The following is a 288,358-nucleotide window of genomic DNA, read 5'->3' on the forward strand; positions in this document are numbered from 1 at the left end:
ATTATGCATCTGCTATTGCAAACAAAATGATGCTGTTCTCAATTTCTCTTATGAATTCCTACAAATAGCAGTGTTTTTCATGTTTTTACAAATGAACAGATTCTTGTTTGATGTACTGTATGTTCTGGTCTGTGTAAGCACATGTGAAAATTGGTGAGCTTGGATTATCAGGTGAGTTACACTGGTTTTCCTTATATAGAATTACAACTTAGTGAATCTTTTACTTCCTCAAAAGAAACTAAAAATAGGTCATCTGAATTCTCCAATACTATACTGTATGTGCCCCTTGGATATTGGAAAAATTGAAACATGTCACTTAAATACAGCAGACAAAATAATATGCACATCAATCAGTGACTGGAAAAAGTGTCCAAAATGTTATTTATTGCAAGTTTTCATCAAATATGCATTATTCTAATGATTGACACATTACAAAAGTAGACACTTGGGAGAAAAATTATATGGAAGAAGACTAAAAAAGATTTCAGTCTACTTGGTTTGGAAATGTGGTTTAATTTAAAAATCATATAATTGTTATGTAAAGAGCCATATAAATCAAATGTGTCAATGTTGACAAGAATTTTATCAGGCATTCTAGTGCTATATAGTCTCCCACTTATCAACCAATGGGTACGTATAATAAAGTAAATTTCCAGGCTGTTGCAGTAAGAATAAGGTTTCCTTTCTCTTTCATTATTGGGGAAGTTTTGCCCTATTTATTTCAACGGCATTGGTATGACTAGGAAAAAGTGCATAAACAGAAAGGAACCATCCGCTGTGCCTATAAAGTTACATACAGTAGGTTGCCCCTGGCATAGTCACAGTTCTTACAAAATTGATACAAAAATTCAGTGCAGGTTCTTTTCCTCCCTAGTTCAATGAATCACTGAGTGGAAGAGTCCCTGATATTTTTTATTTTATTTTATTTTTTCTGATACTGGCATGAACAGGTGAAAAACAGTTTTCATGGAAAATGGCCACAGGTAATGGAGCAAGAAAACCCTCTCAGCATGCTTTCCCACCTCACCTCCCCATCTCTCACAGGCAGGCGAACACACATATGCACACACTACCCATTGATTCTGGTTTTCTCCCTTATTTTTCAGTAAGTTCTATGTGTTAATTAGGAATTGTGCATGTGGCTAGCTCTTGGTCAATTTTTCATAAATGAAGCTGTATGTACACTGCAGTTCCTTTTAAACCATCACAAATCAATGAGGTTGTAGAAGGAGGAGGCTGTATTTTAAGACTGAGTGTCTCTGTGGGCCAGTTAAGGGTCAGTGTCAGTAAGTTTTGAAAGAGAAGGCAGCAACTTAAGGAAGATTCAAGTACTGCCTAAAGACTTAGCTGAAGAGGAAGGAAACCTGAGGACTTCATTATCAGCAGCAGCAGCTGCTGATAACAGGGTGACTTAATTTTACAGAGCAACTTGACAATAAAAGGGGAGGGGTGAGTGTTTTGTCTTGTTTTTTTTTACTAAGAGTTGTGTTCTAGTGGCCTAAAGACTACCTTGTAGACAGCTTTTTCCAATAACTGTCACAAAACAAAGCAGAGCTATTGGGGGGGAAGGTGGAGAAGAAGAGAAACTTGTGGCAAATAGGGCTTGCATCAGTGCAACAACCAACTCTTCTTGGAGTTTAACTTTTAAATAAAAGGCTTGTGTGCCAGTTCCCTAAAATTAAAAATGGATCCAGAGGAAATGACTTCCCAGAGAACAAGCTGGCCACTTTGGGCAGACTGGACACAAGCCATCCACACAGCTGCCTGTGGCTCCAGCCAGTTGCTGGTCTGCATGCTGCTGAGGGAGTTCTGTGCCTTCCGTAGAGCAGCGAGCATATGGGCCATTCCACAGCTGATTCAAACAAAGGAGGGAAAAGTGTCAGCAAAACACTGGGGTTTGCTTTGTTTAATTATGGTGGAGAAAAGCTTTAAATGCCAAGTAAATATGTTGAAGATGAGTATATTAAAAAAAAAAAAAAAAAAAAAAAGCATGAAGAGATTTCCTCAGGAAGGTGGAGGATCCTTCTTAGCCCTGTAGCATGGAAACATATTTTGCACGAGCCTGGCTGATTGAATGAGCATTTCAGAATGGCTTCTATTTCTGTCCTCTGAGTAAACTCTAAGCCACATAAGCAAGCTGCAGCAACATGTGCAGGGCCAGCAGGAAAAGGTAGCATTCAGTTTAGTTCTACTCTTACCTTTCCTGAAGCCATTCAGAACTGGGAAAACAAAAGCCCACTGGTCAAAAATAAAGTTTGCTGTCATGGACAAAGAAGGAAGAGGAGCCTTACAAGCCTGGCATGGAGACTATAATGTGCAGCTGTTTCTGGGACAAGTTATAAATAGAACTGCTCACCATAAATCGGTCTAATATTGGTTGAAATTAGTGTGAGACTTTTCCTTTCTCTCCTGTGGTCTGGAGAGAAAGACTACCGTAAGATCTAGTCCAGAAAGCTATGCTTTGTACTGCTATACATGCAGAAAGAGAAGGAGCTACACAAAGGGCAAGAGTATTTGTGTTACCTGCCATTCTTCCAAAGGAAACCATTTGAATAGATGACATAACTCCAAAATGCTGCATTATGGGTGTATTTTGAGACATCCTTTGCAGCCCGATTAAAACTACGTTGGCAATATTTACCCTTCAAAGAGGAAAAAAAAAAAAAAAAAAGGTAAATGTGGATGTGTCTTATTATAATGAAAACTAGTTCCAGATGGGGCTAAGACCCATTTTTCAAATTCTTTTATTACTGTTTAATTTTAATACTAAGATTTCTTTGAAAATATGCAGTCATCTCTATTTAACAATAAAACATAAGAGAACGTGTTCCCTATTTTTCTCACAGTAATGCCAAACAACAAAGGTGACTTGCACAGTAGTGTTTAAATATAGGTTCTTCCAGAGCAGAAGAGACACTAACTGAATTTTCAGCTGTTTATATTATACCTAGTTCAGGTAGAAACTTGAACATTCAGGCCAACCCTTTTTTGTTTGGAATGATGCCATGAACCCCCACCATCTACTTATATATAATTTGGGGGGGGTATGTTTGGGGTTTTTTTTCTATACTTGTTCTTTTTCTTTCTTGTTTTATAAATTGCATTTGTATGGAAAGAATGCAAATACTGGAGGATTTTTTTTCTTTTTTTTGTCAACAAACTGTTTTCAAACTCTTCTCATAAAGCCCACGTCTTAAGCAAGTATAAAGCCTACTCCGCATTTCTAGAGATGCAAGCACAGAAGAGTTAAGAAGTTAGTAGAGGTACAATAAGCAAATGTTAGATCCATAAATATGATCACAACATTGCAGTCTTGCTATAAAATTATTTTTGTAATATGGAAGCTCTGCATTGGCGTATGGCATCTACATATTTCTTTAAAATGCCTTATTTCTGCCTCCAAAGCACAGAAATTGGGAAACAGTTCTTCATAATAGTCCAGAGTTGGATTATGATATTTTTGTTCAAGTAAGCTTTTCATCTTAAAGTGGAATTAAGGTATGATCCACTTACAGGATTTTACTCAATGTAAAGGAATTGTAACACATGTGATTCCTTAGGTATATGACTAAGGAGTTAGGTTTTGCAATCTAGAAATGAGGTTTGATGCAAGAATCAGTTCTCACTTCACACTTTTTTTGCCTGTCTCTGCACAGTAATTCCAAATTTCTGACACCAGCCTCCTTTCTAGCTCTCTTCATGTGGTTGTTTACAAATAGCAAGCCACTGTGCCAGCCAGTATTTTCCATCAGTGGCATGGACTGTTGACTCCAATAAGTATGGCATTAGCTATATTTCTCCCTGGACAGGGCACACAACAAAAGATAGGGTGGAAAATGGCTTTGGGGCCATCTTGGCATGCACATAGAGGACAGGAGCTTGCAAGGCTGATGAACTCCATGTTTCCAGCCTGGCACACGGAGTTGGAGTAAGACTGTTAAGTGGGGGTTTTTAGGAGCAGCTGCAAGGTAGCAAAGTGGAATAGAGCCAAAGGCTTGAATTTTACATCTACAAGAGCTACTAGAGCTGAGGGCAAAGTCAGACTGAGGCTTTGTCTTCAGTGCCAGAAAAAAGAGGGGAAGAAATGGTGTGTACTTTTCCCAAAATAACAAGTTTGTATTAGCTCTCCGGCTGTAAAATCCTACACAAACAAGGCCTTCATATTTTCTACCACAGTTTCAACACAAAATTATATACCTTTCTATTCTAGGTTCATCTTTCTTAGATTACATCACGGGGAAAAAACTCCTGCCATTATGTTATTTTGACTGGGACTTCTATTGCCAGAAACGCCTTATATACATCAACTGTATTTCTGGTTAAAAAAAAAACAACAAAACAAACAAAAAAAACCACAAACAACAACAACAAACCCCCCCAAAATCCCCAGGGTTTTTTTTGGTCAGGTGTTTTCTCCTTGAAGGAGGGACACAGTTTCACTACCCCTGAAAGAAGCACCACAGGTGGTTTCCATCTCTTTTTAGGCTGCCAGTGTAATGACAATATCAATTAAGGAGGCATCTGTATCCTCCTGCTTCACTTCTGTTTTTCTGCTTTCTACTGTTTTTCCTACCCATAGCTGCTAGCAAAATCTTCCTGAATTCCTTTCAACTGGATGAGTGATTAAATGTTTTCATTACTCCTTGCAGGCCTAATTTTCAGTCCTCCCTTTACTTCAAAAAATCTGTGAATAGTGGCCTGTTCAACAAGAAGTCTCTGTCTTCTTTTTGGGGAAAAATATGTGAGATGCACTGTTGCTTAGTCTAGTGGTAAAACAAACATTCACACACAGACATTATAGCTGTAGACAAAAAAGGCCTTAAGATTGTATGTATACACTGCAACTCTCAGTACAATGGAAGATGGCCTTTGTAGGGCCTTTTCTAAAACTTCACATATTCTAAATTTTTACTTTCTCAAGCCATCGAATTTCCACCCTTTCCTCTGGGAAATAACTCCTTTCTTAAGGGAACCTGCTCCTTTTCCTACTTAAATGTAGCTTTTTTGAATGCATCTCAGTACTATTAATTTATTTCCTCTTCCCCTTTTAATCGTTTCTGTTCGCTTCCTATTATTGCAATCCTGGAAACACGGAGGTTAAGGAGCTATGAGATCATTGCAGCATCTTAGTTAATTTAAATTGTGCCCAGTTTTCAAATCTTATCTTCTAATTACTGGTGGTTGACTTGAGAAACAGAAGCTCTGATTTTCTGGAGTAGATGGCACAGGATGGGATAGGTCTGTGAAGGCTAAAACTTTTGAAAAAATCCTGCTGTAAGCTTCAGTGAAGTGCCCTAAATCCAAACCCACATTAGCAAATTTGGGTCAACACTACTCTAAGCATAGTTTATTCATGTTGAGAAATAGATATTAAAATCCTCTGCATTATCCTAGCTGCTTTCTACAAAGGCCTTGAATTCAAAACGCTATTACAGGAGCATGTACCAATTCTGTCCTTAATTAACACATTAATCCTCATCCTGCCATCAATGGATTATATAAATATAACCAAGAGCAAACCTAGCCTGCTGACAAGAGAAGTCTTGCTACTATTACTCCACTCCTGTTCTGGTTTGGTGTTTCCACAGCCATTGTTCTCCTCTGGAAGACGGTGAGCACTTCCTATGTTTGAGCTGGATCCTAAAGTAGTTTAAATTGTCATGAAGTCTGCTGATTCCAGTTGAATTACAGCCTTGAATTATAGGCAACCCTGATTTGTAGGCTATTGACCTTTTAGACTGGGAAATTTGGTCCCAAGTGTATGAGTTGAGAAATAGTATTAACAGTTCAGTGAAATCAAGACCTGAAATAAAACTCTATCTTCCCAATCTTTTACAGAGAGCAGCATAATTCCAATTAAATGCCTCTGAAGAACTAAGAAAAACCATTTAAGGTTGCAAATGTCTTTTAATTGTGCTTTCTGTTCCTCTGGGAGAATTCCAGCTGAACAAGAGCCTTGTGAGAAAGCTCAAGTAACTGATCACTTTAACCACATTATAACTAAATTGAGCATCTGAAGATCTCATTTTGTTACGTTGCTCCCCTTGCAAATGCTTGTGTTTAAGATGTCAAAGCTGCATCTAGACTATAAAAGGAGAAAGTTCCGAGATAAAACAAGTGTTTTGGGAAAGCAAAACAAAGGAGTCATTTATCTCTCAGATTGGGATCATTTGCCATGCTCCTGCTGCTATGAGAAACATTCTTCACACCAGGTCTTCTCAGGAGATTATCCACAGGGAGAGGAAAGTGGTTCCCATGGTGCAAAAAGTCAAAACATCCATCAAGCATCAAAACAACCCTCTCTGAGGCCGGTTCGGATGCATTTCTTGGGAATCCCATGACGTTAAGAATGATGTTTAGTTGGGAGGAGAAGGAGAATTAGAAAAGAAATTCTTTTTTTTTTTTTTAACAGAAAATGCCCTTTCTTGGGAGCATACATATAGGATGCATAATTGCACTCATGCTAATGCTTACCTTTCTAATCACAAAAGAAGCCTGCTGCTTGAAGCCAGGAATTTTCAAAAATAAACACTATAGGCAAGCTGCTGAAGCAGCACTGTGTGAACAGCTTGCTGCCAGGGCTGCTGCTGGAACTGTTGCTCAGAGAGCTCTTGAGTGTGTGGCACCATCTTTCTGTGCTTCCCAGTGTGCCCATTCTGCTTTGTGACAGCCAGCTAACTCGAACATCAGAAACCTGCTTGTGGGTGCATCACATCAGTCATAGCTTTGACTGCTATTTCATGTTGCCTCGGAAATGTTTAACTTCTGAAAATGTTATAGGCATGTTTCAGCAGGCAAGGTGGATTCCAGTACCTTGGGATACATTTGACCTACCTCACCAATTTTCCATTTGCGCTGCTCTTGTAAAGAGGTTGTTGGTAGGATTGCATTTACTATTCAGGTACCCTCAATTGTACTGAGATTTTTACAGTAGTGCAAATGAATGAAGATTGAAATTCTTTTTCTTGGTCATCCCCTCTGTGAGCTCACAAGAGCAGAGATATCTTACTTGTTTGCCATAACTCAAAAGTGATGGAGCTAAGCTCATAGTCTGTATAAATAAGATGTACTGTATAGAAAGGGCTAATAAGGCCTAAGGGCTTGCTGCTCAGCATGGAGTTCAGCCATCTGGGAAGGTTTACAACACTGAGATTAAGATACAAGCTCTATACCCTGTACTGCAGTGTGATTGCTTGAATATCTCTTTCATTTTCTTGTGAACTGCTTCTTGTTGCAAACATGCTCTGATAGCTGGGAGCATTTAACCTTTATTTACTCAGTAACAGACATCACTACTTTGATTTGCATGTATGAATCATTATAGGATGACCATTGCTCTGCTTCCCACAAAGATTACTTAAACCAGGCCTCCAGCTGTAGCTAGTGCCAGCTGACTTAACTCCAGCATGAAGATTACCTGAATCCCATTCACTGGGGAGCTGGCCCCACCTGCTTTCTGCCAGAGGAGGTTATGGTTATGACCGTGACATCTTGATGAGTGGGAATAGCTGCAACTCTCTTATTTCTAAATCATGCTTCCATGTTGTAAAAAAAGACATATGTCCAAGAGCACATTTTTGTTCAGGGATGTTCCACAGAACAGTTATCATCTGTACATTAAGGGAAAAAAGTGATTTCTGCAAACAGTGCTGGGATAACTGTTATCTCTGTGTGGTTAGAGAAAGCATTACTAGTGACAGGATGCACCAATGACCTGTCTTAAATGTGTGTCTATGAACAGGAGGTTCCTTTGCTTTGTGTAACTCATTCAAGAAACAGAAATGGGATTACCCAAATGGGACTTGCTGTGGCAATGGCTCTATAAAAGCCCTCCTCTCACCTTGTAGCTTCCTGGAAACGATATGCCAAAGATTTTTACAATCTGAGTGCTCCACTACAATTTCCTTTGAAGCACTGCACATTTCAACCCTGCCCTATAATTGAGATCTTATTGCACTTACCACTATATATCTGCATTGTCTTCTTGCAGCAATGCTGTGTTCGACCCTGGGAATCTCGCCTGAGCCCTGAGTGAGCTGAATGGACTTTGTAATATGACTGTGAATATCAATAGTGTTAATATTCATGCAGATGCTGGCTTGGTCTGAGGCAATGCAGGGACGTGCCCACCACCTGCTTTGTGGAATAATGTTTGCTTGTTGATGCCGATTCTCATCTGTGAGACTGCTGTTTTGTGGTGCCAGCTATAAAGCTGATGCTAAAACTGTTCTTCTGTTTAAAGAAATGATCATTAACAATACTTAAGATTCATAGTGCTCTATTGTAAACGTTGATAGGTCTAGAGGTAATTTTCACTTCCTATTAATGTCAGGCATAAACCTGATGAGTTCATCAATTGTATTTGTGCAGTTTGCTGCTGCTGACAACAAAAATATTAAAGCTTTAGTTAACACCTTTCTTCATGGGTACAGAACAGGCTGAGCTTTTGATCTGCTTATTTGAACTTCCAAGTCACCACACATACATAAAGTTTGCCTGTGTGTGGATTACATGCTCTTAATGAATATTAACAATGTAATTCTCTGTATATTTGGATTGACTTTGACTATGAAAGGCAACGAAGGTCTCGTTCCGAGTTTTGGCACTAGATGCCAGAAGAATCATGAGAAGCTTCAGGTCCCAGTGCTGGTACTTCAAGATATTCAAAAGAACCAAAAGCCAAGTGCTGCACAGAGGGCAGAAGGATCTTCAGCAATGCAGGCTGGGTACAGCCTGGTAATGAGCGGCTTTGCACTTTGAGAGCCCAGGCCTACAGAGCACCCTGGCAGCTAATGGCATCCTGGGCAGCCCCTGCAAGCACGCAACCGGCAGGTCCAGCAAGGGGTCATTCCCCTTTACTAGGCGCTTGTGAGGCCACAACTGGAGCACTGAGCCCAGTTTTGGGCCCCTTGATGGAATATGCTACCATTAAACAGAAAACCACTGAGGAATTTAATTTCAATCTTCTACTACCAGAAGGGACATCACAGAGAAGACCAAGCCATACTTTCCTCTGAGGGACACAGCGAAAGGACAAGAAGCAATGCTCAAAAGCTACAGCATTAGAAACTCCAACTAGATAAAGCTGGTGGGGGAGGTGGAGGGGAATCCTGTTGAAGCTGGTTAAGCATTAAATCAGGTGTCCAGAGAAGTCGTGGGATGTCCATCCTTGGAGATCTTTATAAGTCAGCTGCCAAAGGCCAGGGGAAACCTGTTTTAGAGTTTTGAAATTAGCCTTACTTTGAGTAGAGGACTGACTAGAGACTTCCAGGTGTCCCCTCCAATCCCAATTTTTTTATGACTTCGTGAGTGTCCAATTTTTAAACAAGTTCTTGGCATTTTTAAGTTTCCCTTTTCTGTACCTGTACAGAGTAATGTACATGGCACTAGGATAAGACCCCTGGATGATGTTACAATTTCATCTTTCACTAGCAGCTGTAGTGTTGCACCAGCAACACTAAACTGAAGAAAGATCATAGGAACAATCTCAGCCCATGGTAGTCAAGGATTTCTAATAAAGGGTCTTGCCTTTCGACTACAGGTTTTCTTCTTCTTGCAATGCTGTATTATCTGGGCCTGACTTTGAACTTGCAATTCCCAAGGCAACCGACCAGCCTTTTGAGTTGTCCTCGTTGTGTATGCCCAGTGTGGAAAGATAAAGGACAATTGCTTGAAATTAAATTTACTGATTTATATTAGCTTGAGGCCTTTTTCTCTGCAAACCTAATGCTATTAGTAGGGCAAGGAAACAACAAGCAGTTGAAACTAAAGACCATTTTATGTGGCCTAATCAGAGGATTATCTTAGGAGAACGTGTACTTGGCATGAAAATAAAACCACAACTGAAGAATTTTGTCCCTGGAAAATTCCAAGCCTTCCATCTCTACCAATGCATTTTTGCATATGTGATTTTCAGTATTGGAAGAGGCTGTCGAGTCTCCTTCTCTGGAAACATTCAAAACCCACTTGGACATGACTCTGTGCAACTTGCTCTGGGTGAACCTGCCTTTAGCAGAAGGCTGAACTAGATGATTTTCAGAAGTCTCTTCCAACCCTGTCAGCTCTATGATTCTGTGGTCATAAACATCTGACAAACTGAGATTTGCTTAGAATTCATCTGTATGGAAAATCCAAATACTATTGCTGGTTTATTGAAAAAGAAAAATCAATTAAAAAATTCTAGAGTGAACTTTCATCTGAAGGACTTAGCCGGGAGAAAATGCTCAGTAAATTTTTTCTAACCCATTTTGGAAAAGGAAAGATTTTGGTATTTTTTTAACTTAAAAATGTATTTTTCACTAAAAAAATTGCTAACATTGATAGTTTTTCCCAAAATTATTTGGTTTTTAAAATATTTGCTAAAATAAATTGTCAATCACATACTATCTGCAAGCTCTCTCAAGATTACAAATCTTGTGCCATTTAATAAAGTACTAATACAGCAATTTATTTAAATAAAATGTTTATTTACCTATAGCATCTGACAACAGAATTCACTTGGGTAAAATTTCAGTGCAATTTATCCCCTGAGCTTCAATAAATATTGCTGCAACTGCCTGCTTTAGGCCACTGAACAGAAAAGAAGAGAAAGACATTAATTGTATCTTTCAACGTGGCCAAGACACACATTTACTAGATTACAGTAATCAAATAGCATACATTTCTTTTTTTAAGTCTGTCTACCAAAAATGCTTGTATAGGACATTGTGCACCAGATGTTTTTCTTCTCAAAGACCTTGTCATCCTTTATACAAGGTGTCACACCGTCAGTTCTAAGATTTGATTAACGTGCAAGAAAACAGAGGGAAAATAATAGTAGAAAGAAATTTTGCACCCAGGTAATGGCTTTTAGGGGCTTTTTTGGCCACAGATATAGTGAGTGAGGATTTCAGAAAGGGATGAATACTAATATGACTATGCATGCTTGTTTACATCCAGAATGTGTAGTTAAAGCAAGACTGATCAGACCTATTTTTCAGGAGCTAGATGACGCAAAATAGTGGATTCAATATAGCTGTGGCCATTTAATCTGAGAACATGATATCTCAAAACCTTTTACCTCTCTGAGCTCTGCTTTGCTTCTAGTTTTTTTTTTTTTTTTTTTTTTTTGCCTTTAGTCATTTCCAGTTATGACAGTAGTGGCCGGAAGTCAAAGGATCAGGTTAAATCACTTGACACATTGATCAGTGTTCGGCATCTTTAAATGCACAAGCTTTGTCTGTTCTAATAGACCTGGATTTGCCATAGTGCAGTCCTAGTTTTTATCATTTCCTAGGCCTTTCCCCTGATTTTGTTTAAACGTCACTTACCAAGCAATGCAAAAGTTTAAATAAGAAGTCTGACTAAATATCTTTGCTTCTTGACTGGCAACTGATGGTTAAATCTTCACCAGGGAAGGAATTGTTTGGCTGATGGGACTGTACGTATGCATCATGCAGTCCTATCTGCTGGAGGGATAGAGTTAGGGAGATCAAACACTTTTCACAGCATGCTTTCTAGAAATGTTTATAGCGTCAGGACTTGTGTGCATGTTCTTGCAAAGTTATAAAATATAAACTTTATAAGCTTGATTCTTCTGTCATTGATGGCACTGCACCGCTGCTGACATCTTGGGGAAAAAAACAGATGCATGCTGGCATGAATAAGAATAGAATCAGTTTCCATGTGTGTTCCCAAAGCTCTTCCGTTGTATATCTTAAAACTTTCTCAATGAATTAAGCCTCATGTTGTCTATTTGTATATGCCTTGTGCACTTAAAGCTCAAATTGTCAAGAGCTCTCGCTTTGTAATGCAGTGAGGCGTTCACCTGGGCTGGAAACTGCACACGAAAGATGGTATTCAGCTCTCCTAACTTTTGCCATCTAAAAGTTAGATGACAAGTCATTGAGGTTTTCTCTGTGATGAAGAAGTTTAAACTAGATCTGAAGGAGGAAAGGAATAAAACCAGGCTCACTGGAGATAAGCATGGGGGCAGCACACCAATGTTTGAGGGACAGTGTGCTAGACAGGTCGTTTGGTCTGCCATCCCAGTGGAGACAGGGGATGGAGGTCCATGCAGCAGGAAAGACACAAAGGTTATTGATGTGTTAGAAACCACAGAAGTGCCTGAGAATAGTCACGCAGGAATTAAAGACTTCTCCCCACAGAAAGCTGGCAGGATCAATAGCCCAACTGAAGTGCATTTACACCAATGCACCCAGCATGGGCAACAAACAAGAGGAGCTGGAAGTCAGTGCAGCTGGAAAACTATGATACGGTTGCCATCACAGAAACATGGTGGGGTGACTCATGCAACTGAAGCGCTGCAATGGATGGCTATAAATTCTTCAGAAGGGATAGGTAAGGAAGGAGAGGCGGTGGGGTAGCTCTGTATGTCAGGGAGTATTTTGACTGTCTGAAGCTTGATGATGGTGACAGTAGGTGAGGTAAGAATCAAGGGGAAGGCCAACAAGGCAGATATCATGGTGGGAGTCTGTTACAGACCACCCAACCAGGATAAAGAGGCAGATGAGAAATTTTATAAGCAGCTTGGAGAAGTCTCGCTATTGCTAGCCCTTGTTGTCATGGGGGACTTACCAGGTGGCTGCAGGAAATAGTAAACAGCAGAAAGGAAACAGCCTAGATAGTTTCTGGAGTGTGTGGAAAATTAACTTACTGACACAGCTGGTGAATGAACCAACTCAGGAAGGTACCCCGCTGGACCTGTTATTTGCAAACAGAGGACTTGTGGGTGATGTGACTGTTGGAGGCCATCTTGGCCATAGCAATCACAAAACAATAGTGTTCTATTCTTGGAGAAGTAAGGAGAGTAGTCAGCAGAACTGCTACCTTGGATTTCCAGAGGGCAGGCTTTGGTCTGTTAAGGAGCCTAGTTGGCAGAGTCCCTTGGGAGACAGTCCTGAAGGGCAAAGGAGTCCAGGAACACTGGACATTCTTCAAGAAAGAAATCTTAAAGGCACAGGAGCAGGCCATCCCCATATGCCAAAAGACAAGCCAGCAGGGAAGAAGCCCAGCCTGGCTCAACAGAGAGCTTTGGCTGGAACTCAGTTAAAAAAAAAAAAAAAAAAAAAAAAAAAAAAAGAGTTTATGACCTCTGGAAGAAGGGCCAGGCAAGTCAGGAGGACTACAAGGATGTCATGAGGTTATGCAAGGAGAAAATTGGAAGGGCTAAAATCATACTAGAACTTAATCTGGTTACTGCCATAAAAGACAATGAAATTTGCTTCTATGAATACATTAGAGACAACAGGAGGACTAAGGAAAATCTCCATCCTTTGTTGGATGTGGGAGCAAACACATTGACAAGGGATGTGGGAAAGGTTGAGTTATTTAATGCCTGCTCTGCCTCAGTCTTTAAAAGTAAGACCAGTTCTCCAGTTGCCCAGCCCCCTGAGCTGGAAACAGGGACTGGGAAGTGGAATGAAGCCCCCATAATCCAAGTGGAAATGGTTAGCAACCTGCTACACACTTAGACAAACACAAGTCTATGTGGCAGGATGGGATGCACCCAGCGGTACTGAGGGAGCTGGCAGAACTGCTCACCAAGCCACTTTCAACCATCTATTAGCAGTCCTGCTAACAGGGGAGGTCCCAATTGACTGGAGGTTAGCAAACATGACACTGATCTACAAGAAGGTCCAGAAGGAGAATCCAGGGAACTACAGGCCTGTGAGTCTGACCTCAGTGTCATGGAAGGTTATGGAGCAGATCATCTTGTGTGCCACCAAGCAGCATGTACAGGACAACGGGGTGATCAGGCCCAGTCAGCATGTGTTTATGCAAGGCAGGTCCTGCTTTACTAACCCAATCTCCTTCTGTGACAAGAGGACCTACCTAATGGATGAGGGAAAGGTTGTCAAAGTTGTATACCTAGACTTTAGTAAAGTCTTTGACACCATTTCCTGCAGCATTCTCCTGGAGAAACTGGCTGCTCGTGGCTTGGACATGTGTACTCTTCACTGGGTAAAAAAACCCAGCTGGATGGCTGAGCCCAAAGAGTGGTGATGAAAGCAGCTAAATCCAATTGGTGGCTGGTCACAAGTGGTGTCCTCCAGGGCTCAATACTGGGGACAGTCCTGTTTAATGTCTTTATCAGTGATCTGGATGAGGGGATCGAGTGCACCCTCAGTAAGTTTGCAGATGACACCTGGTTAGGTGGGAGTGTTGAGCTGCTTGAGGGTAGGAAGGTTTTACAGAGGGATTTGGAGAGGCTAGATTGGTAGACTGAGGCCAATTATATGAGTTTCAACAAGGTTAAGTGCTTGTTCCTGCACCTGGGTCACAACAACCCCATGCAACACTATAGGCTTGAGGAAGAGTGGCTGGAAAGCTGCCTGGTGGGAAAGGACATGAGGGGTGTTGGTTGACAGCCAACAGAATCACAGAATGGTCAGGGTTGGAAGGGACTTCTGGAGATTATCTAGTCCAACCCCCTGCTAAAGCAGGTTCACCTAAAGCAGGTTGCACAGAGTCATGTCCAGATGGATTTTGAATGTCTTCAGAAAAGGAGACTCCACAGCCTCTCTGGGCAACCTGTTCCACTGCTCTGTCACCTTCAGGGTAAAGAAGTTTTTTTCATATTCAGAAGGAACTTCTTGTGTTGTAGTTTGTGCCTGCTGCCCCTTGTCCTGTAGCTGGGTGCCACTGAAAAGTGCTCGGCCCCAGCATCTTGACATTTACCCTTAAAATATTTGTAGACATTGATAAGATCCCCTCACCACCTTCTCTTCTCCAGGCTAAACGGGCCCAGCTCTCCCAGCCTTTCCTCATCAGGGAGATGCTCCAGTCCCGTCATCATCTTTGTAGCCCCCCGCTGGCCCCTCTCCAGCAGTTCCCAGTCTCCCCTGAACTGGGGAGCCCAGCACTGGACCCAGCGCTCCAGGTGCGGCCTCAGCAGGGCCGAGCAGAGGGGCAGGATCACCTCCCTCGACCTGCTGGCCACGCTCCTCCTCATGCACCCCAGGGTCCCGTGGGTCTTCTTGGCCACTAGGGCACTCTGCTGGCCCATGGGCAACTTGCAGTCCCACCAGCACTGCCAGGTCCTTCTCTGCAGAGCTGCCTTCCAGCAGGCCAACCCCTAGCCTGTACTGGTGCACGGGGTTGCTCCTCCCCACATGTGGGACCTTAGATTTGCCTTTGTTGAGCTTGATCAGGATCCTTTTCACCCAGCTCTCTAGCCTGTCCAGGTCATATGGGCCAGCAGTGTACCCAGGTGGCCAAGAAGGCCAATAGCACCCTGGTTTATATCAGGAATAGTGTGGCCAGAAAGACAAGAGATGTTATCCCTCTGTGCTTGGCACTGGTGAGGCTGCACCTCAAGTACTGTGTCCAGTTTTGGGCCCCTCACTAGAAGACATTAAAGTGCTGGAGCATGTCCAAAGATGGGCAACAGAGCTGCTGAAGGGTCTAGAGCACAAGTCCTATGAGGAGCAACTGAGGTTCTTTAGCTCAGAGAAAAGGAGACTCAGGGGAGACCTTTTCCCTTTCTATCAACTACCTGAAAGGAGGTGGTAGCAAGGTGGGTGTTGGTCTCTTCTCCCAAGTAAAAAGCAATAGGACAAGAGGAAATGGCCTCAAGTCGTGCCAGGGAGATTTACATTGGATATTAGGAAACATTTCATCACTGAAAGGGTGTTCAAACATTGGAACAGGCTGCGCAGGGAAGTGGTGGAGTCACCATCCCTGAAGGTATTTGAAAAACATGTAGACATGGTGCTTAGGGACATAGTTCAGTGGTGGACTTGGCCGTCCTGGGTTAACAGTTGGACTCAATGATCTTAAACAATTCTATGGTTCCATGAAGAGCATCGAGTGACTTCCATATGAGGAACTTGGTAGCTTAGGATTCTTCATCCTGGAAAATAGGACAGCTGTTTCAGCCTGAGACAGCTGTTAGATGTGACAATAAATGTCTATACAGTCACAGAGTGGGTGAGTATGGTTGAGTCTCAGTGTCTTCCAACATATGAGCTAGGGGGCATCAAATGAAAACACTAAGTAGCTGGTTCAAAACAAGCAGAAGGTGGTTTTTCTCAGCATGTGAGGTTAGTTGGGAAATTCTTTGCCACAGCAGTCGTAGCTAAAAGTCAGCATGGGTGCAAGAAGAGGATAATTTTATGGAAAAAGAATTTTTACATATGTATAAAACTACATTTTTCTCAGGTTATTTGGAGCTGCAAGTTGCTGAAGTCTGAAACAATATTTCAGAAAGTAGTATGTATAGGTTCCTTATTTTTATAGTCCGAGGTTGGTTTTTTTGCCAGTGTGGCAAATACAGTGACTGGGTGGACCATTGGTCTGATGTTGCATGCCTGTGCTTATGTTCTTGGCAGGATTGTGGCCCATTGTATGTATTACCAGTCAGATGGGTATGTTATAGTAGTCTTGTTACAAGGACACTGAGTCAGGTCTATCATACCCTTTTTCTCCTCAGATAAAGTAGATGGCATGTGAGCAAATATGCAATTGAATTTTTCTCTCCAGTCCTACTGTGATATATTTAACCTATTTACTTATTAAAAAGATTTATTCATCCTTTATATACATGCCTATATGTTATAGTAAAGAACAAAAATATATTTCCTAAGGACTTGGTGAGATCTGATGACAGGAAGTTGATATAAGTGAAATTTGGATCATAAAAGAGGAATGGACTTTATTGTGGGGAGTAACTAAACTATGAAATGACTGATTTATCAACATATTGGATCCTCTCTTCAATAAATTTTAAAATCAAGACTGGACAATTTTTTAAGACATGCAATTCTACTCAACTGGAAGTTAAGTATTTGATGTAGGGTTTTTTAATGCAGACTTCCTTGTGTGACAGCAAAGACATTCTTTGACTTCTTTCAGACCTTTTTTGGCTTTAAAAATCAATGAAACATGTACTAAGAGGTAAAATTAGTTTCAGTTCTCAGGAAGGAAATGGAGGTACAAGAAGATCAAGTGATACATCCAAGTTGGCATTGGGATGGAGACCAGCTTTTCTGACAGTCAACTTAGTGCTTTGATGGCTAGACTAGGTATCCTTTTGTGAAGAGCTTTGTATTTTTATAAGTACCTCTACAATGAAGACTTGACTAAAAAAAATTATACTCAGCTTCTCAGAGAGTGCAAGTGTAACATCGTCAGTGCAGATGCACAGATTTATACCAACCAAAGAGTCAGTTTACAAAATCTGTCAAAGACAGTGTGGAAGAAAGAAGGCATACTTCTAAATCTTGTAATTGTTTCCTTTGTTAATTTGTAAGAAGGGGATGCACACAAGTTATCTAGCACCAAGCTGAGACAGCATTATCTCAGATTTTGTTAGCTAATCTCTCATCTGTAAAACATGCTTTGTTTGGATCATCTACAGGGTGCATATTTCTGAGTGATTTGTTTTCTTTGGGTAATGGGAATATATTTAAGGAAATTAATTTGCAAACAGCTACAGATGCTGCCAAAAGAATGGATTCTCTCTTTGCACTTGAGTTGTAGCGCTGTTGGTATCTGGACTGCTAGCATGCACAGGAGTCTTTGAATTGCTTGCCAGAAATCTTCCTATAATGTTGTCAGCAAATGTATGTGACAACTTTGCAGTCTGGAGAGTAGACAGGAAACTTCTGCTGCCATCTCAAAGCTTAACTACTTTGCATTAGAGGAGGGAGGGAGAAAAATCACACAATAGCATGTTTCTTTTAATGCAACTGCAGACAGTAACATATATGTGACTGCCAACAATGATTTGTCCCCATCATGCTTTTCCCATTTCAAGTCTTTGCATGGTTCTGCTGTGGAAATGCACAGTAGACCTGGTTATGACCCAAGTGGTTTTATTTGACAGTATTGTATGCAGTAGGTTTTTGGTTCATTTTTATACTCTAGGCAAACTGGAGACTATGCATCCCTCACAGTCTGGGGCTGAACACAAGTAGTTGCCAGATATTTTATTGCCTGAAGGAAGGAGTAAAAAGCCACCTCAGGATCCCAGAGATTCACAAAGCTGTGACTTGTCTACAACAACAAAATACAAATCAGAAGTGAAATGGAAAAGAGGGAAAAGGGACAGTCCATTGAAATTGTAGCAAGTAGGGAAGTAATACAAAGAATCAGGTTAAAAAATTCTCAGAAAAATGAAGGGTCGGATACATTTATTAGCAGAAAATTAACTCTTTAAAATGGCTTCCTGAAGATCCTATGTCTTTTATTTCAAGCTCTAGCTGTTCTTTTTACTGACCTATCTTTGGTCGTAATCTTTTTGGACCTATTTATGATAGAGAGGAAGAGACTGGGAAGTAGTATTCCTGATCCAAAATGAACAGCATCAAGGAACTGGCTTCTGTCAGAAGGCTCTTGTTCTTATTTAAGGCTCAGATTTTAATGAATGTAGGACTGAGAAAAGTTTGTTTCGGAGTAAGGGCCTGGCAGCAGACTTGAGGGCAGGATTCTTCTTGCCAAGCTAAGGTTCCTTAAAAAATGCATCTAGTATAAACCCATTATCCAAGCTCCCTCTGTGGTTGCTTCAGAGAGAAAGGCATCTTGAAAAGGCATTTCTTCCCACCTTAAGAGAAATGTTTCGGTTAGCAAGATGACTAATTTCCAGAAAGTGCCTATATCTGTCCTCTGGCAAAAACAGGAAGCCTGACAACTAGTTTAAGCTAAATGTCTAGTTACTAGATGGCTAAGGTTAGGTGAGACGAATCCCATCGTTAGCCAGAAGCATAGAGCATAACTTGATTTATAGCTCCCTGGATTATTTTTTTTTTTTATTTTCTGTTGGGTTGACAGTGGCAAAAATGTTCTTAGGAAAGAGTGAAGACTTCTAAAATAGACTTTTTTTGTTCCCGTATTTTTTGTACAAGAGAAAAATAAAGATCTTGGAGTCCTTTTCTCAGCTGGGTCAGATGCTGAGGTGGTGCATGCCATGGAGAAGGCCTGGGTGGTGTTTGTGTTGAGGTTCAGAAGCACCAGGAAGAACTGTCAGGTAAGACAGATTCTACTATGCTAGAGAGTGGAAGCCTGAGGTGAAAAGACCAGCTGGAGATACTATGGGAATCTGAAATAAAACCCATATTAAAATAGATTCCTTAGAGTCCAAAGACAACAAATCCTCTCTACTAGGAACTAACAGAGCTAAGATACAGCCTAAGTCAAATATTTTGGGTTTGTATATATTTATATACATATATAAACGTGTTTGTTTCTGTAGTTGTCTGAAGGTAAAGAACAAACATTAATCTTAAGAAAAATTATTTTACCAAAAAACATTTTATTCTGTTTGGTTGGATAAAATGACCTTACCATCTAGGCTGGGGTCAATTTTTCAACTTGTATCAATTAACATACTTCTATGAAAATCATTCTTGTGCCTTTCCCCTTTATTTCTCACAATTCTTTAGTCTCATACCAGTACTGAAAAAAAGATAGAATGACATCTCATGTCCTTGAGAGATTTAAGGCCTTACATTCAGCTATATCTAAAGAAAATATATTCCAGGGGACCCAATTACAATATCTTTATCCCTGCAATACAATTAAAGCATGACTCCATTTCTGCAGTGTGGAAGGACCTAAATTCTGCCTTCAACCATGCTAAAGCCTCTTTATTCAAGGTTATAACATGGGTTGGGAATATGATTGAGGCATTTTACACAGTAGAAAGGATTGTCCTTTAACTATTCAGGTCGTGTTTGAAGCTGCCCACACAACAGTCTATGACCTTCAGGGGAGCACAGTGGTGGAGTAGAGATCCCCTTTGACAAAACTGTTTTGTAATGTCATGGTTAATTGCAAGGGTCACTTTGTTTGCCAATAAACTTGAAGGCCAATGGGCAGCCAGTCATGTTGTATTGTATGTGAGGTGACAATGAGTGTAGCTCCTTGAACTGAGCCTGTTATAAAGGTCTTGTAGTGTAACGTGCGTGAAGAGATTCAGGGACAAGGAAAAAGTTGGTAAATGTGTATCTAATTAACTAGCAGTTAAAACAAGAAAATGTTTGCACAGTCTGAGCCTCTCTACAGAGGAAATGGATGTGGATTAGACCGTCAGGAGAGAACTGAAGTCTTCTATCAAGTAAAAGGCAGACCGTGCAAGTATGTCCATACTACAGAGTTTGAGGGCAAAACAAGACAGATTTTGTGATGTTAAAACCATTCATGAAGCTATACAAGTTGTTTGGGTTTTTTTTTTAATTGTTCAATAGACTAAAGAATACTTTAAAGCATGACAGAAAAGGAAGGAACACTGTTCTGACACTTTCTGAACAGTTTCATATTTTAAAAAGATTTTTCATATCTTCCTTCAGTTCCATTACAAAACTTCCAAGTGTTTTTTAAATGGTAATATACAAGACTGAGAGCAAAGTATGGCCTCAAAATGAAAACTTCCATTTCATCTGCATACTGTTGAGCTCTTCTGTTCACCCAAAAAAGAATTTAAATTGTAACATTCCCAACCACATGCCTAAGCAAATTGTTCAAATTAAAGAAACATTATTTCAACAAACAAAAAAATGTATTTACTACAATTATTGCAGTAGCCAGTAGGTACAGCTTTTACTTGAAGCATTCCTAGCATCATGACTAATCTGTCAGATTGCATGTTTAATGCTATGGGAAGTTTCCCAGTTTCTGCTTCTGAAAAAGGTAAGCCCTGCAGAGGTAGAGTTACTTTCCTGTAACACCAGTGTCACAGAAAATCAATTGGTTTATTTGAAACTGTGACCTCTCTAGCTTGGTAGCAGATTTCTTAGGACTTTCCTAGCACAAGCAGCCAAAGATTCAGAGGATTCTCTGGGTCTTTCCACCATGATGCTGGCACATATATTCATGCACATTTGAGCATCATGGGTACACACACAAAAATATAATTTAATTGAACACAGAAGAAAAGGCTAATGCTCTCAGCCCCTTCCACACGCAACTTACATCCTGCTGCAACTTTATTCTTAAGCAAAGAATAAACAAAACTAAATGTACAATGCTACATCACTAAGATCATCTTAATGATATCTGACAACCTGCCAAAAGGCAAGGAAGAGGGACAGGACAACAGACTGCAAAACTGCACAATAACTAGTGCTGATCTGCCAAAAAATATGTGCAGCCCTTCTGGGAAAAGGTTTGGATTAGCACAAAAGTGATGCTGTTTTGCTTTCCATGAGTTGTCTCCAGAGAGTTGGTGGGATTTGCATGTGATGAGAAATAGCCTCAGATTATCCTGCCAGAGAAGGAAAAAGGGATAGAAGGCTTGGATGAAGTATTGAAAATTAATAAGGCCCCTGCAAAAATTAATCAGTCCTGCCTCTTCATTCTGTCCCCTAACATGAGGAATAAAGCACATTTTACTGAACTGTAGTACTGCAAATAGAGGAAGGCAAACAGAGCTAAATAGTACTTAGCTGCATGTGTCAGTCACCAAATATCATGACCAGGAAAGCTTCTCATATTAAATAATAGGGAAGAGTTTTAGTGGAATAACTTCATGGATTTTACAGTAAATATTTATATTGCCAGTGCAAACAGAATTGTACGAACGGTAACCCAGAGTGCCAAGCTGAGCAAAGGTCAGGACAACAAAGAAGCCCTCAGCCTGGTAGGTCTCACCCGTGTGTGTGCAGTCAGTAGCCCCTGGTTATGGTGGTCACACGAGCCCACTGCTCTGCCTTGGTTTTCCACATGCTCTGCACTCACTGCCAGCAGCCAAGAAAACCTGTAAAGCTGCCTTTATGGTCTCAGAGATCTCTCCTTTCCCCAGCTCCCACCTTCCCATGCTGAAACATGAAGCAGGTAAGAGACTTGTATAGTGGCAGAGCTTTCACCCCAACAGATGCGTATACTCCTGCTCCCAAGGAGAACACCAAGCAGGGCGCTCACTCCTGTCAGAAGTGAACACGCAACATTTCTAGAAAACATTTTTCCAGTATCACTCTCCCTCAAGAAACGTACAGTGAGTCTCACATGCTAAATGTTAAACTAGATCTTAAAAACAAACAAAAAAAATTCTACAAACCCAAAACCCCAACAGACAGAAAAAAACATTAAAGCTATTTATTTCCTCCTTAGGATGAGACAGGAGGAGAGAGAGGGGGAAGGGATTAAGGGTTGGTGTGTTTATTCCCTTTTATTTTTTTTTAAGTACTGGGAACAGCAAGGAACGGAGCTATTTACAATCTTAAATAAATGTGCAGCTGTGTATAGTAATAACTGGTAATAGACAAAAGACTATAAAGGGTGATGGGCTGGAGAAGGTGATAGTGTAAGAGAGACTGGAGTATTGTGAATGGAGATGTTTTGGGACTCCTGACAGAAACATTGGAATGAGGAAAAGGAATCATAGTGGAAAGAAGAGAGATGGAAAGTTAATGAGAATTCGGAAAGCAAGGAGGTCATTAAACTTACTCAGGGCAGCAAGAAGTAGAACAGAAAGTGAGAAGAGGAAATGAGATTGAAAAGCTCTCACTGATGCATGGAAGGGAGAGCACACAAGAAACTGAAAGGATAAAAATGAGGAAAACAAGGGATTACATTTCTGATACAGCTGAATGGCAAATATAAATCATTTTTCTTATGCCTGTGTGTATGTGCGTGCATGTGTTAAGTAAAATAAGGCATTCCTTGTCTTTGAAATATTTCCTTAATGGTCAGAGTTCCACTTTTAGGACTATAGATTGTGATAAGGAAAACTATATGGAATAGACGCTTCATGTCTGACTCCATCCCTTTACCTTTCCCTGCTCTTCAACATCTTTCACTTCTGATGATAGTTTTGGCAGATTTGCATGACTATTTGAGCTTCTGGATTTTCCATGTACGTGCCAGTGAAAACCACTCCACATTATATAGGGATAACTGGCTGATAGCTTCCAGGGCAGGTTTCTTCTCTCTCCATATCCCCAGTATGTAAATTAGACCACTGCTAGATGTCTACAGATGATGTGCAATTGAGGTAGCTTATTTATGGACAAATAGCTCCTGTTTGGAACTATCACCATCTTTGAGCCCCTTTATAGAAAACAGGGAGTTTGGAGAGAAAAAAATACTATCCAAATTCAGGTCACCTTTCATTTTGGTTCTACCAAGGAAAAAAAAAAAAAAACAAACAGACAAGAAAATTGTACTGACAAAACCAGTGCTGGTTTGCTCAGTCTGTTTATTGGGTTCTGAAAATCAATGAAGCATTCAGAGCTCTCCCATGCACTAGCAGGAGACAAAGTTCACTCACATCAGATTTTTTCCTCCTCTTTCTCCCATTTGGGCAGCGTAATGTAAAAGTCATGTAAATAGAAATAATACTTTTAAAAGCCTTGGAAAATCCCCAGCCATATTTTTGCAAACTTCATATACCTCTAAAATCTTAAAAATTCTTTCTAAGCACTAAACTTCTGAGTGTTACAACCAACTTCCAATAGAAAAGCAACAACTATTACGTCCCAGTAAATGCTGTGACAAAGATTCAGAATCCTCATAGGAAGTCAGTGATATTTTGGTCTATATGATGAACTCTGCTTTTCAGAGTTCAAACGTGAAGTGCATGCTACCATTACATTAGAAATCTAGTTGAGATATCCCTTCTCCAGTAATCTTTGAATCATTAGCTATCTGCTCCACTGTGTGTTCAGACAATATCCCAGCTTGATAACCTGGTTTCCCCTACCTTACTTTAGTCTTATTCTTTTTTCTTTTTTCTTTTTTTTATATATAGCCTTATATATTTATATTTTATATACTTTACTGTGTTTAGAACCTTTGGCTTCATAGTTTATTCATAAGTAGTCACATATTCTTAACAGAAGAAATCTGCACTGGTATGCCAAATGCTTCTTACACAGTCACACTCCAATGCAAATTCTTTTACAGGCATAAAATTATGCTAAAGGAATGTTAGTGCTGCAGAGTCACTCAGAATTGAAAAGGCAACAAAAATTATGTTACCTTCAACTTTATTTAGTCTTGTGAATTAACTGCCATGTGTAGTGATATACTTTCACAACATTATTACCAGGTGGAGTTTCCATAAGACTTCTTTTATGTGTGTGTGTGTGTGTGCCCTGCAAATGAGTTGGAACTCCATAATGGAATTTCCTCTTTTCTCCCAGCATCCTTGCTCATTTGTTGTGGGAAATCAAAGGTATGAGCTGAATGAAATAGGGAGCTAAAGAAATATGAGATAGTTTTGTGATTTTTGTGATTAAGGAAGCTCAAGGGCATTTAGGGATTTTAATGTAGTCCCACTTCTACCCAGGGTCCCAGAATGATATTTGGCAAGTCACCAGAAATATTTGTCTCTCTTGGCATGCTTCTAATTTTTTGGGGATGGTGCTGTTTTAAATTTTGCTCCTGGAATCTTATCAGTAGAAGAGCTGCTATCTGGCTAAGTAGGAGTTAGCCTGCACAATACTGCATGCTTCTTACTTTGATCTCATTGAAACTCATTCTCCCACTTATGAAATACTACTTGTACTCACAGAGCTGTTGAGAACAATTATTTATGAAACACTAAAATAAATATATATATATAGCAAAGCTGACATAAAAAAGGACTAAAGAATTCATTGTTCAATTAAAATTTGCGTCTCGTTAAGTACAAGTTGCTCATTCATGATTTTCAAAGCAAAAGTGCAGTATCTGCAGAATCAGTGTTCTCTATGAGAAAATATCCATTACTTCAACATTTTCCAATTGTTTCTCAGGGAGAATCTAAAAAATACACCCCTTCAGCTTTAAACTGCATAATGTGGGATGCTGTCTTTAAGGAATTGTAATTTCGGGCTGCATATGGTCCTATGCTAATAAATTAAACAGCTGCCAGGAATGTACCCAGACACTAAAATGCTATTGTCTGTATCATAAAATTGTAAAAATGTTTCTTGGCATAACTTTGGCCTGAGCCAGTTAGCACTTTTCCCAAACAACTGCATGGGCCAGGGACCATCCCTAGCAGGCAGGCAGTGTGTGGCTATCCTGTCTTGAAGGACAAGAGAGTTTAACAGCACGCTTGTATGCCATTCTGTCTGCTGGTCTCAGAAACAGACAGTATCCTTGGCCCAGTTAGTTTACAGGTATAAAGGCAGACACGAGAACCAGGGTGCCAGGCCAGATTACCTATTCAAAAATGTTCATTTTTCCTTCTACCTAAGCACATTATTGTGTTATGAGATTCAGTGGAACATGGATATATGGACTATACCATGGTAAATATCACTTATTCAAGGGGTGTGGGACTTGAATATGACTCTTATGATATAGCAAATCACTGCAAGCTAGTATGTTTTAATTTTTTTCTGAGAAGTAAGAGAAAAAGGAGGCAGGACCAACTTCTGTAAACAAGTCCCACTGAAACATTTTGCTTCAAAGACACTGAAATGATTCATGAGCTGAAAATATTTGAAACTTCTGATTTACAAAGAATTATGACATTTAAATATTTAGTTATGATGTAGGGTGGAGAATATTTTTGAAATATCAGCATTTCCTCTTTGTTCTTATTCTCCTGTAAAGACAGATTTTCTGCACATAAGAGTGAATGAATCAGGCCCTATCCAGTGTGATCTGGACTCCATAAAGACTTTCCACCTTGCTTTTGTTTCATTTTACAGTTGCAAGGTAAACATTACCCAGAAGAGAATAAGGGATGTGCAGCTCCTTCTCTGCACACAACAAAGGGCAGTGATATTCAAGGGCATGGATATGTTCTTCTGCACATAGCCCTTGGATTAGTGTGTGTAAAATAAATTTTACTCGTGGAGGAAAGAGGTTAGGTTCGTAAAATCTAGCATGAGGGTTGCCCGTGAAACCACAGCTGAAACAGGAAGTTTTCTGTTTCATTTCTCTTAAGAGCAGCACAGCAGAGAAGCCTACTCACTAGTGCAAAGTAACGCCCCAGGCTATCAAGGGAAGAGCACAGGCAGTGCCCCTGGCTCCCACACAGAGATGTGGTCATTACTCCCACGAGCTGTGACATCCATACAAGGAATAATCTTTCATCTTCTTTCTTCCCATGAAGTCCAACAGACTTCATCTGATCACAAAGTGGGAGAAAACCACATGTGCCTCTTAGGAAGGCCTGTTCAACAACTGTAGTCATTTGTTTGGAAATCCTGCCTTATCTTCAACATTTCTGAGTGCCTAATTATTCTCACCCCTTGATGAGGGATGAGTCATTCTCATCCTTGCTTTTATCTTCTTTCTTGTGATGTCATGTTCTTCCTTAGTTTGTCCTCCAAGCGGAAACCTTCCCTTGAAGCAACGCTTCAAGTTAACTTCTCTTGTTGGTGTCTACCATAACAGCCATCCTCTTCCTCTCTTTAGTATTTCTCTCAGCATTGCTCCCAGCAGCTGTCCTTTCAAGACTGTCTTCCTTTCATATCTTCACTTTGGCAGAATCTTTTCACAGCTGCCACCCATTCCTCAGGCTCAAAGTCCCCTTCATCCATGCATTGTGCTGGTCCTCTCTGTTGTCATTTCTGGTGGCTATCCTTGGCAGCTGTCCTTCCTGTCTTCCTCAGCACTGATCCCTCAGAGTGCCCATTACACCTGTAGTTCCCCATGGTCCCCTCCTCCATTGTCAAGTTCATATTGCTCAGCAGACCTTTCCCTGCAAACTGATGCAGTTTTGGAACAAGCTTGTGCAAGCTCTCATCAAGTTCACTTGTCCTTTCTGGTTATTTGATACCATAATGGCAAGATGATGCTGGGCTGCAGCTGGTACATGTAGCTGCTATCAAAGCACTGTGGGGTCATCTGCCATGACAAAATATGTTGGGGGGAGAACTTGTTCCCCTCCAGACAGGCACCAGCAGCCTCTTCCCTGGTTCTGTTTTCTCACCTGGTGCAAGCAACAGATGGGACTTATTGAGTGAGGCAACCATTAGATGCCCTTTTCTGTCCTAATCTTTCAGAAGACATGGACAGAAACAAAAGAGATTATAAGGTATGACTCGGGCTTTGTTTAGTCTATGCTGTCCAGCCCAGTCCTAGAAGTTTGCAAGTGCTGTAAAGCATAGTAAACTTTCCTTCTTTCTTTTGCTTTCACTATCCAGCTAAGGGAAAGGCTGTGGGCACTGAGACATTTGCTTGAGGCATTCATGAGTTATTTTTGCTCTCAGTTATGTCTTCTATAGGAGATGTACCATGGACATATATAGAAATGAGACCCTTCGCCAAAAGAATTTCATTCTTGAGAAAAAGATACGTCTTCCCTCCTGTGTGAATAGGCTTATTAATACTTCAGTTGCTGTTTCTAAGTACAAGAAATTTAGAATATTTTTTAAATGCCTGTTATTTGAAATCGGAGTTTATCCTGCTGTTCTGACCAAAAACCCTGTAAAAGTCACACACTTTTCTGAAACCTGCACAGCGCTCTGACATCTTATGCTCATTTCTCAGCTTAGGTTGGTACCTTGTGCATTGCAGTGCAGCATCAGAGCCTGCTCCCAGCTGTGCATCCCAGTGCACCCACTGTAATGGACCAGTCCAACTTCATCTGACCCATCATCTAGCTGTGCTTGGCATATGTGGCCACACAGCAGGAGGGAGACCTCAGCTGAGGAGGGGTGCCACTGAGGGAGGCCTTATGCTCAAAGGCTCCCTCACTGAAATCAAAGTCTCTGGCTGGAGTTGGCTGCTGTCCTGCCAGAGAACTGGATTTGCCAGGCACGTCCATGGCACACAATACTGTCTCGCAGGTGGAGTATGAAGAACTTCAGAGGTCTGAAGTTAATCACCTCCATACTGGAGACTGTAAGGTGCTACTGTCTCAGGCCTGAACTACAAAAGAGACTCCTCCATTAGCATCAAAAAAAGACTCCGCTCAGCAGTGTCCCACTGTGACCACAGGTCACCAGCAGCCAAGTGGCATGAGCTGAAACCACAGTTGGCAAGTCTCCATTAGTAGTTCACCATAGAACATTACTGTTTATTAAAATGATCCCTTTTGTCCCCAGAGAAATAAAAGATACATTCTCCCCTGGAGTTCCTTGGGGGAAATGTATCCCTGTGTTAACTAATGTAAGGGATTTCGTGTCTTTGCCAAGGCTAGCCTGAGGTTTTCTCAAAACACTGAGCCACAGTTGAAAATTGCCTGGTCTACATGGTGCAAAGTCCTTGGTTTTGGGACAAAGGACAGTCCTGCACATTAGCAGAAGATCTGATAAAAGTGTCTGGTATTTATTTATGATAAAGAAAAGGAACAGTCTTATGAATGTGTGTAGGATTATAGGTATCAGCAACTTACGTTTGTTTATGAATATGAAATATTAATAGTTGTGCTGCTTTTTTCTAGTCTATATCCTGGGGTTTTCATGAGTAAGGCTGGGGAAAGGAAAGACACCTTGTGATCCTAACTGATATGCTTTGACAGGTTCTCAGGTATCAAAGCCTTCTTGTGTTACTCTCTCTTCATCTTCAGGTAACGAAGTACATGAGAAGACAGCTGCTGTGTTAAGCCACCAGCCACCATCAAAACTGAGGTTGCTCGGCCATACACTCAAATCAAGAAGTTTCACAACAAAGTAAAATATGCTTGTGCCCCCTTACTTCAGCTCAGCTGTGAGCAGGGACTTTGAGATGATCTTTCATCACAGGATCATCTGCTGTTCTTACTGCAGAACGCTGCTCATCCAAATGAGATAAGGAAAATCCTCCCCCTGCCCCAGATTCAGCAGCTGGTGATCTTATTTCTGGCATACTAAATCTGTTTTTAGCATTTCACTTTTCCATTTTGCATTATTCAATGTAATGCTCTTGCACGTTAGGAAGATCCCTCACTTCTTACATGGCACCATCGCTCCAAGTTTGAGGAACAGCAAGGTCCCCACCCCTGAAAGCTCTTTAAAATGTAACCTTAAGTCTAATGTGCTGTTTCTGTCCAAGATCCTGGAAAACTGCGCTTTGGCTGCAGTCACACCTCAGTGGGAATGCCAGTTTCATTCCATTTCAGAGAGGCCTTTGGAAACCTTTCCCCGCCCCAAAACTGCTTCGCCAGCTGTTTCCTCCCTGCTGGAAAGCCAGGACCATCTCTCACTTGTAATTCTCTTGGACTCCTCCGCTGCTCTTGACATGGGGGTTGGGCAACTTTGCTCTGATCATTTGGTGACTAGCAGTTCTGGTGCTGGTCTTTGCGTATCTGTTGCTGCTCATGAAGGGGTTTGAATGTCAGCCTTCTCAGTCATGTTTTTGTCTAAGGGTTTGTGCATTTTGGAGCATTGTCGCTGTAGTTATCTAAACTCTTTGGGGTGAGCATCCATTCTTTGGCCCCATGCTGTTTAATAGCTTTAAATATGCTGCTTTGGGGTGGTGTTTTCAATTGCTGCACTTTCTTGTGTCAGTGCTATGTAGCTGCAGCTCAGTTATTCTGCCTCTTACTGACAATGCAACCTCAGTAAGAGACTGGCCTTGGATCTCTCTCAGTGAAGACCTTGCAGAGGTCACACATGAATTACAGCTGAGCATCAACAAAACCCAGGTTGCCATTCTGAGTCCCTGTAAATACTCATTGTGATCATATATTATCACCCACTCTATCCTTTCAAAGGACGTGAATGTATTTTCAAGCATTTATCAATTAAGCTTCAAAATATCTCATTGAGGTACTGAAAATTAGGTGATAAAGGGATCAATTTACCTAACACTGATACGCACCTACTTCAGAAATTAAACAGCACATCACAGCTATTCAACAATGCTCATTTAAATCCCTGAATGATGGACTAGAGCCACAAATGAGGAAATAAACTCCTGCACTGCAGCACTGTCTGGTTCATTTAGCAACAGCTTCAGCCAAGAGTTTTTGTAAGTAAACTCTCGGGGGCAGAAACGACCCACTGAATACAGGACCCCCCTGTGCAGGTATGTGAAATGGGTGAGAGACAAAGCAGGGATGTGAAATATATGGGAGAAATAGCTTTATCTCTGCCAGTCTTACCTTTGGTGTATGACTAGACCCCAGATCTAGCCATAAAGTTGTTACCTAGTCTCCTTTCTGAAAATTGCCACCTTCTTTCAATATTAAGACTGCAGTGATGGAAAAATTGTGCTACCTTAGATTGATTGCATTGTTCTGTCTTTGATTACTTGCTCTAAATCCAGCAGAAATGTAAATTTTAACTGGAAACTTACAAATAGAAGTATATACAAGATACTGGGAGGTATGTGTATATAGTGTATGGAGATATGCACACATATACGTAATACAAATATAGCCATATATATGTGTAAATATGCATTTTATATATATATATATATATATATATATATGAATTATTTGGTATTTATTTTACTCCACAAGGGGGGTACATTTGCATACTGTACAAGGGGTGCAGTACTCAAATGTTTGAATCTGTCATTGTTGATCCATTTTCTTGAGGTTGCCAGAAATCAAAGGAAAGTGTGGCAAGGAGGGGGAAATGGTTTTGTTTATGGAGCAAGAAGTAAAACTTTCTGTCTTTAAACTTTAAACTGTCATCAGAAAGGGGAGCAGAAAGTACTCTTCCTTCAGAAAATATCAAAATTTAAGAGTCTGGGAGTCAGAGCTACTAGGATCCTTTGTTTGGCTGCAGTAAACAAGGTATTCTGGGGTTCCAGTTTCCCATTGTTTCAAGAAAAAATGTGTACCAACACACCTACAGAAGCTGTGAGCTTCAAGAGAAGCTAGACATAGACTTATCAGAACTTTCAAGCTCTGTGCAGAAAGAACAACGGCCATACATTTATGATGCTGCACAGAAAGGTCATCCTACATTTGTAAACCCAAGAAACCCAGGCCTCCCAGCAACTGTGTAGATGAACTGGCAGAAAGTCAGGCAAATTTCTGACAGAAATCCTTTTTGTGGCTCATTGGCATCTCATTAAATGGTATTTCTGAGAGATATTTCTGTTTCAAAGAATTGGCAACTTCTGACTCAAGCACATCTCATTGGAAAATTCCCAACTGCTTTCCCATTTTCTTCTTGACAGTTGTGATAACGTGACAGTTTCCTTTTTTAGAGCCATGATCATCTTTGCAGCAGGGTAAATCTGAAGTAATATTATTGAAGTAATTAGTTTTACATTGGCAGGAAATTCTTATAGATGGAAGCTGGGGCTCTACTCTCACTTTAGACTCCTGGGTTAATGTCTAGAGGGTATTCTTTCTATCATTTAGAAACATTGGTAAATATGGTCTTTAAAAAAAGGATAATTTAGAGATTAGATTTCATATTCTGTGGACCTTGGAGTCTGATTACAACAATTCTTCCTTGATTCACTGCTAATTGATCAGCAGGTTCTTGTTGATGCACAGTATGACTGCTACCATAGACTTTTGGCTAGCTCTTGGCCAGCATACTGCTTTATAAATGCATCTTGGTGACGCTGCTGCATCAAAAGTCATTTCAATTGCATGTGTTGCTAGCCACCTTCCTAAGCATCTTCGCACTTCACTGCATTTATCCTAATAGCCTGAATACAAGGAAAAGAAGTTCTATTATTTCTATTTCTCAGATGGGAGAAGAAAAATATACTCTTTCTTAGGTGATCCATCACTCACTGCTGTTGCGAGCAATCAGGCTATTGGCCTCTGAGCAGTGAAAAGCTCTTGCTTGTCACTGTCAAGGCTCCTTTGTTTTGTTATTACTGAAATGCTCAGTGAAGCAGAGACTCAGCCCAGTGCTTATGCTGCACACGTGGGGTGTGGAAAGCCAAGGTGTTAGGCTTCTGTGCAGTAGAATGTGGGGTAGCTCTCCCATCAGAAGTTCAGATGCAGGCATCTGGCACAGAGGACCAGAGCATCATAATCCAGTGACTTGGGCGTTCATCTTGGAGGTCAGTGACTTCAGACCACACCTCTGGCCTGAATCAGAAAGAACAATGATTTGTTCTGGCTTATGGGCTGTTTTTTTGGGGGAAAAATAATTAAGTTCTACGTTCAGTCTGTAAAATCAGTCCTCTCAACACTTAAAAAAATCAATAACTTTTTTTATAAGGATTTTAAAAACTATAACATTTAAAAAGAATACATTTGCAGCTTTTTTTCCTTTTAATCAGAAATTTCCCAGCTGGTTCTGCTGCACTTAAACTACACACATCCAGAAGGAGTAAGGTCTCAACAATCTTCTCCCAAAACCAAAGGTAGAATTGCAGAATCATAGAACTGTTTAGGTTGGGAAAGGACTTTATGATCATCAAGTGCATTTCTCAGGCTTTGTTCTGTTTTCTTCTGGAGTAGAATTTTTTTAATTTCTTTCAGCTGTGGGTTAATTTTTTTACACCAAAGACCAATCTTAAATGTATAGGCCTATAACTTTGTGACCACTGTGCAGAACAACCTGGTGGAAAAACTGATGCAGTAAATCCTCCCAGAGATTTTGAAACAAATTGATTTGAAAGCCCCCTAGTTCTCTTGCAGGGTTTAGGTCCAATATACTGCATTATGGAAGAGTGTGGTAAAAGAAATACATTGCTTTGGTCCTGTGTAAAAAGTCTACACAGAATGGGTATGTGTAATAAGGCTGCTAACAATATCTTCAACATTAGGTTTTTGTGTTCCAACTTCAGATTTCTTATTGACTGATGCCAAATCCTGGAGATAAGATTTCCTCTTTCCTTTCATTTTCACTGTGAATAGCTGATAATCTGGTGCTTTACAGAAACCTCTCTGGGTCCCTAACCTTGGACAGCTTTTGTGCTCCACTGTCAATTCCTCTGAGTGTTATACCTGCTATGCATGAACGCTGTAATTTTACAGCATGACCTGCAGACAGGAACAGAGGCAACTGGAACCTATTAGACCATGAACTTCATTTTCTGAGGACCTGCAGCTCCCATTGAAGTTGTGTGTGTTGGCAATTTCTCAAAATGAGACCCCCTCCCCTACCTTTTTATAAGAAATGTTGACAAAAGCCTCTGGGGCTGAAGTATTGTTGCAGGAAGGCTGATAGTTAATAAACCTTGTCAACCCTGCCTCATTCTTCTAATCAGATCTTACAGTGTGTTTTAGTTTAGTATTTAATCTCATCTGTTCTCTCCTCTTTCACTTTGCCTGTATTTTTAGCTTTATGACTGAAAGCCATTGATGGGAAATGCATACACATGCATCACTTGCAGAAAGGTGAAACGTGTTTCTACCACTATTTCTTTAATTTACAGTATGTAGTACTTTCTTTTTTGTTGTTGTTCCTAAAGAAAGCTTTACTGTAAAGTGCTGCCCTGTCTTCACAAGTAGAAACCAAAACTTATTTGTCATAGATACATAAATGCTTCCAAAAGCAGATTGTTTCTTTTGATAAGGAACAGATACACACGATTTTGCCTAACTGCTGTTCAGGAGGCAGCCAGCACGAGTCCCAACAAGTTGGAGGATCACATTTTGTGGTTTAGAAAGTCCACTAGCAGAAATCAATATAGCTGCAATCAATCCAGTGATGTTAATTATCACTAGATGTAAATCAGAGGTCCATGTTCTCAGTCCCCTTCTTTAAATGCTGGGAAATCTTCCTTATATTAATCAAAGTTAATGAGAAAGTAATCTGTGTCCCTTTATATACACACTTAGTTGACATAAGTTTCACCTGGGTTTTTTGTGGTTTTTTTTTTTTTTAGTAAATAGCACAAATACAACACTTGCAAATAACAGGGCTGCACTTACAAGCAGCATCGCACACGCTACTGTAGTAGATTCTGTAGTTTGAAAATATGATAAAGAAATACCTGTAAACAACTGGTTTAAGACAAAGTAGTAAGATCTACAAAAGCTTGATGATTTCTTGATTGGGCAACGCATTTATGAGTGCATCACATCACTGTCAGTGCTTGAGCTCCAGGAGAGCTCAGTGGAGTTGTTTGCAATACCTACAAGAAAGATGTGTTTCTCTGCCTTCAGATGCAGCAGATTTTGTTTTCCCCTTTGGCCAGCCTGTGGCAAGCCAGCCAAAACAACAGCTACTGCAAATGTCTGCATCATTGACATTGTCTTTGGACATCTATAATCAAACCCATGACTTTAGACAGAATAGCAAATGAGTTCAGCAGTTTAATATAGATGCTGCAGATCTGTACCCTGCCAGGCTGTTTGGTCCTGCTTGAGTGCCCTGAGTCCAGCGACTGCTCACAGTCACCATGCCATGTGACAAAACAAGCTTTGCTTGCTGCCTTCGTTCAAGAGCCACCATGCAGTTGGAATAAGAAGGTGACACGAAAGTGAAAGGGTCAGGCTAAATGCACGTGTAAATTACCCATTCCCTGAACAACAGGCTCAAGCCAATACAAAGTTTCCCTAGATGTGTGGGGTTTGGTGCCACTCAAAATCAAGCTATTAATCCATCTCTGAAAAAAAACAGCTGTTGATCTTCTACTCAGTTGAACAACTAGTTCATACAGATGTCGGGATGTAAAAGACAAAACTCCAAGCAGCAAAGTCAGCACAACTTGGGCGGAAAATATAGGGACAACCAAAGGCAACTGTGGAAAAGTTGCAGAGCAGTTTTCTAGAGCATAAAGCAAAAAAAATGGTTCATCTTTTTGTATTCACTGTTGAACGTACACAGAGACATTAAAAGATCTGATGGCTGCAATCTGCTCTAACCCTTTATCTCTGAGGAGTGATCTAATAACTCACTCTTGGCTGTACCGGTTATGAGTTACAGCTTTGCTCACTTGTGAAGATGAATGTAAACATCTTTACAGCTCTTAGCCATCATGCATTCTATAATTCTGTCTGCGTGTGAATAAATAAGCTATGTTATTAAATTAATAATAAAGTTTGGCTTCACTTAAGTTACAGCAGGGGATATATTTTTCTTTTTCTCTCTTTTTATTAGTAAATGAGAATTTGTAGCTGCATGAGTGTTAATCATGAGCTACTAAGTGCCTACCCACAACCTGTCTGTATGCTGATGCAAATGCGCTGATAGGAAATTATATATTGTAGATTATAACTTTTTTGAGAAAAGTAAAAGCTTATATTTCATACAGGAAAGAAAACTAAATCTTGATTGCTCCTCTGCAGCAAATAGACAGCAGAAGCTTTTTCCTGTAATAAATAAAACTGTTAAACCATTATATATGGGGTTTAGTATGGTACCAGTGAACTCCACAAAAGTGGTCATTACAGCATTTAATGACTGATTTGGTGTAACCTTAGCACATTAACACACTCAGAGTTTGCTTGGGATCATTAAATAAGTGTGATATTAGCTATTGATAATAACGAGTTTTACATGTGTTATTTGATAACGTATATAGCTTATATATATCTCATATGCAGCTAAGTGTAAAGACAAAACTCGGAAAACAGATCACCTAATTTTATCAATTTTTCACACTTTTTAAATCGAATTTTAACACTGTAGTGATTCTGTTGCATACCATAATTAAGGAAGGCAATCAGTCTTTCTATATTTAAAACTCATCTCTGTTGCTGGAGTTTGAAATGAAAGAATATATTCCAAATGTATTACAGGTGAAGAAATAGTCCTTTCCCCCACACCGGCACGCTCTACTGTTGCCTTTGCCCCAAAATACTTGACTGAAGAAGTAAAAAAGTAACTGTTATGAGTTTTAGCCAGAAAGTCCTCTCAGAGAAAACTCACTTTTCTGCATCAAGCACGTTCTTCTTACAAAGACATTAATTTGTCTCCAAGTCCAGCTCTCAGTCACAGAGGTAATACGAGGTAACACATCGGAGCACCTCTACGCAGTGCCAGAGCAGGGAGGGCGAGGGAGGCTGCAGGGAGGGCTGGGGGCAGCCAGAGGCTGGCTGAAGCGCTGGGAAGCTCCCTGAGCCTGCGGGTGGCCTCTGTAGCTGCTCCTCACAGCTGGACTCCAGCCAGCACCTCTGCCCAGCTTCATCCCCCTGCTGCTCATGCTCAGCAGGAGAAAACCCCTCTTGCCATAAGGGAAGGCTCCTCTGTGCTGTCCTGGTGTAATCTCAGCTGGCAAGCAATACACAGCCTCTCACTCGCTTCTTCCCAGAAGGTTGGGGGGAAGAGAACTGGAAGAGTAAAAATAAGAAAATTCATGGGTTGAGATAAGAACAGTTTAATAATTAAAATGCAATAATAGTGATAATAATGTGGTGAAAAGGGAAATAACAAAGAGAGATAAATGAAACCCAAGAAAGACAAATGATGCAAATGAAAACAATTGCTCACCACCAACAGACCGATGCCCAGCCGGTCCCTGAGCAGCAGCCTCCTGGCCAGCCTCCCCCAGTTTCATGGCTGAGCATGACATCATTTGTCATATGACCTTTGGTCAGCTGGGGTCAGCTATCCCGGCTGCATCCCCTCCCAATTTCTTGTGCACCCTCAGCCTCCTCACTGATGGGGTGGGATGAGATGCAGAAAAGGCCTTGGCTCCGTGAAAGCACAGCTCAGCAATAGCTAAAACATCCCTGTGTTACCAACACTGCTTCCAGCACAAATCCAAATCATAGCCCCATACCAGCTACTATGAAGAAAATCAACTCTATCCCAGCCAAAACCAGCACATGTGCACACCTGGGGACGTTATTCCTGCCTTTTTGAGGAAGAGGCTCCTGTTTCGCAAACTGCTTATACTGCATGAAGCCTGGCAGGTTCGTCTCTGCAGTTTTTCCCCCAAGGCCACATTTCTGCATAGTTCTCCCTCGGGGTTTACTTGCACAGCCTGTTCCAGTTTCAGAGAGATGACTGATTCTGCTGAAAGTACTGGTGCATAAAATTGGAGTACCAGGAGGACCAGTAACATCTCTAGGATGAGAATGGACTTCTTAAGTGCAATCAGAATCATCCCTTCACTTAACATAGAACTTTCTGCAATACTTCTGCTCACATTTTGCACAGAGATCAGGCCATGAAGCTTGAAACAGTCTAGCAGCAAAGACAAATAATAGTAGTTTCAGCTGCTGAAGCCTTAATATTACAACAGGTATAAGAAATAAACTTAAATATCCACAGAATTTATGTATTTACAGTCTGAAGTTGCAAAGCATAATCTGTCTTAAATGTTTTTAAACTGTCCCTACTCAACGCAGTGGCAAAACATTCTCTGTTGTCAGTGCTATAGGATCAGGTCCCCTGTTTTAATACCGCTGCAGCAGCTAACGTGACTTTAGTGTTGTTAAAAATGGCATGTAAGGGTTTTAGTGTCAAGAGAAGAGACAGCTCCTGGCGTTCCCAGTGTGCTGTATTCCTCCCATCAAAACTGGGTTGTCTCTGTTGCACTGCATCCCGAGCTGGCTCAAGGTTTTTCAGAGGTTGGGGGAAGATCAGTTTTGCTGCTGAGAGGTGAGGGGGGAGCTGGGGAGGACATTGGGGTTAAGCTGCTGCTTCTGTGAGAAGTGAGGGTGGGGGAACGACAGCACTTTGGGGAGCTGTGTAGGAGTGAGACCTTCTGCTCTCACCATGGGTGAGGGGACCACGGGTTTCTGTGAGGAGTTGCCCCATGCCCACCGACACCCTTGACTGTCACAGCAGGACAAGCCTATTTTCCAATGCAGTTATGACTACTCTCACCAAGAGTATTTTACCGTTCTGTGCAATTGCCTGCTCACTCCACAAGCTGACCCTGTATCATATCTGCACGGTTTCTGCCAACTCTGCCTTCTTTCCTTTGCAGCTGTCTCCCCACAGCCAAATGTATCTAGAGCTTTAGGTATTTGGTTTTCACTTTTCTTCCAAAAGCTCTTTGCTGCACAGCTGTAGTTACACAGCTCCATGTGTCAGATTTCTGAACATGCAGGGAGAGGTTAAACAAAGAGCAATCCCATGAAAGAAATGTGCCCCTTAATAAGAAACTCAGTGAACAAAGTGCTTGCTTTCCTATGGTGTCAGATCCCATGGACAGGTTCCTCAGTGTCTAATAAGGCATGGGTGCCACTTGAAGATGGCTCTTCAATGGAAGGAGCCATTTTTCAATGAAATGTTTCTGCCCTGTTGAATTCCAGTGTTGAATAAAAGACCAAGTTATCTTGCAACTTTCCCCTCTGTGGGGATGCTGATAGGATCATTCTTCACCCAGTCACCTGTTTTCATGTATCGTGGGAGTTTAATATCTCTGAGAGTAGTTTCAACTTGATTTGACGGACCAGTGGTTTCAGAAAGTACTGGGGAGACAGAAGCAGAGCATACATTTAGGTGAATGCATAACCGCTGCTTCCATGGGGAACCAAGCAAAGCAGCACTCTTAGAATAACAAGACTATTATTTAACAAAACCAAAGTATAAGCTCGTATAAAGCAGAGTGAAACAAACACACAGAACACCGTGCTTTCTCCTCTTCTTACAGAACTGCTCAGGGTTGGCCTAGCACTGCACTTTCATAAGACAATGAAAGTTTTAGGGCTTGTGAAATAGTTTCCACCAGTGCACTTCTGTTGTATTTCTAACTTGTTTTTTTTTTTTATGAAATATCTGTTTTCTTCTTTTCTTTTCTTAAGGGAAAAGTGAAGACTGTGTCGACAAGTTAAACGGTTCAAATAGGTCTGAGACTCCCCAAACACTCAGGGTTTTTTCAGCAGCCAAGAGCTGAAGGGGACAGAAATTTTTAATTTGAAGAATTTTTATAAAAAGTATTCTTTTAATTAAAAAGCAGAAGATTTGAGAGAAAATGAGAACATTTTCACAAATATGTAAAATAACCCCTAGTCAATTCTAACTTTAATATTAATTCTAGTGTGAGCAGAGATTTTAAAATGGCCTTACATGCAATTTAGGGTTTTCTAGACAGGCTGTTACCAGCAACGCTGGTATGCAGAGTATAGTGAGATGATGGTCACAGACCAGGCGGTTGGAGGAGTGTAACGGGAGACATCCTGCGTGGGGGGGATGGGGGGCATGGGAGAGCCCAGTGTTGAGGTTTATGGTGCATCTTTCCCATTTGATAACACCAAGCAGCTTTTACATGCCTTGTTGTGGACTCAGTATGGGGTGCACAAGTCTTCACCAAAACATGACTGCAGTTGGTAGTGGGCCATGCTATTGTACTGTTGCTTCAAACATACAAATGACTATTAAACATACAAATGACTATTGCCTGTCACACACTGTTCAACCAGACTGGAAGTTGCATAGTTAATGGACTAAATGCTTAGCTGTGCTCTCTTCTTTGACCAGTCACTGTATTTTATCTGTAGTGCACTGTGCTGTGTTAGCACTGCGTTTCTATTAAGTTAATTTGGGTGTGAGTGGTTTCACTCATACTTGTACAGTCTGGCTAATATGTCCATGAGCTAGTCTTTGATTAATTTTGTCAAATATATCTTACCATCAGTGCATACCAAATTCTCATAAATTACTGACATATATTTGTCAGCAGATTCAAGTATTTTCTGTGCACATAGGCAAAATTTGGATCTCCTTGAGGTCATATTCAAATTTCATAACAGGAATGTAAAAAGAGCCTGTAAAGACGAAAACTTCAATTCCATACCACTTACAAGAAAGAAAAAAAAAACCAACAGCTGAAATATATTATAACTCTCAGAATCTACACTGCAGATTAAGTAAATTTCCCAGCATATGAAAGAAATCGTCTCTACTAATAGGCTGGATACACTTCTCCAAAATGTAAACACCACTGCTGGCCTGCCGGGGCAGAGTATAAAACATAGGAGAAAAAGTAATTATGGGAATAGTTACCCTTGTTTATCAAAAATATCATACACTGAACTAGAACAGAGTAGAAGCATTTTCTGGATCAGACTCATGCACAGTATCCATACACGTGAGTTCTCCCTCACAGAAAGAGCTGTACTGGCTGTGATGACGCCAGCAGTAGACCAGGTCAGCTGTTGCTTTGTCTAGGTAAGCCTTGCAGACCTCCAGGGGCAGAGATCGAGCAGCCTCTCCTGCTAGCCTGTTCCTCTCCTAGTGAAGGGTTTTTTTCCTTAAATTGTCCCAATCCATCCCACGCCCCCAGCCACTACCTGTGACTGCCACCTCTTGTTAGACCATCTGCTGACAGTGAGAGAAGCTTAAGTCAGACATCTTTGTACCTTCCCTTCAGGTACACGTAGGTTCCTACCATATTGTTTCTTACCCTCTTCATCAGACTTTGTACCAGCTCCCTCCACTTCTCCTAGAAGAGCACATGCCTGTGTCCCTGCCCATCATGGTAGCACCCTGCAAGACCTTCTCCAGTTTCTCCACATCCCTTTCAAGTTGGGAAGCCCGGGACTGGACACAGCATGCCAGGGCAACCTCACCAATGCTGAGCAGAGTGGGATGAGAGCTTTCCTCAGCCTGCTGACCATCCTCCTCCTAAAGCAACCCAATGCCTGGTTTGCAGCGACAGTACTTCATTGGCTCATCCTCCACTTGACATCCATTGTAACCCCCAAGTCTTTGTCTTTGTCCCATCTCTCTGCTACGAACTTGTTGCTTGCTCCTTCTCAAGTCATTAATTCTATTTGCATGTGTCCCTCATCCCTGCTGCGTCAGGGTCTCTGTCAACTTGAAGTGAGAGCTCTGCGTAATCTCCAGGAGACTGTCTCACACTATGTTTGCACAGCACTCAGTACAGTGGGGTCTCATAAGCTTGTTTATATTTATACTTACTTATAAAATGGAAAGGATTAACTTTCTATTGCTATATAATATACACATTAAATAATCTATAAGTCATCTCCTTATTTTTAGGACACCAACAGTAAGAACCATACTGTGAAGGATGAGCATGATAAGAGTGTGAGGAATATAACGGATTGTTGTCCTGTTTTGAATAGACTTAAATCTGTGCAAATGTCCAAAGATTCAGTAATGGTGGAGTCTGCTTCATTGACCTGGAAGACAACTAATCACAATCTAAGTTTACATTAGTAAATATTGCCAAGGGATGTTTCTGAGCACTGGAAAACAATTATCTGTACTCTTCAACTGTTAAGACATCACCTTATATGTTTTTGCCCCATATCCAGCCTTCCCAAACAATTCTCAGGAAGTTTTGGGTGTTGCAATTTACCAGAAGCTATTCATACCAAATAATTTGTGGTCACTACATCTTAAAGGCTAAGAGAATTTAGTAGCATAAATCTGTGACATGTCATATATAGCCTGGGCACATTCAGTGCCTAGGCAAAATCTTGGGCATGTTTAATTTACTAGTAGACACAGCCATACGTGCCTGCCCTGTGCAATTATGTGGAACCCAAGTTCTGTATTCATACAATAGCAGTATTTGAGAAATAAATAACTTTTCTTCCATGAGTGAAAAAGTTGTGTAAGGCCCATGTTACTTGAAATGAAGCACAAATCAAAAAAGTTATGCCAAACAAAATAAAACCCTGTTAAGATGTAGCAGAGATCATACCACCTGCCATAATGGGCTTTATTCCTATCTCTGTAATAGTAAAAAAGGACTCCTGTGATTTAGAAATAAGGGAAATGTGCTGCTCTTTGCAAAACGTATTTTTATGTCAGCTCATCTGTTTCATCAGCCTTCCTCTTAAAAAAAAAAAAAAAATAAGAAAAAGGACTTGTCTGGAAAGTTTCGAGCTATTTATGGCCTTTGAGCTCTGGGCAGCTCTCCATCTCACTCACTCCCTGACTCCCTTCGTCCTGCTTCCCCTGTCACCATACCTTGCCCATACCTCTGCTGTCCAGGGCAGACAGCCTCCAAGCTCTCCCTTCTCTTTCCTTCTCTGCACTGACTGTGACTCCCTCACTGCTTCCATAATGGCACATTTTGAGTGGCTGTGAAGGCAATTGCTCCATCCTCTCTGAAGTCTGATCATTTGAATTAGGAAGGGACCAACTGTGCATCAAGTGCCACTGCAGCAGTGCTGAAGTTGCACAGCTCAGCCTCCTGCTGCTGCAGTGACAACAACGAGCCTTTTAGGCTCCATTATAATTTACTGTGAGCATACAGACCCAGGTCCCAAACCACTTCACCTCACTGTATTTTCACCTTTCATTTCTTCTTCTGCTTTTTTTCTCTCTTTCTTTCTTTCAAAACACTCTCACAAAAATACATAATCACGTGGATGACATATTGACATTTTTCAAGGGTTTATGACTCTGATAAAATATCCCCAGTCAATGTGTCTTCTCTTTAAAAAGCTATAAGCAATAGCTCGAATCCTGAGAGGTGGAGAAGCACCGTGTTAACATCCAAGAAGGAACCACATGTACATGGAAGGATGCGTGCTGGTGGGCAGAGGGGAATTGAATACGGAGAGCAGGAGAAAGGAAGTGGAAGAGCAGCAGTAAGACACCATCACAAAGGCAGGTGCACAAAGAGAGGAAAACACCACCCTGAACACAGTTTAGTGACAGAAATCCAAGAAAAAAAAATACAGAATTTATTTTAGCTGTAGTGTGACCTGAGAGCAGCTCAGAAGCATGAACTGTCTCTCACAGGGTGATTTGTGTGATTTGTCCCATCACACTAGTAGTGAACAGGGCTCTGAACAGTTTTTGTGAATCAGAGATTGAATAACAGGTACACGATTCTACCATACGCTTAAGCCAAATTAATACATTCAGTGGAAACTCGGTTAATCTCTGCACTGAATAGCTACGGTTCCCTCTGCTCTGTTCCATTTCCCCACTATAATGAGTCAGTGTAACCCCTGACTAAAATGTAGCACAGGAGATGTAGTTAAGCCAGAGAGACCAACACATCCAAGTGAATAGGACCGCATGATTTAGAATTTCAATTTGCACAAACCTGTGTGACAACTCAGAGGAGCAGAGTTAAGTTATCACTTCATGCAAAAGCTGAGTTCCTTGACATATTTAAATGAAAGAAAACTTGCCGAGTTCCTTGCTTCCACTTTTAGTCCCTATTTTGACTTTTCATTGTAATTCAGGATGGGAATGGTACCCAAGCATGGGAACAGCCTGCAGGAAGGGCTCATATTCCAGCCTCCCTACTGCCTGGTGTTACCCTACATGGTGCTAGAGCAGCTACCGCTTGAGCAATGAGTAGTCCAGTGCTAATAACTAAGTCCTTTCCCACTTAAGCAAATGTCTAAACATGGTAATTTGGTTAAATCCTTAATGTTACTTTATATTTGCTCTCAAAAAGACTTTAAAAGAAGATTAATGATGAATTCTGCATATGCGTTATCTTTAGTAAAGACATGTGGCATGTGTTAGTAGTACCATTGAGGACTGTTGTCACGTTCCAGCCTGCCTCAGCAGGTGTTGTCAGAGCTGTGTGAATGTTAGCAGACAAGTTGTTGAGCCAAGAATTTACTTCTAGACCTTATTATTTTTCTTCTCATTTGTGGCTTATCATTTTTGAAAGAGCAGTATTTGCTTATTCCATCAAAGTTCTCTTTTTTTTTCTTTTTTTCTTTTTTTACTTTTTTCTTTTTTCTTTTTGTTTTGGGAAGCTTTATTGGATTTTGATGAGATCAAACTTTCTTCAGAGCCCTTAAATTGGTTGTCAAGGTAGTGTCTTATTCAGTAATATGCAAATGCAGAAATTCAGTCTTGCTTTCACTGTGCGTGTGTATAGTATCCTTTTTTCAAGTACCTCTCTAATAATATAGAAAAAACGGCCAGCATAGTTTATCAGAAAAACTGATTAACCTATCTAGTACACTTCAAGTAGTATAAGCTAAGTCACAGTCAATGAGAGACTCTTAAAGGAAGTTACTTAACCCATTTTAGAGCAAACAAAACTGATCCCATCTATGTCAAGGAATAAAATGTTTACTATTGTGTTTCAAAATCAAAATTAAAGGCTTTTGTGGTATGTTTTTTTTTCCCAATAGAGCCATATAAATAGTGTTGTAGCTCACCAGCTCATAGTACAGGACCCAGAATAGTACTGATGAAGTTACTGGGTTTCCAAGAGACCCTCAGAGACTACCCTCCAGAGTTCACTAGGTGAATTACTAAAATCGTATGACTGCTGGCACTTTTGACTGAAAATGCAGTGTATTTAGATGCAGTGCAATAGTTTTAAATAGTACATTACCTATCAATACTGTACCAAAATGGAAACAGAAGAAAAAAACACACTAGTGATAATACCCTATAGGATACACTTACGTTTTGATCTGAGAGGCAAGTCTGGCTTTTTGAAAATGCTATAATGCCTTTATTTATGAAGGTTCTCTCTGATGGTAGTGGCTAATCTGCATCTGGGCATAGATGTGGCTGATAGTTCATAGTTTTAATGAAGTCATGGTGATGATTAGTCAACAAAGTTTGGCAGTGTTTTGTCCTCTGGGAACTATCGCTGGAGGTTGATGAGAAAAGGAAAGCCTTAAGTATAAAAAGGAAATATCAAAAAGATGGTGCAAGTGGTGTGATGCAGGAGACCGGAGACACAGAAAAAAAAGCACAGTAACAAATGCTGGCAAAGTTGCATCCAGTATTGTTAGCAGTTACAGGAACTGAAAGGCACAAATTAATTAGGTATTGAGTTCTTCCAACTTCCATTAAGAAAAAACATTGATTTTTTGCTCTGTTCCTTACTGACAGTAACTCTGTAAAGAAGATAATAAAGGGCTACCACATTTGCCTTTTTTCTGCTCCAGCTCTCACAAGCAGGTTTAGCCAAATAAATCTGGGATACGTTTGGCTATCATCATAGCCAAGGCTGTGCTGCTTGAACACCTGGGGGTGAGGCGGGGTGGGAGCCTCATGCCCGGAGTCTGGGCCAGTAGAGAATGGAAGAGGTAGGTGGTGTAGCACAGCTGAGCATCAGTGACAGAGGTTGCTGGAAGGGAAAATTAAGCACTGGTGTGGGAGCAAGCTATAATTTTAATAGGCTGTTCTACCTAGTTTAACTCACTACCTTTAGCACAGATCTGCAGAGCTCGTTCTGTACTTTCTTTAGGATAGATGTGCAGTTTTGAGTATTAAATATTAAAATCTTGCATTGCATCTTCAGTGAATAGGCGAAGCATGCTTTTACACTGAACTAGATTTCCCACAAAATCCTACAAAGGACAATGCAAAAGAGTGGAGATATAAGTTCATATTTTATCACTGCTGTCTACATGGTATAAGGTTGAACCTATTTAGTGTTGGATTACTGCTTTGATAATGGTGGGGGGATATCTTAACATTATAACCCTGGTAAAAGGTAGGGAAAATTACACAAAAAACAGGTGAAAAAATGTAGAAGAATTTATATAGTAGGTGGTGTTCTTGAGATTAAATTAGAACTGAACTTTCTGATATTTTCAAAAGCAAAGTTGACTCTACCTTTCTAAAAACATACACGTATGAAGTTGAAGCTAGATCTGTTGTAAAGATTTTATTTTCATCCCTCAAAATCTTCCATTCCACTCTTATACAGCATATTGAGTGACATCATTTTTTGTTTATTTTCGTTGAGATCTAAATTCTCTTACAGAAACTATCTTAACATCATATAGCATACATATCTCATGCTGGGCTAGATTCTGATGCTTTGCTTCATGCCAGTAAAAGTTCATATGCACTTGGTTCACTGAGAAACAGAACAACACTCCTAATGTAAGAGATTAGAATCCAGCTCAAGGTGAGCCCCTCATCCCTCCTTGCATAAAAGCCACCAAGACTCACAGCAAAACTCATATGAAACATTATTCTCAAGTCCAGTTTGTTAGCTAGTTAATTAAGAGACTGAAAACATGGTTTCTATAGATCTGAGGACACTAGGGACAGCTCAGTTCCCAAGATTTTTCTCAACTGATTTCAATATGTGGGCTTTAATGACTGAATCAATGTGTTGCAGGAAGGACATCAATATTTTAAAATATTGCTGTATCATACTTAATTTGCAATGCTTTTCCTTTTCTGTCAGCACAGTTAAGATGACATCGTGCAGTGGTTTAGTCAAGAACAAAATGTTTTCAGGCCTTTCTCCACATTTTTTTTTTTTTAATGTAAGAAATAATAAAAGTTCGGTCATAATTTTTTATATATAAATACAGCTACCTCATATTGTGTAGAAAAATCTGTTAAGGGCTCTGGTACTTGGACTTCTATTTTTACAAAAGAAAACATATCTATAATTAAGCTTACGCCACAAAGGATTTTGTTATTGAATTTTCCTTTTGACTTGATCGATTTCTGTATTGACCCTAGGAAATGGAAACCAGTAAGTAGAATCTGACATAAAAGAAATATTTGGGCTCTACAGTAATGTCATTTACTACATTAAGAGCTAAACTAGAATACAAATTGCCACCAGCTTCTGCATATGCAAATGCACCTTTTTTCCTCAGGGTCACAGCTGTATCCTGTGTGAGGAGGGCAAATAAACACAACCAGTGAATCACCTGTCATTGCAATGGGACGGATGGGAGGGAATTTGTATATAATCAGGATACCTGGTGCAGAATTCTGGCCTGGAAAACATTAGTGTATAATGTGTCAGAAAAGCTAAAGCCTCCCTCTGCTCTTTCACGTGGAATAAACATGAGAATAACCTGCAGGTGAGTGGATTTCTGTGCCAGCCTGAAATAAGCGTTGGCTCTGCTCCTGTCACAGTTATTCACTGCTCCAGATGACCAGTGATACTGATGTTGTTGTTCATCTGTGTTGAGCAGCAGTACTACCGTGTCAGATGCGCTATAGGTCATAAAATTGCAAAGCGATGGTGGTGATGTTCCAAGTGAATTTTTACCTACTGTATAATTTCATAAAACAATAAACACAAATCTCCTGCATTCATCCTGTAGCATAGTTAATTTGCAGAGCATCAGGTGAAAAATCACTGCAAGTTGCTCACCTAATAATAATAACGGTCAGCCAGAATTGCTAATAAATCAGACTTAGACACTCTAAGACATTCTATCTAGATTATTTATTTTTTCATTACAGGGCTTGATTTTGCAATTTATTATACCTTCTATTATTTACATTCTACTGATACCCATGTTTTGCTCTGTTCAGCCCAAACTCAGCAGAAGACGCACATCCCTGCTCTAGGGAACCCACACCAGCTGTCACGACCCAGTCCATGCTTTGTTCAGTGGCAAATCCTACGTAGGAATGGCAGCTCAAGGCATCTTTCCCCAGCCTGTTCCCACAAGCGCCTGGCATGGGCACCACACACAGGTGCAGAGCTCTGGAGGAGCGGGTCCAAACACTGTGCTGCGTTTGGGGGCAGCAAGGCTGCCACTGGTGGGGCAGGAGTTTGATTCCAGAGGATGCTTCTCCAATAGATGTCTCCTGGCAGAGTGGCAGTGGCTGGGTTCAAATAAGCATTTTTCAGCTGAGAAAATCACAGCAAGATGTGGAGCAAAATGCCAGTCATTTCTATATCTCTGAATTCATAATGTGCAGAATAAAACGTTAACATGTAACATTTGACTGTTGGAAAAGATGAAAAGAGGCTATTTTCAAATTCCCCAAATGACATGAGTTCTGCAATTAGAAGTAAAGGAACTTCAAAGTCTCCCAAAAATGCTACAATAAGTGTCGTAATGCCTCTGGGGGAGAAAAGCAATAAAGCTGTCATGAGACACGGATCTTGCTTTGCCTTCCATTTTGTTTCTGGACTGAGCAGTCGTCCGTACAGCAAATAAGTGCATCCACAGTTATGGCTTGCCTCAGTCTTGGATATTGCAGAGACCTTCCCTCCCTCTCCCACTGCCTACCGCTATTGGAAATAAAATCGGCAGAGCTGCTTTAACTAACAGCCTGAGATTTAGAAAGAAAGCTGGGACAGACTGTGGAGGGCATAATCTACAAAACGTCTTTAGAGATTCGCTCCCCCAACCCTGATCTGACAGTACTCAAAATCGCTGATGTTCCAAATGTGCTTAAGCTCATATATTTTTCTGGGCTTTCTGTGCAGATGGAGTGAATGGAAATAATTGAGTTGTGAGGAAAGCCTTTCGTCTTGGTGCACCAAGAGGCTTGTAATAAGAACATTAGCACACTTATTAAAATGTCTTGTTTGTTCATGCCCCGAGTTTTAGACAAGGGTATTGCATTTTCATTTTTTTAAAAAGAAATCTAAATAAAAAGCTAATAGCCAATTTCTGAGCATGGCTGACTAAATGGGAATTTGCTAACATTAATATATTCTCATTAGAGAAATTTTATCGTGCTCCGGTCAACAGAGAAGACATTTGGCCACCGATAACAGTCAGTTTAAAAGCAGGATCAGCTCCAGTGGCCGAGGTTGCCATTTCCCACTACACTGCCAGCCGTTTCTGCTGAGAAACCTGCCTTTGCCAGTCCTGGGCAAATCACTGGAGCCAAGAGGCGGGATATGAGCCACCGTGTCATACCCACTTTCCTGCCGGTGTTGGGGATGTGACCAGCAGTCCCCCAGCCCTGCTGGCTGGTGGCTGTCATTTAGGCACAGCGAGGTTGTTGTGGCCTTCACCAAACCCATCTGGAGCCTGCCCCGGACTTGTTCCCAGGGAAAGGGAAGACTGAAGGACCCTTTATCATGGTTTTCTTCTCATTCTCGTTTCACACCACTGTGCGCAGTGGGGTCCTGCCTTAAGATGCCACACATGTGCAGACCTACCAGTGAACAACAGATTGCAGTGTTCTTATTTGGAGCTTGCAGCCCAACTGCTTTCTACAGCCTTTCTCTATGTAGATTAATTGTGTGACTGGAATGTCTCCACAGCCACTGCATGAGAAAAACCGAGTTAAAACTCAGCACCAGCCTGGCTCGTAGCTAAGCAGAGGGCCCTACTGCTTATTAATGGGTTTCCACAAGGACTCGACAGGTAATGCTGAGCTCCAAAGGACCATGGCACTGTGACCCAGATGATACATTGCAGCCTTGCAACAAGCGAGAACTAATAATTGGGTACAACCCTCCCCGTGAGGGAGACAGCTGCAAAGATCCAAACCTTGAAGTCATAGCAGCTTTTCCACGGTTAGCAGAGATTATGTAAACCCTGAGCCAAATCCCCCAACATCTATTTTATTTTGAACAGAAGGCTGTTCAGATCCGAATGGTGAAACATTCCAGAGTCAGCAACCATAAATACAGGGATGACATGAACAGTAAAATTAACAGCAGGACCTCATACGAGCGCTGCTATCTTGTAAAATAACAACAACCGAAAAAAAACTCCTCCATAATTAAAACTCCTCCTCTAATTAAACCACGTAGGAAAGAAAGAAGAAATGCAGTCAGGGTTGCCTGAGCCATAGAAAGACATTTTCACGCTTGAACTTCCTCCTTCTAGCTGGGCTGCTGCCAGGGGCTTGGAGATGCTCTCCTTGGTGGGAGGAAGAGGGCAGCTGCCCTCTATGCTGGGGGCACGTGTGCCCCCTTTGGGGTCCCCCTTCCCTAACGCTCCTGCGGAGCGGTCCATGCAGTGATCTCTCTACCCACCTCCGTGGTGACCTGGCTTAAGGGGAAGGGCCCCGCCACCTTCTTAGCACATTAGTTAAGTATCTGTTCAAAGTTAAGTTTGCAAGTAATTTCTACAGGGACTGGAAACTGACCATTTTGCATACAAATAATTACAGAATAGCTTTATGCTTTGCATGGCCTCTAAGCACTTCCATAACTAAAATAAATACAAAGCTATTTTTACTGTAAATGTCGAAAATCTGCAAAGTAAAAATGTAGTAACAGCGAACCTGCTCCACTACATAAATTTCAAAATATAACCCTTCATGTCAAAGTACAAAAAAAAGCATCTATGCAAAGTGCAAAAAGTATTGAAAATTCTGAGCAATGATGTTCAGATATAAGGGAAAGCAGTTTAAATTATATTATTTACAGGAGGGTTTTGCCCTAGCATCAAGAAAAGAAATGTAAACCCATCAAGGAAACCATAAATACTTTGGGTTTGCATCTAGTAAATCATGACAGAACTGAATCATTATAACAGTTTCTCATGTCAGATGATTTACTTTGTTGGGGACAAAATAATATTTCTGGAGTTGTTTATGTTAGGCAGCTGTTTTGGAAAGTCATAGAGAGAGCAAAGGTTATGTTACTTTTCACTTGCTTTACAGTTTGATGAGGAATTTGTTGAAAATTGCCCTCCTTCTGTCTAGTGGCTACATTCAGTATTGGAGTATAAAACCAAAAAAGAAACAGGGAAAACTTAGAGAAGTTCTGCAAAGTGTAGGGTGAAGAATTTCCCCAAGATAATCACAGGTATCTGCAGAAAACCCTTTCAGATGTTTATTACCCTTTTGTACAGGGACTGCAATGCTTGTGTGCACTGTGCATTTCTGTGTAACATTTCATTTGATATGTCTTAAGTGCCTCAGCTGCCATTATTCACCAGGCTTCATTTACCTCAGCAGACCTAAGCCAGTTTACATCAAACAAGGATCTGGCACACAATTCTCAGAGATGTTTAAGAAATACATAGCCCTTTTCTGTGGGGTTAGCAGAAGCAGAAAACTTCCCTAAGGATGTAACATTATGTACTTCTGTTGGCAAACCACCATATGAGTATTTAAGTAACTGTTGGCACAAAACACTAATTAAACAAAAACAAAAGAAAAAAATAAACAAAACAAAAACCCAAACAGATATACAGGCACAGACATACACACAGATTTAAAAACCAGAAATCTAAAATATATAAAACCTGGGCATACAGAAACGTGGGTGAAACACCGCACCTCCAAACTGACAGGTAAGAGTGACTTTATCCTATGATACTAGGAGTATGACGAACATTGGGCTGTAAACAGAAAATGTTCCAGGTGTAGGGAATCTGTGCTCTTCCCTCTCCCAACTTTTGCTAACAGGTAACTAGCCTCTGTGGTATGATACATGAAGTTTTATAGCAGCTCTGTTTTTTTCTTTCTATTGCTAGGTTGTGAAAGATAGCAAGTAAAAAAAAAAAAAAAAAAGTGCTGATGTTAGTAATAATAACTTCTTAAAAAAAAAAAAAAAAAGCAGCAGCATATTAACATTTCAAACACATTAAACGAAGGGAAAACAAAGCCACAAAGATCTCTGGGTAAATCTGCAGCTGGTGTTAAGCAGCGGTGTCACTGAGATGCATGACATCTTCTTCCAGTTCAAAGAGAAATTAATTCAGTGAGGCTCTGTAGTTTTATGTCGTGTAGGTCAGACTGGATGAGCACTGTGATACCCTGTGGTTTTATATATAGACTGTAGAGGATGGCCAAGCTTATGTCCTTTCTTTAAGCAGCATCGTGTATCCCTGCTGCTGAAACAGAATCCTGGGCTAAATGGACCATTGATCTGACCCAGTAAGATATTCCTTATGTTTTTATAATCTCATCTATAAACCTCCACCAGCTGATAGCAGAAGTTCCAGCCTATGCTTACATTATGAAATATTTATCAGTCTGTCTACCTATACTGTATCCTTCCTCTTGTATTCCTCTTCTTCCTTTGCCTATATTTATTTTTTCTGTTCTTCAGCTATAAGTTCCCCAAGGAAGGGCATATCTTCTACGTGCTTCTTGCAGTATATCTAATGTACTGTTAAGCAATACAAAAAAGAGAGTAATAAAGATTCTCCAGGGCCACCTATTTTACTTCCTATATTGCAGAATTCCTTAATTCTGAGTCAAGAAAAGCACTGGTAAAATGTACATGTCAGAAGTAACCACAGACTGCATGACCATCATGGTTGCGCTAGGAGATGGTTTGGCAGATTGATGCCCATAGCTCCAACAGGTTGGAGCCTCAAAATTTGCTTTCCTCTCTAGGAGGCAAATTCAGAAGGTGCCTGCCTCTGGTTGATGGAAAACATAATAATCAACAGGTTTTGTCTGTATTAGTCACTATAGCTTTCAAGTGATCCAAGCCTACTTGGCAGACAGATTATATGCGGTAGCCAGCTGGGGAAAACTCCAGCCTAGACCACTGACAGAAAACACCCAAAACACTGCAAGAGGTTCTCTATCAATGGCATTACCAGTACTCATATGCCATGAACAGAGGCTAAAAATGTGTAAAATAGAGAAGGAATGGAGCAGTTAATTGACAAGACAGAAGTTATATTTAGTGACCTGTATAAGCCCTAGATTTCCTGAATTAAGAAAAAAATTAAAATAATTATTAAAAAACTGGAACACTCTTAAAGCTTTTCCTGCAAATACCTAAAAACCTGTCTTGCTTATGTAGGCAGTGCTCTGCCAGCAGTGCATTGCTGTTGCGTCTTGCACTGCAGGAGCACCACTGAGCTGGTGCTGCCTCTGAGAACCAGCCCAGCAGGGCACTGGGCAGCCACAGAGCAGCATGGGGCAGGCACCCACATGTGCAGGAGACACAAGTGTGCCAGGCAATGCTGGGCCCAAGAGCTGCTCTGTAAAAACCCAGCTGGTAGAGAGAGCACTGGCTGTTGGGTTAGCAGGAGATGACATTTCACTGCTGTTCTTATTCAGCCTTGCTATACCTGGGGCATACCACATGTGTAAGCACAGTCATTCCCTGTACGTTTGTGTTATCCAAGCAATCCAATAGTCAGTTTGCCAGTCTTTTTCTTAGACATAACTTGCAAGCGCTAATGATTATCTCTAATTATGGGGTGAGTGTTGGGATCTTGCCTGTTAAGCATGTTGAGTTATGGAAGCTGAAGAGTTCCTAGAGGCAAGCTCCAGGTGGGTAGTGTGGGATGTTCCCTCCCATTTCCCACCCTCCTCCCACAACACATTACAAGCCTGGTAGAGGAATGAGCAGAAGGTTTCACATCACAGTCTAGCATAACAGCCCAGAAGACCAAGGCTTTGTTCATGAGGTTTGTCTGAGAAAGCAGTTAGTGAAGAGGTGCATCTGGCACACTGGTACGCATCTGATGCAGCAGGAAAGCAGCAGACTCTAGCAGAGAGAGTCTGGGTAATAACCCTGCAAACCACTCCAGCTCAGTTTGCCAGAGTTCACCTGTCAGAATCCCAAACACATTTGCTTTCTGCCGTGCCTAATATTCGCTGAACCAAATCAGCTATTTGCCGTAGAGTTCTGTGAGCCAGAATTTCCCCTGAGGTTTTAAAAACTGATAATCCAATATTAGATAGGATAACATTAAATTAGGGAAATACAATCTCATGCTTCGGGGCATTGTGCCAACTTAAAGACAAAAGGTAGGAAGCAAGTTGAGCTGTGAGCATGTTAAGCCATAAATATCACATACTTTCTCCTGAAACACCTAGTACTGTGCATGGTCTGGCACAGGAGGCTGGACAAGAGAGATTGTCTGGTCTGATCGCTATTTTTCTCATTGTTCTTAGACTAGTCTTATGAAATTAGACTAGATCTCTTTGCTGTTTCTTGGCTTTTTATTGGTTATGCAGAATCATGTAAACAATTGCACTATATGCCGATAAAAATGCAAGATAAGAAATAATCATGTAAGCAGTTCCAACAAAGAGCCATGTAGCCATGTGCTGACAAACTACTGAGCATTTGAGTGCTCCCACAGTAAATATAATATTTGGCACTTACAGCTATTGCAATGTTAATTCATGTTTCTAGGTAATTAGAATATGCCCAAAAAGGTGCTGTACAAAATCATTTTGATCTTCATTCACCATGACTGCCCAGATAGATTTGTGCATGAAAAGAGCTTGAAGAAAGATGAACAAAGGACTTCTAAAAAGGTACAATGAGGATCTTTTCATGTCCAGTTCCCTAGTTATTTGGAAGGGCCTTACCACACAATACAGCACTGGATTTCTCCTGCAGCTTCTGCTGTAATAATACGTATGAGCTGTGTACATCTACATATGTATATCATTCAGACAATATTCCTTGAATATAATGTGGGTTTTGCCCCTTGTTGATACAACACACAAGAAAGAGCTCCACAATTCAAAAACAGCTAAAAGGCTATTTAGCACAAATTATCTGTCTTGATTTCCATGGAACACTCATTTCAGACAAAATCAGGGGAATCAATTTCTTTTTCCCTGGAGTAGCTTCTAAAATTACAGGATCTTTTCACAATCTGTACTTTCTCTCTGCACCTCTATTTCTGTTCACCTGTTGAGGTGAACTGGTAAGTAAAAATTAAAACAGATCTGGGATATACTGGTTTTCTACAAATATGACATAAAGTAACTAGTCACCTGAACAAGTGTCCAAAACCTGTGACATTATCCATGTACTGCAGAAACAGATGTCTTCAAAAGCATAAAAGGACCTACATCATATTTTCACAGAAACCTCAGAGCTGGAAGAAATACCCAGCTCTACTCCAAGCCAGTTCAGGACTAATATAACTATGTTAAGAAGACACTGGACCTAAATTTGGTCACTAGGGTTGCACTCAACACCATGCTTAGATAGATATGTGACTTCCAGATGGAAATTGTTCACTTTTGCTGTGCCTACAGCAAAGACACAGTTAGTGTGCACCTGTGTAAACTTACCTTCTGTCTGAACATTGGTGAAATTAATGCTCTAATATTACTTGTGATGATAGGAGTACAGATGTTAATTTTACTTTGCAAGTTCTACTAGTCACTGATTTGGAAAGAAAGAAGAAGAAAAAAAGTAATAACATCATAATTCCCAACCATCCCCTGCAGGAAATTGTTGCCCACTTGGAGCATCTCCATGCACCAACAGCTGATCTGACATTTGCCACATAAGGAGGTGGAGATCTCCTCTGGTAGAAACTGCAGTGGGTGCAAAAGGGCAGCTGGAAGTGTCAGCAGTGGCGGGAGGGATGGAAGGAACTGCCGATAGTCAAGCCGTAACAAAGTACTGTGTGCTTTAGGAAGGTCCCGCCATCTCCCTTCTTCTTACCTCTTTCATCTCACTTCTTCTGTTGTGCTAAACATCTAATTGTTTATGCAGTCACTTTGAAGGACAGAGTAAGATGCACAGGGACTCAGAAAGAACACCAAGGCTTTAATAAAAAGCTGTGATAAACCAGTTACCAAGTCTTAAATTCAAGTTAATTTTGTACTGAGTACTGGAATTAAAAAAGTCAAGTGCTTTTTTTCCAAAGTGTTACCCAACTAAGGGAAAAAGAAAAAAAAGACAAAAGAGGAAAAAAAAAAAAAAAAAAAAGAGAAAAAAAGGCAGGTCCAAAATAAGTTCTCCAGACTCCGTTTTTCCCATATAAGAGGAATATAAGCCTATCTAAGTCAACCCAATTTCTGCTGAATTTCATAACTAAAATAAGCAATCTTCTTTTAAAATCAATACAGAACCAATGTAGCAATATCAGGAGTTTAGTATTACAGTATAATATAATAGCTGAAATACTACCATCTGCCATCTTTCTTGACATCAAAGATCATACTTATGAAAGATTTTACTCCTACTATTCTTTTACTTGATCCACACTTCCCAATTCTGCTTTGAGTTGGAGAAAATGTATTATAAGGAACACCTAAGATCTAGGTTCAGATTAGATGAGGTTTGCCTCCAAACGAAAGGTGTTAGCTAATAAAATCTGTTCTCACACCCCTCAAGAACTGTGCTCATTTAGAAAAGAAAAAATATTGTATGATTTCATGTCCACATGAACTAGAAACCCACTTTGTCCAGTGGCAGAATGGTTGTATCCTGAAGATTGAACTTAGTGAAAGAAGTTCTTCTATGTTGAATCTATGTCTCTTGAACGTCTACAAAATGTCAAAAAGTGACAACATCCATAACTAAAAAGTCCAACAAAATTTTCAAATTATAATAAAATTATTTGGTTTAATGTTGTGAAATGTTAAGGTTGGATGTGACCTTTTTGTGGTACTTTCTATGTTTGGCTGCCCTTTACCATAAATGAATTTAAATTTAAAATTGAGAACATTTTGAACCAAAAGGTAGAATGCATCATTAAGACAATGTTGAAACAGATATTACATTAAATGGCCAATTCAGTCATTCATTCACTTACTTGCTTTGGCTCTGAAAAATTGGAAGTGAGTCAACAAACTTCTTCATCAAAAAGCCCCTGTATTGAAAGTCTCTAGATGAAGTAGCTAATGTATAAATGAGTTTGAAGTTCCAATTCAAATACTGATTGACCTGTCCATAGATGTTGAGGAACTCTGAAATGCAAAACTCAAGTTTCACATGCCTGGATACATAAAAATCCTAATGATGGGACAACACCCCTGTAGTGAAGAAAAGAAATACAATATATAGAAGTTTTCTAATTCTTCTGTCTTATGTCTCTCACTATGAATCTGTTGTTTTGATCCAATCACATAAAAAAAAAAAAGTTAAAAAGTTGTAGACATTTACTTTATTCATTTCACTAAAACCTGTTGAAATGTAAGTCTTCGCATTACTATTACTGTCATATTCTTCTATGTTTCCCATAATCAAAGAGACTCTAAGATCTCTTCAAATACTATCTTATGCTTATTTAGACATCAGTCTCTTGGCCAGTGGGTCTATTCATATGGCAGATACTTCACCAGTACTTTATAAATCCTTTGCAGGATCAAGGTCTCAGCCTATAAATAAGTAGCAGCTCTGTAGTATAAGTAGTGTCCTAGGTTGTACAGTACTCAGTAAAATGAAGTTGCCCTTTGGGAAGCATCTGACACTTCAACATAGCAATTGATAAAATAAAAAGAACACTAAGAAAGTGACCTTGAAGAGCACGAAGTAAATTCCAGTACTTTAAGAAAGGCGGGATTATTTTCTTTGGTGAAACTAACTTACTGTGTGAGTCTTATTCAAATACTCAAAATAGAGCTTACCTAATTTCACCTTGAGTTTGTTTCTATCAAAGTCCATACTCCTTCTGATGGACAGTCCGGGAATACTTAAGAACACTGTTTATTTCTATATGTATGATATTTTTAGCAGTCTTCAGGTTATATGATCTTATTCTTACAGCAATCTTCTTCCCATTTAACCACCCAACATTTCCTTTGTTTCTTTTGCTCCTTTCACAACTTTAAAATAGAGTTTAGGGCCTGGCTCACAAAAAGCATTTTGGTAGCTGGTTCCCATCAGAGTAATATTTAGCCTGTTGATATCAGCTGAGGAATCTGGCCTTTATTGCCACAAGTAGGGAAGATAATTAATTACATGCATTAGCATTTTCTAGAGTTTGAACTGGCTACTGTTCAGGACAGAAAGGTGGGGGGTTTTTTTTGGTTCTCCAACATACTAGGGCATTTCTGAACACTTTGAAACATGATTCCTTGTACTTCCAATAGCCAACAATTTGAAGCGTATGTGTGTAATTAATAGTGTCAGAAACAGAGAAAGACATATGGTTGATTTTTTCTTCCTATGGAAATCAAAGCTTTAATATTTCATTTCAGAAAGAAGATGCCAGACCAAAGGAATGCCCTCTGCTCATTGCCTTGATAGTCAGGAGACATGAATAATATTATTGATGTGCAAACACAAAGAGCTGGAGTCTTATAACTCTGTTTCTGTGTGATTAAAGACCTGCAGGAGGTACTTGGTGCCAACAGGCACAGGATGCTTATGATATAAGGGAGTAGAAATGACAACTAACCTTTCCTGGAGTCATAAATGAGCCTGCAACAACTTTTGGGCTCAATTTCTCTGCAAGCGCCTCTTTCATCTTTCCACCCCACGTGGTTTCATCCTTTTGGATCCATTGCTTCAAATTACTCTGCCACAGTCAGAGTGTACATTTTAATCACTGAAATTTTTAGCCTCACATGAGAAACCTTACCTTTTCCTTCTACCAACAATCTTTCTGATTAAGAGGATGTTCTTCCTCTACTCCTGCCTTTCCTTTCCCTCAGATATCAGTGCTACGCAAGTGAGCAAGCTTAGGGCAGGTTTAGTCCTACCATCCCTCCCACTGCTCATAGAGTGTTCATGAACTTCAAAACAGTCTGGAAATTACAAACTTGGAAGCCTTGGATATTTGCATTTTGCTTAGGTGGGTTTTTCCTTCACTCTCCAGCACAACCACTGAAGTAGCCCTGCTGGTATCTAGCAGAGCACTACGTGTGGATCACTCAGATGGCTCCTTAGCTGGTAGCAACAGCCTGCTGTAGCCTGGGAGCATCCCAGATACCACTTGGTCTTCAATCACAAATAAACACTAAAAGGTGCTGCCACAAGGCCAGAATGAAAGAAACGCCAAATGAATTACTTGGCTGTAATTTACAATATATAAATATACCTGTCCATTTTCTGAGCTTAAGGAAAGCAGACGAGCACTCGTGTTCTCTGAGAAAATAATCAATAAGTAATAATTTGATTAGATAGAGGTGCTATGATAAAGGTGAGGATAGGACACAAAACCAGTCTCTATTTTTCCTTTTGACACTGATTTTCATTTGTCCTTGCTCCTTTTGGTCTTCATAAATTGCACAAAATGGTGATAGTAATGCTCATTGGTAAAGTATTTCAAGGTTTAACGGTGCTGAGAATTGCCTTCATTTAATCAGGGGACAGGCCAGGATGTGTCAGCTATGACACAGCGCAGTAATTGTGCCACAGACACCTTTAAACTCCCCTGGCTTTAGTCTGCATTATGCTCCTAACCTCAGAAATGTAGTGCAATGACTCTGGAGTCATCCAATCTCTATTTCATATAATTCCATTGCTCAATGCATAAACAACTGTATCAAATCAGAAATACTGGTATAGTTGCCCTACTGGAGTCATTTAACCCTTCTCTTACACAAATATATTAAAATGACAGTAAAATTAAAAGTACCCTCGTTCCTATGCCCTTAACCATCTCTCTTTTTTTGCTCTTTTTATTTTTTTGCTGTAGCAAGGTTCACATCAAAAACCTTCCACTTATGAAGCCCAATCTGAAGTGCTCCATAGGTTATCTTGATAAAGCTGCTGGGTCACTGTTTTGGTCATTTCACTTGTTCCAGGAAGCGAAAGCCTCATAAATCTTTCGTGACATAATCACCATCTTGCAGCATGTGATGGCCACGAGTTGGACCCCACTTAATTGCCTTTTCACTTCACCATTGGTCATTGTAAAAGAAGATAATGGATTTATTTTAAAAAATAGAGTACAAATTCCCATATTAAAACTTTACATTCCGTTCCAGCTAGACTGCACAGGCAGCAACATTCCCTGAGATGAATAGCAGAAGACAGTGTAACAAATTAATACAAATGAAGTCATTCCTGAGTGACTCCATCTGCTTTGGAAATGAGGCTCGGACTTTCCAGAATGTGGCCATGATCCAGATAATTAGGCGTGACTCCAAATGAAGCCACACAGGTAACTTATAGCTTCATTAACTCTCCTCGGGAAGGCAGGCATCCAAAAACTAACCTTAATAGAGCAGCATATGATCCATTGACAATCTGTTTGATATTAAAAAATGAACTTTGTTTTTACTATGTTACATGAGTATTAGGCCAATAACATATGCAGAGCAAAATGTTAGGGATTAGATGTGTTCTTGTATCTTGCATTACATGCCAGTCACTATATCCAGAGAACTGGGATCATAATTTTTGTTTACAAAGTTTAATCAAAATACATTAATAATCTACAAAACCTAAGCAAAGCACATAAGGTGTCTGCAAGTGTCTTTCCTCTGTAATCAACAGGAGGATTATTAGGTAATAACAAATGTTATTCATCTTCATAATGGCTAAATGACAGCCTGCTTAAAAATAACAAATGACTACTCTTCATCGACTGTTACAGGGTGAATATGACCTTCACATACTTTAAGCAAACAAGTCCTCTTTTCAAAGACTTCCCTAGTTCTTTAATTGATAATGATGAGATGCTTTATCTTGGCTGAGAAATAAAAAGCTCTAGTTACACCATTTATTTTAGGCTTGAAGGCATTTTATATAGCCCTCTGTCAGGAAAGATGCTGAGATATAATACTGATTTTTTCATCAATAATAAATTAATGCATAATTAAAGTGGTTAGTGAGGTGCATAATGAACTCCTGTGAGATGTTTTCTCTTAATGTTTATCAGTGTTTTGTGTGATTTTTTTTCTGTTGACGTGATGTTGCTTTAATGCAACAGAACTGGAGAAAACTGGGCTGAAAGAAACCTCAGTTCTCCCGTACATTTGTCCATATCAAGGCAAGAAGAGCAATGCCTCAGCCGTCCCTGGCAGAAGTCTCTCTGACTGCTTCTTAAAAACCTCCAGTGTTGACAATTCCTCCCCCAGGAAAATCATTTCCAATCCTTGCTGCTAGAAATATTTTCATAACATCTAACTTGAATTTGCCTTCTTGCTATTTAAGCCCAAGTGTCTTGCAGAGTAGGCCCTGGAGTTTCCAGACTGAATCTCTTCTGTAGATATAGTATTACCTTCTAACCAAGTTTCTTTGAGGCTGAAAAGAGTAAAGCATGTGCAACAGCTTACATACATCAGTGCTCAGACTGATGAGGATGGAAGCCTAAACAAGTGCTGCCTTATACAGTAAAAACAATTATTCTTCCCAGCAGAATTTTCATACAAATACTTTTTTTGGCCTTTAAGTAGTTTTGTCGATTTAGGCTGCTGTAATCCCTGCAGATGATGGTTTACAGAAGTTCTGGCCTTTTACAAATAATGACAGCCAGAAAGGTATCTGTGCTTTCTGCACAGTAGTTATAATTTCTAATAAGGTATATTAGAGTATTCTTTTGGGAACACCATCTATATATAAAGCAAAAAAACAGAGTAACTTCCATGCTTGCTTCTGCAATTTGAAAAAAGTCGCTACGTTTGCCAAGTCACAGCCGTATTTGACTCATTTGCCATACAATTTACACCCACAGGATTTGAGATGAGGTGGAATTAACAGCTTTCTCCTACCTCTTATTTCTCTCACAGTACGATGGGTATTGCAAACAAAATGTCATTTACCAGATATACTCAAAGCAGAGAAAAAGTGATACTAACATTGGTGGAGATAATTTTACTGATCTTAGACAATCATTTGGAGTGAAGAGTGCTGTGCATTAGAAGGAACCTTTTAATTATCGTCTGTAAAAAGCAATCCAATATTGAAACAAGTGCAATATTGGATTTGCCTAGTCTCTTATTAATTATAGCAGAGTGAAATGCTCTGTGTTAAAATTTCTGTTGTTCATTTTAAACGAAAACAGTGATCTGGATCATTCCAACTTGGTTGGGTTTGCTGTAGTATCTGGCTTTTCCTGCAAATCAGCGTGTAATTATTTGTCACTGACTTCTTTATTCAGGCACAAAATGCAGTCTTTTTCTTTCTTTCTTTCTTTTTTACCATGCTTATTGAATTATCTCCCATAAATCAGCTAATAATTGAATAAATGCTGTCACAAACAAAACTCAATTGTATCTTTTTCATTTTCCTGGGCTACAAGTATGCCAAAATGCCAATCTGTGTTAGGTTAGAGAAATGCACAGACACACACATGCACACAGACACTACGCACACATGGTTAGGATGTTTCTTATAAATATATACATTATAAATTTATTCTGAACATCTTCCCTTTTGACAGATAGGACAAAAACTAACTGAAAACCGTTCATTAGATGTTATTAGTAACTTTCTAATTATATGGTTCCAGCTAACTAGGCATAGCAAAGGCAGGCAGATGGTTTGATATCCTCAGAAAACACATGGTCAAAAGCTAACCACTATTTGCTGCAAAAGGAATATACCAGTTGTGCCTTCAGCCTTAAAGAGATGATTTATTAGTTATCAGTATCACCTCCAATAATAACAGCACTTGTCTGTTTGTGCCAAATTTGAGAAAATCACGAGACTGAGGAAGAGCAAGGTGAAAGGGAGTATTATCTGAAAAGCATTTTCTCTTCTAGGCTTTCTTCTTCCAAACTACTTGCATTTTCTGTGTTTCTTGCTTGTGTCATGATTTTATGCCCATTTTTCTTCTATGTGAAATTACAGAATTATCAGTGTGTTTTTAATGTGAATGCTCTGCCTTTCTTGTTAGAATGGTGAATTACAGAGTGGCAGGTAATATTGAACAGGAGCCTGTTTTCTTAACCTTTCTCCAAGGTAGAATTTCAGGCATTTGTTAAATAAACTGGTAACAGCATAAACTTAATGCTAATCACCTTTCCACATATTATGTATTGTATGCAAGACTATAATACAAAAGCTGCAGCAATGTTGGTAACTACAGGCTCGCAATCTGAGAACTAGCACACCAGGCTTCATTTACTGGTTTGTGCAGAGGGTACCATATCTTGAAGAGCTGTAACAGAGCCAAGGGCTTGTGCATTCCTGTGCTCAGTTAGGGTTTGGAGTGTGTTCCCCTGTATTTGCTTCTTCTAAGCCCAGCAAAAATGGGCTCTGTCTCAGGTGAGACATTATTCAGTGAAAGTTACTGGCAGGGTAACCTAATATAGTGTTGATTAGCAACAGGAAACTAGTATTAAGGTTAGAAAAGGCAAATAACAGACTCAACGCCATGGATGGCCAAAACGTGGAGAGTTCCTGCTCTGTGTATGTGGGCACGGGTGAGGAAGTTTCCCTGGGACTCTTTCCAGCAGGGTGCAGACAGGTGCGGGATGCCCGCATGGCCTTGCCACAGCTGCAGGCTGAGCAGTGATGCATCCGATGCACCTGGGCAGGGAGATGAAGGGGCAAGACAGCTTCAGAAAGCCAGAGTCTCGTCTTCATCTGTCAGGTCCCCAGGGAGGAGATGCACAGCGCTGGGAGAGAGGTGAGCACCGCACATTGATACCAAAACACAGCAGGTGGGAGTCAGGAAAAACAAATGCTGTGACTGTCTCTCTGTGACTAGTTTACTCCAGGTGTTTTCTGTTTTGCACAGGGCTGGTGACAGTCACACCTGAGGTCTCAACAGACAAATTATTCTCCTCACTGATATTCCCCTCCTGTTTCCTGCCCCAGCATTTCTTTTCTGGTGCTCTGCAGCCAGCTAGGGAGGGACAGGACCAGTTCTCTCTCATAAAGGGCTGAATTTTTGGTAAAGGATGCACTGTGTGTTGTAATTTGAAATCAATTATGCACTAGGATGTGAGGAAATGGCACTACATAAATCATTCAGCTATCGATATTATGCTTGTTGCTTAATAGCATAATTTTAATAGAAAGTTATCTGCAGACATTTACCTTTAGTGTCTAGGTAATTTTTTAAAACAGGCTGTAAGAGGTCTTGAGCGTTTCCAAGTTCAGCTGAGTACTCTTCAGCATTTTTTGTAATGGTTATAAAGGTAGGCAGGGAAGTATTTGTTCCTTTATTTTAGGAGCTGGGATCCATCCAACATTTCATATTAGAGAACTGTGTCTTTGATATTGTGAGGCAGAAGGGTTCAAGTGATGTCTGTGGGTAGATGGCAATTGTATTTGGACCTAATGAGAAAGAAATCATAGGTCCGTGTACAACCAAGTCTAAGTATTTGAGCAAAGTTTGATGAGTAGCTTCTATATGAAAAGCCATATGTATACTGTTATAATGCAAATATCATCATGAATTGCAGTTTTTAACAGAAGTACTTTAATGAGCATAGAAAACTAATGAAAAGATTCCCAGTCTCATTGAACCAAATCTTGTTGATTAAAGGTATTTTTGATTCAGTCCTTTGGGAGAATTTCTAAAATGAGCCCTACAGAAACATATGTGTATATTGCTTATCTTCAGTCAAAATCTAAAAAGCCATAGATTTTATCCCCAGAGATACCTAGCATTTTAAAAAAGGAAGAATGCACAAATCCTCACCAATACCAGTGTACGTGATATAAATGGCAAGAGTCAGGAATTTGTATATTAGCAGCCTTCCTGGAGCTAATCAGCCCAAGAGAACTATATTACATAGAACCCATTTAAAGACAGATCTATTGAAAAATATTCTTTAAATGAGTGAAAAAGTATTACAATGAATTTCCAATGTACCTTCTTTACTACTGTACCCTTTGAAGCAGGTTTTTAAATGGGCTTCTATTATGCAGGCACAGTAAGGTGCAGGACTAAAAGTCTGATTTAAATGTCTGATTTGTCAACACAGTTCTTGTTTACATCTACAAATCAGATAGATACCTATTATTCTTATTTATGCCTACCATTTAAGGGAAATTCAGAAAATGAGGCCCATTTGCAAGTTTTCTCTACATTTACATGCCTTACAGTCTTTCCTATGTCTTTCCATAGACATAGGGGTAGTGCAAGGAGCTAGAATCTAATGATCTATAATAAAATCAGGCTTAGGAGGTGAAAGAAAAGGTAGAGATTATCGTTACATTAGCCCATGCTGACTAGCAGTACAAAATGTCCTGCAGATCTTTTGAAAGTTTCCAGACAGGTGGATTTGGGGACATTGCCTAAAGACTGGGGGGAAAAAAAAAAAAAAAAAAGAAAAATAAAAAAGAAAAAAAAAAAGAAAAAAAAAAAAAGAGAGTCATTTGGTCTATGAATTGTCTAAGGAGGGGTTATGCACATTGCAGATAGTCTATGCTTTCAAGCTTTATGGTTCCTAGTAGTTTCCACCCAGCAGGCTAGGTCTGGAAGGAGTATTAGGCAGACTCAGTGGACTAACCTGCTTAAGTCATTGCTAACCTGAAGATCACTATCTTTTCTTGTTTCTGCTTTAACTTCACTGTATACCTCTGAAACCTCACATGCACTAAAATTGTCAGGGGTTTTGCTTTATCCAATTTAATACACTTCCATATTCCCTTCCTCATGAGCCTGGATAGTGAAGAGTTACCTCAGATAACTTTAGATGCCACAGAAAAAAACACCAAATGCTGGACATTATATGGGCATATCAAAGAACGTTTCCTCCAGGGCAAAGATGAAACACTCCATTGTAACATCTGTATGACAAAACTTGCCCTTTTATTCCAGAGAAAAACCCACCATGGTATTGAAATAATAGTTACCATGTTTTTTTTACTTCGATCTCACAGCAGAACAGTAACTTTTTGAGTCCATACTCAAAACCAAGTAGTACACCAAAGCAACATCTCCTCAATTCACTTTGTGGTTCACTTCCAAGGGAACAGCACCATCGATGTCCTTCTCCCCTCCTTCCTCCCACCACTGCAAATATTATTTTCTGATTTTTTAACTAGAATGTGGCAGTCCTTTATGATCTTCCTTCATCAACTCTGGGATCTCTGCCCAACGTGTGCACTGGAAATGCTGTATCAGTCCTGGCCATATCCAACCTGTTCAGCTATGTGCACAGAAAAGTAACTATGGAAGAGCACTCAGAGCTTTCTCCGGGCTACTGCCAAGAACTGAGAGGATGAGTCTTTCTATGTGTATATCACACATCTAGGCCATCCCTCACCTTCCAAAATGGGGCTTGGGCAAATGCCTTCATCCGATTTCTTCCTCTTAAACAGCTTCGATTAACAGAGCTATGCATGGTTTAGAACTAGACCTGTTTAACCTGCCTTTAATTTTTTATTTTTTTTTTTTGTCCCCAGAAGACCCTAATTAAGATGCTCTACCCAGATGCAGTTAGCGGAAGCTCTCCTCAGCTCAAGTAAGGCAATGACTTTTGATTCTTGGAGCCAAAGATCAGTTTTTGCTGACGGGTGTGTAGCCCTTTCTATCCAGGGATGAGAAGACTCCTGGTAGGATAGGACAGGTGGCCAAAGAGGATGTAAGGAGGAAGGTTATGACTGTATAAATTTCCAGGGAAGACAACAAGGCAGCAAGCAGAGGCAAATGTTTGTGCATATGGAGCTTATGCATGCAACAATTTGTTCACCCCTACTAATGCAAGTCTGTACAGAGCTCCACAGTGGACCCAAGAGGCAGTTAATATTGTTTTCTGGTATCTTTTACAAGTTACATAGTAAGGAGAAAAACTGTGAGCAGTAGCTGGTCTATTAAATCAGGTTTTGCAGCCTGTCTAGTCAGTGGTCTTATCACAGGAGGTCAAGCCAAAACTTAACCAACCATTTGCATAAGAAAAAGCCGTCCCAGGGAACCCTGCATGAGATACTGGAACTGAGGCTGTGGTATTTCTCACCAAAAAAATAAGAAGTTGGGCACTCAGGTACTTTTAAAAATTACTTTCAAATACAACATTCTGAAAGCCAGTAATAGGCTGGGGGGAAAGGCAAAGCTAACTAAATTAAATTGCAGCACTTTTTTCTTCTTAAAGTACTTGTTTAATATTAAATGAGCTATTTAAAAATAACTATGGACAACAAATGGATAAAAAAAGATAGATCAGGTGGACTGAAAATTAAAAGTGAAACTTAAATATTCATAGAGTTTTTCCTCTCAGTGCTAGATTTGATCAGAAACTTTTTACTGCAACATTTCCTGACAGAAAATGGTATTTCATCAGAACAAAACAATCTCTGTGGGAATATGTCAATTATGACAACATGGGGGGGGGGGGGGGGGGGGGGGGGGGCCACTAAATGAATCCTATCACTAGCATCAAAACTTTCTATTCTGAAGTGTTTCTGAACATTACCAGCATGGTGTTTCTTTTAATGATAATAATTTTATAGTGTGGTTTAAAAGTGAAGATTGGAATAAAACATTCAAACATTATAAAATCAGTCTTTCCAAAAGAATTTTCAAAATTTTATTTTATTTCGCTTCCTTTGTTTTCAAAATTGTATTTTTGAAAATTATTTATAACTCTAGGTCAAAAATGTCTCACGTCATAATTCGTGAAGTTTAAAATTTCACAGGGCTTTACTTAATATCTATTAATATCTTTTGCCCCATTATCTACTTTACAGGAGTTCACACTTGTCTCAGGAGATGACATAAAGGACACAAAGATGTTATGTATTTCTTTCTTATTTCATGAATTTCATGAGATTCATGTCTCAGATGGAAACTTATTCATTTAAGAGATTTCCTCTCCTCTTTTTCTCACTGATTCCCCATTCCTGTACCATGTCCACCCCACCTGCCCCTTATAATCTAAAACAGAGGACAAAAATAATTTGGGGGTTTAACCAGAACACAAGTTTTTTGGGTTTGGTTTGTTTATTTGCTTTAATCTATTTCTTTGAAGTTGTGTTTTTAAATGCAGATCATTTTGATGACTATTCTTGCAATGTAACCATAAAAAAGGTGTCAATGCAAGCTGCCAGTCCCTGCAGGAGAGGCAGAGACCAGTGGTGGTGGGTAGGCAGGAGCAAAATCAGTGAGGAAGAAGGGAAACAGACAACTTTTCTGCTACCCTCAGTGCTACAGAAAACATATTGTAGACTTCTGCAAAGGTTTAGACCCATCCACAAGGATGAGCCATGGAAGGACCTGGTCTTCACGTATTTTGACCAACTTTTTAAAAACAAGATAATCCCATTCAGTACAGACAGGCATTAACAGAATCATTTCATCTGCTGTAGTGATTCATCTTTGCACTGAATGTAACAGCGGAGTTGCTTAAACTTCAAATGCTCCTGACTTTAGTCTAAGCTTTCAGTTATTTCCAAGACATCTATATACACTGTTTACACATAAAATATACCCCTATACTACACATGACATCAATATCATGGTTAAAAATAGTCAAGCCATCTCACTTCACAGATGATTGAATAGACACCTAAATGGGTTGGGATTTGGTATAAGGACTCTCCTCTCAGAGGTCAAGGGTTCAAATGTATTCCAAATCAATACTAACTGAGAGTTATTACTTTTGGGTGGCCTATGTAAAATGAATGGTGGTTCTAGCCTAATTTCTAGTTGACAGATGTCTGTGCCATCAAAAAAATCCCATCATTACATTTGGCATTCTTCACATAAGCCTCAGTGTAGAAGCCAAAGACAGACTGGGCAGAGAGGTGGAATTAATCTCTTATGAAAAGACTATAGTCCGTCCTTCCAAAATAGAGATAAAACAGATTATTCAGGCAGTTTAAGGAATGTTAAGTGTTAGTGCTTGCAGTTTGCTCCCTCCTGTGAATAAAGGGAGGGCAGAATTTTCATATGTATTTGATCCAGCATTTTTTCGCAAGCCCCAAATTCAGGGGTTTTTTTGGGGGGGAAGGTATAAGAGGCTTATTTGTACTACCAAGTTAAGACTGCGTCAGCATCTCCCTTATAAACCTCACCAAGCCATAAAAATTTAATCTGGGCTAAAAGTTGGCAGACACATTCTCAGCCCTGAAGTATGTTTTAAACCACATTAAAAAATATGTGTTAGGCTACTTATAAGTTAAAATACTCAAGGCTAAATAACAATAATAAAAAACTCCTTTCATCCAAGTGTGGTATGCAAAGAGGAAATCAACTGTCAAATATTATATAGTTTAAAAAACATTCCTGTGTCTGTGCACCAAATGAGGAAGCTTTGACAAGTCTTTCTGATTAAGTCTGAGGATACTTGAGAGGTTCTTCTTGCTTGAACTGTTGGCAATATGCTATCAGCAGGTCCTGGAGACAGACCACAGAGAGCTTTAAAAAATGTGAGTGATAACATTTTGAAATCACTGCAGAACTTTACTGCCACGAAGGAAAAATATGTAGATTTGGCTTACTCCCAATGGGAAGATGAGCTGCATAGTTTTGTGCAGCTTGAAGGCGTTAAATTTGCCTAGTGGGAAGACCAGTTAAAAGAGAATTACAGCAGTTTAAGCATGAAAAATAAGAGTATGCTGCACATCAGCACTCTTAGTTCTCAAGTAGATATTGTGAACCTTAATTCTTGCTGTATTTCTCAACCGAAAAAGATAACATGATTTTAAGAAAAAAAAAAAAAAATAACCAAACAAAAAGTCTTATTCTTTGTGTTTAATAAAAACACGATATTTTTCCACATTCAGGTGCCCCCTCCATCCTTCATGATATCACAAATCTGAAAAAGGGGTAGATCTTGGCACCAAAAAGTTTATCAGATAAATGTTTTTAAATGGGATGTAAAGGGCTGGATCCTAAGTCCACCAGGGTTAACTGTAAGCTCCAGACCCTGTGATGCTTCTCATTTGCTGCAGTACTTTGCTGCTGTGCCTTGATGCCAGAAGAATGGGGCCTGACATGAACTGTGCTGGGAAGGAAACCCAGGTGTGCAGAGAGCTGTTGTCTTCTCTAAACTGGTCCCAGCACAGGCACCTAGGAATGTAGGAACCCAGAGACGGATGTGGACAGCATCTTGCCTGTAATTTGAGTTTTGCCCAGATCAAATGGACATCAGGCATAAAACAGTTTTGAGCTATGTCACCCAGGAAAAAAAAAAAAAATCTCACCGAAACCATGAAATAGTTCAAAAACTCCTTAATTGTCCCCATTAAAGATGCTTTTGTGTGTGTGTTTAAAGAGAAAAAAAGCCTATACAAGGCACTTCAGGGCGTAATGGTACATTTATAGGAAATGTACTGGATTAGCTAGTGTATTTTTTCTATCTCTAAATTGCATGGATCTAAACTGGAGTTAAAAATAACAATCCGGGTATACAGGGCGTTGATAGGAGAGTTAGTACAGAAATACCAATATTCCACTCACAGTTTCCAGAGATCGTATGGTCTTAAATTTAACAACTGATATCCCAAAATAAAAGACTTAAGCGAATTTCTGTAGTGGACCAAGTATGCCTTAGACGAGCTACCTAAACAGTCACAAAAAGAAGGGTTCTTCACCCTGATTTAGCTCCCAGCTCCAGCATTCCTTGAAGAGGCCTCTGTCCTGGGGGCTGTGCAGCACCGGCACATGGCGGGGTTGGTGCCGGGCCACGGGAGCGGGGCTCTGGCCGGTCGCCTGAGGAAGAGCTGGTGTGGAAGCAAAAACCAATGTCTCAGCTCTTTAAGCAAATAAAGGGTTTGCAGAGGTGAACAGCTCTTTTGTATCACACAGTTAAGCCGTATGTATGCATTTACGTGTGTATTTATATCACATATGTGTATAACATACATGTACACTGCATATATATATATTATATGGAGGGGGAAACATTTGGAAATCTGCATGCTGGGTGCCGGTGCCCAAGTGCTGACAGGAGTGGGGGGGCCGCGGCGGCGGCCCCCATGAGGTGGTGGTGGGGCTGCCCGGTGCCAGGCACAGCCAGTTCCAGCCGGTTCCAGGCGGCTCCACGGGCCCCAGCGCAGGGCACAGCTGAGCCCCGCAGCCACGGGCGGGCGCCTCGGGGAAAGCCGGGCTGAGAAAGGGCAAAACGGTGCCCGGCAGCCAGGGCTGAGGGCAACGGGGTGAGAAACAGCCCGGCCAGCCCCGAGGGGGGAGCGGGAGGGGGGCAGGTGCCCCCGCAGCAGACCCTGGCGGGGCAGGCGGCCGTGCCTGAGGGAAGCTGCAGCCCGCGCTGGGCCGGCGGCACCACCTGAGGTGGCAGCGGCCAGAGGAGCGGGCACAGCCGCAGCCCCCGTGCCTGTCCCCTGCGCTACTGTGGGGTGTGGGAGGTGGGGGTGAAGGAGTGAAGTTCAGCCTGGGAAAAGGGGGAGGGTGCTTTGGATTTTGTCTTTGTTCCTCAGCCCAACATTATTTTTATTGGCAACAAATGAAATTTTCTCAAAAATTTTTGAGTTTGTTTTGCCCATGATGATGGTAATTGGGAAGGCAACACCCTGTCTTTACCTCAGCCTACAAGCTTTTCCACCTTATTTTCTCCCCTGGTCCTGCTGGGGAGGGAGGGTAAGAGAGCAGCTGGGTGGGAGTCTGGCAGCCAGCCAGGGTCAACCCACCACAATCTCACAGCAGCAAATGAATTGCCAGGGCCCCAGTGTGTACCATGTTGACTGTAGTATTTAACCACAGAAGAAAAAGCTGCTTATTGTCTCAAATTACCTATGAGAATTTGATTATGGTACAACATTCAGCATTTATGAGCCGAAGAGGCATCAGCTGCAAAACATCAACATCTCCCTGAAAAGGGAACTCTTCTGAAACCTGCCAGATAACATGGGAGAGAACTGGAAGGCTCTTGCCTGACACTAACAGAGACACTGCTCTGAGGAGGCAGTTTTCGCAACCCAGAGTGAGACACATCCAGTCAAGACTTGCTCTTGCTTCTGTGTGAGTGTCCACAAGAAGACAGCTACAAAAAAGCGGTGCTTTTTGCCTGGTGGCTGCAGAGTCCAGTGCACATCCGTCAGGCAAAAAGAGTATGCTTCTCTGACAAGGTGGGAACTCTACCAAGAAGTACTTGTTAGGTTTGTTACTTGAATTTTAGAAAATACAAAGATTTACCAGCATTCAGTGTTCTGGCTTTGCAGTGTCCTGATGCTCACACAGCACTAGCAGGATGTCATTCTCTCGTCTCCAATTGTTCTTCTCTGTTGAGAAGGTGCAAGGAGGTTCCATGTGACAGATTCCTGCTCTCTTAAGACATTAGGAATAAAAGCAGCATTACAGTGTAATTGAGTCTCAGTCCTCTCTGCTACAGGGAATGCATAGCTCTTTGAATTTATCTCCACCCAAGGAAAACATCAAACATCCCCCCCCCCCTCACCCCTCCCCCCAAAAACACACACACACACACACAAAAAAAAAAAAAAAAAACCAAAAACAAAAAAACACAACCAAAAAAAAAAACCCACACCCCACACCTAGGTCTGGTATGTTGCCTAGTCGAACTGAAGCATGATTCATTGGGAAAGATGCTCCTGCGAAACTGAAAAAAACATCTCTTACCCACCAACCCTCAGTAACACAATTGCCTAATGAAGTTGTTGGTTTTTTTTTTAATAGAGGATTGAGGTAGCAAGGTGTTTAACTGTGTCAAGTCAGTGTTAACTGGTCTCCAGTTACATTTGTTCAATTGAAGTTCTAAAGAGAAAAAACACACCCCAAAATGTGGATCGCTCACCAGTCCAGCTCCATCTTACTTCTCTACACCTCCAGGAGAAACCTTATGTCATTACATTAAATATCACCTCCTGCAGCTAATGAAAGGAGGAGAATAAGGCACAGGGAACTCCAGACAACAGCTCCTATCCTACTCTCCTTCCCCATTAGCTATAAGAAGTGTGAAGAGACAGTTCCTCCTGAAGGTGTTTCAGCTAAGCAGGATGAATCCAGTAAGCCTAATAATGAGTAACTTAAACAGTAAAGGCTGGAGCCAGTCATCCTGAAGCAGTTTGAGCACTAAGTGGGTTCTGAGAGGTTCATGGTTCCAGAAGTAAAAGGCAATCAAAATATATGTTATGCTGAGTGGACGAAGAGGAAGAAGCAAAAACAAGAATCCTGATATTGCCTGGAACTGCGTAAAAGAAGAAGAAAGTGAGATGGCTTTTGACTGTATCTGCAAACAGCATGCACAGGTGCATTAAGAAAGGAGACAATCAGAAGGTAACTGGTTTTGACAGTGGCTAGTCTGTAGGCATAACATTTTGTTCTGCTGAAAACAAGAATGCCTAGGCTGTTAAGAACAGATGCCAGAGTCTCTGGGGAATTACATATATGCAAAGTGACAGTTAAGGCAAAACAACCCCCTGACTGATGTGAGCTGGGGGCCGCAGGGCCACTGCTACTTTGCAAAAAGAAACTGTTACCTACCCATGTCAGTAAATGCTGGCTGTGAATTGCCATGGTATCACCAGAGGTAGTGGTTATGTGCAGTTGCCTGAAATTGTCAGCACAGACAGGAGGGTCACCTTCTCAGAATGGAGAGGCTGGGGCCGCCTGAGGTCAGCCAGCTCCCTCTGAGGGGTCCTTAGCCAAGCGGTGAGCCTGGCAGGCTGAGGCAGAGGGGATTTCCAGCACGGAGATGTCGGAGTCATGTTGCCTCCCTAGGCAAGCAACATGGAGGTTGGAGGGAAGTCTGCGAGCTTGAGCAACAGTGCAGCACACTATCTGAGCCCCTGGTGTAGGTGTTAGTTTGGCTGCAATTGTGTAAAGCTGGGTTTTAAAAGTATTATAGCTGGGCATTTTAACGGTAAGCCCTTTTGTTGTAAGGGAAGAAAAGCTGGGGAGTGTGCTCAGCTCCCAAGACAGAGCTTGTGCAAAGTACTGCAGACCTGATGAAGTTATGTAGAGCTGTTTGGTTCTGGCCACAAACCCAGGAGTTAGTTCTCTTGGAAATCATAATCCCTGAACGCCTAATAAACATCACACCCTGCTGACAGGCATCAGACCAGAGTGCCCCCTCCACTTCTGCAAAGCAGGGAGCAAGCATGCTAGACAGCACTCAGATGTTGGGGGCCCTGATGAGTTCAAGGATGCAGAGCAGAAGGGAAGAACAGCATATAAACACATACATAATGAGATTCTGGACTGCTGTTTGGGGACTAAAATGAAGAGTGAAAATATACCTGACCATTAGATTTTAAAGATAATGAAAATGAATTGGGAGGCAAAGGTAGGTTACCTCAACTGAGAAGATACAAAGGCATTTGCAGATGGCACAGGCCAAGGAACAGGACTTCAGTAACAGAGGTGCTATGTAACAAGGCATATCATTTTAGACACTGTCTCACCTTTTTTCTTCAAACTTGTCCTTAAGTCACTTGATGGTACAGAAAAAGCTGAGAAATCTGTCCTGGGTTCTCAAAGGTAACTACCAGCTGCTTTGCCTGTTTGTTTCAGTTTTGTTGTGTTTTATTTAACATAACTCACCAGCTTTTTTTTTTTACAAATAAAGTAGCAATCCTGAAGTTCGTGATGAAAAGGTCAAGATTAAGACCGCCATATCTGTGAAGTGAGTTGATAATGGGAAAGAGATGTGACAAAGTTGCAAATTCAGTGAAACAGATTGAGAATATGACATTTTCAGTGAGTAGAAAATCAACTTAACATTGTGAGATTCAGACAAGAAAGGAATAATTGAAAGTTTTGCCATTTAGATTGAAAAGTAAGGGTCTGAGCCACCAGCAACACTGGCAGCATAGTGGTCTGTTAGAAACCTCTCTTCTTCAGTATATCCAGGTAACTGCAACTACTACAGCTGCATTCTTTTCAGCGCAAAGTACTGGTCAGATGTTGTTCTCAGCCAAATTGGTATAGACCTGAATTAACTATAGGGGATGCAAGTGCTGGTCTGGGGTTAGCTGCAACACAGCTCAGAGCAGCGTTACGCTTGGTTGTATTTCACCTGTTGGCAGGAATGGCAGGAGAATCTGCAATGGGTAGCCTTCTGACTGTGCAAGGTCCCAAATATGGAGGCTGAGACCATCAGTTCTAGTTTGCTTTCTGCTTAGTAGTGGCTTTAGATAGAGGAATAAGGTTCTAATGTCATTAGCACTGCTGGAGGGGAGAATGCTCTGATTCTGGTGTTGTGGGAGATACTACACAGGTTTCCTCTCCCTCCTATCCTTGTCAAGACTACATTCAACCTCACAATATCTCACTTCTGGAATATGATTGTGTCCAGCAGTGGTTTATATGATGCAGCCATTAACTGTTGGGTTTTTTTTATATAGTTCTGTCATTGGAAAGTGAGAAAACCTGTATTAGGTTTTTTATTTTGTCTCTATTTGGCTATGTCTTTATATTGCATGGGTTAAAGAAATCTGCCTCTTTAGGAAGAACCTGGGGTGCAGCTTGGTGTGCTTACATGACCTGCTAGACACAGTTTAGAAGTTGCAGGGATTTATTGCTTGGTTTATGATCCAAAGGCTGCTGAAGTCAATATAAAGAGCCCCACTGTCTCTGAATCAAGCCCTGATGTTGCCCTATATGCTCATACAGAGTCCTTCAGGATAACTGGATGTGAGAATCTAGAAGGGAAGGCTCTTTGTAGAGGACTCAATACAAATTGGAATAAACTAATCCAAGTCAGAGATAAACATTTGGGTAATAAAGTGTTGTCTGAGGAAAACAGGTGGAAAGGATGTAATTTATACAACACAGCCTCTGCTGGACTTTAGATAGATGAATCCTAAAACCCCTATGTGTCATAGTGACCAGCTCAGTGAAAACATCTGCTGAGTGAAGAGTCAAAAACCTTAGCCAAAAAAGTAAGTGCATGAGATAAAAAAGGAAAGGAGAGGGGGTAATAATAATAAAAAAAAGCTACATAAACCCAAAACTGAATGCATTAAGAAATGTCAGGGGAATAACCCTGAAAATACTTTACTGATGCTGTAGATATTGGTAGCGTGCCTTCACCCTCAGTATTGTCTCTGGTTCTGGTGGTCTCCACCTCAGAAATGATCTGACCAAGTAAGTCAATTCCAATGTTGCTATAATAGTGACATGTTTTATTACACCTATTAAAGTTTATTTATATCAGAGTCTCCAGAAGCCTCAGTTATCCTCTGCTGATGAGGTTTTACACCAGTCAACAGCAAGGTTCTGGCAACAGAAATAGATGGAAATGGGAAATTCTCCCTGATTTTTACAATGTCTGCCCCATGCACTCAGCTTTAAATCTCATCTTCACTCAAAATACTGTTTGAACAACTGTTTGAGCTCCAGGGAATGACTAAGAGCATTTTTATTTTCTCCTCTCTTTGTGCTACATTTTTAAAAAGTTTTATTTCCTCCAACCTATCAGCCCAATTCCAAATGTCTCACAAGCTGGAATATTTCAGGCAGTTCTCACCTATTCAGAAATCTACATTAGTGTATTGCATTTAGACAGGGGCTCACAGATAGTCCACACTATCTGACCACATCCTCTGTCCTTCTAGAAAGTGCACACCTGGATGCCAGAGCTGAGTGTGGACACAGCCACTTGAGACTTTTACTAAAATACACATGGGACCCTGTCAATTGTTTTCCACACTAGAATTAATGAGCTGAGGCTTCATAGCATGAATTCTCTGAAGTTAAGATTTCTTCTGATTCTGTATGTGGAAAACCGATGGGTCTATAAGGTTTTCTAAGGTAAAAACAAAAGAGTTTTAGTCAGATGAGGAATGAGTTTTTTAAGCAAATTTCTCGGTTGTCACCCTTACTCTGCTCTGTTTCATATTTGTGTTGAAAACGTGCTAACTTCTGGAAGATACACTCTGGGTACACACTGAAAATCTCCAAACACTAACATGCATCCAGTTCACAGGATCAAACTAGACCTAGTCCAAAGCAAACCCTTCCAAAATGTGTAGTATTCATGTCATATCCTCTGTATCAGCTGTTTCACTCTACAGATCCCCTCCTATTGTGCAGCACCATTTGCTAATGTAGACCTAGCCTAAGAGGATATTAATGCAAAGCTATTCCAGGTCACATTAAACTGTCTCAGACAAGTGGCATGTATTTGGCAATTGAGGGGCATAATAATGCAGCATGATAAATGCTCTAGAGTTATGTAAATTCTGGCATTTAATTTTCTGCTACTTTATTTCAAAACAATCCAGATGTAGACAGTATCAACATAGTTGTAGAGATGTTTGTGAATACTACTAATAATATGAAAACTGTTAAAGAATCTTCTCCACCCTAGGTATCCTGTAGCAGAGTCTCAGGTTTTCAGTCCAATAAGGTAATTTGAGTCATATAGCAGTAGAAACAGCTCGCACTGGATGCCTCTGCATATGGACCCTGAACAAAGAAATTCCTGGGCAATTACACTCTTACAATCTGAGTTTCCCAACCTTCACATGACAGTTCAGACCATAATAATATGAGAGTCTGGGGTCTTCCTGCTCTTCATTGGGTCTCATTGTTGTCTCTGGGTGGCCCATTTTTTCCCTCTTACCTCTGAGATTGCAGCTTCTGCTGATGAGCGTAGCAGCCTTCCCTATCTTCCTGCTTGATCCAGCTCCTGAGGCCCTCTTTCAAAGAATTAGGTAAAAGTTTGACATGTCTGGGTGGAAGTTCACAGTTTGCAGGCCAAGGCTTCAGCAAATTTGGCTATTAATGCTAATCAGTTAACTCCAGACAGTTTCAGTCCAATATTCCTCAACAAAACTGCCTCTTGAAACACAGTACTCTGATTTAGATTCTTCTGGGTCATGTTTTTGTATAATCTTTAAAGGAGTTCCCCCCAAAAAAAACATTATCATGAAGGTGTTTCAGGGGGCTTTATCCTAGCCTCAGAAGTGCACATTGAGACATCTCTGTGGCACCCCATGTGAGCTCATGGTCTCCACGACAGCAGAGATGTCCCCCACCTACTGCTTACTGCAGGAATAGACAGGGCTTCACTCCTCAGAAACAGGCAGCTAAATCTCAACAACTCAGAATCAACTGTAACATCTGCTGGTGTCTCAGCTCGGTTCTTCCACACTTTCAGTCTTCTCAGTATCCAAATTCATGGTGGAGTTTCCACAGAAGGAAGTATGGTGTTCTTCTGCAGGTCCCTTGGGAACACCCTGCCAGTGAAGTGACTGTCTTTCATGCACCCATACTATCTACTGAACCACATTCAGACCCCACAGACCTTGGTGTTCACTAAACTCTGTACTAGGAATGGAAGTTCTTTGTTCTTTGTTTTGCATTGGCCTGGTAAGGGTAACTGATCAAAGTAGAGAAGTCTTCCTTTCAGTTGGTAGGCTTTTGAGTCTTTGATGTTTGGGATGAAATATTATTAAAACTGTCATAGACAGGAAAGCTGGCGAGCGACAATAAAAGGCTCGTGCTGTGGAAGTGATTCATAACAAGATAAGCAGAAGAGATGGGGGGGAAAACACCGTAAAACCATGGAGATGGGCACTGCATCTTAAGTCACATTTGTTCATTGATGGGCAACTGTTAGATCCATAGGACCTTCAAAACTGGAAGCTACATTTATAGCTGACTTTCTTTCTCCTAGTCTTGTGATCTTCAGGATGCTAGGTATAAATGTGATGTAGAGGACAGCAATGTCTCTGCTCCTAAGTCTTGTTGTGCAGTTGAAAGAACATGCAGAAGGTCAGTTTCTCAGCTTATTTACCCAGAACTTGAAATGAGTAGAAAATTTAGGAATGGAGAAATTCTTTGCTTATTCTTATTCAGACATCAGAGAACTCAATAGAGAAAGTGTCTCCTCTATATCAATCTCCTTCTGAGTTTCCACTGACGGTATTGTGGCAGCCATCATAGCTACAAACAAAAGCCGAATTGGCTGGGGAATCAAACTGAACTGAGAGCGAAAGACATTTGTTATCCGATATTCCTGGCAGGGCGACTGTTTCCCATCAAAAGACTGAACACTGTTCAGTGTAAGATGACCAAGGACAACTCCTCAGTCAAGGATGATTTAAATTGTCCTCTTAGTGAGACACATTGCACACTGCAGAGAATAAGAGCAGACTTTAGTGAATTCTTATAATGCTCCTCCTGCCTATCCTTGCGACAAAATAGAAATAATCAGTGATGGGTTAATTGCAGCAAACCTCAAAGCAAAACTAGATAATATTTCCCAAGGGAGAAGGGTGCCACCAAACCATGAATAATGTTTACTGCATGGGCATTGGGAATCAATAAATTGTCCTTGCCTTTTGCATGTTCACACCACCACATAAAAAAAAGGTAACGGACTACAGGTAAAGTTACTCTGGGAGTGAGATTCACTGATCATTAAGGAAGGTATAATAATACCCAATTTTTCTTTTGCATGTCTCTTTCTCCTTATGGTTTCCTTGGTCTTGCAAGTCCATTTTTTATTTGCAAATGGGGAAATATTTCCTGGTAAGGGCACCTGGGAAACATTGAATGGTGCCTGTTAGATTTAAGGAGGAAGGGGAAAAAAAAAAACTACCACCAACCAACCCCAATACCAAATAAAACTATTTTGATAAGCTTTTGAAAACTGTATTTTTCTTAGCTGAGCAAAAGGGAAAAGGATATTTTGCAATGCTTGTTGAGGATCAGCTCCTACAAATTGGCATCTACCTGCAAATTGATTTCTACAAAAGAACACTACAGTACACTACTTAATCTTTTAAAGGAAACTGATATAAGACTTCCTAGAAGCTCTAAATTGCAAAAATTTCTGCAAGTGCAGAAGGAAAATGGGTGATGTATGTACCAGGGTGATTTATTTTTTTTTGTCATGAGGAAGGGAAAGAAACTTTTCCAATTCCAAAGTCAAAGAAGCTTCTCATGAGTGTGTGTCTGTCTAGTAGATCAGGTGAAGAGGAAATTCCATGTTGCAGGTATGAAATAAGTTGTATGTTTCAGTTAAGTTATTATGGAAGGCAAGATCATAGATGGTACGAGCCACTTGGCCTAGCTGGCTGCTTAGTAAGACAGGCAGGAAAGTAGGATACCAGGCAGGGAAGAAGGAAGGCAGGCAGGCAGGAATGAAGACAGGCAGGCAGGAAGGCAGGCAAGCAGGACAGAAGGTACAGAAAGGAGAGGAAGCTGAGAGGGAGGTGGTGATCTCGCCTCCCTGGTATCCAGTGAGAGGTTGCATGGGAATGGTTCAAAGCTGCACCCAACGAGGTTTAGACTGGATATTAGTAAGCACTTCTTTACAGAGGATGGTCAAACACTGGAACCGGCTTCTTAGAGAAGTGGTTGAAACCCCAAACCTGTCAGCGTTTAGGAGGCATTTGGACAATGCCCTTAATAACATGCTTTACTTTTAGTCAGCCCTGAATTGGTCAGGCAGTTGGACTAGATAATCATTGTAGGTCCCTTCCAACTGAAATAGTCTATTCTAAAGGAAGGAAGGGGGAAAAGCAAAAAAGGAAGGAAGGCAGAAACTCAAAATCTTACATTCACTTTGCTAAATCAAGTCAATTATTTAAATTTTCTTAACGTTCATGTATAATGTTTACCTGCCTAGCTGGATTTCGTTTGTGTGTTTTAGTATCCTTAATAAACTTTATTACTGCAACAAAACCAACTGCCAATGTCATGGACTCCTGACGGCCATGAATTGACATCTCAGTTCAATTAAGTGTTCTTGGTCAGGAAGTCAATTAAACCTATAGTTAGGTTCTGTTAAGTCCTGAGTAACTTGAGGCATGAAATAACATGAGTGAACAAGCACCCTTATTCCTACAAAGCGTTTCTCATGCATTTGAACTGAAACATGGTTTTGGTGTCTGTATCAGATCTGTTTGCAACTGCAGGAGTGTAAATGTATGAAGGACACTTTTATCTAGTGCATTCAGTCTGACACCTTTTGTCAAAACAGAACTCAAACACTCATGTCAGCCAGAACAGGTGTTTAGCTGTTAATGGAGCTGAAGTGAAAGACTGAACATTTTGTAGGATGAAAGATGAGCTTGAGGAAAGCCTAAAGAATACATTTAAGGGCATAAATATTCCAGGCCCATGTAAGTCTTTCAGTGTTGCCTAATTCAATACAAAGGCAAAGCCAAGATTCTGGCAGCCTCCATCCCCATGTCTTACTCTCTGCTTATCTCCAGTAGGGCTAAATGTAGGCAAATAGAGAAGGGCAATAAGCTGAAGAGAGTAGGCACATCCATTACTAGGCAGTATGCTGTCATGTCATGGCTGGAGCTCAGGCAAAAATCCGTAGTACAGTTTGCTGAATTTCCTTTCTTGCTTCTGAGGACTGCCTGTCCATAGTCTCCCTCCTTTCCCTTCCCCATCAGTAACGCCTGTTCTGCAGGCTGGCAGGCAAATGTGGTGCCAGGAAAGAAACACTGAAGTCCCTGGCAGTTGTCTAGCACCCAGCCCTTTCTTTAGAAATAGCTTTATTTTCTACAAGTTTCAGTTAAATGGTCTGGCAGAAAACAAGTGAAAACAGAATAATTTATTCTGAGTTGACAAAAAGCAAAGTATTTCTCGGATTAATTTAAAATAAAAATTGGTGGTCTACTTATGTCATATAACGGCCTCAGTGTTCTGAATAAATGATAACATATCAGCTACTGCATTCATTTTACAGTCTGAAGTCCTTAATATTCAGTCCTTATGGTTCTCTGACTCACCCTTCTCTGATTCTTAATACCTCCTCCTGAGTCCTAGTACCAGGAATTGTCTGTAGTAATTCTGTTTCAGTTACAGCTAATTGTCCATAATCTGAGTTTTTTATATACTTCATATAAAATTATTGACAAAGTGGTACCTTAAGTCTGTGTTTGTGTACCTTTCCTTTTAAAAAACAAACAAACAAACAAACAAATCGCAAAGACTTGCAAATTCATGAATTATATGAGTTTGTCTGTGATTGCTAAGGCAAATAAAAGAAAAAACAGCATAATGTATATCACCAGTCTGTGAAGGATGCTGCTGAATTTGTCAAAATGGGATAAAACCCTGGGGTGCTATCTGAATTGTCACCTAAACTTGGGTGATCAGCTGGTGCCAGTGATCAGGGAACAAAACACCCCTGGCCACACACACACACACACACCCCCACACACTTCAGATTTTGAGGAAGAGCTGATCCTCTCTCCCAAGCATGTCTGTGGTTCCTTTGATCCAGATGGGGTATTCATCAGCTCCTGAATGGGTTAAAATTCCCTGTACCTGAAACAGTGTACCCGCTCCAGCAGCCACAAAACCCATCTTCCTGCTGCCTCCAGAGCCTGATGACTGTCTAGAAATATCTCTTTGCAAAGTGAAGTTTTTCTGTTATAATGAACGGTAAAGGTTGTATGACATCAACTGGAACCTTCATTATTGTAGGTTAATTTACAGGAATTGTATTGAAAGAGCCCCAGTTATCTAAGCAGCAGTCCAAAACCCTAAAACCAATAGTGGTTTTGGTTATTTACATGTATAAATAGACACACGCACACAAAGTATGGCTTACTCTAGTCTAAGGGCTAGAGTAAGAATACATGGATCTAAGAAGAGGTTTGGCTCTTCCAAATATGGAGTTATCAGCGTACCATAGTGTCCAGTTCTGTCTCCCTTTCTCCTGTTAAAAAGTGCCTTAAGACATGAATGAGCTCACATCCCTTGTTACTGAAGGAAAACTGTTGCATCCACATAGCCATGGCTTGGAAATAGCATCAATAGGAAAAACTGTTTTCAAGAGACTTCAGAACAAGATACATGATCAGGCTATGATCAGACAGCATAAAACGATACCAACACCTTACTAAATACTTCTGACCTGCAGCAGACATTCAATCCCCAGTTATATTAGCCAGGCGTGTGCCTTGCCTTCTGTGGGAGACTGTTGCGTTTGTAGCAGGGAAGGCAGGGAGCAAAACATGCACAGTGCCTCAGCCATCACAGGTCACACTCCTGCATTATTAGCAGAAATCAAAGGGGAAAGCAAATTTGTGTTAGCATGCCAGAGTGTGACATGGGGCAGCTGAGATATGGGCACATTTTTGCTGCCCTCTGCAGTCTTCTGTCCTAGGCAGCTGCCTGCACTGTCTCTTTAGTAGCAATAGCCCTAACAATAAGTGCAGAAAAAAAGACTCAAAAAGAAACTAAAAATTCTGAACTATAAGTCTAGCTTGTTTGTTTGTTTGTTTTTGTGGGGGTGTTGTTGGGTTGTGTTTTTTGGGTTTTTTTGTGAAGGAGGCAAGATTAGGGACTGTATCGTCTGTTGAAAGAATTTATAAATAGTATTACTCCTTAGAAATACATATGACGTAGAATGAAAGGAATTACACTTCACAGTGCAGTCTTTTGTATACATATGACTACTCTCTCTACTGCCTTTTTTACTGGTTGTTTTCTACATCATGGCTATTACTGATAGCATATAGCCTTGCTATATATACGTCCATATAGTACGTCCAAAGCAACTCTAATTCTGTATGTATGATATGGAACCTCTCTAGGTATGTATAGGAAGGCTAACCAATCTGGGCAACTGCAGAGTTGTTGCACAGTTGAAGATCAATATTGCACCACTGGAGCAACACAGCTCTCCCTCAGCTCCCCCACCGTGCTCCTGTTTTTGGAGCAACACACACCAACAGGGACATATGAATATAGACACTGTGAAAGCAAAAATGAAGGGGCTGTGAGACCTGTGCTGTCTGAACAAATGTGAGAGCCCCCAAGTTTCAAATGAAATGGAGTGACACAGTCTTGTAAAAAACTACCGTCAGAGAGAGGGAGAAATATATTAGGATGCTTATAGGTCATTCTTAATTAAAAAAGCATCTGATTAACATAAATTGTCACTGAAGGAAATGGGTCCCTCATTGCAGGAGACAAACTGGCTGCGTTAGCTTAAATTTTCTGGAGTACATGTACCATGTGATGGAACCAGTGAGGAAGTTGAAAGCAAATTATAAATTTGCATGTAGGTAACTATTTCAGAAAACTGTTAGGCTGATGTTGAATTTCAGTGTTTTGTTGAATAGCCATAGAGCCAGTATAGGTAAGGGTTGAGCTAAAGCTGTAGGAGCAGCAAATTTACTATAGCTGAAAACAACATCCCTACATTTCCAAAAGCTAACAAATGAAAAAGAACAATGTAAAAAGTCAGAAACTCTTAATATTCAAAAGTATACATCAAGAAAATAAAATCCTACCACCTAGATTAACTTGTATCTCTCTACTTGCCTGAGAATTCTGTGCCAAACACTTTGATAGTTTGATTCAGTAATTCTTTCCTACAGATAATTCCACCTAGTTAGAATTTGAATTGAAGGTAGTTGGTCTTCCTCTTGATCCAGAACTCATTCTGCTTTGCTCTTGGATTGCCAGTGGCTATACCAATAGCCCTGTGACTGACATAGCCTCTAAAGCACTTTGAAAATTATATCTGTTTGAAACTCCACATTTTAAAGAACTTTAGAAGTAAAAATGTCTTTTGTTTTGTTTCCTTACTGTGTGGAAGAAACTTGAAAAATCATCTGAGACAATGAAAAATACTAAATTAACTAAGAAAAGCTGTAAACGCTACTCAAATCCTTATTTAGTTTCTGTAATACACTCAATGTTTACAGTACTGTACAATTGGAGGAGATCTGTCTTTATATGAACCTTGTCATAATTTTATGTCTTATTATGTCTACAAGCAGTTTGGCAGGTGGAATTTTAGAGTTACTTAAAAGTTACCTTATTAAGTAACATTATTGAGTACTGTGAGTTTTCTTACAGTTTTATGTAGTGTGAGTGTTGCTACATAACTTAGCAACTAGTAGACTGGTGACATTTGCCATCAGAGTACATAGCATTAGAGGGTAGCACTGCAGAAATTGTAGTTTACGAGTACTTTCAAGCAATGTAATTCAGTGATTCCACAAAGTCAGTTTGTGTCATCAGAAAACAAAAAGAGCTACTAAGACATATATACACACAGATATATGAGATAAGCACCAAGATAAAAACCTGCAATATCATTTACAGGTAGTAAACTTGTGGAAATAAACATCATTCTGTTCACTTTGTTAGAACTAAAATGATTTACACACATTTGTTCCAACTCACAGAAATGTGTTTTTCAGGGTACCGTATCCCTTTTCTAAAGCAGTTCATCTGGAGATCAGTTCCTGTGGAAAGTGCTGTATCATTAAACATTAATTAAACCATTTGCATTATGATAAATTAATAGCTGGTAGAGTTTAGAAAAGAGTGATGTCTCTTCTACAGATATTTTAAAAATAAATATCTTATTTAATCTATAAGTTGTTTGTCATTTTTTAATCTTTTATCTTTTAATTTTCTTTCTTAATAATCTTTCATTTTCAAACACAGATCTTACCTTCAAATGTGCAGTGCTGTTTTGGACCGGGGACTATTTCAGCATTTCTGAAACCATTTGAAAATATCCAGACCTTCTCCTCTTTATTGTGCTGAAAATGTCTGCTGAATTTGAAAGCAGGTTGAGCTTTCTACAAACTCTCCTATGATTTTTCAGCTAGGCTCTGACTATGACAACCAGTAAGGTACTTCCTGAAAATGTTCTCTTTGATCCTTTTAGATTTATCTTTAGCAAGTACCTTTCCTCCGTGGAAGGTGACAGGGGTCTTTCTCTCCAGCTCTTGGACCTAAAGGTGCTATTGAGGGTGAAAACCCCTGTGCCATTGACAATTTATCATGGTTTGTTTACCTTAAAGCTCTAAACTTGGTGTCCATGGCAGGGAGGCAGCCAGACCTGGAACTGAAAGTCTGAGCAAACCGTCCAAGGCTGGAATTACGGCCTAAGGACATACTGTCTGACAGAATGGGCCCTGGTCTGGGCAGGGTCTTAAAAAAAGCACCCAAGATGCAGGTTTGTTGGCTAACTGTTCCTATTTTGAACCCTTTGGACAATTAGGTGCATTCATCTTCTATTGAAATCATTGCTTCATAAGAAAAAACAGTGGTTAATGCTCCTGTACCTGACCATCATGGACTGTCTTTAAAGGAAGTTGCTCTTCAAACACTTCTCTGTGCTCAACTAAAAAACTCAGACCCTTTCAAGGTATCCTAAAATTATAAAAGTAGTCCCTATCTGGATTTAAAGGAACGCATTTTTTTTATTTTTCATTCCCCAGTGCCGTGATCCTTCAGTTAAAGAAGAAAACCTATTTTGATTTTCTTGCAGATAATCAACAATAATAAAATACGAATGTATAAAAAAGGCTCAATTGTGTACAAATTCTTTGAGGAAAATGTTTGTTGACATCAACAAGATTTTTTGGTTGAGTAAGATCCACGGGATTTGGTCTGATATATGTGTTGAGGTTTTCTGCCAGAATTGTGCTGTGGTGACAGCTACAGTGACAGTAGCGGTGGATCAGACTTTTTTTTTTTTTTTTTTTTTTTTTTTTAAGCCTGTAAACCCAGCTGACACATGGGCATACTGGAAAACCCACTTCTTAGGCTGGGCAGGTACATTTACATATGCAAAACAAAGTTTCAGTTGCTCTTAAGCATGCTAATTAGCCTCTTATGTGTCTGCTTGTGAACACATGCCTCAGAATTACCTAACGTGCCCTGAACACAGATTTTTACTATATTCCAAAGAAAGTAATATCTTCAAAGGAAAGTAAAGAAGAGACTTTTTGTTGACTTTGCTCTTATTCTAGCTGTACTAGGAAAACTGAGGACATATTTCTTTTATGAAAAGCTACTTCAACCAGCTTAGCAATCAAGTTAGAGGCACCTCAACAGTAACATACTGCCTTTGTCATTTTTCACAGATTTCTATATTTTATGTACTCCAGTAATATGGAACTTTTCTTGGAGAGTTTTCTTTCAGATCACTAAATAGTTGAACAGACTGTCACTAGAAAATGCTTTGGAACTTTTATGAGGATACATTTATTGTAAATATTCATTTACAGTGGAGCTATTTCAGTATCAGAGCTTAAGAAACAGTGCCATGAAGATTCTTAGCTACAATAATCTATAATTTGTGGGGTTTATTTAGTAAAATGCTCAGTCACAGGTGGCAAATTTTAGTCAGAATTAATAAACATATAAGTATGTTGATTTGCAGTATTATTTTAGCTTGTTTGCCTCTTCCGCATATCCATAAAATCTTTGAAAACCTTAGGCTTTATTACCGTCTTTTAGAAAAAAACATAATTACAGTACAAAATTAGTTTTCTCTCACCCTATTGGGATCTCAGTGCATTTTCAGCTAATATGCAAATAACTGTTTTCCTACTTAACTTGTCCCCTTCCTTCAAGACAGGCAGAGCATGCCAGAAGACTGTAAATGTTACTGTGGTTAAGTATGTTGCCCCAGACGTGCATGCACAGCCCTGGTCTGTCTTTGGGCTCTATGTATGCCAATGAAGACTGTGCTCTGGCTTTGTGTTTCAAACCATTGCCTAAATCTTGCTTTAGGGGGACATATGGCTCTGTTCCTGGGGGTGGCCCAACCCTGCAGCCCTGCTCACTGCAATGGGTCTCAACAGCTCAGCCTCCCTCTGCGCCATGCCTGTCTCTGAGCTAGCGGGGATGAATGAGCCTGTCCACCTCCCCATTCAGAGCAGTGAGCTCAAAGCCCAAGGCAATAGCTGGGGCCTTTGGCTTTATTCACTGCAAGCTTCCCCTTTTCATTAGGCTTGAGATGGTAACTGAAATTTATTAGCCTAAACTGGGCTGGGACTGATGAGATTTACAGTGATATATAGAAGAAACGTCAAGCTGGAGAAAAGGGATGAAAAATTGAAATGATAAAGTTGTATTGGTAGCTTGTTGAGGTAATTGAAATGCCTTGTTATGTTGTATCATGATGGGTTCAAATAAAATATATGTGCAATTTGTCTAGATCATGCTTGTAGCACACTACAAAATAGATTCCTCTCTTCCAGTGTTAAGGACATGTTCAATTTTTGCCTGTCAGTGGGGATTGTGAAGGGGTGAGATGAGACTAAAACTTTTCCTTATTGATATAGTTGACAGTTTGACATTGTTCACACTACACTGCTTATGGCAGGCCAGTGAGCATTCTTCAAATCCCCCAGGGGTATTCCTTGCAGAGAAGTCCAACGCACCCATTTTTTTGTCCCCCAGCGATCTCCCGTGTGCTGGTCCCTGCTCAGAGAAAAGTGACCAGCGCTGGTGCAGAGCTTTGCCCTCAGAACCCCTGCCGAGGCTCCAGGGGCACTGAGGGATGTCTGCACTCTTCACCAGCGTGTTTCCACACTGTGAGACCATTTGCCCTCAGCTGGACGAGACTAGCAGGGGACTCTGTTCAGGAGATCCCTGAGCTCTTTGCCTCTGGTCATCAGCAGAACCAAAGTCTGGAAGAAACAGAAGTGAAAAACAGGGAAGGGGCACAGTTAATGAGATCCCTCTAAACTGTAACAGAATTACTCAAAGGTTATTATGTACATTTCAAGAGGAAAAAGATGCTACGTTTCTCAGAAAATGAGGTGGATTTCTGGAGCTCAAGCCAAGCTCCCATTGAAAATCCTAAGCCTTACCTGAGTCAGGACAAGAGACTGAGGACCCTGTCTGGCTTCTCTCTTATTTATTCCCCATTTAGTCCTAAAGTCCTCTCAGAAAACACATACTTCAAGCCATTCCCTGCAACAGCAATGATCTCAGGGAAGAGGCAAATAATAAAGCTGGCAGATGACCTGCTAACTCTTCTTGTTACCTGTGGAAGTAAAGACACAGGAGTGACAGAGTATACCTCCCGCACATCCAAGGGATGTGACTGCTTCCTAGCAGACTACTTCTAGCACAGCCTAATACCCTGTGGCTGAAAATTGCTTTCCATAAACTTCCTCAACACTTGTAGGCTGCAATTTGATTACTTCAGGTGGTCAGGAGAAGATTTTGTTTAAATGTATTCCCAATACAGTAGTGGAAACATGTCAGACACTATTAATAATGCAGAGGAGTAACCAGGTTCCGAGACAGGTATTTTATAATTACATAAGTAGCAGCGTTGTAATAGTCACGGTGATCTAAGACTGTAACAGAAGCTAAGTTTGCAAGGAGAAGTAACATCCTTTATGAAGCTAGCTTGAGTACCTAGGGAGAAAAACAGACCACATTTTGCTCTGGGAAGGGCTTGTGTGCCTGATCTGTCTTTCCATTCTAATCAGTTAGTCTAACAAAAAATATTACCTGTGTCTACAAACCTTGCCTTGCAAATATATGTGACTTGAATCAATAAATAGATCTTCTTTGCACAATAGATAATCATACAATCATTCACTGCCAGAGAGTTTATGTCAGTACTGACACATAAGCTGCACACGAGCTCTTTTTAGATATAACCATATTGCATGTATGTTGAAAAATACTTTGTGTTTGAAAAAAAAAAGCAATTTTATTCCTGTGAATGAAAACTGTAATGTGCTTGTGCATTGGAATCATCTTTCTGTGTCTCTGTAGTATCTTTCTCTCTTTCTCCATAATGTCCTTCATTCTCTGCTAAGGATATGTATTGACTTTGCAGAATCACTGTAGCAAGCTGCAAATGATGTATTCAAAGAAAAATCACTGCCCAGTTCCCATAGAGAGAACATGAACAGTGCTGGGCAATCAGAATTATTCTGCATTTTTTATTGTGACATTCAGTGCAATCAGGAAAAGCAGTCCAAGCACAGACGTCACTGACTTAAGTTCTGACAATAGAAGCCTGTTCTTTTTAATATTCATATAGAGAGATGTGAGGTGGTTTTCCTTCTTCACTTTATTCCTTTCCCATTAGCCCCTGTCATCATGCATGAGGTGAAGACAAACCTTCATTACCCGCAGTTCTCTCACTGCAGACAAGGGTGTAGCTAGCAATTTGACAATTGCTTGTATACCAGCTGGCATCCTACCTGTGGTTTGTCCATAGTACACACATCATATCCTGCGGTAGGGAAACCACAGCAAACAATTCACTTCTTTTGCCTAACTGCTGCAATTAGAGATATTCAAAATTGTTTTACTAAATGGCTGGAAGAGCAGAAAAATCTGCTCATCAGCATTCCATAAGAAATGTTGTTGGAAAAAATTGTTAAAAGTAAGTAAAATTGTAATAAACAACTGCGAGTATTTTTCATTTGAAAATTTCACATGCCATATGATAAAAGTAAGCAAATTGAAATGGTGCAGTCAGGGAAAGGCCAAGATAAGGCCAAGGTGCTGTGGCAATTCCTTGGCAGGTGTCTCTGAGACTCCCAGCCATGCAAGCCTCATGATGCCCTCTGTCTGGGGTGAAGTTTTCAGATGGGGATCGGACTTTGTGAACATTGTTGCTGCTGTCTTGAAGCCAAATCAAGTTTCAAACTAAACTAATGAAGCCCAGACCTTTAAAGTTTACTCCTACCCTTAGGATTCCCTGGCACTGCTGTGGAGTTTAAAAGCCTCAGTGTGAAGGAAAAGCTAATGCAACTGTCAGCAGGAGAAAAGGCAGTGTTTTCATCAGTGGCTCCAGACCACAAATTACTCTGCTGAGTTTACTAATGGAGTAGACCATGGTGATGGTCTTTTTGGCAGAAATAGAAGTCTGTGTTCAGTTTGGTGTCTTCCCTAAGTACAACAGTTGAGAAAGAAGATGCTAAATCCTACATCCCTTCAAAGAAACAATACACTAAACCAAGACTAAAATGATAAACTGAGATTTTTTTTTTAAGAAGTGGAAGAGGCAAACAAATTGAAGTGCAGGAGATAGTCCAAAACAAGGCTGTGCTGCCAAATGGCCAGTAGTTTTGAATATATGTTTGAATAAGGTTTTCTTTAACCAAGATAGAGGAAAAGGTGACTAAGAAGAAAGCCTTGTCAGATTGGCCTTCCCCTGCCCTACATCAGCAACACAGAAGATAAGTCACTGTATTAAGTGACTGAGTAAGGCAAAAGGAGGAAAGAAGCAGAGCAAAGGCAGACAGTTCTGAGGGAGGACACCTTTACAAGGTTTGCCTGACCATGGTAAGCTCCGGTAACTCTCTGAAAAGGATGAAAACTCAGGCCCTAGTCCTGAGCTAGGCCTGGGGACACATCAGTGGTCACCTGGGAGGCAGGAAGAGTGGAGGCAAAAAGAAAGGCATGTGTCTGAGAAGGTAGTGGCTTGGAGCCTGTGGAATGACAGGTTCTGAGGTACATCCATATACATGTGGCAGGACAGGTACACCCATATACATGTCTTCACTTCGGCTGTGCTGTTGTCGTTATAAGTTCACCACTGGATTTTGTGTGCATGCACAGTTTCTAAACAGACTGTGTAGCATTCAGGAATTTCACCATTGCAGCATGTGACATTTTGGGCTTTCTTGGATACAATTAGAGCTGGTATTCTTGCCTGTGGACATGACAACCTGAAAGCTACTCCTATTACTGGTTTAGTAATATTTTACAAAGGTGGATGTGATTTTATGACTGTACATATTCCTTTCTCCATTCTTGTTATAAATGCATTGTCTTTATACGTCACTTCTTCAGCAATGTGCAGTTTTGTTTTATTGCTTTGGAAACTTACTGCTTTTGGGTGATGACCTCATTTTATCGTTCAGGATAGGGAATTCTTTTTATTTAATATTCACCTTTTCCCTTTCTTAAATAGATTTGTAGTGCCCTTAGAAAATGTTGCATTTTGAAAAGCCATTGTTTATTGCATAATAAAAAGCAATACAGTTTGGGTTATGATTAACTGCAAAAGCAAAACAATGGTTAAATGAGCACCCAATATATGAAAAAGCCATGAAGGTGCTACAAAATCTGTATCGTATCAATTCTTCCAACACTTCCTGGTGCAAATATCTGGTTCTAGTATTTGTAAAGAATGAGCATTTCATATTAGCCATCTGTAAAGTGATATCACAACACAGCCCATATCTGCAAAATCCAAAACCTTTTTTTTTTTTTTTTTTTTTTTGGAGGAAGAATCATGAACAGAGCTGGATAAAGTGAGGCACAGGTATAAGACAGAAACATAAAAGCTGCTGTATGACATGAAATGCAACACAAAAGTGGAAAATAGTTGTTTTACAGCTTTCTCCTCTCTTGTTCCTTCACCTCTGGCATTTAGGTAACTTGTAACTCATACCTCATTTCAGTCCTGCAAGACAGAAAACTATATGAACACATAAGCAATATCCATATACAATGCTGCTTCTTCCAAGTCCTCCTTGTAGGAGAACAGTGCAAATAGCTTGCAGCATACAAAATTCTCCTGTTCAAACAGTGATAGCAAAATGTTTCTTTCATCTCTTGGAAAGCCTCTAAATTTTAAAACTTCTCAGCATGCTGCATTCCTTGGTGTTTTTTACTCTATTTTGCATGGGTTTACTATTATGTATAGTATGGAGGCATCAAGTATTGGAGAGAAAAGATTCAGTCCTTTCATGTAAGGACATTTAACCACAACTGTGCTTAATAAAATGCTTTATATTCCAGAATTGATTTTTATGGTACATGTAAGGTTGGAACGTTAAGGTCAGTTTCTTTAATTTAAAATTGTAATTTTATTTGTTATTTTTGAGGAAGGAGATGAGATACATTTTCACCCACGTGTTCTGCACATGATATGTGCCTGTGCATGTTTGAAATCTCTCATTTTTCCTGAAAAAACTTGGTGGTTGAAACCATATAATGTTGAGACAGGTGTGTTTGTGTTGAGACATTCTTTGCAAAATGCACTCTCAAATCTGATTTCTAAGGCATAGGAGAGCACTCTTCAGATTGCATGATTTAGCCCTCAACTAAGGGGGGGAGCACTAGGCACTCAATGAAACTGTAAGTTCCTCCTATTTTACTGTATATCACAAACAGCTCTTAGAAAAGATGAGCCACAGGCACATTACTGACACGTGTCCCTGTAAAGGAAGACAACACGAGGCAGACATCAGAGTACGCAGCCACATCTGCTGTAATAAACACAATGTTTGGACAATCCATTCAGCTCTATATGTGAAACTGAGGCTCTCATATATTAAATGTGTAGATTTTTTCCAGTGCTCACTCTGTATGTTGTAGAATTCTTTGGGGTTTTGTGTGTCACATACGAGTGCTGCATTATGTGCTATATATTAAACCTAAATCGTAACCTTAAACAATAGACAGTATCTGCATTTTAGTTTCATGGTGCTGTGGTATATCCCATAATTAAAGTGTCCACTGCAGTCACCATTCTGTTAAAGCTGTCATATGTATTTTGTTCTATTTTTTTTCCCCCCTTACTGCGGTCTAACTGGAGGGGAAAAAACCAAACTCACAGACTACCCTCAAACTGAGATGCAAACTCTTCAAGCGGCATCTTTTTAGCCTTTTAAATTATAATGATATGTATTCTGAGTATACTATATTGAAGCAGAAAAATAGAGACCACAAGAAAGAAGTATTGGGAATAAAATTCTGGTCTAGAAAAAAATACACACAGATTCAGTAACCAGCTCATTCATTTCTAGTAAGAGGTCATTGCTTTTGTAATCAGACTCCCAGCAGTAATGCTGTACTGATAACTTTCCAGGATGTTATTACAAGTATTCTGTCCTAATATTGTGGAAAAGTGGTACTGAGGTGTGTGTTTTGCCTTATCATTACCAGAAATGCGCTGAGTCTCTGACGCTGACCAGCAATGCTGATGAGAGCCATTTCTGCCTCCTTGGACTGTTATGCTTAAAAATGTTCAATCAGCCTGAGAAGCCCAAAGATAAACATGCAATAAAGGAAACTGAGAGACCATCATATTGCTTCCCAACACATCAAAGTATTCATTTATCATAGCTGCAATTCATCATTTGATTTGGGCACTTTGCCAGCATACAAACCTCCAACATCTTCTCTCCAGAGATTTGACTGCTCTTTTTCTTTTGTAATGCTGAAATGACTGTGTTACGATCAATATGAAAAATGCGGGCCCAGAAAACTAGCCAGTGTGACCTTAGTTCTGCAAATAATCATTAGTGCAAATCTGGAGAGAAAAAGACCCAAGTCTTGACTGTATAATCTGAATCTTCATCTCAAGATCTAATTGTTGAGGGACTGGCAGTGTCCCAAGGAATTGATAATGAGATTTAGAGTCTCCTACTGCCAGTAGGCTTGGCCACAGACTGCTGGGGCACAGCTCTGCTCTGAGTTTAGTGAAGCTGCTTGAGATTTACCAATTTAACTGAGACGGGGAATGGGCTCTGCGCTGGCACCGAAAAGAAGTTATTACTACAGGGAGCGATTACAGAGGTAATAACCTTCTCACACCCCAGTGGACAAGTTTCCCGATGTCTTTCACATGTACATGCCATCAAAGTTGGTACAAGTTTGCTACCTTGCCACACTGTGCAGAAAGATGAAGGCTGGCACAGGGACGGTGTAAGAAATACCTGCCCTCCTCGATACTTCATGTCAAGATTGAGGCAAATTGGTAGGCAGACAGGGTGCCTTGTCCTGCTGTCTTTGCTGCTGTTCTGTGGGTAGGGAGTATTTCAGCAAGCCTGGCAGCTTTTATGAACACTAAAATGATCTTTAACTGTGGACGTAAAACCCCTTTATTATTTGGTTGTTTTTCCAAAGTCTTACACAAACCCTCCAGGAAACTGCACTGTTCACCCTCATAAAAGTGGCTCTGACATGAGTTTCAGGATGTTTATTAACTAAAATTGAGCCCTCTAAAGAAATTCAGCTTTCATCTCCGCACCCTTTTTGTTAAACAAACCAACGCTTCGTCTCTCCGGTATTGCTTCTGGTCCGCCTCGGCAGCCCATTTTCCCGCAGCCCGAGCGGTGCGTGTTGCAATCCTCCCGAGATGTGACAAGCCCTGTGGCAAGGAGGGAGGGACACGGGGCTGCTTCCCCCACCGCCGCCGCGGAGCTGCGCGGGGCCCGGGGGCAGCAGCTGGGGGGGTTCCCCGGGAAGGAGGGCGGAAGGGGGGCGCGGGGGGGCGGCGGAGGAGGGCGCAGCTCCCCGGCACCAATCGCCTCCCGCAGGTCCCCGCGGTACCGTTAGACCCGCCGCGATATTCGCGGAGCCAGGGGCAGCGGCGGCCGCTTCCAGCGGGGGCAGCTCCGGGCAGCGGGGCGGCCGTGAGCCTCCCTCCTCCTTCTCCTCCTCCTCCTCCTCCTCCTCCGCCCGCCGCGAGCCCCGCGCCCAGCCCGCCGCGCAGCCCCCGCGCCCAGCCGCCCTCCGCACCCGAGCCAGGAGCGGGCGCAGCGCTGCGCGCAGGCGGCCGGCGCGACCCCTGCGGGAGGCGCGGCGGGGCGCGGCGGTGTGAGGGGCGCAGCCGGCGGCGGAGGGAAGTCCCAGCGCCCGGGAGGCAGCCGGGAGCTCCTGCACACGGCAAGGTAACGCGTCCTGCCCTTCGGGGACTTCGGCTGCTGCTTTTTCCCTTTTCCCCCCTCTTTTTTACCCCCTTTTTCTTTTCTCCTGTCTTTTTGGTTTCGCTTCTTTTATTTCTTTCTTCTTTTCACCCTTCTCTTTTTTCTTAGGCTTTTTTCCTTCTTCTTTTTCTTCTTTTTTTTTTTTTTTCCTAGGGTTTGTTGTGGGGTTTTTTGGTCTTTTTTTCCCGATTTGTTCCTTTTCCCCCAACCCAGCCCCCGCCCGCTCCCTTCGTTCTTTCCCCGGCTCCCTAGCTGCCCAGCCGCAATCAGAGGGTGAGGAGGAGGCGGAGAGGGTCGGAGCAATCCCACACCGGGTCGCTCTGGAGTTTGCCTGGGACAGTCCTCCCCCGCTGCAGGTGCACTCCCGCGGCGGGCCGAGCCGAGCCGAGCCAGGCCGGGCGGGGGGTGTCCCCACCGGGACCCCGGGAGCAGGGCGGAGCGGGGGCGGCGGGAGCTGCCCGGCGCACGGAGCGGCTCCCTCCAACTTTCCCGGGGCGGAGGCGGCGGGGAGCCGGTAGCCGCCGCGGGGGCTCTCGGCAGAAAGCGGAACACCTACAGAGAAAGGTGTGCGGGGGGCGGGGGGTGCTGCACAGCGGAGCTGGAAACTGCCCCCTCGCCCCGCCGGGGCTCCCGAGGAGGAACACACACCCCCTGCCCCGGCGCCGGGGGGGTCCAGGGACTGCGGGGCTCGGCGGGCGCTGCGGGAGCGGCGCGGAGGGGGTGCGAGGGGAACACAAATGGTAAAAGATACGGAAGGAAGAGACCCAGTGGCTGGGACATAAATCAGGCAGAATATATGGGGAGTTGATGAGAATAGGTCTTTTCACCCTTAAAAAAAAAATAGCCACTTTGGAAGAGAAAAAGGAGACTGATTATTGGCATCCAGCTCTGAAACCCAGGCAGCTGATGCTGAGGGGTGCCAAAGGGAGCAGTTCTTCTTGGTTTAAAAACAGCAAGACAGTCTCTGCCAAAGATTGCTGTAAACACTGAATAAAGATTTCATTGTGGCTTGGTGTGACTGGAATAATTAGACAGTTAATTGTTCATTCTGATCTTAAAGTGCAGTAATCAGTAGTGCACGGTAGAAAAAATGCGGGGAAAAGGAAAGAAAAATAGCCATAGGAAAATGATAGGGAAATGTATCACTTTTTCCTCTTCTGCAGGTTTTCTTTCTTTTTTTTTTTTTTTTTTTTTTTTCTCCTTGTGAGAATGAGAGCACGTGGGTCCCGGTCTATTTAGCTAGAGAACACCTTTGTAAAGCTAGGGTGTAATTGTGCTTTTGCTGCCACTGTGTCAACATCATTTCGGGCTGGACAAAATCAAATTATGAGACTTAAAGAAATCCTATTTTATGGAAATGAAATCTGAAGATGGCTGGAGAATGAACATCTTAACTAGATTGACTAATACCAATTAATGCATTTTACTTATGTGTGCACTTTATTGCCAACTCAGCAGGGATGAAAGCTAATGGTGCCAGCTTTTGTGCTGCTCTAAGACATTTTTCAGGCAGGCACACAAGGTTTTAATGGTAAACTGTGGAGTTTGTAACACTGTGATTGTGTCCCCGTTCAACTCGAGTTCCTTGCAGCGGTGACTCTTTCATGGCAATCTAATGAAATGATCTCTTGTTACACTGTGTTAGCTATTCCCTGTGACACAGCAGGAAAATACAACCTGCGTGTGTCTGTACCGGAGGTGGTTATAAGTTGTCGAGCAAGACGCACTTAGAAGCAACAGAATATGACTTACTGATACTAACTGAAAGATGGCACCATAGGCAAAAAATGTTTTTCTTTCCTGTGTAGCGTGTTATTTCCATATATATACATTTGTGATAAGGAAGCATAAGAGTGGATTAATTATCAGACAGGGCGTAAGGATGTTATGTTTAAAACAAAGAAAACTTAACAGAACAGTCCCTCGTCCTTTGAGCAAAGTAAAAGAATTACTTGAAGTCTAATTGTAAAAGAAACAGACTCATCCTTCATATAACTTATTTGACTTTAGAGTAGTTATATGAAAGATGCATTTGGCATGGAGACATCCACACAGCCTGCCCACCCATCATAAATAAATAAATAAATGTGTTGGAATTGGACAAGGTTTAAAAAGTAATTCAGTTAAGTATAATTTTCTGTCCCTGCACATGCAGAAAGCCAGGAGTTAGCCATTATAGAAAAAAAAACACCCAAAAAGAGAGCTTTAATTCAACTCTGAAAAGTAAAGTGATTTGTTGTATTTTGCTGAAGCTGTGTTTGTTCAGGGTTTTGACCTGCACTTTGTGAGATTTTTGTGGAAAGTCACATGGAAAACGTGAGGCGTATTGTCTAACAGCATAAAACCAATATAAAACACTGCAGTCTTCACCCAGGTCACAGTGATTAGAAGAGTAAGGACAGAATGGTTACTCCAGAATTTTGTCCAAAGTGGTGGTAAAAAAAGCTCACACCAACTGGGTCTGTAAGGGCCGATGTTCAGATCTGCTTTACGAGCATTTTTATTAAGCTGTTGAATGTGCTCTGGCCTACCACAGTGGTACTCAGTATTCTGTCTATGAAGAGTAGTCCTGATTCAGTTGCAAGCTGTATTGAAAGGACGTCTTCAAGGCATTTTACTTACTAGTACAGTCTAGAGGAAGATGTTGCTAACTTTATTTGCACCTATCTAGTCCAAGAAACCTAAAGATGTTCTACTCTTCTTACAGAAATCCAAAAAGTGTGATCAAGTGATCGCATAAGAGACACTGCTCAAGTTGCTGCTTGCGATGTTCCGACAGAGGATGTTTCTAAAAATCTGTATAGTGTATCCCCTACGCAAATACCATGTTAAACTCTAGAATAATCTGAAGACCAGTAACAAGATTTTGAGAGGTCTGAAGTTTTTTTTCCTCCATTTTCAAATACAAAATTTACCAAGTGTCTCCTCGTTTCTCTAAAATGAATCAAAAACATGCTTTGGCCATCACAATAAGTTTGGGAAGAGGTTTTTCTTGCATTGTTATACTTGTTTAGCAAAGTACGCAGAGGATTACACACTTATATTCAAGGAAAACATTTGCAAGCAAATTGTAGTTAAATCCTGAATATTATTTTATACCTAAAAGTTGTTTGGAATGCACAGTACGTCTTCATAATAAAATTGCATTGTCACAGATATAATTGTTATTCATAACAAGTAGTCTCACAAACAGATTCCATCCCTTTAAGTACTGAGTCTCAGTCAGGCCAATTATGACTAAATTACTGCATGTTCCTGCTGTATCAACTAATTAAAGGGTAATTAATAAAATGATAATTTCATTCCATGGCAATGTCTACATCTGGTTGTCATAGTGGAGATTGTTTGACATATGGTTAAATGGTCAGATACTACATTGTGTGAATGCAACACTTGCACAGAACACCTGTCAAGCCAGAGGAATTTTAACCCTTAAGATGTAAATTTCAAGATTCTCTGTCAATGTGCTCTCAGACTGGTTTGCTCATTCCCTCCACCTAGTCTTCTTACATGTTTAAGAAAATGTAATTCTCCAAGTTAATTCAAGTAACCCTTGGGGTGGGGGAAGAGCTGGAAGAGGACTTGGGATATTAGATTGGAAATGAAAAGTAAAATAGTAGTGACATGTCATTGTGGGAAATAAAACAGGTGGGTCTAAATTAAATTCTGAGAGGAGACTCCATTGGATCTTGTATTACTGAGAGCTTCCCCTTTAAGGAGTATCAGGCTGGAATTAGCATGGAGACAAAATTATCTTTTTTCCTGGATACAATTGTATGCCAGGATTAAGACTGAGGTTGTGGTCACAACAGCGTGGAAAAATCTGCATTGCAGCCTTCCCACACTGTACCTGTCATGTAGATAAAACAAAACTTAGCTCCTCAAGGGCAGCGACCATAAAATTCACACATACTAAAGAAATGAAACAACCTTTTATCAAGTCAACTCATTATATGAATAAACAATCCTATATTGGGTACCTGATGTGTAAGACAATCTATGCACATACTCTGAAATATCAGTGGTTGAAATTTTCAAGGCAGCCCATATATATGGTTTTATACATAGCTTAAGGGAATATATCTTAAGTTTCAACGCTGCCTTGAAAAATTTCAACCACTGCTGTTTCCAAGTATGCAGAAGACTGTATTTCTGTCCTTTAAAAGCATAAACTGTAAGTAGTGATAGTTTAATGTGGGTTAAATGACACTTTCTTATCTGTACTGGGTCAAGCTGAATCCCTCATAAAACTAAGAAGAAGAAATGAAGTAACAGGCACAATGTTTTCCTTTTCTTCAGGAGAAAAAAAAGAAAAAAGAAAGAAAAACCTTAAAAAGGGGAAAATAGCTAGTGTTTTCTCAGAAATAGAGCAAAATAAAAAGGATGCAGTAAACTGCAGGAAGACATGAAAATCTGTCTTTTCCCATGCAAACGATCCTCAATGAACAGTTCCCCCAGTGAATAGTCAGGGTTGCTCATCACCTCACGCGGTCAGGTGCAGAGCGTGGCCAGTGATGCTTATAAAGCGCTGTTTGTGTGTCTCTCTGAGAGCCTGGGTCCTGCTTCTTGAGAATTTCCAAGCACACGGATCCATCTCATTTTCATTCTACTCGTGTAACTCATTAACACCTGGAAAATCTTTTATAGCATTTAACTGCATCAGATGCACTGTCCGGCACATGTTTTCTTAATAGGGCTTTCACTGTGGTATTGTCAAAGAGCCCTTATGTCACAGCTGGGAACATGAATCTGTCATGTCAGTACTGTACCTTGGTTTAGACAGTAATAGTGTATGAGTGTGTTTTATGGAGGAGCTGAACATGCCCATATACTGCGTTAGCAGGGAAGAATGTGAAGCTTGTTCTCCTAAATAAAGATTCAGGCTGGTGCTAGTAGAGTACTTTGTACCATTTAAACACTGCTGCCTCTAAGGCATTGCACTTAAGGAAAGGGAAGTTTGAGGCAAGCAAGACAGTCTTAGTATTTTAGTGGTGTAATGCTGCTAGTTAATGATATGTCATCATTTACATTTCAGTGGGAAAAAACTGCCAGAGGTTTCTAATTCAGCAGAAACAACTTAACTAGAAGTTGATATGAAAGTCTTTACCCTGGGAATATTTGTTTTTAAAACAAGTTTGATTTAAATATATTTGGCAACATAAAAAGAAGGGGAAGCGAAGTAAATGTTTCCTAATTCCATATGCTTTTTGTGCCCATTAGATCACTGTAAACCCCAGTTTAAAATAGATTACTTTGTAGCTCTGTAATCAGAATGCCTTGGGTAATTAAAAAAAGGATAGAACTGTGAAAACTGACTGCGACGCATATATAAGACCTACTTTTTTCACAGGAATTTTTAACATAGTTACATACATTTCCTCTGAAGGTTAAACACTTAAAATTCTCCAGCTACAATACTACCAAGCATGTCATGATGGTATTGCAAAAGATAAAGCCCACCTCTGGAAAATGTTTGCAGACTTGGGAAACGGTAACTGTTGTGAAGGAGTTGACTCAGGTCCTCATTTAAAGAATGAATGGAGGAAAGGTGTGTGTATTTCATGTGGTCACAGGAGGTTCCAATTTGTAAACTACTTGTTTTGCTTTGAAAAGCTTAAGTATAGTTAATATGTAAAGAAATAAATTATAGGGGTTTCTGATACTCAGGGTGAAGGTATGCCGTCAAATGCATTCTGTGTGTTTAAATTGTTTGCCTCTGTTGTTTTTGTGATAGCTTTTTAAAAGCTGGAGCATGCAGGCGTTGATACCCTAAACAGTAAACAATCCAAGTTTAAGCTGGAATCAGTGAAACACTGAAATGTTCAGATCACAGGACTGCTTTCTGAATTTCTCTCTTGATTTTCTCCTTTTTGCCGTTTGTCTCGTTTCTGGTTTTTCTAACAGTGACAGCACTGAGGTGCTTTCGTGGGCCCATGCCGTTAGTTCACGTCCGTATTTTCACCAAAGAGGGAAGGAGTAAGGCTGGTTAGGGCTTCTGGGGGGGGGGGGGGGGGGGGGGGCTGCAAAGAACGTGTGGATTTGTTTCTCAGTAGGGACTTTCTGTAAATTATTTCACTTTTTTTCAGGAGGAGTGAAGCCCTTCTGTGTAGATGCTAATGGAGCAAGCACTCACCAAACTGTGTAGGGTTTGCCCTGCTGAACTAAGTAGCACTCGACAACATATCCAAAGAGGTGCTAATAGTTTTCAAGTTGAGAGCACACCAGGGTTGAATTCTTCTACACAATTCGTTTTAGCCTACTACAGAAGCAAATCAAAGGTAAAAGATTAGTTTATGTAATTGTGGTGGGTTGACTCTGACTGGATGCCAGGTGCCCACCAAAGCCACTCTATCACCTCCCTCCTCAGCTGGAGAGGGGAGAGAAAATATAATGAAAGGCTTGTGCGTCAAGGAAAGGGAGAGATGACCCAACAATTAGTGTCATGGGCAAAACAGACTTGACTTGGGAAAATTAGTTTATTACCAATGAAAATCAGAGAAGGGTAATGAGAAAATAAAAACTAAATCTTAAAGCACCTTCCTCCCACCCCTCCATTCTTCCCAGGCTCAGCTTCACTCCCAATGTTCTCTACCTCCTCCCCTCCAGCAGCGCAGGGGGACAGGGAATGGGGCTGTGGTCAGTCCATCACATGCTGTCTCTGGCACTCGTTTCTCCTTAGGGGGAGGCTCCTCACACTTTTTCCCTGCTCAAGTGTGGGGTCCCTCCCATGGGAGACAGTCATCCATGAGCTACTCCCATGTGGGTCCTTCCCACAGGCTGCAGTTGTTCACAAACTGCTCTGGCGTGGGTCCTGTCCACAGGGTGCAGCCCTTCAGGAACAGGCTGCTCCAGGGTGGGTCCCCCAGGGGGTCACGAGTCCTGCCAGCAAACTGGCTCCAGCCTGGGCTCCTCTCTCCATGGGCTACAGGTCCTGCCAGGAGCCTGCTGCAGCATGGGCTGCCCATGAGGTGACAGCCTCCTTCAGGCATCCACCTGCTCCGGTGTGGGGTCCTCCATGGGCTGCAGCTGGATATCTGTTCCACCATGGATCTCCACGAGCTTCAGGGGTACAGCCTGCCTCACCATGGTCTTCACCATGGTGAATCTCTGCTCTGGTACCTGGAGAACCTCCTCCCCTTCTTTCCTCGCTCACCTTGGTGTCTGCAGAATAGTTGCCCTCACATAGTCTCACTCCTCTCTGGCTGCAGTTTCTATTGTGCAGGTGGGGTTTTTTCCCTCCTCTTAAATATGTTATCACAAGGTGCTACCACCATCACTGATGGGCTCGGCCTTGGCCAGCAGTGGGTCCATCTTGGAGCCATCTGGCATTGGCTCAACTGGACATGGGGGAAGCTTCTGGCATCTTCTCACAGAAGCCATCCCTGTAGCCGCCACCACTACCAGAACCTTGCCATGCAAACCCAATACAGTAATTAACCTTTCTACATGCCTGGGTATTGTGAGACACAGTTAAGAACCCTTGCAATATGTAACTTAGTTACAGCAAAGCAAGTTAAGGATTGAGTGAAAGGCTTAACTTTTCCCTGCTTGTGTGAGTTTATTTTAGAATTGCGATCATGATGTAACATAAATTAAAATAGCAGTAGTAGATCACTAGTTGGCAAATCTCTTAAGAATAATATAGGTGCTTCACTAGGTTATTATATATGGAGTGCCTTCTGTGTGCTTAGCCTATGGATGAAATTAGTCTATTTTTTAATGTTAAGATACTTTTGAAGAGAAGTGCTTTAATAGGTGAAGTTCTGCTGACCCTCAGTGCGAATTAGGAGACTGACTTCTGGAAAGGGGAGGTTCCTAAGTGAGAAGAAGCACTTGCCTGCAAAAAAATTTTGAAGTTTTGCTGCAAGTGTCCTCCAATCCGTGCATAATCTGGAGGGCATTAACCATTCAAGTACGTATTATGTATTGCTTGGCCTGTGGGTATAATATATTAAGGCTTCAGAGAAAAAGTATGTTTTTAAGGAGCAGAGTGAAGAAATAAGAATGAAATCAGTACACCTCATGAAGGGCATGTGAAGGGCAGACAAATGCCTCCCCAGAAAGGGAAGTCTGGGAAGAGTGTGTATCAGTGATGCATGTCTGTTTTAGTTGGACACTCAGTTTCTTTCACTGTCGGAGGGCTGCCTGCATCCACTATCTCCTGAAAGGAACCACTGCACTTGCCTGTTTGGTTTGTGTTTCCCATATGGATTTGCTGTAGTCTTGTGTCTCCTTCAGAAAGTGATACAGAGGTGGACAGGCACCATGCAAACAATTAGGGGTGCCTGCTCCTCATGAACATCTCTCTCTAAGGCAAGGGGGAGTGAGCGCAGGCTCGTAAATTTATTCTGATAGCAAGCCTAGAAATCCTTTTTTCTGGGCACCCTATGGACACCCAGGGGAGATCCTGTCAAATGACTGGTACACATCCTTTGTAATGGTAAGGGGAAGGTCTGCCAGGCCTATTGGAAAGGTAGAAGTCAACTGCTGACATTATCAGACTAACACCTGTGTCCCAGAGCCCTGCATGCCTTACATCCCTGTGACCCTCCTCGGGAGGAAGGGCCACAAGGAGCAGACGTTGCCCTGGTAGAACAAGCTCCACACTAAGCACTTGTAGCGGAGGAGGCACACAGGCACAGTGCTGTAAGGAAGAGCTGAAATCAGCCTTCAAGCAGATGACAAGAGAGGATCTGTCAAACCAGCCATCAAGAGGACAGGGAGCATGCTGAGAGAAAACGATGATAATAGCGACAAAGCCTTGCAGAGACTGAACAGAGGAAGAAGCTGCAGGAGGGCAAGAAAACAGAGGATTTGTATAGTCAGGCAGAGAGAAAGAAATGACAAATGTCTTCATAAAATAACAGACAAAAAAGGACAGATCTGATCAGTGGCAGGTATAGAATTTGGCTCTGGCTTAGAGAGGGACTAATACAAAAAAAAGACAAATAACTGTTTCACACAGGCTTGTGAATGAGCGTGGCAGAAAGCAGAGCAGTTTGTGGTAACAGAGATTGGAATAACAGCATCTGGATCCCACAAGAGGTCTCCAGGGTGAGTACAGGGTATTGGAGGGGTTTTATAGAAAAATCAGGTTCCCAGATTTGCGTGTGGAGTTTCGGGTTATAGCTCATCAATATGCCAACAGAAAGGCGTCTTGTCAGCAATGTGCCAGAGATATTAGGGTTACAGATGTAATGGAACCATTATATAGCAATGCTGGACTCAATCATGGCTAAACCTTTCTTGTGTAGTATAGGCTTTGGAAAGGTTAGTCCTCATTAAGGTGAGTTCAGGGGCATTGCTAAGGGTGCTGTGTTTATTTAACATGATTGTAGTTGAGGATCTGCTACTTTAGGTGGGCTAGTTGTGCTGACTTGTGCACATGGTACATCTCCATGAAGTCGAGGACCAAGGAACTGGATGTTAGATTCAAATGTATAGAAGAGATAATAGTAAAAAGAAAATTAAAAAAATAAAAAAAGAGCAGCTCAACAATGAGTTATCAGTCTGCCTGTTTTCCTTGCCTTTCCTTGCCCCATATAGTTCTCAAATGCCCTCTTGCTTGCTGTAGTGCTGCTCTGGGGCAATGGAAGGAGCTCCCATTAAGACTCGTTTGTGTTGTGATGACTGCTAAATATGTGTCTATTAGTGAGGCAATGAATGAACCATGGCTAACAGTAGAGATACCCAGTATAGCTATTAACTGCTCCATAGGATTTGCCATCTCCATTCAATTTCATTAATTTTTGTCTTTGAGAGAAGGCTCTCTATTGCATTACCTCTGTAATCCCTTACTGGGTTGTATAGGTGTTTATGCAGAATAAACATATGTAATGATGTGTGGCAGGTAGGTGTTTATTTTTTATTACAAATTCCTAGCCTTAAATGCATTTTGATTAAAATCTTTTGCCACTCTAATCCTGTTTCTGATCAACTGTTCGACTACAAGGTCCTTGTTTTGTTGAAACATCAATAACTATAGTATTGAAAATAAGTTATAGTGCTCTATTTGTTTTCTTCTTCATGTGTAAATTTAGTAAAAGATCAGTAAAACACTCATAGATAACCATTTGAAATAGGTTTTTATGCTTTTTGTTCTCTTTCTTTTCCAAGATGGGAGTGCTTCAGTGTTAATACCCTTGCAGTGGGCAAAAAGTGATTGTCCCAGGAGTGCATGGCTAAGGTTTTTGAAGCTACTGTAGGATCTGGACACTGAAGTTCCCATTATTTTTAATGATCGCTGAGTATCCAGATTCCTCATGTAGTTACTTACCTACCAAATTGTCCTCAAAGTGTTGGTGGACAAAAACTGTTTTTATCCTGAGATAAATTATCTTCTTTTCTCCAGGGACTTACCAAGTTATTTATTGAAGAAGCAATTACCAAATGTCATAACATACTTGACTTACTAGCTGTGAATATCCAACCTATCAACCATTATATGCATTTAAAACTGTTTTTAAGTCCGTTGGTCTTTCTTTACCCTCTATAGGAACTCTCAAGAGGGAACTGAACCACCTAACTTCTGATTTAAAATATCATCCTATTCAGGATGATGGTTTTATTGGAAGACTCCCTGCATTGCAGGGCTCCAGGAGACCTAGAGGAAAGTCTGGTTCTTATATTAATGATTGGTGTCATCTCTGGCTAAACAGAGATCTTTGGTTCCGTATGCTCGTGGCCTATTCAGACGCATGTCTGAAATCATTGCTTTGATGAACTTCTTTCTATGATAATTTACTCATCAGGGTACCATTTCACAACATCAATCTGTTACTTGAAGAAAATTTACATGGTGTTGTGAAGTAGAATACAAATTAGAACAATATTTTATGCAGAGATTATTTTTTTTCTGATGTGCTTTACTGCACAGATAGAGACCACTCAAAAAGCATCCCCCTGCTGCATAACCCTACTGCCAGTAGTAACTTCAGTAATAATTATATAGTTCTCCTTTAATGCTAGCAGCCTCTGTAAGAGTAAGAAATACAGGATAATGTAATGCTGCATAATCTGAATGTTCAGCATTAGAAAAATCTCTCATCAATGAAAAAAGGTAGAAAGTGGGTTTTTCTGAAAGCTCAATACTAGATGAAAGTATTTAGAAAAGAGACAATATCAGCAAACTGCAAAGGAGGATACGTTTGAAAGTTCTGGCCATATTGACCAATAAACAATTTATGGAGAGAACACAAACAAACCATTAGAATATTTTAAGACTGTAGCTTCTGACAAGTATACTTTATTTATGACTTTGCAGTACAATCTTCTCCAGTAATGTTTACAGGAAATCAAAAAAGAGAGAAAGGAGGGAAGAGGCAGCTTTCCCAATGTTTTATCCTCTTGTCCTCTGCCGGGTGTGGGGTATTCTCAACATCAGTAAGATAACCTCAATATTCCTGTCTCAGAAAAACCTGCAACTAAAAGAATCGCAGGTGTGACACATTCAATATTTAAGGGAAAGCACAGGAAAGAAGGGTGCTGCTTTATCTAAAACTTGTACAATACTGTTGCTGCAGGCACAGCCAAGTGAGGCTGATGAAAAAGGAGGCAGGGATGGGGTGGGAGAAGCACCCAGCCTTAGCACAACTTCTACCACTGTTAGGCACCCTACTGGCAAAGCCGAAGTTTCACAGTCTGATGGAACTGTGTGTCTAGATAAGGGCAGTCTTTGAGTTTGGCTCTGGATCTCCTGATACAACAAGAATTTTGTTGCTTTTGTCCACACAGTGGATCTGGGTGCTTGAGGAAATACATAGTGTTTAGGTTTTTGAGACCGAAACACCAGGCAAAAATAAAACTTCTATAATAAGTTATAATTCGTGTTGTAGAGGTGCCTGCAGGTGCTAGGTATGTACAGCAAACCCCTGGGCTGTACAAACACATAGGACATAGCGCTGCATCAAAGTGCTTGCAATCCAAATACCAGAGCTGAGAGATCACAGTTCTGTTTTGCCAGAGCCTAGATTTCAAAAGCATGTTTTAGAAGAAAAACAAAGCCTTTAGAAAATGCTCAGACAAAATTGCTGTAAGAGCATTCACATTTAAGAAGGAAAAGATCAAGATTTTGATTTGTGTCTCTCAGAAAGTCACAAGAGCGAGCCCTGATTTGAGAAGTCTTTCCCTAGCAAATGGCGAAGTCCATATGTTTCTGGTAAAAAACCCAGACTTGCTTTTTTTACTTGAAGGAGAACATATCTAGAAAATCAAAATGTTGCTGAACAAGTTCTGGCCAGTGGACTAAAAACAAAAGGCACAATGAAGTTAGGACAAGCCCAGAGACCAGCGTGGGCCATCAAGGAGCAAGGTGAGGGAGAAGCCAAACACTAGAGTCAGTCCCCTACTTCCCAGTCCAGTACCAACAATTTGCCATCCCAAGACACCAGATTCTTTCCTCTTTCCAACCTGGGACAGAGTTTCTGAGCCATGAGTTGCAAGCCCTGGGGTTCAGAGGACAGCAACGCTCTTTGCTTTTGACACCCACCAGTAACACCGAAGCACTAAGGCGTGCTGGCGTAAACCCTGCTGTAACAGGCATCCCTTTTGACATCTTCACATCTTGGGATGAGGCTGTCGCACCACCCCATAGCCAAGGAGGGCTCCCTGTCTGGGCACCACTTCCTAGATCAGCACTACTTCTAGCCCACTGCTGGAGAAACACTAGTGTGGAAGACCTGGAGTAGAAATTAACACCTCAGGAGAGCCTTAGCAGTATCTTTCTGCTTTAAAAGATACTCTGACAGTGTTGGTTAGCTAGACGAGTGTGCCTCTAACAAGCCTATTGCACTTGATAAATGCTTCTGTATTATTATCCTAATTTTGCTGGATCTGATGAGCAGCTTTTGGAGTTCAGAGGCAGAAAAAGACAGCTTGAAAGATGGCTCTTATAAGAAGCTAATTGCATGCAGGGTTTTCAGAAATATTAGGTCATTTCCTGTTCAAAAGTTGGGTGTCTGTTCCTCTTTAGTGGCAACAAAATTAATTCTTCTGGGCCCGGGAAAAAAAAGGAGTACTTTGATTTTTACCAGTTAATGTGCTGTCGAGTCTTACTTCAAATAACATTTTTAAGTTTTAAAACATTCCACAAAGGAAGGGATATCATTTCAAGGATGAAGGCTGGTGTAAAATAATTCCAACAAAATTGATTATGTTATAGGCACTATGTTCATATGACTTTTGTAAAATACTGCTTTTTTAATGCTAATATTTCAGCAGTAGAAAAGAAATATTGCAGTTGAGTTCTTTTCTGGACACATACATAAAAATACCATTTACACCAGTAAAGCAATGAAAACAATGTGATTTAAGTGGGGAGAGATCTTTCCCCACAGGCCATATTCTAGTTTTAATTACATCCTATCTATCTTAAAGATCCAGGATTTACTATCTCAGGACAAACTGGTATCTGGGAAAATGACCCATGTCAGTATTTCAAAGAAAGATGTAAAAAATCTTTACACCCTGGCATGTCTCTATGTTATTCTGCTCTTCAATATATTAATGCGAGCTCCCTGGTTTCCATGGGGTTGTGCTGGTGAAATTAGAATGAGGTATCACTAATAGAAGGTCTGAGCTTTGTTCATGATAAGCAACTGATTTTTAACTGCTTGCTGGTCTCTGGATTTTTTAATTAATTTGTTGTTATTGTTGTGTTAGTGATGACCCCTTCTTTGGCTTGGTCATTCTGTCCATCATGATAGATCATGTACAGATTCCTGATGAGGTCTTGCTTATTAAGAGTTTCATAGAAAAGTGTTTATTTCCAGTGTGCTTCCTGATTCCCAGGTGTAAAACAATTTTTAAAACCAACATTACTATGAAAAGAAAGATGAAAAAGGTTGCTTATAAATAATACTTTTAAAACTTGTGGTTGCAAAGAAAAATTAACCTAAAATGCTTTTCAAAGCACTTTATCTACAAATCACACTGAGACTCTAACTTGATACCAGTGTTCTTACCTGGCATTCTGCCTTGATAGTCCCACTCAAAGGACAAAACGCAAACTGTAGTAAAACAACTAGGCTTGATCACAGAAGTGTCCAATTAAGTATTTTCATGTTGTTCATTAAATTTGAAAATATTCATAGGGAAAATGGACCTTTTGGCAAAATGCTCCACAGAGGAAAATCTGGCTGACATAGATATTTTCTATTTGGGATGAGATTTTGCAGTGGTGTGAAGCACCTGGAGAATAGCAGCACCATAAGACTCATGCCTGGTGGGGCTCTAAGCCTGGCAGGGGAGAAGGATCCAGGGGGCAGATAGAGACAAGTAGGTCAAGAACATCAGCTCCCAGTTGTGGCTATTTAGGTGGAGTCAAGGTGTAATGTCACCACATCCTTCCTACCCTCCAACACTAAATATTTTGTTTCTGAAACTTCAAGATGACCCATTTCATAACATAGAAGTTAACATATTTGCCTTCTTAAACTGATTTTAAAAACTTTATGGAGAAAGAAACTGTATTATTTTGGCTTTTTAACCTGACTCGGGAGAAATGCCAAATACTATAACTTCTTGCAAGATGAGAATTTTGTTTTTCAATCTGATATAAAATTGTATGATCATAGTAAATATTCTATCTTAAATCTCTTGTAAAAAAGGAAAAATAATAGGTACTGCTACGTTTCTTTTCGAATGTTCCTTAGCTAATCTAGACTTTATAGTTGGAGTGAGGTTGCAGTCATCACTCTGTGTGTGTGGAGAAAGCCTGGTCACCTGAACCTGTGCTCCAAAGTTTCCTTCATGCAGAAGAATATCTTCAACATTAAATTCTTCTAACATCAGCATCTCATAAAAGTGAACTCTGGGAAACATGTCAGAAATGTAATGGAAGAGAGAATAAGTAACCCCCAAAAGACTCATCCTTCATGAATACAGAAAGTTTTGAGGGTTTGGGAATCAACCCTTCCCAGTGAGCCCTTCCAGTGGGATGGAGAGCAGGAAATTCCAAAAATTCCTTGGCTTCAAGAAAGCGAATGTGACAGTCTCTTAATGCAGAGTAAGAGGTCCTGCCCTGCCATTTTTATCCGCTGAAGAATCATCCAGCTAATGTGTTAGTGCTGTTTTTTCTGCTGATGATATCAATTAGATCCTTTCACTGCAGTTCTGTCATATACCCATCTTTTTTCCATAGACTTCTGTTTCCCTGTGGTACTTGATAATGACCCTAAAGTGGGCTCGCTATTACATGTGGTTTTAGCCTGAGCTTGTCCATAGGATTGAACTGTAGAGGTACTGGTTTGTGCAGCCTGTAGAAAGGCAAAGACACAAGGCTAAAAAGTGCCATCTGCCTTCCTTTTGTGTACTTCTTTCCTGATCTATACCGAAGGCACACAATATGCTTTAAATGTTTCCTGAACATCCTGGCATCTCTAACAGTGCATTTGCCCACTTAACATGTTTCAAAACTTACACTGATATCGTTTTTTTCTATGTTTCCCTAGTGGCTGTTTGGAGAAAACCTCTAGATGACATGATATTAATCAGAAAAGAAAAAAGCCAATGATCAATAGAGTAGGTTTTACAATGTACTGTCCCAGCATGTAATATACCAAAGCAACTGACTGTTTCACAGTGTTGTCACAGGCAGGCATGTGCTCAGTGCTGGGCTTGGACCACTTTCACAAGTGAAGGGCGTGCGATTCTAGTGCATTAGCATCTCCAGCTCCCTGTGACAGTCTGTGAAGTTTGCACCTTTCTAGTAGCCGGTGGGAAGCTGCACCTTCTGGGAAGCCAGGCTGAGACCTTGGCACTAGCTCCCTCAGAAACTAATGACCATTGCGAACCCCACCACTTTCTCCTTCACAAGCGAGGTGCTTTTTTTTTTTTTTTTCCTAACATATGGCAGTGTATAGATTTAAAACAACAAAAAGTCCTGCCAAAAAAACCACTACACTGCATACCCAGTTTTCTCTTGAGAGTAGGATGAGAGGGAGAGTAAACCACACATGGCAGATGTTGGTTGTTTAATGCTCTACAGGAAGGCACTCAGATGCTACAGTGACGTACGACCCCATGGGGAGCAGAGCAAAACAACTTCCATGCCCCCTTCCTCAGCAGCGTGAGAAGCAGGGCCGACGTACAGGTGGAAGCAGTCAACCTAAAAAGATGACCAGTAACAAGTGCCAACACTAAGCAGCCTTAGTGTTTCCACTAGGTAAAATCCTTCCTTTGGGTGATTTAAGTAGGACAGAACCCCATGCTGGGTTTCTTTTGGGGCGTGGGTGCCATTCCTGTGTGCACATGCGTGCGTGCGAGCATCACCCACTCTAACCCAGGCAGTGCACACTGCAAAAAGTTCAAAGCTTTTGGCTTCCTCTTCATTGCTTTTTTTCAGGGGCTGCCTCCTCTGATCTTTGCTTTTCATCCCTGGATTTACTTGGAAGGATTTCTCCCCCGTTTCCTCACGTGGCAGGTTGCATGCAGATTCGTTTTGCTGGTATTCAGTGACCATCCACATTGCTTTGTACCTAGTTTACATCTTCACAGGCTGTAATGAAACTGAGACTTGAAGGAGTAACTGGATAAGCAGGGCTCTCTCTCCAGCTGTCATGTCTAGTTGTGGCAGAAAACTGGTGTTTCATTGTAAAAGATGTTAATTTCAATCTGAGCTGTGGCTGTGTTGAGAGGAGCATAAAAGGAATTCTTGATTATCTATATCAGTACCGTTGTCCCCAGGGACAGGCTCTGAATCTTCAGATCACATATGGCAAGAGTGCTGTGATAAAATATGCATCAATAAAACTTTGCAATTTATGATAATAAAGGAGTGGAAACTTTTATACACTGTGATAATTATTCCTGACTGGTATTTTTTCCTTCCTTTCGTTCCTCTGTACGCCTTTATTTTTAAGCCTTTTCTGCCTGTTGCAGCAACGATTGCATCACTGAAACGGTGGGTTCACAAACTGTGGGGCTCACCTCGGTCCTAGGGCCCGTGACCTCCTGTAGGCATCAGTCTGTCCTCATGGGTTTTTTTGTTTGCCCTCTTTGGGAATTTTTTTGTTGTTGTTGTTTGCCCTCTTTGGGAATTGGAAAAATCTGCCCGAATTTGCCCTCTTTGGGAAGGCTCCACAGTGCTATCACTCCTCACTGTCTTCCCCTTCTGTGCATGCACATACACTACATCCACCATAAATTTTGGAGCAGCTTCCAGAAAAGATCAAATTATATTCCTCTGATCTTTCTTTGTGTATCTCGTTACTATAATCGATGAGAGATGCATACATTTGCATGAAGGTAGCATTTGTCCCATATTGCATGTCACCTGCATTGTTTTAAGTGTATTTCATCTAAATAGAGTTTTTATTCTTTTGAAGTAGGAAAAATAATGATACGTTTACACTCCCAAGAAGTAAACAGTGGACTGTTAAATACAACCAGTATATTATCTGTGACCTTATTTTTTTTTTCTTAGCTCATTATATCTTTGGTGGCCATAGTATGAGAGACCCTGTCTTACGCTTCAGCACACTTGATAGCAATTAATCATATGGCTTGAAACGTATGGCCTGACAGTACAAACTGCTTGCATGCTTGGGTTCTGGCTGACTTCAAAGGGACTTCCACATGTCGTGTTTACAGGCAGCTCTCCTTTACTGAACACCCGCACTGACATGTTTGCACAGCATCTAGCGCAGTGGGATCTCAGGCTTTACTGGGACACCTAAGCCCTGCTGTAACACAAATAGTCATTAGTACCGTCTGTCTCATGTTTTCCTTTTTTTTTTTTTTTTTGATTTCTCAGTATTATACTTCAGTTGGTCTAACAGAAATAAATCAGCCACTCGTATCCTTTCCCAGGCTTATTTCTCTACAATTAAGAATGAGCTGGGGAACTACTTATGGGAAACAGTTTAGCCATGAGGCTACCTCAAGAATGTTTTCTTTACTGATGTTCACTTGACTAAATTGTGTGCTCCTGTGCAGTGGTAGCAAAGCACTCATCTTGAAGCACATGCTTATCTCCTATTGACTTCAATAGTACTTAATCACCTGCCTGAGGTTCAGCATGTGCTGAAGAGCTTTGTGCGTTCATGTGCCAAGGCTCCCCTCAGGAAATCCATACCTGCTCAGTCCTGCGTGCTCAGCCTTGCCCCAGGTTTCTGCAGGTGCCTGGATTTCATCAGAGGCAATGACAGTTAGATCATTTGTGTAAGTGTTTAAGTGGACCTTGAGATCTTTAAAAATTCTGCTGAATCTGGGCATACTTGATTAAAAGAACCCAAATGTTTAGCAAAAGGAATGGATTGATTTGTAATAGGAAGGCTATTTGCAGGTACTTTACTTTTTATGTACAGCTGCAGTTGAAAAGTTGAAATGTAATACTACTAGTTCCACTTTAAGGAGTGAAGAGTGATTTAGGTTAAAAACTAAAAATTTCTAATTATACAGATGTAAGGAGGAGTGGGAAATAAGGCCAGCAGTGAAAACAAAAAGGATCTTGTGTGGATTTTTTCTACCTCTACATTTATGTGAATTAATAGGAAATTACAGACTGTTAGAAAGTTGATTGAATTTTGTTTCTTAACTTTGCTGTTTTTCATTAGGGTGATCCTAAAAGCAGGTGGCTTTCAATTAGTTTTGTTGACAGTGCTGGCTAATGTTGTAATGATCCTTGGGAGAGGGAAAGAAAAGAGATTTATTGCAGTAGGGATAAGCTAGGCCAGGCAAAAAGACAGAGTACATAACCACTAATTAACTCATGTAGTCATTTAAAACAAAAAAAAAAAAAAAAAAAAAGAAGAGGAGGAAGGAAAAACAACATGCAACGTGAAAGAGGACTGTAAAGCATTTCTGCACTGCAGATCAGACCCTTGAGCTTTCATTACGCTGTGCATATCATATTAGATGGTATATATGAGCCAATTGCATATAAATCACAGTCTCCCGATGTTGCAAATCCTTGTCACAGAGCATATTTAATTTAACATTGTAATATTTATTTTCTAAAGTTGTAAGTAGGCCAAAACATACCCAGTAAAATGAGCATTCTGCCACAGCACAGTGCCTGACCTACACTCCAGCAGAAAATTAACCCTAATTCATCTTCATAGTGACCCTATGCCAAATAGCTATTTCAGATGCTCCATTCCTGCCCTTCACTGACTTTGTAAAGTGAAGCTGTAGCAATTTTGTCTAATTCAGTTTGGATTTTTAATTACATCTATTCCATTCATTTGTTTCCACTTAAAACCATCGTGTTGCGCTTGGGTGACTTGTAAGCAAGCTTTGCTTGGTCTTAGTATCCTTTGGGGACAGGCTTAAGCCAGAAGGCATGTATGTCTGTTGAAACCATGTCAAATGAGACCTGCTATCTCAGATTTGAACTGGAAGGCTTTTGTTTTCTGACACAAAGGGTCAAAGTCTGCCTAGTTATTTCATGTGTCACTTCCCTCCCCTTCCCTCACTCGCATCAGGATTATTTTAAATTCACATTATGGGTGAGCATTTGTGTGCATATGCACAATTCACCGGAAAACAGAGGCCCTTTATTGTTCAAAGCTCCTCTAGAAGTGATTTGTTTTGGGCATTCCTCTCACAACTGTTTGCACATCCATAAAACCAGCAAGATCTCAGTCAATCTGCTAACAAAGTCTGTTTTCAGACACTGTGTGGAGAAACCTGAGAAGCTTCAAGCATTTTTATTGTCTGGTTGGGTTTTTTTATTCTTGGTAAGAATTAGTAGCAATTCATTAAGAACATGGGTGCTTATTTTGCCTATTATTTGAGCGATTAATACTCTGTTTTGCAATACGTCACAATACAGCTGGTTCTTCTGCTCCTCCCAGGATTAAGAGAGATTGCATCTGATTTCTGTGATGTTTTCTACATTTGTAGAACTGGGCGTATTTGGACTGCAACAAGGATGCAAAGTGAAAAGGCTGCAGAAAGGACGCTGAGATAAGGCAATCTGAGTCTTCTCACTGAACTCCTGCCAGGCACAGATGAAAATGTTTCGTGACAAAGTCTATCAAATTGCATTTATCTTGTGAATGCAAATTGTTCCTAAGAAGTTACAGTACGGGAGTAAAAGGTGAAATTTATTTAAATTAAAATTATTTTTTTAAAAAAAAAACTGGATTTATCAAAGTCAAGTGACTTCTGGTTTTGACATTACAGGCACAAAAGTAAGGCTTAGCTGTCATTTTTTAGCTCTCGTAAAGCTCAGCTTATGAAGAAAAATCGGACCATATGGGAGCATATGGAAAAACCAGAAGGTTAATATTTGTGGGAAAGTACCTCCTACAGGTGGCATTATAATTAACCTTGTGGGTCCTGAGCACACACGTCAGTCAGGCGTGCATGCGTGCCACGTCCCTGCGTGGGACAGGAGCACGGTTCTCATGCCAGGGCCACCAGGAGGAACCCAGGGCCTCAGGGCTGGCCCCGGGCGGGGAGTCAGGCTGCCATGATGCCAGGGCCGCCCTTCCCGGCCTGGCAGCTGCTGGCGGTGGCTCTCCCCCATGTTCCCCATGCACCCTGTGGCTGAGGCGGAGGGTGGCCGCTCAGGGCAGGGCAGGCCCCCCCCAAAGCTGGGGCCGTGCTGTCGGGCGGCCCCGGTGCTCTCCCACAGACCCTGTGAATCTTGCAGCCTGTGACTTCCCATCCTCCCTCGCCCTGGCACAGTGCTGGTGCCCGGGGTCTCGCCAGCAGGGAGAGGAGGGGGAAGCTGTGCCACGGTCTGCTCAGCCTTGCTTCTCCTGGTTACCTGCACTATTAATAAAGGCTTGATAGGGCCCAGCTTATTACAGAAGGAGGGTCTGGGCAACCACCCTCCTCCCCATATTTGAGGCAGGAGTTGGGTGCCTCTGCATAAGATACAGCCCTGTGGGAAGCTCACCTCCAGCCCCAGGGGCAGCTGAAGCCATGCTGCCTGTTCCCCGGGGTGTCTTAGCAAAGGGATGACGAATAAAAATGAGGAGTAGCCATATACACAGGGTCATGTGCCTGGGACATTGGCGTATCTGTTGGGGGAATAAATGGTGCAAATACATTTAGGGCCACCAGCTGAAGAGGGAAGATAGGGAAGGCAGGATCAAGCTTGGGCAAACAGCTGGACCCGTTTTTTCCCTGCAGTATGCCCGTGCCAAACACATTTGTCCCAGAATTAATGGAGAGGGTGCAGAAATGTGAGTAACTAGATAAGTCCATCTTCAATAACAAGAACCAGCACAATCAAAATGTAGTCATCTTTGAAAAGACTTGAAGCTTTTGCATAGCTTTAATAAATGCAATTTGCAGAAACAGTGCAATGGTTTAAAATAAATGATGCTCACAGAGTCACAAGCTATGATTTATCTTTAAGCATTGTCACAGAGTGTGCTTTATTAAATTTCAACCTGGGCTCTCAACTGTTCAGTTAATGTAGATAATTAAATTGATTATCATTCAGTCAGGCTGTTTTGTGACTGAAACATCCTCATATTGTTTCTACAAATATTTTACTTAGCTTGTATGAAGAAATCATAAAATTCCCCCTTTTTTTTTCCACTTGCTTGTTTGTTTTATTTAATTTTTGTCCTCACTATCTTTCTTTCTGGCAGTTAGTTGTTCTAAAATACATGGTGCGGATTACTAATGCCTGCCCTAGTGCTTTAATGCTTTTTTTTTCAGTATTCATTCTTAGCTATGCATATATCTTCTAGTCACATTAGGTGATCTTTTCTCCTTTCTGTTTGCTTCATGCAGAAGATAGAGGAGGAAAAGTGTGGACATCCTGTGCATTACATTGCACTTAATGACTCTACATGTATTGCTTAAAAAAAATAAACCAGCAAAAAACAACCAGTACTAATTGTAAAAAGTTGTCTGGCTACAGTATAGAGAATTAAAGGCGTTATGCTTTAGTACATTAGATTGCATTACAATTCTTGGTTGCAGAATTACATACTAAGTACATCAGTTTAGAATTACAGCAGAATGTAATACCTAAATATAGTAGATGTTCTCACCCTATTTACTTCTTGTGACAAAGTTAAGTGGAGTTTGTTTTTGCTAGCATCCATTAGATGTACTCTGCTGTAAAACTTCCACTGACTTCCGGAGGGGGAGGTAATTTTAGGTGGTGCCATCTCATCAAGCACCATAGGCAGCCTGCGTACTGTGCATTACAGAGGACACCAAGTCCAGCCTCTTACTGGAAGGTGCTTGCTGCACCTCTCACTAGCAAAGAGACCTTTGTAAGAAGAGGTAGTATCCGTTGATGGGCCAGGTGATAGAGCTGGGCAAGCTTTTGGACCCATAACTTTGGTTCAGCTATATCAGCCTGTGTAAGGATGGCAATTAATTCTGCTCGCAGGACTTGTTGGGTGACAGGAGCACTACTCTCTCTTACTATACACTGCACTCTTCTGACGAGTTCCTGCAACGACACTGGAATACCTCTGGGGAGCCGATGCTGATGTGGCAGGGTTAGAAGGCAGAGCAGCAAAAAAATTAAAATGGGGCTTTTTTAAGTGATGTGGTCCTTCTTCCCTTCCGAGAGCAATTTTTTTTCAGGATAGAAATTCCACCTTGAACTTCTAATAATAGCTTGGCATGGATTGTTGATTTCACTTATGAAAAGAGCTCTAAAATTGTGTTCAGTCTTGCTGCAAGCCTTCAGGAGCATTTCTTCCGGTTTATGGAGTGCATTGCAGTGGATGCTAGTAAAACCAATTCTTTCTCATGAAAGTGGCTGGTAGACTGCAAGGAAAAGAAAGTCCTTTCTCATCTGGCTAAATGCGAGTTAGATACCCTAACTTGTTCATTGTACCAGCACAGGTAACGTATTACAGTTCACACTGATGGGGAATGTTTGCTGCAGAAGGAGAACAGTGGGAGCCTGTAGCAGTTGTGTTTCTTCTTCTCAGTGCCCTTTGCCTCTCCCTTGCTCTGGACTGGGATTGTCTTGAAAAGGTTACGGGGGAAAGACTCTGACAGTGGAAGTGCAGAGATGTGTCTTTTGACAGCAGACTCAGCACTGCTGATGCCAGTCTTCAAATGTGAAATATTTGCTTATAAAGGTAGAATTTAAAATTATCAAATGTATCTTAAGCATCAGGTCTGAATCCAGCTCCACTGACCTTCGTGGGAATTGTAGCGCTGAATACCATTGAAATATTAGGTTCACAAATGCATGTAGGAAACAGTAGGCAACATCAGTAGACCCTGGAAGAAAACACGCTGCCCTACATTCTACAGTAATATTCTTTATTTTTAAGGGCCGTGTCCCAAGGAGTGCTGGGTGTTGGGATGACACACTTCACAGAAATGTGTAGGAAGACTCAATCCCTGTAGCAGAGAGCATCAAACTCTAAAGCACCAGGTCTAGGTCTCTGTGGCAAGTGAGATGGTTTTTTTCCTTTATATTTGACCTGGCCAACAAATAGTCACAGATCCTCTTGTCAGGTTCTGTATGTCATGCAATGGATGTGGTGCATTCTTTTTCCCCAAAGCTCTGTATCCCACACCTAGACAAAATGTAGTATTCTTTTTCTCCACATTTTTTTACACTATTGACAGTATATTTTATTTAAAGTGCCATTAAAGTATTGTGCATTGTATTAGTTTGCTTTTAAAAAAGACGTAGGAACTGTTCTTAGTAAATACTATGGATCAACTTAACATTGGTTTTGAATTGCTGCAGAGGACACGATCTTACTCTTGTATCTTTGCTTTGTTTTCCATTGCAATGCTATATTACTGTTGTTATTAAATTCAGGTAGCATTCAGATTGTTGTAGGTGCTGGAGGAACAAATGCAAAAAGCAAGGCTGATGTCCCTGTGACTTGAGAACCTAAGTAGATGCTATGTTTGGATAAGGTATAATGGAAAGAGAAGAGTTAAGGCAGCAATAGGTCATGGTAATGGTATTGTAATAATGGTAATGTAGTTCTTGATAACATAATGGCTTTTCTCTTGAAGGTAAGCACCTGAGAATAAATAATTACAGTTATTTGCCCATTAACCTCAGCGTTATTAGATTCCAATAAGCATTTGGAAGTGAGCCTTCAGGAGTTATCTGACTATAAACTAGAGGACATGTTAGGAAGGCATTTGTTGTACAGACCATGGAGACAGCTTTGAGGGACCAGAGCATGCACAGTCCCAGGCTAGCAGAAAAACAGGAGCAGTGCAGATGCAGAAAATGGCAAGTTGTATAGGAAAGTAGAACTGTTTAGGATCTTTAAAGCGAAAGGTGGCTCTTGATTCCAACATACCTTGAGTGTCAGTAATTTTGCCTAGTGAAAATGTTGCTAACTGAGACCAAAACGTTTGATTTTAGGGCTAAACTGAACCTCCTATTTTACAGGCAGATTTAAAAAAAAAAAAAAAAAAAAAAAAAAGATTTTCTTTTCTTGTGGCTTTCTTGTGGCTACTTGTCCTGATCATTAATACACTCTGCTTGTTACTGCAGAATTAATGGGCATGCACTTATCTTGCTAGGCTACTTTGAACTATATTGAAAGACAGATGTTTTATTAATCTAATTCTGGTTAGACTACTTTGAACAAAGTTGTAAAGGAAATAATAAAATATTTTTGCTGAGATTATAATAATTTACCAACGTAACATTAGTAAAGCAATAGATAATGGTGACAAATTACCATGGAATATTTTAGTCAGTAGGGATCAGGCTTGCAGGAATACTGAATGAAGTCATTAGGGACTGCAAAGGTAAAATAAATTCCTGAGTCTTAGATGCTGAGGCCTATCCCATTGTGAGATGTGAGAGCTCGTTGGGGATTTGTTTCACATAACTTCCAAGTGAGAAGTAAGCAAAAAACCAGTTGGTATCATGGCATTTAATGAGTTGCTCTGGGAGCAGTGCAGCTAAAAAAGCCTGGAGTCCTATAGATTTGTTTTCTCTACCTACAGATGCCTCTCCCTCCTCTGGAGCCACTGTATTGCCTCTGTTCTGGCTCCTGTAGTCTCAGCTACCCCAACATCTCAAGTTTGCTTCCCTGTGCCACATTAAGTGTCCACAAAATTCCAGACTCTTTCAAGGCCTCAGGGACCTGTTCCATGCCAAGGTCCAAGCCACCCATGTGCTAGTTGGCCAGCCACATCTGCAGGGTGCCCAGCATAGGCTAGGGCCAAAACCACAATTAACTGGGTAGAACTTGCTATAGGTTTTATCTCCATGGGAAACCCATCTGGGTCCTCCTTCTCTTCATTGCAATTTTATATAATATGTGTAGGGCCCTAGTGATTTGTGGTGCTGTCAGCTCTGAATCAAGCCAGCTGAAACTGGCTGAAATAACTCAAACTGAAATAAGCGAACACGTTTCAAACTAATTGTGGTCAGCCTGGATGGACAGGCGTAGATAGAGAGCCCTGTCTTAAGGAGCAGGCTGTGAGTGCATGAGCTCCCAGGGCCCCAGCTTTGAAAGGGCCCTGGAGACCCATCAGTCGGTGCTAGGATTGTGCTTGATAATAGAGATGATCCTGCATTATGCAGTACTGTACAGATGCTCCAATGCCAGATCTCAGATGGGAAAACCTTTTAAGGGGACAGGTATTTTTTGTATTTTTGCAGCAACAAGATGCTCAGCACCCTGGGCTGCAGCACGTCCAGAAACTGACTGCTGTTTGCTTGCAGATAAGTCAGACGTGGGCTGTAAATCTGATGTACTGGCCTGCATCTGCAGGGAGGCTGTACCTCCCATGGGCAGCGTGCCTGCCCAGACCCTGCTCCACAGGCACTGACATGTCATTCTTCTCATGTAACACATATTTATCCAGAATTGCTGAGATCCCCAGTCCTCACTGTCCTTCACATTCATTATGGTGGCTCTGCCATAGACAGGGGGATGGCAAAATTACGTCATTTCTTTATGAGACTGTGCTGGAAATGGTGCAGTCACTGAAAGGGATTATATTCCCAGTAGGATGAGAGAGCAGAAAGACTTTGCAAGGCTGCAGATGAATATTCCTCTTTTTTCTCATAAAATTGAGTAAATTTGGGACTGGCCATTTTAAAAATGAATGTGATGCAACTCTTTTGTATGCAGTAAAACTGAGACATACGCCTGACCCTGTTTTTCAGTAGCACCCCATCCTCTGGCACTGTCTGTTCGGGTAAGGACATGCTTAAGAAAAGATACACGTTTCTACCTTGGTGAATTTAACGGTGCTAAAGTCCATCCCACTGCAGGATGGCAGTTAAGTACCTGCTTAACTTTTAGAAAGTCCCTAAATACCTGCTGTAATCCCCTCCTGAAGCAGATGATCATCTCAAGTACAAGGACAATTGCCTAGGAATGAACATGCATTGAACTGTTCATTTCATTACAGGTATTTAGGAGGTTAAATTGTTATGCAGTTAACAGCACACACTATTATTTAAAAAAATTATTAATAGCTAGTGGATAACAATATAACTAATGCTTACCTGCGGTGTTGGTTGCAGTTATGTTATACATTGGTGCTGTTGGAAGAGCTTTTGTAATTAAATGTGTGCATTGCCAAAACTTGAACAATCCTGTAGTCTCTTATCCCTCTTCCAAAACCCAGCAAAATAGTGAACAGAAAAGCAAAACCTCTCCAATGGGCTCATTCAATTATGAAATACTGTGGGGGAGGTGCAGGAGAAGGAAAAGATAAATTCTTTCTAACCCTTGCAGTAATTAGTTGTTTGGCCCGGAGATGAAACCCAAACACCCTGACTGGGATTTAATGCTTGTTTAAATAGTAATTGCTTTTGTGTCCTACAAATGACGCAACCCACATAATGCCCATAATCCCAAACCAACAATATGTTTTTCAGACGTCTCACCTTAGCCTGTCCTTTTTAGTGACCATCACTTTCTTTTTTTTTAGGAACTTGCCTTGCCCCTCAAATGAACAGCCAAATTCCCTGTCCAGAAAATACAGGGCCAAGTCACTAATGTCTTGGAGTCAATGACTGAATAGACCCTTGCTTTGGTGGGGTGAGGCTCACAATGAGCTGGTGAGCAAAGCTTTTTCATTTTTGCATTGAACTCAGAGAACAGGGCATTCAGCTCATCTAATTACCTGTCCAAACAGGGCAAACCAAGTAGAAAAAGAAGACCGCAGGTCAGATTTGGATCTGTTACACTGCTGAAAACTTCAGGGTAATCAGTAATGCTACTTTATATTTAAATTTGGCTCTGTGTCCATTTAGCACATTAGTCCCAGTCTCAGAATCTGTAATCAGCAACCTGCAATTAACTCGCTGTGTTTGTACCTTCTGATTAATCATAACACTCCATATTATTATTAATGCAAACAGTTACTGTAAAATATTTCTTAATTATTTCTGGCTGGTTGACTTTTTCATTTTTTTTCTTTTTCTTACTGGAAAAAATAATTAGCCAGGAATAAAACAATTAAGAATGTTTTAAATCAGTGCTATTAACTTGCTTTGTCCACTCAGTCGTGTGTTCCTCAGTCTCCTTTAAGATAACTCCTTTATCAGAGGAGTTTCTTCTGCACCAGTGCTTCTTCAAGGACTGTAGTGTAAGCTGACTGGCCTCTCCTGGTGACTGTGTGACGTATGTATCGGTGTGGGCAGTGCCATGTAAGGCCCAGACCTTTAATTGGGACGAGTAAATTAGCTGGACAGTGCCTGCATTTGAATTGCAGCCAACACTATTAGGCAACCCCAACCTGAGCTACATCCTCCCCTCATAATGCTTCCATCTGGCATCGTCAGGCAATACCACCCTGCAAAATGCGGCGGTGCTACACACCCAGCACACAATGGGCAGGAGCAGCCAGTTGGAAAGACAAAGGATTGTCCTTCTCTTTCCCCTTCCTTATGGATAGGCTGTCAGGGCAGAGAGATGGATGTCGCTGGAGCTGGGTATAGTTCTGGTGCTGGGATGGGCACTAAGCCCTGAGCTAAGGGCTTTTCTAGAACAATGTTGCAAATACACACTAAGATGATAGCATGAAATCATTGTATTGCAGCGCCTATAATTGCAGAGTGCAGACTCCATCCGTTAAACTTTATCTTGGTTAGTTTTGATTTAATTCCTTCCCTTCCCTCTCCCCTTCTCCATTTACCTTTTCCCCTTCCCTCCCCTCCCCTTTCTCTTACCTTTTCCTTCTTTTCCCCCTATAAGACAAAACCAAACCTTCAGGGCATCTATATGGGTAACTAAATTATTAGAGATTGCTAGAAAACATAAAGACTTTTACTTAATGGCCAGGGATTCAAACGCAGACTACACAAAGGTCAGAAAATTGTGGTAGCCTCTGGGTGATATTTTGTCATTAGTTTTTTCATTAGTGAAAAGTTAACTGGTAAAATCTACTGGCCAAACTACTTTCCCAGTCACTGTGAGGATGAAGGGTGCTGACAGGACCACGTAGATGAGCACAACCATATTCTGTAGAGTCATGGAAAACATCAGTCTCTAGTATAGAACCCAAGATCCACTCTACAGCTTCTCAGTGATCCTGGCCACGTCTGGCTCCTCATCAGTCCAGAAGGAAAAGGTGAAAAGGAAAGGCATGGATCATTCTCTGTGACTGAGAGTGACGTATGAGAGGACAAAAGCAGGAATGGGATTTGTGTGATGCCTCCTCATGCCGCCATTTGAAACTTTTGCTCTAAAGAGCATTCAGTAATTCTTCAGGCCAATTCTGGGGCAGCAGGCATCGACTAGAAAGTATTCTCTTCTTCATATGTAGGCAAAGTCATTTTGTTGTTACTCTTCTGTACTCCTAGGATTTAAATAAGACATTGCCTTTGGATATTATTTGCATATGAACAAAACCAGCATTTGATTTCCAGGAATTGAAGTTCTGTTACTGCTGAAGTAGCCTCCTGTCTCTTACCTCTACAATTTCTAAGTAGGGCAAAATGCTAGCTCCGCTAATGTCTGGAAGAACCTAGGGAAGAGCTGTGTTCTGAGCCTAGGCAATACCTTCAAAGCTTAGGGACATGTTTTGTTCTCATTAAACTGAGCTAAAGCCAGGTTGCTTTACATTCATGATTGTTATTGGTTTATTTCCTTATACTTTGGTTCCTTCAGTCCTCTCATTAGTTAAGTCAGACCTCTCTTGCTGGGAAAATGGGGGGTGGGGGGATAAAAGTTCAGCCCCATCTTTCCATCTCCCCAAAACAACATCTCAGTTTGATAGAAGGCATCAGAGGAGGTAGATTTAGGAATCAATTGTGTGACTGAAATCAAATCAGTTGAGGCTTTATTTCTGAGGAAAAATGCCTAAAAGTCCCCAGCACAGCAGCAGACAGAGACATTATTAATGCCAATGGCATATTAGGATGAGAAGTTTATAACTGGAGGCTTGCTGCAGCCAAACTAAAAATGAAGTTATTTAAGCAGTTGCCAGTGGAGAGAGAACCAGAAGTAAGCAGTAATGTTTTCAGTCAAGGCAAATTAGCCCTTGTGGTACCCAAACATGAGAATACCTGCTTTACCTCGGTGCTGTTGTGATCTAGTGCAGAGAGGCAAAGGCAGATGCAGCAGAGGTAAATCCTTGATTAGGGATAACACAGGAGATGGCCATAAACCACTGGGTGCAGTGAGACAACCAGCATTAACCCTTTGGCTGTCCTCTCAAAACACTTTTGCTTTTTATTTCCAGAAAGAATTCTTAACACTGAAGTATCCTGCTGGGCCTCATGGTAAACTTCATTGCAGAACACCAGCTAAGATGAACAGAGATTAGCCTGCCTCCATGTTCACTTGGATCTCTTTCATTATATTCTGTGCTTTACTGTTTCCTGCCTTCAGTTTTGTCTTCAGTAGCTTTAAGCTTAATCATTTCTGGCTTGAGGCTTGATCTTTTCCGTCTCCTCCTCTTTGACGCTGGCTTTTTCTTTTCTCTTTGCTCCAGGCCTGACTAGTTTATTCTTTTAACTTTTTCTTTAACGCTTCACTCCTGATGGCAGGTTTTCTGCATACTCAGGGCTGCACTGCACGTTGCGGGGGGGGGGGGGGGGGACGGGGCGGTGATTTCACTGTGTTTGCCACTGCCTGCTTCCTATCCCCAAGTCCTCCATCACTGCTGCTCCCCGTTCTTCACCTCCCCAGACTGTGCTCAGTGACCTCCCATTTTCTGTTGTCATCCTGTGGTGGTGCCAGCTTCCCGGGTGGAAGGGCTCATAGGCAGTCCTCCTGCCACCTGCCACAGGGAAGGAGACCAGCTTTTCTTTAGGAAGTCTTGGTACTGCACAAAGCTACTTGAAAGCAGCCTCTCCATTCCCACCATGCCCAGTTATCAGCAAAGGCAGAGCTTCCTCGTTTGGGGCAGGGAGGAGGGGGAAAGGATTATGAGACCCATCAAGTCCAATGCCTATGAAAAAACCCTTCTGCTCCTGTAATTCTTCACTTTATTTTGGTCTTTTCCATGGCAGTGTTAATGGTTTGGGGTTTTTTTCTTGCCCTCCTGCAGAGACGGTCCCCTCTCCCATTTTATCTATGTGGATCTCTTCCTCCTTGCTGTCACAACTTTTTCATTTTCTCTTTAAACCCAGTTTCTCCACAGAAGACACTTGTAAAAGGAGAGGTTAGTTTTTATTATTACTTTAACTTTCTTTGGCCTGCTTGTTTTTTTTCTTGTTCCCTCTCTGATTAGAACTTTTCTTACTGCAACCACTCTCTCAGCGTGTTTTCGCTTGTCAGCTCTTACACTTGCAGCAGCCAGGAAACAGTTTAGGGTGAGGTGCAAGTCCTCTTCTTCCAGGCATGAGATTTAGGTAGTTTGGGGACTGCCTCAGCTGTGCTACATACAGAAGACAGGAGCCTGGAGAAACAGTGCAGCTTTGCTAGTTGTAAGGGCTCTGTTGATAGTAACCTGAAAACGACACAGAAAAGAAACAGATTTCAGAGTAAGACTCTCTACTGCTCTGCACTTCTGTGTAATACATGATATCAGAAATAAAACCAGGTTTGAGAGCTTTCTCTTTAGAGTAACTCTGTAGTAATTTAAACAGCTGCCCAAAGCTGAGGGCACTGGAAAGGCAGGTAAGATCCCTTTTAGCATCTCTCTGAGGAGGTGCACCTGGTTACAGCTGTTCTCCTTACCCTCCTCACTTTCACAGATTTCTCCCCTGAACCTCCAGGCATCTCTGGTGGTCCATCTTTTCTAATATGTGTGAACTACACTGCCCGTGGTATTGGCCACATCCTTCCCTATATTGTCCTGTCAAGTGGTCGTAAATGGTCTCACGAAGTTCCATGCTGCAGTGAGCATCAGAAGGGAAAAATCTTCTGTTCTCCGTGCAAAAAGGGTTAGCTTCTTAATTGTGCCTCTCATTTATGGGGAAAAGCTGCCTATCTCTGCTTTTTTTCTGTCTTTCCCACTTTCTTCCCCCACCCCCCACCCCCTCCCTTCCGGAGTGCCCTTTGTTACGAGAGTGACTTGTATCAGCAATGTAATTCCTCCAGCACACTCACTCTGTTAATTTCCAGAGTCTGTTGGTGCTGTTTTATTCTTGTCATGTCAGATGCAGTAATCCAGTTTGCGTTCACGATTAGATTAGGAAAGACATGAAATACCTGCATTTGCAAAATTAGTGTGGATATTTACCAGTTGGCAGCTTGTTCTTTTACTTCCTCACCACCTCACTGCTGGAAGCCCTTAATCCACTACTCAGATGTGTAAGTTGATGCCTTGCTGTGAATCAAGAAAATGTCTTTCTGCATTGTTAATTTCTGTGGCATGATCTCACCTCATGTTGTCTTCATAGACACGTGCCATAGCATAACTTGATGAGATGTAACCTGTACTCTAATAGGCAGCAGGGAGTCAGTATGCTGACGATGCCTCCCAGCAGCTTGTCTTCAGAGAGCCTTGCAAAAGGGAAGAAAAAGAGAAAAAAGGCAGGTTGCTCACTTAGCTCCTGTGGAAAGGTGCACAAAACCAACACTGCATGGTAAGATGTGTGTCATTAAGAGCCTGATGATTTCTACGGAAGATAATTGTCAGGGACCACTTTGTTTTGTTTCCCCCCTTTAGCATGTCACCAGGACCTGTTGGGGCAGTGAACAGATAAAGGGCAACGTCTGAGTGTACAGCTGCCTAGAACCTGTTTCCAGAAGAATGAGTGTTAACTGAGTGCTGGAGACAATGATTTGGAGGCTCAGAAAACCCCTAAAGCCAGCATTCTAATGCCACCTGGATTTAATTTCTTTTCTCTTTTTAACTAAACAGGGTTCCTTGAACCTTGTTCCCTGTGTGTTACCCCTCTGCTGAAATCGTAGATAGAAGTTCTTCCAAGTGCACAACTTAGGCATTTTTACTATTAAAATGCAGATACTTTTCAAATTCCCAGCACTTTTGAAGGAACATTCAAAACAGACACGAGCATGCCTAGCCATGAAATTCCACTTTATACTGGGAGCTAATTCCCACAGTTTAATTTCTTGCTCCCATTTCCCCCACACGCGATCTCTCCTTCCTCCAGCCCCTAAAACTCTTCTAGCTCAAAATCAGATCTCTTTCAGCATGCTCCTGCCTGGCCAGACAAGAATCCAAAAGCAAGAGCAAGAAATCAAGGCGTGCCTCACATCCAGACCTCAGTTGTGTTTGCAGTCGGCAAAGGATGAATAGATGGGCCACGCAGCGTTAGCCAAGGGCTGCTGGGGTGCTTGTGCTTCAGCACCGGCCAGGGACGTGTCTTTCTAAGGCTGTAAATCCCTTGTGAGAAAACACTGCTGGTAATTAATTCTTTTATGTTTAATCTGCTGGGATGCTAGTCTGAGCCCCGTGATGTATTATGACAATGTCACCACAGAGTTACAAACCTTGTTTTTTTTCAAACATGCTGAAAGATGCCAACTTACTGTTTGTGCAGCTTAGTAAATTCTAGGTAATTTTCTTCTTAAAAAAGTGGAAATAGAGTAGGGGAGAATGATGAAGAAGAAAGATCTACAATTCCCCAGAAATTACCTAGAATCATCCCTTAGGAAGCACATCAGGGGATGCTCTTTCCCCTCCTGCCTGCAAAGCTGTTCAGGTGCCACCGCTGCCCGGTGGCAGTTTCACCCATTGCCCCAGCCTCCGCTGCCTCCCTCTCTGCTTACTCTTTCCCTTCATCCTTCAGTCGTGTCTCTCCCCGCATGCAGGCTGCACTTTCCCAGGGAGGGGGCTGCTCCTCAGTGACTGCCAGGAGCTGCCTTTCCTCTGCCTTGCCCCTGCTGCCGCCCCTGCATCAGCTGCCCGGAGATGTGCTTCCAGCCTGCCGCATCGCTTCAGGGGTGGCATTAGGAAAGGGGAGCAGCCTTTCCTGGGGGCAGGCTTTTCCCTGCCAAAGATTAATCCGGCCAGATCAGGGCAGTTGGCCGGTATTTCCCAGAGCAAAAGCCTCGGTGCCTTGAGCAGCCGGGAAGTTAGACACTAAAATGTCAGCAGCTGTGTCGCCTCCCTGGTGCACTCCGGCATGCGGGAGGAAAAGGCTGTTTTCCTCCCTGTGGTGGCCTTGCCAGGGGGTGAGAGCTGGGTGGGAGCTGATATTAGGTGTGGAGATGTGGGCTGCAGTGCTCAGCCCCCCACGAGTCACCTTCCCAGCTTGGGTGAGGCAGGGTGCTGATGGGGCTGAGCACTCCGCGCTGTGCTCGAAGAGAGCAAAGCACCAGGCTCCAGCTGCCTTCATTACAGACAGTGCATATGTGTTCTCTCCCCAAAATCCCCCTGCCACCAGTAACCGCTCGGCTCTGGGTTTCCAGAAGTGCTCTGGATCCCCGCCGTGAGGGCATCCTTATGCAAGGTACCACCCTGCTATTGCCAGGTCATCCAGAACGGAAACATTCGGAGGCAGAGGAGTCTGGCCTGAGCTGTGGCCGAGCAGAGAGGGTGAGGGAGTGACAATTTTAAGCAAAACCAAAAAAAAAAGCTTCTTTCAATTTTCATATAACTGTGTTGACATACGAAAGCTTAGCGACAGTTTATTTAAAGCGACTCTGTTACCTATTAAATTGCAAAAGACAAAATCCTTTGGTATTCATGAAGAAAGATTCATGAATTCCATAACAGTTAACTTTAAAAACGCAGCAATATGCTGAATGCTGATTACTGAGCTGTGCAAAAAAAAAAAAGGGGGGGGGGGCAAATCAGAGCAGTACTTTATTCTGTTAGTTATTTTAATTCCAGGTTCATTTCATTACTTCAGTGGATGCAGTGCCAACAACTGCAACCCCATACTGCTCTCATGAACAGCATTCTCTGGCTCCAAAGCCCCCATCTCTCTCTGCAGTTTGCCCACAAAAGAGCACAGTTAGTTGCCAAGAAAGGCTTGCAAGAGCCAAGAATAAGGAAAAAAACTACAAGGTGCGAGTGGGAGTGCCAGGCACAAAGTTAAGAGTTAAAGTGTGCGTTTGTAAGGTATCTGTGCTGTGCTGGATTATTCATGCTTTAGCTCCACAACTTGAAATTGAGGGTGGTAAAAGCAAGATGTTCAAAACCAATCTAGATGATTTCTCAGGGGGTGCTGTATAAATGTGATAACTATCACCAGTGAGAATAAAGCAAACGGTGGGGAAAAAAGTAAGCAGCCTGGTCTTTAGTGAATTCACTCTGAGTCTTATGTGTCAGGAACCATTGTACTTATCATCTGAAATCCAACTCCCAGCCTTATCCCGGCTCTCCATCAGCCCTTGGACTGCAGTGAGCAAACTTCTTCTGAAGGACTGTCGGTTTGTAGCCAGCACAGGCAACGCATCTCTGTCAGGAACGGTAATGCATGTCGACAAGTGCACATTAATTTTAGATTATTCATCCTGACAAGGCTGTTGATTTGGAGGTTTGCTGCAACTGTTGGTTTAAACAGGCACAGAAGGAAGCTGGAGGCATGAACACAGCCCAAAAGGGGACTTCTGGGAGGGGAGCTAATATCCTGATGAAAAGTCTTCCCAAATTTGTCTAGAGCTCAGCTTTGAGCTTGGAAAGCTGAAGTGAAATAGAGATGTATTTCAAGGTCTAGCAGCACAGGAGATGTAACCATGGCAATTTAACCTATTGAGGCTGAGATAGGAAGAAGCAGGACTGAGTTCCTTTGGTCCTTTTATATATAAAATGCTTCGTGTATGATAAAGGACGAAGGAAAGGTTGTCAGTGAATGAATAAAGCAAATAATTAAATAAAGTCTATGCAGCAGGAGGTTGTCGTGTGCTCCAGAGCTGCTGGGGAGGTGTCCAACTCAGCCAGTCCCTCACAGCTAGGGCTGACAAAAATGCTGCGTTAGAACAAGTTAAATGATAAACCCCCAATAAAGTTAATGATAAACCCCCCCGACTTGGAGGAAGAAAGGATTTCACTTTACATCACTGAGATGAGCTATGTGAAGGATTTCTCTTACAGAAGCGTATGGAAAGATACAGCTCACTGGCCTGTGGTTCAGAAGGAAACACTGGAGTGCACTGCAGGAGTCTTCTTCAGCCCCTGCAAAGCCTCCACATCTGCTGTCTGCTGTGCCAACAGGTGTAACGGGCTGCCTCCAGACTCCCTGCGCTCCGGCGCACCCAGGGCTGTGAAGCACTTCAGTGAGTTGCTGTCGTGTCAAGTGATGTAAATGCATTCATAAGACTTCATGGATCATCCGTTTTCATGGATCATGGGTCATTTAAACAAAAAAGACTAGCAAGCAGTTGATAAAATTATTGAACTCCTGTTCACACTCCTTAATATTTATCTCTCTGGGTTGTTACCCTGAAATCAATAAAACTGAGTAAACTCCAGTCAGGGTGTTCAAGGCACATGCAGCATGTCACCGAGTAAAACTGTCTGCCATCCTCACAATCAAGAGAAGAATCTATAGAAGAGAAGGATTGGGAGATACTACGTATTCAGGTTCCATTAATTGTTTTTTAAAAGATGTAGGGAAATATAAAAAATACAGGTGGATGTGAAAGTGTCAGTGTGCCTTGCTCTCACAGCGAGCGATTCCACAGCTGTGGGGCAGGAGGCTGATTCTGTGTCTCCTATCATCAAGCATCACTGTTAGCTTTTCTCTGGGGACTACATTTTTAACGCATTAAAATTTAACATTTTGCACAACTACAGGCAACACTTTAACATTATCTTTTGATAACCACAGCTTAATGGTCTTCAAATTTACGTAGTCAGACAATAGTTCTTGTCATGCATAAACTCTTCTATTATGAAAATAAAATTCCGGTGAAAAATAACTTATTTGCGATTTCCACACAGAGAGTACAGAGAGCTAAACTTGCCATCCTCTTTGAAACTTTGACAGCAAGCAGGCTCCATTCCAGAGGTCTGGCTTTTTGATGTTCTCTTTAAGGGACGACATAGCCCATGGACTGTTAGTATTTGCAGCCATGGTTATTTTGGTGAATATGGACCCGAGTGTTTCAGATGTGCAAGACTTTGGACCTGGACTTCATTCATTCTTACAGAAGTGCCACCTTCTTGTACTGGGGGTGGCAGGGAGAGATGTAGATGTGGTATATGGGCTTTGCTACTGAGGTTAGCGAATCTCAGCACTGTGAAGTCTTGCAGAAATGACAGCCAGGTCTCAAGAGACCGAACCTTCTGTAATTTTGGTTGTGAGTACCAAAACTCACACCAATGACAGTTCAGTGTTAGTGGATAATGATTACAGGGTGTTTTCTCAGGGACTTTGTTGCTGCCTGTTTACCATACCCCTGACCTGGACCACCTGTGCTATATAAGCTCTGCTCTTCTCTGCAGCAGGAACAGTGCCCGGGAGTGATGTGGAGAAAGGGACGTTTTCACAGGTGAAATGGTTAAGCAATAATCATCTCCTTCAGGCTGTGGAATTAATACTGGAGGCTGAACGTAAACTGATTGGTGAACCTTGACACAGAGCCAGCTTGTTGGAAAGGTTGTGAAGGAAAGCTTAGACTTCAGGTGCATATAGGTTGCCACTGGGAAACATCGGTGGCTCACAGTCACATGCAGCTGAATGCCCTGCAAGGGCAAGGGGTGTCTCCAGCCACATGGACTTTCAAGAGCAAGGTGGGTGCAGCTTTCCCAACAGAAGCTGAGCAGCCCAAGTGAGTAATTGACTAAATAGCATGAAATCTGGCAATACTCAGTCATCTGAATTCAGATGAAAAATGTAGGCTGAGTTACTGAACCTGCTGCTCCCAGCAGCAGCACTAAGCTGGGAAGCTGTAAAGCTCTTTCCCTCATGCCAGGCTTACCAGCCACTTGCAGCTGGATGGGTCCAAGGCAGAGGGACCTAATTTAGCCTGACTTCTTAACCTAAGGAAATTGCTTATGGCAGCATGTGATTTTTTTTTTTTTTTTTTGCCTGAGCACATTTGCCCCGGTGCAACTTTTTTTTTTTTTTTTTTTTTTTTTTTTCATGCAGAATGTCCCTTACTGTTGGTTCCTTTGCCTTCCCTTCCTGCATGCCCCAGCGTGCATTCTGCAAGCACAGGTGTAGGCAAGGGATGACCAAGACCATGCTATGACCTGTGGTTTATTCTCTGCTTAGAAAGGGGGATGGAAGGGGCAGGGAATTTCCCCTCAGACTGCAGCAGACCGTGGAGTGAGGTATGTGGTGTGTTTGATTATATAAAGAAAACCTCGTTTTGAGTCCCAATCAGTTAATGCTACCTCATTTCAAAAGATTATGGCTTGTGAGTGCAGTGCCATTACAGGGTGGAAGGATGAGGTTTGTGGGCTCTTCCTTCACTCCTGAGGAAAGATAAAGGGGAAAAAAACCAGACTAGAGCTACAGGTGGAAGAGGATTTTGTAGGATGGCCCTTGAAATCAGAAAAATACTGAGTAAAATCTGAGTAAGGAACTCTTCACCAGTCACCATTCTGTCTGTGTTCTCAAATGCCTTACTAACTCTTACACACCAATGCTTACAGGATTTTTCTTTTTCCTTCAGCAATAGCTGTTTCAGTAAGATTAAATAACAAACTCCAGGATTTTCTGGAGTGTGTTGTAATTTTAGTGGTCATCCTTAATCTTTTTTTCCTAGCACAGCTCTTTCTTGCATCAGCTTAATATTTAAACTGGATTCATTTTTAATGCCTTAATATGCAAACACATTTATGTCAAAATTGATTCAATATTTGAACTTGTTCAGTTTCAAACACATTTTATGCTTCAGCTACTTCAAGTTGTAGATTATTTCAAACGTGGAATTGATTCCAAAATTAAGCAGGTTTAAATGTTCGGTCAATTTATTTTAAACTCTGTGTGTGTTTTAGAGACCTGTATTGAGAAATATATATATTATTTTTTTAATGGAGCTTTTGCAGTTCAGTGTGTCAGCAGTTTGAAAGTACGTCTCTGTGCATACAGCTGTTCTTAACTTGCCTAAAATTTATCCAAGTCCACTATTTGACTTAGAAAATGGCTAGTGCTTACAGTGTGCTGAGTACGATACATAGAACAGCTAACCTCAGAAACGTATTTTTTTACTATCTTCAAAAATGTTTGTTCAAAATTAGGGTGAAAATCTGTCTGCCTATCTATATATTCAAATATATAAGATAATGCCCTTCCAGAATATGCTGTATTTGTGGAACAGGTTAGACAGAAATAGGATGTGGTGGTGTGTTAGCTAAAAGGGAAGGGGGTCTGCAATTGCCACTAATGTCCATTGAAAGGATGCTGGCAATCTCAGTCAATTCTCTCCTCTGTGAGAGAAGCTGCATGCTCTGAACCCTGAAAAAGGGTACTGGTTATTTCAGGAAGCAGCATCTTTTCTCTGCAGCCTAGCACTGTTGCTCCACTGTGTAAAACAGACAAATATTATTTGGAATGGAAATTGAAAGCAAGTTTTCAGACTCTCAGGTGAGTATCCTAACCACAGAGCTATAAAGTTCCTCTCATTTCTCTTTTGTACTCCTGGATGCTTAATTATTTATGCAAAGTGGCATAAAATAAACATGAGAGATTAAAGGAAACACATAACCAAATTTCTTACCACCCTCTGGCTTTGGACTTCCAATCTGAAATCCCTTCTTTCCCTGTTTCAAAGCAGAGGTTTTAAGCCTATTTTCCTGCTTCTTCAAGTAGAATGCTCCGAAGTGTATTATTAGAGCTTCAATTTTTATTGATTGCTCCACACACACACACCCCAAAAACAAAAGAAGCTCAAGCAGTATTGAAATCTCTTTAGTGAAAGTAAAGAGAAGGGGAGGAGGAAGAGTGAAGTGGGATGTTTTGATTTATCTTTGCCCTTTTCAGTGACGAGGAGCAGAAAAATAAATGTGGCTTGAAGTAGTTCTCTGGCTGTTGAGGAAAAACCCTCTCAGGAAGACTTAATGTTTTGTAGCTGCTTTTTTATATCATAGTAGAAGAACAAAATCTCCAGGTTTTCAGCTAGCAAGCTGGCATGAGTTTCTCTGTAATCTTGTAAGAGAGAGAAAGTACTGAATGGCTGCAAAGACCTTTGCAATTTGATGCACAGGTGATGCATTTTTATAGTAGATGGGGAAAGACGTTGTTGTCTGGTTTGTATCAGAGGTGCTCTGATTCTGTTGTTGTTGATCCAGTATTTTTAATGAGTATTAAAATAAAAAAGGTTATTTTCAGATGACAGCTTGCAACATTTTTGACGCTTTTTTGTAAGACCTCTCCTTGCTGCAGTAATTTCCTCTCTTTCAGAGAGTGCTAATTTTGCACATGTTGTTAATACATTGCAATCCAAAGCAAAAAAAAAAAAGCTCAGGAAAATTGCTCCTCAGGTTGGTTATAACATGTGACTATAATGTGTGAAAGTAGAAATCAGTTAGTTTGGGCTATTTTTCAAGACTCCTATAACTTCAAAATAGTTTTGCTCTTCAAAATGAAGTGTTGTGTTGCATCAGTTAATGATGTGGATGAGCTCTTTTCTTTTGTCCTCTTCAAATTAAAATTTCTGAGTTGTGAACATCTGAATGTTGGCTAGAGCACACATATCGGCTGCTTTTATTTCAGAACCATTTAATACACACAGAAGTATTACCACCACAATGGCTTCATGTTAAGCACTGATAGGTTATATATACCTGCCAACGTCATCTGTAAAGAGAAGTAGGTTTCACATTTGCATAACTTTCTAGATTTTCATAAACTCAGGCTTACAGTATCAGACACATTTTATTTAAAGTTATACTTTAACAAAACCATAAGCAGCAGAAAATGATTGCATGGGTTTATCAAGAGCTTAGGGGGTTTCAGAAGACACTGCACACAGACACACTTGCACACACATGCTTCTACTGAATAACTTACTATGTCATATTTGCATATTTCTATTAATTTGTAAATTATGGTCAGTTCAGGTACTGCTGAGTGTTTTTTTCCTATGAGGGACAGCAGCAGTAAGCCAATGAAAGTATTCAGGTGCCCAGCAGTAGCAGACTCAGATAGGAAAGTGAGACATGTAGCCAGTCGGCATCTGGGCGGATGATAAAAGCAACCTGAGACTGCATCAATCCTAGTTAATTAAACATGCCCAGGACTGCTCTCTGGCACTGAGACCAATAGGCATGAAACAGCCCATGGGACTGGGGACTCTTCTGACAATCTAGAAAGACAGACAAGCACCATCTACTGCCCAGGCATCGTTATTGAATTTATTAAGGTAAAGATAGCCTAACCGTTCACATCCAGAGCTAACTTTCTCAGGACACACCCAAAACTCCCATGGTAGCACATGATGTTATGCAGAATTACCTGCTTGTTTCCAGAAGCAATATAAAGACTCCTGGGCTAGTACTGCTGTTCCCGCGCAGCTCCCTTCCTAGTGGATGTGGCAATGCAGCCCTGGATGCAGCCAGACTGTGCCGCATCCCTGCACTGCAGTGCCCCAGACCCCAGCTTTCCTGGCCATTACATGCAGGAGCAGCTCAGCTCACCCAGGGTGCAGGCATGGCCCTATTTTTGAGTTTGTTCCCCATGTTGGAGGATGATGGGGATCCAGCTCTACACTATCAAAGACAGGCCATCCAGACGCAGCCAGGAAAGGGAAGAGCGGAGCATGGTCCACGAATGAGCGAGTGGGCTGGACTTCTAAAGACAGGACCTCTGTCCCTCTAGCAGAACAGGCAGCCATTGAAAGCGCTGCCTGGGACCTGGTGAGGAGGAGTAGCCTTAGCATCATTCCCAAAGTCTGCTTTGCTGGAGAGAAGGATGGTGATACTCAGTCCACTGGTGGGAAAATGTAATTAAGGTGCAATCTGAAGGGTGATTGGGAGAGTTATCTGGGTATAAAAGCCGCAGGAGAAATCAGGAGATGGAAAATTTGCTAACAAATCACTGATTTTATATAAAATACCATCTGTGCATCCTAGGACACCCTGGCATGAAGGGGAAAAACAACTAAATTATGTGTTGGTTTCAATGGGTTTACAGGTCTAGAGGCTCAGTGGTGGTAACATGACCTTGTCACAGCAGAACATTAGACAATTAAGTATGTTTATGGTTTTGACAGAGAAATCTCGGTCTGCTTAATACCACGGTAAACAACTAGCTTAAAAATCTATCATCCTTTATTAAAGATGCAGAATAAGGAAAGAAAAGCTTAATGCATCTGATACATAAACAGTGAAGTAACTTGTTTTTAGCAATATACCACATTTCCTTATACTTTAGCTGTAGAGAGACCATTTCACTGATACTACTTGTTCTTGTTAAAAAGAAGACAAAATGTAATTTGAGCTGGATTGGAGTTGTTTTGTCACGACTTGGTTCCCTGAAGATAAGAAAAAAAGGACAAAATCTGCAGCAAAGAAGGAGCAAAGAGGACCAATGACAGGAAAAAAAAAGGCTTTGGTCTCCCTGACTGCCTCTTACGTGCAACAGTGCTTCTGGAGAATGGCAGGCACTGCACACACTCTTCTTGGCCCTTTCAAGAGCTGGTGTCTTTGGACTGGAGTTGGGCTGACTTGCTGGTAGCTCCTTTTCTGATGATATGCTCAATTTAGCAACAAAAAATACCATCTTAGCCAAGCACATCAGGCTCACACAAAAAGATGCAGGCACATCAAAAAGCACACAAAGGTATTTAAGAACATCTAAATCACACAAAAAGCAAAAACAAAACAATAAGACTATGGATAAAGAACAACTAGAGATGGAGATGGAAAAGAGCATAAAAAGAAGAGAGAGAACTAGGAATTCATTCATTACACAATGGATCTTTGCCAGAAGTTATTGTGAGGCAAAAAAGTTGTTGATGTCCTCGAGATTTCTCTGCTTCCTTGGTTCAGTCTCATAATTTTCCAGAATAAAGGAAAGTAAGGTGCTACAGTGTTAGGGTGCATCTTGTGATCAGAGGAGGTGTCCCCACCTCACGCATTGCTATCAACTTACTTGTATTCTGCTAATTACATATCCTTCTGATCAGTTTTCCAAATACACTTCTCCCAAAGGAAATGGTAGGTGGAATAGCATGTCCACTCTTTATTTTCTTAGCTTATTTCCCAGCACAGTGTTTTTATACCACTGATCTTTGGTCTCATTTTCTTGTGCCTGTTGCTCAGACTTCGGCAGAGTTCCCAGTTTTATCAGTTGGACACCTCATTGTTCTCCGTGACTTCTGTTGACTCTTATGGTCAGTTTTGTGCAAAAGGCTGAGCTGGATTCATGTTACTTTAGAAAAAGTAGTTTCTTACTCACAGCTGCTCATTTACCATATAAAAGACCATAAAGAGAAGGAAAACAGTCCTACCACACCTGAATATTCACAAGTTGCAATCCAACAGGCACACAGTCATACTGGGTCTGTAGAGGTTTAGAAGGAGCAGCCAGTGATAACATGAATCCGTTCTAAACTGTAGTTAGATGCATGAGGTATCAAATAAAGCATATACATGTATACTTCCAGTACTTAAAGGCTGGGAGCTCTGAGTCCATATGCTCTCTTTATGGGTTATCTGCATTGATGTAATATCCAAGACAGATCAGCTGCAACACTATGTCTGTATTTCTCAAAGAAAGCTACCACAACCCAGAAGATCTCAAAGAATTAGATTGAGATGAGCACAGGAAACGTTAAAAGCTGTCTGTCCTAACTTGCAATATATATTTATGAAATGCACAATGCATTAGTTGCTATGGGCTGCTATTTCATTAACACATTTTGAAAAGAGATTTTTCTTTTGTCTTTTAAATAGCTCTTGTAAGAATAAATAATGCCATTACATCAAAGGAAATATTCATATAACCCAAAAGATCTGACATAAGCCCTCAAATGCCAGGCAACCCATAGACGATATTTAGAATTCTGTGTCTACCTCTAGCCATAATGCAAATCAGTAAGAACTTCCAACAAAATGTCATCTTTTATGCTATAATTCTGTGACAAAAGGACCTGAAGGCAGACAAAGTGAGTTTGCCCAGATGATCACTTTTCACAACGGTAACGTTGTCATTGAAATATTTGTTAAATGCCAAGATTTGTTACCTCATAAGGCAGGGTTTGATACCTCTCAGAGATACAAACATGCACTAAGAAAGCTTGAGATTCACTTTCACCCTGAAGATGTCCTTGGGATGTTCTGTCCTGTGGCTACCTTCCTCACCTCCTTGACATTATCAAACCCTCCTGCCACTATTACTTCTGCTGATGGGGACAGTTTTGTATTTCTTACTTTGCCAGTCAGCTCCTCTAGCAAGGGTATAGAGGTGGCGTTGAGTCTGAGATGCGGTCGTGTCTTCTCAGCTTCTGTCTGGCTGTGTTAGGAGTCAAGACTGTACCTATGCTAGCAGTTACCTTTGAGCAGCAGTGCAGTACTGAAGCAAATGTGCAAATTATCGCCATGCACCACATACTGGTTGAAAAATCTACACCGTTCTTAAAAACAGAGTAAGGGCAAGAAATACAAAGCTCCTATTCGTATATAGTGGACAAGCAGAACAGAGCATACAGTGCTTTGGATGCTGCTCCTTATTCCTTTGTGTTTATTTAGATTAACTTTTAATTCTATGAGAGAAAAGCATAATCTTGAATTCAATTTTTTGCTGTTCTTTTTAGATGGAAGAACATGTACCACCTGCAATAGAAATTCTAATAAGCTAGTAATAAGTTATGAGTATTTTTTTCTAACCATCAGATTTTATGGGCTTGAGAGTTAAGTAATGAAGAAGGATCAATATGGACAAAGAAATCAATGTGTCTTGCATGCACTGTTTCCTAAGTTCAGAACAAAGTCTCAGAACTGTCTGTACTTTCTCCACTGTAGCCAAATATATTGAAAGCTGTGGAAAATCAGCCATGCAAAGAATGTTCTAAAAACAAACACAAACATTAAAATCTCCTCTCACAGCCAAAAAAAAAAAAAAAAAAAAAAAAAAAGACAAAACACCTATACTTTTACTTCCCTTACTTCAGTCAGAAGAAAGATTTGCATATGCTGTCCAGCATAGATGATTCAGGGACTAGTGATGGATGTTACTAAAGACACAAAGAGACTTCCATATGAAGAGAGTGAAAATCTTGAAGCTGCTTAGTCTGGAGATTAAACAAGTAACACAGAACGTGATAGACATATACTGAGTAACAAATAATATAGAGGAGGCAGCTTGGAAACTCCTAATTACCTTTCCTTTATAAGATATAACTAACTGCTAAGATGGGACATATTTTTACCCAAAAGCACAATTAGATGTGAAATTCATTGCCACTAGCTATCACTGAGGCCAATAGTCTAGTAAAAAATGTTAAAAGGTTGGAAACGTATATGAACATTGAGAATGTCTATTGTTACCCTGGGTCAGCTTAAAAATACAACATATCATAAAGCCATATTATTCCAAGAGGAAGCCTGTCCTCATTTCAGCTGGGATAGAGTTAATTTTCTTCCTAGTAGCTGGTACAGTGCTGTGTTTTGGATTTACTATGAGAGTAATGCTGATAGCACACTGATGTTTTAGTTGTTAAGTAGTGATTACTCTAAGTCAAGGACTTTGCCAGTTTCCCATGCTCTGCCAGTGAACAGGTGCACAAAAAGCTGGGAGGGGACACAGCCAGGACAGCTGACCCAAACTGGCCAAAGGGATATTCCATACCATAGAATGTCATGGTCAGTAAGTTTATACTGGGAGGGAGAGGCTGATTGCTGCTTGGGGACTGGCTGGGCGTCGGTCAGCAGGTGGTGAGCAATTGCATTGTGCATCACTTGTTTCTCTTGGGTTTTATTGCTCTCTCTCTTTTTGTTGTCTCACTTTTCATTACTACATCATTATCATTGTTATTAATATTATTATATTTACATATTTGCATATTTTTTTATCTCAACCCATGCGTTTTACCCATTCCTGATTCTCCTACCCATCCCACCAGGAAGGGTAAGGAGTGAGCAAGTGGCTGTGCGGTACTTAGTTGCCAGCTGGGGCTAAACTATGACAAAGCCAAGTGCTGCCGTGTTTTGGACATGTAGCACGGTGTTCTGCTATTCTGTGTTACAGAGTTTTTGCACATCCTCTGAAACCTCCATTATCAGCCACTGGCAGAGGTGGGAGCCTGGGAGAGGAGTGTCAGTGCCCTGCTATTTTTACATCTTTATAATGCATATAAAGCAGAGCTGCAGGGTCAAAGAGGCCACCCCTGCCTGAACACAGGATTAATTATACCTCCAGTTTAGCCTGGTTTTAGGGGTGTTTGGGAATGGAGGTACAAAAGCCTCGTCATGCAACCTGCTGCAATGCTTGATAAGCCTTGTCCTTGCAAGGTCCCTCACGTCTGACCTGATCTTTCCTCACTGGCAGGCAGCTTTCCTGCTTCGGCTCTCCACCATGGGCACAGACCGTGGGTTGTGCCTTTCTTCTTCACAACACACTGTCATGTGTCCGATGACTGTTACGATGCTGGCTCCTTAGTTCTTTCTTCTTCAGGCTAATTAACTGCAGGCTTTCCTCTCAAGTCATGTTTTCCAAACCTAATCCATCACAGTGCTTGCCTCTGCCCTCTCTGCAGCTGAGCCACATGCTGGTTGAAGTGTAGTGCCCAAACCTGGATGCAATCCCACATGAAACCTTCTCAGTGCCGAGTGTAATGAGAAGAGCTTTTTCAGATGTCTTGCTTTTTCCCAGTTCATACATCACACTACAGCATTCCTTTCCTTGTACCTGCAGGACATTTTTGAGTCTTGTTTGGTGTGTGATCCATTAGAATCTCTAAGCTTTTTCCCTAGAACTGCAAGTTGCAAATTATTTCCACCAGGACATGTACAGCTGATTAACCCAGAGAAAGTATATATCTTACTTTTCTCCACTCAAATTACATCCAGTGTAAAATAAGACACGGGATACCCTTTTTGAATTACTGAATTTTGTAATATACCACGTGAGCAGGATAATATAAAGAGGATAATGGGTCACTTAAAGAGCTCTTGTTCATTCGTTTGCTAAGTGTAATTTAGTTTTCATTATTTATTACAATAGCAAATCATCTACTCATAACATCCCATGCTGAAGTCTGTATGACTCAGAATCTCATTACAACATTTAGCAGTATTGAAAAATTTGGTTGTGAGCAGATTCGCACAACAGAAACCCTTCTGCAGTTTTCACAGAAGTCAGCAATAGTCTTATGGAAATATGTGATCTGACTAGTTAACTTCCCTCAGAAGTTGATGATTATTGATCTTCTAGGAAAAATGAACCACAGAAATGTATGAAATCATTAAGTGAGTGTTTTGACCCAAATATGAGCAAAGGTTTTGTCACTGATATTACAGTGATATAAAGAACAATAAATGGAAAGTCTCAGATATGTTAATCTCATGATAGATGCTGAGATTAAAAGAAAAATATTCAAAACATAATGAAAGGCCTATCACAAAAATAATTTGGTAGTTATTATTTTAATATCTTGAACTAAAATCTTCAGAAGTTACACCAGTCATTTATTTTTTTTATAATTTCCAAATTTTATTCTTTTTGATAATACTATAGAGAAAAGTTTTCAAATATCTGTAAAGAAGCAATGCCTAAATTGCCCCTTTTCTTTGCAAATGACAAAATTGTGTAAGCCATGAAGAGCGTGAGACTTTCTTAGGTAGATATGCTGGGGAAATTTCTGATATAGCCACCACTGCATTCATATAAAACTGCCTAAGTAAGTAGCTCTTGTTTTTATTTTTGTGTGAAAGTTTTTATGACTGATGTGCTGGCAGAAGGACAGGGGGTTCATGCAGTCTTTTTTAGCCTGTGAGGATTAAAGCTGTCAAGCCCCAATGAAGACACAAGCCCAAAGCTAACCCACGCGCTCACTGACTGTCAGTTGTGATCAGCCCGGTGACTAGCTCCCAGGATCCCTTCAAAACTCCCACCTGCACATCTTGCCTTGGCGCCCTAGCCCAGCTCAGATCATTTTCTGGCTCCAGCTTGGGAGGAAGAGTGGGAGCTCCTGCATGCCACCTCCTGCCATGGGTACAGGTGAAGCAGCTGGAGTTGGGCAGCTCTTCCCTGGCCAAGAAAAGACAGAAAACCAACCACTCTCGGGTCGAATTAGTTTATTCTTCCCAGAAAAGTGGTGGAGAAGCAAAGAGGAGCCATGCTCCTTTCAGAGTCATTCACTTGTTCATTTGCTTTTACATCAGTACAGATGACATGCCTGTTCTTAGCGTAGGCAGATGGCTACATTTCTGTTTATGTTTTAGGTTTGGGGAAATTTTTAACCAAATTTGAGCCCATACTTGGCAGGGTATGTTGCTGCTGCCATTCATAGCTATGGATTTTGCTCAGCAGTGGAGGAGAGGGAGTGTGACTAGACAGGTATGTTCTTCTCTTTTTGCTTTATTCTCAGTTTCTGCTAACCTAGTGGCATTGATCTGCTGCTATTAATAAAAGCAATTGTTTACCTCACTCATCTGCAGGCTCCTAATATCCTTGCAAACAAACAGTGCTGTTTGTGTTATTTTCCATGAAAATGTTTTCCCTTTCTGTACTCCCACTCACGCACAAAGGCTGTTGGCATACCACAGCTATCGGATCACAATCAGAGCCTTGCAACTTGATTTTACTTAATGGATCTTTAAGCACAGGGAAGTGTTATTATGTGTTCAAAGTGAGTCAAGCCTCTTGTTTTGAACATCAAGGTTCTTTCTAATTCCGCAATTCCTTTTTTGTTTGTTTAAAGTTCAAAAGAAGAAAACCAAAACAAAACTAACCTTTACTTTTCTTTGTGTTTAAAGCAATACAACTTGCAAAACAGAAGTCCCTGCAAAACCAGTCTTGTCAGACGTTAGGCCTCCACTTAAAGAAAATATCTATGATTCCCTGGTCTAGACAGGTCTTCAGAATTAATACCTCCTGGCTGTTAAGGAGCCAGATGCCTCTAGGCAGAAAAAGATTGGCATGTGCCAGCACCAAAACATCAGCTCTGGGTAACAGAGGTCTGTGGTCTCCACCTCTCTGGTCTCCTCTTATCCAAGCCGTTGACAAGCTTTGAGTGTATTTATCTTCACAGCCTCCTTAGGAATATGGATGATGTATTTATCCCTGTTTTCTGCCTTCATATTAGGGAAATAGCAAATGTTAGCCATAAGCAACTTGAAGAGAAGGCATGTTACTTTCCAAATAGCCATATTTTGTTCTTATCTTCAGGCTGGGCATGATCCTCTGCATGCAGGGGAATGGAAGGGAACAGACACCAACTGCTCGCAAAGTGCTTTCCTTGGTTACTCCCAGAAGCTGTAATGGGAAGAGTTGGCCAATGCAATTTAATCCACAGTTCCTTTCAAATCCTTTCTGGCCTTATGTATGAGAACAGGGGTCATGAACACTTGGAGTGAAGATCCCAGAGTATCTTTCCAAGAGGCTGACAGTCCTCTGTCAGGGATTCCTCTTACACTGGGAGAAAAGCACATAATAAGGCATTCAGTAGCCCAAAGGCAGAGGAGGAGCGGGATTTTCTGCCATTTGTATGTAACTTTACTCTGAAAAATTGCCACATAAAATGAGTACCTTCTTGCTTAGAGGGTCTAACAACACGCTGAGTCTTTCTGCTGCTTTTCTCTTTATTTTGCCCTGCAGATTTGATGCAGATATGCAGACAGAAGTTGAGGTTTCTATTCTATCATATGCATCACCCTCAGAAGTGTTTACAGAGAGGTAATTAGTTGCAACCTGCCTAATTGCAGTGAGGCCAATAGAACTGCACAAGGTTCAGCAGTGGCATAGTTTGGCCAATTAGCTATTCATGCTTGGTAGCGCTGTAAAAGACATTGCCAGTCCAGAACTACATATGGTTTGCAAGGTCTGCAGTCAGGAAACACATATGCACTTCACTCTCAAGCTGAATGTACTTTATGCAGAAAATCAACAGGAAATAATAATTATAGACGCCCACAATGTGATTTTTATTGTAGCAGAAATTCCTAGGATGACACTGCATTTTAACGCTCCCAATTATGCTGTGGGACAGAGAGGTCTTGGAGGTCTTCACATGTAGATGCCTTTTTACCTTTTTTTTTTCTGAATTTAATCATGGAATTGTATCTATCCTATCATAGTATATGTAGGCTTAATGTTTAATTCATTAGGTCTCCAAGGAAATCTGCAGGTTCTACACAAAGCCGTGAAAATCTGCCTTTGCCGTGCAGACACCCTGTTGTCAGGCCCACCCCAACACCTCTCCACAGCTAACATCTCTTGATTAGAGGAAAACAATATTAGGCCTCAGCTGTGATGTGGCCATTGAGCTGTTTAAAGCTCCTCACTTCAGCAATTCAGAGTAATATTAAAATGTGCAATCCCTGGTAATTGAGACCAGAATTAAGGGCAGACCTGTAAAGCAAAGGCCACTTGGGAATGGCAATAATAATTATGAATCCCCCTGCTTCCCCGAAACATGAACTAGTGAATCTCCAGCCATGGCACAGGTGCTGCAGGATGCAAAAGAGAGAAGGAAAAGAGAACATTTGGGCAGAAGTGAATTAGATCCATTTAAATCAGAAAAAGCTGCCACTGAATGCCAAAGCTGAGGAGCAGAATAGTTCTTGACATCCCCTGTCCTTGCGGCAGGATGCGTGCCAGAGTGGTCCCTGGCACCTGCCTGTTTTACCCACACTTCAGGTCTCAGCTCAGCCCAGGGTGGACGTGGCTGTGACTGCACCTTCACCCTCCTCTGGGCGTTCAGCTGTGTCCTGGGAGAGTCACAGAGCACCCCAGGTACAAGAAGGGCTCTATGCTGCTGACCTTGCACGCCCAGGCCATGACAAACCCAGCACCCTGGGACCTTACCAGAGCGCTGGGGGAAAAGGGAGGCTGCTAAAAAGACCCAGGCCAACAGAGAGGCAATGTGGAGAAAGGGGAACCATGGAAAAAACTGACTGGGAGAAGAAATAAAGACAAAGGAACGGTCACTGGCTACTCCAGACCTGGGTGGGGTTTTTCTTTTTTGGTCATTTTGCCAGTGCCTCCTTGCATCTGCAGTCTTCTGAAATGCATTTGCAGCTCTGTCCTTTCCCAGATACACCATAGCTAAACCTCTTTAAGGCAGAACCACTCTGTAAGACTTCAGAAAAACATTAATGAGTGAAGTGTTCCTCATCACTACTTTTCTTAAAAAAAACACCTACAATGACTTCAGTCTTGTGACAATCATTCCTTCCTCAGCTGGCCTCTTTGAGTTCTTTTCTCACCCGCTTCTGTTCCCCTTTCTGCTTCTTTTACATGCTATTTTTGGTAGAGAGGCCATGAAAAGGAAAGGCAACAAATATAGTGTGTCCAACCATTGCCAAAAGCCGGAGTCACAGAGAGATCTAGGGTTTCCTGTGTAATCCTCAACATGTGAAAACTGAAACAGGTCATTGTGGAGCACAGATCACAAGATGCATTGCTACAGGCTGTGTGGGTTTTCTGTCCTGTCAGTCAAAAGAAATCTTTATTATCTCCTTATTAACTTCAAAAAACCCCAAACCAAACAGAATGTCATGTCTTAATAATCTAGTGTGCTATATTGGAAGCAAATGCATTTAGTTGTTCAGGACCAGTTTATGATAGTCTTAAGTAAGCTTTCTTTAACAGGTGTTGCTGCCGTAAATTGAATGCCTCAGTTTACTTGCTAAGGAATACAATTTAGCCAACACAAAGCTGGTTGTGACTCCTACATAATGAAATGAAAACAGTATCATCATCATTAAACAGCAAATAAAGCTACTGATTCTTTGCAATATGCTGTTAGGTTTATTTCAATTGCATTTTGTGTCCTTGCAGCCCCTAATGATGCACTTCATGCTGAATCCTCATTTTAACACAGAATGGAGTGATGCTTTACCTTCTTACCTTAGCAACTACAACACAAACCTACTGAGCCCCAATGTATCTTTGATGAACTTCATTAAAGCCAAACGCTCACAGCTCCTGATAAAGATAGTTATTTCAGTCTTGAGACTGTTTGGGGGTGGCGAGACCATGGACCGGTTCTGTGCACAATGTCGGTGCTGTCAGGCTGTGGCTGGCTCTTTCTGCCCATCCACAGCTGAACAAACCAACAGCATCTTCCATTTAGCTTGCAAAGATAAACCAGGCTGTTAACAAATGGCTTATAGAGCTGGAGCAAAGGAGAGGAGGGCAGAAAAATGCTGTAGCAGTCAGAACGTGAAAGAAAAATCCTGAGAGACTTTGTGATCTGGTCAAAGGGGCAGCGGTGAGCAGGTCATGTAGGATGCAGAGGTGGGTGAAGGAGAGGGGCATCTCCTCCGAGTCCTTTGCATCAATAGCAGGTATGGAAAGCATTGAAAGGGAGTACACGGACACTGGGAGCCCACGGATACAGGACATGCTGTGCCCCAGGTGTACGACCAGTGTGGGTTGGGATGCTCGTTGCTTACAACAGCAGGGACGTATTGTACCACTTCTGGCAACCAGAGCAAGCTGAATAGTGGGAAGAGAGGGGGAGGTTTTGTTGATTTTTTTTTAAACCACCAGCACACAGATCAGCTGAGTAGCATATTCACTGGATATTGTTCAAGCAGCACTTTTCCCTGCTTGTGGCTAGTTCACAATACATGTATTCAAGCTGAGGGCTACCTTACTCTGTGAGCTATTCATAAAGTATTTTTTTAATATGCGTCAATGGCAAATTTGGTCCTGGTTGAGTAGCTGTGTTAGGAACAGTCTAGACTGATGGGTTTTTTTTCCACTTCTGACTTTCTGATGAATATGGCCTATGACTTATAGACCGGTTCTGTTCTCTTGCCTCACATCTTCCAAAGTGATCTCCTCCAGCTTTCGCAGCACAGACTTCCCCAGGACCGGTCGTTGACTTCACTGCCACCCTCATTGCAAGCCAGGGAGTCAGAGCACGTGGCAGACAGCGAGCACTGATTATTTTAGAGGTCACGTGTCTGAGCGATGTTTCTTTTCTGCCCAGATTCACAGGGATTTCCAACACAACTATGGGAGGATGTGAGGCCCCTTCACAAGAACTGGTGAATCATTTTTCCTGCTCCTCCAGATAAGCGTATCATAAAAGGAGGAAATTAGAATAAAACCTCTGGCATAAATTCAAACAAACCATACCTGCCAACATCTTAATTAAAGACAGAAGGCGTCAGGTGAAGTAGATTTGTGAAAATATTGACTGTGGGCAAAAAACATCAGGAAAGAACCTCGTGGTGTTCATTTCTTTATGAGGTCTTGGGCTCTGTGCTTCTCTTGTTCTCTGCAACACCTGCTTAGACCTTGGAAAAAGTCTGCCTTTCCTCCTTCTACCGCACCTCTTTGTTTCTCACAAGAATGAGCCAATTGAAATATTAGGGAAGTTGATGTTGAAGTACTGTTGTCACTCAGGGTGTTTTTTTAACTAGGTATTTCAACTCTCAGGAAAGCTATGATCATCCAGTTACTACTTAGGTTTATTTTTTTGGTGCCCTACACTGCTTTATGTAAGGATCCTCAAAGCCGTGGAACCGTCTCCACCTGCAACAAAGGTTAGAGAATTGTCTGATAATGTGTAGCCACGAACAAACTGCAGAGAAAAACTAAGGTTCCTTGAGACTCCTTCAGTCTTCCGAGGATGCCACCTCTAAATCTCAAAAAACTGAGTTTCAGCCTCAGCTTCAAAATGATCTGAAGTTACTTTTCCCTGAAAAGTTGAATGCTGGTATTTGTTATCAGTTGCCAGCACTGCTGTTTTAAACTTCACCAACAGGCTAAAAGAACGTGGTATAAAATGCTTTTAAATTGTATTTCATATCCTGTGCAGGTCTGTGTGGGCATTGTGAAGCCTGCTTCCATTCTCTAAACATATTTTCTTTTCTGTCTATCATGCTGAAAATGCAAAACAACAGAAAAGAAATACTGATTTGGGTCAGACTTTGAGTGGAGGAGGTTTAGATCTATGTAGGCTTAACTTTCCTGCAGGATGATGATAATGCAGAAGAATTTGATGGAATTAATACAAGTGGGTCCATCATCTCAGTGATTTCCTGCAGAAGCACACAGATATAATTAAGTTCATATTCCTCTTCTATATGGGCAGGATATTTCTTACTCTGTAGATATTTCCTTGAACATCTCTGAGAAAAAAAGAAAACAGCTGTAACAAAAAAAAAAAAAAAAGAAAGAAAGAAAACCGCAAAACTGATGCTTTGAACTGCTTTATAGCTTTAAGGTCTCTCCTTTTACTTGTTACTTGTTACTCCTTTTCTCCACTTTTCATGTCCTCCCTCATTTTGTTTTTCTGTTGCAGTGTGCTATATGCTGAATTTGAAAAAAACCCAGTTATTTGCAAACTTGTAGATGCAGGTGATAAAGCCAGCAATACCAAATGAGAATTTCCCTAAGTAGGCTTGTTTGCAGCTTGTTTACTGCTGTTTGCAGCTGTTTCAGATGATCTTTCCCCATCATCTGTCTGGGAATGGTTGCAGTGGAGTGAGACATTTCTGTGAGAGGTGGAGCACCCCAAATTCCCTGCCCTATCTGAGGAGCTCTCAGCCATCAGGGCTGCAGAGCATTCTTGGCCGTTTGTGAGGCAGAGCCTCCAGTCAATAGCACTGGAAGCAGCAAATTGTTTTGGGGTTTTTTTCCCCATCTGATTGTCCAACTCAGTGAATCATTAATATGGTTTAGAATGGAAATGAAAATGCCACAAAAGAGCATCTCATTGCAGGATGTCTCTAAAAATATATAAAAGGATCTTTTCATGGGTAATTATTCAAACCACTTCATATAACTGTCACCATTAAAAGGTCACTAACTTTTACCACACAGGGATTGCTGAAGATGCAGTGTTGGTGCCACCTTCTAAAACTAGGAGAAGTACTCTAGTGTCACTCATGGTCACCTGCCATACTGCCTGGTTTTATCTTCCCTTAACTCAACTGAACTCAACTCAACACATCTTTATCATGTTAGTAGAGAGGCTCAAGGTGACCGCCGTGACTGGCAGTGTACAACGTCATAACAAATAGCAGTTCTTTCCCTGAAGAATTTTCACTCACCAAATGATAGACAGACCATATCTCAGGCACGTCATCTTTTTACTGGTAATAATTGCAATTACAACCTACAATGTTCTTGCTATATTTCATTTCAGAGTTTAATTGCATACTATCATTCTCATTCCAAATTAAGATCCCAGTGCATATTTTAAACTGTCTGTAAATACACATTAAAAAGATGACATCCATTACACAACCATGCAAGCAGCATATATGTGGCACATTAAAGAAGGAGATATTCTTGAAGAGCTTGCTCTCAATCCAAATGCATGGATATACAAAATTCCTGTGAAAAATAGGTCCCTTGGGTATATCACACATAATCCTCTTCCTTATACACTATAACATCTTCTCTGTCAAATAGGGTTGAAATTGGCTAAATGGATTCCAATTTTATTCGATGAGGACTGACAGGCAGAAAGAAACTACTGTACACCCATTTCTTTGGGAAATCCAGGTAAAAATCCTTTATTCTCCAGGTTGATGATACAAGTGGTATTACTCCCAGCGATGTGATATGTGGCTGTATTTTGAGGCTGCAAAAAATGGCAGGCTGCACAGATGCTGTCTATCAGAGCTGCTGTCCTGCTGGCTGAGTAAGTCCTGGGCATCCCTGAACCCTTGAACATCTGCAGAGCCTAGGGAGGTTGTATATGGGTACAATGGATGCCAGCAAACATTACATGCCAGCCTTATAGTCAGACATCAGTGACACTGTAAGTCAAGTGAACTCATACTCACAAAAGGCAAAAGAAAGGAACATTTATGTCTGCACTGAAGAGGTGCTGAAGGTTTGGGAGTCCAGGGGAAGGTGCAAAAAAGCTGCACAAAAAACTAATCTTGTTTGGAGTGAGAATTCAAGAAAGATGCAGGAGTCCACCTTAGTGAGATGGTAGGCAGGGCGGAAGCAGCCCCAGGGCTTCCTTCTTTCCTTGGTCAAAAAGAGAAATTTTCCATATAGCTCACTTTTCAGAGCAGCGCCTGTGCTTGCACAGACCAGAGTAGACTGTGTCTAGTGTGTACAAGACAGTCTAAGAAACCTGCTATTATTTAACCTTTCCTTATTCTTGGCCTCTGTTTATCCTGCCCACCTCTCCAACAGCCAACAGTAAAGGGAAAAAAAAAAGACATAAAAAACCCCCAACCTTAAAGATTTCATTTATAATTGGAAGCCTAGAGGAAAGTGTTTCAACTGAAAATTAGTCCTGCAAATGGCTGTTATACTATGGGAAAATCATGTTTCCCAGTAACATCAACTGGAGAGTAAAATGCCCTAAGATGCATGCTAACTTTTTTACAGCCAAGTTATCTACTAGTGTACCATCCTAAACTGGTCACAGCCTGAATGTGGTCAGTGAATGTGTCTCTGGATGCTTCATCTGGGACCTGCAGGTGCTGAGGACCCTTAAATAAGTGCACAATTGTTAATCCAAATACCTAATTACAAACAGCTTTTGGTACGTTTTTCTAGTGCTTGTGCTCAAGTTTCAATAGCATTGGAGATGTTTTTTGTACTGTAGCCTATGTTTCAATAGATAACATAGAATTAGTGCAGTGCCATTATTAGTGATTATTCCTTTCTGGAAACGCTTGTTGAATGGGCCTTTCTCCTGCACCAGTAATAGGTGGCTGATTGGTGCTGATTTAATGATGTATAGCGTCTTATCTCCTGATGAGACTGGAGCTCACAAGAAGTGCCAGAGACGTGCCTTTTGAGAAGCTGACATGGGCTGCATATTTCATGTACTGCTGGAGAGTGCAGGCAGGCTGTGTAGTCATCAAACCCCAGAAGATGTACATATCTACAATTTTCCTGTGTAACAAAAATCCTGTCATCTGTTGACATAAAAGACATGAGATAACAGCTCTGTGACCCTGCATAGTTCTTCAGTCTGAACAGATGAGACAAATCTAAATAATTGAGCATGAACTCCTCTGATTTTCTTCATGTTAGTGCAGTGCCACATCCAAAACATAAAATGGCTTTGAACTTACCACACTCGTCTCCTGCTTGCAGTGATCACCGTGTTTTCCAGTCACTGTTAATGAAAAGGCCAGCAAGGTAAATGCTGGATTTACACAGGATACTACAGGTAAGGCTTCGCTGCTGCCAGCAGCAGTTCCCGCTCTGCCTTTTCTGCCACGCGTGTTTGGGAAACGCCGTTTCCTCTTTGACGCAGGTTAGGGTGGCTGAAAATGTATATCCATGTACATCTAGGTGCACAAGCATACACTTGCATATACACACACGCACATTTCCATCTAGCAACAGGATCGCATCCAGCACCCTCTCCCACCTCGCTGCTCGCAGCGTGCAGTCCGTTGTTTCACTTCAACATTGGGCTTTGTCAGGCTTGCCAGGAAAGAAAATTCCAGCACTAATACCCCTTTATTGAGTGGAAAGCTCCTAACTGCCTTCCATTTGAAATGGGGAACAGGCGGTCATTTAGTCTGTTGTGATTACCACTTCAGAAGATTCCTTTTTACAACTTAATCCTATTTCCTTTTAATAGTGTCTGTTGGTAGAACTAGACAAAACAACACAACAGCAGAATGTTCACCAACACATTCATAACAACCTAATGCCAGTGCCTTTTTATTGCTACCCCTATTTAAAGTGTCTGCAGTTCGTATTGAATTCACTTGAGATTCACAACATCATTTCAACTTACTATCTGATTTTGAGTACTTTTTTTTTTCTTTAAAGCTTTATTTCTTAATGCATTTTTTTATAATTATATGGTGATCACTCCTAAGTGCACAGTTTACATTGAACAGAGCCATTAAGTGTTACTGCTGGTAGCTGATTGTTTCACACAGTTGTGCAGAGATCTTTGTATTTAGACCCAAAACAGCTTTATAGGACAAAAATGTACTTAGCTGCAGGAATTTCCAGTCACTATTTTTGTTGACGTCAGTAGTTAATCAGGCTGGACAGCCTACAGGGTAATTGTGGAGCCAGTGTTCAGCAGTTCTGTGCTCAGTAGAGATCTCAGTATCCTTGCTGTGCATATGGTGATACGCTTTAGTGGCTGGCTTTGAACTGTGCTCTATCTGATGCAAAGGCTTCATGGTGCACTATAAGCTATCAACAATGCATATTTTTGAACTCTTTGTTGCTTCTTTCTCTAAACTCGTCCCTAGGTGAGGAAGGGATTTTATATTCACAAAATCTGATCTTGATCCTACCTCTTTGGTGAAATTCATTTGAATTCTGTGCCAAATTTATATGAAAAACTACAGCTCTTTAACATGTTTATGGCTCAGTAGGGTACACTGTAATTTGAGGAAAACATTAGTGTGTGTAATACTAGTCGTGATGAATAATTAACATACAGTTATAACACCTTTCATCTTTGTGGATTTTATGTATTCAAGAATCATTTCATTGTTCCCCAGATCACATCTAGAATAAAACAGAACAACAGTGAAAGAGGATGTACACTCTCAGATAGTCCAGGGTGGGGAATGAAGATGACAGCTACGCACAGATGAAACAACAGAGGGAACTTAGTCAGCCAGAAGATATTAGCAGGAATCAAGCATCTAGTGATGAAGCTTTGCACAGTGCATTACACATGTAATTAACTGAATTGGAATTTGGAAAGAACACAGAAGACTTCACCACTGCCCTTGTTGAAAGGACTACTGCATCTTTTAATAGCCTCACGTAAGCAAGAGCTTATTTTAATGTCCTGTTCAAAAGAAAGAACACGCCATCTGCAGAATTAGCAAGAAGTATCTGTGGCAAGTGGGTGTTCCTCAGGGATTTCCTACTCACAACATTTCCCAGCCCTTCCCTAGCTTTTAAAAGCCGTGGGAATCATAATGCAGAATGACATGAGTGCTTAAAAGCTACTGCAGGATGCATCTAGGAAGGGGTCTGTTTCTGTTTGGGCACTGCAGGTTTGCTGAACGAGGAAAAAAACGTGATGAGTGTATGGAGTGAAAACCTGAGCTGGTGCAGCGGCCCTCGGAGAGCTCTGTGTTCGGAGCATGAGGCTAGCAGCCCCAAAGGCTGTCGGTACCAGCCAGGTGTCATTTCTGTCTCAGTACGTCAAACAGCAAACAGGCAGTCCTCAACAGGCGAGAGAGGGAATTCGGTTGTCCTATCAAGGGAAAACCAAGCCTCTTCGGCATGATGTTCAAAAAATAATTAGAGTGCAGAGGGGAAGGAGGTTTCGGATTCATTTGCAACCAAGGCCAGCCCAACATGCCGATGGAGCAGATGACTGAGAGAAACAGCACAGTCGTGGGAGCAGGAGAGCTCCCACCCTTAGGCACCACCTGGTCTTGCACTGAAGGTTGGGGTTTACATCCAGTCAGGATCCCCTGCCCCAGTTCAGATGGAGGCCCCTTTACCTGTGCATTCGCCATTGCCTCCAGTTTTTGAAGGGAGAGATTGTACAAGAAATGATCTGGGACATCAGTAACAAGGGGAAAGAGGAAAGGGATGAGGGCCCCTTTGCCCCGATCTCCTCTGGCATGGCTGGCAATGCTGCCTGGTGGCAGGGGCACCCCGCACCTCCTCCCAGGACTGTCAGGATGGAGGAAAGCCCCTCACCAGGGAGACCTCCAGTGGGACTGCCTACCTCCAAACCTGCTTTTGGCTACTGCTGCACTCCCTATGAGTGCAGCAAAGCTTTTGAAGTCCTTAATGAAAGCCACAGCGAGGCAATAAAGGACTAACAGACATAAATTCTGATGTGACTGGTTTGGGAAAGCTTTGTTCTCTGTCCCAGCCACGTGGCCGGTGGGCAAAGCACCCTGCACCTCTTGAGCAGTTGGTTTTGTTGCTGTTTAAAGTACAGACCAGGCAGATTCCGTGCCACACTGAGCACAGACAGTTCTCTCTTGCCAAGGCTCTGAAGAGGGATCACCAGGAGGCAAGCAGAGGGGTGCTAATTCCTCCCGTGAATGTGGCCTCTTCTTTGCTGTGCGTTGGCAATTCCTTCAGGGGTCATCCATAACTTCACCCTGATGTGCGATTATTCTTCTGTCTTTATATTTTTGCAACAGTTAATTTTCTATTTTTGCATTTGTCTATTTATAAAAAGAAAGGACGGTTTTATTCTGTATCCAGAATTCTCCAGCATGGTGCTAATTAAGGCCGATGACAGCCTATCCCATTTTACAGACATGGAATCCCCTTTACTGACTCCTCCTAAGTAAGGAAGGTTTCTAGACTATAAATAATGACTGAAATTGGTTGTATTTTTCTTTGCAGGAATGTAGGTTTTATTGAATTCGCTGTGTTTTCAAGTCAGAAACAGAGAAGCTGAGTTCTGTCTGGGTTCTCAAAACACCCTTTTGAATGTGAGCATTTGTCCATTGGATGGTAACGAGCCCAAATCTGACCCAACCAAAAAGAATAGCTAGTAATGAGAATGTATGGGACTAAAATACTGCATCTCTGAAGTGCATGCTTCTGAAAAACTTGAATTCACAGGCTTATGACTATAAAAAAGTCAATTCAAAATGGATTTGCCATTCCAGTTTTGCTGACTGTTCACAAGTTTTAGAACTGAAGATCACACTGTAAAACTTGCACTTCACTAATTTTTTTCTTGAGTACCTAATGGAAAATGAACCTGTTATGAATTTTGCATAGCTTCCTCCAGAGACATTTAAAAATGATCTAAAATTATACCATCTCTTTAGGTAATTATTTTAGTTATGGGCTGTTTAAGAAACGCAATTGCTTATTTAAGATTCATATGTTACAGAAGTTATTAAGGTCAAAGGGGCACCCTCAGGATTGATATGACAAATAGAAGATGTGACTTTGCATTTTACTTTTGTCAATCCATCTGTTTTTTTCCGTGATGTTTTCACCTTTTACTATGTTTTTGCTTTTTGTGTGTGATGAGAAATGAACTCATCTTGTATAAAAGTCAAAAGCAAGGTCCTAGCACTTGATTGTGGTAGGCGAACATTTGTCCCAAGTTCTACACCAATCATTCTACAACTCGACATCGGTGTGGCCTCACCTTCAGGGCAGTGTGCAGTTTGGGGCTGCACAATATAAGGATGTTGAAATATTAGAATGTGTCCAAAGGAGAGCAACAAAGGTGGTGTAAGGACTAGAAGGCATGACCTACAAGGAGTGGCTGAGCATACTAGGTTTGTTCAGCTTAAAGAAGACTGTGGGGTGACCTCATTGCTGTCTATAACTTCCTCATGAGGGGGAGCAGAGAGGGAGGTTGGTGATCTCTCTGGTATCTGTGATAGGATGTGAGGGTGACCTTAACGATAGGTGTTGCATCCAGTTCCAGTAACCTGAAGTTACGTGCTGTGGTCTTCACTAATGGCTGTATCACAACTTCCTGCTTGGTTTTCTGACATGGAGCAGGAGCATAAGAGCTTAAGAGAAAAAAAGGAAAGCTGACAGCACTAAGTACTGCTGGACTGTTTTTCGCTATTAGTTTCTCACTGACTGTGGGGTTGGAATACCCTGACTGAGGCAGAGTGGTAGTTGAGAAGATAGTTTACAGTGAATGATGGATTTTTAAAGCTTAACTGACAACAGTATGTTGAAAGGTGTTTGATATATTCTTGTGGTAGCAGTAATCATATTGGTCAAGAGAAGATCCTAATATTTCTCATTGGCATTCAGCAGCCCCAAGAATTAAGGGTCCCTTTCAAATCTGGTGGTTCACATTTCTGTCTGTCAGACACTGCCAAAGAATTCATTTCCTTTGCATGGTTTTGAGTCTGTCTTTGCCTGGAGAAAGCACTTTGAACTTATTTTATCTCATCTGCAAAGGAAGATGACAGCTCTTTGCTATAGAAAATATGTGTCTGATAACTGTATTATCTCTTAATACACTCTTTTCAGCCCCAGACTTCCAAATATGCACTGCAGAGACAGGGCAGAACTCTCCCCATTGCTCTGTCCAGTGTTAAGACTGTGCTTTGTGATACTTGCCCGTAGACTAAGGCACAAGGTGTACATGGTGGGGGAAAAGGAGGGGGAAGATGCTGTATATGTGTGGGATATCTCAAATTCATCATACTCATCATTTCAGTTTCTCAAAATATGCCCTGTCTGTCCTTTTTACACATTGCAGTCCACTCTGCTTTTCTGGGCTGCCCAGTCCACTCCAGTGTGATCAGAAATCCTCCTTTATTCATCCCTGCCTGGTGCTAGATGGACTGCTCTTTACCTCCCAACTCATTTTTTATTCTTTGTCAGATCAGAAGGACCAGCCGAGTCCATGTAGCACAACATCACCTCGCTCCTCAAAGCTGTGTCCTGCTACTGCCGTCTACAACATGACTTCACACGAGCTGTATCCAATCTATTTCTACGCTGCATTGTCACCAGTTAAAATTGGTCTTGTTCCTCCATTTTCAAGCTGAAAAGAGAGAGGAACAGATAAGCCCTACTTTAATTTGTTCTGGCAATTATTGGAAATCTCCCACAGAGAGAGGAGCCCTTGCCTATCCGCGTGGAATGACATACAGCCATACGGGCCCAGACAAAAGGAGACCCCCACTTTTCTGCAAGTCTATTCAGGCATGTATGGACATATTGGCTGAGGTACCAGCCCATTCGCATCTTAATGGGGAAAAAAAGAGAGATGAGGACCTAAAAAAGAAATAAGAAAAGAATAAAAAACTATCAAGTGAGAACTGGCATCGAAGGCTTGAAAACAAACTGTGCCCTGGCGAGGAGAGGGGGAGGACACTCTTTTGACTATCTAGTCAAGCAGATAACCACACTGCTGCTGTATGTGTTTTAGAAGTATCAGAATAATTCTGTTATTACAGATAAAGGTTACTGTAAGATTGATTTGGAAATAGGAATTGAAGATAAGTGTGTTTTTGAGCTGGGATACAAGCTAAGCTTCTCTTTTTTTTCCTCTTACTCTCCCTGTATTTCTGCAAATCAGGATTCAACATTAATTCAACCCAAATGAAACTGTTAGGATAAAACACCTCTGAGAAGCATTTAAAAATATAATTTCCTGCAAAATGAGTGTGTAAGTTTATTAAAAAAACCAAAGTGCTAGTCAAAAGGTGAAAGAAATATATTACATGATTATGGAGAAAGAAAGAGGTTATTTAAGAAACAGCTGAAATAGCAGTTCTTTTTAAATTGTCATGTGGATGCTTTTAAAATGCAATGACAATGGCAGCTATTCTTTAAGGCTTTTTCCTTATACTCTGGTCCTGAGCTGAAGGAAAAAGTGTTTGTGGAGCAAATCACTTTTAAATTCCAGGTAGATTTTTTTTCCCCTGCCTCTGGATTAATTTTCTCAATTTATCCCTTTAACAATAGTTAATAATAATTCTGATGGCCAACTAACTTGTCTACACTGAAAACAGCTGACAGGAATAAATGTCAAACTTTGGTCATTGACTTCCCAGAAATGATTTCTCATTACGTTAATAACATGTTACAGAAGAAGATCCATAATGTAAGCTTAGAAAACAACAGACCCCCGCCTTGTTTTTAAAGAAACTGTCGGGACTGATCCAAAGCTCACTGCATTGATTGAAAATGCTTTTGCTAGCTTTGCTGGATTTGGAGCTGATGCATTGTTTATAGGGATTATAACCTCTGCTGTTGTTGTCTGCAACACAAATTTAATAATGTACAAAGCTAACAAAAATCAGCTTTCTTTTTGTTAATGGTAATTTCTGCGTGGGATGATTAGAGAATAGTTTTTCTGACTGACCAATGCTCTAGTTAAAAAACAAAGTTTAAAGACAAAACTATGCCACCGGATAGTTAGAAAATGCATGTGTAATTCCAGGGAAATTAGTCCTTATTGCAATTAGTGGCCATTGTGCTTGAGCATTAATAGCTTGGGGCAAACATAATAAACTAGTTCCTAACTGTTGGTAATGACACATTTCACAGGGATTATTACTTAATTAACAATAATTTGAATGGGTGGTTCAGCTGAGATGAAGCATTCATTTATATGGCATATCTAAACAATACCAGATCAAAAGAACATGTAGCCTGCTGACATTTCTCTTGGTCCTTTGGTTTCATTTGTGAATGTCTGCCTGCCTGCTTGCCTACATAAAATACTATTTTTGCATCTGAGCTCTTTTTTTTTGTGCGTCCGTATAACAGTAACCAGTTCTTGCTTGGATATTGGCAAATTGTTTTCCCATCATACGGTATCTTCTGAGTCTACGGAGACAATGATTTTAATTAGAAATGCTAACTTGATCAGGATAACTCCCACACCCACTCTTTCTGCCCCCTCCACACCAGAATGGGACAACTGTTTCCCCAACACATGCATTATTCATTCCCAGCCACCTCAACATGAAATGATTGCTATTGTTCCCACCGTCCACTCATGTAGCTTATGTTCTCCCGGCATCCTTTCCAGTGAATGGCATCTGTATACCTCACCTCATGGATTACTGGTCCCATTCACGTAGCGGTGCATCAGTTGAGAGAGAAGCTAGATCGTCAGACAGAGTGCTCTGATTGGTTTGGGATGATGTCTTCTTTTTCCTGAAAGTTGCCACATACTATAATACAAATGCAACTTTTTCTTTGGAGTGGGTTGTGTTAAAAACAGGACAGAGCTGCAGAAGCGCCTGTTGCACATACTGCCCAGAAGCGCACAAGAGAAAGGCAATATGTAAAGTGAGCTGCTGTAGCAAATGACAGGAGAACAGAGAAGTGCAAACGTAGTGAAAGGTATGTTGTAATGCTATTTATTTTTCTTGGTGGCATAAAGTATATTTTTCTTATTGCTTCTCACTGAATATAGAGGCTTGCTCCAAAAGAGGAAAGATTTAGAAAGCATTGTATTTTTGTGTTGGTAAGAAATGAATAGGCTGTGTTCTCTAAGATGTGGACAAGCTGTCTGAAATAGTGCTTCAGAAATATTAGATACCCGTCTGTTGCAGTTATTGGTATCCATATAAAAGGCTCGGGAATAATTCTATTATTTGCTCCTCAAAGTTGTTCAAGGAGGCTGTAAATTTAAGCCCATGCATTACTTGAAAGTGACAGTGACGTGGAAGTGTTATTCTTAAACAAGCTGTAAAACTCTTCTAATTGAAAAGTTGATTTGTAAAATAGGCATTAGGCACATACTTTTCTATTTGTGCTTTCAGAAAATTCCTGTTCAAAGAGCTAATCTGCGTGTCTTGACTGTCTAGTTGGAAGCTTATATTTGGAAGTAGATTAGAATGACACTTGTGCAGAGCCCAGACTTCTACAATGGATCAAGATTGATTACAGTGACACAGAATTTCACTTTTATTCCAGTAGAATTTTTAAATTTCTTTAGTTCACAGAACATCAAAGGTGTCCTTCTAAATAAATATCTGTGCAATGCTCTGTCTTAGGGCATATCTTATTATGTACAATATAATCAGATTGATATGGTATTGCATCAGAAACAGCACATGTTGTTTTGAAATGTGCCTTGTGGGAAAAGAAAATGGGGATATATAACAACATATATGTTTCTTTGAAGAGAAAGAAGAGTTACAGTGAATGAAGCTTGTGCTAATTAATAATGTTGGACAGACACTATAGCTTTTATTGAAATCCTGAATGAATGTTAAACAATAAATCAAAAGATTTATTGTTCATGACATATTTTTTTCTGATTCTCTGTTCACATTTTTCTAGTTTACTCAGTTTTTCTTCATAGCAAAATGAATAGGAACTACCACTATGGAGTCTACCCTCTGAAATTAATGGGGGGGGGTATCATTAAAGGAAAAACTCCTGCATTTTTTAACAAAAGCTGCAGAGACAGGTGAGTGCCTGTTTAAACCCTCCGCAAGTGAAGCAGTCTGGCTCCTGTGCACAGGGCAGTTCTCTCTTTCCTCCTGCCCCTGACACAGCGCGAGCAGCAGTGATTATTTTGCCGTTCCGTCAGGGCTATCCCTCCAGCTTCCCAGCCAGCTACGTTGCCCACAAAGTGGGGTGGCATTTTTGCAGGGGGGCTGTGAGACCTCCCCAGGCCAGAGCACGTAGGGACCCACAGCCCTCAGGGCAGCTCCTGGAGAGGACCGCTTTCCTCTGCCCAAATTTTAAGTGTATAGACTCCTCAGGCTGGCCAGCTTCTGCCGAGAGCAGCTGCAAGAGGGTCTTTCATCTCTGTTTCGAAGTGGCTAGTGAAGGGTGCAACCCAGGCACCCACTGATTGCCCACGGCCACTTGCAGGTGCATCCCAGAGCTGGGGTCCTGGGTACCATCTCTGCCAGCTGGGCAGGTGGGAGATGCGAGCAGGCAGAGTGGGTGTAGTGGGCAAACCGCAGGGCAAGAGGAAGACCTTGTTCCAGCCCTAGCCAGCAGTGCTTGAGGCTGCTTCTGTGCAGAACTGGGACAGCCCAGCCCTCCGTATCGCCGTGTTACCCCAGCAGCCTGCAATGCTTTCCCTACATGAGTTTTGCAAGATACCACTTCCCTGTTTAAATCCTCTTGGAAATGTAACTGTTTGCTGGGCCTTCCTGGGTCAGTCATGTCCACTGGTTTATTCCTCTACCTTCAATACTGAACTAGAAATTAGCAGCAACTGACTGACTTAATCAAATCTGCTCATTTCTTTAGTGCATCTCAAGCTGTGGACTTGAGGTTGGCTCATACCCTCCCTGCCTTAGAGCTGTCCCAGTAGTTATGGACGTCAGCCGCATGTGTGCTGCATTTGGCCTTCCTGGTATTATCAAATGATTCATATTAATGAGCATGTCATCTCTTCTAGGGAAAATGAACGCCGTGCTTTCCAAATGTGTCATATTATGTTGCATTATACTGTATCACTTTATAGTATATCATATTACATTACATTATACTATTTTATTTTATGTGAGTGAAATATTAGGAAACCCAGTCAACTTATATTATGCAAGTGGAGATCATTCTGACGTTAAAAAGTAGAAAATTTCATTTAGGCTGCATTTTGCTTATTATCATGTGATTGGCAGGGAAAATATTTCTTGAAGTAAAGATATTCTAGTGGCGGGAGAAGAGGTGATAGATTTTTGACAGGTAATACTATGAATTTATATTGCACTTCCATCCCAAGGAATGTCACAGTAATACAAATCGTATCTGAATAAAATTTTAGTTTCTTCAGACATATTTTGTGCCTGCAGTTATTCATTGTTGCTAATGAGACAGTTAATAGGCTAATGAGCACAGATTATATAATATAGGCATTTAACTTTGCCATCTGAAGGCCAAAGCTGCATTTATACCTACAAAGCATATAGTGAGGTGTTGTAACTCTTTTATGTCATTTATGTGCCTCTGCAGAACTGCAGGTCACATCTTCATGGGTCTGTTCACCTGAATATTCTTACTGAAGTTGACTGGAAGGTGCGAATTAGCAAAGCAAGTAAGATTTGCCCTGTGCCAAATCTGTACAAATCTAGAGACTAGGCCAAAAGCTTTTTTGGAAAAATTTGGTTTTAAGCAGATCAAAACACTTTGCTTCACATTGAAACATGGTAAATCCAAGATCAAATGCAATAATGTAAAGCATTGCTGTAAGACTGCATAGGCCAAAAGTGAGGCAATCAATGCCAGCTTTAAGAGGATTTAGATAAACAGAAAACTGAGTTTATAGGACATGAAAAACAACACTCCTACTCTTACAGTAAGTGTTGATCAATTTTTAAAAGGCAGAAATAGCTAGGGTCTCTTTTATATCTTAACTGACTAATGCAAAGAGGAGTGTCTTGACTGTGCCCTGTGACGTCCGACAAGCTAGGACGGACTCACTGGGGTTCACACTTTGTTTTGTTGAAAATATGCTGTACTTAAGAGGAAGGGTCAGTTAATTATTTTTGCTTGGATGCATAGACTGTGAACCTATACTCTGAGGCGGTAATCAATAAGAAAAGTGGGTAGGTAGTATTTTATTTTCTCATATAGGGATTTGAAAGGTAATGGGGAATAATGGTCTTTTACAAAGCTGCAGGGAGTTTAGCCTAGTTAACACTTTTGTATGCTAACTTAGATTTTAATAAACTATCAATTAGCACATGCAGAAACAGAAGCCTCTTCTGAATCAATAGAACAATGTTTGATGGTTATTTTATGAAGTAAGGTGACAGTTCAATGTGGTTAGGGAAATTACAGAGTAGTTTGCACTGCAGAAATCTTATGCTGTATTCAAGGGTACAAGCTCCTGCTTCAAAGGATGATCCAAAAGAACTCCATTTAAGTATCCAAGGCTCTGGATCAGATTTACCAGTCATGAAATTATTGCTGTTATAGAAGTGGGGACCCACGAGGGGTAAGTGCAGCTGGAGTGAATGCTTTATTCCCAGATAGCCCTACAGTATGGCTATCACAGTCAAGCAACTTCTGATAATCTCTTTCCTGGGAAGACCAATTTCTTATGATGATCAAGAAAAGCATGAGGTTTTTTCTTTATGTTTTTTCTTGATTATCATGAGAAGCACTGATATTTCTAGGGTTCATCTGGCATGTTCACATAAGCTTAAAAATACTATCCATGCATGATAAGGTTTCTCTCTACCACTTACTAAAACTGATTGGTTTATTTGAGTACTTGCACAGTAGAGGCAATTCCCAGCACGTGTGGATTCAGTCTAACAGAGGAGGAGGGGAAGAGGTCAAAAGACACAAAGAAATGACAGGAAAACTAGACATAATCAGCACTCAAACTTTTTGGTTTACATTTTAAGATGTGATTTTATATGCATTTCAGGGTTATAGAAATGTAGGAGTTTTCTAAATTCCTTCTGTCTTTTGCTTCTGGTACAAGATCAGAGGTCACCTAAACAACTTCTAATAGATTACTTTCTAGCCTTTTCTCAAAAGCTAAAAAAAAAAAAAAAAAAAAAAAAAAATAGAGAGTTGATAGTTTCTATCAGTCTTCTGTTCCAGTATTTCACCCATCATATCCTTGGAGGTTCGATTTGCATGTAACCTGAATTTCTCTTGCTTCAAATTAGGTTTATTGCACCTTCACTTGTACCTGGAAACTAAGTACATCACCACTGTTCCTATTATACCTGTTAGTACCTATTAAACTTTTTTGAAGCCTGCTTTTATGCCCTTCCGCAAATCTAGTTTTTCCAGATTCAGCAAATACAATTTTTTTAACCTTTTCACAAATTCTGTTTTTTCAGACCTCTGCTCATATTTCTTGCTGTCTTCCTGGCAGCAGGCTGGGAGTCTGTCCATATCTCCTGTAAGCTGTGAAGCACTGCCTTTTTGTGTCAGCACAAGAATGCCAGTAAAAGTGCTTCACATGTGCAACATGAGCAACTTGCCCAACATCTTGTTGACACAGCACACAGTGGCATTTTCTCCCTTTGCAACAACCCATGCATCGAAGTGTTGCCTCCTAGCAGTTTGTGGTTAGTGCCTTTTGTACGATGCTGACTCCTAGGCCATTATTCACCTCTATGCCTGGGCATTTGATTTTGCCATTCCAAGGCTTGTGCTTTCCACTTGTTCTTACTGAATTTTCTAGTACTGATTTCCTACCATTTCTCCAATTTATTGAGACAGTTTTTAAATTTAACCCCACCTACCCAAATGCTTACAATGTCTCCCAACCTGATGTCATCCTCATATTTTGTAACTGTACTGCATCATCCAAACTGTTAGCATAAGCATTGAATAGTACTGGTCACAAAGCAAAGTCCTGCAGGACCATTTGATGCTGACTCCCATGATGCTGGGCTAGTGACAATACTTTTTGAGTTGTTTTCCAGTCTGACTTACTCTCATTTCACCTGGTCCATATTGCCCTATGTTCTGTTTGACAATGACTTGTGGAGCTGTGTGAAACATTTTATGAAGGTCAAGAAGTGCAGCATTTTTTTCATCTCACATCTGCTAGGTCACCAACAAGAGGAAAATGCAGCTTTTATGTTGTCAGCTTGTTCTTCACAAATCCATGTTGGCTATTCCTTAGCCCCACCCTAGATGCTAAAAAATTGGTTGTTTGTTGCAGTAACTTTCCACATATTGAAGCTGGCATGAAGGGTCTATAATTCACTCTTCCCCACTGCCCCCTCTTGCTTTAAGTATAGGTGCAATGGTTTTCCTCTGCCAGTCCTCTAGGAACTCACTCATCTTCTATAATCAAATGAAGATAATCACTAATGTTTTGGCTATTGCTTTCTGAAGTAGCTGAGGTTAAATTCTGTGCAAACTGATTAATTTGGCAAGATACTTTAAAAGTGTAGGTTATATGGCTTGAGAGAAGACAGAACATAATATCAAAATGTCCCATCAATTTTCACCAGGCACTAGATCAGGATTTTGGCTGAGATCAAGATAAGTTGATGAAGTAAAAATGGATCCATCCTACTTCTTCATGCTCCCCCCAAATTTAAAAAGAGAATTTTAAAATGCTGAAAATCTGGGGGAAATTGAAGGTGATATTTATACTGCTACAATTTTCAAAGATACAAAATGATTCTTCAGTCAAAAGGTAGTAATCAAAACTCATGCTCTGATGCATAAATTGATCACAAGGGCCAGCAATGAATTCTTCTCACCATTTGCAGCATCTCACAACAGTACAGTCTTATTTTTTGTGATTAACTAAAGATTATATATCAAGCAGTACCACCTTATAGACTTCAGCATTGGGCACTGGTGCTTATTCCCATTGTTCTTTATTTTCCACTTCTCCTTCCCCTCTCTGAAACTTCAAATACAAAATATTTAATTAATCAGATTTCCCCCACAAAGTGAAAGAAACAAAATTACATCAAGACTTCACCTGGAAGCAAAGCTTCCTTGAGCAACTGTCTTCAGGCAATTTATTTAAGTCTGCATGCACGTCTCATACATTTTCCCAGCAACCCATAGCTCAATATCTCAGAAAGAAAACGCTTTTTCCCCTTTTCTTACACCTTCTCTGGTTAGGATTTCATTTGTGCCAGGCTAGAAGCCCACTCCATTCCCACTTGGCAAGTACTGTCTTTCCAGCTTCTTGATATAATCCTCTTTGCTGCTATTAATCACAGCTATTCTGCTGTCAAGTTCCTTTTGTCAGAATTTCCTTCATTCCTGAACTACCACCTCCAAAGCATACTGAGAGGGACTTTAACCACAGATGGGCTAACAGCAAAGCTGCAATCTCATTTGAGAAGTTCTTCTGCAATGTACTTTTAATTTATTTTCCTTCAAGCCCTCCTGCATTTTCTACATTTCCTTGCTGTCTTTTGATTGCATATTTGCAATTCTCTGTCTGAATTCTTGAGAACTAAGAAAGGATCTTCAAACCATTTGAGGGGCTACAGGAAGCGACTACTGACAGTGGGAGAAACAGGCCTTGATGTCCCACGGTGGTTGCTGTCTGTAGGATCTTCCTGTGTTTATGTGCTGTGGTCAGGGTCATTAATTCTTGTATGCTGGCTGGTCTCCCTACCTAAAGAGAAGGTATGCTTACATATTAAAGAGGCCCCAAATGACTTCCTGGTTACCACCAGTGAAGATCAGAGAATGGAAGCCATACCTTACTGTGTGTGCCACTGGATCACTAAAGAAGGCTTTCAGTAGTGGAGTGGTCCCTGGAACTTATATATGGATAAAATTTTCCTATAAGGCTACTAACAAACAAGTATAGAAAAGCAGAACTACAAAGCCTGGTCTATTATGATTATGTCTTTTTCCCATAACTCTTCCTTCATGCACACAATAATTCCAGCTCCTTCCAGTGCCCTTGCCATACCAGCCAAAACACCTCAGTTACTACTCTGAAAGCAAGGTGATCACTTGGTCAAAGAGATTGTATAACTGCCCATCCTTTCCACGGTGGGGACATTAATCTGGGTCTCCCTTTCCTACTGTACCTGCTAAATGCCAGGAAGCAGATAGAAATACAGTAATCCTTGGGATCAGTATCTGCCTTTTACAATATTAATGGAATATCAATGCAATTATATTACTGCATAAATTCATTTTCTTGGGAAATCACTCAAACCAGCTGTAGAAGATCCTCCCTTGTGAGGAAGGACAGCAACCATATGGCTTACAGCAGATAATGGAAGGATGGGCATTTTGGCCAAGAATACCTCAGCTCTCACAAAAGCTGCTATCACATCACCATTGCAAATTGAATACTAAAACAGATGGAGCACAGGGTTTTGGAGTCTCCTCTGAAAGATTCACCTGTAACAAACTGCCAAGCCAAGCCAAGCGTCTGCCAGCTAGACAAAGCGTAAGAAATCTTTAAATTCTGGGAAATGCTAGTTCTTCTAAGCTATTAAGAAATCCAGGCAGAGGAACTGCTTCATCTAGGATATTCAGCCTCTGAAACGGGAGGGACTGGGAAAGCTGGGAAAATGTCCCAGCAGAGGTTATGAAGAAGATGGAAAATAGAGTCCTCTTCCTGAGGGGTATTGTTAGTGTATGTCACATTTATAGAGGACAGTTAGGTAATACCTCACATGTACTCCCTGGGGAGGCTGAAACAATTGAGTTTGAAGACCAAAATCTAAAGGCTGGCATGCAAAGCGTCTGAGGTTGTTTTTCAGGCTTTACGAACCTTATTCTTGCTGCATTAGAACAGTTCTGGGACAAATGAAGTCAATACATCTTTATTCCTTCTTACTTTATTCTTTCATCTTGAAAGTATCCTGTGAAGGCTAGGCACTCATGTTCTGTATTTCCAGAAGCACTTTGAAGCTGGGTGATAAGAACAAGGGAGACTTTAACAGTTCAGATAGAGAAAGAGACTGCAAGATTTCTGTTTCTTTTGCTGGTTTGATTTCGTAGACAGAAGCTTGAAGTTGGCTTGAAAATGTTTATGCTGTTGGTTAGTAGAACATCTTCATGCTCAGGCAGGGCAATCAGTGAGGTCAAGACAAGGTACAGATGCCAGTGTTGTACAGCTGAAGCAATGTCAGACTCAAGAAATATGAATTAGAGGAAAGATTTTCACCTCTTAGAGTACCTACACCTATTGAGTAGGTTAAAGACAATCCTCTCTCTATGAATACAGGCACAATTTTAACAACAACAACAAAAAAATCAAAACCACCAAAACAAAAAATCCCACTATGCGCCAGTGGGTGCATACAATTATTATAAGAGATGGCCAAATATTATTTTCTGGTTGAAAAAAGAAATTATCCATTCATTTCTTTGTCTTCAACAGCTGCTTTTGGAAGTGGGTTGTTTTGGGTCCATTTCTAATATGTCAAAAAGCTGTATGAAGTGCCAAGTTAACCAGAAACACAGTCATAGTGACACTAGGAAGTTGTCTTCACCAGTGACAGCACATAGGCCCTTACTTACCATTATTTTTGATCTTCATACATGGGAAGAAATATTACCTCTATGTGCTCCAGGGAGACAGCTTTCTCATATCTGTCTCCAGATAGAGATAACACTTTTTCCATCTTTAGCATTTAGGAGGTATCAAAGAGTTTAATCATCTATCCAGCAGCCGTGGGATAAGGAAGAGTCCAGTTTTCACTGCTGTGTGGAAATGTGTCACGTTTCAGGACTAGCCTACCCGAAATGCAAAGTTCTGTAGCTAAAGAATATGATTTGCCACCACAGCCACCATGCAGCACAGACAGGGGCACCGCAGGTTCCAGGTGCATTCCCGATACGCAACAGGAACGGGTTCTATCGCATTGCAGGGGGCAGCCGATCAGGCAAGGCATCTGCTTGGGATCTGTAAGAGGGGAAGGGCAAGGGCAGAAGGAACTAAATGAAAAATAAGAGGGAAGGCATTAGTTCACTTTTCTCGAAGAGTATTGTGACAGTTGTGAGCAGGACCTGTTCAGGGCGTAAGTATTCCACTGCCTAGAGCAGAAGGCTGTGTCCCTGAGCTGTATCCCTCCCAGTCTGCAGAGCTCAGGTGGTCACAGCAGTATTCACCATCACATCATCTCATTGCCTTCACGGAAACCCTGGCTTTCTGACAGGCACTAGCTCTTCATCCCACACCTGACCAGTCCTCCTCCTTCCTTTCTTACAGCATGGGGAATTCCGCTCTTCCCACCCAGCCCTCTCATTCTTGGCAAGATATAGATTTTGCCTGTCGTGCTTGGGAGCCTTGAGACAGGTCTGAGCAAGGGCCCCTGGTACCACTGCAAAGGAAGCGAGAAAGGTCATGCTTTGGGGGAGACAAGGGACTTTATGTTTTTTTAAAAAAAGATATGTGCTTGAGAGTGTTATCACAGATTACATCAACATCAAGTCACAATTTACAGTCGCTTGTACAGGGTTCTTCTTGACTGCGTGGCAAAAGTAGCGAGAAGACTGTGAGAACTAAAATGAATTTTTTACTTAATAATGAAAGCTTAATTAGTATATGTTTTTGCACATCCTTAATTGAAAAGGGGTTATTTTATCTGGCATTTATTTGAATTTTCCAATGTGCTTGCAGTTTCTCTTGGAACTTAGTTCCCACTGAGGCTGACATCAGCAGAGTTAGTTAGACCAGCACGGAGCTTTTGAAACCCTCTTGTAATTCTGTCCTGATCTTTTATGGTAGTATTTACAGTACCTCAGCCTGAGTAAAAGCTAAGGATCAGATCCTCTCCTGATCTAAGTTATCAGCATAATTTTATTTGGAAATGTTTACTTTGTGATCATGTGTGTGTGTTTCATTCTTTTTGATCTTTTTATGCGTCTATAACCATAGGACTGGGATTTGTATGATGGGACTCCCTCTGTCATTCTGTGGGATTTTTCGCTCTGCAGGCACTCTGTAGCTTTGAAGGACTTCAGATCTTGAGCAAAATGAGTTCACTGATGTGTCCCAGGAGAGATTGTTGACTGGTCTGTAGATGTAATTTTATGACAATGGATTGTATCCTGAATTAATGTTTATGCACCATATGGTATGTTGTCAAGGTTCATTGTGTTTATGAAAATCTCAGAAAAATGAAGTAAAAATAAAAATACATGTTCAAGCCCAGCCTATTTTCAAGAAAAGTAACAAATGCCTCTAGATTTTTCCTTTTAATTTAAACTTGCCTAGTAAGTATAGCAATAGGTAATAGTAACAGTAGGACGGGCCTGGTCCAGAGATAAAACATATAAAGTTCTGGAAGCAGTACAAAAACGTTTAGGACTGTAATCAGACAAGCTGTTTAGAAGTACTAACTTAGGTACTGCAAACATAAGCATTAGGAGACAAGTATCGCATAAATTGCTTAAGAGATTTTAGATCCTGGCTCGGTGGAGACTCCATCCCTGGAGGCTGGTGTTAGGCACCTATTGCGGGTAGTCTGCCTTGTACAGCATACAGCCTACTGGTTTTTGGGTTTGGGTTTGTTTTGTTTTGTTTTTTTCAAAGGCATTTTATGACAAAGCTGTGAGCAATGAAGGGTATGGGAAACCTAAGAAGTAATCTGTGAAAACATAAAGGAATAATCCATTTAATGGGTGGTAAAAAACTGTGCAACACTCACACCCCCACCTTGGGTTTAAAGTATCACAAGAAATTCAAGGAATAAGGTAAATAGCTCACTTGGAGAATTCCTTTTCACCCAAATTTAATTTCTTCCTACTGTGGTCATTACTGAGTGGTTTCTTTTGGCAAAACAGGAGGGGAAAGCTCCCTAAATGTGTCATTAAACACGAAATAATTTTCCATTAACCTATCCCTAATACAATGTATGTGCTGCTAAGAAACATTTACATATATATATTAGAAATATCACATGTATTTCTGTATTTATGTACAGAGAAAGTGGAGGAAGGAATTTAAAAGTGATTGCCTCTTGCTTCCCCACTTTCTCCATGTAATATGTCTCCTGCAGATGAATTGCCCCTGCTCAGGCCATGCGCCTTCACGTGTTCCACTAAAGTCTGTAGCATTCTACATGAGTGCTGGGTCTGCACAGCAAAATCCATTGGAAGAATCAGGTGTAAAAGATATAAGCATGTAATTAATTTTATGAATGCAAATAGTCCACCAGCTTTCTGGGATACCACTTGCTCAACATGACAAATACACTAAATATGTGTATAAACCTTTTCAAGTCTGAACTTTTTGACTATAAAATCCTTGGCATTTATGCAAATATGTATTGAGAACAATACATTGCAATCCCAGTGGCACTTTTTGGATGCCCATATGGTCATCCAAGCTATTAATATTTTTATCCTTCTTTTGGAAATGCTGTTCTCTTCAGAATTAACAAAATAAATAGGTCACTTTGCAAGAAATGCTACAAGTTGGTTCTGGCAGGTTTTTTTTTTCCTTTTCATCTTTGCCCAGAATTAGATATTCAATAAAGAATAGTTTAATTACAGTACAAGAGTGTGTGTTGCGGGGGGTGGGGGGAGTGGGAATATCTTTAAAATTGGAGCATAAAGAGTAGCTCATGCTTGGAATACACCTACTTTAATTCATAGTACGAGCTAAAAGATAAATTGTATTTGCATTGGTGGAAAGTGCATTATTGTGACTCTCTTGAGTAGAACAATTAGCTAGTTCCTTTGTGCCATGTATAGGCCACCAGTTGCACAGAGTTCAAGCAGATCTTCACAGGACTTTATGAAGCCAAAAGCCATATTTGTAACTTTTGAGTGACAAGAAAAGGGATTTTCAGCAATGTTGGCAAGGCAAGAGCAGAGAAAGTAACCTAAACAGCTGAGCTGGTAATCAAATATCCATCACAAAAACGGGGGCAAGAAAGACGTTCACTCAAGGTCAGAGATCTAAAGCGTACAGATGCAGTTAAGGCTATTACAATGGACTACTCAACTGTGGGTAATGAACTGGGTTCTGAAAGATCTAAATTGTTCCTGAAAAATAAAACACCCTCTGCAGAAATCCCAAAGATTTTGGTCATGTAGTCTTCCTGGGCTGAATAATTTTTTTGTGTGAGCAAGGAAAACAAGATTTCCCTCCCTTTATTGCCTTCAAATCCTTTACACATCCCCAAGCTGAGCCATGGAACATGTTTCTATAAGGTATTTCATATGACAAACAGAGGCTCATCAATTCCATCTTTGCAGATGTCCTTAAGAACCCATTCTGAAGGGCTCCGAGAAACAACTTGCATTAAGAGAACATTAAAAGATCAGTTCTGCCGCACTCAGTCACGCCAAGCAGTGCCTTCCTGGATGACTGGTCCCCCTGATGTCCCTGCAAGAAAATACCTGGCCTGAGGCAGAAGAACAGACTCTGCCTCAAAGCCTGCATCATCTTTCTGCATCGAAAACTACTAAGATCCACTTAAGGCTGGGGATCCCACCAAGCTAGCACACTCAAAGCATATGGCTGTCATCCTAGCCAACTGTCATGTCTGCAGTCCGAGTGACCCCACACTGATCTGTCACACTCAGCTGGTGGAGAAGCGGTCTGCATGAAAGACTCAGCCTTCATGCATGACCTTAACTGTAGCTCAGCTGTCACTTGTGCTACCACACAATTCAACCCCTAGATGTACCTGAGTGCCTTTTACACCACTGAGAAATACTTTACTTGATCAGTATGTCTTGCAGATCCAGGGGCCAACAGCACACACCTGGGGTTGGTGAAGCTGTGGGGAAAGAGGCCCAGAGAGATCAGCAGCACCTCAGGCCAGAAGTTAACAAAGGTCTTTTTTCATTTTTTTAATGCCAGCTGAGGACCTGAGGCAGAAAAAACAATCTCATTCTCCTTCAGCCGCAGAGATAGAGGAACCATTCTTGATTAAACACTGTTATTAATAGCAGTAATTTGCCTTTAGACGAGAAGCAAAGTGTGATGAGTTTGAGCCTGCTTGCTCACAGTTTTGAAAAGGCATGAGACATCAGAAACTGATATTAACAAAAAAAAAAAAAAAAATCTGTGCCACCTCAGCACTAAGGTTTTCTTCCATTCCTACAAAAATATATGACCATGTCACCATGGGCTGGCACAAATGGAGAAATTACTGGTACTTAGGGAAGGAACATCCTTTTACAAGACTTCACATTACTTAGTGGTGAGTTTCCTGATAGCTGCTGTACCCCAGAAAGAGATTGCATTGGGAAAAGGAAATGCTCTTAGGGACGTTACTTCTGAGGGCCGCTGAGTTGCACACTGTTTTCAAGAAAGGTTCCTCATGGAATGCACTGTGATGCTGAGTGACATTCAGATGATAAAAGCTGTTATCACAGAAAGCCTGAAGCATTTATGTCCCTACTTTTGACCTTTATTTCACTGCTTCTACTTACTTTTCTTTCTGCTGATGTGTGCAGAAAAAACATCCTGATTATCAGATTTCTTTTGCTATTGCATCATTACAGGTATACTGGTAACTGCAAGTTCATTTAAACATGTCTTGCCTGAGCATTGTCAATCTTTGTTGGCTGAGCTTAATTGCAGGAGACATCTGGCACCATTAGTTTTCAACTGGTGGTTTGGGAGTTCACCTGCAAACACAATTCTCGTTGCCACAGGAATTGGTCCATCATGTTGTATCACCTCTTTTGTCACATGAACAAAAATGTAACTGACTTGTACAGTAGGTGGAATTTCTTAAAAGTAAGAACTTCAGGCAGGACCTGAGCTGTGGATCATAGCTTGCCCCTACTCTCCCTTCCTGTTGTATGCCAGAGGTAATGTTGCGTTCCCTCAAATCATGTTGATGGGTGGTGGGAGGCCCTTCCCCACATTTACTTGCCAGCAAAACATGGGTTGTCAATAATGTCCCCCTGACTTTGCTAAGAAAATCTTACTGTTGGCAACACACTAAGAGCAAGGTGGACATGTCTATTATATGAAGAGGACTTCAGCCTCCTTGCCCAGTGCAAAGGTATATTATTGGCTATTGGGAGCTAAGGATGCACAGGACAGAGACAAGCATGGCACACACAGCTCTTGGACCCCTTTGGCTGTGGGTATCCAGCAAGCTGAGCCTCGTCCCCGCCTCTCACAGCTGCCAGCTTCTTCATGAAGCAGCAGACACGCAGAGATTACCATGGTCCTTCTGGGCTTGTACTGCTTAGATAAATCCCCATTCTTTGGCTTTGCAGACAATAAGCCGTAGCACACTATGCAGCCAATGTCTAAACAACCAGCAGTTCTGTACATTGCTCTGCTTAGAAGAGATTTACCATGTTCTGTGCTTAAAGTTTGTCCATTCTTTGTTGTATCTATTGAGCCTTAGGTTGTAAACTTTTCCAGGTAAAAGGACCTGTTAGTTGTTTGCTACACTTCACATCTGTATAGACTAGCAGCACTGTGCAGTCATATTCCTTGGGGGCTTTATACTTGGAAACATTATTTTGTATAGAAATTATGCTAAGATAGTTCTTTTGTCTTTACTTCCCCTGTGGGCATCTATTTCAAACTTAAGCTGCCTTTTCAGATTTCAGCCAACTTTTGGATTAAATTCTGAATTTCTCTTTCAGTAGATTTCTAAGTGTACCCAACCCTCCAGTCGCACCAGCTTGGATGCTGAGGAATTTTCAAACACTTTCTTTTTTGTTGAAAACATTGCATTGTCTCTGTCTTCACTTCAAAATATTATCATGCAACTCTTTAAAATATTTTTTATGATTTTGAGATCTTTCGAGGATTTCAATTAGAAATATTTGACAGACACCTCCTGCTACATTTTATTTCCACAGGATAAAAAAATTAATTAAGCTTAAAGACTTACGTACAGAACAGCAATAAAATGAAGCATGAACTACTTGCTTAAGCCGCAGAGTCCCATACGCCTTTCCTAATGAGTCTGTCCTGAAAAGGGGAAGAAGAGTTCTTAAAAAGAACTGCAAAAATACTAGGCCCACAGAGAATGTATGGAGTGTTTCAACAGAGTAATTTGAGTGCAGCACCACATCATTAAACTCATAAAAATGGTGAAGGAAAGGTTTGCTGCAATCTGTAGCCTGGAGTGAAGCCACCAGCTAAACTGACTTCATGACAACAAAAGATCCTAGACTGATGAGAAAGTGTCCTCTGGTAGAGGTCAGCATTCCTCTGCTTAAATGGGTCTTTCAGGCTTATGGAGGAAAAAATGTGTTAGCTTGACTTGCTTGGACATATCACACAATAGCATGTGACCATCAGCACTGTGAAACCTTTTGTGGGTTATAAAATGATTAACTGACCATTCAGATTCTAGAAATGTTGCATTTGTAGCAGCAGTCAGCTCCTCAGAGGGAGGCAGCTGAGTGTGAAACCTCAATTCAAGCAAGGGGCAGGGGGGTGTGTGTGTGTGTGTTGAAAGAATAATTAATATTAGAAATAACTCGGAGTTGCAAGAATTTATATTCAAGGTTTGCAATATAGCAATAATATCAGTATTTAAGCAGACTGTGTGCGTACACATGTGTGTAATGACAATGACAGAGTTTCCAAATGGAAGGAGAAAGACAGTTGCCAAAAAGTGTTCACCAGCTGTTACAACTTTCCAGAGTGAACTGTTTTTAAATATTCTCTAAGGACTTCTGGTCATAAATATTTCTAAAGCATATGCACTTAACTCATGCCAATCAATACCATAAAGCAACACTACAGCTAAGTTAGCAAAGTAGAGAACTCTTACTTATTGACTAAACCCTGATGATTCTTGTACCTAAGGCTCCAGTTCTGCAGCTTGTATGGTGATAGTATTCCTAGTTTCAGAAGGTGTGCATCCTGATACTATATTTTTATATAGAAGATTAAATATTTTATAGGACATTTGCCTTTTGAGGAAACTCTTTTACCTTGGGGAAAAAAATATCCTCCTATGAATTTCCTTTAACTTTACAGGAGACTACCTTCTCAGAACCAGGATCTCTCTTGGACATTTCAAAGAACTACACACAGGACCTACTTTCTTCTCAAGGGACCTAAGATACTGTGTTTTGACTTTTAAGCCAGCCCTAGTATACGGATGTGGACTTCAGGTAGAATGAGCAATGCAAAGAACTTGCTTGGACTTGGCATCTCCTTGTATTTTTGGGGACTGCTGGACCTTACTACAACTGTGCTGTCAGGAAGTGCCAGGCCCCTCACTGAAGGGCAAGAAGACAACCTGTCAGACAAGCTGCATCAGCGTATGAAGCGGAGCTGGGTGTGGAACCAGTTCTTCGTTCTGGAGGAGTACACGGGAACTGACCCTCTCTATGTGGGGAAGGTAAGACCTGCACCAGGAGGATACCTAGCAGAGTGTTTAGAGCTGTGTATCTGTTGACCATGGTGAAACATGGGAAATTTCTCTAAGTTACCTTCTTTCTGGCACTGACTTTATCCACATTAATTTCACTTCTGCTCCCAAGAGCTTTTGTCCAGTGTCACCTTCATTTGGGAAGAATCTCTGTTTCAAGGGGCTTTCAGTATATTTGCCTATTTCAAAGAGATCTGCTGCATCGATCATCATCTGTAATTGAGGTGGCGTTAGAAAATCTGCAATGATCTTTCCAGGGACACCTACAATGTCAAGGCAAAGTGAGGTTATATTGGCATGTGAGGATTAGGAAAGAAAGGAGGAGTTTGTGATCGTGTTTCTGTCTGTGATCAAGTCTGCTGGATACTGAAACTCACAGTCAAATTAAATAGCCAGTTTCTCTTGAAAACTGACATTTCAATTTTTATTTTCTGCAAATCTGTATGGCCAGAGTCTCTTCTTGCTTGCCACAGGTTGACCACAGGCTAATTCTGTGGACTACTGAGAAGCTGCTGCAGATCTAGCAGGGCAGAAGGACAGGTCATGAAATCCAACCATGACAGGTCCTGGGTTTGGATCACTTATAACCCAAGAACCTATACATTGGAACAGACATGTGTAAAATTGATCCCTAAGCTTACCCCATCTACTTGGTAGTATTTTGCATTCACTTTTCTGCAGCTCCTTGAGGAACAAGCTGATGAAAATCAGACCAGTGATGTCTGCCATCACAATCTGCCTCACTATAACCATCCTCCTTTGTCTGTTTTCTGTTTTTAAAGATTCTAAATTGTTTAAAGTATTGACCCTGTTATTCAAAGGGTTATGGTCAACACTGAGTTTGCTTCTAGTCTACACCAAGGTAAAGAATATGAAAAAAGCGGGGAGGGGGAGAGTTAGTATGATTAAGTGTTTGAACAATACAGTTAAGACTTAACATGCCTAGAATATCAGATACCACTACAATGTGTGCAGACTACATACAGATTGATGTGAAAATTTAAGTGCTAAGACAGGATGTCAGAAAACAATTATTTCAGATTTCATTGCTTGTTTTGGATGACCAAGGCTCCTGCTTTCCTTCCAAGCTATCCATCTGCAGAAAAAAAAAAAAAAAGAAAAAAAAAAAAAAAGAAAGAAAGAAAAAAAATAATCACATACCCAGAGGCACATTTTGGACTTGTATTTATCATTTTACAACCCCAGGGAGCTAAACTGGGCCCTCAGTCACACCGGTATAAATCAAAATGAATCCATGGGCTTCAAAAGACCTCCTCCTGATCTGTCCCTGCATGACTGACAGCAAGATGTGCTCTCCTTCCTCCCACAGAGGTGGCATTACTAGTGATTGCTGCTAAATGAGACCTCATTAGTCTTCATTCATCTCTGCACCTAGCTTTTCAGCTCTTGATATCTCTATTGATTAAAGAAATTAATATTTGTTTTCATGCAATTCCCAGCTTTAGAACAAGGACCAGGCATACTATTTCACATACTGTGTTTCATCTGAAGTGACTCCAGACATGCACTGTGAGCTGAATTTTAGCTAAAACAAGCACTGGAAGAAACTGACTCTTTTGGTTTAGACTCGATCGCATCATTAGGAGCACAAAAACTTGGCACAGTCAGAGGCACTCTTGAGCTCACGGCGGCTCAGCTCTGCTGAGCGGGGGAAGCAGAGGAGACTGACTCTTCATGGTCTGTGTCCACCACACAAAGGCCAAGCTGCCGTGACTGAGCGCTCTCCAACACCATCTACGCCACGGCTGTGTTAACACAGGGGTGTGCAAGGGCTAATTAACTTGCAAACAGGGCCAATTAGCCCCATGCACTGCTGAGCTGACACGGCTGGATCTCTCTGAAAGCCTCCTAGCTCTGCACTGCTCTGGGTAGATCAGACACCAGGGAACTCTGCTGCCAAAATGGACCTCTAGGGGTCAAACATTTCCTTTCTCCCACCCCTGAACTGGGTGTAGAGCAGCTGGCCACCCGATGGGATGAATGTAGTGGGGGCTGCTTCAGAAGCTGCAGCCCACGGCGATTCGCCGCCCCACCTGCGTTTGTGCTGCCTCTGTCTTAGAGGTCCTTAGGGAAGGGGTCAGCAGGGAATAGACTGTGGGCTGAATTAAGTGTTCTGGCGAGCCAGACATTTTTCAGTCTGAGTCACCACGGGCTGACTCAGAACTAGCCCTGGCAGGCCTGGCGCAGAGCGGGACAGAGGTGCAGGAGGACTCCCAGCCTACTGCTTGCTGCCGGCACCAGCCCCCCGAGCACCCCTGGGTCCCACACCCGGCTGGGCAGAGCCTCTTCCAGCTGACACCACCACCACACCCTGCATCATCCCGCTAGCCAGGCCTGGCTTTTATCCATCTGCTTTCTCCAAGCCCGTGTCAGAAGGAGAAAGAGTGCACAGCATAGATCAAGGTGTATTTACTTCCTATTCTAAAGGCTTCCCATAAGAGATGGGCTCTTCTGATGCTCTTGTGCAGCTGTTTCTGGCAAGCTATGTATGACTGGAGCAACCCATAAGGCACCTTGACTTGAACCATAGGTCCAGGCTAGCCTAATATGATTTTTCAAGGCTGCTATGAAAAATGTACTTTCCTACATAAGTGTAAGGAAAGGTGCAAAGTATCTTCTGGACAGGGAAATGCAAAGAAGCTTCCTGAGCTGAAGTCAGTACAATTTCTGGTTTTCTCCAGTGTTCATGATCCTAATTTAAAGTATTTCAGCTTCAGAGGCTTCCTGGTCCTGTCACAAATAAACATGAGGCTTCAGCTTTCCTGGAGATAGCCACTATTGGCTAATAGGCTAGGGAAACCAAAGCTCTCATGTGTGCTACAGCAGGTAGTTTCCACATTCATCCAGCAGCCTAAACTGTGTCAGTAGTTGAACTGGGGACAGACTTTACCACTTTGCCATGTTGGAAACTCCCTAACCCTGTTTCAAAGGAAAGAGGCATTTGAACCACAGCAGCTGAATGGGTGAATAAAATGCATCCTTTCTACAGACTATCACCGCAGATCAACCACACTCATTCATGCATCCTCACAAAAATCCACTGCAGGTGCTACCTCCCTGGAGGCAGAGAAGGAAGAACACATCAAGGATGGAGTTGCAGCCCAGTAAGTAAAGCTACAAGAGTCCTCCCTTAGATGCCCTCAACAGCACCACTCTCTTCCACATGCCCTTTTGCTGGGAAACGTGTTGTTCAGATGCGGATGTAGCCTCCTTAATCTTTTGTACTATCTTCATCAAAAGAAGCAATCCAGGTTGACACAGTTAACAGTTTCTCAGGAGTTATTAACTTTATTCCTCCCATAGTCCATTGTTTAATATGGAGGAGATGGTACAAATTAATTCCTCCTACTTCTGTGTCAGTCACGTGGCAGCACAATTTATTGCACCACCCATAAAACAGATTCAAATTAAACTGGATCTCCTTTCCAACACAGTGACTTCTATGTACACTCCAAACCGCAGCATCCTGATGTGGGGTTTGGTGTGAGCAATGGTGTGAGCTTCAGTCCCTTCAGACACCAAATTCTTTCAGATTTATTGTAGTCTGGCAGTATTATGTCTTTTATGCTCTTTTTTGCCTTGTCTAGAAAAAGCAGGTTACACAAGAAGCTGCAAAAGTGCTTCTAGCATTTCTTACTGCCTAGCCTTGGTTGAGACCCAATGTTTTTAACAAATCACAGTTAGACAGAGAACTTCTTGTACTCCCAAATTCTTATTAGTGTGCCATGTCCATTCCTTGTTTGCTCCCTACATGACTGTATTCATTCCAAATAGGGCTTTGGAACCCATGAGTCTGATTTAGTATCTTCTTCTAAGTCTTCTGAACTTTCCCCAACACCTTCTGGTATTTTAAAAGATGTTTTCTTCTTTCATTTCTTTTTCTTTTTTTCATTTTTTAACAACTTTTCCTTTTTACTTTTTTACTTTCCTATTTTTCTTTTACTTTTCTTTTTCACTTTTTCTTTTTCTTTGCCTTTGCGTTTTCTTCGACTTTGACTTTGAATTTGACTTTGACTTCTTCTTCTTTCTTTTGCTTTCTTTTTTTCTTATTTAATGAAGACTTGTTGATGTTCCAAACACATTTTCTTCCATCAGGCCCAGCTCTAATTCCCCAAACAGGTCTAACATCTGTATCTGTCTCAGCAGCTGCATTCTCTCACTGACACACTGATGCACTAAAACAAATGCCCAAGAGGTAGCTTTGTGGTTCTGAATCAATTCGGAAAGCTATAATAGTGTCGTCCTTCTGGAAGCATCCTGTTTATTAGCTCCTACAGTGATAATCTCTGAGTTATGGGTGTTTAGGGTAAATAATGATAACCACTGTCTTTTTTTTAAATTAATCACAAGATGGTGTTTTCAGAAGATACACCAGTTTGCAGTCCTGGCGCCTGCATGTGAATTAATACACATGGCAGTCATCTAAATTCAACAGTTTGCCAGTGCCAAATTTATCTGGGCTTGTTCTTCCTCCATTTAGCTGATATATCACCTGAGAGCTGCCAGCATTCCTCCAAAGGACTGATGTCTCTCAGATGCAGTAGCCACTGCAGAGACCAGGGGCAAAGCAATGAAATGACATATCCATGACCCGACACAGCAGTTGTCCAACCTGCACCTTCAGCTCTTGCAGCCACGTTGCAGTGCTGCTGCCCTTGGCCCTCAGTGTCCCAGCAGTCATGAAGAGTCACTGGGCCACCTATGTACAGACCTATCTTCAGGGTGGGACTTGCCATACTAAACCATATTGATCCCACCTCAGCTGAAATTAGTCCTACCCTAAAATCAGGAGTAGGCCCAAGTTTTGTGTAGGTCATGTGCTGCACTCTGAGAGGCTAATAAGGAAAACAGCCTCCAGAGAATGGGCATCTTCCAACCAGACCCTTCACTGGGCAAAATGGTCTTTCAGCTCCCAAGTTGATGGGACCGTGTGCCCTAAAACAACCGAAGAGCTGATTCACTGGCATTAGAGATGCTTTGGTCAGATAAGCCAATTTGTCCACATCCCAATTAAACTTTTTCCTGTGTGGTAAGTTATTGTATAGTTTTTAGTGTGTTTTTAAATAGCTCAGAGGTGAGATGTATTCTTTCTTTCTTGACAGAATAGCCTGTAATCGAGTGCAAGATTCACTTCTGCTTTTCCACACAAATTTCCCATTCGTCTTTAGATTCTTTCTTCAAATACTACCAATCCTGTGTTCATATATTGTTTATCTTTCCAGGATTTTTCTCTCCAGTACAAATGCTTACTTATGTTTGGCCCCATGCTCCAGTTTTTCACGTGCCCTTTGAGCTCACAAAAGCATTAAACACAAGCTTAATTCTGACCATATTTCTTAAGTTAATTAGCTCATACATGCATTTTAAAAAGTGCTTAACTGAATCCAGCTCACTTTGAACACTTTATTATTATTATTTATCTATTCTTTTTTCGTTTCTCAAAATGACAATCTCACTGGAAAACAGTATTCACACCTGAACCATTCTTGAAAATCCTGTTTTGATTATTGCACCTCAAGCCTATTGCATTCCTGTCTTTTGGGACTGAACCAATGCCATCTCTAGGCATTGGTCTTTACTTTCTATTCCTCAAAAGCATGGAAGTATGAGCATACCATTAAGTATCTTCTTAGTGTGAGTGAAATTAAGTGATTTGTTTGTCTTTTGATAGTCATTCCAGTATTTCATGGGAACCAGGTGTTTAACAGAATGGTAGTCCCCAGGATGATTTGTTTCTCTGTTTTAGATGATAATTAGCACTGCATTTACTTTTCTTCTGTTGCATTCACAGCTATCTGTGGCTGCTCAGAACTAATTAGCAGTCATGCAATAAATCCGTTTGCTAATTCCCTAGAAAATCTGGGATGCCTCTCATCTCTACAGCCTGCCACAGACACAATCAAATGTTCCTCACTGCTTACATTACCTACCAGTCCACAATAATTCTTTCCTGAAGATGTAAAGAATCCAGCCTAATTTTATTGGCAAAATTTTCATAGAAAAAAAAGTAAGTGATTTCTGAATCATTACAATTACTGAGTAGCTCTCCCACTCTGCTTTCCCATTGATCCCAGACAGATCTGCCTTATCTGCCTTGACATTATGCTATCCCTGGAATATCTGACTCCTCTTAAGCCACGCAAGCCTGGCAGTGAGTCCTTCTCAACAGCCATTGCAACCAGGCAAAAGATAATTGCTGTGTTGAGTGAGATTTCAAGAAGGCACAGAGCCTAGTCCTGTTTGGGTTGTTTCTGCCTTTTTCTTCTGGCACAGCTGTGGGTGCTGAAATGGGAAGAAAGGAGAGGGTTCTTAATTGCAACTCTGTGATACAGACTTTACTGGGTATTTGCCTCTTTCAGCAAAACAAGTTCATTAAAATCAGCTTGTGCGCCCCAACAGTAAGACCAAAATCCTCAGGATGCTCATGTGCTTAGTGCTTCTCAGAAGCTGCTTGTCCAGCTCGTGGTCTAATTGAATCCTGTTCCTTTCTACAGCTCCACTCTGACATGGACAGGGGAGACGGTTCAATCAAATACATCCTTTCAGGAGAGGGAGCTGGCATTGTGTTTACAATCGATGACACGACGGGGGACATTCATGCCATTCAGCGACTGGACCGGGAAGAACGATCACAGTACACCCTCAGAGCACAGGCCCTGGACAGGCGAACTGGCCGGCCGATGGAGCCAGAGTCAGAGTTCATCATCAAAATCCAAGACATCAATGACAATGAACCCAAGTTCCTGGATGGACCTTACGTAGCCTCTGTTCCAGAAATGTCACCTGTGGGTAAGGCAGATTTTGTGGACTCTTTTCCCCCTATAAGCAAATCAGAGATGGTCACCGAAACAAAAATTTCCTGACTCCTTGGACTCAGCTTTTGCCCCTTGCGCAGGAGCTGCAGGACAGGAGAGCTTTCCCCGGGGTGCTTTGCTGCAGAAGGGGAATCCGAGGCTCTATACCACCATCATCTGGCCCCCTCTGAAAGGAAACATGCCAAGTGAAGCAGGAGAGCTGAAGATGCCATCCACCGACTTGCAGTAATGCAGTGCCCCTTTTCCCCTGCCATCAGACGGTAGCAATAGTAATGACCATTAGACAACCACCACCATCCAGAAAATAAGACATTTTAGGAACCTCTTCTAGTTCACACTGAGAGCTGAGATACTGTCCAGGAGCCCTTGAAGTCATGGAGACATGACAACAATTATTAGCAGCTTCTGTCCTTCCAATCTGTGTAAGCCTGCGCTAAACACATTTCAGTGGATCCCAAGCTTCTGGTACTGTTTGCTCTCGGCTTTTGTAGAATGGGATCATGTCAAAGATAGTCCTGTTATTGCAGTGCAGAAGACAAACAGCAGCCTTTCTACCTACACAAGTCAGGAGAAACCACTGCCACATAACAAATCCAACAGTCACATAAAATACGGGTTTTCTGGCCTGTTTTCTCTCTTTTGGAGTTGCTTATTGCTCTGTGGCTCTGTGACATCACTGCAGAGATAACAATACCACATAAATCTCATGCCCTAAAGTTACAGATACGCTTCAGCTTCTCATTCTTCAGTATTATGATGACATAAAGCTAGAGACAAGCATCTAATACAAAAGTTCCATTCAGAAATAAACTTTCTAATGGTAACAGCTAGCTTGAATTCAGATTTTTTTTCCAGTGCTATCTAGTAATGCTGGATTTGTTTCTAACACAAAACATTACGTAGTAGGCTAAATACATTCATAAAGGCATTGTCTGACATTTTAAGGAGTCAAAACTCACATATATTTCAAACAGTTATGCCTTACCTTCTCCTTGTTCCTGATAAATTACATCACCTGCAAGTCATTATTAGCTTCAGAGGAAGCAGACCTTGAAAAACAATTGAAGATATATCTATGCATCTGCGTGCATTCCAAAAGGCACTTCAGCAGGGTGGCACTTCCTTAAGGCCATACAATGCAAACTGCAAGCCCACAGAGAGATTATCTCAGAGATACATCCCTTCACACTCACTTTTTGTGTACAATTTCCATCCCTTAGTCAACATTCAGCATCCATGGGCCCGCTACAGCAGTTTGTGATTTATGTCAGCATAGCTATAGATCTTGTTCAAGCTGCCTTTCAATAACATTTAAAATCAAGGGGGAAAGAAGCAAGCAGTATATAACTAGCAGCTCTCTGCAAACCATAATGAAGTACTGTTAGATCAGCAATTCTGTAACTGTGGTCCATAGAGTACTTGCTCTTTTATATCTTCTTATGGATGCATGATGAATTTATGCCCATTAATTCCTTTAGTGCTAATGAGACACAAGTATGAGCAGTAAGTACAAGCATTATGAGTGTCAAATGAAGAAGTTCAGTGTTGAAAAGCTCTTGTTAAGCATTTCAATTTATTTTAAGCTGTGTACTTTTCATGTCAGCTCTTTATCCCACAAGGTCTTTCCTGATGGGTTTTTTTTGTCAGGCACCTCTGTTATCCAGGTGACAGCGACAGATGCCGATGACCCAACCTATGGGAACAGTGCAAGAGTAGTGTACAGTATTCTCCAAGGACAACCGTATTTCTCTGTGGACTCTCGGACAGGTATGTTATTTCATCAGGGAATAAGGTAGTGTGAATACCAAAAGAAAAAGTTTCAAGCAGAAAGAAAAGGCAGTGAGTGCATCATGGCTGTGGTCAGAGAAACATATTTCTATGGCTTGGAGCCAAGATAGTGCTGCACTGTGCAAAGGCTAAAGCAAGGCTGTAGTAATAAGCTCCAGAAGAAGGACACGCATTCTGCAGTGATACATTAATCTGAATGACCATATTCTTCAGCTCAGGAGCTAGGTGTGTTTGGTGCTGTAAATATTAGCTTCTGTCATTTTAACAGTGTCTTCAGCAGATCTAGTTGGTAACAAGGCTTAGTGGAAAAAAATCTACGAACCAACCAGGACTGGAAAGTACAAGCTAAAGGATGTAGTTATCCAGAGCAGTTTTACCGAAGGGTGTTCTTAGTAACCTTAAATTTATCTGCAGGACACCCTCTCTATTTTGCTTGCTTTCTCTCTTTTTCTGTGAATATCCAAGGTCTATATCCAAAGGAGGAATCTGACAGGTTTTGACAGTTTCTAAAGGGCATCTGTAGTGCTAAGGTCAGAAACCCATGAGATGATAGTCACTGCTGAGCCCTAGGGAATGAAAAACACTGCATAATCTACTTCTGAAAGCTAGCGCTTTATGGAGTAGGTGCTCTAGCCAAAGTTCTATGTGGCATGTTATTTCCTCAGCTCTTTACAATATAAATAAAATAGTAATGTTCATTTTGTAATCAGGTGATCAACCACACACAAATAAGGACATAGTCATAGATTTGCTAAGTACTGAATGATTTCTAGGAAAGCAAAGCAGCAATATCCAGGGTCAGATCCAGTACAGATTTAACCGCTAGAGTGCAATTTAGACAAAAGAGAGGCCCTTAAGTCCAAAATCATGAACTTGATTGGTATTTAAACCCAGAAACAGTCTTTTTCTCCGCTTAGTAATTTCCCAGTCACTTAGAACTGCAGCTCTGGATGTGACTAGAGCTGCCCCATCCTTTACACGTAGGCAACAGGACACCGGTTTAGGCTGAGTGCAGTTGTGAGCTGGGAACCATTTCCCCATCAAGGCACAGGACTCTCACCGGCTTCCCCAGTGCAAACCCACCTGCAGGACTTGGTAACCCACAAAATGCAATTGCAGCTCTCACGTTCTTCTAAAACAGAGCTAGAGCATAAACTGTCACCAGCTCCTTTATATCAATGAGTAGTGATTAAAGCACACAATAGCAGCCAACCCATTTCAATACATTCATCTGCTAGAAGCATTTGGAGTCCCTGTCCTTCACCTCCCGACACAACTTCTTGGTTCCAGAAGCGTGCTCCCATTCCTGTTCTGTCACTGGCCTCACAGGTGCTGAACAAATGTATATGTGAAGACACAGCTTCAAAGGAAAGCCGAGAGCCTCCTTCCCGTTTTTTTCCAGAATACTTTTACAGCCTGTTCATTATCATATTCCCCTAGAAGGTAAAAAACCATGGATTTAAATCTCCTCAGGCAGAGCAGACAAAGGCCCCGGAGTCTCCCACTTCCCAAGAAACCATCTGTCTGTTACAGAGAAGAAAGGGCATCACCTCTCCTCTTTACTACTGTTTTAAGAGTGCAAACTTGATTCAGTTTGGTGAAAGAAAGGGTACCAGCGTGTTTATTTTGGAAGGTCTGAGAAACTGAGCCTTTCCTATAGCCCTAGGGAATGTTTTAAGGTTCATCACTATCCTCAGCATTTCTTTGCTGACCAGTTGTGTGCAGCAGCAGCAGAGTCTCCCTGCTGAGAGTGGCTGGTCCTCTGGGTCTTGTCTGGAGGAGCATGAACCCCAGCTTGGCTCTGAGTTCTGGTGTCCTGGACTGGCCCCCTCTAGGGACAAGGGGCCCCAGACATAGGCATGACAAAGCCTGGCTTTTTGGCACCGATGTCTTTTTTTAGATCTAGCCTGTTCTGTATTAAGGACAAGCTGAGAGTGGAAATTCCCTACAAAGTATTTGCACATGGAAAAAAAAAAAGCTTCCCAAAATACTAAGCATTTTTATACCTTATTTATATCCATGGGAGTTGAGGAGCTACAGCACTTCATGGGAGTCACTCAGCTTTGCAGGATGAGACTCTTCAAGACTCCATGTAGCAAGACTAAAATAGCACGCTGTGAGGTGTTCAGTACTGGTCACTATTTCTTCCCTTCTACATGCAGTGATAATTGCCAATGCAATATCTTTTTACTGCTTTTTTATTAAACACATACATTGTCTTTCTGCTAAAAATGAAGACTAAATGCATATCACTCAAGTTAATGGTGTCCTGATGCGCAAGTATGTTGAGCCATGTGGCTGGGGTGGTGCCGGGGACTGACAGGTCTTTGCCCCCACACCGGAGGGCACCCCAGATGTGTCACAGCCCGTGTCTGGCGAGGGCCGTTAGTGCCCTGCGAGGTGTCCCCTGGCAGTACAACCCCTGGCAGTACGTCCCTGGGCTGTCACCAGCCGCTGCCGCTGTCCCGCGGCGGGACCCCGGTTGGTGCCAAGCGGCCAGGGGCGGGCAGGGGCGGGTGGCACTGGGGGAACCGGGGGTTTGACAGCCCCGAAACCCGTCCTGGCAGACAGACACGGGGAAGGGCAGGGGGCAGCCGGGTGAAAAGGAAAGGGGTGCGTTCCCCAGCAGACATGAGGCTCAAGGGAAGGGGAGGCGAGAGGCCGGGCCGAGGCGAGGCCAGCGCGGCCGGCGGGACCCCCCGCCCCGCCGCGTCCCCAGCGGCAGCGGCCCGGCCGCCTGGCCCGGCTCCATACGAGAAGTGCTGCTGCCACCTCATGTTCTCTCGCAGTAGTGTTGCCCTGAAGGCCAGGGAGGCTGGGCAGGGTGCGGGGAGCAGGGTGGCAGCCCCCCACCCCGCTCCCGACCCCGCCGTGTCTCCCCGCACTCCGCTCTCGCAGCCCCGGCGCGGTCCCCCAGGGGCCCCGGCAAGGCCCGGGCCGGTACGCCAGGCTGCCTCCAGCGCTGGTGTGCAGGGACACTGGAAAATTCCGCAGTGTGTCTTCTAACCACACACATCGCTTCCACTTTTCTGCAGACATCATTATCCTGAGCAGGGCCTTCAGTCAGCACAGCACACTCTGCTCCCGGAAAGCTTTCCCGGCTCCCGCGGAAGGCAATGTATTCATGCTGAGCAGCCAGCCTGCCCCAGAGCTGATGCATTTTAACTGGGCGGCTTTAAAATTCACACCTTCTGTTAACCTAGATCTAATGTGGGGGAGTTTTGCTCTGCTAGGAAAGGTGAGACTGAATGCAGAGTCTTGGTCTCTTTCCTGACATAAGGAATACCGTGCAGGAGCAAGAGCACGCCACCTTGTTTGTATACTCTTTAACTGCCATTTCTTTTGTTCCAAAAACCCCTTTCCCCCCCTCCTCAATCTCAGGCTTAATTAGAACAGCTCTAATGAACATGGACAGAGAAGCAAAAGAATACTATGAAGTGATTATCCAGGCCAAGGATATGGGTGGACAGATGGGAGGATTAGCTGGAACAACCACAGTTAACATCACCCTCTCTGATGTCAACGACAATCCACCCAGATTCCCACAGAGTGAGTACCCGCCGCGCCAGGACGGGGGAAAGGGGGTGGCTGAGTGGCACGGCTGCTGTTCGCTCTCCTTACAGACATTTTCAAAGTCAGGATAGTGACTATTCAAGATGGGCAGAATTTCAGATTGATTGAAGGAGCTTTTCTTCAGAAAAATGTCGAAACGGAGCAGTCACCACCTTGTCTTTCAGTAAAGGTTTCTGACCTCCAAAATCATCAAAGCCAACTCTCTTTTGGAGGGTGGGAAATTAATTTACAGGAAAAGGAAAGGAGGAGAGCTTTTGTGTTCCTAGACTGCTCGTGGCCGTTGCCTTTGGCTGCTAATTGCTGCCCTGATTCTCTTTTCATCCAGTCTCCAAAAGGATGTCTGTCAGATCAGGGACATGTGGCAGTGCTGGAAGTTGAAAGGTAATTCATTCATTCAACACCCCAGCCGGGCCACCGCAGGTCTGGTAGCTGTGCTGCTCGTGTAGAGTGCGTTACCATACAGGCTGCTCTCCAGGAAAGGCTCATATAAACCATGTCGACAGTTAAACACTAAGATACGTAACAGCCACAGTTAACAGAACGTAAAAATAGGCAACTCCACTCTCATCAGAAATGTTACTTTGTATTTACAAAAGTGAATCTCAAAGCAAAATTTTCTAAAATTTGTTCCTTCTTTTTAAAATTCTTTTGGATCAAACTTACCTACGTAATTCTGTATTACTGTTAAAAATTAAAAAGAAACTTTTCAGGTTTGATTGAACGAGATATTTCAAGATATACCTGTTTTTTTTCTCTTTTTTTTTTTTTTTTTTCTCTTTTTTTTAAAAGAAAGCTTGTTCATTTGGTGGTATAGATCATATAGTCATTTTGGTTTTGCCATTTTTCTCATCTACCTCAGAAATGAAAACTCCAGCAGTTCTTTTTGTTGCTGGTTTTTCTCCTCCATCTGTTTCTGCATATCGCACTGCTAAATCAAAGGATTTCTCTAAGGTCAGCAAGGAGCCTCAACTTCCAGTTTTCTTCTTCTGTCAGAGAAACTTGTTGAATGCACCATTACCAATCCTGTTTTGAAAGTGGCATGAATTGTAACTTTGATATCAAACTCTTGATTAAGAAGAATGAGGATAGATCAAACCCCATCCTTGGTGTTCTTCTGCCTCAAATAAAGCTCCATAGTTGGTGGAGTCAACAGAGAGAGTGCAGCAAGGAAGGTTTGAACACGAAGTACGATGGCAGAGAAGTAATACAAGAGAAGATACAACATTTATATTTTTAAAACACACTTTTAAAATAGCAGCTCTATTTTTCCCCAGCCTTGCTGCTAAGCAAATCATTGATCCACCAAATGTGCTCAAGACAGGGTTTGTTGGGAAAGGTGGCATATTTTAGTAGAGTAACTGATAAATCTGGAAGAAACAGGCAAGCTTCTGAGCTCTCAGAGCCTTGTTCAGGGCTGAAAAGAAGTTTGTATGGACTTGAGAAGAGATTTGTGGTGCTCAAAACTTCTGTGTTTATTCCCACCGTACAAACTGATCTAATAAAAGATGCCTGTCCTATTAAATCTGTTTCATATCCTGCTTTATATCATAGCTGCAACAGCACTAGTGTTAATTGCCCTATTTTTCTAGCTGAAGTTCCCATTTTCAGGTATATTGCTGTTTTGAAAAGCACCCATTGAACAAGCCTATCGATATGACAAACACCTAAATAAAACTTTCCCAGGCAATTCGGTTGGGCTGTGGCTTTTAAAAGGGAATCACACCTCTGCTGCGGCTTTGGGGAAGGTACCAGAGACTCTACAGGCTGTGCAGTGTTGTGGCCTGCCCTGATCAGCATTTCGCACTGCTTTGTGGTTTTCGGTTCCTTTTCACAGCCTGTTTTTTGCTCCCTTCTCCTTCTCTACTGCTTGCGCCAGAGCATTATCAGATGAGTGTGCTGGAGTCTGCCCCCATCAGCTCCACTGTGGGCCGCGTGGTTGCTAAAGACCTGGATGAAGGCATTAATGCAGAGATGAAATACAGCCTTGTGGATGGAGATGGACTGGATGTCTTTGATATTAACACTGATCCTAATTACCAAGTTGGCATCATAACTGTAAGAAAGGTAGTAAAGTTTCCTTTTTATAGTAATTTATATGGCTGACAGTGGTGGTTCCATTTTATCTGTGCAATATTCTCTTACGCCTGTAGCAACTTGGTTCCCATTACATGACAGTAGCCCTTTTCCTGCTATAAAACACAATTTCTTTAACATTCATTGCTAAAATATGAAAGCAGACTGCATTCCCAGGAGCAACCTTTAAAAAGTGGGGACAGCATTAGCATAAACATGTATTTTCCCACCAAAGGAATGTTCTGATTCACTATTTATCTATTTAAATATTCTCTGTAGCTTAATTATCCTACAATGCAAGAAATTAGATCAATATTTGCATTTGAACTGTACACATTTTTCACTCCAGTGTCCCACAAACAATAATAAGGCATGCCTTAGAATTATTTATAAACCAATAAAACCTAGGCAGTTTTTTTTTTAATTGCTGCTTGAAGATCCATAAATGCTAATTAGGATAGAAGAAGCTGTCTCTAAAATGGCAGCTGTGAAACTGCTAGTACTCTGTACCACAGGTGATGCAGAAAGGCATAGAGTATTTTCCTTAGACTCCCTGCTATAGGATATTTATTCTACAGTCTTACATAAATGCTGAAGTTCAACTCTGTTTCTAGGTTATGAAATTGTAACTATATTTCTGCCTAAGCATATCTAGTGTACTAATAAGGAAGTATAGTCTCCATTTAAATAGCCTGGGACTAAATTGTGCACTAAAATGGAACAACACATCGGAGAGACTTGACCCTGCAAACCTCCATGCCCTACAGCAAAGCATTTAAGCATGTATTTATAGTCACCTTTCTCCAACTCCTGTTTATGTGCAGTAGTCCCTAAAGTTAAGCATGTTTGCTGGGATGAAATAGATGTTGAATGCAAACTCTAAAATAATTTTTCACTCATTTATTGATGAAAGAAAATAGTTTCATGGGAGTAAATTTTTCAATAAGCTTGACTTTTTCTGTTAGGAATACAGTTTTACTAGAAGTTCATGTATGTCAGGAGAAGGAGTTATAAAAATTTATGTCATCGATCATACCAGGTATGTGTTGGCATCAGGTACATACTGCTCAATCCACCTACTGTATATAAATGTTTGTAAAATTCCATATATGCCTGTAGCTTTTTATAATGTTACTTTTATCAATACACAAATATTGGGAAAGTTGTCCATTGGATCCACTCAAACAAAAAGAAGAAAAACACAATTCAACTGGTGTTTATAGAAAAAGATATCAAAAAGGGGTAGCGGGGAGAGAGAGAGAAAGAATTTCTAAATCCAGACTGAGATCTTCTTTGAAAGAAAGAAAAACTTTCTCTTTCATTTTTCTAGAGCGATTGCCCAGAGAAAATAACTAGCACTTCTGTCATGGGCATCAAAAAGTCAGAATTTACAGTTACAGATAAGACCACCACTTGTGGTCTTGTGGCCACTTATCTTAGCCCATTAATCCCACAAAATTTTGAGCACCCCCAGAAGAGTTATGGCTTCTTCAAAGCTCCTGCCTGTAAGGCTGATCTTTATGCAGGTGAGAGCCCCCACTTCTCCTTGCCTTAGCCTTCACGCTGCCCGTAGCGGGCAGGGTGGTGGGTTACCCAGTGTCACTGAGCCTGCCCGCTCAGGCACAGCGGCCCTTGCCATATGCCTCCTGCATGGCACACCCCTCGGTGCCTGCCTCAGCACTGGGGGAAGGAGGGTGAGGGCAAGGCGAGGTTTCCATGGGTTGCTTCTCCTCTTGGTTGTGTTTTGCAGCATGTTTGGTTTGCAGGAGAAGGCAACCTGCTTGCTGTCCCCATGGGACCAGTGTTGGAAAGAGGTTTGAATGTACCTGTGGAAGCCAGATCTGATGAGGGGGGCAGCAGTGCTGAGGCGCTGGCAATGAGAGGATGAGGAGGGAAAGCCACCGCTGACAATGAAGGAGTCCAAGGCAAACTGAGGGGTCATCAAAAATGTGATGGCCTAGCACACTTGCTTGAATTTTCTCATTTTTCTAACTTGATCATTCTAGGTGATTATGTCTTTTCATAACATAGTTCAGTTTTATAGCTATTAAGTGTTTCTGTGATTTAACTGCCTTTTTTATAACTTAGCTTTTTAGTGTACATGCAATGTTTCTCATGCAGTTTTTTTCACACAAGAAACCATGAAATGTAATGGCCTCTTTCTTATTATATGTTTAGGCAGCTTTGCATTGCACATTCCTTGCCAGATGGACAATAAGTGTTGTTTGGTCATGTGAACATATTTTATTGCTGTTTTACAATGCATAAATATGCAACTGGTAGACCATAATGACTCTGTAATATGTTTGTAGATCTAGCTAAATTCTTGCTGGCAAGTGCTATGCCTGCAGCCATCACTGATTTCCCAGGTGGAACTAAGGGCAGCAGGAGCAAGTTTCAAATCATCTGTTTGTACCTGCTGCCACAGGTTGCACAGTTCATACTGTACCACTGCACAGCATCTCCAGTGACAGTGGACATTCATCTCCCCGGTACAAGAAAACCAGTTCCTCTTCCAAGATTCATTCCTCAGCCCCATGTACTAAATGCTGAGTGAGTTTTAGTTTTATAATCCCAAGAAGTCCAGTCTTTCATCAGACATTCCTATGCAGCACATCAGTACTGGTAATTTTACCACGGCAGCGTGAGCTTTTGTATGTCACTGCAGTTTCCACATTTGACAAAAGAAGCTCTTGTGGCAGTAGTCAAGTACTGAAGCCTCCACTGAATTCAGGGGTTGTTTTGAGGCCCATGGCATATACTCCTGCCATGACTGAGTGTGAAACTTTGGCTGATGATGCTTAAACTAATACAAATTTGGCTGCAGAATTGGCCGGCTGCACTATTGAGCAGGGCAGAGAAGAGAGGGGTTATGACTGGCCAAGGACGACTTCACTGCTATAGTAATGATCTTTGTACCTTTGACTTCCAGTTGCGTTGACATCCTCCTCCTCTATTTTCCTGCCCATCTCCTTGCCTCCATCTGGTGGTAGGGCTTCAAAAAGAAAGAGTTGAATAGGAAAAGCAAAGGTGTTGGGTGGGAAGAGCAGTGATCTTACCATAGTCCGAATGAACTGAGGCTGTGCGTGGCAGTCCATGCATGATGTTCAAATCCCCACATACGAGTAAAGCCACCTGCTTTGAAAGCCATTCATGTAACAAAAAGGAATGTGTCCCACTGGGAAACCCTAAGAACTGGGCCATTTCTTTCCTGGTAGAAATTTTGTCTTCTTCAGGATCTATGCCAGCTAAGGGGATCCAGTTGTGCTGGTTTTCAGCGTTAAAACTCCCCAGAATATAAAAATAAAGGGTTGTGACCATTTAACTACAGCAGGATTGCTTGTAACTTCTAACTGCAACTTGGGAAGTCTGACTGTGTCCTCCAAAGGTGTACTTCATCTGGCAAAATATTTTTATATATTTTGGCCTGATCCTTCCGTAGTGTCAGTCTGGTTTATCAGATGCTTTTAGTCATCTCTTATCAGGACTGGTAAATTGCACATTAAATATGGAATTCTCCATTTAGTTCCAAGCAGGTTTTGGAGAGGCCTTATGTTCTTCAGGGATCTGTGAAAAGAAGAGGGAAGAGAGGTGAAAAATTTTTTTATTGAGAGGTTCAGTGTCAGCATTAATTATTTCTATACACATGTTCATCAAATAAGTCCTTTTATCTAGATAGGAAATCAATTTCATGAAACTAGTAATAGAGAAAGCTGTCCCCCCTTTATCCATTATCTCAAGACAGAAAAGAAAGGAAAAAAAGACCCATTCCCACTCCCTGTTTCAAATAATACTTGAGTATTTCGTACAAAGTGGAAGGGCTTCCACAGGAACAGGTCAGGGGGATCTCATAATGCTCTGAAATTACATTATTCTCTGGGCAGGCAGGAGATTCAAACCCTAACACTCAGTGCACCTGGATTGTGAACCTGTGTTTAGGACATTTACTAAGAGGAGGTGAAAAAACCCACTTCTAGGAAGGATGAATTACTGATAAAAAGTGGAACGGGATCCCACAAGAGAGGTTGACCGTGTCCCCTGCTTCCACTAGAGCCCTTTAGCAGCTTGGCAGTCAGGGCTCTCTTGAGATGAAACTGATCTCTGGGAGAAAAGAAGATGCTGACTAGGACCTCCACCTCATGTGTGAGCATCCTTGTCCGTGCCACTGCACCCATTTTTGAGGAACCGACTCTGTATCTTTACCTTATTTTCAGGTGCTCCCATACTGTCTGTTTCACCTGTAGAAGTCTTCCTCAGAGTGGCTTAAAGCATGCTGTGTTAATCACAACATAATGGTGGTGTGGCCACTTTTATTTTCATTTCATCAGGAAGAATGAATTAATATGTATTCTAAAGTGATCTGCAAATATTTCTCCTAGCTTTTTCAGTTCAACTATCAAAAAAAAAAAAGTAGATGGTGCCATTTCTAATGCTACTGTCACTCAATGCTTTGTCTCCATCTGTAAATATTTTCATTCATTACCCTTATGATAAAAGTCATAGTAAAAGTTCATTTTAAAAAAAGAAGTATCGGTTTATATTAGAGGACATCTTTTACTTTGGAAAATTGCAATTATATGGCTTAAATCATATGGCTCAGTGTGCCTAATGCTTCTCTTCAGCCTTTAAGTTTTGAGAGCAAGAAAAGCTACACGTTGAAAGTAGAGGGTGCCAACCCCCACCTGGAAATGCGGTTCCTGAACCTGGGTCCCTTCCGCGACACCACCACCGTCCACATCAGCGTGGAAGATGTGGACGAACCTCCTGTGTTCGAGCCCAGCTTCTACTTTGTGGAAGTGCCCGAGGATGTGGAGATTGGAACCACCATACAGATCATTTCTGCCAAGGACCCAGATGTGACCAACAACTCCATCAGGTCTGTCATTTCTTTGTCTGCTCCCCCACTAGCGCTCCCTGGTACGGGTTGCTGGGGCAGTGATGGGGCTGAAACAGCGCAGGTGGGAGAGACTTTCTCTTTTCAGCCAGTAGAAGTCATCAGTGGGTTCAGTCAAACCACATCCCACACATAGAGGGGCTCTGCTATGACTGTCAAAACAGTGCAGGAGCTCATCCTCACCTTTTCTGTGGTATAAGGAACATCTGCATCTAGCATAACAATGAACTGGTCAGGCATGCCCTGATAGCATACATTTTTTAAAAAAACAACAGACTCTTGTGTCTTTGCTGGCACAAAACCTGACAGCATCACGGAGAATCGGCTGCCATACCAAGAGGAAGGTAGTCAACTCGCTTCTCCTTTCTCCCCCTTCTCTTTCAAAGCCTACCTTTGTCAACAGCTCAAACACACAGCTACTTTTGGAGTAGATTGAATGCATACTAATAAATATTCATGAACCACTAAATGATATAGTGTCTGGTCAAAGCTGCAGAGCTAGATACTCCCATGAGGAGTTAAGAAAGGTAAAGGTGTATTTACAGCCCTGGGAGCTTCGTAGCTGCAACTCAGCAAGGAGCCAAAAGAGCAGATTTGTGTGATCACAGTGCTCTTTTCCATAGTGGCTGCCAAGTCAGCCCAGTTTATCAGAGAGGACTGTTTTTCTCCAAGGCCAGCCCACATACTAATTTTCACAACCTGCAGAAGCTCCAAGTGACTGCAAGTTAATAATCCCGGCAGGCTGGCTGCTTCTTTCATCTGAGAAATGCTTTGGGTGCTGAGCTTCTGTTTGCCAAGCCTCGTGTCAGTCCAGCTTCTGAATTATCTACGTTTGGGAACAGCCCTGGGAAATACAGGAGGGAGTTGAAACATTGAGTATTTGGAGGTTTTAAAGGAAATGAAATCTATATATGAGCAACTCTGTGGGCTTCAGCCAAGAGATCCGAGCAGACACAGTCTGTTCTTCTTAATGATATTGCTTTCTGTGTTGCTGCTCTAATTATTTTTTTCATCTCTGCTACCTTAATATACCTATCTTTTCTACCTACATTATAAGGTTATCATACTTCTCATGACATTGTCTCAAATTCTTCAATAAAACTAAGTATTATACTGTCTGCATCAGAATTTCATTACCCTAAACTCTTTTTCACTTGCATCCTATTTTGCTGATTACTGTCTAGCATTATCCAAACACTGCAGTGCAAACAGCTTTGTGCTAATCTGCTTAAAATAGTATAAGAATAATTCTGCAGACTATCAGAGGGTAGAAGTGTTCATTGTTATTTTTAATGAGGTTTTTCTTAGTTTTCTTCAGAGCTTTCTAGTGACTACCCTTGATGAAACAGCACTCTATAAAACACAGAATGCATCACCAAAGGTACATTAAAAAGTTGCAAATACACAGAAAATCCTTTGTAACTCTGTTCCTTTCCAACTTTCTTCCTCTTTTTTCTCTTGTCTTCCTTCCCACCTTCCTTTCTTCCATCCCTCCTTCCCTCCTTCCTCCCACACACCTAATACATACAAATGCAAATGACTGGGTAGAAGAAAGGAAAAAAAAGAATAAATACCATTTGTAATGCTATCTAAAATGCAGATGTTGAGAATTGGTTCTCCTTGCCTCTCACGCAGCCTCCTCTATCCATGCCAACTCTGTGCAGTATCAGTCTGGCAATGTTTTAGGCTTGCTCTGAGTTCACTTTGCACAGGGCAAGGCAAGATAAGAAAACTAAAATCCCAGATGCATATTTTGTTACACAAGCTGAAATCCACCTGAAATTAAAACTGTGACCATTTTTTCAAGTAGGAAAAACCTAGGACACATTTCAGAAGAGCTCACTAAACACGGGGGAACTCTCAAATCTTCATTTTCCCAGCATCCAGTACCTGGTCTCCCAGCCTGTGAAATTCTGATGGCTGGAAATACGCCGTGATTGTTGTTAAGTGATTCAGGAAGATTACCTAGAGTACAGTGGAAATGAGTGTGAAGGAGCAGGTATCATTAACAGGAGAACTTACATGGAGAATTCAGACAAAGACTTCACGTGTGCCTCTTGACACCAGTGATTAATAGTGCACCACTAATCACAAGGCCATATTAAATTTCAGATACTCATTGGCTTTAAACTGTCAGATAGAAATTCTTTTTATAGCCCTCATACAAGATTAATTATTATAGCAAAATATACCAACACTTGTACCTATTTCCTAAATAAATTAAATGCCTCAGATATCTCTTTATTTAAGAAAAGATGGGAAGGACTGGGAAGGAAAGGAATGCAAACCCGCTATCCTACCCTTTTTGATTTTTCTGAAAAAAAGTGTAAAAGAGTTTCCCAACAGTAAAGCTCAATAGTATTTTATATCCCAGTTTAGTAAGTACCTATATAAAGATCAGGCTGGCATGCTTGTTCCAGTGAATGCATTTGTGCTGAAAGGAGAAAATTCAGAAGAAAAGATCTGTTCAGCATCCGTTATGACTAATGCTTTCAATTCCCGTCAGCTTCGAAGAAAGAACCAACAAAAATGGAAGTAAGTCTGGGCTCTGTTCTAGGCTGTGGCATTTACCTAGGTGTATGTGTAGCTTTTGCCAAATAATGTCTTACCACATTAACATAGTTAGCTAGGAAAACAATTTATACAAACTGCTGTTAAGAGCAAAGGTATTGAGTATTTTACACACCTTGCAAAACAGTCCCTCTGACCAAGTACAGCATGACACCTGTCAATCAGCTGCCTTCCTGCTGGAATTTTCTAGCCTGCAGGTACCACCACACTCTCCTGCTTTCACATGCAAGGAGCTTGCTCACAGCATTAAACTGGCATGATATTGGCCAGGCAGGTTCAGTAATTATGATCAATCAGCTTCACAGAGGGAGCTGTTTTTCTGGCTGGCTGATAAGAGAAAGCCACTCATCATCCCCCTTGCACTGACGTGGCTCAATCAGTAGGGTGATCCAAGATGCAGGTGGAGTTTATTGCCCTCAGGGAGGAGAGAATACAAAAGCACAGGGAAAGGACCTAGGCACATCAGCCTAGGTGCCCAGAGAACGAACTGATGTAAAGTCATTTTCATCCTGTCTGAATTGTGCCCAAGGAAGGGGCATAATTATTTTGCTTAGAAAAAGAAATCACACTCCTCACTGACAGACTTTCTCTGTAAAGCAGATGTTCTTGTGCTGAGCCGTGGCTTGCTTTGAGGCTTCTCCCTCTAAATCTTCCTGTCTTCCAGCTCCACCCAAGTAGTACTCACTGTTAAATGCCATTAGACATGTAAACTCCTAGTTTTCTGAGCATCTCACTCTGTATCTATGCAAGTCAATGGAGCACATAACTGGGTTGTGGAAGAATGTGGCTCTGCTGTGTATTCTGATTACTCGGGTACTTCATTGGCTATAACACACAGTTTTCACAAGGGTTGCCTAGCATTTTTAATACGTACTTTTGCAGATACTCGATTGACAGGAGCAGTGATCCGGGGCGGTTCTTTTATGTCGACATTACATCAGGAGCACTGATGACTGCAAGACCTCTTGACCGGGAGGACGTTTCTTGGCACAACATCACTGTGCTGGCCATGGAGCTGAGTAAGGAGAAAGCAGACTGTACATAGATTAAAGAGATACAATAGACAAAGCAGCCTGAGAGACCTGAATTCAGTAGTTCACATGTTCTTATGCACTGAGTGGGAAGACTTATTAACTGTATTGTTCTTCTGACATCAACAAGCGAATACTGCATTTTATTTATTTTTCATGCTCCTTTTCACAGGGTGGTGGGAGTAGAGGCTGGCAATTAAATGCAGAGCTCTGCTTTTTCAATTCATTAGTATTCCAAAGATTTATTTAAAACACTTCCTGATGTGTTTCTGCAAGGGTTCTATCCGTTCAGAAGGGCTAGGCAGGTAAAGCAAATGCTGCAAAGGCTGCACAGCTGCCAGAGCTGCCAGTCCTACCTGGGAGGATTGAGTGATGTACGTAATGGTAGGTACCAATGACCCTACACTGCTAGGTCACTACTTGAAATCCGCTCTGGTTCAACAGCAAGTAACTGTAATCACCATCTGCTTGCTGCACAAATAATTTGGGCCGGAGTGCTTTAGAATCTTCTAGTATACTGAACTCATTATGCTTTTTGGGTTTTACAATGAGCTAAAACTCAGCTCACGATTCATCCATGCCAGGTATTTACCGAGGCTATGAGACCAAAGAGATGCTGATCATTTCATAGCATCAGTATGAAAAATCTAGCTGAGTTTGAAATACTAACAGATGTGAGCTTCATAAAGGAGCTTGGGATATATAAGCAAATAAAACAGAAGGTTCACGCAATCTACCTGAAATCTTTTTTGTCCACATAGCTTTTGTTCAGGATCTCAGTTTATCTGCTGAGGGGCAGAAGCTTTGCAGAAGCTTGCTCCAACCACTGAGTCATTCCTCAAGTGTGAGAGAGCTCCCTGCACATCCAGGCTGTACCAGAAATATGGGGCAGTTTGAGAGGAAAAGCGTTTCAGGAAGCTTCTCCAAAATGCAGTCAGCCAGCCTGAAGTTAGCAGAGGGAGCATTTCACAAGAGCCAGGGTGACTCTGCCACATATTTGCAGGCTGTTCTAGCACACAATACCTTTCTGTCCCCTTTTTAGTAATGAGAGGAGTTGGTGACATGGTAGGATCTCACTCCCATCTCTTTTGCTGCTAGTTTTCTTATCAGCCACCAATATCCATTGCAGTGCCATGTAAATCCACGTACACACGTGAGTCTGTAAAAGCTGCCCCTGTGTAGCAGCGCTCGAGGGTGAGAGCAATATGAAAGCATGTCTCCCTTTGACTCATCCTCCATCAAACCTCTGTACATGTGCAGCACAATATTTTAATTCAGTGAATATTTTCGAAAATGTTATAGTTGTGCACTCCACAATAAAGCTGCTAGTTTTAAAAGTTAGATCAATATTCCTAAGAGTGTAAATGCAGACATTCATCTGCCACAGTGACAGGTGTATTAGCAAGCTATGTATGGACATGTGGGAATTAAGGATTAACTATCCTTACTCATTAATAACAAATAAATACTAGAAGGATTAAATCAGAAATTAGGGAGAAACAATATAGTTAAAGAGCATTATCTCAATGATACAGTTTAACATATGTTATGGATACAGTACACTGAACATTTAAGAAAATTCCAGAGTGTAAGAAAATGCTCCATTGTTTATTTGAACATACAATTTCTAGCTATAAAGGGAGATATATCTGGAGATAAATGCACAAAGTGTTACGGCTAAAAAGAATATGAGAACACTATTTTTTAAGAATTTTCTGGATTTTTGCACCTTTTCTAACCTCTTATTGATTAATTTATTTTTTTTCTTGCTGCTTAGAGTTTCTTTGTATCATTAAATAAGGGAAAAAAGATGTTTTAGGGCAGAAAAACAGGGTAAGAAAAAAATTATTCTGTGGCCACTTAGTTTGGAAATTGTGAATATCGGAAATGATGTATGGATTTACTGGCAAAGAAAGCTAATGAACCAGTGGGACAGAAATATCACAAATTATGTCACGCACAATGTAAAATTTTCATTGCCATTTTAAGCTTCAGTGAAAGCTTTTCTGTACAAATTCATGTGTTACTACATTTTAAACCCCTGTACAAAGTATCAAAGACTTGACACTATTTTTGAGTTCAAGGAACATAAATTCTGAGCAAAAACATATCTGAACTGCAGAATTACCACTTTCAGAAAGCTCTAAATAACAAGGCTATCCTTAAAAGATCCCTTCTTAATTTGTGCCACTAGTATTGAGGCTCAACAAACAGTATTGCCCAGTCAAAAGGCAATAATGAAAAAACCACAAGACATTGTCTAAAACTTTTGTTATGGAAATAGTGCCATTGGACTGAACCAGGTTGAAGTCTTTCATGGAATTTGTTTGAAAAAGATGTGATTAGGTGGGAAGCCAGGATAGGCAGAGAGCAGCATTTGCAACTTTACTCTGAGTCACACAACCCGCAAGCAACCGCAGCTCCCCATGGGGAAACATCATTTAACATGAGTCAGTAGTGAAAAAGCCACTTTATGTCTCGAGCAGAGTGAGGAGCACCCCCCTTCTTCCTCCCATATATTGCCTTCCTTTACATTGTGCCTCCTCCTTCCAGACAACCCATCCCAGGTGGGCAGTGTCTCCGTGACCGTGAAAGTCCTGGATGTGAACGACAACGCGCCAGAGTTTGCAAGGTTTTATGAAGCTTTTGTTTGTGAAAACGCCAAAGCCGGGCAGGTGAGAAATGCTAGTAACGCCGGGCACTGGGAAGAGGGTGCTGTCCTCCACTGAGACAGCGTGCCTTGGAGAGAGGGCTCAGCTAACCACACGTTTCATCTGAACTCTCCTCAGCAGCTGTCTGTGCTGCTTTGCAAAAGCAAGCATGTCACACTGGGATCGGCATTGTATATAGCACCTCTTTTTTTCTCTCGCAGTGGTTTCCAGGCTACTGTACAATACACTTCATGACGGAAGTAAAGCCTTCTCTTGGGCAGGTGCCAGCAGGCAAACACCCGCTGTGTCCTGTAGCAGCAACGAAGAGAAGTGCTATGGGAAGTGCCATGGAGTCAGCCTGGCCCATGTGATAGATAAGGCTTACTGTTAAAAGACCGTATTTATAAGAGCCTTAAGCACCCCTGGACTTATAGGAGCTGGGTGTAACATACTACATCAGCTTCAAAGGGGTGCCAAACAATCCGTTCTGCTGTGAACTGGAGATACCAGACAGTCACAGACAACACAGGACTTCCCACTCTGCCCACTGTAAACCAGCACCTCCAAGCAGGCGGAGAAGCCTCTTTGTTCCCCTCCCTTCCAAAACTGCATCAAAGCCCTTGAACGAAGTCTGCTGGTGTCACAGATGGACATGCTGGATGGAGCATGGTCCCTTGCTGGAGCGGTGCAAGCTCTACTGCTGATCACTTGTGCGGAGGCGACCCGGTGCTTCACCACCCAGGGTCCACAGTGCAGACTTGTCTCTCCTAATTCAAAGTTGACTAGCATGGTTTAAACACACAGACACACCACTCACGATTTGTGAAGGGAAAATTATGCCAGTAATACCACTGTGTGTTCGCTGAAGCTTATCCCAGCTTGCTGTGAAGCAGAATGAAATAGCTACTCACTGCTGGGACAACTGTACTCACAACTATCATATACAGGATAATCTCATCTCACCAATTTACAGAGGTCCTTAATAACATAGGGAATAGAAACCATTCTGTAGCCTTTTTCCTGGTTTTGAAGGTTGAGTGTCCTAAATAATAAGCTTTCCGAGACATGCACACTAATTTGGAATACTTCCTTCAGTGGAGAAAGACAAATTCTGTTGTCACATTTGGCAAAGTTCTGAAATCAGTTTTAAGGTGGTACATAAGTCTTTGTGAGTATGTCATTTGCCTTTGAATCCAAAAATAACTTTCAAATGCAAAAATCCAGGTGAAGATTTATTCCTTGTCTAAAAAGATGTCAGCATGTTTATTCAGACAGAGCTATAGCTCACTGTGCTTCAAGCTGTTAGACCTACTTTACTAAACCTCTAAAGGTGAGGTGGCAAATCTCTTTCTGGATTTAGCATTGTCTTAGTTTCTTTCCATGGTGTTATTTATTGCACATGCAGAGTTGCCGTTTCTCTCTTTCTTTTCCACGGACACCTTGGGAAGAATTTAATTGATTTAAAATTAAAACAGTGATAAAAAATTCAACCTGAAGTTCTTTTCTACCTGCGAAATGATGCTGAAAGTAAGTATGGACTTTCTTACAAGCTCTTTAATGCACAATGAATTTTCTGAACACCCTGAGCCCTCAAAAGAAAAAAGAACCATGCAACAGAAGATAGGGATGCACGAGAGTGTCTGTTGTTTGAAGCAAACAGACTATCTCCTCCTTTGTTTAAATGTGATTTGCATGATCAGAGCAAAATAAATGAAACCTGCAAGGTTTTGAGTCTCTTCTTGGTTTAATTATTATACCTCTGCAAGAGTTTTATTCAGAAGTTACAGTTGCTTTTATTTCTATATAAAAATTAACTATATGTTATGTTTGTTGATTTATATTATATATATTTTGCTTCTCGCCTGCTTCTGCTTTGTTCTCATATTCTGTAGCTGATCCAGACAGTGAGTGCCATTGACAGGGACGACCCACAGGAGGGTCAGCACTTCTACTACAGCCTGGCTCCGGAGGCAGCCAACAACCCCAACTTTACTCTAAGGGACAATCAAGGTAATCAGAGTGGACACAGACAGTTAGCTACTCTAATTTCTAATGCCTGAGTTGGACTTGAGAGGCTGTGACTTATAGTGTGTGATAAGACTGCCATTTCAAATAATACCAAGTGACACCTGCTCCTTAAAGGCAGTGATAAAATTACATATTACTTAATATACTTGAAGGCTATATGATATTTTCTTCTCAATAAATATTCTCTAGCAATAGGCCTCTTTTTCTTCTTTAAGGAAATGTGCCAGTGTTTTGTGCAAATTCAGGTCTTGTGGTCAGGCTGCAGGCATCTCAGATTACTGGAGTGGAAATTGCATTCGTTCAAAAGGAGATGCTTAAAGGTAGGATAGCAACTGGAACTAGGAGACAAATCTGAAGAGAATTACATTGCTCTTTTTTTGTGCTCTTCATGTTTTCTCCCAGGCACAGAAAGGGAAGGTTCTTGTACCGTTCCAAATCTTTTTCCCCAAGCACTTTTTTTCTTCCCCTTCGCACATACTCATTTCCCTAGGAAAGGAAGGGAGGGAGGGAGGAGATGCAGAGCCTCATGGGGGTAACTTGGTGTCCAGCTAAAAGTCTGTGTAAGATGTGCTAAGTAGAAGCTGAAACACCAGTGGGAAGATTCATGGCAAAGTGCTGGCATTTGAGTATTCTAACCAGTGGAATTTGCTTCTTTTTGGGAAGCTTTGGTGGTTTTATAGCCTGCAGGAAAGCCCCACCATGGCACACCTTTACTTGACTGCTGCTGATAGAGGATCTCCATGGGCAGATGCTGAGGTCCAGTCCACACCAGCCTTCATGGGGAAAGAGCTTGAATGACCTCGTGCAGAGCTTTGAAAGTCAATATGAATGGGCTGGATTTCAGTAAGAGTTTAGTGTGTCAAGTACCACAAATCAGCAAGTGATTCCAGAATAAATGGGGAGAAAGACTAGCCACCTGCAACATACATGGCCAGTCTTCAAGCAGATTGCCTGCCACTGCTCCCACACATGCCTACTTGTCACACTTACTTCCATAAGCCCCTGTCTGTGCCTCTGCAGGCGTATGAAAGAGCAACATAGAGGCTAATAAAAAAGCCCCTGCCTTCACTAAATAAACATGTCTTAAAGCATGCTACTTGCAGAGTCTGGAGCCCCCCTCCAGCATGTTAATGCTTTTTCATCCCCAAAGTAATTTTTTTCTATAGTGTCCCTGAAGCCTCCCACAAAATTTCTTCCATTTTTATCCCCTTCTCTTTCCCATTGTTTCCCTCTTTTTTATTTTTTGAATATATATTGCTCAAATAAGTGAACAAACAAAAAACAACTATTGCTAAAGCATTTGGCAAACTAGACTCATTTCATCCTCAAGGCATTGTTCTAAAAACAGAAACACACAAAATTCCCAGCATCAGATGCACTTTTTCTAAGGCCATACTTGCGATAATTTATAGTGACAGCAGTGACTGAATGGCTGTGCCTCCCACTCTCTGTAAAATACCAGTTTTCCAGAGATATATATCACAAGAAGCTTAGGGTACTATTGGTTAAAAATTTGAAATAAAAATGTTAAGAATCAAACCACTGACTATTTGAAATATACACATTAAGGATTAATTTACTGCCTCAGCAATTTAGAGTGCAGTAGTCATTTCAGTAACAATAATTTATATTTATATTTTCATCTTGGGACCACTAAGGACTATATAAATTACATGACTTAGTCACAGAGCAGGTAGCTATACTGTATGTCACAGGGTGGTAGGACAAGACGCAGAACCCACCTTGCTAGTCATAGCTTGTGCACATAAATAGGAGATGGCAATGCTTCCCAGGCTGTGGGAAGGCGTTGTTAAGAGTAGCAATTGTGCTGATTACTTGGTTGTCCGATATCGCAATAAGAGAAAGTGCAAGACATGCAGCCTTCCTGGCAACAATTAAAACCTTGATTTCTGCTGAGCAACAGCTAGATCACAGTTTGCATTCTGATGAGCTGTTTTACATATTTCTTTGGCCCTCATCATTTCAGTGTCTGAGAACTTCGTCAGTCTATTCTTTCTCCATGTATCTCTGGCAAACAGAGAAATCCTATTGTTCTCCACTTTATAGACAGGGATCTGGGGCAAGGAGAAATTAAGTACTTACATGCCTGGTTCCCTTTGAGTTCAGTAAAATCAGTGGGAGAGAGACATGTATCTGTAAAGATCTGGACCCAAGTGATTTCCCAAAGCCGTACAGGATATACGAGATGAAGCAGGGAACTGAGCTGGGGTCTCCCATCTCTTTGGTTACTGATGTAGGGCACTGGCAAGTCATCTTCTCCCACTTCTAAATCCAGGCAAGATTATGCTGGGAAAAATTTGACAGAAGAGGCTTGCTGTGAGAGTGGGATGAACAACAAAATAAACTTACTGCATTTCCAGATTAAACACTAAACTGCTGCCTTCCATCTTTGAGTACCAGGAACTGATGACAAGAGTAGCCATTTTAATGGGTGCAGGCATCAGTGACGTACCACCGCCAGGCCCATCATTGGAAGCCTCTGGCAGTCCTCCCCCTTGCATTTAAATTTGTCCTAGGAAAGTTTTTAGCTATTTCTTCCTTCCCTAAAACTGTGGTCTACCTCACACTTTGCAGAGCACAAAAGCAGTGAGCTAAAAACCCCCAAGAAAAAATGTGGCCCCTTTCTTGAGCTGGTGGTGTCTGTAATACCTGCTTCCTTGCTCTCTTTCTCCCACTGCTGGCGAAATATTTCTTTATATTATTCCTAACTATTCATAATTATTACAATTAGTTTTTAAACACTAGCAGAAGTTCTGGGCTAATCATCCCCAGTTCTTGTACGGATGCATACAGAGAGAAACCAAGCCTTTCTTGCAAGAAGGGTGGTGGTTAGCTCTGATCTCAGATTTGGACCTACACAGTGGTTAATTCCCCTGACCTGTCTAGGAAGGTACATCACTTCCAGTGGGACAGAAAACTGCAGGAAAGAGATGCTTTGTGGCTTTCTTTCACAACCACATGAAGATACCAGCCTGCATGCCTGCAGGAAAAACAGTTTTCACCTCCTGCCACACAGGCACAGGACCCACCGTGCTGCAGTCTTCAGTATCTGCTCAGCGCTGCAGCTAAGTGCTACCATCCAGCCCTCTGCAAGCCAAAGATGCTGTGTTGAAACCTGTGAAGCAAAAATATTGTGCGTCCTTACCATGCTGGCTTTTTTTTTTTATTAATATAAGGGGTTTTCATGTCCTCACAAGCTCTCTTCTCCTGATGGCTGGAGCTTAGCACATACCAACTTTGGAAGAAAATTGTGTGTGCCGGTTTCTGCCATGCTGCATCACTTTCCAGCATGTCCTTCGCACTGCAGTAGCACGTCAAACAGCATTGGCTTTTGATGAGTCACACAACAAGCTCTGGCACCAACATATTGCAGTTGCAGAGTAACAGGTAGAAAGATTCTTTAGGGATGATGTGGATGCCTGCCCAGTACAAAGCAAAACAAAACAAAAGGGCCAAAATGTAATGCTGAGAGTCACCAACAGAATTTTATCAGCAAGAACATTTAAGACCTGGGTGATATAGTCAACACATAACAGAGAAAATATATATATACATGTATAACTTTCAATATTTGATTATAGAAATTTGGGTTTGGCCTGCAGAAAAATAATTATGGTTAAAAACACTTGAGATCTTTCACTAGCTGATTTTGCACAGCTTCAGTCAGGTTCACGGCCTGTGACTTCTTTTATAGGCGAAGTATGACCAGCTCAGAATAATAAAATCTTTTTCCCTCACAAAGAGCATTTTTACGTAAAAAGGTTTGCTGTCACCAGAATAGAATTTGTGACTTCTATTGTAAGTCAGTTTAAAGAGAGTGGCTCTTTCACCCAGGAAAAAGAAATGCAACCAAATTACTGCACTGTTAAGATGACTCAGACATTTCCATCGGCACAGCATAAATGCAGGTGCTTTGCCTTTTTCTGCCCTTTGGTCTAGTTTTTCTCATGCTAAAACAAGCCCAGTGATGAAAAGATGTGGTATTAATAGCTGGGGAGCACATACTAAAGGGCATATAAACAGTGCAAAGGAGAGAAAGCACTTGCATGTGCTCCAGCGGAGAGGAGGGGGAGGTTTGCAGGAGGTGAGGGCTCCTGTCTGTAGCACATCCCTTGCCCAGGAACCATGGGAGCTGCAAGGTGCTGCTCTCGGCTGGGATTTGGGACACATTCCTGAAATTTATCTGTGTCTGTCTACACCGACTGCCCATACTCAGAGCTGCATGGTATATCAAAAAGGTGGTGAAATCAGTAAACACTGACACATTATCAGTTTTAAGCAACTTTGGGGATTTTGTCTTACACCTGGTGATTTTTCCTCAAAGCTCCAGCTCTTTGGATCCCATAATTTAATGAGACACTACAATTTCACTATATATTCACATACGGACATGCACACACACTTCAGAATTTTATGCTCTCAGAGTTTGAATGTTATTGATGTTCAAGAAATAAAAGACCCTGAGATTCCTTTTAAAAACATGTCACAAATTCAAACTAATCCCATGAACTCTAGAGCCTGGCATCTCAATACTTCCATGTGCCACTACTTTCTGATGCCATAAGATCTGCAGCACAAACTATGGAACTTGGAGCATAATTTAAGTCTAGCAAGCCTAGCATGAGTTTGCATATATTCCATAGCTGGCTGTATGTAAAACTCCTGATTTCACTCCTAAAAGCCATAAAATAATTTCTGATGTTCAGACTACAGCAGATAATACAGCTGATTTATCTGCATGCAGCCTGAGTCTCTACACTGAAGAAAATCACTCAAGATTTAAATTTTAGCAGCAAATTGACAGGGAAATAATGAGGAAATGGAATGATCCCTTGTTGATATTTTGGGTTTTTTCAGTCTGCTTGTGATCAGAAGGATTTTTGCCATTTCCAGGTAGCAGCCCCGTTGTTCCAAGCCACCTGGGAACAGCTGATTGCACCCTGCATTTCAAAGCACAGCAAATGTACATTGGTAACAACCTGGAGATGCAGGTGGCCAGGCTGTGACCTCTTTTGAACCAAGGGAACAGGAAACAAAACTAAGTAGCAAAAGAAACTGCATGAAGCTCAGCTCCCCAAAATCCCGCAGCATCACTGCACAGGGTCACAGTTTGTAGGTCTGCCAAAGAGAAAAAGTACCTGTGTTCCCCATTTATCCTTGCTGGCCCAATATTTGCAGACATGTTTGTAAGAAAGGCTAATTTTCCTGCAGGTTCCTTTAGACTCCCTGGTGGCCCAGATCACATTGGAGACATTCAGTCTTGCGCTTTCCAAAAGTCCCTGAAGCCAAAAAGCTTGGAAGTCAGCACTGACAAAAATCACTGATATCCAAAGATTTTGCCTTGGCATCCCTGAGATGACAATTTGGAAGAATAAATTCCTGAATCCAGTTTCTTTCTGCTTAGGAAATGGTGCACAGTCTGAGGAATTTGAGGGAGGGGGTAGACAGGAATTCAAATGCCACTGGGAAATTCTGACATTTAAAAAAAAACATGCTGAATATGGAGGAAAAAGCCTCAAAGGTAGAATTTCCCTTGAAATGACCAACAGCAACTGGCTGTTAGGTCACTTTTTTTTTTTTTTCAGGGGCATCATTTTGATTCCTTTTCATTTAAGTTCTCATAAAAAGCAGGCAGTCACTCTGAATCAAGCAGAATGGTCAAAATAAAGCCGAATAATTCTGACAATGATGACATGTAGCATTCTGACTTTTTTCAATGGCAAAAGTGCCAATGAAATTGGATGTATTTCAATGAAAAATGTTTAGTTGCAGATTTTCAACTCACCGCTGCTTTAGGATAGCAAGCTGTTTTTTTCCTTTGTCTTCTTGTTGCCTCAAGCAGACGACTATGCCATGAATCAAAAAACTTAAGGAGTACCTTAACATGTCCACAAGGGTTATACACCAGCATCTCCAAAATGGTGGCAGCATTTAAGAGCGAGGTCTGGAAAAGCTGCTGAGCATGAACAAACAGGGACAACAAGTTGCCTTCAACTGTTCGTTTCTGTCTTGCTTTCTGAAAGCTCTTTTAGCTAAATCTGAAGGCTGTGAGTTTGCTCTGGGCACTTTATGTCAGAAGCAGTAAGGGCAGCTCCTAAGGTGTATATGCCTTGCAGGTTTGGAGATACGGCCTGAGAAGATACTGAAATAGGGGAGGCAGAAGCAAAATGCTGATTAGTGACAAACTGATAAAAAACAAAGGGAAAAAGAGAGATGACAAATGGATGTGGGTCTAGGACTGATTTTGTTAACCTTCCTTTGCTGCTGAATGTGTTTGCTCTGCACATTAGCTCTTCTCTCCATTTACTTTCTACCTTTAGACAATACAGCATGGATTTTGACGAGGCGTTCTGGCTTCAGGCAACACGAGCAGAACACCTTTTACCTCCCCATCTTGATCAGTGACAATGGCCGCCCGGTGCTGAGCAGCACAGGCACACTGACTGTGCACGTGTGCAGCTGTGACGATGACGGCATGGTGATGTCCTGCAACGCAGAGGCCTATGTCCTCCCTGTCAGCCTGAGCAGAGGGGCACTCATTGCGATCCTTGCCTGCATCTTTGTCCTGCTAGGTAAACCCATGGCTTCTTCTTGGCAGGGGACAAACTCTTCGGTTCTGGCCGGGGGGTTGCTGATGCACCAAAAGTGAAGGACGCAAACACACACATCTATGTGTGTATATATATATATACATACATATATATATATATATATATACACTACATGTAGACACACACATCCTTACAGAGCCATATCAAGGGCCAGATGGTGTAGTCAGTTGCTTCAGACTCTGGGGTGTAGGAATGGGGGAAAACTATGGCCTGCAAATGTTTCTGCCAGATGCCCCAAGGTGTCTGGTATGGCCCTGCTTTCCTGAAAGAGGGATGGCAGGAAGAAGTGCTGAGAGCTGTGGCTGGGTACAGGTTACTTCCTCATACTCAGCAGTTTCCGATCAAATGCTCCCACAGGAAACAGGAGTGGTAAGCCCAGTTCCACCTCTTGTCTCTTTGACAGGAGAGTTCCCACCTCCATCCCTTTTCCTTGAGACATTACATTTAAATGGTGCCTGTGCTGCTATAAAGGGGCTGAGCACCTTGCATGTGTTCTGTGTCCACAAATAAATGTCATCCTTTCCTTGGCCAGACTTCCTATGCTCCCTGTTAGCTGTTAGTATCAAATGAACTTCACTTCCTTCATTCACTCTCTCAAGTCATGAGACATTAGTGCAAAACACACATTCCCTGAAATTTCAGGGGACACAGTTTGAGGAGCAGTGGAGTAAGCTACAGGAAAAATTATGTAAAGGTGCCTCAATTCTGGATTTTCAAAGCAGCCTAGATACCTCAGTTCAAAATTTCAGCATTCAAAACCTTTGCTGAGTTCTAGCCCTGGAAATACAGTCACCAGGTGATGGCACATTTTCAACGGTAAAGGGCCCTGGTGCCTGTATGACCACTTCTCCCCATGTTAAGAAGCACAGAGATGAGGAGCACCAGCACTACAGGACAGCAGGAGGCTTACAGATAAACAAATACATGCTTTGGAGCAGACTAAGGGGCTAGCTCAGCATTTTGCTGTGTAGGCAGACATATCACGATGGTGCCTCAGCACCATCCATCTATGTCATGTGGAGTGCCCAGCCCAAGAGGCATCACCGAGGTCAGCTGCAACACTTGGCTACACAGCAGGAAAAAAATATATCTATGGAGCTTTGGGCTGCTGCAGATGAACTGTTACTGATACCTACCTGGCTAGCTAAAGGTAACTCAGGTATTACTACAGTGCGTTGCAAGCACATGTTCTAAGTGTCACCAAGACTTAAGAATTAAAGTGAGAAAAGGGACAGATTAGCAGGACCTCAAGCTGCTAATTCTGACTAGGGGGTGGGGGATTTCTACACCTCTCCACTTGCAAACACCACAGCTCTTTAAATCCAAGGGGCTGGCTGGGCTCACCAAACAGGAAACAGGGGGGCAGAGAGTCTGAAGCCCTTGCAAGGTCTGCCCCCTCACTGATGGCCCCATGTCTCGGTTGCCTCCTGCAGTGCTCGTGCTCCTCATCCTCTCTATGCGCCGCCAGCGGAAGCAGCCGTACATCATTGATGAGGAGGAGAACATCCATGAGAACATCGTCAGGTACGATGATGAAGGCGGTGGGGAGGAGGACACGGAGGCCTTCGATATCGCTGCCATGTGGAACCCGCGGGAGGCCCAGCTGGTGGTGAAAAACCGGCAAGACATGCTCCCTGAAATAGAGAGCCTCTCCCGATACGTGCCTCAGGCGTGCGTCATGGACAACAACGTCCACAACTACGTGCTCGCCAAGCTGTACGAAGCTGACATGGACTTGTGGGCACCTCCCTTTGACTCCCTTCAGACGTACATGTTTGAAGGGAACGGCTCGGTGGCGGAGTCACTCAGCTCCCTACAGTCAGTGACGACAGACTCAGACCAGAGCTACGACTACCTGACGGACTGGGGGCCGCGCTTCAAAAAGCTGGCCGAGATGTATGGTGCCACAGACAGCAGCGGGGCTCTGTGGTAACAGACGAGGAATGGCAGAGGGGTTTCCATGCGAAACGGTGTCCAGTTAGGTCCATTCTCATCAGATGCTTCCATGGACATGGGTGAGGCCTCCTAAAACATAGCAATACGGTGCTTGGATGAGAATGGGAAGAAGGGTGCGAATGAAGGTCTCTCTGGATCAGCTTTACTCAGTTAAATTAAGTCACGTTTTTGAAACCGTGAGAAGCAGAAGGAAGGAAGTTTTTTTCCTCGTTTTTACAGCAAAATTGCAAAGCTCGAAGCCTGGAATATAATGACGTTACTCTCTCTCCCCCTTTCTCTCCCCTTGTACACGGCAGCTTACTGAGCTCTATACATCTGGGTTCAAAGATCTGTAAACTCCAACTGTAATCTCCAACTCACTGAAAAACTGCCACCACAGAAAAGTTGTTCCTCACCAGTTATTTTTCCCCCATTAAAAAGGGGGAAAAAAAATTGCTTGCTAACAAGAGGGGGGAAAAAAATCCCACAAAGCAGAAAATTGAAACTGGAATCTCAGACGGCTCTTTGTAAACTAAAACTCCTCTCTCTGTTGCTAACGGAGTCCTTTTTTAATCCTTTAGAAACAAGGCTGAGTTTTTTTTCCACCTGGATGAGGGTTGGGGAAGAGGCTTTGAATTTCTGCTGTAGTTTAACGGCTGATCTGTGAGTCATTGGTGTTAACACTAATCCATCTTCTATCAAGTTTGTGTAAATTTATTCTAGGCTCTTTAAAACCATGACTCTGCTAAACTGCTCAGAACAAAACCAGAAAGTCTGCCTCTTTTGCACTGTAGATGTCTCTTCCATGTGCCAAATGTGAAGATTAGATTCTACCAACGAAAGCCAAATAAATTTTAAAAAAAGAAAAAGCTATATTTGGTAACTACATGGGTTAGATGGGCTTTCCTAATCTGTGTGAGGTCAATCCAAGGGATGTTTACATACTGTAGATAACCTACTTGAACAAATGCAGTATTATAGACCAATAAATGGATGTAAGAAAATTACATGTATAAGTTTTGTATATTTGTTAATTTTGGTAATAAATATGATGTACTGCATACAGTACAGTACCTTAGCACCTCTTTTAATAAAAGTTAAACAGAAGGAAAAGTCTGATGGCAATTTATTGACTACTTTGCACACAGCAGTTAGTGCTTATCCATGGCTTTACATGCCTTGAGCATCACGAAAAAATGGTTCAGCAGCAGCGTGTCAAGGAGACAAGCCTTCAGTTTGCAGGTTCCAGCAGGTTGCTTCTTTTATTGTTGTTTGCTTGGACATTATCCTTAGCCACGAATCAGCCCAAGTGCAGCCCATCAGACTAGTCACTTTTTTATTCCAGTTGTGCTGAAGTTGAAAGCAAGTCTTGGATGATTTTTTTAAAACATTATAGCTGGGGCATTGAGAAGCTTGGTAACCAGTTACACAGCAGACATGGCAGACTGCATCACGCAATACCCTTTTATGGTCATTCTGACTCTGCAATGAAAGTTTTGAGCCTGGATCTTATCTTGTTTGCATGTGTAAATGGGAAGGGCCAGGGAAATTACACTAACATCAGTTTCATGGAAGATGGTGAGAGACTTCTGAAAGCAGAACAGTCTGAAATGGCATTTGCAGGTTTCTTTCTAGCTAAGGAATCTCTCCATCTCAAATTGCCCAGAAAATAGATGTGCAGACATAACCACCCAGTTACCACAGTTTTACCACGTGCATATTGTGCTCAGTTTCTGTTGCAGATGCACACAGAACACTGCTGTCTCTACTTTGCCAACCTTAGGTTGCACCAATTTAAGACAAGGGCCTTGCTTCCAGAGACTCATACAAAGCCACGCACCCTTGGAGAGCCAAGCAGTCAGCAAGGAAAAAAATTTTAGTGACTTCTCAAACATTTGCCCATCTGATGTGATGAAAATCTGTGCCTCCACAGGCATAATATGCCATAGCTTCTGTTTATCACCTGAACCTGCCTTACACCATTGCAGAAAAAGCACTGAAAATTATGGGATAATGACTCTTTTACTCATCCCATACCACTAACCCTCACATATCATATTGATTTTATAACACTAGACAAAGAACTGCAGCCACCATGATCAAGGAAGTGGTGTATGGGACACAAAACCGCTGTTGAGAGGCTGCTGAGAGTTTCCTCACCCCCCAATGCAACAGGAATCACAGAACATAGGCCAGGAAGGAAGATAGAGAGGACATCTACTCCACCATTTCTTGTCTGAATTAACCATCAGGTTTATATATTTTAAGCAGATGCCTGTTTATTCTTGAAATCCCCAACAGTTATGGCTCTGTAATTTTTCTAGGCAATCTTCCACTGCATCAATACATTCAGTGCCGAAAGCCTTCCCCGGGAAGTGTAAGGCAAGTATCCCTTGCTGCCATACAAGGCTACTGTCTGTAGAGCTATGGTTTGGTATTTTCAGACCATTACTGGTTCTTCCCTTAGTCACAACCTACAGTAACAAAAAGCCTTTGGGTAGTTCTTCATGTCCTGATACCACAATGGTGTACTTCTCCCATTGTAGGCAGAGGGGGAGGAAGGGGGGGAGAAATGCAGTCCAGCATCATATTGCCTTCAACCTGAAGGTCACTACAGCATTTACTGAGGGTTTTTCCGTGATAAGCTGCTCCAAGGTCTGGTTTTACTCCACAGAAGCTTCCAGCGGTGGCCTCTGCAAGACAGGCTATGCAGCAGCTGTGACCAGCTTCCTAGGTTGTGATCTCCAGGTGGGGAAGAACCATCAGCACTTTTGTTAGGTGCTTGCACTCATGCCACAGAGGAGCCTGCAGGGAGAGCAGGCTCCGAGCCACCTTCCTAAGCTGCATGTCACTGTTAGGCTGCCTGATTATCCTCAGGTTTGCCTCAGCTTGTGAGCACAGTCAATAGCTGTGCAGGCTGATGCTGTGGCACTTACCAGCTGGTATTTAGTAGGCACTTGGCAGCCTGGCTTTTTTTTTTTTTTTTTCTGTTTTATGGAACAGGTGACAGTGTTTTTGCAGCCTGTGAAATCTCTGTGCAAACAACCAACACTTGCATCTATCACCCTCCCACAAACAAAACTGAAGAGTGCTCTGTTTTACTGATGAGATACAAAAAGATCCACTTGTGGATACATCAGGGCTCAGCAGGCATGGCCCAGAGTAGAACAGGGGAGAAGACTCTAAACCCAAAGGAAATGTGTGGTGCCACAGGCTGGCAGTGAAACAAACATGCTGATCATGCAGGTCCCCAGTCTCCTGCCCTGGGGCTCCTCAAGGTCAGGCCTGGCATCATGCATGAACGTTTGCAGCACTACATAAAACCTGCTAGTGGTTTACAGCCAGGGAGCTCAGCCTGCCGTGGTGGAGGGACTGGGCTTCGCCACACCAGCAGACAGCTCCAGGTGACAGCCCCAGTCCTGTGTGGGACCCACACTCTACCCCCTGCCCTGGCATAATGGCAGGAATGTCAAAGGGCCAGGACAAGATCCCATATGCCCCCCCCCCCATAACCAGTGTCCCCAGTCCCCCTGTGCACCAAGGCCAGTCTGAGTGCATAGAGCTTTTATCACTAGTCATATCATTTTGTTCCTCTGATGACATTTTTTTCCACAGCTGCCAGTTCTCAGGAAAAAACAAAACAACTTACCATCCAGGAACAGTCCCCTGGTCTCAGCTGTGGCTGAAAATAAATGGTACAGAGGGAAAAATAACAGAGGGTGTAAGTCATTTTACTAATTCCAGACACTTAAAGATTGAGCATATGGCCTAAGCAACTCATCTAAGCTCTCTATCTAACTAACAGAGCCAGACAAAGAGTGATCCATTCCGCCTGTCCTGGCCATCTGTATGATGCTATGGCCCTCTGGAGGTGCTTCGCTCCCAGTTAACGGCCTGGCCTCTGGGGATTTATCCCTGCGGTTTGGAGTCTGACCCTGGGCATGACATTCTTAAGCCCTCTGCTCTACATTTGGTTTTATGAGTGACCACAGGCAAACGCTACAGTCTCTGACATTTTCCTTTTCCCTTCCTACCGCCCATCTCTGTCTTGTCTAGGTAGATTGCATGACCTGCCAGCTCTTATACTGCACTGGTCAGCACATCTAGGCTCTGAGTTGCAGCATTCTTTAAGCTGTCTGTCAAGCGTCCAGATCTCTTCAGAGCAAAATGCAGAACTCAAGAATGCATAAGAAGAGTTAACATGATTATTTCTGGCATAAAGTTTCCTGCAACACTGTATCTCATTTGCTGCTGCATTGCACATTTATCCAGCTTTATTAGGTCCCTCTTGATTTTGTCATTTCTCCTCCAGCTTTTATTGCTCTTAATCATTTTATGCCACCATCGTATTTGCTGTCTACAATCCCCTTTTAGATCGTTCATCAAGACCAATAGTGACACAGATCCTTGGGGGACCCAAAAGTTATATTTGGTCACCTTGAAATATGATTTACTAGCCTGTGCCTGGGTTTTGCTTGGTGCAACTGTCATATAGCACAAACTAGAACCTGCTTCACTGCCTGCTGCCTGACCACAGCTCCCAGGAACCATCAAACTGGAGGGACAGGCGGGTCCCAGAGGTCTGCCCTACATATGCACCACATCTTACCTGTCCCGGCCATGAGCAAGAGAAATGAGGCATGTAAAAGAGGCACAAATGGTGCCTGATAGACTTAAGAAAATTTCTGACCTGTATAAAATCACAGTTGAGGAGATTAATTTGCTTCTGCCTTTGTGCTGCCATGGTCTTATTACTAAGGTGCTGTCAGATGTGATCACTTTGGTTTATGCTAGCTTAACTACCAGTTAGACCAAACCCAGGAGAGGCTGCTGCTCCCCAGGAGAGATGATGGGTTCAGTAACAAGAGAGGATGGCCTGTGAGGAAATCCATACTGTTGCAAGCTAAATATGTTGCTGCTCTCCCTCTTTCTGTCTGTCAGGATGTGAGGCAGCCCATTGCACCCTGCTCAAGAAATCAGCCTTAATGTATTCTCTTCACATGCAGCTGGTGTAAACAGGGAGTGGGTCTGTCTGAGACATCCTAATTTATGCCTGCTGAGATCTGTGGCACCCAGAAGAGGAGGAGCTGCCTTTCACTCAGTAGGGCCCTGTCTCTCTTAGGGCAATGCATATGCCATTAGAGTGCTCTGAGACAGACACAGCTACAGAACAGCTGTATCACCCAAGGGATTTGTTCTCATGCATAGAGGTCACTGATTTGCCTCTCTTTTGGACTGTAATGTAGTAATAATCTGTATCAGTGCATCCTCTCTAAGCAGGCAGAGGAAAATAGGCAGCAAACCTGACATGGAGTCAGAGCTATGATCCAAGGAAAGCAATAGGGGCTGAGGAGTATCACTGCCAAACCAAGGTTTAGGGAGAGATCTTCAATTTTGCTTTCCTATATCAACCTTCTAAAGATCCTGCCCCCCACTGACATGCAAGATATTTTACTATTGGCCTTAGAGGTGGTATATCAGGCCACCTGCATCACTGGCTTTGAGCAGAAGCAGCAGTGCAATGCTGCATTTCCCAAGAGACATTAGGGTAATATGGTAGAAGAGATGGAAGAGAGTCACTTTACAATTACTTTTAAAAACCATGTGATTTTTTTAAGAGCTGATATAGAAGACAGTACACTGTCTGAATACCATTTTCAGACCTCATTTGTAATTAAGCTTACCATTAAGGAATGGTCTTCTTGGGTGATACGAATTTTCAAACTAGCATCTTATTATAGGCCAGTCCCACATTGACTGATTCTGTAATTTTTTTCTCAAAGGTGCATGAGCTGTAATATTTAATACTAGAGGCAGAAGTGCTTGCCATGCCATCTAACACCAAAAAAAAAAAAAAAAAAAAAAAAAAAAGACAGCATCTGTCATAATGTGGGGTTAGATTTAGATTTTGTTCCTGGTTTGTGGGAAGGGTGAATATTCCCAGACTCATCATAAGACTTGGGAAGTTTAAACCCTATTTATAGGCTTATTATTTCTGGGCAGTCAACCTGCCAAGAAAATCTGGGTAAGACAGAGTACAATGTGATCCTACTCAGCACCAGAGTACCACAATGGGTACCAAATAGGAGATTTTGCCTTTTCCACCATGTCTAGAAAAAGAAAAATCTGGAAAATGTCATTTGGATTCTGTTTGGAGAGTGCAGAGAACCTGGAGCGGTGTGGAGTGCTCTGTTCCTCCCAGCACAGCTGAACGTTCTTGGGCTCCCTGACACCAGTCCTTCAGCACACCCCTCCCATGGGGGAAGGACAAAGGAAGGGAAGAGAGATCCTTTTGAAACCAGTACTGAAGATAACCCATGGCCAAGGGAACCTGTCCTCCCTCTTGCTCTCACTCTTCTTGCTTCCACTCTTAAAGGTACAGGAGAACCTCTCTGCACCTCTTATTCCCCTTTACAATGGGAAGAGAGTTCAGTGCCATGATCATTGCAGAGCATCAGAGTGACTGCTCATCCCCAGTGGGTCTCTGAGTGCCCCAAATTGCCTTAACCTGGTCATCATTCAAATCAGTTACGAGGGAGTAATTAGGAAACACAAGAATCTCCTTTTCCCTTCAGGTGTAGGGGTATTTGCCCCTGGATAGCCTGGGATGTAGTTCAGAAGAGGAGAATTTTTACAGCTTCATACCTTCATGTTGCCTTCCTGAGGTATAACACATATCCCTGCAAACTTAGAGAAGTGTTCCCAAGCTCAGAGGAGAAAAGCTGCTCTTCTCCTAAGCGGTAGTGCTATCACAGGGTGGGTTGTTTAGGCTTATTTGTTTTTCTTTTTACATGGATGCTTCCTGGAGCATTCAAGGAGAGACAACCTGTCTGGAAAGGACATATCTTTTTGAAAGACCTCAACCAAATATTCTGTAAGATCATAGGTACCATGGATGGAAAAGGTAGAAAACAGTGTCTTTTTAATGGTAAGAGAAACTTACCATTAAAACACACTCCCCAGCCTGCATATGACATCTTTCAACCTTGGAGCATCTCTCTGATTTAGAAAACTGTTTACTTTCAGCTTGGAGCCACATTTTCAACAAGAAAATTAAATATTTGATGTACATACTTCCAACAGCCTCTATCTTCCGCCTACTGACCATGGTCTTACTTTTACAATGTCCACTGCAAGTAAGGGAAAACATGCATGTTCTGCCTAGAGACTCTGTGCTCTTGTCCTGAGATGATTGCAAAGTGTCTTGCAAGCCTCAGTTAAGTAAGGCAGGCCTATCTGATATGGAATAGTCATGGGGTTTTTTACAGACAAATAAAAGCAAGCACAGTTTAAAAAATTTACAAACATTTCAGAGGAAATTAATGTAGAAATGGTAACCTGTCCCAACAGTCTGTTGATCGAAGCAGATTTCCTCTTATGACTTCATAACTTATGCCTATGGCATAGGGGGCAGGTGGGCAGTAGAACTTTGAGCTATAGCTCAGGTGCAAAGTTACTTTTTACTGATAATATAAACATGTCTATGGGTTAAAAGAGAAATATAGTCCCAGAACAGAAAATTATCTCTGCTACTAATCCAAGAAAACTTCATTTCAAGATTCCTGCTTATTTGAAACTCTCAATTACCATTCAGCCAGCTGTCCAACCACTAAAGAAATGAAAAGTCCATGTTGCATTTACCACTCAAAACAGATGAGTAGGATAAAAATGTATGAAAGCACTTATTAAATCTTATCATCCAGAGTTTACCGTAAAGTTTTTTCCTGAATTGTTAGTGAACAACCACAACAGAAATTATGTGTAATTTGTAGAAATTAGAGATGATGTTAGCTTTTTAGAAACATTACTCACAGTGAGAACTCTAAACTGACCATTTTATAAGATACTGACAACACAAGCAACACCAAAGCACTACAAGACTTGCAGTCTGGTTTTGACTCTGATGTTGATGCTACATGTATGATGAATTTTCACAGTCTTTCTGTGCAGTGGCTTTCCACCTGGCATACCACAGGGATAACAATCTTTGCTACTCACTCTAAAGTAGCATAATGATGTGAAGAGTTTTAGTATTTATTTAAGCAGACTGCTAGAGCATTTTAGGGCCCCAGGCACATGCTAGATAGGATATAGAGCTGCACATTTCTTCTAAAAAATCACATATCCTTCTAGCTCTGGGAGAAGAAGAAAAGAAGGGTGACTCAGAAGTAGCAGATGTTGGTAAGATCTCTTAACGCACTACTGGAAGGCACTCAGAGACTGTAGTGATGCAGGTTCCCTTAAAGCCTATCTAGAATAGACTTGAGCAAAATGCTGTAGCAAGCCAGATTCTAATCTATTCCCCTTTTCTCACATTATCAGCTGCAGTCACAATATTTTCCTTCTTTGTCAGACCTCCTTTCCAAAACCATCAAAGCACACGGTAAATATGAATTACCGAAGCAGCACAGCATCCCTGGTGTGTATGGTGATTATTACTGGTAGCCCCTAGAGAGTAGGATATGCTAATACTATTGCTAAAGACAATCAGCAGAGTGTCCTGGTGCAGCCCAGCAGGATTTGAGACCAATAATACAGCAGATCACATTTTGCCAGGAAAAATGTAGAACAGATCTAAAAATTAAATGTCTAAGCTTTTTCTACAGAGGCAGAGGAGGATTCCACAGCAAGAAACCTATATTACCTTAGACACCCTTCTAAGGAGTAGAGTTGGCCACTAGAGGAATGTTTCTCTCTACCCAGGCCATCAGCTGCTGGCCACACAGGTGCTCACATGGGCCAGAGGTGCCCAGGGGACCCCTGAGGGCACCCTGACTTCTGACTGCACATCTCTGGCAGGGATGAAGAGAGGTTTCACTGAGACATTACTGCAAGAGACTCTAGTGAAAAGTAAAATCTCAGAGGAACCGAAATTGCCAGGTTGGGTCCCCATAGTGCAGCACATGCTGCTTCACAAGGGTACACAGCCCAGGAAGGACGTGAGACCTGCCACTGCCAGTGGATATACCTGCCGTCAGCAACAGTTACCACCACTCTGCTGCTCAAACTGATATGTGGCAAAAAAAACCTTGTTGGCCAGTCTCTCTTTTAAATAAAAGATGTTTGTACAGAAGACAAGATGGAAGAACACTGGTCTTGTACACAGTTGTGGCAAAGAGTTTTTTCAGACCCATAGCAAGTCATTTATTCTATTAGTATCTCTGATATCCCTGTCCACAAAACAGAGGTAATGGTCTCCTCCACCTTAGCTACTCTGCCTGTAAGGCCAGGGGAACATCTCTCACCTTGTGTGTGGATAATGGCTACTGCAATGTATCAGAATTATAACAAGGAAAATTACGCTATTTAGCTACCTTTGCTGTAGCATCCTCCCCGCCAGCCTCTGCCTGCAACTCATTGCCCTGTCTCTGCAAGTAAATACTGTGGTAGTGTTTAAAAGCAAAACACAGCTGTAGTGAAATACCCAGTCAGCTTGCAGCCATCAAACAAACAGAATGCCAGCTCTTTCCTTTTGTTTAAAATATCATTACTGGGAACAAGTCATCTCTCTCACTGCCTTTGTGCTTCGGTGCACACGTTAGGCTTTTAAACCTGACCTAGTTTTGGCTGGAAAGTTTCACAGAGAAAGGCTATGGACAGCTTCACCACACACATTATTTTTCCTGCTAATCAATATGTTATAAAAGCTGGAGTGTCTCTTTTTGCTGGAAATGAGGCGAGGGATCAGGAGCTGCAGTATGGTTGGGCTCTAACAAACCTTCTTGCAAGCCAACTGCACCATTGCACGTGTCGGCCTCCAGCCTCTTCTCATTCCTTTTGACTTTCCTGATGCTCCACGTAGCTAATGAAATCCACTCTGACCCTACAATGGCTCCAACGGGCACCACTCTGAAAACAGCAAAAGCTTTGCTTTCCTTGCAACAAGCAACCAGGGTTGACACACTGCAGCAGTGTTTCTGGTGACATTTTTAAGGTGTTTAGATGAGCTGACTTTGTAACTGAAGTCTTGTGGCTGGAAGCTACTGCCTTCAGGGCTCATTTGTTTGTTTTAACCGTGCTCAGGATTTCCCACAGTGCTGAGCTGCTTCCAGCATGACTGAGAAAGGGGTCACGTTGCACAGAGCATGGGCAAGACAGAGTTCACAGTGAATAATAACCACTGTGAATTCACAATAGCCCTGGCAAAGGGTAATTAAATCCCGAGGCTTGTGCTGGGAGCAGTGGGCTCCATCTAGAAACACTAACATTAGAGGGGGTCAAAATCCATCTGATTGTGAACCAAAAACCCATAGAGGTTGCACGTATCCCAGACCGTCATGAGGTGCAACCAGCCTCCCCCTGTTGCTTCGTGCAGGCCCATGGGTGGGTCAGCCAAGTATGAGGCTGCACCGCTGAACGTGCGGGTGGGCTCGTGTTAAGGGGCAGTGCACCTCACACGAAAAGGGAGGGTGTAGTGTCTCAGGGCTGGGGGGGTGCTGATCCAAGCCCAGCAGGAAGCAGGAGGGAAGCTGCTGCGTGCTCCTGAGATCTGGGGCACACTGGACAGAAAGCACTATTTAAAAGGGCTGGGAATCAGAGGAGAGAAGCTGGAGTTATTCAGCTGTGCGGATGTTCAGTTTATCCCTGCAAAGAGCACATTCAGAACATGAGGACAGGACAACAATAATAAGAAAGCATTGATCCTACTTCACATCCTTTTAGCTGAAGAGGAAAAGGGGCAGACAGTGAAGTAAGGACCATGTTAGAAATGCCTGAACAAAGATCTGAGGATGAACAGAAAGCGACGGCTGCAGCAACTCCTTCATGTTGGAATTTCTGATGCGGATGAGGAGGTTACAGAGTCATGCAAAGCCATGGGCCGAGAGAAAAAAGGCCCCCTTTTCTTATACCCGTGCTTGCTAATTTGAACATTTCCAGCCCTTCTCTGCTAAGTGTTCAATAAGGCAGCTAAAAGTTGCACAACAACAACAACAACAACAAAAAATCATTGTTTTACATTTTTAGTGTCATTAATAGCAAGTATCCAGCTGAAGGGTAAATCATACTGGAATTAGGAGACATGGAGGACAGTTAATGTTGCTATAGCCCTGTGCTTACTTTTGCAGGGGTGAACAGTTATATTAGTTACAAGCATTCATGAAAAGAAAAATCAGCTATCCCCAAATTATTTAAACATTCTTTGCTTAATTTTAATATGTTTTTCTTTTAAGAAAAAAAATTGCATTTTGTTTTCAACAGTTTGCCACTAACACTGGCGACTTTGAGGCTAATACCGCAAAACCTTGCCTCTCTAAATAACTGAAAAGCTGAGCTACATTTTTAGGGGGCTGGTTTTTTTAATGAAAACACACAAATTGCTTGAATTTTGTGAAGAAATCCCCAAAGACAGCAACACTGACCAGGATTCCTGGAGTCAGGTTTTTATTATAAAAGAAGGGATTGATTTTCTTAGTATCTCATACGTAAAGTAAATCCCTTGACAGGAGGGAAAGGCACATGGAAACAGAAATAAGACAGGTGGACAGGCCCATCGCCCGCTTTGTGGTGCTGATCCATCCTGAGAGGCAATGGGTTTCAGGGGCACAGTGCCAGGAAGCCCAGGCTGAGTCAGCATCACGTCCAGACGGCTGCATGACATCACACCCCACTGCACTAACAGGACACAGAAAGAAATAAAGCATTGCTTGTTGGACCAGTGTTCTGACATCCAGCCTTCATGACAACATGTCCTGAGGTGTAATGTCGTATATGCCATAATGAGACACATTTCATCTGGGACTTCTAATTGTTCTGCAAGTGAGTGAAGTCTCCAGGACATAGGACAGACCTATGTGAATAACCTCCTGAAAGATGCATCAAACAGGAGGCACTCCAGCAGCTATAAACATCTTCGTCACACAGCACTGAGACTTGCATGGAATTACATAGGGTCTATAACTTCATTGCCTGGCACCAGCTCCTTATTGGCAACTACATCTGTGCTAGAGTGGCACAGAGGTATTTATGGGATGCAGTCCATGCTAATATTACCTACAGTGTCCTTGCTTTCCTGTCTGTGTCTGAAGTCTGCAAAGCCTTTCTGCAAAATGTATTAACATCCTCCCCACCTTAGTATGGTATAGCTTATTTCTCTGCTTGTTTCATTTCATGAACTTACAGGCTGCCTTTAAAAAGCAGCCAACAAATGCTCAAGCAATAGAAGAGAGAAAAGAAAAAAAAAAAAAAAGAAAAGAAAACCTGAGGGAGGAAACAGATTTCAATTTCCAGTTTCCAAGAGGCTAATATAAAAAGTAAAGGAGTGGGAGGGAAGCATTTGAAAATGTCATTTTTTTTAATGCCCTGGCAGTCTCTTCCCAGCAGCAACAGTGGGACTGGATGATACGTTTGTAGGTGAATTGGTGGGGAAAAAAAAGAAAAACAAAAGTCCTAGGTGACTAGTTTCCCCAGCACTCCAATCGCAGAACCCTCTGCAGCCCTGGCTTCAGTGGAGCAGCAACAGTGCGCTTGCTTCCTGAGGGTCCTGCCAAGACATCTCGTGGAGTCACCTGCAGTGTTCAGCAGGTGACATCTTCTGTTAGAGGTGAGAAGTCCCAGTGCATGAATACTCAATTGTGCCAGAAACTGAGGCCACAAAAATTGCCAGAATTACACTGCCAACCCAGCCACACAGCTTCCAAGTCAGGCAAAAGGGTCTGCAAGTCCTCCACAGGGTCCCTCCAAAACCAGGGAAATAATGGGATGGCCCAAAGCTAGCATCGCCCTTGCCCTTTTAGACAGAGAGAGCTTTACTGGGAAAAAGAGGGTCTGGGAACATGTTTCACTCCCAGGTTTCCACAGTCCCTGGAACCATTCTTCAGTGCCGCAAATAGGCATAAGTGAGCACAACCCCAGAAATGTCTGCAGGTACCACCAGGTTAAAGGAGGCTACCCACAACTTGATCAAACCAAAATGACATTGGCCAAGAGCTTACGTTATTCTTAGGAAGCCACGGAGAACCCCACCAGCTTCCACTGAAAGGACCACCTGGCATTTGGCACACACACTTTGGTTCTCACCATGGTCTAATGGCCCCAAACACAGTACTTCCCACAGACTGAGCAAATGGCCGTGTTCCAGTCAGCTCCAATAGCTATACAGGGGTTTGCAACAGACCTTGTAGAGCATCTTTAAAGGCAGTGTGATAATTTGCACAAAGACAAGGACCAAAACTTGGAAAGGAAAATAAGCAGCCACTATGAAACACGTGGGATCCTTTCTATTCAGTTGTCCAGTATGGTAGACATGCAGTACGGGTTTTGGCTGGGATGGAGTTAATTTTCTTCATAGTAGCTGATATGATGTTATGGTTTAGATTTAGTGTGAGAATAATACTGATAACACAGTGATGTTTTAGTTGTTGCTAAGTAGCGTTTATACTGAGTCAAGGACTTTCAGTTCTTCAGGCCCTGCCAGTAAGAAAGCTGCAGAGGCACAAGAAGTTGGAAGAGGATACAGCCAGGACAGCTGACCCAAATTGCCCAAAGGGATATCCCATACCATAGGACATCACGCATCACGCTGTCATGGTTTAACCCCAGCCAGCAACTAAGCTCCATACAGCTCACTCCCCCTCCCAGTGGGACGGGAGGGAATCAAGAAGAGTAAAAGTGAGAAAATACATGAGTTGAGATAAAGACAATTTAATAGATAAAGCTAAGGCCACATGCACAAGCAAAGCAAAACAAGGAATTCATTCACCACTTCCCATCGGCAGGCAGGTGCTCAGCCATCCCCAGGACGGCAGGGCTCCATCACGTGTAATGGGTACTTGGGAAGACAAACACCATCACTCCAAACACACACACACCCCCTTCCTTCTTCTTCCGCCAGCTTTATATGCTGAGCATGACATCATATGGTATGGAATATCCATTTGGTTGGTTGGGGACAGCTGTCTTGGCTGTGTCCCATGCCCACTCCTTGTGCACCCCCAGCCTACTCGCTGGTTGGGTGGTGTGAGGAGCAGAAAAGGTCTTGGCTCTGTGTAAGCCCTGCTCAGCAATAGCTAAAACACCCCTGTGTTATCAACACTGTTTCCAGGACAAATCCAGAACATAGTCCCATACTAGACACTATGAAGAAAATTAACCTTATCCCAGCCAAAACCAGCACACATGCTCAGTGTATGAACTGGGGGAAAAGCTGCTCGGGAGCTGGCTGGGCGTTGGTCAGTGAGTGGTGAGAAACTGCATTGTGCATCACTTTTTCTGTATATTCTAACTCAATAATAATAATAACAATAATAAAAATAATAACTGTATGTATTTGTATAAATGTATTTATATTTTATTTAATAATAATAATCATCATCTTCCTCTTCTGTCCCATTAAACTGTGTTTATCGTAACGCATGAGTTTTCTCACTTTTCCTGTTCTCTCCCCCATCCTGCTGCAGGGAGAGTGAGAGAGCGGCTGCGTGGTGCTTAGTTGCTGGTTGGGGTTAAACCACTACATGTGCTGACATAAGATGCTGCCATCATACGTGTAACTTAAAAATACAGGACATGAATATCAATCCTGCTTTACTCTAAAGAATAGGTTCATAGAGGAATTATAAGGTTTCTTAAATTATTTATAGCTTTTATAACATTTTACAGATTTTGAAAGTCCATCAACAGAAGATTTAATAGATAGGAAATCAATTAGCCTGCATGATAACTAATTAACAATATATTAAAACATCTCACAGTGCCCTATTAATGCTCTGGTCATGAGCACACCCTTAGCACAAGCCCAAGTACAAGTAACAAAAGCCATCTGACCTCCTCAGTCCCTCGAAGCTGTTAATCTCTGGCTCTTAACCTGCAGCTCAAGGGCGCAGGAGCGTGGAGAACCTGGCAGTCTGTACCTGAAGGTCAAGATGCTCCTGCTCTTCTAGAGCAGCAGGAGAACACAGCAGCTCCTACCTCATTACCTGGATTTCTGCTAGCACACTTTCCAACAGGGCTCTCTATCATGCACACCATGACTCTGGGACACTAATATTCCCTCTTTGCTCTTTCATATTAATACTTTACCTCTACCAAAGGCCAGCTAAGAAGCAAAATAGCATCCTGCTGTGCATTTAAAGACACAGACAATGAGGAAATGCACTTTTCAGCACTCCTGCTAGCTAACTCTCTGCTCCATTTCCCACACACAGTAAGCAAAACTCTTTATCCTCATCCACTAAAAAACGTATCAAAGGAAAGAATGCACTCAGCACCCACAGACAGGGCTCTGTCCTTTTAGAAAATAATTTGTCTTCGACTCTAAGTCCTACATTGAGCAATGGCTATTTCTGTGTATGGCTAGTCCACTTTATCCATCAAGGGAAGAGACTGGCGCCAATGTTTCTATAAGAAAAGCAAATATAATCAATCAAACCCTCAGGCCTGTTTAGATCCACATGCAATGTCTGCACTAAGTGCAACCACTGCAGCCCCCAGCTGGTTAAGGTTGTGCTGAATCCACCTGCCGAAGGGTTGCAGGCTCTGTGAAGGAATGTGCTTCCTAATCAGTTCTCCAGATCCAGAAAATTTTAAATGCACTTTTAAACACATGCAATTTTAAACACACACACACACTCAAAACAAACAAACAAAAAAATTGATAAGCATTCCAATGCATGGCTTTCAGAAGCCCGGTGGGTTACTGGATAGTCCTGACCCATACAAAAAGTTTACATGTTAATTACCTGCAATCTGACTGCACAAAATTTTCATTTTTCTCAAAGAAGTAACCCCTGCTTCGCTACAGCAAAACACTACAACACCAAACTGTACTTCTCCCAGTAGGAGGAGCATATTCCCTACGTATACTACATGGCATTGTTGGGTATAAACATCTTGGCATTTGTATTTTCAAATGGCAACAGCAGAATGTCCATTCTCCACTGCAGAGTCAACTTCCTCTAGGGTCTCATCCTTGGATGGATCTGTCACTCAGCAAAAAATTCACATTCACCATTAGCTACCCTCTGTGATGATCTGATCTGGACACACACATACACATGGGGGTGGGGGGGCAGGGAACCAACCACCTCAGTCACTGTAATGTATCCACGCTTAAAAGAAACCATCTAGTCATTGCCACAGACTGGGGTGCTGTCAGTGTTATTTTTTACTGCACTAGATGTGCAGCTCAGCTTCCCTAGCCAACCATGTATTGCTGCCAGTATGATTACTCACACTCACATCACAGGGGCTTTACAGAAGTTTTTGAAAAACTAAGAAGGAAGGGTAAAACAGTGCCACAAAGAAGTGAGCACCCAGGTTCAAGAGTGACTGGATTCTCTTCATGCAGAACATCTTACCTTCCCAGCCAGCAGCCTGTAGGAAAGGCAAGTGGTTGTATATTGTGCAGAGAGACAGGCTACCCCAGTGAGTGAGCAAGCTGACAAACTTGGAAGACAAATATGTAGTGTGAGAAGGAGCAGGCCACAGCTGTTTCCTCTCAGTCTGGAGATGGATGACAAGCCAGAGCAGCACCTTTAGTGGAAAAGGAGGTTAACACCTTTTTGGGTTATATCTTTGTTGCTGTTTACACTGTGGTCCTACGTATTTAGTGCTTTGGGGTGATCCTTGGGGAATCTGTGGCTCCTTCTCTGCAGCTCCAGGCACTGGTTGAATCCGGTGACATGGTGATAGCCCCTGCTCTCACTGAAATCAGCACACTCATTTTAAGGGCACACATTTGGACCTTATATTTTAAAATCTACAGAACCTTTTACGGCATATCCCTGATACCATGTACAACAATTTCTTCTCCAGAATTCCTTTAAAAATCCTTTAACTGGCATTTCAGAAAGATTTCACCCAGCTAACAAATAGCACACATGTGATGTCCCTCAAGTTAGTTAGTTTTTAGTGAAGGACATATAACCCAAAAAGCTAGCTCTTCAACTGGTTGCAACTGCTGTAGCTGTTTTACTTCAAGGGGACCTGCATCTCTTTGCCCATAGTTAGTTTTACATCTGAGTCCGGACTATCAGCACCACCAAGTTGTAAGCAGAACAAAATTACAGGCAGCCCTTCCAATCCTGTACAGTGAGCCATTCAGTTATTGGGTTTGCACTTCAGCACTTTCCGAGTCAAGCAGTTAAAAATAATGGGAATTAGCATAACTATAAATTGCTGGGGGAAGAAGCATAGCTGAACCTAAAAGGAAAAACAGTTTTCCTAGTAAGACACAGCAAAGCTTACAAGCAAAGCTTTAACACTTTTGGGCTTTTGCAATTGTAGCGGACAGGGATGATCTGGAATGCCTGGTGCTTTTTACTTTTGCTTTCACAACCAAAATGAAACTAGCCACTCAGCAAACCCTCCAAAACCAAGCCACTGTTTTTGCAAAACCAGAGCCAAGGTTTTGTGCCCTGCTCTAACAAGCTCCTCGAAATCCTCTCTGAGAAGAGTGTCACACACAAATTCCCTGTTGCATTCAGGCTTTATACACATCCTTTCTAATCCTTTGGGGGTTTATTTGTCTTCTATTTTGAGCAGGTTCCTTAGCACTAAGGCACACATATAATGCTGTTATTGCCATACCTTTAATTATTCTTTTTTTTTCTCTTTTACTCATAAGCACTAATTGAGTCATGATCTCTTTGCAAATGTGACTTAACCTGTTGTTCTCCTGCTTGCTCAGGCACTGCAAATAAAAAAATAATGGCAATGGTAATTAACTGAGACCTGGCAATATAACTTGCCTCTCAGTCCGTGACGGGTAAAAGTTCAATTGAAAAGTAAGGTGTATAAATGCATATAAAGTGAACCAGAGCTAAGTATTAACCAGACATACAAGAAATGCATGAGCAGAAAAGAACCGAACCTTAGATATCAAGTTGAAGAAACTGGACAAACGTAGATGAGCTCTAATTTTCCAAAGACCAAGCAAATTACTAGTAGCTAGATGCGCAGACAGATAACACATGCACATACATTTCAGTTGCGTGTGTCAGATAGCATCAGTCTACAGAGGAATGCTTTCTACCTAGGAGAATATTTTTCAAAACTTGCAATCAGGTGTTCATAGGACACTTTAGCATTGCCTGGGAGGAAAGAGACCAAGAGAAATCAAGAGGTACAAAGTTCAGAGCTGTGGTTCAGCCTGAAGCAAGTCAAACAGAAAAAGGTGCTGCTCTCTGTCTGCTCTCAGCAGTGAGAAGCCTTTGTAGTCAGAGGGGAGCCCCAACTGCACGGAGGCTGCTCCTCATGAGAGAGAAAAAGCATACTCAGAGCAGAATAATACTTCTAACTGAGGAACACACGCTAGCAAGGATGCGAGAGGCAAGGAAAACTCTTCCAGCTTTCTCACTTGGGGGAAACAAATCCCCAGGTAATGCAGATGGTGAACATTGTAACTTACCATGAATGAGAGAACAGTCACGGTGTAAGCTCAATATTTTTTGCCCTCACTCTTGATTTTCTTTGTTATTCTCCTGCAACTGTCTCCTTCCTTTCCCCTTACACTTAGACTATTCATGGGCCAGGCAGAAAGCCTTCATGCAACCATTTTAATATCCCTGAATCTCCACCAGTTATAATCACTGTGGAGTCTAGTGGATGGAGAGGCTGCCTCATATTTCAAAATCTAATGAGTTCCATTCCTGTTAATATTATACTTCTATTAAAATTCATGGTAATTTTTTCCATTAGTTTAATTTATAAATCAATTCCTTCTAATTTTCTAAAGCATTACATGACCAGTGACTGATGTAGGTCATCCCAAAAGGGTGTCAGAAAAACCTTTATAACACAACATCTTGTATTCTGTACTTTTTGATCGTGACCCTCCCACAATTTATAATTGAGATTCACAGGGTAGGAAGGAATAAAAGGGACGATTTTCATAGTTTATATTCAGAGAATGGTGAAAAATGAAGGTGATCCATATGACAAAAAGACCTGTTGTAAAGAGGGAATGCCATGCCTACGAACTAAGAGCTCTGCTTCGCCTGTTAACAGAGAATAATATATGGGCAGAAAGAGTAGAAAGCCTGGATGTTACACTGCATTCTCTTTTCTTCTGTTTCTGCTCAAAGACTGATCAGGATGCCAGAAGGCAATCATGTCCTGCAGGTGAGTGGAATAAGAAACTAAGAATATTGAAAAGCATCTAAGGCTGCTCACAGTGTAAGAACACCTGAAGCAAAACTGCTGAAAGTTTACCAGGATGTTTTTCAAGAACTAGGATATCATAGAAGACACATCAGGTACATAAAAATGATTCAGCCAGTATAGCACATGCCTACCAAAATCTGTGAGAAAACAGAAAAGCAATAAACAAAACAAAGAAAGTGCAGAGTCCATAAGTGCCAGGAGATAACATGGCAGTTATTGAAAGGCTAGGCTTTTGTACAACCTCAGCAACTAAAAGCTTTGAAGAGTCATCATTGCCCAAAGCTTAACTGGAAAAGAAAGATTACAAATGAACCTCGATGTTTGATACCAAATTTAAATTTGCCGTGAAGCATTTTTGGGAAGTGTCATGTTTGAGTCTCAGCAGTTCTGACCTACAGCTTTCCCCAGGATGTGCAGCACCCTGTGAGCACTGACACAGGAGAGGCAGCTGGCGTCCCACCAGCAGGTACATCATGCTGCAGCTGGCTGGCCCGTGAACCACAGTAAAAACACAAGAGCTGCTTCACTGAAGCTTTTTCACAAGAAGGCCCAGTAAAACTGGATAATTTACTACCCAAGCATGGTAACCTATTAGCAGTCTCTGAAGTGCCCTCCTGCCCTGGCAATGTGCCCTGACAAGAACATCAGTATGACAACTTATTGGTGCAAGCAGTCATTGCAGAACCTCCTTGTTCTCCCCAAATAGTCTGTAACCCATGACAAGTCTCAAAGGTCTACCTTACACAAAGCACAACAAAACATAATGCGCAAAGCCATATTTTCTTCACTTTCACACTGATTCATCATCCCACTGCTGCAGTATAACACAGTACAGAGACTTTTCAAGAATTCAAAGTTAGTCTTAGTTATCATTTTTGATGCTGCACATGACTTAGTTGAAACAAATAAAACAGTGTGAAAAACATTGTTCTCCTGCTTCAAAGTGTTTGCACTGTGGTATCAGTGCATTTGCTATTGCTATGAACACCCTACTTTACACATATTAAGAAGATTCCCACGGAGCTGCTCACAGCTTACAGGGAGGAATTCACATTTTAGCTGCACAAATTAAAGCTGCAGACACTAGCTGGCAGCTCTCAGAGCTCATTATGCATTGCTTCCTCAGCAAAATTAGTTCTGTACGTAAACCTGCAAATTTTGCATCACTAAACTCTAGACACATAGTTATTATCAGATGAATTCATCTAGCTGGAAGTTGCAGTCCTTAAAACACCCCAAGATATAATTTTTTTGTCCCAGGGAAAGCTAAAGTGCATTAAAATTTCCAAATCATTTGCAAACCTGGGATTGTCAGAGCTCCGAGGAAGCATACAGTATTGCAAAGCCAGTGTAAAGAAGGTGTTAAAACTCCAGTGTTTCCAAGGTCACATGGTAGTATCCAATACAAAGTGTGCTCACTGCTCCCTAGTGTAGCTGGGAAAACAAAGGAAATGCAATGTCTGGCTCTGATTTTGGTCTAGGGGAATTCAGGTACTGCAAAACACTAAGCACACTGCTTACCGCAGTGCCAGAAGGAACTTGGATGCTAGAATGACATACGACCCTGTACAGAATAGAATAACAGCACTTTATGGACACACAAATAAGACAAAATCCCTCTCCCAATCTAATTATTTTAAAACTTTGGATTCTCCAAACACAAATGTATTGCCCTCCACGGCACGCACAACTGCTTTAAAAAGCACTTATTATTCACAGACAGGAACCTGAACACTTTGGGAAGAAAAAAAATCAGAACAGTTGTTGAAGAACTGAATTCATTATCTTGTTAGGAAAAGAAAAAGAGAGAATGAGATCATATACATGTGGCACATATACCTTTCAGTATTCAAATTCAAGTCCAAGAACTATGAAGCATTTATGGCAATGTTAACAACTGTCTTAAGTAGCCACTGATTAGTAACTATCTTAAAAAGTTTCTAATGACCAAAAATACTATGTTCAGTTTCATATGATCTGAAGTATTCACTTTTAGGATCTTTCTGAAACCTAATTTAGCAAAATAAATGATCTTATCATTTGACTTGGTCAGCAATTCTAATGTGTGGTTCAAGCAGAGATTAAAAACATCTGCTCCTAACGTGGCAGTGAGTCACTTTTCAAACCTCAGTTAGAAGTTACTGCTTCTCCCTCTGCCCCACTTTGGGGCAGACATAAATGCACAATACCCTGTGATAAAAACTGCTTTTACTTCATTTTCAGTCTCATCAGTGATGCAGAACAACGAAATGTTAATGGGACTTACTAATACAGAGCAAAAAGCTGGATCAGGCCCCACAGCTCCAGCCAAACACATTCTGGAATAGTCATTCAGAAGGTTTTCAGCTGCCTCAACACAGGCATGAAATGCCAGTCTAGATGCCCTTAAGTATGCGAGACATCCACATGGGGCTGACGCACACAGCATCAGACAGCAAATCCACAACCTTCTGGAGAAACAGCTAGCAGGTAGGAGATGGAGGGCATCTGAAAGGGCACAATGACACCTCCCGTTTTAAAAACTGTGTCCCATTCCCAGCCCTTAAAACCTCCTTTCAAATGCTACTTATTCAGAGTACATTCACTTGCTGCTCGTATGTGGGATTCACATCATATGCTCTTGCTGTATGACTTTAGCTATAGCAGTTCTATCTGCCCTGATTCTGGCCTACAGCAATTTTTAGTCCAGATTAAACAGTCTTGTGAAAAGATCTTTTGACTGTACCGTGAGGCAATTAACAACTTTATCCACTGCTTTTCCAACGAGAAAAATTTAGAAGTCTCATTCTCAGAGGTGCATAGAGAGCTTGAAGCTGAATGACACTGCCAATAACCTATATGGTTTTTTTCCCTTTTAAGTCATCAGCTTGAATCCCATCCAGCTTGAGAGGATGGCATGGCCCAGTCCTGAATTAATTTCTCAATCAGTCAGGGCTACGTCCTGAAATAGACTGAAAAATAGAATCCAGAAGAACTTTTTCCTTAAGCAAATTGACACTATCACTACCAGCACCAGGAGGACCAGGCAAAAAAGAGGCCAGGGTGAGCCTGTGCTTCTTCATGCCACCTGACAGCTAGGTGTTAGCAAGGGCAAGACAGCACAGGCTTTGTCATGTAAGAATTCATCCTAAGCGTGTGCTCTGGATGCTCCAGAAAGTCACTGTGTCTACATGTGCCTGACCCACAGGCATGGCAACTATAAAACTGTTTCCCCTTCTTGCCCTTCCTCAGCAAACTGCATTTGGTGGGAGAGCAATAGAGTGACTCAGTTACACTGAGTGTTCTCTAGTTCATGTCATCCTCCGTGTATTCCATGATTTCCAGCACACAGTGGCTCTCAATAATTAATAAGAAATAACATCGGAATGCTTAGCTGAGCTAAACTCTTTGCAAGTTGCCCATCAGCACTGTTTACTTTCATTTGGTGTCATCATTACACCAGAAATACTTTTGCTCCAAAGAGACAGGACACACACAAGAAAGGAAAGGCAAGGCAGCACTCCAGCTTCTTGTCCTGATTTTGCCTTGGGGCAAAGCACAGCTCCTGCGGTGTGTCACAGGCTGTACCACCACGTGCTGGTTAAGAGCTCTGCTCTGCCTACACTTGAGGGAAGTAGCAAAGTCACAAACACAAGATCAGCATTTTTTAAACATAACTTGATTAGTCATTTCTGGTTTTATTTCCAAGGGAAATGGCTAAACGCACTAAACAGCGCACTCAGACAGGGAACACTGTTAGTACAGTAACCTGAAAAAATCATATTCAGTAACAGTTAAAGTGACCTTACTGGAGGTACTGGTGCAGTCAGTTCTGTGTCCCATCAGCTCAGCTGCCTGCAGGCAAAACGCAAAGAGGGTATTGATACTCTAAGGTAACTTCTTTACTAATCAGAAAGCATAAAATGCCTGCTTGTACACAGCAAGAACGGGTAACATCTGCAAATGAAAGGAGTGGGAAGAGTTCTGTGATTTTTTTTTTTAATTATTTTGTTTTTAATTTTAACTGTTATTTGGTGACACAGGTCCTGGGAATTTCAATGCATAGAGCTACCCATCTGTTTTGCCTTGACTGCTGTTCCAGCCTCCTTTCTATCCCACTCATCCTGCTTCAGCATCCTTTCCATCAACTCAGACCTGTTGCTTTAGTATTATTGTTGCTGTTGCTAAAATGTTATCATTACAGAAAGTGCATTCCTTCCTTGAATACTACTCTCTCTTCATAGGAAAAAATGAACTATTCACTTTTTCAATGAAAAACCGACATCTTCTGCTGAACTTTTTGACAAATTATTAAAAATTATTTGAATTCTTTCTGAGAAAAACCTCACTCATTTTCCATCTGCTTCTTCCTAATGTTTCATCTACCCTACAGTTTCCTCAATGATGGGAAGCCGTTTTTAAACACAAGTTTAATTTCTGTTTTCTTAATAAAACCCAAAGGAACAGATTCACAGGGGAGAACTGCCTGCACAGAAGCAATTAATAAAAGGCAAACATTATGGTTGCTTTTATTGACTTCAATAGCAGCTGGTAGTTGCTGTCTTTCTGATTACCAGGAAACTCACAGAAAAATAAGATAGAAACAATGAACTTTGGGAATTCACTTATTAAGCTTTAACCACTGGGGTATACCAAAAGAACATAGAAGTCTTCTTCCATTCCCAAACCAACATTTCCTTTGTCATTTTAACTCAACTCCACTCCATCTTGTGAAAAATAGTATTTACCTATTCCAGTTTCACTTTTTCCTTGCACAGAGGGCAAAATCAGGAGTCTCTTTTGGTTTTTGCATTACTACTCCTATCACTGCTATGTGTGGTGAACTCTGGCTCTTGGGCAGAGTGGCTCTTGTCGCAGCGTGGAAGTGGCCTTGACAAGAGGTTCCTAAGTTTCAATTGCAATTCAGCTCTAATGAGGGCTAAGATAGTACCAACTACTGCTATTTCATATCTTCAGGAACAAAATGATTGTGCAGCTGAGCATATTGAATGCTGGCTATCATTTGTGTTCTGGTGATTGATTAAGAAGCCCTCAGAGTAGTAAAGAGTTAGTTTAAAAAAAAATAACAACCAGCCCCCATTGCAGCTTGTTTGTTTCCTAAAAGCACAGTCTTGTCTTAGGCTGCTTTCTCTAAGGAAGAGAGGACGTGTCTGTTCAACTGTAATTCACAGGAGGCTGTTCACAGCTGATACAGGGAGCTGTAAAGTGCCTTCTGCTTCACTTCCTTACCTCCTCAGACTATACCTCATGGCAAACAGGTGCATTAGAATATGAAATATAGGAAGAGTCATATCTTTCTGCACAAAATGGAACAAAAAAGGAGAGGAAAGCATCCAAAGACATGAGAATTCGTTAATGAGGAGCATTTCCAGAAGTTATTGAGTTGCAGCTTACCCATTTACTTACTGCCTCCTTTAGTTTGTATTGGTTGTACAAAGTTAATTTCTTTCTACTGTGCAAGAGGAATTTAACTCTCCAAATGAGACTGGAAAGTTATTTCAGATGAGTAAGAGAAGAAAGGCATTCAGTGAAGCCAACAGTCATTTAGTGTGGCTTATTATATCCCCACAGTACTATGAGGAAGTTTAGGCATCAGCTCACAAGCCAGTAACGTGATGCAAAGATGCTGTAAAGCCATTTATCAAGGGCTACGAGTCAAACCAGTGCCTGAGCCCAGAAGCACAGAAGGGTCCGATCGCGTCTTTCTTCTCACTATGCAGGGAAGGATCTGCACTCCTAATCGCAGATCACCTCAGTGGGAGGTGCTGATGCCAGAGCCAGTGTGAATATCAGTCTGTAAAGGATTGTTGAAGGTCTATCCAACACCACACACAACCGGTGAAGTCAAAGAAATTCTGTGAGGCACCTCCCCCCACTCTGAAAGTGAGGCAAATGTTGTTCTTTAACTCCCTGTACTAAGACAGCATGGGTCTATTCATCAGCCACGGGGAGCCTAGTCTGTATTTAGGAAATGGTATTTATAATGCAGTACTATACTTGATGTCAGTTCCCAGAGGACAGTCTGTGCTATCTCTGTTGCTCTAGTGGAAGTGAACAGCTGCTTTCTAGATTTCCCAAAGCCCTGGTGCAAAATAAATCCTTCTCTCTCCACTTAATTTTAAAGAGCAACGATGGCTAGACAGGGAATATATGTGCGAGAGGGGCAAAATCAAGGAATGAATTGTTTTATATCATTTTGCTTTTGAATTATCTGTAAAGTTATCATTTAAATGACAAAATTAACAAAACTAAAAGTACCATCACGGGTGCAAGAAAGTAACTGCCATAAGGTACAAATATTACCTTCCCCTCCCCAAGCTACATTCACCCTTCCCTACTCCACAAAGTCTCTACTAACACAAAGGGAAAGAAAAATTAACCTGTAAAATGAAACACATTTCATCCAAGGAAAAGAAAGAAACTGAGAGCAAACAGTATGTAGATTTGCTTCAGTTCCTGTAAGGTAGCCTTCACAGGACTAAGTTCAAAACTGAATTGTTGTTTCCATTTCACTTCTTATTTTTAACAGGTTTATACAGCTCTGCTGACTAATATACTGTATACTGAAATCCAGTTTACAAAGCAGGAGAGCTAATTTTTTAATCTGAAGAGGTCACAATACTGGTCTCAGGGTTACCTTACATTGTTTTCATTTCTGACCATGTGGGACTTTAAAATGTGTTTTTTTAAAAGTTGAGACGTCTTTACGTTCTTCCATTAAGCAAGCTGGAGGGGGGCAGCTCCTTGACTTTTTCATCCCCTTACTACTTGTCCTACATGCTTTTAAGCTTTCCTTAGAGTCCTCTTTTTGAGCACATACCCAGAGTAGAAAGAGGTGTTGGTATCCAAGTTGAGACACTCTGGGGAAGACGGCAAGAGCAAGCATGCTTTCTTGTGTCCTTATTTATGGGGATATGATTTCTAATGTATTTCAGTGTTTACACCACTCATCTACCTTCTCAGTCACCAATGAATGCTTCAACGCACACAAGCTTATACTTATGGTGCTGCCCTTTACATTCAGTTTATTAATGGATGACACGTCTGATAGAAATTTGCCTGATGCATGAACTTCACCTGAAGTTTAGCAGCACACTGCTGTATCTCCAAATGCAATTACAGTTCACTGGAGTAATGTCTCATCTCTGATTTCCTAACTAGAAAGAAGACAAAGTAAATAAATAGTAACATGTATACTTTCTATATACCCACTCTGCTATCTCAGGTATGTGTCTGTATTTATACACATGCACGCAGAGACATAGAACTCATATGCACGAACTGCAGATTATATGTATTCACATACAAATCAATTTAATGTCCTCTCTTCTTTAATCAATTATCCATGATAATCCATTGTATTCCCCCAGGTACTTAGTCATCAAAGCCACTTTAAACCTCTTCTTGAAGATCAAATGGCTCTTTAATCCATTTATTTACAGTTTACTGAGTTATAGAAAATTAATCAGGATCATAAGCTTGCTACTGCAGCAAGCCTCTTCTGAAGCTTGCTATCATTACAAACAGTAATTCTCAGAGAGGGAATGGGATGGGGAAAGAAAAGAACAAATCTCCTGACGTCTGTCCCTCCCATCAGCCACCGTCAGTGACTGCCTCTCTCTGATCCTTGTTTGATCAAACTGTACTCCATCAAATCCATTTAAACGAATTAGCACTACTAAGGTAACAGAAGAACTAATTAGTCTCAAACTTTGTAGTTAAGTTCTTCATATAGTGTCTTCTGGTGTCTAGCAGGCTGAGCTAGAGGTTTCCTTCTGAAGTTTGTTGGGCACAATAATGCTTATGTGAGAAAGGGTGTGAATTACACAAGAGAGACCACATTTCTTTGAATCCTGCTAAAGTTTCTCTTTATTGTTCCATGTCTTCATCCAAATATTCCCTTCCTTACACACAGTTCTGTATACTAGGCAGCCTTCCAACAAATATTTAATGGCCAACTTTCTGGATATTATTAATACTGAACCGGTAATATTGTTCATTGACTAGACAAGGTTCCACAAATTTGGGGCCTGACAGTAATTATTACACACTCACATGTAAGCCATGGATATTCACGCCAGATCTTTTCTACAGCAGTAGACTCAGCCAGCAAAAGTGGTACACAGTGAGTACCTGAATGAATTTATTAATTCTACAAACCCCTATAATATTATTAATAGTTATGTTCACATATGCATGAAAACACAGATAAAACCACCCCTGAAATGCTACCACTGCTTTTAGAAATTTCAGGAGCAGAAAGAAATAACAAAACATAGCTGTTACAACAAGGAAGTGAACAAAAGTGCCATTGCTAACTGGCTTTGGTGGAGGTGTTGAAGTAGATCCAACGCTATTTCACAAAACAGAATTGACTGTGTTGGGAGGGGAACCAACTTCCCATTCTTACTTTCCCCACAAATTCAGTAGCAGAAATTACCAAGACTTCAGTTTTCCCTCTCCTCCAAAGAAGATACTACAATCATGACCTACATTTTCCAAATGTATATGGCACAATAAAATAAACATACTAAAGCTTTTCTGATATTGTAATCAATCCTTGTAAGCAGATAATACATAAACCTTTTCTTCATCAGAAAAAAATCAGTTACTATGTCACCCCAAACAGAAAATATTCACGTCACTCTTCTTTTTTTTTTTTTTTTTACATGCTACCTCCAAACAACTTCACAAATGACCTCTTCATTTCCAGTTATTTCTTTGGTTAAGTGATAATCTCATCAGACTAGAATGTTTCATAGGGTATCAATCCCCTCCTGCCATATAACATCTATTTACTTTATTTCTATTACACCAAATAATCGGTACTAATTGCTGAAAAGCTGCAATCTGGCTGCTCCTAAGAATAGTGTTTCCAAACTACAGCTAATTCCCAGCCAAGTTACGTGCTAAAATATACTTCTGTGGGTTGTTTGTTTGTTTGTTTTTAATTACACACTTTCATAAATAAGCTGGGTCATGACAGACCAAAATTCTTTATATTAAAATCTGTACTGATAAATAAATGCTATTTAAGTCTAGACTGCTTGGTATTCATTTAGTAGAATTATTGAATGAAGGCACTTGGACCAAATCAATAGGAGGATGTCAGAAGAAGAAAATTAAAATAGATCCTCCTAATTTGATGTGACAATTTCTCCTGGCTCTCTGCCAAGAAAAAATGTACCAACTTGTGTTCTTGTAAGTCTGGGCATCTATTCTTTCACATATTTCAGTCTGCTGCTAGAAAGGTGCTATCAAAGCACGTGGCACCTGCATCAGAAAGCCTAATTCTGCTTTTCCTTGCACTGATGTAAATCTTCAGTAATAAAGTTAACTCCACATAAAAAGCTGCATAGGGGAAAAGAAAAGTCAGGCCTAGTCAATATAACTTCAATATCTTATCCTTTTTTTTTCCTGATTACTGTCCTACTTTCTAATCACCTTAATCATCTCCCAAAGCACTGATTAGGTAAGGCAGTCAGGTAAAGACACAAAAGAGCCCTTGTGAAGGATTCAGGCCACTGTCACGGTTTCCTTGATTGTACTCACCTTCAGCACGGAGAGAAGAGCCTGTGAATCCTGTGTCTGGTATCAGCCTGCCAGGGACTTGCTCCTAGAGAACATCTGCAGTTTCTTCCTCCACTCTCCCTATTTCCAGGATTCATTGCTAAACTGCTGTCTAAAGCTGTATTTCATTTGCATGGCAAGGGTTTGGTAGCAGAGGGGCTACAGGGAGGGCTTCTGTGAGAAGATGCCAGAAGCTTCCCCTATGTCCAATGGAGCCAATGCCAACTGGCTCCAAGACGGACCCTCTGCTGGCCAAGGCCGAGCCCATCAGCGATGGTGGCAGCACCTCTATGACAGCATATTTAAGAAGACGGGGGGGGGAAACCGCACGATAGAAACTGCAGCTGGAGAGACAAGTGAGAATATGTGAGAGAAACAGCTCTGCAGACACCAAGATCAGTGAGGAAGGAAGGGCAGGAGGTGCTCCAGGTGCCAGAGCAGAGGTTCCCCTGCAGCCCACAGAGGCTAACAGTGGAGCAGATATCCACCTGCAGCCCATGGAGGTCCATGGTGGAGATCTCCACCTGCAGCCCTTGGAGGACCCTACACCAGAGCAGGTGGATGCCCAAAGGAGGCTGTGACCCATGGGCAGCCTGCGCTGGATCAGGCTCCTGGCAGGAGCTGTGGCCCACGGAGACAGGAGCCCAGGCTGGAGCCAGTTTGCTGGCAGGACTCGTGACCACCTGAGAGACCTGCTCTGGAGCAGATTGTGAAGGACTGAGGCCTGTGGGAAAGACTCACATTGGATAAATTCATGAAGAACTGTCTCCCATGGGAGGGACCCCATGCTGGAGCAGGGAAAGAGTGTGAGGAGCCTCCCCCTGAGGAGGAAGGAGTGCCAGAGACAGCGTGTGATGGACTGACCACAGCCCCATTCCCCGTCTCCCTGCGCTGCTGGAGGGGAGGACGTAGAGAATTCAGGAGTGAAGTTGAGCCTGGGGAGAAGGGAGGGGTAAGGGGAAGGTGTTTTAAGATCTGGTTTTATTTCTCATAATTGTACTCTGATTTGATTGGTAATAACTTAAACTAATTTTTGCCCAGGTTCAGTCTGTTTTGCCTGTGACAGTGATTGGTGAGTGATCTCTCCTTGTCCTCATCTTGACTTACAAGCTTTTCATTATATTTGCTCTCCCCTGTCCAGCTGAGCAGGGGAGTGATAGAGTGGCTTTAGAGGGCACCTGGCATCCAACCTGGGTCAATCCACCACAAAAGCTCAAGGTCCCTATCAGTACTAACAAATGTTTTGGGCAGAAAGCTAGGCAGGCTTCAAAATTCTTCATAAATGTACAATAAATAGGAACAGGATGGAAATCTTATGAATTGGAGGATACGGGTAATTTCAAAGGGGGAATTAGATGTATTTTCCAAATATGTACAATGTCAAGTACAATGTACAAGATCATGCTGACTAACCTCCTATCCTTCATATCCTAAAGGATCTCAACACAGGGTCTCATAAAGCCCTCATTAATGCACTGCATAAGCATTTTTCAGCAGAGCATCATACAGCTCTGCTGTATGTAGTTCGTTCTTCTTTTTGCCTAAAGTGAGATCTGTGTGTGCATTTCTTGGACAGGGGCAGGAAGGAAAATAATGCAGCACTTCTCAAGCAATGAAGTTCTACCAAAATATGGAGATGTGATTCTCCAGGCTCCTCAATGTAATGCATTGCTGCGTAAGATAAAATCTTGGGGCATATACACTCCTCTCTCTCCTCCCAGAAACCTAGAGGAATCCGAAACGAATCATCCATTTCCCAGTGACCAAAAGATGGCAGTGTTTCAGAGCCTTGCACATAGCTACGTATGGCTTTGGCTAGTCTTACATGTCCCCATAATCATAAAGAATCAGCTGAATTGTGATACTGCGATTCAATCGTAGGGAAATAAAATGGTTCTAAGCCATTGCATTACAAGGTGACCCACAAAGACACAGTAACCAACTGCAAAAACCATTGAAGTGTTCTGAATATTCTTCAAGACTAGCAAGCCAAAGCCACGTCTGAAGTTAGCTATATGCTTGTAGGGGTGTGGTGGGTGACTGTGTGCACGCACGCTAAACTTCAGATCAGAAAGGCTGTAAGGGCTCAGCCTGCTGCACGGTAACCAAACACAGGGAGGGAAAATCATGCATATGTCTGTGAAAGTGCTGCAATTTGCTTTCAGCTGTGCAAACCACCTGCAATCTAGCAGCTGCATCTTTTTAGTCTGTATCAGCATCATTGTAACATGGAAATGAGACATCATTACGAAAGTACACTACCATTCCCCATCTGTTAATAAGAAAAACTTGTTTCCACCTTCAGCATTTGTAGTCCTACCACATTTATGGAGAAGTCTGTATCCCTCAAATGACTGCAGAGACTTGCGATTTCATTAGCCCTATTTTAATTGGCCTGTCACAGGTAGATTTCAAAGTTTTGGGAACTTACAGTGTGTTTCAGCACACTGTGCTACCCTCAGTCTCCTATAGATGTACCAGCACACCAAACAGGTCTTGAATAATGCAGACCTACACAAAGGAGCGACAGAAGTCTTGCAGAGGCTTTCCTCATCGTCCTGTGCAATTGCCTAATTCTATTTCCGACTTCAGAAGGAAGCAGAGCATCTGTGTTCTGTCTGTATTCATTTCACAGCTTCTCTGTTCTACATCAGTTTTCACTGATTCCATCATTCAGATTTCCTTTGCTTTTCATTGTTTTATATGGCTGTATACTGTCGGCACCTTTTCTGGGTCCACTCCTCATGCACAGCTAGGCCCTCTTAGCAGCCCTCGAATCTCCCACCCCAGTCTTGTACTGGCCATTTAGTTTTCTGTTCTTTCTCCTGTATTTTCTGCAGGTTAAAAGCTCTCACTATTCCATTTAATCATCTAGTTTCTAAGGATTTTATCTTACATTCATTGACTTTCCTCATTCTACAGCCACCAGTTCATGCAAAACACTCCTCTCAAACATGCTAATTGCTGTGTTTCCTAAAATGTCTGCAGTCTCTCATACCCCACAAGGTTTCCACATACAGTATTTACTCATTGGAATCTTCCTCAGATGTAATCTTCACAATTAACTTTTTTTTCTGGTAATTTTACAGAATAAAATGGTTCTGGGGGTGAACTGGGGTTTTGCGGGAGAAAGAGAATTTGTCTGTAAGACCCAAGGTCATCTGTTACTGACATAGGAAGACTTAACAGGAAGGAGGCACGCAAATGGAAGAAGAGCAAAAAGATTACATAGTTAAAGAAATGGAAAGTCAACCTGAAGAACAGTATCCAAACTGTCTCTGCTGCTGGATTTCCTTTTGATACTACTGGCTTTAATCTTCAGGTCTCAGTCTGCAGTCAGTAAAAAATGGAAAATATTATCTATCCCTTCTACTTAAAAGATGCTGTGACCTCTTTAGTATTTGAAAGCAAGAAGGTTATTCCAGCACAGGCACCTTAGAAAAGCCCAAGACAAAATTATGAGAGTATAGAACCCATATTCATGGAAGAGTGGAAAAAATATTTTAAAAGATACTTGGTGAATGAGCACCAAGCGTCCCATGTGCTGAGTGAGACAGGAGGCCTGTGGAAAAACCATGACCAAATAGTACACAAAAGGCATATTACATGGAAAGGAACCAAATTAAAGCTTCAGCTAGGCATGAATTCCAGCATTTGTTTCTGGGTACTTGGCTTTGCAACTTTCATATTATCTTTTTAAAACAATTTCATGCCATTTACCTTCCCTCATCTCTCAGAGATTATGGATGCTTTTATCCCAGAGATGTTCTTGCATTCACAGAAAATGAGTGTCCAGTGAATTCAATGCAGAATTTAAGGTGTTGGAAAAATAAAAATAGATAACAATAAAACAATTATTTATTTTCCTCCTGCAAGAAAGCCACAGCCAGAGCTCTTTGAGATTAAAGAGTGGCTGGAGTGAATAGCCAAAATATTGAACAAGATTTGCAGGGGTTAAAATTCTGTTGGAGGACAAGAAAGTTATAAAAAAAGTTATCGCCTGCTTCAAAGTGGCTTTATATTCCTGGGATAGCTGTGCTGTCCTCATTAGTTCTGCAATAGTACAATGCTACATGAGAGGATGGAAAATGGCAAATCACCTTTGAGAGCCTGGGAACAGGTACATAAATATACAAAGCTGCCTCTTCACAGCTGCCTAAGAGGTAAAACCTCTGTGAAAAAGATTAGATGAAGTGGAACAGCTCCCTTCCAACTATCCATGAACGCCATCCAGAGAAGGATGGGAGAAGCTATTGCTGATGTCTCAGGCTCATCTTTGCTGGACCGTAGTGCCCCAAAACAAACATTTTCATTTCATTTATCAGCTTGAAAGGGCATTGGGAAGGGGAAATTCCCTAATAACTTGGCATCAAAGTATGATAAAAAAACTGAAATGAAATTACTAGTAACAGCATAGGCACTGGGAACGGACACAGTCCCAGCAGACCCAGCACCTTTTCAGAGCGGTCCACTCTGTACCACTTCCTTCAGACAGTTCACTGGGCCTAGTGCTTCCCCACTGGGTTCTCTAGAGCTCAGCCAGCTTCCTCCCAGAGAAGTATGAATACCAGAGACCAGACTGTTACTTCTCATACCAGTAGAAAATCAGCAATGATTCTGACCCACAGATTCCAGAGATTAAATGTAAAACTAATGTTAGGAAAAACTATTTACTCACATAAAATTATGGTCCATCCAAACATTTCTTAGCATCAGCAAGGTCTCCAGTAATCAAGTTTGTCATTAGTGTTTACGCTACTGTAACCACCACCCTTATCTGAACACCAGATACATCTAATACATGTTTTTGAGGTAATCACATTCGGGGCGGGCGGGGCGGGGGGGGGACGGGACGACAGCAGTAAGGATAAAGCACAAATCTCAGAAAATCAAAAGTGAGCCACTGCCTCAATATCAAGAATTTTGGATTAAACATGAAGTGCTCACATCCCAATTCTTCTTTTACTCCTTGGATGATACTTTAAAATCTATAATGCCACGTAAGAACATCCAAAGCAGAAAGACAGGAAAATCAATTTTTATGGGAGGAACAACAGTTAGCAATTGTGCTTTCCTTCCTGGGAACCAATACCTAACTTTGCTATAATAATTTCTCCCATTCTACATCTCCTTCTATCAGTGTTTACATGACATAACATTTCTTATATATCTGCTGTGCCACAATACCTATAATTGTATTCAACACATTATTTTTGCATGTAGTGCTTTATGTAGTATATACATCACCTCATAAAATATTGGACGATAGAATAAAACAATGCTGAACTGTTAAGCATTTCTTTTCTGCAACACCTCCCACATAAGGCACATGTAAAGGGCCATGCTGGAAGTGAAGCTGGTCATCTTTTCCTTCACATTATCCCAGTAGGAAAAGAAAAAACTGATTTTTCTGTTACCCTACCCTCTCCCTCAGTGATCTGTTATACTTCCACAATACCACAGGCAATCGCTTGCTGTAAATGTTCACCTCTGGAGACCCCTGAATTAGCTGGGTTAGCTTCTGAACAGATCCCCTCAATGGATGGTGGACACTAATGGGCTCTCTTCTCTCTTACTCATCCTTATGGTCCCAGCCCCTTCCACTTTTGAGCCATGAACCTACACCATGAATACCCAAAGTTACAGAGGGAATCCTGAGAATAGGCGATGCAGAGCTACACCTGGATGCAGTAATAGCACCCATCAGGGCTGGCACTGCAGAGGGTCATTAGGTCTTCAACCAGGTCCTGCCTCCACGCACTTTTAGATCTGTTCACTTAATCCAAAAAACTCTTTCAGCTTTTATTTACCCTCGGAAGAGAAGCATGGAATTTTCACCCGTAGGCACCCTCATTTCTGATTCCAAAACACTCCCAGTATTTTTCAAGGCTACACACATGGTGAGTCAAACACCACAGAACATTTCCTTTCTCTCTTGACAAAAGTTATTAACGCATTCTCTCATTTTTACCTTCATTGTGACCTTTTTCCTTGTTTCTCATCTTCCACCTCTATACAACCTTTTTGATGCTCTTTGCCATCTTCCCAAACCATGATGCAACATTGCACAGGAACCCAAAGGCACTGCCAGAATGGTGTCTCTCCAAGAAGCTGGTTTTCAGGATCACCACCGCCCTCCTGCCAGACATGCGATTCCTGTTAGCATCAGTGCAAGCTCTGTTGCAAAGTGACTGCAGCCCACAGCTCACAAGCTCTTCACCAGCCTGGGGAAGTTCTGGTGATTTTACACTGCAATTTTATTTAGTTTGTTGGGAGTGCAGATTTATTTCACTCATTTGTCTTTTAATAAGAATGGACTGTTTTTCCAGATTTTTTTTTTTTTGTTTTTATACAGTCAAAAATATAACTCTCTGATAAGTCTGAGCTAAGACACCACAGACACACATTTTCTAAATGACACAGCAGGATCACAAGAGTCAGAATAGTCCACTGAGCCATTGCAATTGCAAGGCTGTGGAAAAGGAGGATGATGTCATTTCTCAGTTGAATACATAATACCTGATTGAGCTATAGCATCTGTCTAGGAAAAACACCTCTGATAGACTGCAAAATACACATCAGACACTGTTTGTACTTAAATGCATTGAATAAAGTACAAAAAAAATAACCAGGATTTCTTTAAAAATCAGCTATTTATAACTGTGCTAAGTGCACCACTTGCTAATAGTCCATGGGTATGTACATTCTTGGAATATAGTTTTCATTCAAGTAAATACGGTAATTTTCTCATTTCAGCCTTCAGTATCACTTAGACTCTCGGCTTAAAAACAAGAACAGACCCTTCCAGAAAGCTGAATGGGGTCCTCCTGGGGTCATCTAACTGCAACAGTATTATTCTAGCAGCCAGCCAGCTGTTGTAAGAAAATCATTGACTTCTAATGACTTTTTACCATAGTAATCCCACAGTGATTCGAGGCATAAAAAATATTCAGCAAATGCTAAGAAAGAGGAAAAGTAGCACTAACTGTTAAGTAAACATTAAAGAAAGTGAAGTCACAAACAAAGAACTGAAGGACAATGACTTAATCCATAGAATGTCAGGAGATATTGTTTCAGGAGGATGAAAAGAGTGCTGCATCCAGATAGGTATTGATTTCCAGGGACCTGCAGTTCCCCTGCACTATTTAAAGTCATGTATCTGTGCTCAGGAAGTTCCTTTGCAAATCCTGTGTTCCTTACTTCAACTGCCATGAAGGTCCCAAAGGGGCTAAACTTTAAGCCAGGATGTATATACTCCAGGATGTATCAACACTGTCTTTGAGATTCAGGAAAGGGACTAGAAAAAAAAGATGTGCCCCTGAAAGAGCATTACAGAGGCTCCACATCATGAAGAGAGGACTGAATTCAGCTTGAAGACAACAGCTCTACTACAGAATTTAAACACTAGGTCCAAATAACACAATCTGGTCACCATCCACTAGGGAGGCTCAGCCAGACCATAATAATATTCACAGGCAGCAGATCATAGAAAATCCTCTCTTTGATGAGAGATGATGAAAGGACATGCAGAAATTTCTAGCTGAATTATGCCTGAAGTAAAAAATAGAGACAAGGAAGATAAGGCAATGGAGCCTGAGATTATGAATCAAAGGTCTGGAGTTCGCATGGCTTTGGCACTGTGTCACCGTAAAGAATATTTTCAAGTCACTCTATATTAATTTGACTCCATTTCCCCTAAATCTTAAAGAGTAAATATAAAATATAAACCATCAAAGCCAGGTGTATTGTCTCTTTTTTCAAAGACAGAATAATGGAATATAGTAATACGGTTATTGTTTACAATGCAAATTTGAAATAGATTTGCAATGTTTTATAGGTAGTTGATATTCCCCCAGACTGGAGAGCTCCCAAGCATGCACACCGTTGGAGTTGCAGACTCAAGGGAGAGAAGACCTTTCTCACCCTGCAGAGATCACCTTTACAGTATTCGTGGTCCGAGTGTCCACTTAACAATCTCTTTTTACAACTACTTTTTTCTATTATTCAGAAATAAATATTAAATAGTCACTGCATATAAATTTTGGCAAGTGGCACAATAAATGAAAGTACAGTGTCATGCCCCCTTGTCAGAACAATGCATGCCTTACACAGCTGAAGCACTGGGCTGTGGGTGGGGAACGGGAAATCTCATGGGCACAGCTAACAAACAATTCCATGCAGATTCTCATGCTGTAATAAAAGCAGTTGATGAGATGCCTTGATCCATAAAGAGCACAGTCATTAGGAGGAAAAGGAGGTGACATTGCCTCTGTATTTCCGGCACTTCATATTAATCCCAGAGGAATATATGCAGTTCTTTTGGCCAGTTTTCCTGAAAGATGTTGAAAAATGGGTGAGAAAAATAAAACATACTAAAAAAAAAAAATCTGAGAGCAGGGACAAAGGCAATGAGTGCAATGCCTTTAACACAAATACAGAAGTAATTGCAATGGTGCGGAAGAGGCATCCTAAACAGAAAACACTGGCAATCCCTTAAAAGAGAAAAGGCAGAATACTGACCAGTAGCTGAAGACAAATTTAAATGAGAAATTAGGTTCAAGATTTGTTGTTGGTTTTCTTATTATAGTGATGGTAAATAACCACTTTATTTTTCCCACAAAGTTAAGAGGACTGGATGAGTATTAGAACTATGCATGTCAGCTATCTTCAAAGGTCATCAAAAGAATTAGCCAGAGCCAGGACAACTCTGTTGCAGAGGAGAGGTGGGTGTTGCAATGACTTTCTGCAGTCTCACCCCATCTGGCAGATGTGGTTGGTACTTGGTGGCCTACATTCTATTACATCAGTAGAAATGATACATAATGACATGACATGTTGTAAGCTGTCATAATAAATGGACATGTCATGTGATGGGACATTACAATCTCAAAATATCTATTCATATCTGTAATCTTCCAAGATGGTTGATGGAGAAAAGTTCAGAGCAGACATCTAGGAGTCAAGAAACAAAGAAGAAATAAGAACATTGTTTTACCACAGAGTGTTTAATGCATCTCTCTGCATTAAAACACCCAAAACTAAGAAAGCGTGTAGAAACACAACAGAAGTGTATGATGCTGGCTGCAAGCATGTCTCTTTACTGTTTGGGCAAATTCCTCAGATGACAATAATTTGAAATTCTTCTTATCTTTTTGAATGAAGTATCAGAAAAAGCCAAGGAAGTAGAGTGACACAAGAGAGCCCTTGTAACACTGGACACAAAAGAAAACAAATCAGGCTGCAGTGGCCTCCATGTCTTTATGATCTGAGAATCCAGAAAGTCCTTCTCCAGACCCAAAGTTTTCTCACAGAATGCCTGGAGACTGCTCCTCAACTTCAGTTCACAAGCCACTTGCAGGGTTCAGCTGCTTCATTTGCCATGTTGTATCAAGTGTTCGTTGCCCCCCTTTGAGGCAGATTTGAAGACAAGGAGCAAGAAGACAGGAAGAGAAAAGATTAAAAAGTTTGTGTTCACTCAAGCATTCATGCTTCCACCCAAGAGCAAGTTTGTTGACCCCTGCTATTAGCAAACATCTCTGAAACCCTCTGACAAAGGGCATTTTCCCCATCTTACTGTACTGCTATTCAAAGCAGAGTTTCACGGTTCTCAAGGCAAGAGATGACCACTACATTCCCTCCTGTATTGAAGCAGCAGCACCTGAACCAACGCTAAATATTGTAGCTAGAAGGATGTTCTTCAGTCCACAATGTTACTGTGAAAGCACAAGTAAAGCCAAAGTGCTCCTTGTGCTTGAGATTTCTACAAGATGACCCTGTCAGTTTAAGTATGTGGGGGAAAGATTAAAACTCCCAAGTTCTCAGCCCATCTGACACAGAGAAATTATGTCTTGCTCAAAACCCAGGGATCAATGTGACCCCAAGTAGGTAAGCAAGTCACACCAGCCAGATGGCTTAGGAAAAGCATGCTTTGTGTCAACCCATTCAACCTTCCAAATGCTTCAGGAGGAGAGGAAAAAACTAGGACGGAGTTGGTTGGCTGTACACTGAGAAAACAGAAATCCTTCCTGACCAGTGCAAGGGAACAGCTGCTATCCTGAAACGTAAACTATGGTTCAAATCAGTCTCAAAGAAAGAGAGCTGCAGGAGAGCTGCAGATATGAGGATTATGTTGAAGATAATGCAGACAACACTTTGTTCTCACCCAAGAAGGATAAATATAGGAGATCTGCAAACTGCTACATCAACCAGAACCTCTGCATTGAGACATTCCAGTGTTTTTCCCAAATATGTTGAGTAGCTTGATAATTATAACTTTTTCCTCAGAAATTACTTTAATTCTTGTTTAAAAAAGCAACAAAAAATACCCATCAAAACAAAACAACCAAAAAAACTAGCAAAAATAACCAACCATAATTTCACTTTGAAAAATTATTAAAAATAGTGAATCTACTGCTTCTCATGGCAGCCTTTTTCTAAAGCTCACAGCTAAGCAATTGCCTTTTACTTCAAGATAAAACTTATCTAATTTCATCTTTGGACCTTTTTACACCTTTGTTAGCAATGTTGTAATGCTCTCCTACCCTGAGATGAGCTATTTCCCATCAATATCTACTTACGCCTGTGATAAGATCACTTTCAACTTTGATTAATGGAGAAGCTACTGCTGCTCTCAGTTATTCTTGCATTTTACTGCAAAAACAATTGATTTTTTACCACACCACTAAAACAAGAAATACAACAAAAAAACCTGTTTCAGATCCAGTCAAAACAGATATTTTCGAGACAATCACAAGCATCAACACATTTTACTTACCATTTTGTTTAATCTAAGAAAACTTTCTGGTGCAATTTTTTGTGTTATTTAACCATTTCAATGTTTTTCTGGAGGTTCTTGTTTGTTTTTAAGACAGTGTCTAAAGCTATGCTGCTCTCAAACAAAAAAGATTCATAGGCTTGTGTTGAAATGTTGAACCAATGTTTCACTATTTCCAGAATACTGAATTCCAGAATGATGAAAAGGTTTTTGGTTTTGTTTTTAATTTTAAATTTTCCCCTTGCTCTGCATTTTTCAAAACAATGGGGATGTGGAAGAATCACTACAGGGAATTTGTCAACTTTCCCAAATTTCCTCTTTCTCCCTTTAAATGTAATTTTTCCGAAAATGGTCTGATCAGTGTCCTCACTCTCTTTGTAGATAATAAGGAATTTTTAACACATCTACACTGTCTGACTGGAATATCATAAATAATCCTGGCACCACCCACTAAGAAAGTATGAGTGCAAAATATCAATTAGCTGGCTCATAAAGACAGCATTGGCCATCCTGGCACTGAATGTGGGAAAAACAGTATGTGCTCATGTAATCAAAAGCTGGATCACAAAGACCATGCACAAAGGGATTGAGTTAAGCCTCCACAGGCAAATACCTTAATTCTGTCATTTATAAACTCAACTGGCATTTCCTGAACACTTGACTTTGTAATCTGAATAGCATTAATTAATTTAGGGGTTGTATGTAACTAATGATGACTAATATGACAGACCAGTAATCATCTACCTATCATGGTGTGAAAGACAGATGCTTAGATAGCCAAGTTTTTGACATAATTTCATCTTAATAACAAATAAAGCAGAGCGTGAGTCTGCTCTGAAGCTCACAGGGCTCGTAGTTAATAACATGTTGGATAACAGTCCACATCTTCTAATTTACACAGTAGCACAGACCTTATCACCACACTGCCAAACACATAAAGGAGTATAGGTTCCAACCCTTGAAGATACCTTACACTCTCCATGGATTCTTATCTTGAACACAGCAACTGCCCCCTAAGAAAGGCCATTGCAGTTTTTCACTTCTGTACCACCCCGTTCAGGGTGCAGCGATTCATTGTCATCATCCACCAGACATGAGGTTAACAGTAGTGGGAGAATGATTTTCTTTTGGTGTGAACACTTTTATTTTTCACTGTTCCCATTATTTTAGCATTTTCTTCTTCTCTCTCTCTTTTTTTTTTTTTTGTTTTGTTTTGTTTTGTTTTGTTTCTCAAATCCCTGTTTAGATGGATCTAAACGTTGCTTTTTTGACGACTTGGTCATTACTTTGCCCAAGACATTTTTCAAGCTGCCAGCAGTTCCAATCTGTTAACAGTAGCAGCAGAGAAAGGTAAGTAAAAATAATGTCATGCCAATCACTACGGCACAAGAAAGATTATGAGCCCCAGCCAGAGCCTAAAGCAGTAATGGGAAATTGGCCTTAACAGACTTCTTGGACTGCAAAGTAAAAGCCAATATGGCTAGAGAGATTTTCTTAAAGAAGATTATCTTCCAACTCTTCATGTTAACATCCTTAGATAGTAAAAAACAGGGGAAATGAGATGACAGTAATCTTTGGAACATCCTAAGAGGTATGTTAACAAGTACTAAAGACATGCGTAAAATGTAACCTGGTATGTTTCAAACACCGAGAGTCTGGAATTACCATAAAGAACCATGGCAACAACAGGCAATTAATTCACACTTATTCAGATTACCATAGAAACTGGACCAACATGCCAGAAATTATCTATAATTTCTCACTCCAAACATTCAAGCGCAATCTATAATTTCCATAGTAATTGATTGCTTGTAATAACCACAGAAATATTATAAAGTCTCTATGAAACACTATGAATTCGTGACATAATGAAGGCCAAACATAATTTTAAAAGCCTGCACAGCTTTTGCCTGTATTATAGTACACTGCACAGGAGCAAAAAAACTTTTCATCTTCTCACATGGTACTGCAGGAGAAATTAACGCTATTCTGCCAGATGAAAAGGAAAATGCACTTACATCATGACAAATCACAACAAAATCTGCCCAGGCAGAGCGGAGCTGTAATGCGCAGTGCACAGCCCTCGAAGCATCACCTTGCTCTTTTTTTCAGAAAGTCCCCCTCAGCTCAGAGTTGAGCAGCCATTTTGGTGCTGAGGCTGTTTGTAGATTTTTTCCAGACTACCTACTGTTAAGGAAAACTAAAAAAAAAAAAGCAAACCACAAACCAAAAAAGAAAGAGAGAGATCTCTGATCCCTAATGATATTATTTTCTTTCAAAACCTATTGCACTTGCAGGTACCTCAGCAACAAGAATCTCTGAGAATCCATGCGGTCAGAAAGATTGTCCTTGACTCCTTGTGTATGTTCATAGCTTTTTCAAACCCCTAAATACTGAAAATTCTACTGAAAATATTGTTGACCCTACTGTAAGAAATACATACCTGATTATAACCAGTACGACTAATCCTAAATAAAACATACTTGGGTACTATTTACATGAGTTTTTCAGTAGTTTCAATTAAAGTGTTGCCAGCAAAACCATTAAAACAGAATTTGAACTGATGAACACTACTAATAATGGTGAGGATTTACTGATTCAGTGGTGTTCTGAAGGCATCAGACAGTCAGGACTGGAGCAGAAGTGAATGCAAATTATTGACTCAAAGAGCTGTGACAGGGAAGAACAGCCCAGAAGAGAAACTGCCTTTTCTGTTTTGACACTACAGGAAGACTTAAGGATAACTGCTCTCCCCATGCTAAAATTAATATCTGAACATTTCTCCTCACCATTGCCATCAGCCCACAAGTCCGTTACTTATTTTGCATTACAAATGACATACTTCAAAGCACATGGAAGTCAATGGGAACATTCCCATTAACTCCAATTGCCCTTGAATCAATTCTTCAGAGCCGTTTCACACCAGTTGAGCTTCATAGCTTTTGACTGAGTTACTCCTAATTTACACTGGCAGTAGAGATTTCTGTTGGTGAATGTGAGAAGCCTTGTACATATCTTTTCACACAACAGACAATGAAAAGACAAATAAACAGTTGTTGTCTGTAGGAAAATCAGAAAGGCAATCACCTTGTGCTGAAGATTTCCAAAACATGTTGTGAAAGACTCTTCTGTCTTAAAAATACGGTCAACTTGAAAGGGAAAGATCAGAGTATACCAGTGTCAAGGTTTTGCTGGACAAAGAGTTAGTGATAATTACTGAAAGTCACTGAAAAATTCAGAACTTGGAGCCCTGATTTGGATGAATATCCACTTTCAACCATTTGCATAATTCCTCAGAATTCCCAAGTGTTACCAATCAGGAAGCAAAACTTATTATACAAAATAAGGTCTTGTATGCAATGTTTCCACATGCCAGTGGCATAATAATTTTTAAAAGACCAATTAGCTCACTCTTTCTTTTTTTTTTTTTTTTCCTTCTTGGAAAGTCTAAATTTAGGAAGTTCACTGAAATAAAGGATAGAATCCATCTATTTCAAACTCTACTGAACATCAACAAAAAGTTTAGTTATTATTTGTTTAGCAATCCCAGTAGACAATCATACCAAAACAGCCGCGTTGACTGCTGCAATTAGACATCAGGTATCCTCAATTATAGATGAGGCACTGAATGACTTGGTATAAGTCACTTAGTGTGGCTGTCATTATAACATGCATTAGATGATGCAAGTAAATTGTAAATCATTTGTCACTGATTCTTGAAAAGCACTAATTCCTGGCTGAAATCACTAGAGAGTGATAGAGCACTGTACTTTTCATTGTACTTGAATGAGTTTTGGTTTGGGGTTTCCTTTTATTTAACCCACATCACATTTTTCAGGAAACTCAATACTGTCAGAAAGGTAAAAAATTTTCCAGGCTGAAAATGCACCATCTAAAATATTTAAAGTGAAATCTGGGCTTGGTGACAGTTATAAAGTTAATCTAGCTCTGATTCTCAGCCTTTCCCACCACCTAAGCACATCGCAACCCATAAGATAAACTGCTCTCAAAAAGGCTGTGCAATTTTATAGGTAACTTAAAATTCAAGACCTTCACAAGAACCACCTACACAAAGTACCACCTGTGCCTTCAGCTGTGCAACTTGTGGCACTTTTTACCAGCTGTCAGGTCCATGTGCACACCCCAGGCACACCCAGCCCCTCACAGCCATAGCCGAGAGGCCAGGACACCACACCATCTGACAGCACGCATCCAGCCCACACAAAGCAGACACAGACATTGTGGCCACCTGGGCTTCCTCCTGACAAGGCAGCTGAGATTCATGGCCCTCCTCTCCAGCAACTACAAGTGCCTATTCCCTGTTCTGAAAGGGACCTTGTCAGAAAGAAGCAAGGCTGATGAAATATTTAGACACTAGATTAGCAGCGGTGTGGTTGTAAGGCAGCTGAAGAGCAGATGCTCAGTATGGACAAATTATCACAGCCTAGCGAAATTTTTGACCCTCTGGCAAGGGTCAAATAAGGACCTGCTCCCAAAACTTAAGATTCAGAGACCCGTATGGTATAAACACACGTGATTTTATACTCAAGTGTTTCCACTGCAGCTGTCAGAGTATTATTGGTTTCAGTTTGATGTGCTGATGTCCTGAAACACCTAAGCAGAACTACTTTACGCATGCTTTCCACTAACATATACAAGTTGAATAAGTATTCTGCTGACTTCGTGCCAGGTCCTGGGTGAAGCTGGTAATTAAGAAAGACAATCACTCCTACTGAAAAGGCCTAATGTCATCTCCAGAAGAGGGCAGTGCTGGCTTAAACTAGCAGGACACGGGTCCCCTGAAAGCCTTGGCTGCAAAGGGCAGTAAATGTCTTAAAGCAAAAACTCCCAGTTAGAATATTGCAAAGATGCATAAAAAGTACCAGAATACAGAGGAACAGCCAGCAGAGCAATTCTGAGTGAGACACCGACTTTTGAAACATTTATCAACGTTCATTTTTGTCTTGAGATTTGGGCAGAAGCCAGATCTGTTTCTCACAGCCTTTCTGTCTTTCGAAAGCCCTAGATGGGTTAGATGAATTGCTATTTCTAGGAAAAGGAAAATGATTGATAGCGGTTGTTATCTCTCGTTTGATCTTGTAGAGCTCAATCTGCCTGTTCATTTTATCAGAGGCATAAGGAAGGGCTTCATGCTCAGAGTGACCCAGATATTACTCCCCCAGAGACCCAGAGAAACTTGTAGGAAGGAGCTCTTCATTCAGATGCTCCTCTTACCTGGGTAACTCACATGTAAAACAAGCAAAGAAACTGCAGGTGTATAAAATTGACATTGCTTACAGAACTGAGGCCCCGGGACTAAGAACTGTAAAAGGACTGTTCACTTTCAAACAACAGAAAGAGAAATGATTTATGGGAATGGCACAGAAGTAACCTCCTACAAGGGTAAATAACAGACTTAAAGGTTAGCCTGCCCTTAGCAGATCCTCTGGCCTTCCTGACAGCCACCTGTCCTCATTCAGCAGAACCAATGGGCTTGTGAGGAGCTGTATGTGCTCTGCGCATCCTGAGAAGAGGCAGCCAAAGGACGGAGGTGTCTGGCCACGTGCAAGGCTGAGATGATGGGTTCATACCCTGGATGGCCCAGGCTGTTGTTGGCCTCCTTGGCTGTGAGTGATTCCCAAATAATGCATGGTCCTGTGGGTAAAGCAAACTCAGAAAACACTTTAAGAGAATGGAGTGATTCAAGCCCCAGCCAGAGCTGAAATTCATGTGAAATAGAGAGATAGGAGGCTGCTGCCAAGGATTTAAACAGAGCTTCGTTATGTATCAGCAAGAAATGGGTGCCAGCAAAGCGGAGGGCAATCAGAAGATAGCTTTGTCTCTGACAAGCTCCATTCCTGACAGGCTTTGACTCTGATCATTTGACATTTTAAAGAGCTTTTAGTTATTTCAGGTACAGGAGGTTATGAAATGTAATTATAGGAGCTGGAAGAGGCCTGCACACCAGATAAAAACTTGGCAGAGACGCTTTCATGCAAGAGGCAGGGAAATCGAAAGCTTTGTGCACATTTTAATGCAAAGAACAGGAGCACTTTTCAGGTCGTGCTTATGCCTCTGGACCGAGCACAAGGAAGCAGATTTCTGGAGGAGTTGTAAAAACACAGGAACTCAACCCAGAGCACAGCTGAGCTTCGGAAATGTGAACAATGGCTTCACACTGTGAACATGATAGAAATAACAAGATACTACTCAAAACAAAACTGAAAAACAAAGGCCACACAAAGCTTGATGTCAGGGCTCTGCGGGGGCTGGTGGCTCCCTGGGGCCAGGCACCAGAAGGGTTGGGGGCTCCCTGGGTGGGTCATGGCAGGGCCTAGCAGCCACAGCCCATCCCACCAGCACCTCCAGGAGCCGGGATGCAGGGGCAGGGGGGTTATGAGCCCTTGTGCACCTCCCTGGGGATGGGCCAAGGCTGGGCTGGGACATGGACCTGCAGGTGGGGGAGCAGGGTCAGGCCCTGTGACAGGAACCAGAGTCAGGCAGAGCAAGGCGCCCTCAGGGCCCTGACACTTCGTGAAAACACGCAAAATTCAAGAAAATGAGAAGCTCTACAACACACAAAGCTACTACCCTCACAGTTAACAAAAAGCACAACCTAAGACAAGGACCAGAACTTAAGGGGGAAAAAAAATATTAACTACAACAGCTCATAAACATATTGGATGTGTGTCGAGCATGGATAAGAAGGCTGGTAGCATGGAAAAGTGGGCTACTGTTACCTAGTGAAATGCTCTTCACAAAGCAATTGCGGAGTAACAGGAGATTAACAGCAGTAACAGCAGCTGTCCTTTTAGAAAGAAAAGGCTTATTTACTTGTTTCAAATTTTGGCACACCCACAAGGAAACAGAGCATCAGAAAACTGGCCTGATCTGCTGTGTTAAAACTTTGAAGGGAATGAACTAGTTAAGAGAAAACAGTAGCCTGCTATTGAGATGGTGGTAGCAGGGGGAATAAATGTTCTTTTCTAACTGTAACATCACTGGGAAAACAAGAACAGTCTTGTGTCGGCATTACTACACTTTCCATTTCAAGCATTAAGAAATAGGTGCAGGACTGATAGAAAGTGAGCCCTCATCCAGCATCACTGCTCATTTCTTACATCTGTGTTTATGTAGTGAAAGTCAGTGCTACCAGGTACTGTGGACTCCCACACAGTACCCCTCTCCAGCTCCTGACATCAACAGGAGCAAAAGCTATTAGCAATTTGTAGTCTACCATTAAATGACTGAGCCCTAAGCCAACAAATAAAGCTTCTATTTTTTTTTCCCACCAGCTGCACTGTTGGCTGACTCCTAGGAATTTTTGAGTTTTGCCCCTTATAAATATAAAGCACTAGGTATCTGAAAGGCCTTCAGGTATCAGAAAGGTATCTTCATTGCCTTCAAAATGCTTTATAATATCTAGTACTTCAGTATGGTTCCCCAAAAGAGGACCTAGGTATTCCTTGACTCCTTCATGTTAATGGTGTTCAGAAGCAGGCCTGTGACTAGCACTTCCAGGGCATTTTCCTTTGAAGGAAACAGGGGAACACGTACTTCCACGGAGTATGGATCAGTCTCATATAGAGGAAAATATAGGTAAAGGAGGGGGAGCGGAAAGAAGAGGAATTTATAAAAGGGACAGTAAAGGGACTTAGTGTCTTCAGTCTATCAAGAAGATGATAATAGCGCTGCCCCTATCCCAGATTCCACTGCCAACTCTTACTGTTTTTGTAATTACACTTGCCTTTAAAATTATTTTTCCTCCTTCACTGTTATGGGAAAAATCCACATAAGCAACAAGAGAATAATTTGACAGTACATCAGGGAAAGAGTAAAATTATTCCATGCAAAAGTGCTTTGAAATACACAAAAGGAATGTAATAAAAGAATTGCAATCTCTTGGATAATCTGCAACATTAATAGACACAGTCATGCAGACAGAAGTGTGATTAGGTTTTTTTTTATTCTGGCACCTTGCATCAGGATATTTGAGATTATCTCCTTAATCCACATACAAAACACTGTTTTCATGAAAATGATCTATTACCTAACTTTTTTCTTTCTCTTTTTACCTTATCATATTCCTTCTTTACTTACAGGCTAGGCATTCTATTTGTTCTTTATAGAGACAAACTAATTGAGCTAACAACTGAAATCTCTGCACATGCAACACAGCTGGGGTGTTATATCTGATTTAATTCAATCAATTCAAGACAGTTTCTTAGAAGAAAAAAAATTATCTGGAATTCTTTAATGACAATTTTACAGTACTGTCATCATACCGTAAGGGTGAACTTCATCTGGATCCTGACTGATTCTGAGGGCCGGGCAGTGCTACAAAGCTACAGCCAAAAGCAGGCTTTTCTAAATTGGCTCTTGGAAAACATCACCTATGCTTCATCTGGACTTCCAGCTTTCAAGAACTGGAGAGAGGTGGATATATGCTGTGGATTTACAAATGAAGCGGTCTAAATCCATTTATTCTGCTACTAAAACTAGTAAGAAGGCAACCAGTGATATGCAGTAGTCACAAGCAAGCAGGCTTTATCATTTCAAAGTGGAGGTTGACTGACAGAGGAAATATGTTGCTGGATAATTCACTAGGGCATGATTAATGCAAGACCTTCAGTAGATTTATCATGTGACAGACCCTGATGGGAAGAAGCAGTGGGTGGGAAGGGGTATATTGAATACAGTGAAGAAAAAGAGGAAATGCAGCATAGCACTAGCCAGGATTCACCCTCTTTGATTTCATTTTAGAAACAGTTGGACATAAAAATCCCAAGTCAGAGCTCTGTGTAGCAACCAGTCAGCTAGTCTGTGATGATCTGACTCACTTATGTAACAACATTTAAGTTGCTGTCCTAAATTACTTCTGCTGATTAAATGCCATAGTGCAGGTGCTATTCTGATTTACATCCATCATGTGAGGAGTGTGGCTTAATGCAGATGCCGGTGGTATTTACAAATCAGTAGCTGGGAGGGACAGAAAGGCAGCAGAACCTCAGCAGTCAATAGCTGGACTGCTTTAGTCACAGAGGATACACTCAGACCAGATGACCCTTTTGAAGCATCTCCTTTTACTGAGTGGGGAAATCCCCACACCAGTGAAGATAAATGGCTGACACAGGGCCAAGCAATCTGTGGTTACTTCTTCCATCTTTTGTCTCGCTTGCACAAGTACCATCAGCACCCAGCACTACAAGGGGCATAACAACTGAACTCATAAAGAGAAGAGGCACCTAAGGGAACCTCAAAGCTGCAGAAAAAGCTTTCCACTAACCTTTGCCATGGGCTTTCGTTCTCCCCAGTCAATTCCTCTTGCCACCACCCCTTAAGGAAAGCATCTGAATTATGGTTCGTATTGCAGAAACGTCAGCATAGCTTGTATGTCAGGCACGCTCAGTACTTTTGCCTGCTAGACAGAAGTCAGATCTTGAGTCTGGGGGAACCCCTACAGACAGTGCCTGTAACTGCTGCAGAGCAGAAGCAAGTGACAGGACACAGAGAAAGCGGGAGGTTCTGGTTTCAACCTCCTCTATAATTTGGTAGCAGAACCTGTGACAGCTCTTGCTGCATTTAAAATCGGGCTATCTCAATCACTTATAAAACATAAAAGAGGCCAATATAAGCTCTGATGTGAGAATCTCCTACAGTTGGTAGCAGGGAAGATTTCTCAAGGAGGTATCCCTCTGCACTTGCTCTGCTCCTTATAGTTCTTTTCCTGAGAGTCTGCAGCTGGCCACTGCCAGAATTGGTGACACTGACCCACATGGACTTTTCTTCTGATCCAGCATGGCTTCTCCTGACATTCCAGCAAAAAAGTGGCTGTGTCCACTGCCCTCCCTACAGTACTGTCTCAGGAGGTATGCTCCTTCTGAAAAGAGAGACTTTGCATTTCACCCGGCTGACAACAAGCTTCATGAAACTGGGACAGTGACTGTGAAAACACTCTACCCTGCCAGACAGACTTGGTCTTTTTTAATATTTTTTTTCATCTTGGCTTTCCATCTGTTACAGTATGCCAGGAAGAGTAAAACAGGTTAAAAGTCAAAGTAAATCACACAAAAGAAAACCAGTCAAAGGTCAAGCCTTCCCCTATAGTCAGATGTTCTACAGTTAAACATGTTGGAGTACAATAAGCCACCCCAACAGCACTGGTTGAGGATCACCAGGTCAAAGAGACAGAGAAGCACCCTCATACCTCTGCAATCATTTTCTTCCACCACTGGCTCATGGCTGATAAAAAGACTAAACACCAAGATGTTAGAAGAGAAGACTTGATCTGACAGTGCAGTTGAGAGAGGATCTTAAATTCCACGCAGAGAATAGCTAGCAACATGCTGAGGTAACCGTTATGCCCAATACATCAGCATCATACATCGTAACTATCCCAGGGGTGAAAACCACTACAGCAGAAAACATGTCGCAGGGGCCCTGAAATTCTGTTTCTTGAGGATATCTATAATGCCACAGTCAGTATTCCTGGGCTGACAAGAACAATAAAGGTTGGTAGGCTACCCCATTCTTGTCAATAAGAAAAAAAACCTAAGACCAGTATGAGCTACATGGATAGATTTATGTCCCCAGCCAAGAGGTGACTGTGAGAAGACTGCTTGGACAGCTGGTCTGGTAATGAGAAAACAACTGACCTGCAAAGATAACACTCCAATTATCATTCAGTATCTTTTCTTCCATCCTGAATGAGTCATCTGTATTTTCTCAAGTAGCTGTGTTCATTCTATGGTTATAGTCGTATTTTTCTTGTTAATTCCATCTCCCAGCTCATTTTGAATGATTTCTAGTGAGTGGGAAGAGCAAATATAACAAGTAAGCATTTTCAGAGTCTAAATGGCTGCTTCACCTGCAGCTCTCAGCTACAGTCTGCATAGAATAAAAGGTCTGCATCACTCAACCCCAACATCCAGCCTTAATCTTGATATATTACTGAGTTTATCTCTCTTACCTATTGCTCTGACAGAAACTGCTCATATATGAGGAAGAAAATGAGCAGAGCCCTGTTATATTATTTACAAGGTGTCAAAAAGACACACAAAGCTTTTCACACAAATAAGGAAGAAAGTTCCTGCCTTTGAGATTTTAGTCTAATCTTGAAGAGACACTGCCAGTGGTCCCAGTTTCAAATGGGCAGCATCACCATGTGTACAGACTGGTGGTATACACATGTGGAGAGCCCAGAGGTTATTTTATTGACTATCATACAAGGTCTAGTGCTTTCAAATTAGCATTTCCGCATGCACATTTTCAGATATCAGCCTACAAACTGCACCTGATAACCCATATAAATAATGGAAGTTCTTTATGAAGAGTGTCTCTGTGCTTGACACAGTTTAAAACATCTTTCACAGCTTTTTAATAGCTTTTTAGTTGGAAGAAATTAAGCTATTTGTGTTGGTCTGTTATATTACTTATTTTCATAGTTAGCAATTCAGTACCAATCAATAATGATGCTGTTTTCCAGGGGTTACAATCTCTAAATGATGTTCATTGACCTTACCATGAAAAGACAGAATGGCTTTTTGGCCTCAAAGGGATTAACCTGTGGTGCTCAACATGCAGCCAGCTTTCTGTACAGCCTTAAACTGTACTTAAGCAGTTTCTGAATGCCACTGAATTAATGGGATCAGGAAAAGTATCTGAGGGTGGAAAATTCTGAGAGAAGTACAGCCCAGCTTAAGAAGCCAAGCATCCATGATGTACAAGATGTTCAGATATCAGCTACCAAAATTATTAGAGAAAAGTGGAAGCCCTATGTCACAAGGGAACACCAAGATTGCCTTGTTTAGCCTAGAAAAGAAGAAAGGGAAAAAGGTTGGCAGGTGGCAGCGCTGTTTTTTATGAACACGTGAAACATTGTGAGCATGAGATAGGGAAAAGAACTATTCAAGCCAAAGAGCCAGAGGCTAAAGACAGGTAATAAATAAACTTATCCTGCAGATCAGACCCGGCAGTGCATTTTGATTCGCGACCAGGCTTCTAACGGAAGACAGAAGAAAGAGAGCAGGAAGATCTTAACTACTTTTTAATGGAGATTGATTAGTTTGTGGAAGAGACTGTATGATGCATTTGCACCCCAAAAGTAGGACTTGATGATCTAGGGCAAGAGGGAGTCTCCTATGACCCTACACAGTTTAAGCTACAGGGACTGGGGCAGAATTTGAGCAGTGTGTTATGACACAGAGTTGTAAACCAAAAAACATGCCTGTCACAGTAATGACGGCTTGTGATCCAGCATGCACTTAGCCATGAACAAGGGGTTAAATCTTGATACAGCGATACAGCCCTCTGCTCTCCCTTCCACTTGTATCCTGTTCGGAAGAGCTAATGGAGTGGTCAGGAGGTAGGAGTATGCCACTGGGAAGGTCAGGCTCATGGGACTGGGCTGACAAGTGCCAGGGGATTTTCTACTGTAATTTCTATTTCTTGTCAGAAACAGCTGAGCAAAACACCTTGCTGTCAGGCTCTGTGTTTTCCTGCTAAATCACTCCTTCTCATGTCATTGTGAATGGATTCAGGAACTCAGATAATACACCTCAGCAGTTTCCCTCTTCACTTAAAACTTATCAGAGAGAGCAGAGGGCTGTACAGATAAGCCAACAATACATCAACATCTAAAGGAAAGATGTACAACAACGTGGGCCAAGTCTCTGTAACTCAGTGTAGCCCAGAACAGTAAGCTTAGAAAAAGTTGCTCTCCTCTTCGCACAGAAAGATAAACCCCTAGATTTGTGCTGTTGCTTTTTAAATGCCCCCAGGATAAGTAGCTTGCCACTGTGGACAAGTGGGGGTCAGAGAGATTCCACAAGAGATTGAAAAGTGTGTCTCTATTTATAACGTTCAATGAAAAAAGACTGGTGTTCCTAGAGCAAAGCAAGACTAAACCGCTGAGTTTGCTGCAGTGAAGTCAGTCTCTTTTCATCCACAAAGGCTGGACAAATGGGAAAGGTGACTTCTAGCTTTCACACTTAGAGGGTGATCTGTTACCCTTCCCCAATCACTATTACTGTTTAAGGGTGGAACCTGGGGGTTATACCTGTTGTGACCCTTATCTGTTGTATACTGCACTTCAAACCCAGAACAACAGCTGTCTATATTATTTGGCTTCACAAAATCAGACATAAAAGTTGTTGCCACTATCTCTGCTCTTTGGGATACAGATCATATATTAACAAGGATTAGTGTCTCATTAGCCGGAGCTGATATTTTCCCTACAAGTATTCCAGTCAGATGTTGCCGTGGCATCCTTGTCTTGGTATAAGCAACCAGAGTACCCGGGTTGTTACAAGCAGTTTCCCACAAAGCAAAACTTACCTCACAACCCTTGACCAGCAATTTATACACTGAGCCACTGGATCATAATCCATAGTGTTAATTCACCCCCCCTCACCACTGCACATCTGCTCAGGTTTCCTCCAAAATAACCTACTCTGGCCTGTTAATCAGTTACAAAGCTCTGCCCTCATATGGCCATGGTCAGTGGCAGACACACGCGGGAGAGTTTATCCAAGATGTTAGTGGGCAGCTACCTATTGCAATCCAGCCCTGCTGAGAAGGGGTTATCAGTGCAGGCTGTCAGTCAGCACAGCAAACACCACCCGCCCTGCTGAGAATAGGTGAACACCATTGCAGGCTGTCAGTCCGCACAGTAAAAAATAGCAGTGCTCCAGGCTGCACCCTCAGCCATTACAACTGATGGGAAACAAGAGGCTATGACAAAATTTTACAGTGAAAAAATCAGGCTCTTCTATGTCGTACCTGCACCACCACAAAAGAGACCAGATCAGAGCAGTGTTTGTGATCCACAGCAGTGCAATTCTGTTTTGTAAGCGATGAAGTCCAGGAAGAGAAAAGGAGACTACTACTTAACTACGTTGCCAGAGGATGGTTAAAATGCACCAGTACCTTTGAGGTAATGGAAGAAGGACACAGGAAGCCATGTGGCTTGTGGACCCCAGGGGAAATGGACACCGGCAGCAGGACAGGTCACAATTCAGTGGAAGATTCACAATTCTTCAAGGAGATGGGGTCACAGTCAGGGTGAGGTTCTGGGCTGGACTGTGAAGAAGATCCAGGAATCAGTATTTGTTGGATCAGCAAAACTAGTAATAAGGACATGAAGGCCTGCTTATACTTAATCTCTGATGCAGCAATGGTGATGGGCACGTCGTCCGGCTCTTGTCTGAAGGAGAAAGGACAATACATAGACAACAGCGCCCTCCACTGGGGCAGTGAGGCTTAGCACGTCTGTAGCTGTAAACATGGGTTCATACCGCATGAAGTGGGAGAGAAGCAAAGCACTCTCCACACCTTTTGATCAGTTACTGGGTCTGTGGACGTGCCCCTCCACAGGCACTGCACTGGCTTACGAAGGAGGGTGGGATGTAACTCACTGGAGAAGCCAAGATCAGTCCTTCCCACAGAGGATGGGAATTGGGGCAGACTTCCCCCTATCCCTTTTTTACTTCTTGGTTTCACTTCAGCATAAAAGGTTCAGTCGAGCCACCCCTACCTTAGTATTATGACCATTTACACATTGTTGTAAACAAAAGCAAGCTTCTGCTTAGCAAATACCTATTACTCTTAAGAGGCTGCTGAATAGCTTCCTAGTAGATAGTTACACTGAGAAGGGAGGAAACAAGCTTTCCTCCCCTCGCCTTTCCTTCATGACAAAATTATCATATACCCCACTGCAGCTGTAGTGTTGGGGATGTTAGGCAGAAATAGCTGCCCAGCAGAATGAAAAGTCTTCAAAGACCCACCTAGTAAGAAATAGGCACTCGTCTAGATAAAGAGTATGAACAGCCTTTAGTTGGTTGAATGAAGAGGTGCATAGGTATCTAAAGAGAGGTCATGAACAAAAATGTCATATCCCTAAAGTACTCCGACAAGGCCTTGAGAGGAGTTATTTGGATGTAGGCAAGACGCCAAAGAAAGTGGTCTCCTGACATGAAACAAGTTCTGATGAGTCAGGAAAGCTATAAGGTCACACGAAAGCAGTGATGAAAGCATCTAAAGGCGGCTCTGGTGGAGGCCAAACTCAGCAGAAGCCCTGCAGGGAACACAGCACGCTGCTAACTGTTTTACTGTGAGAAGCAGATAGCAGACCACGGCCTTGAATATCTTTCCAAGCAAGCCTAAAGCACCTTCAACCCACCAACTGACCACAAGAATGGAAATCTTATTTTTTTTACTGATATTCTTTAGACGCCTCTGAATTTCCCTGATGGGAGAGTGACCCTCCTTTCAAAACAAATTACAGTAAATTTCACTTGTATGAAAACAAAAGTGTCAGCAAGACTCTGGCTGTGTTTTTGGACTTCCCATATTCACTGTATGAAAACATGTAAGAAAACAATAATAGCTGTATTTTCTTAAATACTTTTAGACAGACTGTTGTTTTGGGGAGAGTTGGAAGAACACCATGATTCAGTACTGGTAGTGTCATGGCATATAAATAAAATTCTCACCGAGAGCATAACAATCGCTTTGTTTTGATGTGCACAGCTGAGCAAGAAGTCATCACCAAAATAAACCTGTTTCGAACGCGCCAGAAATGGTTTTGTTTCTTTTCTTTGTGCTCTTGGGTCATATTCACTGCTGGTATGAGAGAGTATAATTGTACTGAATTCTATGGCATGCAATCTGCATAGATCAGAAATAATATAACTACAAATATCCATTTTCAAAATATCCGTTGGTTTAACTCGTTAGCCTTTTTTAACTCTGCCTAAATATTTTTCAATGTTCATGATTTTGTTTATAGTCATGTGATGAAAATCATGAGAAGCAGATGAGTGCAACTCTACCTCTTTGTGGGAGAGAATGTGAGTTTTTATTTGCGTGTTTGAATAAAGATCTGCTTGGAAAGACAGAGTGACTGAAACTTCTTATCAAAGAGGTCAAGCTATTTTTGAGGTGTAAAGTCAAGTGTATATAATTAGCAGGGAGCAACAAGGCATTTGGGTAGAAACCTCCCACTGTCAATGGGACCCTAGATGCTTGCAAAGCCCCACTTCCCATCCCTTTCCCAACAACTGCATAATCCCCGCGGAAGTAATGATAGCTTGGCTGTTCAATGGACACATCTTAGCTTTGTTTATTTTTAAAGCCTCCTCACATGGGAGGGAAGATATTCACTGTCAAGCAATGCTTCCTCATAATTCTTTTTCTAGTCTCATTAAGCAAATATTGCAAATCACTTCTGTGAATTCCCTCCCATTGCTTATTCCCCTTCCCTACTTCCACACACTAGCAGCAATGCAATGTCTTCAAAAATTTCCTACACAGACATTAACTCTCCTGGTTTCCTTAGAAGTATGAGTTTCTCCCTCTTCCACACCACAGTATGATCTTAGGAAAAGCACTGGTGTTATTGGCATAGGAGTGATGACTTGCCACAGAACTGCTCAGGGAAGGATATGCTCAGCACAGTTGAAAAGGATACTCAGAGTATTCAAGTGGTACTCAGAGACTGGTATTCTCTTCACTACTAATTAAAAGCTGGCATTTTTCATCCCAAATAAAATGTTAGGGAAGACAAAGCTCCTGTAGTTTTCACTTCTACGCAAGTTAGAAGTTTACCCCAGAGGTATGGCATAAAATACTGAGCTCATCTTGCTACTTCAGAGTAAGAAATACAGATGTCTTTTTTCAGCTAGGGTTTTACAGCATAAGTATCCCATGTTAGCTATCCGTTGGGAAAAGTCTACCTTTTTGGCTACAAAACTAATACCAAAATTTGCTCTCTTAGTATCCAGACGTTCTACTCGCGACATCAAACAAAACACAGTAACAGAAAGAGGGCATACTATAATTTGCAGTCAGTCATACTGAAAAAAGGTTGTAATGTCTTCCCACCAGGTTAAATAAAGGTCTAATTCAATACGACATGACCCATGCCCATGCACAAGCCCACCCATTATGTATGAGTGTAGTTTTGGACACAAACAACAAATGCTCAGCTGCCAGTTCTGCTGCCCATCTGTGAGCCTACATGGATCAGTACCAGCAGTGGCCAATGGGTTATCCACGTTGTAAATACTCCTTAGGTGTCTTCACCCCTCTTTACACAAAGTAACTTCATCCTAATCACAATTGGCTCAGGTGACATTTTCATGTCCTCCTCTAGACTGCAGAAAGCTCCTTCTTTTTATTTTTAAATGAAAGTTTAATTCTTATGCAATCAAACTCCAAGACCAAACTTTAAAGAACAATTCTGCTAATCTAAAGCATAATATAAACCGCCAGAGACAGCAAATCCATCACTACAGAATCAAGGCTTAGCTAACTTTGGATTATCTTCTGACAAGTGATTTCTTTATTGTTCTCATAAAAGTGACTTCTAAATTAATGAGAAATACCCTGAGTGTTTATCCTATTGAGCTCCTTCTCCCGCTGCCTGAGAAAAATAATTAATCATTGTTAAATTAATTATTTAGTCGTGTCCCTTTTGCAAAGATATATCTTCCTGCAAGCAGTTCTCACCACCACAGACTTAAACAAAATCAGCTTTCCCATCTCATTTGATTTAATAGGAGATTACAAGCTAAATACCACTTTAATATTACATACTCAACAAACACAGAAAGAAAAGCTCATCCAGGGGAAAATGGCAAATTAAAAAGATCTGGTCTTATTTGCCTCCCACTGCCATCAAGGAGAACGCTTGAGACTTAGAATGGCAGGCCTGTTGGCACCTTGGGATGTAGCTCTTATTAAAAGGAAATACTATTTTTAAAATATAACACAGATGTCTTAGCAGAATTATAAACAGATCTGTGATAACGCACAGTCAATCCACATATAAATAGAAATGGCCAAAGGCAGGACGACTGATGAAAGAACACAATTAGGCAAAAAGTGAGGTTTTTCTGTTTTGTTTTTGTCCTTTCTGCAGATAAATATCCACTAATGTAACACAAGAGCATTGCAAACTCATCCTCCCTAAAGGTGAGTTTCTGAAACTGATGTAAAAACTTTTCTCATTATTGTATTTCTTGGCTCAGGTGCACCTTGAGAAAAGTCCTTCCCGCATGTACTTAGAAGCTGTTCTGAAGCCACCAAATTGGTGAGTAACAGCAGCGCCAGGTCTTGACTACAAACAAAGAGGATATGACAAAGAGATTTCTGTTATTGCAGTGGTGCTTAGGTGGCAAGCCTTGTGGAACAAGTACAATTGAGGGACATTTGGGGCAGGCAAAACAATTCAACCGAGCAGTGAACTTGGATAACAGTAATTCACGTTGAAACCTGTCAACATCCAAAAATGTGATACTGTCTGAGAAAAGAAGCTATCAGCCTCATTCTTGTGTTCCTCCTCTTTAAAAGCATGAACTCTGCCTCTCTCTAAAAGGCACCAGAGCAGCTCCTGGAAGAACAGAGCACACAGTGGGACACAAACTATCTCCTCACTCATTGCAGTTTTCAGTTGCCTTTGTAGCTGTTTTCTTTCTGTAATCTCACATAAAAAAAAGCAAGTCCCTTCCCCTCCTCATGGCTTCCCTGTCACTCATGGTCCATATGAACTGGGGAGCTTCTGCAAAAGAGACCACCCAGAACAAGGGGCAGAGTAGAAACTGCTCCATCCCAGGCAACCACCTACTTAAGATGTCTGTCTGTGGGCTTTCCTGCCTTTTCACATCTCTTCCTATTGCTCATCCATGACTCCAGGTTTCTCATGTGTGACACAACCAGCTCTGCAGCACAGGAGTTTTCTGACCAGGCTCCACCTCAGCATCAGGCTGTTGGGAGTTCATAATATTGCTAAGAAATGTCCCAAGACCTTCACTGCTCCCTGCTTGGAGAAGGACACGTGAGCACCAGGCCATGCTAACCCTTCCTGCCAGCAATGCTGCAAGGCCAGAATGTCTCCAGTTCTAAGGATGAAAATCTGGATTTTGAGACCCTCTCACCATTGCAACAGCCTGTTCCTACTGTCCCAAGGCCTGACCTTTCATGCTTCCGTTTCACCCTCATTCAGAAAGCCCTGAGCATTTCTCCCCTTTCTCAGATCTAATGGCTGGGGAGCCTTTTCATCAAGCTCAGAGGAAGCACTGGCTGTGCTGGTGGATGGTGAGCAGTGGATACCTGCAGTGAGTGAACAGAGCTGAAAGTTTTAACACCCCCACAGTTCTGAAAAGCCAGGTAATACCATTCACAAGAAACCAGGAGGTCCAGAAACAAAGCTGTGTTTTGGCCAGACACCTCTGAGCACTGTGTCTGACCTTCTTGTACCCAGATGTGGGTATCGCTCCCATTTTTTCCACATGGAAATCCATATTCACTCCATCCCACAGATAACAGAGTATTAATCCCTACCAGTCAACTTCAGAAAGTCAAAATGTGCTCTGCTCCCCATCTCCTAAGGCTCTCCACCACTTCCCCTACCTCTGCCCTTTGTTTACTCACCATGAGCATCAGCTGCTTGATGCAACCCATGGAAGAAGTCTCAGCAGCAGCAGCTCTCACCTGAAGGAGATCTGAAGGGGGGAGGTACTCAGAAAAATCTCTTGCCTTTGTTTTCTGAAATCTAGCTGGGGAAAAAAAAAAGATCAATATTGACTTTCAGTTGAAAATAGAAATCTTTTTGTTTTAAACACTTTCAGACTGACTGGAGAAAGAATATTTCCTACAACTAATAAGGTCTATATACTTTATATGCACTTTAAAGGGAATATATAACTAATAAAGTTTTTAAATAAACTTATTTTATAAAAGACATTTAAATATCAGCAAATTATAAGCTCAAAGGTAGCTGTTAATTGTTAAACTTGAGCATATATCCAAGGTTATTTCTGTTCCTCAGCATAATACTGTGTTAGTGCATTAAGATAAAATATGCTGGTTTATTTATTTTTGGGAGTTTTTTCCCCAGTAATGTGTATTTCTTTTACCCTTCCAGTATGGCTGTATACCATTTCTGATCCTTAAGATTATGCAGAGTCTTGTTTACAGAATAACGATACAATATTAATTCTAATTTCAACATTTTTGATGCTCATTTTAGAGTTATATTAAGAGAAAAAATGCATAAACATACCTTAGCATGCAGATGAGCTTCATCTGCAGCTCAATGTATTAACTTTATTTGTATGCATTACTTTTATTTGTTGTTTCAAACATTATTTGATATTTCATAAATACATATAAATGTAGAATCCATGTGCTAAGTTAATTATAGAGGAAAAATCTTTCTCGTCCTTTAAAAAAAAATAAAATGAGGGTCTCAGAAAGAAAGGGGAGGAAAGGGCATGGGAGAACCAGGGTGAAGGAGGGTGGCAATTGCTTTTCTGGGAAAACGAAGTTGCAAAGATATCTCAGGAGGCTGGACAGAAGGGAAGGAAGAATAAAGAAATGGGGCTGTATGAAGGGTCAAACTGCTGTTGATACTTTTAGAGGTTGGAAGAAGGAAGGGAAAAAGGAAAGAGTAAACACAGCTGCTTCCCCGTGATGCCACCATAGCACATGCCCTTTCTCAAAAAGGATGTCAGCAGCAAGCCCAGCACTGCACTAGGCCATCTGGTGGCAAGAAGCCATGGATTGCCCAAGCACCATGCACAGCTCAGAGAGCCAGCTGTCACCTGCTCTGGGGCAGGACATGAGCAGAGAGCTCTTACTGGGCCATCCTGCTCAACACAGCAGTCAGCATCAGCACCATGAACTGCTCTCCAACCTCGTCACCCCATAGCCATGGGAAAGAATCAGTCCCCAGGGCTCCTCTCTGGTGACTCACCAGCTCTGAGGTCAAGGACCCGCGGAGGGCTGGTCATCTGAATCACTCCAAGCAATTTGGGCCCTAAGGTGCTGTAACAGGGATAGCACTAAGTTCAGATCTGCTGTGTTCAGTTCTGGGCTCCCCAGTCTAAGAAAAATATGAACATACTGGAGAGAGTCCAGTGAAGGTCTACTGAGATGAAGGGACTGGAGCACCTCTCCTACAAGGAAAGTCAGAGAGCTGGGGCTGCCGAGCCTGGAGAAGAGCAGGCTCAGGGGACATGTCATGAATGTGTATGGATACCTGAAGAGAGAGCACAAAGAGGATGGAGCCAGGCTCTTCTCAGTGGTGCCCTCTGACAGGCCCAGAGGCAATGGGCACAAACTGGAACACAGGGTGCTCCCTCTGAACATCAGGAAACACTTTTTTTCTGTGAGGGTGACAGAGCACTGGCACAGGTTGCTCAGAGGGGTTGTGGAGTCTCCATCCCTGGAGATATTCAAAAGCTGTCTGGACATAGCCCAGGACTACCTGCTGTAGATGGTTCTGCTTGAGCAGGGGTCGTTGGCCAAGATGACCTCCAGGGGTCCCTTCCAACCTCAGTCATGCTGGTCTTGCCTGTCTGTACTACATAACAGGCTGCATCTGCACTGCACATTAGAGGCCATGTCTTACCTGGGGCACAAGAGACCTTGCTCCAGCTGCACCCTCCCTTCATATCTGAGTGAGAACTGGGCACAGAGGAGCTTCCCTGTGCCTGCATTTCTCTTGGATGGAAACCCCAGAGGACTTGCAAAATGCTAGGCCAACCTGCAGCCAGGGTCAGTGGGAGAGAAGGTAAAATTCACTGGTTAGTGTCATTGTAGCTGGTGGTGCCATTTCACTTGCGGTTTTTGAATGCTATGCCGGCACTGAAAGAACTGACAACATGGGTGCTTCGTGTCAGCCATGCTTAAGCCACCTAATAAATTAGCTCATTCTGCTGAGCACACAAGCCCACACAGGTGACACGTCCAATCTTCCAGCCAATATGTCATCATTACTTTTAAAATATACTTTCCAGTTCATAATAATAGATGGAATAGGCTTTCAAAATAGAGGTAGCTGAGGAAAAGAGACACTCATATATTAAATGCACACAAGTATTTGGGTGCCTCTAAGACAGAAGTAATACTTCAGGCAATACAGAAAAAACTTTGGATATTTTTTGTATCTTAGTATACTGGAAGTCTTGGTCAAAAAAGTATAGTGCTTTTCCCAGAAAATTTAACATTAAGACCTGGAAAAAAAGAAAGAGTAATCTATCCTTTTGTAGGCAGGTTTTAATTTAATTTTTAATCCATACAGAATTGAATTATACATGCTTTTTTTTTTTTTTTAACTTTAACACAATCTAAAATGTACCAAAGGTATTAAAGGGAATATGACATTGTAAAAAGAAGGCTTCTTCAGTGGAGAAAAAAACACAGAGGAAGTTGGTGCCCACCCAGTGAAAGGTTAAAGGCTTGCCATTTGAGGAATTCATATTGTTTACACGAACATGTATTCCTTTGGTTAGGACAGTACTTTCTTCCTATCTCTGTGCTCAAGGTCTAATAATATAAATAGAATTAGAGGTAAATATCATTTTTAGGCTTATTTCTCATCTCTGAGAAGTCTACAAAATGATCTCTAGATAAAGTTTCAGGGGTAAAATAGTTTCACACACTTTGCAATAAGTCTAGATGGGATGCAGAAGTAGTTATATTAAAATGTCATTTAATTCTAGAAAATAAACACTTCCTATCCAGACCCCATACCAATAGCCTGTGGTCCATCTTTTTACCTTAAAGAGAAAATCCCAGAGTTCAGACAATAGATATTCTCAGACTGGACCCTTCCTGCGGCAGTGGGCTTGGAAGGCGGCTTCACATCACACATCAGTATTTCTAGTGGTTGCCTTGAGCAGAGGGAGAGAGAATTACACACCATGGCTGCAAAGGATACGTCGTGTTGGCTCTTTGTACTTTGCTTTTTGCATTTACATAGGACTCTCCACAATTTCAGACAGGAATAAATTGGTGCCATTGCGTCAATGTTTTTAAAAAGGGAATGACACCTGCTGCAGTCTCCCAGGTCACTAACAAGCAGGGCTGACACCACCATTTCACTACTACTGTCAGAATTACAGTGAGTGACAGCCAGAAAATTCAGTATTTCAGCAGGATTGCGGTAGAGCTCCGATTAATATTTAAGCACCTATGTTTGCAGAAGCAACATTTTTATTTGCTTTAAAAATACTTGTGATTACTGTGTAGTCTAGCGTTCAGAAGGCAAAATACAGGCATGTGGCATTTATGAATAATCCTATGCTTTGTTTTGTTGTTTGAGAGATTTTTCATAACCATATGGAAAGTATCTCAACAATTCACACTGTAATTGAACTGGAACTGCTGGATTAAGACAATTCTCCATTTTCGATGCCTACCTGCTGAACCAATTTACTTCAGGACTTATCTCTTAATGGAATACTATGGAAATTGAAAATTTTATGATTGCAGCTACTGGCTGCAGGTGCTAGAATAGCAGGAGATTGTGCTCAGTTCATGAGTTTCTTGTGTTTCTGACTGTTATTGTCACAAGGCAGACCAACCTTGGGAAAAAAAAAAAAGCTCCTACAATCTTGAATTATATCTCTGTCTGTAACAACAACAAAACAATCCGACGTGCAGGTATGGAAAGGTATTGAAAACAGAGTTATTTCCTTGGTTTGGGTATGAGTTCCTGGAATTTGAACAAGCTGAAGTGAACCCTTCTCAAAATGGTAAACAGTCTGAGCCCAGATGTGGAAAATCGCAGACGTGAAGTATTGGTCTGAAAGAAAATACATGAGCTGCTGAAGGGAGATTGGAGCAGAGCTTAGAACGAGCAGGGCTTTTCCTCACCGGTACCTGTGCAGTAAATCTCTAATACTATCAACTGTTTCAGAAACCTTGGAAGTCTTTCTGGCAAGCCGTACGAGTTACAGAAAGCGACCTTAAAGAACAATCACAATGACGAATTTTCACCATCAGTGCCAAGATGGTTGCATTTCTAATCACTGACAAAACACAAAAAGCAAGGAAATGACTTCTTCAAATCAGTGCTGATATTAGCTATGTTATGGATAAAATCCTGGAAATTAAAATGTGGTGAAATCTAATGGACATTCCAGTGCCAAGTCAGGTCAATGTCAGGTAAGGTCTGTGTGCATGTAGAAATGAAACGCTTTAGGAGTGTTGCAAGCTCATATATTTATTTTGTAATTGGAAAGGACTCAGAGTTTGGTGACCCTAGATGAACTTCAGAGAGGTAACACATTAAAGCCCAATTGTTTCTGACGAGCAGTATTTTTAACCAAAATTTAGAGATGTCATTTCTGATGCGGGGCTATAAGGATCTCCATTCAAAATTAATGCAATTACATATGCATGCTCTGAAGAAAGACTTTGCAACTAATATGGGGGAATAGACTTGGTATATAACCACACATCATCTTGTGTATCAATAGGAAGATGTTCATTTACATCAGCTGAATTTTGGAATGAAGGTCTGCAAAGTATTTTCACAAAAGGGTTTGAAAGATGAACCTCCTTAATAAAAGGGTAGATTTACTTATGATGGGTTTTATCTGCTTTACTTTCCTGCTACTAGTAAATCTGTCAGATGGGTTTTCAAAGTAGTCTCTAAATTCATCCCTCCAGGAACCTAAAGATGATTTCATGTATCTTAAAGCACTGTGCATTACTACTAAAGCGGTAGATGAAGCTATAAACAAAATTCGAACAATTTTGAAAAAACCATCATTTGTCTTAAAACTACCTCTAGAGCACAGGAGAGAACGTTTCTACTAAACCACACATGGCATCATGCAAAGGGTTTTTTTAATAATAAAAATATTTAAATGCTACCAGTGAGTATAAACCAGAATACTATGGATCAGCTCTTGATGGAAATACAAAGCAGAGTGAACTCTGTGCTGGGAAACATTCCATGAATGAGTCCAACATAGTAATTTCATTTGATAAAGGAGAGGTCAGTCTTTAATTCATAAGGCACTTCAGTTCTGTGAGCATTGAAACCTGAGCCAGCTCAAAAGATTGTATATATTAAGGTCCTGGTCCCTCAGTCAGGCAAAATAAAATATTTTGTCTTGGTCAAGGAAAAGCTTTGCCTTGAAGCCTTCTAGACTGGATTGTAAGGGGGAAATATTTCCCTCTCCTCAGGCAGTAAAAGCCTGTCATTCAGCGAGCCAGTATGCTTCTCAGGTATGAATATCACAGGATTTCTGTGCAAGGAGTATGCAAAGCCATTTTGGAGATGCATCTGCACACAAACTAGAGTCTGAGAAGGGGACTCTCCTCAGTGACGGTGCAAACTCCACTTTAAATGTAAGACTCCCCTTTGCCTAAGTGCCCTTTTCAAGCTTTGTTTTGAAAGGTAATTCATAAAGACTGTTCACATACGACTAACAGCGTGGGGTTGCTGCCTTCACGGACCCTTGAAATGTAATCACTTGAAACTATAAAATAGCTTCTGCTGAGGAGAATGGATTTGTCTGAGGGGAGACAGTTTGCACACCAGGGTCACTTATCAACACCTCAAGCCAGCATAAGATTAAACCCTTCAGAAGCAGCCATGATGTCCCCTGTCGGCAGCCTACCGAGTGGCCAGAAGAGGTATCTACTGAATCTGGTCAGAGCATGTGAGAACGAAAGCTTTTGCCTTTATCCTCAGAGAAGTTAGGAAGCAGCCACTCAAAGAAAAGCAACGGTGCTGTTCCACCTGACCCTTCTCCTGTCATATAAACTTGTGCAAAAAGACTTTAATTTACAGACGATGTGTGGATGTAATAGTGAAACTGTCTTTAACGAACCTACACAAAATCAGCTATGAGTACTAGTTTTCTAGAAAAAGATAGGTCTTTCTGGACTCAAAGAGAGGTTTTACATCACAGAAAGTGCTTCTTGCTCCACTACCTGCATTGATTTGCAAGGACCGACAGAGCTCGTACGGAGCCGATACAGACTGCTACTGAACTGGGAGGCACCTTCATGTGTTCAATTCAGAAAACAATCCAATGAGAAGGACCGTTCCACAGAAAAATACATTTCTGCTGCCCCCCAAAGATAGATACTTACCCAGAGCATGCTTTAATCTATGTATTGAGGGAGGCTGAGCAGCAAATAATCAAGATACAAATCCGCATTTAGCCAACAGGGAGATAAAGGGCAGCCCGCTTGCCCTGGACTTTCTGGGCTGACTTTCATGCAGTATCCCAGCCTCTGTGAGTGAGAGCAGGGGACTTACAAGTTTGTTGTGAGGACAAAACAGATCTCTTGGGGGCGGGGGGGGTGGGGGGGGTGGGGGGCGGGGGGGGAATATGCAGTGCTTAGCTACTATGGCATGAGACCCATACAGGGAGGTTAGCTGCAGTACTCTCAGTATTTCCAATGCCTGTGCGTTTTAAACAATATTTTCTTATAAAGAAACTCATCAAGCAGTCATCCTCTCCCAAGCTGTCCTGCAAAGCTGAGGACACATGACCAAGGCTTTCATATTGTAGGAAGACTCTACTATTCTGGAATATACAGGTTAGTTTATTTTTTAACTGTATTGAACACTAACTGTAACACAACAAACGTTTCTATGACTAATAGTATTTCAGGTAATAGTGTATGCTAAAAATAGAACATACTGAGAAAGACACAAGGAACTCTGCCATGGATTTTCTTTCTGTGTTTCCTCTTTCAAATGTTAGAGGCAATTTCAGAGAGCTAAGATGATAATGAGGAGTGAGACTGCAGAATATCAGCCTCAAGTATGTTTAGTCTTAGTGGAGAAGGTAAAATCCGGGCTTGAAGAAAAAACAAGCTTCAGCCTTAGCTAAAGTGAAGCTACTTTCCTTCCATCACCAATTTTGAAAATACTAAAGGATTTCCTCCTCTGGTCCCCAGAGTGGCGTATTCCAGTTAATTGTGCTCATGCTGGAATTGGGTTCTAGTGGACATAATCCTACAAGCTACAAAAAGCCTCTGACATTGTGTTACTTTAAAAACTTTTTCTTCATGATTTAGCTGTGAAATACCAAGCTACTTGGTATTTCTATCTACGTGTCAGTACTGTGATATGGTTTTCCTCACAACTTTTCAGTAAATTGCTCCTGTTCCACAATAGCTACTTAGCAGGATATAAACTGAGTCAATCCCATATACAAACCCTTTTTTCTAGTGATTTTCCAAAGCCATTAAGTGCAGTATTTTTGTTATCACTAAAACTGAATGCATTGCTATCCCCAAAAGGTTTAAGTGGAAGGGATAATAAATAAGAATAATTCCCCTGATTTTATATATATATAAAGTGATGACTTAAAAGGATCACAACATGATTTGTTGTTTAGTAGGTATTACAGGCCAGATTTAAGTTGTGTTATAATCAATGGAAATTTTTCCTTTGGGCTCAAATTGGCTCTGTAACAAGACACACACACAGATTCCCTCCTCCTTCCCAGTGCATCAGAAATCTCCCAGATGAAATGTATGAGCTCTGTTACACCAGTTACTGTACCTTCCTAATTTAAAGAAGGGAGATGGAAGTGGCACGACTCAAGCAATACAATGCTGTAAAGTCACAGATGCCTACTTTCTGGGAAAAGGGCACACAGAAATGGAGAAAACATGTTATATCCCACATACACAAACTGTTTTAAAAGAGCTGCTGTCACGCTGTAAAATGAGGCAGCCAAAGCAGCCCATGACAAAACTGGGAGTGCTTGCACATCCTCAGTGGGCTTCATCAGCTCAGTGTCACCATGTTCACAGCGCTGCTCTGCACCCTGAGTGGTGCCCACTCCATCCATGCAACTCTGAGGTCTCTGCATGCTCCTCCCTTCATTTCCAGCTCAAGGCTTCGAACCAGGCAGCTCCCACCTGCCTGCACCTCCTGGTGCTCGGGATTACTGCAAGAGCAGTGGCTGCACAGCCAGGCTACCTTCACGAGGCTCCTTTATATAGACACCACTTGAATTGACTTGACCACTCTTGCTTTAGTGCATGGCCAGTGCCATGTTCATCCCAGCAGACAAAAAAAAGCAGTTATATGAAATGCCCTGACCCCTCAAATCTGCGGTTCTGTGTTCTGATTTTATTCCTCACATCTTGCTCTTCATGCTTGTATCCTCTTCCCACTCACCTCCTGTTGCCAAAATGCCTGTTTACCTGCCTCTGGCCAAGACTTCTCCTACAGCACCCTGATCAGAAAACCCTGGTACACTAATTCCTCCACATCTTCCTCTGTGAGGATGAAATTACTGGATTTCACTTTGGGGTAGAACATGTGATAAATGGCCAAACCTGAGACCAGAACACCTTATTCCCTGTGATTAACTTCCAGCATACCAGGGAAAGAGCATCTCTATCCCACACCCATCTAGAAGGAAAAATTCCCAGACTCCCCTCTAAATTCCAAAACCAAAGACCAGCTAAGTAAGTGTAACACCTATTTTGTGCTCCCCTTACACTTTTAGCCACTGTTTTCATCTTTTTACATCTAGAATTTCAAATGCTGTTTCCCAGTCTTTACAGTATCGCTCCTCATAAACAGGTAAATAATAGCAATGAAGGAATACAGTTCAGAAATGAGACGTATTTTTTCCCCTCTAAGAGAAACTGTAATATAGAAATGAGTTTGTATTGTACAAAATATGACTGCTCATTTTGTGCCAGAAATGTTCACATTATATTCATTAACCACAGGACAATGATGCCTCAAGGTTAGTGCCCAGGGTCTGGAAGTTTAGAACTTTGATGACAGCAAATGCATGAGCCATGAAAAAGACCACAGTCAGTTAAGCACTGTTTAACATGCTGCCTATGTCTGCCTGGCAGAAATGATGGCATTATGTCCAAATTCTGTGATAACATCCACATCTAAAACTGAAATCCTACATTTAAATTATAAGACAGTGAGTAAAGTTACAGACTGCATGACAAAGCAGCATCCGCAATCTCAGTCCTAAACTCTGAGCTGATGGGAGAGACACCTGAATGCTAAAGGAACAAGGAGAGTATCTATCATTTTTATATCCTACATTCATGACACAGAGGGAAGATACTACATCTGAACAAATAATACAGAATGATCCCGATCTCTGAATATTTTGTGATTGAAAGGAGTGAGTGTAATACATTGACAGAGCTGAAGGCCACAAAAAGCAGTAATTAATTGATCCAGTATGGTGCTCTATTTTAAAAGTGATTAACACTCACCTACCTAGTCTTGTACTGGAACCAGCGTCTTGTACTTGAAGTACACTTTCCAAAGATGTGACACAAACATTAGGAAGATGGGGGAAAAAAATCTGTGGCGTTTTTGTTCCATTGTTATGCAGAGCTCCTAGTTCAAAACCTGTGCTTTATTTGCTGTCTCCACTAGTGTAATTTTAGCTTCCAGCTACAAGATCATGTCACACGCTTGTCTAGACCTCATTACTCTCTCTCCTTGAAGGAACTTCTGCACTGTAAACCTGTCACTTCTTGATTCTCATTGCTGATAAAATAAACTGAGATACTTAAGTTTTGTTTCAACACCAGATTCCCAAGGCCTCGAAAAACATTCGCTCTCATCTCCTTTATGTTTCCTTTTTAGTTTTTCAAAATCCTTTTGAAACAGCAGGCACCAGAAGACTCTAACAATCTCACTGTGGCTATTTGTGGCATAGGTCACAAACTGTTACCTAATCAGTAAATTAGTCACAAGTGTTCTCTATATTTCACCACTCAAAGTAAAAACAACTCCTGCTTCCTTTATATCCTCCTTCTCTCTCCTTCCTCACCTGCTCTGAAAGTGGTTCCAATTTCTGAATTCCAGTGGTTTTTCAAGACTAGTGCTCTACTCCACTAAAGCCTGCTTATACCTTTAATTGTAACTTACTAAAACCAAAAAAGTCCCAGTTTTCAACAGTATTAAGACACCACAAGTTTGACACCTGTTTCAACTATGTTTGCAGGTTTTTAGTCACTTCCACTCCCATCTTTCACTTTTTTGTATAACAGAACAAACTTTGCTCTTTACCAGCCAACTGTATTACTCTGGACTTACCTTCATATCAATGAACCGTACTGTGTCCCAGGAAAGCTCGTGAACTTTTCTGATCGCACTTCTGAGGACAGTTTTCTTCTAGATTCCAAGCTTAAACTCCTTTTCCAGATATTACACTAAAAAAAAGCACCATTTTTATGTCACAACCTGGAATGTTCTGCATGACAACAATAACTACTGTATATAATAAAGCACTTGGTAATCTCTATTATGATATCTATTGAGATTCATTATGTCTCAAAAGTCTTAGCCTTCGCCATAGTATTTTGCAGCTCTATAAATCTTGATGTTGACTTCAGCAGTAGTCAGTGGCCTTGATTGAGGCCTTGATTGCATGGATACAGAATATGACTGAAATTAAAAGACAGCTGAGTAGATCTAGTAAAACAGATGGCACACTGGGGCAGTATTTGCACATTAATATGTGGAAGATAAAAATTAAGACTAGTCTTTGGTTATTCCTTTTTGGTGATATGTGTCAAAAGTAGTCATGTATCTGGATTTGGAATATTGGTCTGAATGAACAACAAATAATTTAGATAATAATTTGAAGTTTGTAGGTTGAATTCTACCATTGAGGAGTGAATTTTGCCATTAATTTTAATTATCTTAATAACGCACATTTTGGAACTTCTTGAAATAGCAAAATTAAAGTGGCAGCATTCTCATGGTTTACAACATTTCCAGTGTCCAGCTCATCCCCTTCTTTTCATGCCTGCATACCACCTCTGCTCTGTTGCGTGGGTTTGGTGGATTTTTTTGTGAAAATTGTGTGTAGCAAACTGCCCTTTCCAAAAACCTCCCTCACAAGCCTAAAAACTGAAACTCATACACCTCATGCAACAGAAGGAAGCAAAGACATAAGATCAATGAGAAGAAAGACTTTGAAGAAGCAGCTGACCCCACTCAAGACCAAAAGCTCCTTGCCATTTTCTACTGACTTTGCTAAGCAGGACAAAGCAATTCAGATATAAGAGCTCATTTATAATGTCATCCTCCAGGTCAGTCCCAGACAAACAGAGCAAAGCAAAAGCACTTTTCTGTTCAATGAATCATGTTGTGGGTTTTGAATATGGAATGCGAATGAGCTTGTTGCTGAAGGAGAGCAATGGGCAGGAGCCTGAAGTGTCAACAAATGGAGAAGTAGGTATGAAAAATGAGGTTGTTTGTGAGCCTGGTGAATGGAGGATGAATGGTCAGCAGGATGAGAACAAACAAAAGTGAGAGATCACTTGGCAAAGAAGTGGAATTATTTTCTATAAAAAGCCAAGATGAATATCTGAAGAGTAATCTACTATCTCTTCTCCCCGACAGCCACAAACTAGGTGGGCTTAAATTATTAAGTTGCAGAAAGCTGCAACTAAATCCAATATCACTATGGGAAGAAGGGGCAACTGCCACCATTTTGGGCTAGGGAAGGTGAAACATTCCAATGGGCAGACATCTCAAGGGCTTGGAGGCTCAGCAGTTTCTGAAAACAGGATCCATTTAACCCATCCCAGTCAGAGCACCGAAACAACAAGGCTTTGTTCCTGCTGGCAGACAAAAACAATCAGTCAGGGATAAGAGAACAAACACAAAACAAAGCAAACCTCCCTTTTCCACAAAGCTATTTTTAGGTGCAGAATTCAACATAAGTGGCATACAGCCAGTTTTCCATAGATGAGTGCATGAACAAATACACACACACAGGTAGCCACCCTGATCCTGGAGGAACTTCCCCTGAACTTCGCTAAGGGCAGAAACAGACAATAAAGGCTGATTCTGTGGCCTGAATTCTTCCAGTTCTCTGAGCAGCTGCATTGATTTGACCTGTGAAGTAGGGTGCTGCTGGAGGTGAGAAAGAATATCATCAACCAGCCCCAAGGATTTTGTGAACTCGTCTGACTCTGAAAGAACCAAAGATACAAACATTTTCCAAGCTCTGACCATACAACAGACCCTTGTAAAGCTGTCAGTGCAGAAGCCTGACAGACAGCAGTTGAAAGGTCATAAAATCAATACACAGAAAGTCAGCTCACAGAAAAGCTAATAGGAGAGTAACTGCCCTTTGGCTCAAAACAGGAGAGAAAGGTACACATCCCTGACAGTTTCTAGGTGGCTGCTTCTCTGCTGCTTTGAAAGGCCAGAGGAGTGTTTTCGTTTTTCTACATACGGCTTATTTTTGCAATCAGTCCGATCTGTAGACACCCTAATAAGAACAGATCTTAAGTCTGGAGGTAAACACTATCTTTCCTGGATGATTTACGAGTAAGGAACGGGAGGTGTTATCTGATCCTTGAGCTTTCTGGATGGGCTCTAAGCACAGCTCCTCTGCTCAGACTACAAAAGGAGCAGAGTTCAGGTGCCTGTGGCTGAAAACAAGCTGTGCAGCTCCAGCTGGCAGGGGCAAAACCATACAGGCTGCAAGCACAGCTCAAATAAGCCCTGCACAGCACTGCTTTGGAGAAGACCAGTGTTCATTCACTTCCACCCCACAGCCATGGAATGTTTTCAGGACTCTGCCCAAACCCTCCCAAGGAACAAACACGGCTGCATAGCACTTTCCCAAATGACAATCTCTGTTCTGGAAATTGTCAGTGGAAGGAAGCCTATCCTCTAACTTACAAGCGTTTTTTCAGTCTCGATCTGGACAATTTTGCTCAGTGGTCAAAACTCCATGGGCAGGTTTACCCTGGAAATGATGTATTTTCTTCTCCTGCATGAGATGGCAACCATATAGAAAAATAAACCGTTGCACTGCAGGTGAGGGGGGAAAAGCGAAAGACCCACAGAGAGGAAGATGAAAGATATGACACATAGCTTGCTATATTGGAAGAAATCCTAGCAATTCAGTTTAGATTACGTGCACATGCGTGTGATGCCAGGGGCATTTACTCCAGTGCACTTTTCCAAGCAACCTCCCTGTCTCCAAGTCCCATGGCCTAATTTCTTTCACCTGCTAACACCCCAGCATAGGGTCTCCCATAGAACGGTTTGCACATTTTCAGAACCCAGCTCAAAGTTATGCGATTTATCTGGACATACAAATTATTCCTCTGCAGTGTTTCTAGTGCTTTTGATGGGTTATGGACCGTAAGTGTGAACGTGTGGTGCTCTAGCAGCAGCTGGACTTTGGAGAAGCTTGAAATAAGAAAGTCCAGGAAGTGTTGCAGCAAAACAGGAAGGTCTCATTAATCAACAGAACAACCAGAAAAGGGCAAGAGCCTCACTTGTCTTCAGCTGCCAGTGGAAACACACTGGAAACTACCCCGGTTGCTCTGTAAACTGGGTAATGAACTCAGGAGTGTCCACTTGTGTTTGCTTCCTTCAAATGCTTAAAGGAATAGCAGCAAAACCAACCATCTTAAGAGTGCAGTAACAACAACTGCATTTTTTATTTTGAATTTAAAAAAAAAAAAAAGAAAGAAAACTAATCAGCAAAAAGAAACCAGATCCATATGATCTCCATCGATCCACAGTTCACTGTACTTTTGGCTTTTACATCCCTCTAAATATTTTCCTCATGACTACTGGGCAAAAAAGTATGGTTGAGAACACACTGGCCTACGCCCAGGCAATATGTGGTCTACTATAATATCCACCCAGCTTCGCTGTGAGGCATTTCTCCAGTTTTTCACATGCGTATATTACATCAGTGTATAATATAGATCAATTTGCATAGGAAATTCACATCACAGAGAACACTCCTTGCAAAACTGAAAAGCTGCCTGTTGAGATACAATGTACAGAAGAGTAAAATCTCCAACCTTATTATTATTTTAGCTGAAATATTTTTGCAAGCTTTTCCTTATGAGTTTTCTATAAGCTTATAAAAACATATTCTGTGCTCCCAAGGCTTCTTAGGGAATGACATGTGAAATTTTTAATAAATATCATTAAACAAACACACACATATATATATATATGCACACACATACATGTGTATATATACACAAGCACAGTTAAACAATATGCTTCAGCTTGCACTATTTCTGAATTTACATATAGATCTTGGATAAATGTGAAGGAGCACCTGACTGTGCCTTTTTATTTTTATTATTTCACAGAAACTTTCAAGGAATAGTTGTTAACAATCCAGTTCTGATATGATACCTCCATCATACCTGCTGTTTGACTAAAACCATACACACGTACAAGAGGAACAGTTCATTAATACCAATACCTACATTACCAAAGGACAAAACCATGTTTGTCTGAAATTTTTATTTTTGTTTGCCTTTGAACTTATCAACCATTACATAATTTCCAAACCAATGAAAGGGTTGATTTAATTCTTAGCGTACAGTTTTGATTTTGATACATTAATATACAATTCAATTTCATATCTGTTTTCATATAAACCATATTCTAAAATGTCTTTCTGCATTAAATAATGCATGACAATATTTTAAACAAGTTTTAAGCAGTACATTTTGAATTCAGCCATGTATTCTCAAGTGATCAAGGTCAAAGCCTTCATTTAAAAACAAGACCTGAACATATTTTTAAAAAGGTATTTTAAAATAGTTGCTGCACAAGGTCTGCAGGAGGTGTAATCTAGAGGATTGGTAGTGGGATTTTTTTTCTTTTAGGTGCACAGAAGTAGCCTATGCTACATCTCAAAAAATACAGTATTATAGAACTTAAAGGTAGCAGGGATCACTAGAGCATCTAGCCTGATTCCCAGTCTCATGCAAATATCCTAATGCTACAGGTATGCATCACTCCTCCAAAAGCCGAATCATGGGGCACTTGTAAAAAGCCAGAAGGAGGTATCATCACCTGACAGGTCTCTGGTGTCTGAGCCTGTCTGGCAGATGTGTGCAGGTGATGCTGGCAGCTGAACCTCTCTGCCCATAAAAAGATGGAACACCAACACCCATCTGACCCTGCAGGGAAATTTTCTGTCTGCCCTCAACTTTGTTGACTGCCAGGGCCTAAAGCGTGTGAGCAGAGCACGGAAATCAGGCATCTCAGAGGATGCTTGGCACCAGCAGCGAGCTGTTCCATTCAACATTCTGCCTATAGGCACTGGAAAACACCATGTGTTTATCAGCGAGGTCAAAAAATAGTGCTGCTGTTAGCTTCTCTACTGTGTTCAGGTGCCTGCATATGTTAAAGAAGTCACCTCCTAAACTCCAAGCAGGCCAGCAGAGGAAGTTCAGATCTTCACCCTCCCCTCAGAACTGACTCTCAACATAGGCAAAGCAATACTTTTTTAGGGCAGAAGATTGTCAGCCACAGGAAAACACCTACAGCCCGATTTTCTGCTTTGCTTCTACCAAACTGCTGGTAAAACACACCAGATTCTGGGGTGGAAGAGGACAAGTCAAGGGTCCTAACTGAAGTGCTTCTGCACTGGCAGTTGCCTCCAAGCTCCCTTTGCTTTGGCTGTAGCACACCCAACACCTCAGCCCTGCTCCCTCCGCCCAAACACTGTGCCAAGCAGACGTAGGACTTCCCAGTTCTGGGAGAAAAGATAAGAGCCTCCCTTGCACGGCGTGGCAGGAGGCCAACAGAGAGCTGCTCACAGGAGGCCAGGGAGAAGCACAGAGATCTACTCCTAAAGGAAAGCCAGGCATCGGGAAAGGAGTTTGTTCTCAGACCCAACACTAACATGGCCCCTGGTGAGCAGCACATCAAGGAGAGTAGCCAAAGCAGGGCTGGCAGTGGAGCTGTGAGACAGGACAAGGCTGGAGGGATCTGACCAAGGGGTAGATGTGGTTTCACCTATGGAGAGGGATGAAGCTAGAGCAGCCACATCAGCAGCTGCTGCCCCAGCAAAACCAGACACAACACGAGGGGATTTGGTCCTACTGGGGTCGCTCCACTCTGCTGCACACGCCTGCAATGCAGCCTTGGGACCGGCTGTCTGCCTGCAGGCTGCCTTCAGTAACCCATGCCAAAGGGGATCTGCCTTAATGTAATAGCACACAACTGTTTTGGTTTCAACAAGGTCCTGTTCAGTATGTCCCAGGGGAATCTGGCCTTGTTTCAGGCTACATTGTGCTTATTCTAGCTCTTCCTGGAGAGGGAACTCCTAACTAAACCACTGTAATTTTGTTTTCTTGCCTAGGTACCTTTGTACTTCAAACCCAACTGAAGACAGTAATAGGTTAAATATAGCCTTAAGATTTAATGGCTGAACTCCACCCAAGTGCTTCTATTTTACTGTGCTACTCAGACCTTATCCATCCTTCGTTCCGTGTGTAAATTTCTCTCATCAATATTTGAATACACACAGACAAAAGAAAAAGCAAACAAAACAAACATAATTGGAGACAAGAATCTCAGGGTGTAAGCAGAGGAAAACAATTTTAGATAAGCGCTTGGCACAGTGTGCTAATCTGCTGTTCAGTAATACTTACTCATGCTGAGAGTATTTTACCCACCCTTAGCCCCTGTGCTTCAAACATCTCTCCTTACAAGCCATCTTACTCCGTGAGAACAGAGGTGGCAGAACTGGGCCTTCATGATTTATCCCCCCTTCTTGTAGAGCCGCCACAAAAGGCTGCACAAGTTGCATTGTTCCCCTTATGTAGGCATGACTGGGACTGGTCAAAAGTGATACATTGGAGCAATTAATGTGCCCATCTGCACCTGTGACCGATTAATTAGGCTGAGGACATGAAGGAGCTGAACAGTAGCTTGGGAGCTGCTTGCCTGCCACAGACAATTGTCCTGCCTTTCTAACCAGGGCAGCAATGGATGAAAACATTGGTTTGTTTACTTATTTGTGTGTTTTGATTCCACTGAATATGACCCAAGTTACAGCCCCTGTTTTATATATTTTTTAAAGTTTTTTTTTTATTATCATAATTTGTTCACGTATTTCTTCCCAAATACAGGTAGGATGCAGAGGTGGCTCACTGACTCTGGAGGAGATGTCTCATTTGATGAAGTCTGGGGATTCTAGTCTGTCCTGGACACATCAGAGTTGAAGACAGTACCAAGTGTTCTGGTGCCTCAGCAGTGAAAGCTATATGTAAGGATGATGAAAGGCTCAAATTAATTCATATGAGTTAGGAGACTTGATACTCGGTGGTAAAAAATAGACTCAGAGTGAAAACCACTGCATATCCATTGTTAGCTGTGCCCCTGTATTTATACTACTAATACATTTTTCAGATGTGCTAGGGAATGCAACCAACAACCTTCCACTCAGTAAGGTTTCCTGAAGGATTAATTTAACCCCTTGCATTTTGGAATCAGCCCCTGCCCTGAAAGCCTTCTGCCTGTTGCTCCACAGCTCTCAGCCTGTGGCAGGTGACAGAAGCACACACACACAAAAAGATGTAACTGATAACCCCAGATCAGGATAGCACTGGCAATAATCTCTGTTGACTAAACCCAGCTCAGGGTATGTATTTGCTTAATGCTGACAGCAAAAGCAAATCAGCTAGTCAGTACTACGCCTTCCAGTTAGGCCTTGACAAGCTCATTTGCAATCACTCCTCTGACCCGTTTGCTTCGTTTCACCTTCCCTAGTGCAGTAGAGAGCCTTATGTTACACCTTCATAGACCACAGCCTACCATAGCAACAAAGCATCGCAGCCTTACTGCTCCTACCACAAGGTCAACTTCGCGAGCATGCCCGTTCAAAGGCGCAGAGGGAACTCACCCTAAGGTAGCTGCAAGGGAAACTAATTAACAGGCTCTTGGCTGGGTACACTGTTATAGTATCATCATCAAGCCCAGCAAAAGAAGAAAGCAATACAATGAACAGCATCAAGGTTAGGAAGGCTGTATTCTGGCATTAAACACACAAAGCAATATACTTACTTGGGTGAAGCTTAAAAATGCCACAGATAACAAACAGCGGGTAGCAAATCAGTCCTTTAGATAGCAGGAGAAACTTTTGAAAAGCAGTCATTAATTTGGCTACCATGATGAATTCCTCTGTGGTGAAAGCAACAACCCACTTCACTGCTTCACAGATTCATTGCCTAGGAGGCCATGAGGAACACTGTGATTATTTAACCTGTCTTCCTGCATAAGACTTGAGCTACCAGCAATCTTTTATAATGCCTTCAGCTGGCAGTAAAGGGGTGGTTTTGATGAGACAACATCTTTCATACCTTTGTGTGCTGCTGTTGCCTTAGTCCACATCTTGTTGGGAGCCTCCTCCCAACTTCCTACATGAGCAACACAGAAATCCCAGCAGCAGAATTGCTACAGGTGGCCCCATTTTGCTGGTACTCTGAAAAGTATGGAAACATCACACCAAAAGGCATACTCAGCAGAGCATCCCACACCGCATGGTCTCCCTGCGTGCCCCATACAAGGACTGTTACACAAGTAGCTGAGCAGGTTACTGCTGGCCAGATGCTCATCAGCATTTCATGGTGCCATATATGACTCTCACATTAAAGATGCAGCCCTGGGTTGCAGCAGTGTAGCCTAAGACAGATACAAGTGCAGGATTCAGGGAAATCTGGATCTCTTAATGGTTATCTGACCCCCAGGTAAGCCTAGGTCAGTCTTTCTTTCTTTCTCCCTTCTCATTCTCCATCTGTTTGAAGCAGTAACTCCTGACACACAATTTCTGCTACACAAGTGTTTTTTCCAGCGCTTAGCTCTCTTTAAGCTACTCTAGTTAGCTAGGTAACATACAGGAGGCTTTTACTCACTGAAGCAATGCATCAGATCTTTGAACAAATCTCCCTTATACGAGACTTACACAACTAAAAATATCAAATTCCTTTTTATTCAGCTTTACTCAGAAATCCTATTTGGCATTATTGAGT

General features: G+C 41.6%; 1 protein-coding gene and 1 long non-coding RNA gene across 3 annotated transcripts; one reads left to right on the plus strand and one right to left on the minus strand.

Annotated features, from left to right (window-relative positions):
- The first annotated feature begins 71,081 nt into the window (after positions 1-71,081).
- Positions 71,082-222,527, plus strand: CDH20 (cadherin 20). Of its 2 annotated transcripts, none has more exons than XM_080377811.1 (12): positions 71,082-93,942; positions 173,922-174,288; positions 180,834-181,128; positions 182,802-182,921; positions 186,324-186,491; positions 188,392-188,579; positions 193,211-193,464; positions 196,936-197,072; positions 199,638-199,759; positions 201,628-201,745; positions 208,105-208,356; positions 209,829-222,527. In XM_080377811.1, the coding sequence occupies exons 2-12, from the start codon at positions 174,046-174,048 to the stop codon at positions 210,326-210,328; spliced, it is 2,397 nt and encodes a 798-aa protein (XP_080233937.1). In that variant the 5' UTR covers positions 71,082-93,942; positions 173,922-174,045; the 3' UTR covers positions 210,329-222,527. The 2 variants fall into 2 exon arrangements, with proteins under 2 accessions (XP_080233937.1, XP_080233938.1); XM_080377812.1 differs by lacking the exon at positions 71,082-93,942 and adding an exon at positions 152,516-157,963.
- Positions 189,467-197,040, minus strand: LOC308059891. The gene is made up of 2 exons (XR_013926477.1): positions 196,928-197,040; positions 189,467-192,155 (listed from the first exon to the last, which is right to left on the minus strand). It is a non-coding gene; the product is annotated as an uncharacterized lncRNA (long non-coding RNA).
- Positions 222,528-288,358: the final 65,831 nt, after the last annotated feature.

This window comes from Falco punctatus, assembly GCF_963210335.1.
Source record: "Falco punctatus genome assembly, chromosome: 3".
NCBI lineage: Eukaryota > Metazoa > Chordata > Aves > Falconiformes > Falconidae > Falco > Falco punctatus.

What these genes read in the sequence shown, in the direction of transcription:
- CDH20 (XM_080377811.1), top strand. Translation starts at nt 174,046, where the DNA reads ATGTGGACTTCAGGTAGAATGAGCAATGCAAAGAACTTGCTTGGACTT. An exon ending in ACCCTCTCTATGTGGGGAAG is followed by an intron (nt 174,289 to 180,833) that starts GTAAGACCTGCA and finishes TCCTTTCTACAG; the next exon opens with CTCCACTCTGACATGGACAG. An exon ending in GCATCATAACTGTAAGAAAG is followed by an intron (nt 188,580 to 193,210) that starts GTAGTAAAGTTT and finishes GCTTCTCTTCAG; the next exon opens with CCTTTAAGTTTTGAGAGCAA.